We start from the raw sequence: 288,358 nt of genomic DNA, 5'->3' as shown, positions 1-288,358 counted from the left end.
CTCTCACTGTGGTTCTTTGGAGCCCCAGAGCCTTTGAAATAACTTTGTAACCCTTCCCAGACTGATGTATTTCAATCACCTTCTTCCTCATCATTTCTGTAATTTCTTTCAATTTTGGCATAGCGTGTTACTGGATAAGAGCTTTTAACCAATTTCATGCTGTTGAAAAAGTTATATTTAAGTGTTGATTTGATTGAACAGGGTTTGCAGTAATCAGGCCTGGTTGCATCTACTCCAGCTGAACCCCATTATGAATGCAGTCTCATTATGAATGCAGTTTTCACAGCACTGTATCAATAGCCCATATCACCTTAAGCAAGTTTTCTACATAGGTATACCCTATTCCATCACATAATGGTAAACCCTGTTCAGTCAAATCAACATTGTTCAATCAAATCAAAGGGTGTGAGCCCCCTGCTGGTCAATCAATTCACACCTGTCCACAGAAACACAGGTACAGAGATAAATCGGACAGCACAACTAAAGCTTTTTTGATAGTAAAACACTGTACACAACAGCCACAATAAAATTAAAACCTTTAAACCCAAGATCAGACTTTATTACCTTACATTACCTGCAAAGACGAAAATCAAGTTTGTTCGCAATTTTATAAATCATACACATTTCCATTGGTATACAGTTATCAGTTTTATTGAAGACAACAAATGCAAAGTTGCACATTTAGTCACAAATGTCATCTTCAAAATGCATTAAGTGTTTTGGAATATAGTAATTAGCCATACATTGTAGTGACACACATTCCGAAATAGCACTATCTGCCTTGGCTATGCTGAACAAACCGCGTCCTAAATTGTAAATAGGGCAGTATTACTTGATTGACACCCACATGGACCAATTGTAGAAACTTCTAGGTTTCAAACAAAACCTCACATGCCAAGATTGGCCATTCAGAGGCAGAGAAAACCAAATGCGTAATTTTCCCCTATCCCACCTCTTGGCACACAGCTATAGGTCTGAAGCTGTCGATATGCTGTCAGTCAGCAGGTAGAGACCAATCAACTTGTAGCGCCACACGGCTTTGTTTTGCAAACAACAGTGACTATGTTTACATGGACAGCAGTAATCTAATTATTGACCTTACTCTGATTAAGATAATAATGTGATTAAGGTGTTTACATGAGTCGCTTTTAGAATACTTCTGTCATGTTCCCGTTTTACATGTTTTAGAACATTACGTCATTACATCATTTGAGGCAGTATTCTGGAACCTGTACATGAGCAACATCAAAGATGATGAGCAGAATAACCGGCATAAAGGCACCACTGGCTATGAATGGCTCTTTTATGTGAAGCCTTTCAGGAAGCACCTCTTATTGACATGCACGGTCTACTACCAGCCTCACCAGATCCTGGCCATCTATAAAAGAATGGTAGCCACAAGGCCTAGAATTGTGGATTTTAGGAGTTATGAAGCCACAAGTTAAGCGAGTCTCAGCCAGTGGAGGCTGCAGCTGTCAGTGACTTGTTACAGATGGCAGAGAAGAGGCCATGCTATCCAGTGACAATTGTGAACACCTCAACCTCTGCCAAAAGTGACAAAGCCTCAGCTGGGAGAAAACCCGGTGTACTTTGCCTTCAAAGGAAGAAGTAAAGCAAGGCTTGGGTCATCTCAGAGTGCAGGAATGGGCTTGATATCACTATTTACTTTGAAGAAATTTTGAAGAACCATTTTTTCATTTTTTTTTTTTTTTACAACTTTTCTGTAAATATATTGCCCCTATGTGGTTAGGTAAAAACAGAAATACTTATGAAAAACTGCAAATTATTAAAGTCTCCAGTGTCTACTTTCATAAGAGCCATTAACCACTACTGTGGAGTGTGACATCTAAAATAAATTCAATGCTGAACACGGGCACCCCCAGAACAGGCAAAAATATAATTTTTTGGCCAATGGTAAAAAGAGTTAATTATAAATATTCCTTCACATCAACCCTGAACATTGGGCATTTTTGTGTGCTCAAAGGGTGCCTTGTGATAAGGTTATTTACTCATTGGTTTAGTTACCCATTTATGTGTGTGATTATTCCTGTGTTGTGCAATATTATTCACCCATTCTGGTTCCCTACTTAAAAAGCACTCACTATTTTTCTTTCTGTTTAAAAAACATAAAAAGTTTCTAATGCATAAAGAATTAAGTGCATCAGTGAAATATATTTTTTTAATCACCTAACAATTAGCAAAATGAAACTTTGGTGTGCGTGTGTGTGTTCCATTTCAGTGAAAATATGGTTTTCATGATCTGATGATTTTCAAGTCTGGCTCTTTAATTTAATTTAGTTACATTTTATTTGTGTTGCACATTTAACAATAGGCATTGTCAGAAAGTAGCTTTACCGAAATCCCAATTACACATCATTACATTTCTACTGTATACTATACAGTGAAACAGTAGCATAAAATGTTTTGGGGAAGTGCAAAACTTTCGGGTATCCAGGTGGGACCATCTACAGCAGTAGACGGCAAGTCACAACTGTAGTAGCTCCAAACAGAAGTAGTGTTCTTGAATAAATCAGGCAGGTCCAGAGGGCAAGAGGAACCACAGCATTAGAAGTGTGTCAGGATCTGGCACTGGAATCACACATACAGCTCAAAAGAGACAAAACAGATAATATCCTCTTATCCTTTCTACTCTGTCTACAAGTATATTTTGATATTTGGCATCAGAAGCATAAGTAAGATCGAGCAACACAGTCAAGGAGACACAACCCTGATTGGATACCAGCAGTAGGTCATTTACTACTTTAACCAGCACTGCCTCAGTACTGTGATGAGGCCTAAATCTTGCCTAAGATTCTGTGTATTTATACCTTTGAAAGGATGACCTTAGCTGCTGTGATAAATTTTCTACAATCTTGGAGATAAATAGGTTTGATATTGGTCTATAGTTTAATAGTTTACATGGGTCAAGGTCAGGTTTTTAATCAATCATTTGATAACTGCTAATGTAAACGATTTACATAGACAATGCTAAGGGAGGAGTTTATTATTATTATTAAAAGAGGTTTGATTGCATCGGGTAGCATTTGTTTAAGAAAATGCATAGGTATAGGATGTAGTCCTTTTTGGGTGTAAATTCCCTTAATTATTTTTTAAGTGGGGCAAGATTATCTAGTATGAAGCAAAATGTTGACTCTATGTAATCAGTTAGTTCATCAAGTTCTGTGGGGTCAGAGGGTGAACCAATCAAAGTCAATAAAGTGGATATTATAACTATAAATATTTTAAATATTTAAGACATATGTTAAATGAAATGACCCCTACTGAATCTAATATATACACAGATGCTTAACTTATCCTTTTAAACCAAACAAGTGAATGATGATGACACATGTGGATTACTAGTTTCTCTCACCTTAACAAGACAAGACAAACACCGGTTCCTTGCTCACCTTAGCACTTTGCCTAATATAATGACTGATTATTGCAGTGCTGTGGCAGATAAGGGGCCATCATGATATTGGCAGGATTAAAAATTGAGGCATTGTACACACTACTAGTTCCAGACTCTGGATACAGCAATATGAGATAAGGCTGGTCTTAATTACTTGTAGCTTAAAATATTGAACAGCTGAAATTCTCACCTGAAATTCTCACCCTATACCTGTCAAATGAGATGGCAACTGCTTGAGGGATTGGCTCAAATATTCAGAAGTTCAGGCACAGTGAAAGCTGTATACATAATTTTCAAGCTTACACAGACTGCTTTGATTTGTGTTCATTTGTGTTTGTTCAGGGTAGAGGGGTGTCACTGGAAGAGGTGGCCTGTAATTGCATTTCCTGTCATTTGTTGGCCTCTTGGCTCCGGCTCACCATCAAGTTAATGTATGTGGCCCTTCCCTCTTGGCCAAAAATGGATTTGCGCTCCATTAGTTGATGAGAAGAGTAAATTACATTAGGGTCCACAATGTGATCTAACTCCTTCAGGTGTAAGGCCACCCTGAACAATAGGGATGTTTTTGTTTCAGTTCTGTTTGTGCACATGATGTTCCTGCTACCAAAAAAAAAAGTTTTAAAAATGATGTAAATTAAGACTCTGGGATAAAATTGTACAGCTTCCTCCTCCAGAGAGACAGCAATATAAGGTCTGACAAATAAGTGCCTTTGAAGTGAAATTCACAGTGAGTGTCTATAAAAGGCTACTTTCATCCTAACATTCAGCACACCCTAAATAACAGTGTGGTGCCAGAGATTTTGCGGCAGACAGTGTGATTTTAGCTTTAAGAGCCATGAAAGGCAATTAGTGTCTGCCTATCAGCTTCAAGGCCAGGAAGCCCACTCAAAGGAAGTGAGAGAGAAACGCAAGAGAACATTGTAGCTCACACAACTAACACAAGAATCAATTCATGATTCCTGGATACTGCTAAGGTAAGGATATTGAAACAAAATTGATATTGGAACAAAATCATTATTAATATTAAAAAATGACAAGTCACTCTATTACCCAAGAAAGTGTAATCATACAAAATTCTGTAATGATTCAGGATATGCAACAGCATAAGCACACATTCCAGAACATGGTTAAAAATCTATTTTGTTTTACCTCTTACCCATTAATCCCAGGATGATTTTAACACTGGAGTAAATATTTTTATCCTTTGTTCTTCTATGTCATGCAGGGACACTTATACTGTTAACATCCTATCCATTATCCATTTTGTTTGCGTAAAAGGCAATGTCTGCTCAGCAATAGTTCAAAAATTAACCAAAACCTGTTGGTGACTGCAGACTTATATTTCTAGATAGTTTTCCGATTACTTTCACAGCTGAATAATTCATAGTCATGCCCAAATAAGATGCGCTCATATGAATAATAAGCCAAGATTTTAAGCTGTTAATACATGTGGGGCTCATAAAAAAAGCTTCCTGCCAGAAAAGCTTTAACAAGGTTTCACACTACAAATCATATTTAGTACATAGCTGTATAAATGACGGGACTGAGGGGATGGTGGGGGGGATTCACACCCAAGACACACGTATTCACCCACAAAATGACACTATATTAAATTGTGTATGGTAAACAGTATATTACAAACAATTTAGAATAAAGAACAATGTTTGTAAATGGGATTAAAGTACTATGCAGCAAATATTATATTTGTTTAGGACTCCAGTGTGGAAACTAGTGGATTTAATCAGTTCCCTACCAGTATGATGGCTGTGATCATTCATCATGTTCCCAAAGTATCACTAAAGTTGATCTCATTAATTCACAAATTTATTCATACAAACACTGTATCATCATCACTGTATTCATACAAGCACTGTATCATCATTAAGAAGCCTTTTAGAGCTGTATTAATATCAATAAAGCAGTTAAGAGAAAACAGAGGCACAGAGAGAACTTTGTATATAAACTTTAACAACCCTCTCCTCCTTCTCCCTTTCCCTGACTGGTCATGAGTTTGACAACTACTTCAGTGAAAAGATTAACAAAATCTGCCAATCTTTTATCCTACCCCTATGATTGTGCTGCACATTCCCCCCTGTCCTCCTATCACTTTGACACACTTTTCTCCTCTTTCTACAGAACAGATTCTGCAGATTCTCTTGTCCCATCCTGCTAGCTGGATCCCATCCCTCAAACATCAGCAGCTACTTACCAATATCACATTTCTCCTTCTTTCTAAAATCCTTGAATGTGTACTATCAGTTGTCTCTCTTTCTTACCCAGAATGACCACCAAGATCTTCAGCAGTCTGGGCTCAAAGCAACACACTCCACATACACTGCCATTGTGGCTGTTACTGAAAAGCTTCACACTGAGAGATCAGCCAAGTTGTCATTGGTCCTTAACTTCCTTGACTTTTCAGAACCCCCTTGACATTGTCAATCACAAGCCTCTCCTGTCTATTTTCACAAGTCTTGAAATTGGTGGCACAGCATGGTGGTGGTTTGCCTCTTATCTGCTTGTCTACCCCATTGCTGCCTTCCCTCCACTGGCTTCCTAATACCAATACTTGCCTACAAAGCTAAAAACAGACCAGCCCCAACCTAACTGAAGTCATGTATCACACTGTGCTCTGAACCATGTTCCCTATGAGCCACTAGCATGGCTCAATTGACACCATTCTTATGGTACCACAAAGACCTGCACCAAGACTTCTCTGTCCTAGCACCCAAGTGGTAGAATGAACTTCCCCTAGCAGATTGAACAACTGAATCACTGGCTGTCTTCAAACAAAGCCCGAAGACTTATGTCTTCACAAAGTACTTGAATTAGCAATTATTTCATTAAAAAAAAATCTCTTGACTAGTGTGTTGTGTTTTCTACTAACTTCTTTACTAACTTCCTGTAATAGTTTTAGCTTGATGGTATTCTTAGACTCTGACCTATTTAACTAGCATGAGGATATGTTTTTGATGGTGTCATCTGAGACTAAAAAAGCATTTCTGTAAGTCACTCCAGACAAGGGGGTCTGCTAAATACTGTAAATATATTAACATCCATCCATCCATTTTCTATACCGCTTATCTTACACAGGGTCACGGGAAGCCTGGAGCCTATCCCAGGTGACTTGGGGACCAAGGTAGGGGACACCCTAGACAGGGTGCCAACCCATCACAGGGCACAATCACACACACATTCACACACCCTTTCACACACTATGGGCAATTTTGAAATGCCAATTAGCCTACATCAGCCTATGCATGTCTTTGGACTGGGGTGGAAACCGGAATACCCGGAGGAAACCCCCGAAACACAGGGAGAAAATGCACTCACACACCCTGGAGGCGGGAAACAAACCCCCAACCCTGCATGAGCGAGGCAAACATGCTAACCACTAAGCCACTGTAAGCAAATACTATTCTGCTGCAGAAAATGGAATCACAAAACATGATTATTCCCAGGAACATAACATGAAATATGTTACATGGTTCTTTAACCCAGTAATCCCCTAAACTCTGGGAATTACTCAGTTGGTTCAGACTTACATTCCTTACTCTCATAGTAACATACATTTCCTATTATGTTCTCTGCATCTCCTGAATAATTCGTAATAACTACTGATTAGTATACTTTAAGATAAAAAAAATTTACAACAGGTGATGTATCAGAAATTGTGATAGCAGGTTATATAGCTATTATACAGTAATTTATTTTTCTCCAATTTCAACCCAATCCAGAAGAGAGCACAATGTAAAAATAGAGCTGATCTGGAACCTGTTTTATTTAAATACAGCCATATTAATTTGCATAGAATAGGTAAAAAAATAAAAAAATAAAAAAAAACCTAAATCAGCATACTAACACAGAGGTTTTATACAAATCACATCTGTTTTAAGCTGTTTTACATCCAATAACGTTTACATTCCAAAGAGTGCACTATAAGTCAAAGAGGGAATTCAGAGGAATAAAAATGGGTAGAATGTTAATAATTTGTGCATCTCTCTGCTGGGCTAGGCATGGATGTCAGCTAACCTTTTATCATTGCTTTTAATCTGCAGAGGTGGCAAAAGGAGCTACAGCATCCAAAATTACAACTCTTTCTCTCATGCAATGACATTTGGTTTGCCCTTAGTTGCAGATGAGTGCAAGTGATGTCAGGAGGGTTTAAATTAGACTAAGGACATGAATACAAAACCATCAATATAACTGGCCAAAGGCCTGTCCAAAATGTCTGGGTAAAACTTGCTTTTGCATATTGGCTACATGGAAAAAGAAATATGACTAATATCATTAAACAAAAGGTATTTTATTTACTATAAAATGTTTATTTTCCATAAATGCATTTAATAAAGTTAAGAGGGTTTTTATTTTGGTGATAAGAAGTTCTCATAAATATAAAACATTTCTTGAGACAGTTGTGACGGCATATTTCAGTCAAAAGTCAACTAGCATTTTCCTTCAACTGGTATAGACCTCTATTACTAGCTTCATTACTGCTTTCAGTAATTAACTTTTTTAAGAAATATAATTCAATATAATTATTGGATTGAATTAATGACCTTGACTAATACAGTAGAAAATTCTATCTTTTTGTCATTACCTGTATCAAAATGTTCTTGGTAGTGCACTCAGATATGTTTTCTCATTGAAATGCACAGCCAGAAGGTACTACGATGGAGTGCTAGGAGCCTTGGAAAAGACTGGGGTTAAGTGTCTTGCTCAAGGGCCTGCAGTCCTGAAAACCTCTATGTCAAAAGGGCACTATCCCATAATTCCAAGCAAGGATGAAAATTGCAATTCTCTAGTTGCTAGAGAGCATCTTAAGCACTGAACTAGCTATACATCACTTCTGTCAAGACAGCGTTTTCCCCTAATTACTCTCACTACCATAACCACAGTTTTCAAATTAAGGGATATTAAGCATAATGGCACTCAATATGTCAAAATCTATAACATTTTTCACAAGACTGGCATAAAAATGTTATTATGTGAGCATTAATTTCCTTTGTTCTATTTCAGACATTAAAATGTTCATATAAGATTCAAGCAGAGAGTGGGTAACCTACTTTGTAAAACAGATTTGTTCACTGTTATCTGTTTTGATAAGCAGTGCAGAACATTTTCAGCCCCTGATCATGACTCTCATTATTGATCAAAGCTTTGCCAAATGTCACTTGTTCCTCAAGGATTACAGAAAACAAATATAATTTCCACAGAACCTTTTCATGTTTTACTTAAACTGTACTTAGTGGCATGGCAACCTTACTGGCCTAGTTATTTCATTTTGTACACAGGCTTGAAAACTGTACAGTTGAAAATACAGAGGTTTCAAATCTCAATGGAGTGATGTTTCCATGTTCTCCCACAATAAAAGAAACACTTGTCAAATGTCTTGAGGAAAGCACTGAAGAGTGTTTGACAAGGTTGTACTGCTTTAAACAATGCTGTTTCCTACCCGCCCGTCAAATTGACTGCTTACTTTATAACTCCCCAAAAAACTGGGAAAAGATAAATGTTGTATTCTTGACAATACATCCTTCTTGTCAGGTGTTGAGATAAAATATGCCTCACTTTTTCCCTGCTTGTGCTGTGAAGACGTTGACTTCCCATCACAATTAGCACTTCAAGGTTCTTTCACTCTGTCTCAAAACTAGATAGCAAGGGCACACTCTAATTTTCTCTTTGTCTTAAAGTTAAGGTTGAGTGACAGATTGTGTCCCTGTATGCCAGCCACAGAGGTGTCTCATGCAAACAGCAGAGCCAGAACAGCTGCCAATGTTTCCGACAGTAGGAGTCATGGAGACTGCATCCATGGGACTGAAAACAAAGGAGCAAAGTTGTGACACAAAGAGAAACCTAATGTATTAGACAATACAAACTGATATGAATGTAAAATTTTCAAGGATTATGAAATGTGTCACATAGTTTACAAATACAAGGCTTAAAATATTCTGGGTTTACATGTTGAGTAATTTTCTATAATGGCAGCTCTGACAGTAGGGCCCACTTTAACTCAAATACAGGTTTTTATTAATGTTCACATTCTGATACGTTATTGTTTCTATAATAACATCTCATTTTCAGAGACATTTATGGTGCACACTCCACATAATCAAAGTTAGTAATAACTGGATTAAGAAATATGATATTTAACAAAGAAAATGCATAATATTTGATATGGTGAAGTTTTTTGCAAGGAGACATAAATGCATTTAACAATTATGGAAGGAATCTCAGGTTTTAGCAGTTTGTAACCAGTACGTTTTCATGGGAAATTCATCAAGACAGTATCTTATCTTATTACCTTCAGGAGATAGAAAAAAAAATGAGAGGATGGTGTGAGAATGATTGTTTGTATCTGCTATAATATAAGTAACCACATGAACTTGTCTCACAGACTTTGCATAACATTAAATGTAGCTATAAATGTTTAAAAGTATGACATTCATTAATTTTAAATTATAATCACTGCAAATCACTGTGTTATAAGAGGAATAAAACACTTCAGGACCTGCTGTTATTGGAAAACAATCACCTTTTAGGTGGCACATCACATCACAAAAACCCATCATTGATTATTCTCAAATAATAGTATGACCTCAAATGTTTTGCTCCTTACTTACTAATCACAATTTTATTATGCACATAAAAATTATATCTTAGCCAGTGAAATCATCTTGAATATTGGTGAACATATCTGATTTGTCATTATGAGATTATATAATATATAATTCTAAACTTAAGCCTACTTCTAGACATATTTACTCATTCCATATTGCAATTTTATTCTATTTGCAGATAATTTAGCTTATTTTATGCATTTATTTCTAGGAAGAAGCAAACGTATCTTCAAATAGAATAAAATTAGACATATATATTTAAGACATATTTACTATATTCTTATTAACTATATTTACTTATATTACTATAATATATGCATATTTAAAACCAGTGAAAAGCATAAAAAGGGGGAAAGTGGAACAATTAATTCACAAAAAATAGTTACTGACAATACTCGAAAAAACTGTTTTCTCAGTTTTATCTGTCCTAATCTGTTATAATGCATTTTCTCAGTGACTGTACTGTGTATTTCTTTTCTGTGTTTGGTTGCTCATTGTTTTTCACATTGTGTGTTTGTCCATGATTGTTCATTGTTTATGAATCATTGTATTGTAAAGTGCCCTTGAGCTCTGGAAAGGTGCTATATAAATGAAACATTATTATTATTATTATTATTATTATGATGATGATGATGATGATGATGATGATGATGATGCAACAAAATATGGATTCTTTAAAAATAGAATGATAAATTAGGGGGGTGTATTTTATTTTTCTTCTGAAAAAATTAACAACTTCTGTGGTATCTGAGAAAGAGTGAAGCTTCATAAAGTGTATTGCCTTCTGAGAATGGACTACCAAGATGAAAGCCTTTATTCCAATTTGTGTAAAAGCTGTGTGAAGATGGCTGCTCTTTTCTCCCTGAGTAACATTTCAAAAGTCAGGCCACAGGCAGTAAAGTGGTACAATGCCATTTTGTCTTGCCTTTTCTTTCCATGCAGGAATGCACATTTGTATGCATTGATGTTAATGAAAACAAATGAATGCAAACATGTTTTTTCAGACATCAGAAGATCGCACAGGGCTATTAGTGTGTTGTGTGTAGGTTGAGCATCCAACCTCTACATCTCTTCTTCTGCAGTGAAGGTTACAGAGGAGGAAGATTAAAGTTGTGTCAGCCAGCAGTTTTAAATGGCCAACACTAAGAGCAGAACTACTCCTTCTTCAAAAATACTAGGCAAGAAAAGGTGAACAGAAAAAAATGGGGGAAAAAACAGAAAGAGTGATGGAGAGAGAGTGAATCCAGACAGACAGACAGACAGCAGCGCTAGTGTGCCTAGAAGAATACTGAAAGAAGACCTGAGTGAAATTTGAAAGAGATGGCCTAAATAATGATGGGTGAATAATAGAATGATGGACAAGAAAGAGATGGAGGGAGGGAGGGAGGGGAAGAGGAGTGTGGGAGAAATTGCAATTGTGCAGTGTTTGACACCTCCACACAAAAAAAACACCTCACTGGTCTGTCAATCAGAAAAGCTGTGCTGATTGATTTTCATCTGCTCTAAATAAGGGTCTGCAGCATCTTCGCACCTTTCTAACCACATCTGCTAGCAGTCTGCAAAAACTTTTTTTTTTGTCTTAATAACTTAAGACAAAAAAAAAGTTAAGTGAGAGGTTGGTGAGGGAATGTTTATTGTTTGTATGTTTATAGTAACAATAACATAAGTAATAGGAACTAACATGACTAGCAGTTGTCTTTTTTAAATCTCGTACCTTAATATTATTTATATTAAAATCAAACATATATATTTATATTATTTTTAATATTCTATGAGATACCTCATTAGTAATGTTTGATTAGAAACCCTTTAACACTATGACGGACACATAACTCATTAATTCCATTTTTGTATAAAGCAATTTTTTAACCTTGTAACTATCACGACACTCTATGACAGACACATGACATAATAATGATATTTTTATTTATAGCTAAAGTAGAGAAAGGCCCTTTTAACTATCCTGACATTCTCTGACAGACAGGTGACATAATAATGACATCTTCTCTACAGTTAATAGGACTGGTTGATGAGATGATATCTGTGATAACATATAATCAGTGCTAATCTATTTGGGGAACGAATATGGATATAGAGAGGTGTTATTTTGGACTTTTTATAAAATAGGCTATTATAACCAAAAATTGTATTCACATATCTACTTACTTTTCATAGAAAGAAGAAATGTTAGAGCAGCCTAACCCTAACTCATGTTTATCGTTTGCTATGTTTATAGTTGCAATAACAAATGTAACAGGAACTAACCCGAGTAGCAGACATTCGACATTCCACAACATTACATACAACTATAAACAAATAAAACTTATGCCATGTCGTTCTTTAATTTAAATCAAAATTATAATCATTAAAAAATTGTTGCGGTATATGAAGAATAAAACACTTCACACTATGGGACATGATGTTAATGAATAAATATAAAGGGAAAATATGCTAACAAGCAAGGTATTAATCAATTACATCAAGCAACTGAAGGTCAAACACTGAGATCATACCGAAATAGAAATAGAATTTGGGGAAAGAAATAATAAAAAGAAAAGCACAAAAAAAAGGAACATGTGACACAGTAACCTTTTCAATCCTTGACCAAAAGGTTAATATGCAGCAAGCAGAATCAAAATCAGCTCTCACTGGTCTCATTTAAAGACATAAAGTGTAGCAAATCCACCACAGTACAGGTCAACTTACAGGCCATTCTCCTACATATTGGGGAAAAAATTCACTTAAATATGATTCAACGCACACTCACACATACATTATTCTCACACTCTATTGATGGCCCTCATTCAGTATGTATTGCAAGATATTTTTCCAATTATTTATATGTGCACTACACTGAGCAGAGGAGTAAACATAGCAAAGCTTCTCCACTCAATTGTGCTGGACTGCTGCCATGTCCGTTTGATTTAATTCTTGCACGGGCAAAAATGTCAAATTGTGTGCATCCAACTCGACTGTGGACTTTAATAGTGGTGCAGGAAGCACTACATAAAGACAGTGAATGGGACAAAGCACTCTGAAAGTACAGGGGTTTAATAAAAGGTTAATGGGAATATAGACACTCGGTAGTATGGTAACTCTGTGGCTGAGAGTTGTGTTTTCATTTTATTACACAAAATAAAAAAGTAATAAAGCAAAAACACAGCTTTCAGTATATATTTTATATTGCACAGCTATAGAGTATCTGAGCCTCAAAAGAAGCATTTCGATGTACAACTGTCCCAGAAATTTTCTGCACATGACAAATAAACTTGAAACGTCAACCGTAAACATAGGGAAGGTGATGTACGAAAGCATGCAGCATAACATGTATAAATGGTGACTTTCTCTGCACCACACATTTCTTCTATTTAATCACTGCTTCCCTTCAAATAATTTAGCTTGGCTTCATTTAAACACCCGATAGCCCCCCCCAAACACCCTTCCCTTTTCCCCAGATGTTATTGTGCTCCCCTGTCATTCAGCTGCCATGGCGAGAATGGAGATCAATCATGCCACCATTCTCAGTGCAGGCCACTCAATCAGCAAGTCTGAGAATGTGATATTTACCAAAAGATATTGCCTACATATATATAAAAATATATATATGAATATATATGTAAAATATATGACTCAGATTAAAGGTGTGACTATGGTGTTGGTCTTGCTTTACCACCGAGACTACAGAGGAGACATCTAAAAGGCTACTGGTCAGATAGGAGCTCATATTTGCTTTGCAGTAGATGAGACTGCAGAAAGGGAAATGAAAAAGCCGCCAGTCTAATTTCCTGCATGCTACAGCGAGCAGGTGGCTGTGGTGCTTGGATGGCTGCTTGGATGCTGTTCCACAAAGATGCATATCATTCAGAACAGGCACTAAACCCTGTCAAGCATGAGTCAAAATTACACCCAAACATTATGTGCCAGAAAATGTTTTGTTTGCTAATTATTCCTCAAAATCAGTGAAGAAGCTCTTTGGAATATTTTCACATTGAGTATAAGGGCGTGGCTGCAGCTAATATTTGCTATGTGATTGCTAAACTTAAAGCAACATACAATGTTGGAATTCAGATATCTGATTAAAACTAACAACTTGCAAGTTTTGCTTTTCTGTGCTATGCATTTCAACCAAGCAAAGAAATCAAATTTCTAATGAAATGCTTTTTTTCTTCTTTATAAAATTTCTTTATAAATCAAGTAAAACATTTTATCTGAACCCTGAGTCAGGACACCGGTCATGTGCGAGGTCATAAGCTGACATAACAGTTGATGTCCAGTAAATAGAACAATATTGTGTTAATATTATCAGTAATTTTCATGGTAGTCGTCGCATTATGATGTTATGACAGCTTGTCACATGCAAATTTTTGCTGTGCTTTTAGCAGATGGCTTAAGACGCAGATGGCTTAAGATGTGTATTAACATACTTTCTGATAACTGCCATAACACTGACGATTTCACGTCTTATGTCATATCATGAATATCATTATAAGAAAATTTATTCCAACCATTGTTACAGTTCGTGTATGGTTCAATATCTATCAATACTATTCTAACATTAAAATATTACCATAAACTTCCTAAAAATATTGTGTGCTTTAATGATACATAATGAGATGTTACTCATTTATTGTATTGCTTTTGTATAGTTGACGTTTCTTTTCTAAATCTCTTACCTTAATATCCTTTATATTAAAATCAAACATTTATATTATTTTTAATATTCAACGAGATACCTCATTAGTAATGTTTGATTAGAAACCATTTAACACTATGACAGACACATAACTCATTAATTACATTTTTGTATAAAGCAATCCTTTAAAGGGGACCTATTATGCAAAATTCACATTTAAATGGTGTTTACACAACCACCCTACAATGGTAGAAATCCACCCACTCTTTTTTTAATATTCCCAATAAATCATAAACAGTGTCTCAAAATAAGCCGTTTTCATTTTCGCACTAACATGACGTCACGTTGGAACACGCCCCGCCCAGGGACTCTGTCCTATTAGCATAGATCCTCAACTGAGTGGGCTGCACAAAGTCCGCCATGTTCTGTGCGCTGGAGCAGCTACAGTGCACAGAAGAATGTCTCGGCTTCGTAAGTGTTCTGTTGCTGGCTGTAAGAATGAACATAAGACTCTTCATGTACTCCCGGCATCAGAGCCATTGAAGATGCAGTGGAGAAGTTTCATTTTTGAAGGCAATGTGCCCCAAAAATACCTTAAATCATTTTACACCAGACTGCTTTGTGAACAAGGATCAATAAAAAGCAGGATTTGCTTAAAACTTCATTCTCAAGCATGGATCAGTACCAACTGTTCGTGATCCAGCTTCATATCCAGAAGACGCAAGTATCGTACTTTATATTTTGTGAATGTTTGCAATTCACCTTTCTGAATGAGTTTGTTAGCAGATCCCACGGCTAATGCAGCTAAGGTTACCATTGTCTCCGATTGTATTCACGAAGACCAGAGCTATGTCGTTGTTTTTATTTTTAAACTGAAACTATTATGCACAATACAGTAAGATGATTGTCTTTTTGAAAACTGTGTAAGTTTTGGGCGAATAATTTTACACCAGGCTGCTTTGTGAATGAGCTTGTTAGTAGATACCAAGGCTAATGTAGTATCCAAAGCACAAGCTGTTCTCTTCCGGAAGGGGGCAGGGAGCAGTAGCTCATTTGCATTTAAAGAGACACACACCAAAACAGCAAGTTTTTGCTTCCACCAAAAAATGGCATTTTCAGCATGATATATTAAATGATATGTGGGGTATTTTGAGCTGAAACTTCACAGACACATTCTGGGGACACCTGAGACTTATATTACATCTTGTAAAAAGGTTTAAAATGGGACTCCTTTAACTTTTGTAACTCTCACAACACACCATGACAGACACATGACACAATGATGACATTTTTTATAGCTAAAGCAGAGAAAGGCCCTTTTAATTATCCTGACATTATATGAGAGACAGGTGACACAATAATGACATCTTCTCTACAGTTAATAGGACTGGTTGATATCTATGATAACACATAATCAGTGCTAATCCATTTGGAGAACGAATATGGACATAGGGAGGTGTTATTTGAGACTTTTTTACAAAACAGGCTATTATAACCAAAAATCATATTCACATTCTTAGTTACTTTTCATACAAAGAAGAAATGTTAGAGCAGCCTACCTTTTCCTAATTTATAATTATGAATTATAAATATGATTGGTGTTGGCTTCCAAAAATTAAGAAAGGCAGCAGGCAGCTTAAATAAATTCCTCCCTAAGTGATTGCATATGAGAAAGATAATAAATGTGTGAGGGAACAAGGAAGAGAGCAGGACAGATAAAACAGGAAACCAGCGTTCCATCTAGGGTGTAATATCCCATCTTGCTCCCAGTGTTCCCAGGATAGGCTCTGGATCCACCATGACAAGGAAGAAGTGCTTATTGGAGATGGACGAATGAATGAATGACTGAATAAATAAACATTAACAAATCATGTCAAAGTCAAAGTAATGTTTTAAAGTCAAAGTAATGTTTTAAGCAATAGCTTTTAAGCTTTAATGTCACAGACCTTACTGCATAAATAAGAGAAAATTATGATGGCAAAGGATTTTAGCTGGGTTCAACACAGTGATTTTCATGAACTGACATGAATATTGACATTATATCATCAATATTAGGATAGTTGTCACACAGTATGTGTAATAGCATCGGTCATAAGCCTTATGCTAACTAGAGCACAAATTAGCATATGACATCCAATATTATGATAATTCCTGAAAAAAATAACATTTTTGTTACTGCTATGACAGCATCTGACATCAGGCATGACAGATGTATGACATGGCTATGTCTGTATTATAGGGGTTTAATTAAAGCATGACCAAAATGGGAAAATCTCAAATCTCAAAGAAAAACATCTCATCATTATGGACATCCTAGTACATGTAATGTAATATAATACCTGTGATACCTGCACACTTAGCTTTTCTCTTCAATTCTTACATTATATAAGCTTTGAAGCTTCATATTTAATTTGGTTCAAGCATAATTAAAAATTCCTAAAACTTAAAATAAGGTATTTCTTATTATTATTTCAGAGAAACTATGAGCACAGATCACTTTCTTTCATTTCATGAGTGAACTAACATCGAGCATGTGCTGATAAAGGAGATTGGCAAGATAATGGATTAATAATGAATTCCTGAAAATAACTGACATAAATGGTTGCCTAAAACAGATTGACTGTATTCTTTAAGAAAGAAACAGACCATTGCCATAAAATTTTCTGGATATTTGATACAAGCATGCTCCCTAAAGTACATCACCAGAGTACACAAACAACTCACTACACTATAACCCAAAAACAAAAAAACCCTTTCCATCTTAGAGGGTCTTTGCTTTGTTTTTAGTGTAATTCTTGAAGATCTATGGGATCTATGAACAAAGCCTTCTTTTAAAAGATTTACTTTACATGGATGGTCGTGCTTTGTCTTTAAATGTAGAATTGTGATTTAAATGTTGTCTTCAGAATTCTGAATAATTAACCATGATTATTAAATTCAAAAATTAAATTATGTTCTGATATTTTTGGACTGTTGAATCCAAAAATATCAGAACCTGCAATTTTTTTCTCTCCGTGACAGTCTAGGGCTTTTTATTTGCATGATCATTATTTCAATGTCTGTGTTTCAGAGGAGACAGAGACAGTGCCAAAATTGAGCAAGTTCTGGTATTTAGTTATATGCAGCATGATTCATTCTATGACTTTATCCATTTAATCCAGTACAAAATCCCACTTCATCCAGGACCCAGGCCTTTTCTCTCTCGCCAGCTTGCTCTCTGTGCCACTTTCTGTTTACCTGCTACTGTATGCCCTTCTGCCTTTCACTCTCTCTCTATCTCTCTCGGTGGAAGCAGTAGTACCACTGTAGACCTCGGCTTTGGCAACGTGAAGACAAGCCCTTAGGAGAATAAGGGGGCATTTGCATAAACAAGAGATCAACAGCTCTGTCCCTTTTCCTTCCCTCTCGGTCTTCCTCCTTCTCTGCAGCATGTGGCTTTATCATCATACACTTTTATTGCAGCATAATTTTGTCTTGTTGTAAATCAATGAAACCTCAATGCCATCCACAGGGATGTAAACGTGTGCAAGAGAGGAGTAATAATCAAATAAGACAGAGACACTGTTCAGTCGTGTTTTCCACAACACAGAAAGGATCTGCATGTAAATATAACCACCACCAGTCCATTAATCCATGCTCCCTCCTGAAGTCCTTCAAGGGCTGAGAATAAAGATCCATTACTGGAATAATGCTGTGCAGAGCTGGTTACACAACACACACATGCACAAAACGGGAAGGTTAATTCACATCTCATCCACAGTCTCAACCTTGGATTAAGCCTTCTTTGTTTATACCGTTGCTCATCAGTGTATTTGTTCACAGCTGTTAACCAGCAAAAGTTTGAAAGTCATAACCTCTGAACAACATTCTGGCATTCTATGCCAGTACATTCACAAGAGCCTTTTCAAACTGCTACAATCCGATATTGTTCGCACGTGTTCGCATAAGCGTCATTGATTATTAGTGACACCATTCAATACTATATAAAGGGGTAAAACCCAAGAGGAAGACGATTTTATGATCAAATTATTTTGTGTACAGGATTGCCACTGTAAGTGATATTTTCTGTGATTTTCCAGCAAAATTGTCCCTACTGAGGGTACTTCCTGAGACAGATGTGTTGTGTTAGAGTTGCAATCAAAATTATTCAACCCCTGTTGCAAATCAGGTTTATTGTCAAAATTTATAGACTTTCAGCTGTTTGCAATGAACAAATCAAACAAAAGCAATTGAAATAGTTCAACACAACATATGCTTCAAGTGGTTTCCCCAAATTCAACTGAAAATGCAGCTTATAATGATTTCTCCACTTTCAAAATTACTCAACCCCTTCATGGCAAGCATCTTTAGTACTTAACAGAGCACCCTTTTGCTGTTATGATCTGCTGCAAATGAGATACATAGTTTCTGGCAGCGTTCCTGAGGAATCTTAGCCCATTTCTCATGAGCAATGACCTCCAGTTAAGTAATATTCTTTTGTCTGCTGCAAGCGCGTTCTTCAAAACCCACCAGAGATTTTCTATGGGGTTCAAGTCAGGTGGCTGTGATGGCCCTGTAGAATCTTCCAGGACTTCTTCTGCAACCAACCCTTGGTGGAATTTGAGGTATGCTTGGGATCATTGTCCTGTTGGAAGGTCCAATGATGCCCAAACTTCAGCTTCCTCACAGATGGCATGACGTTTTCTCCTAGGATTTCCTGATACTTCAATGAATCCATCTTGCCTTCCACACACTGCAGGGTTCCAGTGCCAGAGGATGCAAAGTAGCCCCAGAGCATCACCAAGCCACCACCATGCTTGACTGTGGACAGAGTGTTCTTTCTTCATTCTTCTTCCTCCAGACATACCGCTGAGCCATTGTGCCAAAAAGTTCCAGTTTTGTTTCATCACTCCACAGAACAGAATCCCAAAATTTCTGTGGCTTATTTATATGATTTTGAGCCGAGTTTTCTTGTGCTTTTGGGTCAGTAATGGTGTACGTCTTGGAATTCTGACATGGAAACCTTCTGCATTTAGTATGCCACCAAGTCTTTCTGTAGGTCTTATGCAGTCACTCGAGGGTTTTTCACAACCTGCCTTCTCAGAAATCTGGTTGCAGTCATTGATAGCTTCCTTTTTCTGCCTCATCCAGGTCTTTCATACACTTTCTACCCCTAGCCAGTTCATGTATTTCATGTGTTCCAGCTCAAGCACACCTGGTGCAACTAATGAAGCTCTTGATTAGTTGCATCAGCTGTGCTTGAGACAACACCTGTTTTGCATATTTGTGCTGTTGTGAGGGATTCTATTCAGAGGGTTGAATAATTATGAAACTGGAGAAATCATTATAAGTTGCAGTTTCAGTTGAATTTGGGGAAAACACTTGAAGCATTCGTTGTGTTTAACAATTTCAATTGCTTTTGTTTGATTTGTTCATGGCAAACAGCTGAAAGTCTGCACATTTTGACAATAAACCTGATTTGCAATGGTGGTTGAATAATTTTTATTGCAACTGCATATCTGTGTTTCACTATACATGTAGTGAATCATTACTGATTTAATGGATGGTAAGAACACCTAAGGGGGTCAACTACTGTGGATACAAGTGCCATTTCTATGGTCAGTCATAACAGCCATGTGTGAGCTATTACTATTTTTTTTAAGTAACAGAGAAGAAAAATACAGCAGGTAATTGTGTGATGTTCTATATGGTGCATGGCACTGCAAACATAAGTTCTTAGTTCATGTACAAAGTCTGATAACCAACCACCAATGCAACAGTGCCCCCCTCAGGAAAAAAAAAAAAAAAAACCCTGTTGAATCTAATGCAAATCTTCCTGAGACATAACAGATGACACAAATGCCATGAATAATCATTAGGTAACAGAACCATATGGCAGATTGCACCTTGAAAGTGAATACAGATGCAGGTGAACCAAAAAGTATTTAAATTGCTTATTATCCCATATTCATATTTAAAATTTTCCAAACATGCTTACAAGAAAGAAACCACTGCCTGAAGATCCATCAAGCATGATGAAAATGGAGATCTCAACCTATCCTTCCTCTCATCAGTATATATTTGGGAGCCATTTAAATATGCCTTGTCATCAGCACTGCAAGTGGTGCAAATAATTAGATGCTTCATTTATAGTACATTTTCAGCTCTCTCAACTTCAACTGGGAAATACAGTTAGTGCTACACCTGTACACCTGTTTCTCAATGCGAGGGCAGAAAGGGGGGTTGCCCCAGTTATCTCTGTATCTCACTCTGGAATTGCTGTGTAATTTGGGCCTGAATGCATGAGACCTTTAACGATCAGAAAAAGCACATTTTGAGATCCATCCAAATTGTTGTATAATTCACTTCGCTGAAAATTTGACTGTTGCATCTTTTCTAGATCGTTCTTTCAAGCCTTACAAACTAGGAAACTCGGTGTCTAACATACATAGTCTTTAAATACAGGGAAAGAAGAGGGTTGCCCTCTTTATCTCGCCATACATCTCTTTCTCTGGAGTTGCTCTAACTGAAAGGCTGTGGTTATGGCACACATGGGCTAACAGAAGAAAAGTGAGGTTGCCCACATGGCAAACAGCAACCACCTCCACCTGCCGGGACACCCCTAGTACACACTGGAAACGCACACAGGTGCGCACACACACACACACAGGCTGCTCATTACATTGTTGAAAATGATTATACAGTGGGGTCAAAAAGTCTGAGAACATATTGAAAATCTGGGATTTTTTCCCCCCACTTAAAATTTTTAAATATTTAAAACAAGGAAAATAAATGTTCAATATTTTGAATATTTAATATTCAAGATCCTGCACTATTACTAGGTCCTTGTTTAAATGTAAGCAAATTTGTGATATTGACCATGTTAACTGGTCAATTTTCCTCATGACTAACCTCTTCTGTTGAAGCATGTATTCAGACGACACTGATAGATTTGATCTAAAATGGATCATAAGGTTTTGCACAAACATGTGGAATCCATGCTAGCTCGAGTGCACACTATCATTAAAGCAAAAAGGGGGCATGCCAAATACTAAGAAATTCTGAAATTCATGTAAATATTTCAAATATCCCCAAGTTGTTGTCAGTAATATAATTTGTAATGAAAACTGTTATATTAAATTAGAAAACAATGCAAAATAGAACATTTTCAATAGTGGTCTCAGACTTGTTAACCGCACTGTATATATTAGTTGCTGCACATTCAAACTGCGAATCTCCCATTCTACCATATCCCAAAGGTGGTCTTTTGAATTTTTATATCTGGTGACTGGGAAGGCCACTGAAGTACACTGAATTCATAACTCATTATCATTGTGACATGACACTTTATTATGCTGGGTGGGGAAATTGATAAATGGATGCACATGGTCAGTAACAATCCTCAGATAGATTGTGGCATTCAGACTTTGCTCAATTGTTATTAAGGGGGCCAAAGCATGCCAAGAAAACATTTCCCACACAATTAGACTATCAGCACCACCAGCCTGACACTGCTGACACAAAGCAGGTTGGACCCATGGATTCATGTCATTGATTAAATTTCTGACCCTAACACCTGCAAATCACAGCAGAAAGCAGACCAGACAACATTTTCCAGTCTTCATATGTCCAGTTTCGTTGAGCCTGTGCCCACTGTAGCCTCAGGTTCCTGTTCTTGCCTGACAGGAGTGAAACCCGGTGTGGTGTTCTGCTGAGCCCATCTGCCTCAAGGTTCAACATGTTGTGTCACCTTTACTCCTGCTCATTCATGCAATTATTCAATTAGACTATCATGTGACAACAGTGCAATGTAGAAATTCATGCAGAAACAGGTTAAGAGCTTCAGTTAATGTTCACATCAACCATCAGGTTGGTATAAAAATGTGATCTTGTGTTTAAAAAAAGAAAAGCTAATTTCCTAGGATTTTCAAGCACAACAGTCTCTAGAGTTTCACACGAATGGTGTGGGGAAATAAATGTGTGAAAATTCCAGGTGATCAGCAGTCACTGAGATCACATTATTTTTTAATTAAATGGTCAATTAAATGGCCAGCCAATGATCAGTATTGACCCATCACTCTTCATCCATCACCACAGGAGTTTTTATAATCTTCCCTGTAAGAGATGCAATCAGTTTGAAAAAAGACTGGCTGATCATTTTGTTGAGCAGATTTCTACCATCAGAATGAGGGATTTCTCCTTTCCAGTGGCGAGACACTTCAACAGCCATGAACATAGAATTATGAGCAATGAATTAAGAGAACTTGAGGAAAAACCTCATCTACACTCACAGAACTTTGGAAATCTATGGAATGAATGTCATATTTTGACAACAGCTAATAAATCATTTTGATGATCAACCCCTTTCAGATCCTACAGCTCTGCACTTTGCTTGCACATCTGATGAAGGACTTTTTTCAGACACGTTATTCATGCAAGTTCATCGATACAAATTAAGGTATGATAACGACGATGGCAATATTCCAGCTTTGCACTACACAGGCATAACACTGCAAATAGTCTCAGCTATTCATCTCAGCTATTTTTCTACTAACATGTCTGATTTCAAACTGTGTAACAGAGTGTCTCTTTGCTGAAAAGGTCTTGTTCCTTTCTGGCATGTTCCAACACTTCCACCCACCAATTAAATGCGAGATGACGGCAAAGGGCATTAAAAATGCACAGCCACAGACAGAGCAGGCAGCTGAAATATGCACACAATCTTCTTAATGTTTTAGAGAAGTAAATTAACAGTCATAGTTCAGCTACCTTACTTGAATTCCTGACACCTCTCAAATACTCTAAAAGGTTAAAGGGGGAAAAAAGCCACGTATGTAAGGGTGGATAAATTACAGAACATATTGTGAAATAACACATACTACTCAATAACAGACATTTTTATAATTTCTTTAAAATGTCATAAAAAGCAAAACCAGGAATAAAAGGGCAACTTTGAGTCATAGACTAAAATACATGGCTTTTAATCTGGTTTTCAAATGCTTACAAAGGGAAAACAGAAAAAAAATATTAAAGCGTTTTGTTCCAGCGAATAAAGCACAGTATGATGCATCCTGTAATGGCATGTACTTAATTGCTCTCCCAAGAGTGTACTCAGTGGGTCGCCCAAAGAAGCAGCTACAGTTTCTCGTATACAGACATGTGACGTTGCTGTTGTTCTCTGGTTGTTTGCAGTGCCCTGGGCCTTTTTATGCACAGATGGTTTTTGTTGAAAATGCCCTGTGCTAATACACAGGATTAAGGCAGCAACACTTTAAACCTCAACTGCTTCCATTTATAGGCTGTATGGTTGTTGGGAACTTTTCTTTAAAAAAAAGGACATCCGGGAAAGATTTGCCACAGTTCAGTGTGCTGAAAAACACAGCACAAAGTCTTCTCATTTAATATGCATTGTAAATATTTTAATGATTCTCACTTTTTTATCATTTACTTGGCAACTATGGAGCTGTTACATTTGATCCAAATTCTGTCAAAGTGTGGGCACTTACAAGTCATGATGATCCACAGTTGCTGGATTTGACAGGATACTTGTGAGACAGTGCAACATTGTCATAATCGAAGGTGTCATCCAGACTGAAAGGCACAACCTCCTCAGTTTCACTCTGGGGAGAGAAAATGATGTCACAGCTCTGCAAATTTGAAAATGAAACACAAGCTTTGCTCCAATTTCACTGCATGTTTATGGAATTAACTAAATTACATTGCTTGAACCCAATTCAAACGGTTTGAATCAATTTAGTTAAATTGCCATTTCACTTCAGTGCTACTGACTATCTGATGAAAGCCTATTATCAGATTGATGTGAGAGTGTATAACTCTAAAAGTTAGTAACTCTAAAGGAACATATGAATTTAGAGAGTCATAAGTGATTAATAGTTTGTATACCTGACTGTCTGTATTGCTGGGTCGAGTGGGTCCCCTATAGTCCATATCAGTAGAGGAGAGCTCAAGCTGTGTGCGGTGACAGAAAACAGGAGTGTGGGCTGGCAAATCTTCCTCAACCTCACCAGGAAGCACACACACATCTTACAGGAAGAGGACAACATTAATAACCTACTGCATGTGCATATGCATATCATTATGAAAAGTTGAGTTGCTTAAAACACACACAAATGTTAAATTTGTATTTACAAGAAAGCAAGCATATTCAACAAAATAAATAAGTGTTAGAAAGACACTAAAAATGAGCACTGAGCAAGGGAGTAGTCAACAACTGGCAGTTTCCGATGAAGACCCAGCAAAGTATTTTAGCTAAACTAACCGAGTGCTTGAAAAACTACTGTAACAAAGTGAATAAACATATGGAGAAATGAAAAATATAGTTCAGCTCTGCTGTGGTTTATCTAATCACATGCATTTGTGTAAATTATTTAGCTGAAGGTAGCTCAGTGGACTGAAGACTAGCTACAGGGCTATAGACATCAGAAAGGGGAGAGTTTTCACAGACCTTCATATATTTTACATTTTATTTACCCTCTCTATTCTGATTAGTGAAATGGCATGTCTTGCCTTAAAAATATCAGCAATGAGATATTTAAATACAAATGGATAAAGAATCCATCAGATTCAAAACAGATAAATCTCATCTGCTCAGAGTCTGAGTGTCACGTATTGGAGGCGCGGATGGATGCAAATGCAGATAAGAGGTTTATTAAAGAGAAGCAGGCAGACAAATCCAAAACATGAGACAATAGCATGGTCAAAAACAGGCAATAGGTCAGGCAATCAGCAAACGGGCATAAAGTAGGCAAAACAGAATCGAAGAACAAGGGCAAGAACAAGATCAAAACTATAACACATGAAACGCGGAACAAAGGCTTGGTAAAACGGAAAACTCACGTAATACTACGCAAAGTGCAAAGAGACACGAGGGGTTTAAATGACAAACGTAATCAAGGGTGACCACAAAACAGCTGAGACTAATGATGACACATACGGGAAACAACCAGTGAAAATACAGGGGCGGAGACAGGACATAAAACATAACAAATGCACATGAAGACAGTAAACAAAGTCAGTGTCACTGAAAGCCGAAAAGCATGCACTCGCACATCGAGCTCGTGCTTCAGGTTTCCGAGCACGGTGCTGTAGCATGCAGCATGCTTGGAAACCCAAAGCGTGAGCTCGGAGTTGTACAATACGATCAGAATAAAAACTACAACTCCAAAATGCATCTACAGTTACTTTCACACTGCTTTTCATCACCTCAGTCAACCGAACAAGTGTGTAAATACTGCAAAGCAGCCATTATGATGACAAGAGTAACACTGGACATCATCTGCTACTCTCAACTTGCCGATCTCACAAACTGCCATCTTTTATTTATCACGCAAAATGACCTGAACCTGCGACTGTGACCTGCTTGTGTAGCAAAGCAGCATCGGGCGTGAATAAATTAATAATAATTCTAACGCTACAGGGGGGTTTTAATTCAGACTTCTTTATTAAATAATTCCTCACCAATCATAATCAAGAGTAGTAACTGTTCAGTCTGCAAACATACAGTACGCTGCCGCTCTCCCTTCACCAACTCCAATAGACTTAAACTCACGGTTGCCAGATATCACTAGAAAAGCCAACTCCAGTTTCCATGTTTTGATATAATCACCCAAAAAACACAATATTATCAGCAGACATGGCAACACTGTACTGGGGGATCCGATCTAAAAGGAACAACTGATAAACAAACAAAAAAACTAATAAAATGTAAAGACAGAAGATGTGCTTAGTTATAATAAATCATTTAATAAAAAATAGATATTATAATAACTTCATAAACTATAAATAAAATGAGAAATGAAGTAATGTTTAATTACTATGGGTTTCATTTAATATCAATTTGACATTAAGCTTAGTTCGCTATTTCCTTAGAAGGCTATTAGCCTTTTTCCTAATAGGGATCATGCTTGTGTTAGTCTACTTTTAATTAGGACTCTTTATTGTTTAAGACATTTAAAAATAAATATTTTATGCTTGTTTATTTATCAATTAACCAACAGTATTTCTCATTGCTATTATTTTAATTCAATTAACAGTGACCATGAGCAGAGAGCTTACATTTAACTGTTTATGACAGACCTCCTGATTAAAGCTTTAGCCAAAAAAAAAAAAAAGATTGGTATCTGGATCGGTATCGGTCGTAAAAATCCTGATCAGTGCACTCCTAATGAACACCATTAAACTAAAGCGCTTTGCATCTGACGGATAAATGAACTCACCCAATCACATCTTATATGAGATTATTCGGATATAAACACAATATACGCAGAGTGGTTCGAGAATTGGTTCCAGCCCAGAACCATGACAGTGGAAAATGGCTAATAGTGTAGCTTTAAATATATTTATGAGGAGCAGACTTCAAAGACTGAACATTGAAGTTTTTTGTATTTGTTTACAAGGTGGAACAAGTCAACGTTTTTTTTTGTTTGTTTGTTTTTGCATACAGCCTGTAAAATTAAATGAAAATATTACATTTAGTTTATCAGAAGGTAAATTAATTTGCAATGGCTCACATTATGTTCCTTAATTCTGTCATAATTTACAAGCTCAAGTTTTCTCATGCCTACTTGTGTGTTATATTGTGGCACATTAACGTTACCATCTATAAAATAAAATAAAAACCTAAACTTCAACCGTGCTCCTAAAGTTTTTGACTGTGCTCCTAAATTTCTGTAATTAGGAGCACAACTGCTCCTAAAAGAAATTGTTCCCGTAGAGTCCTGAAGCATCACAAAAGAAGAATGCTTTTGATTTCAGTGGGTGGTCAGCTTGATACAGTTATCACAAGCAAGGGATATGCAACCAAATATTAAGTGTTATTTACTTTAAGACATTTAAAATCTGTTCCAATACTTTTGCTCACCTAAAAATTGTGTGATCCTGACCATATTCTAAGTTGTTTAACACATCTAGATGCAAATGAAAGCTGAAATTCTGATCCATCATCACATATTCATCTTTTGATCATCTTTTGAAGTAATGTTGAGGTTTTATAGCAGGACTATTGAGATACTGACAACCATTATCAAATGAGTATACTTTATATGTGCAGAATTCTATTTAAAAATGCTGTATCTGCATTAAGCGGCAATGAAAATTTCACTCTGACACATCACATACACAAGCCATCCTCTCATCCTGTTGCACTCCCTCTCAGCACATCTATGTGTGTCTGGACGTGTGTGCGCTGCTGTGTGAAAATGCTTGGCAGGAGTGTAAGCAATGCTGATCTTAATTAAAGCATAATTAAAGCTAATTACTCACCCAGTGAATGTCATATTTTTTCCTGAGAGTGAAGCAAGCATCTGTGTGTGTGTGTGTGCGACCCTTGGGTACATAAACATTGGTTGGTTATATCCACATTTCCCTTCTCTGGGCTGCTTGTATTGATAATGCAGCATCACAAAAGCAAAGTCATTAACAATCAGAATAAAACAACAGGGGAAGAATCTTCATTCTATTAATGAATCAGAAAAGCTGCTGTTAGGTCTTCTCATAAAGTATTCATTGCCCATAAACAGCTGGAGGAAGCAAATACAGCCTATGCACATTCTTGGAGTCTTGCTCCAACTGGCCCAGAAGCTTGACAGGGCACCTACTTCCCAAACTGGTATAGGATCTGTACGCCAGCCATGTGTCACTGAAACCTGCCATAAGGATAATTACACAGTGTTCTGTGTCAGGCTGAGCTCTGCATGCATTCATTCTCTCTCTCTCTTTATCTCTCAATCTCTCTGATATTTCTGATATTTTACATATCACAGTAGCTGCATAATTACTCATACTAATTAGTGTGGAGTTCAGACTATTTTCCTGATAGTCACTGCCTTTGACTGACATCCAAAATGCCACACCTTGTGGTTTTCACACAGACTGATATCATCTTTTAATATTCCCTGACTCTTATCCCTATCTTTTACCATAACATCCTAGAGAAACCTACGTCTGTGTGCACTGAGCATCATCCTCACTATGAGCTTACTCTACATGCATGGCTTCTGTGGAGAGTTTCTGTGGCCCAGCTTTCTTTAATTAGAGGTCATTAGCACTAAAGCAGAGGCTCATGGAGATGAATAGCCAGGCTGATGCGTGTTCTCTCTCATTATAGGCCTGCTCGGTGAGCATATTAAAGCATGCCAGTAAAGCTGCTACCCTCTTGTCTAAGAACAGGCCAACAGACCAGTCACTCATAATTAGCAGGGACTGAATATGCATAATAAATAGTAATACATTTAAATCGGATGGCTGGAGGCCCTAATTACCAAAATAGTGCACACACGATTCTCAATAAACCATAATAAATGTAAGGTTAACCAATGCTTTTTATATGTACACATTACTGCCTATGCAATTACTGTATATGATCACTCTATTGCAGTGCCAAGCAGCATATCTTTGAATATCCAAAACACATTTCTTGAATAAAATCTGCATAAGCCCATTCAAATTAAATCTATGGCACAGTGCGTTTGATGGACAACTTAATGATATCCAGCCTGCCCTAAGTAAAACATCAAGATTAATGTACACACTTCTTGTTCCTGAATAAATTAGCATTCCTATTTTTAATACAACATATTGTGATGTATTGCACACATCTTAAGATAAACTATAATTTACCTTCTGTGTTATGAAAGTATTCAGTCTCATCCTCTGCGTCAACCTGTTGAAAATAAGATATATTAAAACTTTTTAAAAAATTTTTTTAACTGTTTAGCATGCATTACTGCAAAATCACTTTTAAAAAAACCACACACCATCCAGCTAAGCTTTCATCAGTGCCACAGTTCCTGATTGCACATTATTACGCCTCCCTTACTCTCCTTAAAACCGGAAGTGCAGGAAGAAATTGTCTGAATGCTTTATCCGTTCTTTCAAAGGCCAATGGCAAGTAGATTAGCATCTCTAAATTGTCCATAGTGTGTGAGTGGGTGTGATAATGTGGGTGCAGTTATGCCTTCTAGTGGGTTGGCACCCCGTCCAGGATGTCCTCCGCCTTATGCCCTGAGTCCCCTGGGATAGGCTCCAGGATCCCTGCGACCCTGTGTAGGATAAGCAGTATAGAAATAGGATGGATGCCTGCTATGGCCCTTCGTATGGTAGAAATGTTCACTTTGAGATCACTCTGAGATTGGAAGCTGTGGAAGTTTAGAGACGTTGTGCAGGGAGGGGCACAGCAGTGCTCATGAAATTTCTTCATTTGTCTTTGAAAACACTTGGTCTTAAATACCTTACAGCAGACAATAATTCTGAATGTGTTAGGAAGGGCAAACAGTGCTGATGAATATAAAGAGTGCCACCTGAAACTCAAGAACCACACAATTTTAAAACAGAAATGCATCATAGTGCTTACTACAAGTAGCCCATTACATATTTTTTAAAATCTGATCATGCATAGTGTCTTTCCATCTTGTAAATACAGAAACTATAACATATAAACTATAACATGTAAATACAGAAACTATAACATATTAGAACAAATGCATTAATATAAACCTTGCAGCCAGACCTACTGCCAGCGTTGCACTGTTACAGAAAAGTAATCAAAACCTTCTGAGCAAACAGAACTGAGCATTCAATAGCACTTTGGTATACAAACAATTTTAATCCATCATATAGAATTTCTTGTTGAGCACTTGTGACTCTATGGAAACAATCTTTTTATTTTCCTCCAAGTTTCCACACAGAAAACAACAGATATCTGTTTAACTGTTTACATGCACTGGGTATCCTGATTAAATCCAAGTGGCTTTACCAGATTGCTTTAAAATCAGACAAAAGCCTTACTTTAATTTTAGAAATCTTTAGAGTATCTTGATACTTAATCTGATTATTATCATATTATTAAGGTGTAAACACACTTACTATGCCTATTTAGCTATGACAGATGGATGTGTGTGTGTGTGTGTGTGTGTGTGTGTGTGTGTGTGTGAGACAAGATACTGTCTTTACCTTCAATCTAAAGTGTCTAGAGTCTGTCCACTGAAAACACACTCTGCAATAACAGAGTTATCATTCTTAGTCTTTCATTTCTGTTTATACTGTCATGTACAGTATGTATAAGTATGTACAGCACCACACACTATAATGTCACTGCCATGTCAGTGTCCTTTGCTGTGTGATGGTTTCTTTGCATTGATGGATGTGCTACAGAATGTTGTGTAAGTGTGTACACTTGTGTAGGTGTTTTGTGTACAGGGTAAGATGGCATTAATAATCCTGCTGAATAAAACTCATATCATCTTCTATCATTTACAAACAGATCAAGCAAGTTGTGTGTGAAGAATATTAGATAACTTTTTTTTTTTTATTAAATGCATACCAATTCTAAATATATATGAGTGTGTTAGGGGAGATAATGACTCACAGTTTCTAAATGTATTAAAAGATATTTAACAGTTGGTGATCACAGTGAAAATGGTTAGCATGTGGAAAATAGATAACAGATCTTCTAGATGTTGCATTTTGAAAAGCTTTTGTTCCGTTCAAACTGACAACAAAAAAGGCACCAAAGGAAATACAACAAAGACACTATTAACAGTTGATTCAACAGCACTGCACAATACAAAGATTACATTATATCTTTACATGCTCACATCCACTATCTGTGATAAAGTTCATCTGATAACTTGTTAATACAGAAGTCTCAGTAAGTGTTACTGCACTCAATATGAGCTAAACATGCACATATAATCATAAATCAATAGCATTCCTTTACTATTCCTTTACTTCCTTTTTATTCCTTTGCTCATTCCATAAATGGTGCTGCACCACTGAGATTGTTGAACAGGTTGTTATTGAACAGGTTTATCTCATTCTGGTTCCAACAGCTAAATATGGCACCAGCTTTCTCTGCATTGACATGTCTAGCACTGTAAGTACAGTGTGGTATTGACATCAGTTGATGTCCTGTAAACCAGAACCCTGGAGAGATCAATATATAACACGGCAAGGGGTCTTGGGTACCTTTCAGTCACACAAGAACCATACACACATCAGGAGGAAGTCATTAATTGCTGGAGGTGGTCCGTTTTCTGAAAGTGCTGGAGCGTGTGTGTGCGTGTGTGTGTGTGTGTGTGTGTGTGTGTGTACATAAAGACAGAATAGGCAAAAGGAAATTAGATGTTGAATTTGAAAAGGATTTGACTGAGGTTCTGTAAGTAGATCTGTAGTCCTGCAGTCCTCACTGTGGTCTCTCTGTGTTTTGCTCTTGCTTTTTTGTTTGCTTGTTTGTTCTTTTGTCCATCCCACTGCAAATTAATTTAACCCCAAATCAAATGCAAATTCCTCACATGAACTCCCAGGTCCTGTACTTTCTAGTCATTCATTACAACAGTGCCAACAATGTCATGAGGTTCTCTTAGGACACTGCTGTCATGGTGCTGATATTCAGCTTACAAGGACAAACTTGATCTTCTTACCACCTGGCACACCGACAATATTCTGTCCTTAAATGTTCAGATAATCAATTAATTTGTTGTTGACTTTAGGAGAAAGCAGACAAACTATTCCCTGCTTTTGCAGGTCTGCCACTGAAATGGCTGCCAACTTCAGGTAGCAGATTTATATCTCAAAAGGACCTCACCTTGTCCATATATGCTACTCCCTAGAAAGATTCAATAAGCTAATCTGTCTTCCTGAACTTTTCACAGCTTCTACAGCTACTGTAGAAACTGTCCTCAGTATGACAGTAAAAGTCACACAGTGTCATCGCAAGAATATCAGGAGCAGACCAATTAGAAGTTCTTCTCGTTGATGCTGTTCGGCAAATAGTACCAGAGCAGCTACATCACAGACCTGCAGGACAGTGTCTTATTAGTTTTCTTAACCACATGTCCTCCTCCAGTGTACATAAGCAGAGCAAGCCATTTGCACTGTTCAATGTTTAATGGGCACCAAAATAACATTGATGCCTCATAGCTCCAGGGTCCCTGGTTCAATTCTCAGCTCGAGTTACTGTCTGAGTTTTGCATGTCTTCCCTGTTTATATGATGAAGGTTAATGAATGAATAAATAATGCTTTATGTCTCAGTATGACACACAATATTGTCAATCTATTGCTTGTCATCATATTGCACTGTATGATGATGTTTAATTCCAGGCCTGGACTCTTCTAACTCTGTAGCCTGAGGAATCTCAAATTTATTTCTGTCGTACACACAGTGGTGTCAATTAACCACAAGAGTCACTCACATTCATATTCCTGAGCATGCAGCAGACAATAAAACTATTTAAATAAATGGAAACAGACATTTTGCAACATTAGATGCTTACAGCTGAATAAACATGGTTGATCTCATGATTGTAAACCAATATTACAGAAAGTCGAGATACCCAGTTAAGGTGTGAGCAAAAATCAAATATAGTATCTAAAACTAAAGCTACCTGCTGCTAGGGCTGCACGATTATGGCCAAAATGATAATCACGATTATCAATACTGAGATCATGATTATTCATTGATTTTAGGGGCAACATATTTTTATTGCACTTTCACATTTAAATAAACAGACCGCTGCTTTCACCTCCATGTTGTGCTACGTTAATGTACAAATTTTTGCATCAAATTAGACTGGTCCTTAAAGAGCATCATCTCGTAGAAGCAAAATATAAATAGTACATAGTACCCAAAATATAGGATAAGTAAAAATAAAAATGCCATCAACCAAATGAAAATATGCATCAAATATAACAATATGCAACCAAATGAAAACAAGTCAGGCATATGCAGAAAAGGCAATAACAGTGTTTACAGGATTAGAGATGCAGCCAAATCACCCAATAGAGCGGTGACGCAAGGATGACGTCATTTTGCACCGGAACCTGGAAGTTTGCTTAACTATGGTTCCCTCGACAAAATCCAATAGGATTTCCCCATAGACTTTTGAATTATTGCAAAAAATAAGCTCTGTGATCAACAAAAGATTACAATACTAACACGTTTTGTCAATCAAGATAATTTTCACAAATGAACACAACTTTTATGAAGTTGAAGCCTAAATACAATCACCAGAAATAAACATCTAACAGTATGCTATAAACAAACTACACCACGGTCTCTCGACTTCAGCGTCACCATCACCAAGCTTCCAAGAACTTTTCCAAACTTGATTTTAAACATTTTCCATAATATGGATTTACTCTGTAGATGAATCTTCATCCATATATATATATATATATATATATATATATATATATATATATATATATATATATATATATATATATATATATATATATATATATGGATGAAGATTCATCTACAGAGTAAATTTTTATTTATGTATTTTTTTTTTTAAGGAATTGTGCACAGCACACCTGAACCAGTTTATCTGCAAAGTTTTTTTCCTGTTCGGCGTGATTACATTTAATGTCCCTGACAACCTCTGTAGTGCCATTTAGCAACTTGTTAGTGTCATGATTTCCCCTCGCGCAAGCGCTGGCGCATGCAGCGCACTCTTTTAGTGACATTGACTTTGTTTACTTTCTACATGTGCATGTGTTATGATTTCTGTCCTGTCTCTGCCCCTGTATTGTCACTGGTTGTTCCCTTATATGTCATCATTAGTCTCAGCTGTTTTGTGTTCACCCTTAATTACGTTTGTCATTTAAACCACTCGTGTCTCATTGTTCGACGCAAAGTATTGCGTAGGTTTTCTGTGTGCCAAGTGTTTGTTCATAGTTTCACAGCTCCTGTTCTCGACCTCGTTGTCCGATTCTTGTTTAGCCTTGTTTATATCCGTTTGCCGATCGTCTGACCGGTTGCCTGTTTTTGACCACGCTATTGTCTCATGTTTTGGATTTGTCTGCCTCTCTTCAATAAAGCTCTTATCTGCACTTCCACCCATCCTAAACCCTCATTACATGACAGTTAGCAACCACCTTTTTCAATACATGTAAAAGTTTTTTGTTTTAAATCATGAGTGGGGTTTTACTGGCGTATTTTATGTCGTAGAATAAAATGTGAAAATATGTGTTCACCACAGACCTTATTTCAGGGTTTTAACCAAAATCCCATTAAAAAAACCAATTGACTTTGGGATGGAACAGGAAGGGCTAACTCGTGCAAACTCGTTTCCGGGTTGGCGTACAAAATGACGTCATCCCTGTGCCACTCTATGGTGATTGGCTGTAAGTTTAGGAAGCACTTGATTTGATATGCAGCTGAGTTTTCAATTAGTGGAAGATGAACTTTAAAAGTCAATATCGCAGTCTATCATTTTCATGTAATCATGGGCAGTCAAAATCATAATTGCGATCAATATTCGATTAATTGTGCAGCCCTACCTGCCGCTATTAAATGCCTTGAAGACAAAGCATCGGCACCAGAATATTTTATTAGCACAATATTAACTAGAAAAACTGCAAATTAAATGGTAAAATAAATGTGCAGACACAACAAATACATTGTAAATATTTAAACCCAGAGTTTATAGAGGCTGTTTTTCCCTCTGTCATTGCCCTGGCAAGTGAACAACATGCTTTACTATCAGTCTCCCACAATGCTTGATCATTTAGCCAAAAACACTGAGAAAGTTTGTGGACACCTGGCCATCACACTCATATATGCTTTTTGCACAAAATCCAAATTGCTGATATAACAACCTCCACTCTTCTGGGAAGGCTTTCCACTGGATTTTGGAACATGGCTGCGGGGATTTGTGCTTATTCAGCCACAAGAGCACTAGCGGGGTTCAAACAGATGCTTCATGATAAAATTCCAGGACTTTCAAGGACTTTTCAAGCACAACTTTTTTGGTTTGTTTTCAAGGGCCTATACAAGAGCTGTCATTCAAACATATTCTTTATTTTTTCTTTTATAATGAAAAATTAAATAAATAAATAAACAAACAATTTTTAAAAACACAACCAATTTTTATATGGCACCTTTTCCAGCCATGCTGGAAAAAATTTGCATTTCCCATGCATTGCTTTGTCTTCACCATAACGTCAATATACCAACAACTTTCAACAGAAATTCGCTAAATGTCGCTAGGTGACATCATGCACTAATTAGCATTTCATTACATCACTGCATCGTATTTACATTCTGCCTAGTGTCAGTCCTTTACATCTGTTTGCTTCTTTCCTACTCTTTGTGCTCAAATACTGTACAAAGATTTAATATTTGATTCCTTAAGGCACATGAACTTTGACAAATAAGGCTACAGGTAATTGGCTCTCTCATTATTGGAATCAGACACCATCACCTGCTCCATAATGGATAATAAGGATGAATAATCAATACTTCTGATAGGCCAATAATAATACATGCAATAATCTTTTTTTTTTTTTTTTACCACTGATTAATGAATCGTGGAAATACTAACAAGTAATAAGGTAAGACAGGATCTTTTCTCTTGAAACTTATTGATTTATTTTATTTTATTTGTAAGTAAATGTAAACATTGTGTTGCGTTGCCTATTAACAATAAAGCGCCAGTAATATTATCTGTATCAGAGAACAAACTAGTGTTTATAGTGTTAATTTATTATGATATTATCATTTACCTGCCCCATGCATCATGTAACAAACTGTGGTCTCTTCCTATTCATGCGAGTTACAATGAGGCTCTTAATTCGTGTGAAGCAAGGAGGCACAGCAGATATGCAATGAAGAGGACTGTTGTAACTGGACAAAAAAAAAAATAACGATTGGTTGTGCTACATCGCTACTCTTTTTAAAAAACTCATTACTGGAAAAGCTACACTATTTAAACAGTCATGAAATCCCCCTCTTTCAGCTCAAGTCTACCTCACAATCTTTTTGAAAAATGCAACTTAAATGGGCATGGATGGCTGTGAGAAGAAGGGAGGGGAGTGGGCGTGGCAAGGCAGGGACGCAAGAGGGGTGCGAGCAACTGTCATCTGTCAGTGGCCCATGCCGACTCTCTCTAAAAATCAGGGGTAAAGTGTGAGGAATTATAAGATTTTTAAAGCTGGCAAAGTTAAAGTACAATGAAATACATTCACTACCGTCTGTTTTTCCCATTAAAAGTAACTGAATGCCCTGTTACATATATTAGATTAATTGTAATTTTGTATAATTGTATACATATAAATGTACATATACAATCATTATTATTATTATAAATGTATAAACGTGTTTCTATACACACTATAAATTGTTTTAACACGTTTCACGATGGGGGTGTACATCAGGAGTAGCGGCAGATATCGGTGATTAGATTGACCAGGGTTGGGGAGGATGATGACTTTATTAGCTCAGTCACATTAGTGTAGACATGATCCAAAGTATTGTCACCTCTTGTGGGACAGGAGGCATTTAGAAAAAATCTGGGAAGTGCAATCCTTGATCGTGATTGAAATCACCAGCAATAATAAAAGCACCGTCTGGATGTTCTGTTTGTAGCTTGCTAATGCTAACCCCAAGTTCTTTCATTGCTAGCTTAGCATTAGCCTCCGGGGGGGGACATACACAGCAGCGATTATGGCACATATAAGCTCATGTGGTAGATTGAAGGGTCTACACTTAATAATGAGTTACTCAACATCAACAGAGCAATGTGTCTTTGTAACAACAGTGCCTGTACACCAACCTTTATTTACACAGATGCCAACACCTCCTCCTCTGCTGTTCAGTGTCCACTGCTGTTCTGTCAGCTCTGAAAAAGTTGTGTCCCTCAAGCTCCATTGTGCTGTTTGGAGTGCAGCCATTGAGCCAAGTTCCACAACATAAGAATCACAACATTACAGTCCATAAGTATTTCCTGATTTATCCATAGCCGTAGTTCGTCAATCTTGTTCGCCAGAGACCTTACATTATCTAGAAATAAGCTAGGTAGTGCAGGTCGATGAGGGTCAGCCTTTAGCTTAGCACACTGGCCTCCTCGTTTGCCCAGTCTTTGTTTATGGTCTCGCCATGAACACCTGCTACTGTCGAATTGGCTGACGTGCCTGAGTGTGGTGTTCTGATAATCTCCGGAGGTAACTGGTGAGAGTAGAATCCATTGTCTAATGCAGTGTCCATGCATCAAAGTTTTATATCCAAAAGTGACTGTCGGCTGTATGAAATGTATGCATAGCTGAATCAAACAATTAAACAGAAAACCGCTAAGTAGATTACTGCTATTTTGCAAAAACCAGTTGGACACCAAGCATAGATTTGCACTTAACAATGAGATGGGACGACGGCGGGCCGTGGAGTTTTAAGCAGTTTAATTAGAGCAAAAGGCAAGTAAAACTCTTCCGGTTAAAAATTAGACACATACCTCCTTTGAAGGGATGGAAAAGCACCATGTGCTGTCATGAATAATTAAAAGACAGACAAGTGTCATCGAAGTACTATAGCACATTGCCATGTCACTGCCTGTGACGTGTAACACGATGTAGATTTTAAACCCGGAAGACGAAAATAGCGTCCATAGAAAATAGTTATAAAGTTTTCTCCTACAATTAAAATGAACAGATGCTAACATTGTTTATGATGTGCGACGTGATGGATGTTAGAAGTGATAGAATGTCTCTTATTTTTTCTCTCACACTTAATGTGTTCTTCTCCCTCTGCCACTCACTGTACAGAGTAGCCGCATAGATAGGTGTACCTGCGGTGGGAAAGCAGGACCTCACGCTCACGGGGCAGTACTGGCCACTCACTTCTACAAAGTAGCTAAGGTTTGTCCAAAAATTTACTAAAGGAGTCTGAAAAGTGGACCACAGCTGTCTCTGTCAAAATGTGTAAGCGAATAGTGGAAGGAGAGGGAGGGGGAGGGGCTGCAACGGGGTTTCATATATTGAGTGAAAGTATTATATTCATGTTCTATCGAAAACAAACACTTTAAAGTATTTAGTAATTTCGTATTTATTGACTTTTTAAAATTCAAGCACTTTTTAAGCACCACTAGATTTAAAAAATGGCTACTTTCACGGTTTTCCAGTACATAAATTTCAAAAAGCCAAATTCAAGCAGTTCAAGCACTTCAAACACCTTGTTCAAACCCTGCACTAGGGAGGAGGGCGAAGAGGCCTGGGGTTCAGTCTGAGTACCACTTCATCCCAAAGGTGTTCAGTGGGGTTGAGGTCAGGGCTCTGTTCAGGCCACTGGAGTTCTTCCACTCCAAAATTGGCAAACCATGTGTTTATGGACCTTGCTTTGTGCACAGGAGCATTGTCATGATGATACAGGTATGGGCCCCTCACTTCCAGTTAAGGGAAATCTTAATGCTACACCATACAAAGACATTCTATACAACTGTGTGCTTCCAACTTTGTAGTAACAACAGTTTGTGGAAGAACCACATATGGGTGTGATGGTCAGGTGTCCACATACTTTTGGTCATATAGTGCATGTTTATATAATTTTGATACCATGATAAACTATGTCACGTTATAACACAGCACTACTGAATTCTCGATTCTGATTGGTCAGAAGGTGCTCATTAATTTTCTATAGCAACATGGCTCTGACAGTAGTTTATTATTGCAGGTTTATATTAATGCGCTTGTTCCAATGTTACTGTTTCTGTAGTAACAACTTAAACAGAGAATTATGAAACATTTCAGGACATGATGATGTTGGAAAATAACTATAGGCTGGTAACCACAACATTGTTAATTATTTACTAATAACTGTACACCATGGCTTGTTTTATACCTTACATACCACATGCATAATTTTATAAAATATAATGTATATTTACTTGATTCTAGATCTATTTACAGAAAAAGGTAGATCAGCTACATAAAATATAATTTAAAATATCGAATAATCAAATGTTTAATTTCCCCTCCTCTTCCTTGTTAAATAATGTTACTGAATAAATATACAGTATACTACGAGTATAATTTAACACAAAGGTTTTCAAATGTGTCACTACAGTTGCACACTTAAATATTGTAATTGTTCATCATGAAAGTGTCTCCTGATCTCTGCATGCTCTATTCACGCATTCACCTTTCTGTCCACGTTCACGTCGTCTCTTCTGTCCAGCTCTACAAGATCAGTTTTGTTTTCTTCTTCAGGAACTTTCAAACACCCAGCAGTCACATTCTCTATAACAGAGAATAAAGCAGAGACAAGAAGACTACTAATTATGAAATACTGTACAACATGTTTATTTATGTACTATTTTGGTGTGATAGTTTTCTACATGAGAGGTATCTATAGTGACTGACCTGTGCTCAGGTGTGTGAAGGTGGACAGGAAGTGCTCATATGATTGCTCTGGTAAGTTACAGAACAGTTCAAGAGCTGCCATCATGGATTGAGGAACGGCATCTGAACCATCTTGTAAACCAGGCATCTCGCCAAACCTACAAGGACAACAGACAGAGACAGGAAATTTCAATACCAAAGAGAAAGCAAAATCTTTTAAAAATCACTATCTTTCAAACTGCATACAATAAACCAACCCAGTGGCAATTTATATGTAGGGAAGCAGATGTGGGTGCAGAAATAATAAAGTGAGACAGATGATTAGAGAGTTAGACTGCACTACTTGTTAGGTCACTTAATCACATAATACACATTATAGCCATATTAGCCCTGATTAAGGTGAACTTATTATTTCAGTTCAATTACGATTAGCAGAGAGAGGAGACGATTACAGTGGCATCAAAATATAATGAACGATGACGCAAAATGATCTTTGGAACATCTTAGACTTCCTTTATTAATCCCCAAGGGGAAATTAAGGTATTACAGCAGCAATAACTGAAAAACAAAACCACAAGACAATAATACACAATACAGTGAGTCAATAAACACAATAATCTGAATATTATCAATTATAAAATACAGTGCAATTACCTAATTAGCAAAAAAACTCGTACCATCAAACAATGCCCCTCAATCACTTAATCCAAGCAAAATATTCCAATGTATTGTTTAAGAGATATTATAGTAAATAACTAAAAATAATAAAAATAAATAGTGTCCATTCATGTCTCAACAGAAGTACAAATACACATATACGCATGCTATACATACCCATATACATCCCTACACACGCACACACATATGTGTACATACACACACACATCTAACCATAGAAATGCATATACATATACATATCCAGATTATTCCACACATACTTCAAATAACAGTGCAGTTGCACAGCCTAACTGCTGTAGGAATAAAATACCTAAAATATCTCTCCTTCTTACACCAAGGTGGAATCAACCTCCTGCTATGTACTCTCCTGTGCACCAACGATACTACTTAAAGGGTGAGCAGTTTCACACAAAATGACAGAGTTTGGCCAGCATTCTCCTATCCATCACCATCTCCAGCAGGTCAAGACTAGTCGCCAAAACAGAGCTGATCACTGATCCTGGTTCCATTTCCCCAGAACACAAGAGCATAGAAAAGCACTGCCGCCACAACAGACTCATAAAAAGGAATGGAGCATTTCCCCCTGAACTCCAAAAGATCTCAGCCTCCTTAAAAAAAAAAAATACAAAAAAGGCCAGAGCCGTTTCCATCATCTCAGTGTTAGTGGCCCAGATAAATTTGTTGTCCAAGTGCACTCCCAAATATTTATAGGAGGTGACTATCTGAATCTCTTCACCATTAATTCTGATGAGAGACACTGCATGTTTAGATCTCCTAAAATCAATCACCATCTTAGCTTTGTTTGTGTTAAGATGGAGACGGTTCTGCTTGCACCAGTCCATAAAGCTTTCCACCACACTCCTATACTCTTCTTCCTTTCCTTCACTTATAGATTTTAAATTTTTATATTTATGGCATTTTTGGCAGACGCTCTTATCCGGAGCAACTTACATTTATCACAATTATACATCTAAGTAGTTGAGGGTTGAGGGCCTTTTTCAAGGGCCCAACAGTGGCAGCAGTGCTGGGGTTTGAATTCACGACCTTCTGAGCAGTAGACCAACGTCTTAACCACAGAGCTATCACATCCCATGACCTCAGGGTCATCTGAAAATTTCTGAAGATGGCATGCCCCGGTATCATACTGAAAGTCAGAGGCGTAAAAAGTAAAGGTGCCAAAACAGTCCCCTGTGGCACAACCACATTACTGACAGAGAGGTCACCCTGTCATTTTTCAAAATCTTCCTTAAGGTGGAGGCCAGTGTACCATTCCAAGGGATGGAAACAGGTGGCACACTACAGTGTAATTATCTTGTGCTATTAATTAATAAATACAATTCAGCAGTATGGCCTCGGGCCTGCGCTGTTCTATTCTACATCCCACTCACTGAGAGTTTGTCACCTTCAGAGTCGCAATGTGCCTTCTTGCTTTGAAGACAGATGAATGCCGGCTCACGCTACACAGCAAGACTGGGTTATGATGGTATACGCAGTTTAAACACATTTAAAATACATTTCCACAGCTGATTAAGAAGCCAGAGGAATCATGTTTTCCTGAACCCGGCACTGAGGAGTCAATTAAGCCACTCTCTTTTGCTATGCGACTCAGCAGCAGCTCTGAGACACAGGTGCTCAAATGTTTGTGTTTTTGAGCACTAACGCTCTTCCAGGCACTAGTGGTTACAGCGCTTTGTTTTGCACATGATCATTCCCCCAAACACACACACACTCATATGCAGGCAAAAACACATACACAAGCTCCTAAACACACAAAAACATTATACTAATTACCTCAAAACAGCTGTTACCCACTTTCTCAAACTCTTAGTCCCTCTGGATCATTTCAAGCTCTCTTACTACTTTTCTGCTCATTCAGGGATGAAAAGTGAGCAATCCAACCACTGTACCTGTATTCATTCAATATTAAAACTGTACAGTCACTAATAAACTATCACACTATAGCCTTATGTATTCAAACATTTTCCCTGAGTCCCAGTTTTCTGAGAATTTACACCACAACTCACAAGCACCAAAAAAAGAAAGTGCATTTTTTTTTACCATTTTTCAGAATAATCCCTAATTAAATATAGTTAACTTATGTTAAACGCATAATTATTTTATAATAGGTAAGTCATATACATTGATACATGGCAAGATAGACAGACATATAGATAGATAGATAGATAGATAGATAGATAATATTTGTACTCAAAGAGGAAATTTGTTTCCACCGTGGGTGCATAGAAAAACAAACACCACCATACATATTAACCATCAAAAACAATCACAGACATAGAGGGGAGAAGGGAACAAAAAGAAAACATCAGGATCATACAACAATTGCCAGAACATAAGATGGCATCACAATGGCTGATTACCTATGCGTTTAACGCTCGTACAGCCATAGGAAAAAAACTCCTACCATAGCTGGCCTTTCTGCACATGGGTAGTCTATACCTGCGGCCAGAAGAAAGGGGGTTGAAATATTGATAAAGTGGGTGGTCTGGATCATTTAAAATTTTATGTGCCTTCCAGAGCATATATGAAATGACATATTCCAATAAATTAGGGCTGGGAATACCAATAATTTTTCCTTGCTAAATTAGTTATCTTCAAGAGTTTGTTCTTATTGGTAACTTAGCATATAGAAAAAAAACAAATGGCACCATACATAAGAACCAGCTCAATAATACTCCGATACAGAAGAAGAAGCAGGACTCAGTCATGGACTCAATATCAACAGATATTAAATGAAAACCTGACTGCCTCTGCCAGAAAGCTTAAAATGGGCCGTGGTTGGATCTTCCAACAGGACAATGATCCAAAACATACATTGAAATCCACATAAAAATGGTTTACTGACCACAAAATCAAGATTCTGCCATGGCCATCCCAGTCCCCTGACTTGAAACCCATAGAAAACCTGTGGGGTGAACTGAAGAGGAGAGGCCACCAGCATGGACCTCGAAATTTGAAGGATCTGGAGAGATTCTGTATGGAGGAATGGTCTCAGATCCCTTGCCAACCTCATCAGGCATTATAGGACAAGACCCACAGCTGTTATCTTGGAAAAGGGAGGTAGCACAAAGTATTGACTAAAAGGGTGCCAATAATTGTTGCACACCTATATTTAACACACACACACACATTTTATATATATATATATATATATATATATATATATATATATATATATATATATATATATATAAACATGTGAGTTGTGTTTGCAGTTGCTTGATATCCATGACAGCAGAGTAGTTTTGTGAATTTTTTTAACAAAAGATCAAAACAATAAAGACAATGTTTCACAAGACAATCCTTCTTTGCTCATATTTACCAAGTGTGCCAATATTAGTGGAGGGCACTGTAAATATGCAATTCTTTGCTATTTTCCACCTCATCCCTCACCACCCCTTTCCCGGCAATTCCATCTCCACAGTTTGAATACATCTGCCTTAGGCAGCACTTTACCTTTGCACTTTTTAAACATATGGAACATAAGTTGTAAAATATACGCAGCAAAAAAAGAAATGCCCCTTTTTCAGGTGACCGTATTTTAAAGATAATTTTGTCAAATTGAAATAAGCTTTACAGATCTTTATTGGAAAGGATTTAAACAATGTTTTTCATGCTTATTCAGTGAACTATAAACAATTATTGCACATGTACCTGTGGGACAGTCCTTAAGACATGAACAATTTACAGGTGGCAGGCAGCAGGCAATTAAGGTCACAGTTACAATAACTTAGGACACTAAAGAGACTTTTCCACTGACTCTGAAAAACACCAGAAGAAAGATGTCTAGGGTTCCTGCTTACCTGCGTGAACATGCCATAGGCCTGCTGCAGGAAGGCATGAGGACTGCAGATGTGGCCAGAGCAATAAACTGCAATGTCTGTAATGTAAGACGCCTAAGACCGTGATACAGGGAGACAGGAAGGACACCTGATGGTCCTTGCAGTGGAAAATTACATATAAACATGCCCCCGTCCCACCCAGACGTGTTCGAGAACTTGTAAATGGCTTGGTGGAAGAGTGGGGTAATATCTCACAGCAAGAACTGACAAATCTGGTGCAGTCCATGAGGATGAGATGTACTGTAGTACTTTAAAGCAGCTGGTGGCTACACCATATACTTACTGTTACTTTTGATATTGACCCATCCTTTGTTCAGGGACTCATTATTACAATTCTGTTCCCCAAATGTCTGTGAAATATGTATGTTAATACAAATATGTACACATGTTAAGAAATTTGCTGGAAATAAAAGCAGCTGAATGTGAGAGGACGCTCCTTTTTTATTGCACTAAATTTTTTTTTTTTTTTTAATTGGTACTCTTATTTTTTTAAATAAACTCTCATTATCCATTAATATAGGTCTGTTTCATGCTGCAGTCACTCATTTGTATTTTTCAATATGGACGATCTGATATACTGCACCAGCACATTTATTTTTATTTTTGCACATTTTCTGACATTTCATACTGCTAACATTCTTTTTGTATTCTTGCTATATTGACACTACTACAGTCATATTTATTTATCTGACCTTTCACGTGTTATATTCTTACCATCACATTGTGATTTCTCAATGAGGGATTCATAAAAAGTTTGTTTTATCTTATAAATATAACAGAACTAAATTGACTAATTTATCAAGTTAGTGATCATTTCCCATAGTCGATGCTGAACATACACAAGTCTCACACTAGATTCAGTCCGACATGCAATGTGTGTATAATTCGGTCACAGACTTTATGTAATTCAATAGTGCCGATAACACTGAAATTCAGTTAAGATACACATCTTTATGGGATTACCATGAAATGAGTTGCCTGTCAGGGAGTACAGTAAGAAGATTCTGCAGTTTAAAAAAAAAAAAAAAAAACTTAGTTTATCTTATAAGTTCTCATTGTTATTATTGCATTATTATTGTAAATCTGTCTTATCATTTACACAGCTATATCTACACTCTTACATTTAATTTTTTATAACTAGCTTCAAGCTTGTTTTCATTTAAACATGTTCCTTATGTGATGATGTTTTGCTCAGCCACCTGCTGAAGCTAACAGTCACAGGCGGTTGACCTCAATATTAAACTCTGATCAGAATCAACCAAGCTTCACAAGCTCCACAGCTCTTCATCACTCAAAACTAACAATTAGGTAGATAGCTATACTGCATACTTTAAACACATACTTTATGAACTACTACTACTGAAGCACACTTTGGAGATTTCATTTACATTCTCTTTTTTAAGAGCTTGAAGATTACACTGTCAGAGGTAAGAACACGTGACCAGGAGTGAACTATAGGCTCCGTGTCTGATGTATATATGTATATTTCACAAGATCTATTAAGGGAATTAAAGTAGATTAAATTTTATTTCGGACGTCTGTTGGAAATCTCGCTAATAACTTCATAAACACGATATACGTGGATAAAGGTTTTGTGGTTTATTAGGGATAATAATTTAAATGTCAAAAATAATATTCGCTGTTGGTACAAATACTAAAGGTAACTGATGAAAGCATATCTTTAACGGAAGAGCGTATGTAAACCCTATGTAAAGTTTTCTTGTCGGTTTGTGATGTTGCTACGCTTGCTAACATGCTAACTATGCTCCAGTTCAAACGGTATCTAATTCAACTCCTTTGTTAAGTGCTTAATTTATGCTATTTTATTATTTTACATTTTCTGGATAAATAAATTAATAGACATTAACACACAATACCAAACACTTGCTGAGAGAACAGCCAACCTACCAACAAGCATATGTTTTTCAGAAGCACCGCGTTTCGCAATGCATGCTGGGTAACGATGCGTCTAAACTCCAGCTTCGAGAAAAAGAAGGCTGAAAGAACTACAACATTTAAGGCGCGATGGTGCATCAGTTTGTAGTGTCCCAGGAAACAATTTCAAACAAATGTTCCATCATTTTTGATGAATTGTTTAGCAGATGTTGTATCTTATTTCGACACTATTTCAGTTTGAGCAGATCACAGATTAACTCACATTTCTAAAAGTTGGTATTTTTTTCTAGTTCTTATTAAATATTAATTTGTAATCATTATAATAATGTTTACAGAAAAACTATATTAAAAATTTTAATTTTGGAAGCACTGGTGTAATAAGCAGATTTTTTGGCTGTAAGAGACACACTAAAATGGCGTATAGTTTAAAAAGTACACTATAATGTCTAATTGTTTGCTATTACTCAATATTAAATGATATTCATATTATGATATTTTAACAACTGGAAAAGTTACATTTATGGGTAAATTTAATATGGTAATATGTTACTGCTACAGTTACTGATTATTAATGAGTATTTCTCATTCAATCCTACAGCTCTCTACAGAAAAAATGTCCTTGCAGCACCTGACTTCCATAAACTGTGCAAATCTTCTACAGCCTGGCTGCTCCTTATTGCATCTAGAAGGTGATGCTTATCTTTTTGGTCAGAAAGGATGGCCTAAACGTTCCTGCCCCACAGGCATCTTTGGTGTACGCATCAAACATGGGGAGCTCAAGTTGCGTGCCATCTCATTCTCCAACAATTCTTGCTATCTCCCACCTCTGCGTTACGCAGCAATTGTTCACGTAGAGCCTCACAATGAAAACCCTGAGTGTTACCTCATTCATGGAGGTCGAACACCCAACAACGAGCTGTCCTCAAGCCTCTACATGCTTAGTGTTGACAACCGTGCATGTAATCGGAAGGTCATACTGAGATGCCAGGAGAAAGAGTTGGTTGGTGAACTTCCGGAAGCGCGATATGGCCACACCCTTAGTGTAGTCCACAGCAGAGGGAAAACTGCCTGTGTTCTGTTTGGTGGCAGATCCTACATGCGTCCTTCTGAGAGAACCACAGAGAACTGGAACTGCATGGTGGACTGTCCACCTCAGATTTACCTCATTGATCTGGAGTTTGGCTGCTGCTCAGCACACACCCTCCCAGAACTCACTGATGGCCAGTCGTTCCACCTGGCACTGGCAAGAGAGGACAGTGTCTACTTCTTGGGTGGCCACATTGCCTCAACAGACTGCCGACCACCTCGCCTGTTCAGGCTGCGTGTAGAGCTTCTTTTAGGCAGGCCATTACTCTCCTGTGAGATGCTTAATGATGGTCTCTCCATCACAAGTGCCATTGCAACTCCCATAGGCCCTGCTCATGAATACATTATTCTTGGTGGTTACCAGTCAGATTCCCAGAAGAGAATGCTGTGCACCTACGTTGCACTAGATGATGTCGGGATCCGCATGGAGCCCAGAGAGCCTCCTGAGTGGAGCGGTGAGATCAGCCAAAGCCGCACCTGGTTTGGTGGAACCCTAGAAAAAGGGAATGCATTAATTGTTGTACCATCAGGGACAAATCCCACACCTACAGATGCCTATTACTTTTACCAGTTAAGCTTCCACCAGGAGGGAGACAGAGAGAATCCAACGCAGACATGCAGTCAAGATTCTACTGATTTTGAGGATTCAGCACCTCTAGAAGATTCAGAAGAACTGTATTTTGGGCGTGACCCCCATGAGATGGAGTACAGCAGTGATGGAGAGGGAGACACCTACAATGAGGAAGATGAGGAGGATGAATCTCAGTCTGGTTACTGGATCAAGTGCTGCCTCACATGTCAGGTAGACATCAACACCTGGGAGCCCTTCTACTCCACTGAGCTCACCAGACCAGCCATGATCTTCTGTTCCAGAGGTGAAGGTGGACATTGGGTCCACGCTCAGTGTATGGAGCTATCAGAGAATCTACTGCTACGCCTCTCTCGGGATAACAGCAAGTACTATTGCTTAGACCATGGAGGCCTTGCCCAGCAGGAACTGACTCCTCCACGCAAGATAATGCCTCTGAAGAGAGTCCCAATGAAGCCAATGCACCGCAAAGCTCCCATAACCCTGAAAATGACTCCAGTTAAGAAGAGTTTCTTCAGAAGACTTTTTGACTGAGTTGTTCATACTTAATTCAGTTAAGGTTATTTTAGAGCTAAATGCTAGGTTGAGCACCTACATGGTTGTAAGTTGGTGTTTTTTTTACTGCTGTAATGTACTGGAATAAAGTTTTATTTGGAGAATGATATTATAATACAACTTTTTGAAAAGAAAATTTTGGAAATGTATTGTTTGTAATAAAAAAAAAGATTTTTTCAATTGTGCAGGCTTGTCATGTTTAATAGTATTAAGATCTGAGAATAATATATCAAAATGCTTTTTCAATTCTTCAAGGAACAGATATTGAATATTTACTTTATTACAATACATTTTAAGGCTTTTCCCAAACTAGTTTCAGCCTCTGCTTAAAAGTGACACATCTCTTAAATTCTGAACAAGATCAATGAATATATGTTTATTTACAAAGATGTTCTCATAAGAAAGAAAAATGGAGTAGAAAGCTCAATGGAATTGCAACTGAGTATACATTATGGATAAAAGTGTTTTGCTTCATATTATGACATATAAATAAAAGGTAGATACTATAAGGCACAGACACAAAATCTGAGACTTGAGATTTTAAACAACATTATCCATCATTTAAAGCAGTAAAGTAGTGCTCAGAGTAGGCTACCACTCAACTAAAAGCCATTCCTACAGTAAATGAACAAAGGCTAAAAATTTTCTCACTGGACTTAAGTCTGTTTTGTAATTATTTGTAATTCACTTGAGTTTTTATTTTACATGCAAACCTATTTTACATACAAATAGGTCAAACCTTTACTTATTACATTTCAAAAAACAAATATTAACTTTCTACTCACTACATTTTAAACCACATTTCTCTATAATCATATAGTTATATAAATATTATTATATCAATAGACAGATTCAATGTGTTGATCTAACAAATCTAAACAAATCTATACTTTAACAGATATGACACGAAGATTGAGACCTAATACTCATCACTGTAATCTGTCTGCTGCTGTGTACTCAATTCAATTCAATTTTATTTGTATAGCGCTTTTTACAATAGACATTGTCTCAAAGCAGCTTTACAGAAATATCAACATGGTATACAGATATTAAAGGTGTGAATTTATCCCAACTGAGCAAGCCACTGAGTGGCGACAGTGGCAAGGAAAAACTCCCTAAGATGTTTTAAGAGAAAGAAACCTTGAGAGGAACTGTGTACTATTTGCATTTATCTAGGCAGTTTGTATTTGAAAGCTAGCTATTAGCATTCAACTAGTTGTTAATTAGCATTCATCTAATATATCCCCACAGTCCTTGTTTCCTTCAGTGAAAGAGGCACTATTTTAAGAATATCACTGGTTGTGGTTTGAAGCAGATGTCATTTTAACAGTTTATATTTTTATACTTTAATGTGAGTGAAGAATTTGACACTGTACTTAATTTACTTCACTTGTATCAGTATTTATTTAAATGAGTAATTGCAATTTTAATTGAATAAAGAATTTGGGTACAAATTCAGAAAGGCACAAATGTAACACACAAACTATAAACACTTAGTAAAGTTCTATTCATGGAGGTAGAAATTTTCTGCAGCCCTTTGGGCCATCAGCCTTGTGGTACCCTACATCACATACTCACAAAAACACAAATAATGTAACATGTCAATAGCATACCATAAAAAAAATAAACAATAAACAGGGTACATAGTAACACCTATTTGCTTTCGGTTTCTACTGACATATTAAAATTGTTACAGTGTGCTGGGTATTAATGTAATCAATCAATCAGTCCGTCAAAGACACCAATACAAAAGAATGTAATCAATGTATTATTCAAGTAGTCACTTACAGTAACAAAATATGTTCAGAATACTTCACAGTAAACAAATGTAACCAATCAATCAATTTTCTTAAATACATAAAGTAAATGAATGAATCAATCAATCCATTAAAGCTCAGTCCATCCTACACAGGTTACACAAACTGCTATAATGAACATTAAGACATTAATATAACAATAGAACTGTAAAATAGCTTCATGATTAGAGTGACTATGTAATGTTTTTAAAAATAACAAGGTGTATGGTCTGAGGCAAAATTACTAAAACAAATGTGAAGTGTTCAGTGTTGTGCAAAGTCTTGAGATGTAAAAATGAAGGTACAGTAGGATAACGTTTTTCTGGGAATTTTTCCAAGAACATATGTGTGGCCATGACGCTCTTTTCCAGAGAAGTCCCTGGAGTACAGCAGCATTCTTTTCTTTCACCATTTCCTCTGAAACTAAGGCAGTCTGAGTTTCCCTAATTCCATTTTGTCTCTGCCCTCCTCTGTGATAAATTAATACAGAGATTGTAAAAGTTGTCTCTTTTAAAGCAATTCCCCTTCTATGACTTACAGTGCTTTCAATTGATTCCATAAATAATCCTTCTGTATAAATTCTTGAATGTGTCATAACTTGGCAATTCAATAAACTCTCCCATATTTCACCAGCAGCCAAGGATGAAAAGAAAAGCCTGTCTGCAAAATCTGAGATAAAAAATATATAGCCCTTCCCTCCCTATCTTATCTATGTCAGAAAGTTACAGCTGCAGAGAAATGTATAAAACATAAAAAGGTTAACAATAAAGTAATTCAACATGGCATTGACACGTATCTAAAGAAATAAAAATCAGTTATTTGAAAAAGTGTCATTTCAAGGGTGTAATTATAAAAAGTAAATCAATGAAATGTCCAAGTATATTCAAGTAAATTTACTGAAACCCAAATTTTTAAAAGTCTATTATGTCAAGAGAATTATCTAAGTCATCTGGGCATTCCTCTGGGTTGATGGTAGCTTGCAGTGCTTTTGCTGAGTTCCTATGAGCCTCCATGAACTTCTGCAGATACTTCGATGTGTACAACCAGTGGTGTTTTAATACGTCTTCTAACTCAAATGTCTTGGACTGCCTAGCATTCATTTTACGGAAGCGGCGGAAAAGTTTGTTCCCAGATTCATTCCCTTCGCTGGCCCAGGCACCAATTGAGCCATCTCGCTCAACAATTTCAGGTACATGGGCTAAAGTCTTGTGGAGGTAGTTAGTAATCTTGCCATCATAGCGATATTTGAATGTGGTGGAGAGGATCTCTGCAAAACGTTGAGAGTTGAAGCTATAGCGGCACAGCTGATCAGGACAATCTCGAGCTGGACAGGTAGAACGCCACACGGGTTTCATCTGGAGGTACAGCTCCATTAGTTCTTTCAGAGCCTCACGGCGCTCCTCTGAAGGAACTAGCTCACACACAACTTCAACAGCCTCACGGGTCATAAGTCGCCGGGCATAGTTCCCATTCATTCTCATCACTGGTTTTAGCTTCATCTTCTTTCTTAACTGCTTGTCAAGGGCTGACCGCCAGCGTCTGCGCTCTTCTCGAGTTGGGTTGTTTTTCAAGTACACTTCAGCAATTTCATCCTGGAAGATCTTATAGAATTCAGTAGCATTGCCAATGTCACAGTGCAAGGCATCTAATGTGGGTTGTGTCTCCATGAAAGGCTTGGCTGAGACCCCTTTGACGCGATCCCGAAGCTCCTCTGCAGACTCAGAAAAAGGGTTAGTTCTCCATATCTCATAGCGCTCAAGATTTTCATCATGGCTTCTAGTGATGGAGTGAAGCACCATGTTCTGAGAGGCTTCAGCTCGTGTTGAGTCACAGAGAGTGCAGATGTAAGTGGAGCCTGAAGCCTCCAAACCTTCCATGTCTCTCACCATTTTTTCATCATAGCCTGTGCTCCTAAAATAAAAGCGGAAGGAGCGTTGGAGCCCACCTATAGAGAGAATGAGGCGACTCTCCTTCATAGCTTTACGCTCTGCCACCACAGGTCCCAAGATGGCCGTCAGTATCTCATGATCAGACTCATCCACGAACATGAGGCACAGCGGCCTACAGGAAAGCTCAGAGTTAGGCTTTTTTTCCTGGAAGATAGTGACTGCTTCCTCTTCACCTTCAGCTTGAATAGTGATAGACATCACTGTAAATGAAAATCTCACTGCCTTTTCTGGGACAGCTGGTCCTCCTCCATGCTTCTCACTGACATCTCCCATGCCATCACATGACTCCTTAATCACCACAGTGAAACCTGAGGTGCAGGTGCTGTCATCCAATCCTCTTTCTCTAAGTCCCTCCATGATGTCCTCCTCCAAGTCCTTTAAAGCTGATACTAGTGCCACATCATAGCGGAATCTTCTAGAAATGGTCTCTGCAGGTACATCATCTACAGAGGCTGTCCACCCAGAAAGCCCATCAATGATCCCAATATTGCAAGAGTTTGAGACATTTTTTAGAGCTGGTTGCCACTCAAATTGATGGAAGCCAGGAAGAAGCTCCTTTTCAGCGTTACGGAGAGTGTGCAAGGGCTGGAATATCTGGCGTCCACTAGTAGCTTTGACTGTGCGGTACATCTTGTGGTACTGACTACAACTGAGGAATGTATTGACCCGTATGGCCAGACACACAGCTGGGTGGAGGCCAAGACCCCTGCCTGTAAGAGTAGACAAAGAGAAAATGCACCCACTGTGAACCCTACACAGGTACAATAATATGTTTAAAGAGAAGTATAGGCAACAGAGGAGTAAGTATAGAGATTTGAAGACAATGGGGGTGTGGGGAGAGAAATAATGTGCTGTCACTTTGCTCACAGCAAAGCTTACCCCCAGCATATTTGAAATTTAAGATTATAAGAGTAATTTGGGAGAATAGACAAAAAAAGATCTATTGGCCAACGATGAAAACAGACACCAGCTGGGCCAAGTCACCCAGAAAAGAGAATAGAATAGCCTGTGTCATTTATAGATACCAGAGATGCTGATGCTGTGTTCACTGTAACAGGCTTTTCAGAAAAGCAGTGTAATTGAGGGACAGACGGGAGCTTGATGGTAATAAGCCCATACAAATTTAACAACCAGGCACAATAACACAAACAGTGGTAGAGAGGCACACGTCAAATGTGTACTGGGGTTATTTCATGACTTCGTTAGTCTAATGCAAAAGTATTGTGAAATATAAGTGTAGCTGACACAAATTTCTGCAAATAGCTATACTATTACTTTTATGGTAAAATCAGATATTTAATTTAATTTAAAAAACTATTTTTTTTAAATGACATTAGCACTATTGATGTGCACCTTGGACCTACCTTGCATCATGGCCTCCAGCTCATCGGCCTGTTTGTGTTCATTTCCTGCCCTCAGTGCCAGCAGGAACAGTGTCAAACACACAGACTTCACATCTCCACCCTCCTCCTTATCAGCAAATACCTTCACCTGATTCTTCAGCTCTCTCAGCCTGTGCTTCTGAGCCCTTCGTGTCAGAGAGAGCAAGTGCTGGCGAGGGCGACCACCTTTGTTGACAGGTAAGTAGCCATCCACATCCTGCTGGGGAAAATTCTGTTCTTTTTTGCCATCTGTCTCAAAACAGTGATTTAGACAGTGGTCTGCAAAGGAGTCTAATCTGACCAATTCCCCACAACCTTCTCTTGGGCAGAGCAGAGGAAGAGAGTGGAGAATAGACAGAAAGGCTTTGGCAGGACTATTTAGGTCACATGGGTTAAATAAGAGGCCACAGGATGGACACTGGGGACCCAATACACGGCTGTACTTTTGGATGCAGCTACGGCAGAAGAGGTGCTGGCATGGGGATTGGACCGGGTCAGACAATAGGTGATCACACACTTGGCACACAATAGCACTCACAAAGTCTTTTGGAAAATCACCTGGGAGTAGGGTGGAGGTTAGGTGGTCTTTCTGGCAGTGAGTTATATTCTTTACCCAAAGGCTTCGCTGAGCAGCTGGCCTCACCCATGTTCTCAAGCCCATTGTTGGTGGGTTGTCTATGGTCTGTCTCCACACTCTATTGCCCCCTGTAGATGTCTCTCTCTTTGCCCTTTTGGGAAGGCTATGTAGTGGTTTCCTTCTCTTCCTTCCTCTTCGCTGAAGTATGTGTCTCTTGGGGTAGCACTGCAGGCAGTGTGAGTTGTGGGGCTTCCATATAGGGACCCTGGTCCTGGAGAAGCTACATATTCCCCCTCCTCTCATAGCTACAGTCCAGCAACGATGACAGAACATGGGAGGGTGGATGGATTCCATGTCTCCACTCACATCTACTTTAAACACCTTCAGGATGATGTCAGGCCATCTAGAAGCCTTGCAGCCCATCCTGCGCAATGCATATTTGCTGGACTCATCCAGGTCTCCTTGGACTTCATGCTTGGGACCTTTTGCTTTTCTCAGAAGTATGCCACATAAGCGGCATAAAGACCTGAACAGAATTGTTGAACATGAATTGTTAAGGGATACGAATTGTTAAGGGGTACGAATTGTTAAGGGTTTTTTTGAATGTTCTATCTGATTTTTTTAACTGTCATCAATATGCTACATATATGCCACTGAATATATTACTTAAGTAAAAATAATATAAATCTGAAAAGTCATGTCTACTTTGATTTTATTGAGAAAAGTCATGTCTACTTTGATTTTATTGAGAGTCAAACCTTTATGATTCACTATCTTGCAAGAGAATTGTCAAATAATAATTCCAAGATCTCACCATGATATCTTCTATTTACCTGAGAAGGTCCATATGTGTGTCAATCTCCTGAAGCTTGAGATCCACTTGCCTGCCAGCGCCCGCCACATTCTCCTTATTTTTGCCCCCTAGACAGATCTTCATAATGCTGCCAGGAACACTCAGGCTGTCCACCTGTTCACCCACCTTCACTTCAGCCTCCTTCTCCAGGAGAGGTTCACTAGGAAGGGGAGCCTTCTCCAATGAACGAACTCGAAACAGCTTAAACTTCCAATTCGAGAAGTTGGAATAAGGATGACACAACTCATCTGGCATGGAAGCTCTCGGTGAATCTGGTGGAACATACAGCTCTGTCTCCATCGTGTCCATGGTATGAGCACAGTCTTAGCTTCTGTGAAGGAGCAGATGCAGGAGCTTCATTTTGTGAACTAGGAGGTCATGTTATCATTGTACAGCCAGGCTGTTATGGATTTTTTTTCCACAAATTATTCAAATGTTTCACACCCATAACGGACCCAGTTCTGTGTCAAAATCAAGCATATTGACTTAGTTGAAAGTTTTGTACTGAGTGTCCCAAAATCCCAGCACACAATGAAGTGTTAAGCTCTGACCCACAGTGCTGCATTATTCTGTAAGCGGCATTTAGCTCCTCTGTAAAATTCATGAGACAACCATTCAGGAATCGATCGGCTGCTTTAAGTTTCTGCTCTAAGAGTAAGCATGTCTGTTTTTTTCTAGCATGTCTGTTTTTTATTGGGCATGGCAAGTTTGCTAAATGGGCACTTTTATCCTTTAAGATCCATCAATCTCTCATATTAGACATTTTCTCAAGTGGAACTGGAGTCAGGGCTTTAGGGGTGCTACACTGGCATTTTAAGAGGGGTAAACAGGAGAATAATGAAACTATGATACTCGGTTATTGATTGAAAGGAGAAGAGAGTTCACTGAAAAGTTTTAAGGCCTACTGTTATAGATGAAAAATTTAGGAAAAGTGACTGGAGTTGTAACTATTGAACAAATTCAGAATGATAGAAATAATCAAGGACCACAACCACATTAAACTACAGGAATCCCAGTAGGTGTTAAACACTGGCAGTCTTCCAAAACAACTTTGACATTAAGCTTTTGTCTCATGCTATAAAGCTATCAAGCAAATCCTCTATTAATAAATCAACTAGTGCTTACCATAGCAGTCCTGCAGTGGCCACATTTTGGCATTATCTCTGTCACCTCTCAAAAGATTTTGTCTGCATCCTGTGTCTCTTTAACTATCAGCATCCTTTAAAGCTCACACTAACACACATTGGCTCACACAAACAGGCAGACACACACAAACAGCTGGGCAGACTCACTCTGCCAGTCAGCTGGGTTCTCCTACCTTGTTTTTTGAGGCTCAGCTGGTGCTGTGTCCCCTGGGGTCTTTTCTGCATGGGAGCACAGATGCAGAGATGAGTGTGTGTGTTTTGGATGTTTGAGTGTCTCTTCTCTTCTCTCACTGTGTCTGTTTGGATCTCAGTGTTCCTACCTAGGATTGTGTCTCTCCATAGGAGGGAGAGACTCCTATTTATACCACACTGGGGAGTCCATAACCGATACCCCATGCCACCTGAATGATATGGAGTAAATGGGGAGGAGTGAGAGTGCTAACCACACACACACACACACACACACACACACACACACACACACATGCACATGCACACACATATACACACACACACACACACACACACACACACACAGCCTTTACCGTTGTCATTTACAGCTCACAGTTGTGAACACAGACATAAAGAACAATGAATATACTGGGTCAATGCCACCTTACAGCTCCAAAGGCTGCGGTTCAAGTCGGAGCTTGGGTTATTGTCTGTGTCGAGTTTCACATGTTCTCCTTCGAGTTCTCCAGTTTCCTTCCACCTCCCAAAAACATGGCAGTAGGTGGACTGGCTAATCTGATGTGAACGAGTATGTGAAATTGTGTTTGCATGGTGATTTTTGATCCACCATGACCATGACCAGGATTATCATCACTTACTGAAGATGAATGAATGAATAAATTAATGAATTAATGAAGAAATATGATGTATACCCATGATTCTCAAAGTTCATTAAGCATTTCCAGGGGATCCATGAGATTTTACATTTTGTTACAGTGGAGAAAATCACAACCCACATTTATACAGTATGTCAACTATCTAATCATATCTAAAATAAATTTTTAAAAGCTCTCTGGCTCCAATGAATAAAAAAATATTATGCCATAATATCGTAATGTTATTTGAATTTTCATTTACAGATTAAGCCCCTGAAATCTTACATTTTTTTAAGTTAAAGTTGCAGTACTGAACTTTTGCCTCTCTGTCACCATCTCTGTTTGAAATATAAAACTGCAAGTTACTTGCAGAGTTTTTTTGGGTTTTTTTTACATGGGTTCTGCTAATCTGTGCGGATGAATCTAATGGTTTGAGGTATTCATATGTGTTGTATATTAGCTCCAATATTTGACAACGGTGGTGGTGGTGGATATGATTTTCTTGGAGTAGAGGTGAGTTGCTCTCTTTTATAGCTAGCAGAAAATAAGTACAATTTACCACATAGCAAAACAAACAACCAAAAAAACAGGAAACTCGATACCTAGCTGAATCAAGCGAAGAAGTGCGCTAATGTTAGCTAGCTACCTATTGAGCCACTGAAATGTCTTACCTGTTTAGCAGAAAAAAAAGGCTATCTCTGCGTCTTCAGTCCCTTCAGATCTCTGAGTTTTCGCCACCTCTTAAAAGCCATGTCAATATTTATTCTCGTTTTAGCACAGGCTCAGTCCCTTTCCCTTTTTGATTGCAGGCTCTCTGCAGTTAGAGGCGTCTTGGTTTTGACAACAGCCGATTCATCAGATGTCAACGATGATTTTGTTTAGAACTATCCAGATGAAAAGCAGCCATCTAGATTACAAGTTTAAATTCTAAGCAACTCTTGTAAGAACAATCTACAAACACTCCAACACCTTCAGCACCCACACATATAGTAGCCGGCTCGTCTCCTTTCTGTTTACGGATGTAATGTAACCACACAAAGATGTGGTGACCTCAAAGGCCACGCAAAAAATTTCCCACAAAATCTCACCTGACAGCTCAAATTATAAGTCATTATTATAAGCTTACCATTGCGAATTGTGTAAGGTAAGGAGACACTGATTTTTTACATACTTGCTCAATAATTGAATTGTGTTCAATTTTTAACCAAAAAAACTTCGATACTGCAGCTTTAAATTGGTCCCTAGCTGTAAAACTTTGAGAACCCCTGCTGTATAGGACATAGCTCCCAGAGTAATGCTTTCATTTTAATATTTATTTGATACATATACTGTATATATGACATGTGATGTATTTGTGTATGATTCTGTGCTGATATTTCATATACTTATACACACTGTATGTGTTGAATACAGATTTTCCGGTTCTAAGTTTGGTCCTGAAATATACACAGGAACATAAGTACCCTTGACCTTTTGGCAATTTAGTTCCTTACTATTTGTCACATGGAGGCACAACACTACACCAGCCTGATGCAAGTGGTCTAGAACCAGCCAGCCATTTTTCAGCTCTGGACCTGAACAAAAGCAGAACTGCTGCACTGCATATGAGACAAACACTAGAAAGAGCTGCTGGAGTTACAACCGTTACGTTCACACAGCTTTGCCCTACATACAGCAGTCAGGTTTCTAGGCCTGTTCACAAAGGATGGGTTATGTCCCAAAAGACTGTCACCACTCTAATGACCTGTTCATTTTTTCCCCCCATCTGACAGATTATCTGAGTGTCTCCCAGCACTCACTGAACTGACGCAGTTCTGTCTTTGTTAAGGGCTCCTTGAACTAGAATTTCATTTGTGATAACGTCTGTTTCAGCCCCTTGTGGAATAGTCTATGTTGTGACAGACAGGGATGACCACTAATGAGAATGGCTTGATAGTTTGTCTCTTTACATCGACAGCGTATTTGCGTAAGAATCATCCTTGTTTGAATTCTAGTTGTGGTTTAATCTGGTCTGCTCTCTGCAGGACACTGCTCTGCCACACTAGAATCTGTCAGTCCTCTTATTAAATGCTGCGGTGACTACAGTTTGTTCCTTTAGTGTCAGCCTCTGCCACACATAATTAATATTGTACATGAGGAGCCAGGATTAATGACAGTCAGACATCATAAAGATGACTCAAAAATATTTGTAGAGCTAGATGGATGTTGAATCAGATGCAAATGAAACAGAGTAACAAGACTTATTAGAGAAATTGAGAGAATAGAGGTAACAGATTGGAAATAGCTAAATTTGCCTCATATCCTAGGTAACATTTATAGGTTAAATAACATTTTAGGTCCTAGAATATTGTCAACTTTTCTGGTGTTCTGAGAACATTTTTATGTATTGTTTATAAAAGTTCCTTAATGATTAAGGGTTAATGGTTGTCTCTAATAGGAAAACACTACATAAAGAGAGAGGCCTATTTGCACAGAGAATACATATTGTCTTGTATCTTGTTATTTGCACCTAATATGCACTGCATGTTGTCTTGTGATTATCTTATCACCAAATACTGCTGTCACTTTTCTATAATTATTAATTAATATAATTAATATTAGGGTGCCATCCAAGTGAAGTTAGATCAATTAAACCCATAGTATAGAAACATATATGGGGAAATTTTCAGTTTTAATCACAATTCCTCATATCAGTGATTACGTTTACATGGACAACAATAATCTAATTATTAACCTTATTCTGAATAAGACATTGTTATTAAGGTTTTTACATGAGTCGCTTTTAGAATACTTCTTTCATGTTCCTGTTTTACATGTTATAGAACACCTGACATTCCCTCCAGAATTTCACGTCTCGACATACAGTTAGTCTTTGTTTTGGTACTATATACAGATTTGGGTGTTTATTTTTTAATTTCACGAAAGCTTCAAGTGCAGTTAATTATTTGTCATGCTGTACATGCAAACAGACGACTGCTTGAAGCCATGGGCTGCGTCCGAAACCGCATCCTTACCTACTATATATTAGCCGAAATGCATGTATTTCACCTACTATGTAGTAGATAGGTAAGTACGTGGTTTCAGACGCAGCCGTGCTCTCTTGTTTGCCATCAAACGGTTGAGCACTGCTGTGTGTGTGTACGTGTCCTATCACAAAATGCGGTGAAAAATCCCACGTTAATAGTGTGATTAATGTGTTTACATGCCTGTAATGCATGTCAATAATGCGACTAAAATAGGAATACTCCACGTCTTAATTCAATTTGTGTTTACTTCGAGTGTGACTTTAGTCAGATTAAGGTAATAAAAAAATTGCTGTTTACATGGTAGTTTCTTAATCAGAGTATTGTCTTAATCGGGTTAATATTGGATTATTGTTATCCATGTAAACGTACTGAGTGTTTAAAACTCCAGAGAGTTCTACAGCACACAGTACTGTTCCCACATTCTTGCTACTTATGAAAGCATTTTGGTGCCACCACCTCCTAAATCCCAATTTAAATCCAAGGTATTAATCTAAAAAAAGACAAATCTATAATGACAAATCAGGCACTGTGTGTGTGTTTGTTTGAAATGGCAGGTGCTATAGACTACCATTTACATAGAGTTTTTTCATGTTGAGCTGAACGGATAAAGATGTCCGTAACAAACTGGCAGTGAACCCCAGAGACCCGCTCATCTCATTCACATCCACTAATTGACTTGTTATTGATAAACGCAGTGGCAGTTTGATTTAAAGGAAAACTGTCTGGTGTTGACACAGCCACCTGGCCACCTGGCACGGCATGGGGTGTTATTGTGTAGTGGTTGAATTTCTATGTACATGGGAGGGAACGGTGGGGAGGGCCGTTGTTTAGGTGGCTTTGTTACAGTTATCACCAACTGAACAGCACACCTGCTGAGTGATAGTGGAGCTCCTCAACATTGCCCTCTTTCGCTGATCCAAGGCCAGGTTTGTGTTTTTTCTTGTAATGGTTTCAACCAAGACTCAGATAAGCAAAAAGGAAAAGACATCCTCAGACATGAGAAATGATCTTGATACCTACTGGGAGCAAAACTATACTCAAGTTTCCCCAAGTTGAGCAATGAGGGCAGAAATTGTCCCTAAAAGTGAAAAGGGATCTTGAGTAAATCAATATGGTAGTCTTAAGAGATAAACCTCCTACTTTGTATGGCTTTGTCAAGATATTCCATGTTGTTTTTAGGAATATAGTGCTGTTGGGAATTAAAATATGATGTATCAGATGCAAACTATTCCCAAAAACGTGTTTCTTTCTTGCTTACATACAGTATATAGATGATAAGTAAGGAACAAAACATGACAGTATCAAGTATGTGTAAAACAATTACGTGCAGAAAATGCATACGTGTTACAAGGCATAGATATTAATACAGGTCAAAAAAAAAAATTTTTTTTAATTGTGTGATGAGCGTGAAGTGGCGTTACTGTTACCATCCCAAAGCGGATTTGTTTTTTTCCCAATAACAGCATGTCCCAAAGTTACAGTTACAGTTAGTTACAGTTCCATTTATATAGCACTTTTCTAGACAATAAAAACGCTTTACATTGTATGGGGGGAAATCTCCTCAACCACCACTAGTGTGTAGCATCCACCTGGATGTTGCGACAGCAGCCATACTGTGCCAGAACGCCCACCACATACCAGCTATTGGTGGAGACGAGTGTTTTATTTAAAAAAAAAAAAGTGTTTCATTCCTCTTATACCACAGCAATTTGGCTATGATTACAATTGTTATCAATGAAAGAATGAAACATCACACTTTTTATTTGTTCATAGTTATGTTAAATGTTGTGGAATGTCCACAAAACAAGTTAGATCCTGATATCATTTATGTTACAGCAACTATAAAAAGTTTTTCCTTCACCAGCCTTTCTCTCTCTCTCTCTCTCTCAAAAACATTTTTACGATTGTACACAGAGGTTCGCAGAGAAGCCATTGGCAAATCTTTGGATATTCATGCACACTGAACACTGAGAATTGAGTGACAAGGCATTGATAAAAAACTCTCCCATTCGCATCAACCAATCTCTGTGAGATTGTTTTTCTCTGTTTTTCCAGAGTCTGTGTAACCGACGAACAAATATAGAGCCAGACTCGTGATTGAAGATAGTTTGCGTCTTTTCATCAGCCACGACTTGACCGCCTCGAATCCTCTATCCGAGCACAACCATCCCACTGAGTAGTCTGAAACATTGGGCAGGGCCAGGGGCTGGAGGAGAGGTGGGAGCTAATGAGCTAGGGGGCTAATGAGCTTAATTCATTCTTAAAAGTGGGTCACACTCGCAAAAAGGTTAAGAGCCGCTGCCTTAAATGAACAGCCTTGGACAGGAGACTCCTACAAAAATGCAAAAGCAACATGTCTATACAATTCTATACATTTTCATCTGTTTATGTGGAGTGTCAGCTAAAAGTCAGTGTAATTTGTTAATATAGAAATGAGAACATATAAGACCAAGCATATTAATATAACAGTTGGAACTATTGTTAGAGCTGCAATTACAGAAAATTAATCAAAAACTAATCAGAATAGAGAGTTCAACCCTTTTATGGCATAACTAACTATACAATAAAACCCTAGAAGAGCCTTTGAAAATCCCTTTTTCGCTAAGAGCTCATGCATTGAACAGGTCTGCTGTCTCTTTTCTGTGTTTTTGATAATTATTCTCATAACCTCTAGTCTTTCATGTTTTTACATATGTACCTTTTATTCTTTCAGCAGGTCTGGAACAGGATCACATCTCCCATGATGCCACAGCATATCGATGAAGCTTTCATCACTTTAAATCAGGAATAATTGTTCTACTGGGGAAAAGAATGGCAGGCTTTAGCAGATTAAACATGTTCAGCTCCTCATTATGCTGTGCATGCTTTCAGTTCGATTCTCTCTCTCGCTCTTTCTCTTTCTGTCTTTCTCTGTCTCACTCTGTTTTCTCTTTCTGGTCTTCTTCTCCACTCAAAGTTTATTTTGTAAATTACCATTCAAAACTGTGGCCCTCTGTGCCATGTCATTTGTCAAAGGTAGCTGCAGGAATGCCTCTTTCGCTGTCCTATCCACTTTTAGGTTGCTCATCTATCTTTCTCACTCCCACTTTCCTTTACCTCACATCACCCTCCCTTTGGCCCTGCCTAATAATCATTAATTCCATTATCAGGGTGCAGGCGATTCATTACCCACTCTGTCTGTCTGTATCAGTTTCTCTCTCTCTCTCTCTCTCTCTCTCTCTCTTTCGCTCTCTGCACCTTTTTCTATGAATGTCTGTAGAATGATTGGTGTGAATGCAAAAGCCTCCTTCCTGACTTGATTAAGCTCTATCTGATTAATTAAAATTCGGATTTACAATTCAAAGCTGTTTTCCTCTTGCATTCTCATGTTTATCCTGAATTTTATTTATTTACTTTTTATTTTCATTCATTTTAATTTTAATTTTAATATTTATTTTGATGCTTTTCTTTGCAGATTTGCCAAAGCAAAGGTGATAAAAATACAACTGTTATGAAACAGAACTCAAAACAGGAAGTAAGCGCAGGAGTAAAGTCTTTATTTACACTTAAGGCAGGAAACACTCATTGAACTAAGGCATAAATACTTGTTGAACCAAGGCATGAACACTCATTTAACTACGGCATGAACACTCGTTTAGCAAAGGCATGTACACTCGTTTAGCAAAGGCATGAACACTCGTTTAGCTAAGGCATGAACACTCATTTAGCTATGGCAGGAACACTCATTTCACTAGAGTATGGACACTCATTTAACTATGGCATAGACACTCATTTAACTATGGCATAAACACCCATTTAATTATGGCATGAACACTCTTCTAACTATGGCCTGAACAATCTTCTAACTATGGCATGAACACTCTTCTAACTATGGCCTGAACACTCTTCTAACTATGGCATGAACACTCTTCTAACTAGAGCATGAACCTAGGAACAGGAAACTCGACAGAGCATGGACACATTACCGCCTGGCACCATTATACATTCCATCTTTCCTTTAATCCGTCATTACTCTATGCTATTATTCTCCAATACCGCCCGACGTGCGTGGCAACGCGAGGGGTTTAAATAACCAGTCACAATTACCTTAATGGCTGACAGCTGGCAACACTTCAAAACACATCCTCGCACCTCCGCCAATAACTGAACTGGGCAGGGACAGAACAGGAACCAAAACAAGTGCACATGTCCATTGTAAACACAGTCTTATCGTCCATGCGCACTTCAAGCACGTGCACGTGCATGCACTCTCCAACTGCTCGTGCACGTCATTGCCACAGCACCCTCTGCTGGCAAGATCGTGACAACTACCAAATAAGAGAATGGCAAATATACTACTAATAATAAAACCTTTTTTTTTTTTTTTTTTTTTTTTTTTTTTTTTTTACAATTTTATTAACCTTTTTTCATCATCCTACATTACCTCCCTGTAAACAAGAGCACCTGCACTGGATACAGGCACTTGCAATATTTCCAAAATATTTTAAAGAAAATTCAAGGCATAGAACATTGCTGTCCCTCAGGCTATGACACACTGAAAGAAAATTTGCAGCAACAGCTGCTGCATGTTCCTCTCCTGAGATAATCTGCTAGCTTTCCATCCTCTCTCTGTCTGTCTTTCTCTGTTTCTTTCTCGTTCTTGCAGGACAGCTCTACTGACTGATGTAATGTGAAGCGTTAGCTCCGGTGGTCTGGGGCTGATCTGCCTTGCCTTTGACAGATGGGGAATGGCATAGAACAGTTGCATGATGTTACAGTACTCTTACCTCTATTGCTTATGCTTCTCTCTGCCCTGAGGTCAGTATCCAAATCTCTCCATTCTGTATTTACTCATCTACAGCATACATTCAACTAACTTTGCGTTACATGCCAGAAAGCCTGCTTATGTTCTTTTTTTGTTTTCTATCTGCTACCATTCAAGATCACTCAGGAAATGGTTTTGCTAGCAGCCCTCCTGTAGCTGATCATGTCCAAAATTGGTTACCATTGTTGAAGTTCATTATCCAATCATTCATTCATTCATTCATTCATTCATCTTCAGTAACCACTTAATCCTAGTCAGGGTCATAGTGGATCCAGAGCTTATCCCAGGAACACTGTGCACAAGGCAGGAATACAATCTGGATGGGACACCAGTCAATCACAAAGCACCATGCTCACAAACATTCATACACTCATTCTCACCAAGGGGCAATTAGAGTTGCCAGTTCACATACTGGCATGTTTTGTATGGTGGAAGGAAACCAGAGAATCCAAAGGAAACTCACATGGACATGGAAGAACATGAGAAACTTCACACAGACAGTAACCTGAGCTTAGTTCTTCCCAAAGCTGTTGCAACAAAGTTGGCAGCATACAATTGTCTTTGTATGCTGTAGCATTAAAATTTCCCTTCACTGGAACTAAGGGGCCCAAACCTGTTCCCGCATTACAAAGCAAGGTCCATGAAGACACGGTTTGTCAAGGTTGGAGTGGAAGAACTCAAGTGGCCTGAACAGAACCCCGACCTCAACCCCACTGAACACCTGGATGGTGAATGGGCACAAATTCCACAGCCACACTCTGAAATCTAAAGCCTTCCCAGTGGAAAGCCTTTCCAGAAGAGTGAAGGTTATTATAACAGCAAAGGGGTACTATGGTTACGTGTGATGGCCAGGTGTCCACAAAATTTTGTCCATATAGTGTATGTTCGAGTGCAAGCTGGCTCAATTTGACTCTATGCCACAATATACTCTATGTGGATTTCAAATTGTAAAATGTAAAATATGTACGTATTGCAGTAGATGATATACCTAGTGCAAATTATACATCTTACTTTTGATGGGGATTCTAAGTGGAAATAATTCCATATTGAGAAGATAATCCCTTGTATAGACCAAGCTGTCAAGTTTTTGTCAAAGTTGGTTTATTAAATGCTAATTAGCTCTTAATTAGCTATCTCTCTCCTTTGATAAACTTTTTTTTAAATTATTTTAGTTAGGATGAGATTGAATCACTTTTATGGATTCCAGTAGTTCATTCAATATCCAATAACCACCTGTCACTGTTGCAATTGTTAATGGTCACCACAAGCAGAAACTCTAACCATTGTGCTACCAATGGCCTTTCTTTTTTTTCCATAAGCCTGATGATGTTAAAACTCTACCTACAATTGCTACATTGTTTTGTGCATTGATGATAATTACAGTCCAGAGGTGACTCAGTCCAGCTCACTTATCATAGAACATATCCGTAGGTTTATATTACATACTCTCTGTTTACTACCTGTTTATTACAATTCTAATACTGCACTATTCAATATAAATACAATATAGATTAGCCATGTGCCAGCAGTAAAGGAGAAGAAGAGGCATGCCTTTATTGCAAAGAAAGCCTTCCTAATGGCTTTGTTTGTCTTCCCTGAAATAAACAGACATTACAAAGAGTGTGTGTAAAGAAGGAAAATGATCTCCAGATGGGTCTTATGCACTCTGAGTAAACTGTACAAAATGAAAAGTGTATGCCTGATCCAGGGGAAACTGAGCTGTGTGTCTTTAATCAAAATAACAATGCACTTTAATTCTGCGGTAATTAAATTGCCATTTCCCCCCAGCGAGTCTTGGCTTGCTAGAGCCTGGAGATACAGCGCACTGCAACACTCCCTCATTGGATTTGTGTTGTGTTTAATCATCAGCTTTGTATTTTTCCATCAGGAGTTTTTTTTTTTTTTTTTTACATCGGTCTTAGCTTAAACATCTGTTGCAAAGATAAGAGAGAAATGCTTAAAAAAGATAGATTCACAAAGACAGCTATTTTACCCTATTAATGATCCCGTACAAAAATGATCACACCCACATCTACCAGTTTCCTTATCTCTTTTTTTGTATGAGTGCTTTGTGGGTGGTTTAGCAGTCCACAAAAAATGACCCAGTGTGTCTATTGGTGAAAAGAGCAGCAGCAATGTCTGTCCCAGCGAGGCTTAATTGTCCAATGGTCACTGTCGAATTGCGAAACAAATGGCAGCCCATCTCCGGCATAGATCTACTTATTATTTCACTGTCCTTTGACTAAAATATCCATGATATGAAATGCCAGAGCAGTTATGGCCTTTTCAATAGCGAGTGTGTCATACCTCTGCCACAAGGACAATAGAGGGCTTGACACTGATATGGACCCTGGCTGGGCTTAAGCAGACTGATCTTTAAATCAGTTCATCTTGTAATTATAATGGAGGGAGGGGAAAGGACTGAGCAGTCATCTCCCACAACTGGCTTCTGAATGTAGAGACAATGACAATAACAGCCATTATGGTCAGTATCAGGAGCATCTGTCAAATCTGTCAGTGAAGCAGGGATGGCATATGATAGTGAAAATACAATAAACCACCAGTCGGAGCACTGACTGAGTAAGAAGAAATTATCTTGATAAAGAGAGTTAGTAAGATATCAACACAAATGGCCGCCTGGAATGTCTTTAGCAGAATATAACTCTTGCATAGTGGTTATGTCGGTTTTTATTGTCATCACACCTGTACATATGTACAAAATGGTGTGCAAAAATACAGGTTTGCATAAATTACAAATAGAGTAACATATGTAAGATAAAAACAAGTGCAGCACAATAAATCCAAAACACAGTATAGGTAACTACACAATACATACTTTCACACTGGTCTATAACCCCAGCACCATTCTTTATCTTCTTCACTCTCCACTCAAGCAGTCCATGAGCCCCACTTCCCAACTTTTTAATTCCTCCAATATAGTCGAAAAGTCGAGGAACTAGGCAACAGGTCAAACCAGATCAGAAGAAACATAGATAATCAGGCTTGATAACATCAGGAGCACAATACAAACTGAACATATACTTTGCAACTTGGTGGTGAGTGAAAGTCTCTTTTAAAGAATCAGTGTGAGTTTGTATGAGATTGAACACAGGCATGCTCACCTAAAATGGGAGTTCAGGATGGGGCTATGCCGCAAGGTTGGGGCAGGTCAAGCTTGTAAGTGATTTCATTTATTTGCTTAAGGAACTTAAAAGGGACGATGTATTGGGGTCTTAGCTTTTCACAGATGTGGAGTTGGTGGATATCCCTCAGATGAAGAGCCAGACCTGGTCTCCTGACTGATAGTGAGGGTCATGTCTTCCAAGTGGGCTTGATGTCAGTTCAGGCATCTGGCCAACTTAAGGTATTCCAGGTTTTTGTGATCCATGAATAGGTAAATAGGTGAGCTGCCCCTTCCAGCCAGTGCCGCCACTCCTCCAGGTCTAATTTGAAGGCCAGCAGCTTCCAGTTCCCAATACCATAGTTTTGTTCAACTGGGGATAGTTTATAGTAAAAATGTAATTGTATGGAGCTTAGGCTTTTCTCTGTTCTGTAACAGGACAGCTCCCACCACTGACTTGAAAGCATCGGCCTCCACTATGAAGGTCCTCAGCAGCAGGGTTCAAAGCCAGGTGCTTGGGTTTTTTCCAGAGGAACATTGTCAGGGGGAAGCATGCTGGCCTTAAAACTTCTTTCAGGTCCTGGTATTAAGGGGGAATCATGAGGGGAGCATGGTTGTCAGGGCTTTCCATCATGGTCGATGTTAGGGTGCAGGGCCTGGATACATTGGCGATGACAATGTGAAGACAAGCGGATGAGTTGTTTTCGAACCAGGAGATCTGGGGATTGTGGAGCTGCAGCCATGGGAAGCTTTGGAAGATGGGGTGCTAGGACGTGAAGGTGACCAGTGTAATAAGCTCCCAGTGGCTTTCGTTGACATGAAGGAGGAGGGGCTGGGTGCAATGCTAGACTTAAATTTGCTGGATGGGTCCCCCATCGATTGCATGGACAATCAGTGGATGGGGCAGAGGCTGAGTGGGGCTGTTGAGGTGGTTGACAGTCTCTTGGTCTATGAAGTTTCCTGCTGACCCTGAGTTGATCAGCGCTGTCAAAACAGAGTGTTACACCAAGACAGAAAGCATGAAAGATTGGTGAGAAATTGACTGGTATAGTCTCACTATGTTGAAGCAGAGTGCCCGCTTGAGCCTGAGCCAGGCTTGGTACGTAGAGGGCAGTGGCCAGTGAAGTGGTTGGGCTGGCCGCAGTAGAAGCAGCGGTGTTTGCGACAACATTTCTCTCTGTCTCCTCCTCACCGAGTCATGCTCACCCCAGTTGCTTAGGTTTGGCCACAGTGCTGGTACCCAGAAGGCCCACTCCTCCCTGGTATGGGTATTGGCTGTGAAGCAGTTGATCAAGGCAGATAGCAAGTTCAGTGAATGATTTGAGCATGAGCTCATTGTTGTGACAGGACATCTCAGTCAGGATTTCAGGACTCAAGCAGTCATGAAATGTAGCTTTCAGGGCCATGTTGTTCCACCCACTTGTGTGTAGCATCCAGCTGGATGATGGACTAAAACCCACAGTATGAAAAAAGAGCAAAGAAACATATAAGAATCATATAAAGCCAGTAAATCTTGAGATTATCACTTGTCACCTTACAACAAAATATAGCTATAAATATGAGAACATGTATAAGACTAAATTGAACAACCTTTTTTATTTCATTCATTTCATTAACATTTTTATTAAATATGGACCTTTACTTTCATTAAATAGACTTAATTTTTATTGTAGGCTCATTTTGTAAATGTTAGCAATTACTGTAAGCGTGAGAAAAAAGTGGGTGTTTCCTGCAAATGTCATTTCTCACATTTACAAAATGAAGTGATCAGACGATTACTACCCATCAATGCAAATATCTCGTTATGTTTAGAGACAAAGGCAAGATATTACAATATGATCACTCTGTATGGCCACCCATCCATGTAAATGTCCACACTGAGTTGTGTGTGACCGATTTGGCATAAGTGTATTTTTGTCTCCTACTCCACCTCCCCCAACAATCATTTCCTTTTGCCACTGTTCATCGGCACAGTAAAACCCATACTGCCTTTGCTTCAGGATGAACCGGCTCTATTGTGCACACTGGACATTTGAGCACAGCTATCTACCAATACAAGTGCACGTCTCTAAAGACACGCTTCTCTATATGCAAACTAGTGATGAAAATGAAGCCTGGTCTGCAGTGATTATATTTGTAATTTAATTTCACTGGTTGCTGGGGGGAGAGATAAGAGAGTGGACCGTATGTGGTTGTCTGTGTCCAAGCATGAATGGAGAAGCGAGAATGAGATACACATAGCTTTATTGTAAGGGACAGAGACCTATAATGGATGGTAGCATACAAAAAGAGAATGCCTGAACACATGCACCCGCAAGTATATAAAAGCTTATAAATATACAAGCTTATTACATTCGAATTTAGCTGGACACAAACACAAATACAGAAATGCTTGTAACACAAGATATCATTGATTGAAGCTTATTATACAAATGAAAAGTCAAAATGATCCAATGTGATAAGGATAGGCAGATTATAGCACAGATACCACAGATCTCAAACTGACCCATGCTTCTGAATCATTTGAGACATTGTTATTTTCTCTCTTTTGTGTGACTTGACAAAAAAAGGTAATCAGCAGGGGAGTCTGAACTGAGTGCTGTAACCAATTTTATAGAGCAAAGGCGCATTGAAGATTCAAAAGGAGAACACACACAGCTGCAACAAGCCCAATAATAAAATGGAGATAGTGGAGGACAAAAAGTAGCCCTGGCTACTTCTGTCTCTTTTTATGGACCATGTGGACCTTAGATCAGCAGGAGAAGTACATGAAGTTTGCTATGAATTATACTCAGGCCTAACAATAACTAAGTTATATAAGTCTCAGATTTGATCAAAGTACGCAAGTTGAGACATTTTTAATGATTATTAATTTAATTATATATAATTAATATTAATCAAGTAGTCAAGGTGAAATCATATTCAGTATGACTACATGTCAAGGTTCCTCAAGGTCCTTACTCTATGACCTAGTGAATGCTATGGATAAGGGTGTCTGCCAAATGCCATAAATGTAAATGTATAGAATATTTTCCCATAACAGCACATCTCAAAGTGTTTTATTCCTCTAACACCAATTAAATTTGCCAACAATATTTTATTTATTAAAGAACCGCATGTCATTCTTTTTTATTAATTTATAGTTACATTTAATGTTGTGGAATATCCACAAAACAAGTTAGTTCCTGTTATTGCTTATCAGAAAGTGTAAAGTCTTGAAGCCCATGGTGGAACAGATTCTTACAGAAAGATTCACAAGATCAAATATGTTTTTTTTTTAATAGTCAGTACTAGGCTACCATTATGTGGATTACATCCACTATACAGGTCTCTGTGGCTGAGCAGTTACTACAGAAACCATAATGTATTAGAATATGTGCATTATGAAAACCTGAATTTTGAATGATAGCCTGGACTACTGTGAGAGGTGTGCAGAACTGAGAATTCAACAGCGCTGTGCTATAATCATTAAACATCAAAGATTCAGTATAATCAGAGACACCACAGTCATAGCATTCACATAATAAATACATGAATGTATGTCTGCGGTGTCCAATGGAACAAGTGCATGTGAAAGTTGCAAGCTGCCTAGTACATGAAATTTGTTATGAATGTGTAACGTATTGGAGGTTAGGATGGATACAGGTGCAGATAAGAACTTTATTGAAGACAGGCAGGCAGACAATTCCAAAACATGAATCAATAACATGGTCAAAAACAGGCTAAAGGTCAACAGGCTAAAGGTTAACAGGCTAAAAGTCAGGCAATCAGCAAACGGCATTAAGTAGACTAAACAAGAAATGAATAACGAGAGTGAGAACAAGATCAAAACTATGAAACATGAAACGAGGAACAAATGCTTGGTATACGGAAAACAAACGTAATGAGGTTTAAAAAGAAATGCAATCTGGGGAAAACACAGAACAGCTGAATACAATGATGACACATATGGGAACCAACCAATGACAATACAGGGGCGGAGACAGGACAGAAATCATAACAAATGTACACGTGTCAAAAGTAAACAAAGTCGATGTCATTGTGAAAACTCGAAAGTGTGCGCTCACACTTAGAGCTTCGGAGCGCTCGCGCTTTGAGCTTCAGAGCGCATTGCGTGCTACAGCGCTATTGCGAAAGGAAATTGTGTCAGAATGATACTCAGGACTAACAATAACTAAGCTATGTATGTCTCAAAGTTTTTTAAAAGTAAGATAAGTTGAGATAGTTCACATGAATTAATTAATCAAGGTGAAATCATATTCAGTATGACTTCATGTTAAGGTTCCTTAAAACCATTAATGTGAAGCACAGGCCATTATATCTTGCTCCCAATGTTCTTTAACTAATGTAACTAATGTAACTTTGCCCATATGGTACAATTATTCAGCTTATTTCTAGGGTATATCAACTGATGCATTTGTTTATTTTCTGTGACATATTGAGGAGGAATTTAAATTCAGAGAATATACAGATTCTTGAAATGGAATGAAATTCAATGTGTGTCTCAAATCAAATCATAAATTGGAAACTTGACTTTCAGTTAAGAAAGCTTTCAGTTATTTAAATTGCATGACCTGATTGATGCACTTTTTCAAGGCACATTGGCCTTGGCCACTGCAATGGCCATAACATGTAAGACTTATTGACTTCATGAACATGTTGCTTTGAGAAACACTGATTAAACATTTCTCTATATATTTTACCATCAGTTGCATCAACTAAATGTAGCTGTGTTTCAAAGTGGTAAGAACAGAGTACAAAGAAATTTCCACTCTGAACAACTTGCATATGAATCTTTATAATTAACATGTGATCTTCAAAGTTCAACTATGCATCCTGAGTGCATCTCATAGATCACTAACTAGCCCAGCCAAGTCTCTGCCATAACAGTGTATAACTGTGCCATATACAGTGAGGTCCAAAGGTCTGAGATCACATTGAAAATTGGAAATAAACAGAAGGTTTTAGAATTCTGAGATGAGATGTTCTTTATGCCTAATCTCTTGTATTGAAGCATGTGTTCAGACAACACTCTGATGAAGTTGATCTAAAATGGATCATAAGCTTAAAAGCATAAAGCATAAAAGGGGACATTATAAGTTGCATTTTAGGTTCAATTTGGGGAAACCACCTGACGCATTCATTGTGTTGAACTATTTCAATTGATTTTGTTTGATTTTTTCATTGCAAACAGCTGAAAGTCTGTAAATTTTGACAATAAACCTGATTTGCAATGGTGGTTGAATAATTTTGATTGCAAGTATAATAATACAATAATACAATGTGTCTGAGTGTAGGAAGTGCATGAGTGAAGCACAGTACAAATAGAGAGGGCTGAAGGGCATGCGCCACAAACCACTCACATACAAACCAAACTAATAACACACCTGAATGAATTTAATCCTATTTTACACCAATCTTCTGTGCCAGCTCACATTCTGTCCATCTCTACATCTCATCATCTCGTTCTATCTACAGAATCTCATTCTGTCGTTATCTTTACTGATAAACAAAGACATATCTCACACAAAAAGAAAGGGTTTATTCAAACAAATTTCATTATAGAAAATGCACTTATTACTTTAAAAACAGCATTTCCATGCATTTAATATCAATAAAAGGTATACACTAATTTGGGGTATTTAAGCACTCTGTACGGACCGCATTTGCCTTGTTGGTCTACCTTATAGGTTTACAATTTTATAATTTTATAGCTATATGTGCAGTGTGTGTTAATTGTCCTCTATCACTCCATTAATGGCCAGTTTCTGACTACAGCACTTCTCTTAGCTAGATATTATTGATTGGCAGTCTATTCTCAACCCAACAATGACATTGAGGTCAACCATGCGAATATATTCAGTAATGTTCCTATCACAGTCCGTTTCAACTGATAGATAGGGAAAAGGGGGGCTGACAAATTGTGCATAGCAAAAGAGGGGCTGCAGTCTGTAACTGTATACCCTATAAAGTGCATCTACCTGGTAGATTTGCTTGATAAAATGGCCTGTGAGTGTAGCAACAAGTTAAATGTACCTTGTGTCCCAAAGGTTACTAAAACCTCTTGCACAGTGTTATATCTGTATTTCTTTTTTATCATGCTGTTCTTTGGTAGCAAAGTATAAAACATGCCCCTATAATTTTGTGTCATGAGAGAAAAAAAACATTATCTGATTGAATAGAGTCACATATTAATGTTCTAGGGATTTTTATTTTGCACACTGTTCATACTGCTACTATAAAAGCATTTCAGAGACTCCTATTGGTATAGTAAAAAATACAGTCCTTATCTTAATCCCTCAACCAGGTCTATAAATGTATGCCTGTAATTACACCCTTAAAATGAAATCATTACATGGCAATGTTTAATGCAAAGTTTAATCTTTGGAATTAACTTCCTAAGTAGCTCACTGCCACTGCAATAATGCTTATTTCCACTAGCACCCATGGGGGATTTGTCGTGTTATGACAGTGCCAAATTCCAACACTGATTTCATGAGTAAGGTATGTTTAACTAGTATAGACATACATAAACTTTTCTTTATTCAGATGTTACAGTTTTACAGTGAATCTTCCAGTAAAGTTTTCTACAGAAAGTGATTAGTTTGCTCAGTTATTAGCTTATCTCATCACTAGCATATCTCAGCAGCTGTTCTGAAAATGAAGGCGGCTACAATTTGGTATTTTCTCCTTGAGATTTGAGAGTGTATTCATGAATGTGAATTCACTTCAAATATCACAAAAGCTGAAAAAGCATGGCTAAAATACTAACAAAGGGAAATATAGTATAATACTACGCACAAATGACAACCTACATCACTTGACATTGTAAATCACAGCTACTGCTGGATGTCCAGAGGTTTTTAATTTCCCTGGTGATTTTCTAAGAAGGTTTTTGTCACTTAGAAGGTTTTATTATGTGTGAAATCTGTGTGGGTACTGTGTACTAACCAATGCCAATTTCTATCATTTGCAATTTTTTCTCTGTTCTTTGAAAGCTTATTTGCCTGTAATCTGACCTTGGACTGTATTCTGCTATAGTCTTTTTCAGTTAAGTGGATCCAACCCATACACTCTACCTGAGACCTGAGACTCCATATACATTGTTAGGACACAAACCCTCATTTAATCATCTTCTTAAATTTCTATAAAAATTATATCTCTTTCACAAAGAATAACAACCAAGTGAAAGTGAAAGTTCTAATCAAATTACATTTCACTAATGATAGAAACTTGCATAATTCATCATATTATTGGATCTCATTTTATCCTGCTTTTAGAATGTATCTTGAGTTCATGTTTGAGCAGAAGAACCAATTCATGCATGTGCATACATGCATAAGACCACATATTCAACTTTAGTATGAAATCATCCCACTCTGATTTCATTATCTTCAAATAGAAAGATATCTGGAAGGTTCCTTTCACATGCCATGAAGTGATGTTCAGGGTTTTGGGGGGGTTTCTTCAAGCAAACTACACCAGCACCACCAAATGGTGAAATCAGAAGATTCACATCATTAGCTCAAGTCACTAGAGAAAAAGCATCACACCACCCTGGCAATGTATGTCAATGTAAATATTATTTATCTTAATAAACACATTAACACACACATTTTCAGCTAATTGTGGGGAAGCAGTGGTTTAATAACATTACACGGCTCCTTAGTTAGATTTTAATTGGTGGGAAACATAGCACAGAGATATCTGTTTGAGTGGAAAGGCACGATTAGTAGGCGTGGACCAGCTGTCACTCAATCACACTTTATGGAGATCATGTAGGAAACCTAGTAAGTACTGTATGTGAATATCAGTGTTGTTGTTGTTGTTGTTGTTTATCAAGAGATCCTTATGTAGCAGCATTATATACATCTTCTAGTGTATCTGTATCTCAGATTCAGTCTCAATAGCCACAACCACTGTAGAATAGATAAATTAAATGTGTTAGAGCAGGAAAAAGCACATCATTGTGCAGTGCAAAGATTCCTCACTGGGACTGAAAATCATTGAGCTGCACTGCCTGAAATCCTGACTGTGTAAATGAAAATTTTGTTAGTCTAAGCCTAGTTCCAGCATAAAAACATGTCCTGTATCTACAAAAAAGATCTAAAGAGCATCTGTCTGGAATATAGGGCCATGATTTTCAAAGTGGGTAATTTCTGTCAAATCATTTTTGCTTTTTTTTAGTTTAAGTAAATGGTGATAGGGCACCGCCATGTCACAGCTCCACACAGGTTCCAAAGTTCAATCCTGATCTGTGTGAGGTTCCTGTGCATGTTCTCCCTGTGTCTATGTGGGTGTCCTCTGAGAGAAAACATGCCAATAGGTGGATTGGCTCAGAAAATTACCCCTTGGTGAGAATGTGTGAATGTGAATGTGTGGTGTGTATGGTGGTGAGAATGTGTGAATGTGAATGTGTGGTGTGTATGGTGCTCTGTCATCAACTGCCATCTGATCCAGGGTGTATTCTAGCCTCATGTTCAGTTTTCATAGGATAGGCACAGATGTCAAAGGCATTCTGACACAAAGCTCAATTATGATGACACAAATATCAATCATTTGGTGATTACTTATATATTCATCCCCCAACACCCATTGCACCACCCCACCCCCACAAACATCCTACAGGTTCTACATTCATAACAGGGTCAGTAGAATTTTTGGTTTACACAAGAGGAGAATCCATGGCTATAAATTACAGAGGACACATTTAGGGTCAAGCCATGAGAAATAAGAGAGGGGTCAGTGGTGAGGTTTTTGGCTTTGATGCTCACTTTTAAGTAGTTTGTTTTGCCATTTAGTGCACATTAAAGCACCCTGCTGTATGACCTTCAAGGACAGACTCCCGTTCAAATGCCAATTAGGTGTTTTCGTGTTGGTAAATTGAAAGGGCCATCTGTAAATCGAATACAAACTCATTAGCCATTGTTAACAAGGTGGAACTGTCTTTTAATTAGTGCTGCGCCTGAGTAATGCACAATTCACAGAGCCAGACCCAGTTTATTCTTCTCCACTTTAGTGGGATCAGAAAGTACACGAGCTCAGCAACGTCCTCTCTCTTGTCTCCATCTCTCTCGGCATCACTCATGCTCCCTCCATCTGGCGGAAGTCTTGGGCAAAATATCCACAGCACAGCATTCCTCACATTCTTCATACCCAGTAAATACTAATTAAGAAAATATCATGTAAAAATAAAAGTCAGAGCATGTTTCAGTATGCATGTGTACAGCCTGGCTAGCTGGCTAGCATCCTAGCATTTATAATAATTATCTACTACACCTGAAGTGTGTGGGCAAATCCCATGAACATGGTTGTACTGAGATAAAGGTAGAAAACCTGTTTATTCAAATCTTTCTTATAGTGGAAGTCTAAGGGGAAGTGTTGGGCTCATCAACAACTTCCCCTCTTACTTTTCTCAGTATAGAGAAATGTGAGTGGTGTTCACAAAAAGAGATTACGTTCCTTTAATACCAGTCCATGTTACATAGAGTTTTAATAAGCCCAATAAGAGTAAATATAAGTGACATTAGTTGATGACTTGAGTTGACTTGGACCAGATATATTGAGAAATTCATATAAATTTGAAAAAGTTCAAACAGGCCAAATATATAGTAAGACTCTGCACTCACATTAAATAAGACTGAAAGTAATAAGCAGAAAACTAGCACAAATAATCAGACACAATGTTACGTTCCCGCCGGCAGATGGTGCTACGGCGTCGAAGTGCACAGACTGCTGCAGAGCACGCGCGTGCACGAGATTACATAGAGAGGACTGTTTAATATGGACACGTGCCTTTGTTTTGGTTTTGTTCTCTTCCTGTTCAGGTATTGGTTTATGATTGAGGGTGTGTCTATATTTGCCCCAGGTGTCTATGTTTTAGTTTGATTGTGTTTGCTATTTAAACCCATCGTGTTACGTTGTACTTTGCGCAGTATTATTTGAACCTTTGAGTGTAATGGTGAAGACGTTACGCATGCCAAGCGGTCTTAGTTCCGTGTCCTGTTCTCGTTCGATGCCTTGACTTCTGTTTTATGTTTAACCCGCTAATCTTGTCCAGTAGAGACCGCGTTTCCTGTTTATTGATTTAAGTTTCAAAATAAAGACGCTTATCTGCACATGCTTCTGCTCCTGTCCCGTTTCGTAACACACAACACTTTTTATTATTACACTTAATAAAAGCAAGAGTACAGTATATTGGGTATATTTATTTTATTATTTACTGTGTTTACATATAATTACTATAAACTGTATTATCATTGCAAATGACTAAATTCCAAAAGTGAATCAAGAATTGATTTAAAACATTTGATTATTGCATGTTACAATAGTCAGAAATTTTGGGGCATGTTGTAACACAGACAAACCATATGAGGGTGCTAGTGCCACCAATCATTTAGCCCTGGTATGGCAATTCCTAACCATGATATCATACGAAAACATTCATGACAATCAAGCTACTAAGATTTGGCCAAAGGTTAAAACTACAAACTTTCTCTCTGGATTATTCATTTAATAATTGTTATTATTATTAATATATGCACCAAATTACAAAATGTACTAAATGTTCCCTGCTTACTAGTCACTTATGCACCCTAAGGGATATTATTCAATAACAACTGTACAGTGAAGGGTGCATAGATACAAGAGTAAAATTTGGACTGGTTGAGGTGTCCTTTAGAGTTCAGAATGAATTATATAAATGTGGTTTGAAAGTCATTCACTTAAAGGCAAAATCCACTCTGAATGACTTGCATAATGACTTTCATAATATAGTATATATAATCAATGTGTGACAAGTCTCTATTGTAACTCGGTGCAACTGCATCATTATCTGCATTGCATCCTGAGTCCAATGTTTGTGGTCTCTGCTATGTCTACACTTCTATTATATGACAACTAATTATTATTATTATTATTATCATTATTATTATTATTATTATTATTGTTGTTGTTGTTGTTATCACTTAGGTTTGAGATTGTTGGAATTTTTCCCCCTATTAAACGTCATTGTAACTGTGTTAGCAATGTCCCCCTGTGATGTCATTACTGCACACAATGCTAACTTCTCACAGGAACAATGAAAATATAACACCAACCAATAAATTAGCACCTGAATCACTAAGCACATCACACATTTCAATACAAACATATTTTATAAACATATATGTATTTCAGGTGGGTTTCTCCTTTAAAACAAGTTTACACTAAGTTATAGTAGTGTGTACTTAATTCAGTAATCTGTGAAACTGAATGTGCATAATAAAAGTTCGATAGAGAATTTGAAAGCAACAGAGTCTTGTAATGTCTGCTTGCAAATGAATATGAGTCATTTTTTTTTCTTCAGGCTATTACTTCTGACAGTTCCTCTGTAAAGTGCAATAATTTAGCCATAGCCTTCTGAGCCTCTGTAATGGAAAAATCCATGTATCTTCAAGCTGAGTGAACCCTTAGGCAGCTTCCTGTGTGCAAAGGCACAAGATTCTTGGTCACCTGGCTATGGACCCACACTCAGCCTTTCAGTGGCTGAACAGTGAAGATATTTAAACAGCAGTGATATTTGATGCTGCTGTCTCCCTTAGGGCATGGATGTGTATCTCTTGTACTCATGGTTAAAGTGTTCAGCGCTGTGCTGGTAGCTGTCACTGAACGAGCGTGTGTGTGCCACCTCGAATCCCTTCCACCACAACTCAGTCTTCTTCTTCAGCTCGGGCAGTATGTCAGGTACGACACACTGCTCCACCAGGAACACCACTGGCAGAACAGCCAACAGCAGAGCCCAGCCCACAGCACCCAGCCAATAGGAAGAGCCCAGGCGTGTCAGGTCATCTCGGATATAAGCAATATGTTGACTGGTGAAGAGCGCCCAACTTAGGAGAAAGAAAAACCCTGGGGAAGGAGATGTGTGTAAAAGACACAGATTGAGGCTTTTCAGGGGAAAATATCAATTTATTGTTTAATATTTTAATGAAGCATCTAGGCATATTGTACCAAAAATAAATATTGCTAAATTCTTTGCAGTGCTATAATTCCCCTAAAGTGACTTTCAAAAGCGACAAACAGGAACCATCTATATGGAGAGGGCAGCGCTCACAGGCTTATGTGGCACATACATAAGCCCACACTGAAAACTGACATCCACCTATATAAACATATTTATACCAGAGAGCTGAATTCTCTAATCTGATTGGTCAGAAGGCATGGACTGATTTTCTATAACATATGGCATTTGTAAGAAATAAAATATGACAGGAGTACTGTTACTGGAAAAAATAACACATCACACCACCACATCGTCGATTATGATCCCGTAACAGCACTAATGTAACAGCAATACTATTTTATTACCTTCATAAAAGCTTATTCAAAATGGCATAAGCTGTCAAAGATTATTTTTGTTCATTCTGATATAAATTGCCATAACACCTGAGTGTGGTCGATTGGTGTGATTGTAGTAGAAATTAAGTAGATTTATGTCGACATAAGGTGTGTTGTTATGTTGACATATGGTTATGACACTTTGTGGGCTGATTTATATGTCAGAGTATTTTGACAACTGACTTTGTGTTTGAAATGTCACATCACCATCATGACCAGATATTACGCTACTGGAAAGCATCATAACACAACTGTATCACAAATTCTGTCACTTGACTCATGTGTTATGTCAACCTGATATCAAAACTGACAAAAGCAGTCCTTATGACAGCTGATGCTTGTTGAAATAAGTCTTTATATTGTAAATGTTCTTATAGCATTAAGTCAGCTGTCAGGAGGGGCTTATGTAGGTGATATGTTACACTATAGACACTGCCCTTAAGTAATGCGTAGTTTCACTTTCACAGGGAAATTCAGGAAATCTGGCACTACAGTATGACATGTTAATTCTGACCTGTCGGTAGCAGTGTGATGAGCAGAAGGGTGGTGGGGTAAAGTGCCTGGCCTGCCATCAGCAGCGAGCGTGTGTTGGAGTAAGAGAGCACGGTCTTTGACGTCCAGCAGAATGCAAACAGGAGACACAGAATCCCAGAGCTTACAGCCATGAGGAAAGAAAGGGCAGCAAACACGTTTTGAGGCCCTAGACCTGTTCACAACAACAGAGAATGTGTTATTGCCTGAAAAGCTGTTAAATGACAAAATTATTAAAATGATTATGGATAAAATTTTAGGCTGAAATATGACCATGTACTCTTTGGGTCAACATGATTCAGTTTAAAAGCAAAAGTGAAAGTAACGTAAAATAAAACACCAGCTTGGTTCTAATAATAATGATCCTGGCTCTAATGAAAAATAATTAGATGAACATCATATTTATACTATATAAATGCATTATAAAAAGAATTTTAACTGTCAAATCCCACTTCTTATTGTATTACCACCTACACTTGCCATTCAGAGGCATCCCCCTATATGCAAAGGGATTTTGTTTATCTATTTAAATCACAAGAAAGATATGAGTGTGTGTGTGTGTGTGTGTGTGTGTGTGTGTGTGCGCATGCGCGTGTGTGTGTGTTATAATGCATTTTATAGAATCTTATTATAAAAATGAAAATGGGGGCTCAGTAATTGGGGAATATTTTTGTAAGTAGTGAAAAGAACATGATTAACACACAGGTTATATAACAGAGTGCATGTTTGGTTAACATTATGATACAATGACAACAATATAGAGATCTTCATAGTGTAACACAAATCACAACATGAAATGAATTTGCATAAAATGTCAAATGAAAGAGGTAGCTGGGTTTTTCTGGGGAATTCCATAGCAAGTCTAGCATGGTTTTGAAAGTGACACGCCCACTAGATGTGTCTGGAATAATCCCATAACAAAACTGGCATTTTAGCTTTACTCCATCCCTGAGGCAAGGTGTAAAGGATGTCAGAAATGCTGAAGATGCAAGCCTAAGCATGACAGTTTCAGCTCAGGCCTATGTTAAAACAACTAGGCGTGATTACTGTGAAAGGCATTAAAACACACACACACACACACACACACACACACACACACTCATATCTTTCTTGTGATTTAGATAGATAAACAAAATCTCTTTGCATATTGGGGGATGCCTCTGAATGGCAATTCACAACACTAAATGAATTTGCATATATCTTCGATGTAAAATGAAAGGGGTAGATGAATATTTCAGGGGAATTCCATAGCAAGTCCAGCATGGTTTTGAAAGTGACACCCCCACTAGATGTGTCTGGAATAATCCCATAACAAAATCGGCATTTTAGCTTTACTCCATCCCTGAGGCAATGTGTAAAAAATGTCAGAAATGCTGAAGATACAAGCCTAAGCATGTCAGTTTGAGCTTAGGCCTATGTTAAAACAATTAGGCATGATTAGAACATTAAATTTATATGGTTTCCAGCCACAATGATGGCAAACCAAATCGAATGTGACTTGTTTTTTTTCACAGCAGTGTAGTTTGTCTTAACAAGAAACCACCATTCTGCAGCCCTAGGACAGGTATTTTGTCCATTCCTAATTCAACAAGCCCACACCTGCACCTTCACAGGGCATCTAGAATTTCCTACTTTGCATACTCCTACAAGTCTGTTCAAAATGACTCACACCATATTATAATGCCATTAAACACTGCACTATCTCTAAAGGCTAGCAGAAAAACAAGCTGTAACAGCCAATCAAAGATAATGTCATGTCAATATAATCCTGTTCAGTTCAACTGTTGATCTCTAACAAAATATTTTAGTCAGAGACAAGACTAAACATCTCTCACCATGGATTGCATGCCTTTGCGTCCAGCTGACAGCTGGATTGGACTCGTTTCCCCTGGACCACAGTCCCTTTTCATCCAACCAGTCAGGGGTCCAAACAGCATAACTGATGCATACGCAGCCCACTAAACCCAGACACGATTCAGCGAATCGAAAACGACTCGTCGAATCTACAAGCTCCGGTCCTTTCATTCTACATAATGTAGATGTGTAGAGAAAGTATGAGAAGAAACAGAGATGAAACTATTGTAATATGGTACATATAAGACAAGATAAGATAAGATACAAAAGGATTTTTAAAAATCTATTTAATCCAGTATATCTAATATTGTAATCATAACAGCCAGGTGTAAATATACATATTTTTAAGAAATGGACATTTAATTAACAAAAAGGGCATTTAAGAAGAAGTTGTCCTACCTTTAGCTGAAAAGAATTGTGGTGAAATTAGAGAGCAAGTAAGAGAGAGAAAAAGAGAGAGATGTCACCCTCGTTGAAGCTCAAAACTAAATATCGAAGAGGCTGAGAGTGAAACAAAGAATATACATCCCACACACACACACACCCCCTCTAACTTCCCTTTTACACAACTGTAAAGTGACACCAGAGATTGAGTACAGTGGAGACCCAGCCTCCAGTTGGTGGGAACTCCCCATGCCACAAAACATAAACAAACACACAGGGGAACAAACACTTTGTTTAATTTCCCCGTTTGTAAAGTGAAATAACTAATACTACATTTATGAAGGGGAAAATAAAGAGAGCGCATTCACATTACTGAGTCAAGATGCACACAGTAATTTGACCTACATTCTTCTCCTATATTAATCTATGATCTCTCTCTGTTTTTTTGGTGGGGGTTTTAGTGCAGAAGCGGAAGAGGGGCTGGTCTGATGTCATGGTGTAACCTACAGAGGAAAGAAGAGCTCACTGCTCACTATGCCACCAAGAGTGCTTACAAACCAAAAAACTCCACCATGCTTTTCCACTCACCTAAAATCATTACTCTCTTATTTAACAGTTTCCTCAGGATTCAAGAGATGGAAATAATTCATAAGCAAGCACTAAAACGGACCTCTGTCTTAGCATGTGCTGACATTAAAATATAAATAAATAAATAAACAAATAAATAATGCAGAACACGTTTTAATTAGTATTTTTTTCTTTATTTAAACATGTTATTTAGTGTTTAAGAGTTTATATTGATCATAATATTAACAAAAATAAGCTGCAAAGAAAGCCTTTAGATCTAACAAAAGAGCAAAATCGAACAAAAAAGGAAAAATCCACCCTGAACAACTTTATATAATCTTTATATACATGTCCAATGTCCAAGATTTATTTTGTAATGAAATTCTGACTTTCTAGCTTAAACTTCTTTCATCTACTTTTCTACATTACCCACATTGCTGTTTGGGGTAATACTTGCTGATAGTAGTACCAGTGAGATGTAGCTATTGATTCATCTCTACCTAAAGGGAGTGATGCAGCGGTATTTTAATCCTTTAATCTGTCCACCTCTCTCAGCTCCTCATCTGTACACTCTGCTCAAACAGATCAGCAGTATGTAAAGAGTTTCAGGGTAGAGTTTTTCTTTTTTCTTTAAAGTCTGCAAATCACCTTTTCAAGTCTTTTCACTGACATTTGGAAGACCCTAGCCTCTAAGAGACCTGTGCTTTAAAACAAGGCATTTGAGATGCATATGCAGGAAAAGAAAACAGAACAACTTTGTAATGAAAACAGTTTGACAACCCATAACTCCATGGAAACTTAATCTGTTAACACCCTTATAAACTCTTACTTACATAAAAAAAAAGTGAAAAAAACAAACAAAAACATGCTTGCCTTTGGACTGAGAATGACGCAGTCTTTAACACTGTTACATCCTGGCTCTGTCCAAGAGATCTTTAAACACTTCAGCTTGTGTTGGGTCTTCTCCATCAGCCAGTTTCGGCCTGTTCTTCTCTAGCCAATCAGAGGAGTGGATCTGCTGTCTGAGTGCTCCTATTAGTGAATCCAGACTTTCTGAGTTAGCAAACATTTGGTCGTTGTTAACCTGAATGTCCTCATCAGCCAACAGCAAGCTTTCAGCCTCGGCACCATTACTTTCTAAATGCACTTTTGTTGTTGTATTGAAGGCCTCGTTTGTTGTGTCTTTGGAACCGTCTTTGTTGTTTTTGTCCTCTGTTGTTGTCTTTCTATTCCTCTGTGTTTGTCTGTCGTCCTCTTGTTTGTCTGCTTTTGTATTCTCACAATGAGTCCGCATGCTGGAGCACTGAAGTTCTTCTATAGTCTCTCTGATCCTTTCTAGGCCTGTGGAAAGAACAAAGTAGTCTCATCACAAATACACACACAAACACATCAAACATCAGCTAATGTAGAGCACATTAAGGTTAAAGAAGTATAAAAATTCAAAGAGACATATGGCATGGCATGACATGGCATAGATGTACAAACAGACCAAGTTGGAGGCGGTGGCGCTGGTCAGAGAAGACGATACGGAACCATCCTGGTGAAGAGCAGCTAAAGGCCTGACCGCAGCTCAGCAACACCCGGTGTTTCAGAAAACACTTCCATACACGCAACTCCTCTGCAAATGTGCGCTCCTTTAGATACTATTAAAGACACACACAAAAACACATACATCTTTTGGTACACACACACATCAAAGTGAAACACATGTAAACAACATAGGTGTTTCATAAACACTATAGTTCTCACAATGAACATCCTTAGTAATGTTTGACTTTAAAATATACAGTTGTAGAAGAATAATGATTTATAATCGCACTACCAGTATCACCCATTCCAAATTAATTACAGTTAACCAGCTAGCTTGTATGATTATATGTTTTCATTCAGATGTGCTACTTATATAAGCTGGTTTTATGTGTTACATGGTTTAAAATAAATAGTAAGTATCGTTTCATCTTCACACCTCACTTGGTATTATAGTAGTAGCTTGGAATAATTATTAGGATTAGCTTTCTTAGGTCTCAAAGAAAAGTGGTGGGGTGGAGGATGAGCTTGCATCTGTGACTGAGAATACACAGAATTAGATGGAAAAAGATGAAAGGATCATAGGATACACCGATTTAAAAACTGGGAAAGTGGTCACTTTGGATTGAGGCTAGCTGACTTGTATGAGCCTCTGACAGAAGTGACACAATCTGCACAGAGGTCACAGGCGATATAGAACACTTCAAAAGCAGCAAGACTGTCTGTGGATTAGGAAAGCATGAAAAAAACAGCAACTAACCATCAAACATCCATTCACCCATCCATCCAACCAACCATCTTTCCATTCATCTACCAATCCATCCATCCATCCATTCATCCAACCAACTATCATCCAACCATCTTTCCTTCTTCTCTTTGTTTTCTAGTTTGTTTTCTTTCTTTCTTCTTCCCTACCTCCTCTCTCTCTCTTTCTATACTTACGATTCTTAAGAATTCAACACAAACAGCAGTGTCTATTTGGTGGTCCAGAAATAATTTAAATGTAATGTAATAAAGCAATATCCCACCAAGTGGATGGATCATGACCTTGTATTAAAAGTGCTAAACTGACTTTTAAATGCACTGCAAGTTGTCAATAACCCCCCCTACACACACACAAGAAACACTTCAGCACTAAGATGCTGACAGTTAAGCAAACTGTTAATGTAAAAAAAAATCAGTTTTGTTTCATTCTGATTCTACACACATGCATGATCATGTCTGCATAATAGTATGTAATACTACTATAGGTACCTCACCTTGCTGAAGTCAGCCCAGATATAGAAGCCTGCGCCCCTGTGGAGGTAGGGAATGCTGGACCTTGTTAGCTGAGTGGAAATGTACTGGTGGGCCTCCTGAAGCCTGCGTCTATTCTCAGGGAGAAACACCTCATTCATCCAACCTGAAAACATCAACACATGACTTTAACTACTTCTGTTCCATCAGATAACTGAGAATGTCAACTGATCAAAAGGCAAAAGTTGTGATACTGATTACTGATAGGCTCAATATAGATTGTACAGTAAACATCAGAGCATTAAATATTGCCTGCCTAAATGTAGACAAAGCCTTAACAAACACTAAACACTAACGATGAGAGTCCAAACAATTAATTACATATCAAGCATAAATGACAGAGACATACTAAATAGTACCTCGATCCTTCAGCAGCTGAGTCACCTGGTGCTGTGTTGGTCCTGATACTCCATGAAAAGTGCCCAGCTGATCAAGGGCCTCAATTACATCACTGTTCTCAGAGTATACTGTACCCACACGCACGCCAGCCATGGCAAAATCCTGCAAACACAAAGTGCAGTCAGACCACAATGTGAAATTTACACCAGCGTGCTCTTTTTTGTAAATAATAATAATAATAATAATAATAATAATAATAAGTAGAATAAAAATAGCATTTGATAACTGATCACAGGTACCAATATTCAATTCTCATATTATGATCAAAGCTGATGATATTGTCATGATCCGAATGTTTTTAATTAGATATTTAATTACTTTTTGTCTAGCTTGCAAGTTACATATATTGCCTGTGAGTTTGAAAAACATTCCAATTGGAGACTGAAGACTGCTGTAGCCGTAGATTAATCAAAAGCTGATGTGACCTTGTGCTGTTGTAGCCCATCTGCATCAAGGTTCAATGTGTTGTGCATTCTAACATGGTTTTCTGCTTACCACTAATGTAAAGGATGGTTATTTGAGTTACAGTCGCCTACCATGACAATAAAGGCTATCTTCTTCTACTAAAAATACATTAAACAAATGAACACTAAGAGTTATTCAAATATCCGTATCTATAATGCTCAACATGTTTCCAGGGAATTCTCATCTAGTGAACAGAATGATTGGATGTGATGCTGCTTTGATTATAAAAAGGCTGCCTTCCTTATGCCTCTATTGAGGAATGGCATATACTGCCCAATAATGCTGCCTAATAATTTGAAAGCCTCGTCCCAAACTGAGCACAGGATAGTGGTGTTAAGGTAGTGGGAAGTAAGTATGATAATATTAAATGAAGGTGTGGGAAGATCACTAGCCCAGGATTACTTTTTAGCCTAGTCAATTAGTTTTCCAGGCAAAACATATGACTGGCCAGCACAACTGAGCTTGCTCGGTGGGCTAGCTCATAAATTTATGATTTGTCCACTCTTGATATGAGTAAAATTATAAAAGTATATCACATAATAATCTCAGTAATGACTATCAACATGTGAATAACAACACAAATGCACTTTTGTTTTCTCTCACCTTGCTAATGCCCCACATCACATGAGTCCTCTGAGGGTCTGGTAACCTGTGGAGAGATGATTGCATGACTAAAGGCTCCGATGGGTGGGTGTCCTTGGCACTCTGAAGTAAAATGTCATTGTATGTTACCTTTGTAGACTGAGGACACTGTTAAAGGAGCCATCAAACACAGACAGCATGTAGATCTCATCCACAATAGCATGCAGCTCATGCCTGCGGCACACCAAAAAAACAGAAATGTAACACGTGAACGGGACACCAAGCAGTGTTTATGAATCCATTACAGGATAAATTACAGTCTTAATGAAAGTTCTGAAAGCACCAGAATTCCCCTTTCAGCAATGAAGAGCTTAATTGCACTCAGTAAAAATTAATGTTGGCTCATAGCAATAATGTCCCAGTGCACACCACAGGGGACATTTAAAGAGTAATTTTAGTACTCCATTTGGACGATTAGGTGTTTACTCAATTTACTTGTCATAAAAACGAGAAACAACTGACACCATTATTTACACTTTTGGATGAACATTTAGTAAAATAACCTCTTGGCAACGTTTAGAAAGCTGATCATCTCTTCAGAGGTGTAGATCTCCCCTAAAGGATTGTGGGGGTTCAGGAGGATCATAGCTTTTATATTCACTCCCTGCAAAAAAAAAGAAAAAAAATTAAAAACAAACAAACAAATAAAACAGCCCAGCGTGAACATTGCTTTTGAATGTGAGTGTGTGTATATTTGTGTGTGAAATTTTGTGCTCCATGAATCACCTCTTTCTTTGCTTTCTGGAGAGCATGCTCCAGTTTTTCAGCAGTGAGGTGAAACGGTCTGTCATCATTTTGGCTGGGCTGAAGGGGAAAAAAATTCAACATAAACACTCTGCCACAACAGCACTGAAGTACAGAAAAGAGTAAAGGACTCCGGATAATTACCTCACTGTCAAGAGGAACACAGTAGAGCTTCACACTGCTGTACAAATCAATATCTTCTGTGATCACACCATAAAAAGGGGTTGGGATGAGGATTGAATCTGCAAGGCACCCAGGAATCATTAAATATCAGGGGTAAGCATTAGAAATTATGATATAACAATAATTAGACATTTTCATGGCATACACTAATGATCATGATGTTTAGTTTGTACAAATACATAAATACGCAAGCTAATGACATGATGGGCTAATGTTCCGTTGTCTGCAAGTTTCTGAGACCTAATCTGCGATATAGACTTAATCTGACACCACATGAGACATAACACACCAAACAAAGTGTGCCCATATCAGAATTTATACCATAGTACTGTTAAGTTCTCGGCCAATTATTTTTTCGATTAATTGATTAATCAGATGGGGGGGGGCAATCTTCCCGTCCCATTTTTTCACTTATTTAAAATAAAATCCACAAACTGAGTGTTACAAATAAACACACATAAAACTTATAAAATTACAAAACTTTACATTAACACAACAGTTTGTCTAATTATATACATACACACATACATACATACATACATACATAGACAGACAGACACACAGTCAGACGTTTGGAGACACTTGACTAAAATGTTTCTCATGATCTTAAAACAGATCCATGTTGTACACAAAAATATAATTGTGCCAACATTCATTTCTTTCATTAGAAAACTAACATTTAATTTAAAAAAATATTTTTTAAATGGATGACTTTGGGCAAAATATTTCAAAAAGCAGCCAATAAGTGTCCAGCATTGGTGGGAACTCCTTTAATACTGTTTAAAAAGCATCTCATGGAGATTCCTCAAGAAATTGGTTGAGAAAATGCCAAGAATACATTTCTGGAAATTCTAGGCAAAAAGGGTGTCTACTTTGAAGATGCTATAATACAAAATTATTTTGATTTGTTTGATGTTGTTTGTGCTCGTGCATCACTGTCGTGCTTCCATGCTACACAAGCGCCGAATTGTAAAGTTTACAGGTTACAGTCTTCTCCAAATCGTTTAATAGAAAATGCGCAGGTCATGTTGGGTATAAAAGGTAACGTTGATAGAAACAGTAAACAAGAAATGTATTGTCGTTGACTCTGGGTGTTCTGTTAAAGCAAGTGGCGTCGCAGTACGTGCGTATGACGTCATGCGACATCAACTCGGAAGTGGCTTATACTTCTGGTTAATAAAAAAAAAATGCTAATTTTCCATTTGAGATGATATTACCTTTCTAAAATTCATAAACTAGACTGTAGAGTACACTGCATAGTGTAAATGTATAGTACGTCATTTGGGACACAACTTAATATTTAGTCTCTGAGGCGTGTTTTCAGAACAGAAGTAACATAACAAGTAAACGCACCCCATGCCGCGCACAAACCAACTAATCGATAATGAGATTCGTTGACAACGACTTTCATAATCGATTATTATCACTTAGTTGTTGCAGCTCTGTTTATATTAATACATACATGAACACAACACATACATGGGATAAAAATGTGTAATTGTCTGTCATGACAGACAGTTTTGTAGTTTCTCTGTTTCATACAATCTGCACTTTTATTCTTAATAACTTCAATAAAAAAAATATAAAAAGAGCCTGGTGAGAGAACAGCTGTTTATAGTGATTTTAACTGATAATAGGAACTTTTTTGCAGATGTTTCACGACATTAAGGGTAACTATAAACAGACAAAATGTATGGCATGTCATTCTTTGATTAATAAAAATGCTAGCACTGGCAGACTGCTGCGGTATAAGTGGATTAGAACTAGGGATGTCATGATACCAAAAATCTAGTAGTCGGTACCGATACCACCAAAAGTACATGATACTCGATACCGAAGTAGATACCACGGTGTGGTATAAAATTTAAAAAATAAAATAAAAAAACTCTCCTGGAGGACATCCTCCCCTGGCTGATACTGGCAAAGAATGGGGGGGGGGGGATTTTAGTTATCAAACACTGTCTGATAATGAGTGGACGTGCACTCCTAAACGCGCGCACACAAACACACACACACATATATACACACACACTATACTCTGAATGCAAGCATTAATTCACTGATATGGTGGCAGACCAAAAAGATTTATTAAAAGCATGAACATTTGAATAATCATTAGTGACATTAGGCTACATTTAGTTGACAGGACACGGGCTGAATGGCGATGCATGGTGGCCCATTCGGAAGTAGTTTATAACACTGCAATGCGTTAGTATCATTAATAACTGGCTATCGCAAACATTGCATGGAGCATAATGTTAGCTGGTTTCACCGCCACAATGCCAGCTGCCTCAAACAAATATAATATAGGACCGTCTTTCAGGTGCTTCGCCAAATTCCAGGTGTTTCCTCGCTTTGTTTGAAATGAACGATAGCATCGGTTGCACACCGGAAACCGATACTAGCTTTCCTCTCTTTTCCTCTCAACAAGTCGGGGCGGAGCTAAACTTGTTAAATTAAGCTAATCTTTTGTAGTTTTTCCAGTGTGGTTGTAGGCGTTCTTCTTCTTCTTCTTCACCACTTGTGGACCAACTAAAACAGTTTCGTGTATTTGCTGCCCACATCAGGTCCGGATGAATCGCAACCTCGGTACTTTCGTTACAAACGTTACCAACGGCAATGCAGAAAAACAAGCAGCGTCACGTTTTAAGAATGTTGGTACCGAAGTACCAGTTCTCATGACATCCCTAATTAGAACACTTCAGAATATGCTGCTACAAGAAAATAATCACACCACCCTGTTGTGTTTTATTCAATACACAGCAGATTAGGACACTTCAGCAAGTATTACCTTGCTTATACCACAGCCACCTACCACCTTTTTGTATATCGTACATTTATATTAGTCATAACTGGATGGTATGAAACTAGTTCACTTTTTGTTGTTTAATTTAGTTAACTTACTAGTACCACTTCCCACAGGCTACAGTTAGTTATACGACTATATGATCATTTCTTTTTACACAATTAAAATGTTTAATTGCAACATTATGGTTATTAAATCGTATAAGATAATGAGAGAAATGGTTAAGAGAAATAACACCTATAATAACACATAATAATAAGGTGAACAAATGACAAATAATTGAATAACATTAAGTCATTCCCTGTCTAAATCTATTTAAACATCAAGTTGAGGAATCAGATTCATCATTTTGTCATTGGTGTTTGCAGGGAAGTCAAGATTAATGAACAACTAATGAATATTACATTTAATGTTTCTACTGAAATTGAAATTCAGTGCAAACAATAGTGAAGCAGGCCATGCATGCTTTTTAAAAAATTATTTTTGCCCAAGGATCATCCCTGTCACAATCAAAACAGGCAGAGGAGACTTTCACTGCCACACCGAGGATGATGTAAGGCTGGAACATATGTCAGGATTCTCTAGCACTTAAACCTGTTGCCTCCCATTTCACCCACATTTTGTGCTCTCCAAACATGTTACTTGATACAGAACTATGAAAAAATGTTGCTGACCAAACATCTACAATGTTGCAAATATGGGAAAGTAATGCTCACCTGCCAGTCAGTTAGAAACTCTACAGTACAGGCTGTCAAACGGTACTCTATACATTGCCCACCCAGACTAGTTAACACAAAGGCAAACACAACCATCCAAATGTCAGGCACCCCAAGACTAAATTAAATCAATAAAAGCATCCATGTGTATATGTGTTGCCAACACAGAACTTATACTGAGTAAAGATTCTGCCCATATGGACTCTTACCGTCAGGATCGCAAAGCACAGCTGCTATAGCAGAAAACAGAGAGCTACAGCCATTTATCACAACCACCTAGTAAGACACACACGCACACATGCACACACACACACACACAAACGCAAACATCACATTCTATCACTTGTTCTGGGGAAAGCTGAATTCTAAGTATAACCATAACAGCACATTTTGCTGATGCTGCTAAACTCCTAAAAAGAAACTCACATTGTCGGCTCTTAGAGGCCTTGGAGCATGACAGTGTTCTGACAGGAACTTTGCTACTTCCTCTCTTAAGCTGTGGAAAAGAGAATTCATTCAGTACACTTAATAATGTTATTCTAGTGAAATGAAAGGGATGATGGCTCTTTGCTGATAAGGAAGTTCAACTATTCATATTTTTCACTTAATGATCAAAAAACTATGTGCTGATTATGTTTAATTTAATATGCATTTGGGCAGGAAAAGTTCTCAAAAGACTCAGTTTTCATACAAGCGATGGCCCTTCCAGTCTGGGTACTGCAACAGGCAAGAATCCACATAGAGCATGTCAGGCTGTGTCAGCTAAAGAAAAGCCCAGAAATAGATTAGAGCCATTTGCACACACTGGAAATAAATCACTTCTTCAAGCTAAAACATCAGTGCACTACCTAACACTGATTATGGTGCATAATGAGTGACGAATTAAAGGAAAAAACGGGGGCGATTTTATGCTGTGAGAAGTATTTTTTCTGGTATGGATTGGGTCCACTTATTCCCTTATCGACAAGGGCTGCTGCATATCAATATGAAGTTATTCTGACTGATCACTTATTCCTGTGATCAATATTTCTATCCTTATGGGAGTGGTCTCTTCGAGGAAGACTCCACCCTTTCCATGGAGTGACCACTGAATGGTTTAATGAGGATCACAATAATGTTATACTAAGAACCTACATTTTTCCTTTCATTTGTCACCTGTCTGTATGTCTTAGCCAGGCTTCATCTTGTAGGCATCAATATCTAATGTAGCTTGTAATGGAGGTAACATAATTATCTGGTTGAGCTGAAGTCAAAATGCCTTACTCGTTTCTGCAGAAGGTCAAAGCATAGCTTGTTCTCGCTTGTTCCCAAATTTATAATGCCCTGAAAGAGAGAAAACAAAGACAATAAAGAATCCTATTTTTGTTTTACAAATGTCTTTCCAATTATAAGGTTCTATATGACAATTCTGTAATCTTAAGGTATTGAGCCATAAGGTTTTCTCCCTTTTCAGTATTACACTATCAATTATAGCTAGTGGAATGTAAATAACATTAACTTTATAACATTTTATAGCATTTTATAGTCATGTGTGGCAATAGAAAAAAGTAAAATAGAGTTTTATTCTAAGGTATAATTATATATTTCATTTCCAGAGGAGCATTTCACAAAATAGTCCTTCATGAACTGTACAAATGTGCAAGCAAAGTGCTTCAAACTGAAGGAGGTGTACTTTGTGTGCTACTAACATCAGGGTTACTGTTCTCATCATGCTTGTTGGCAATGTACTGTGTGAAGCCTTCCTGAAGAATTCCCTGGTGCTGCCGGATCCGATTACCCCTGCGGGACAAAAAACTGCTGTCCTGGGGTATCTGATCACCCCGTAGCATGGTGGATACAAAGGGGAGTGTGGAAGGGCCAGGACCTGGACCTGAAGAACTGAGAGGCACATTGAAAGTTGCTAAATCAGATGCTATTGTACTGCAGTCAGAGGTTGTGGTGTTGGTGTTTCCATCATCAGCTCTTTGGTTAACCTTCAGCATTCTGGGTACAAATGGGGACTGGGGAGGAACTGACACAATTGCATTAGAATCAAGGATCATGGTGTTGCTCCTTCCCTGATCAACAGTGTGATCTTCCTGCAGCATTCTGGGTACACTGGTGAGAGTGGCGGGGTCTGGTGGAAAAGAAGGAGGTATAGACAGCAGCCTCAGCTCTGATACTGTTGCACTGGGGTCAGAGATTTCGGTGTTGCTGCTTCCCTGCTCTCCTGTCCCACTGGCTGCACTGAAAGCCCCAGTGAGTAAGGAAACGAGACGTAACTCATGCTCCATTTCCTGCTGAACCCGTCTCTCTTCCTGATGCTCCCTCTGCCTCTCAGCCCGTGCCTCCTGATGCAGCCGCATTTCCTCCAGAGACACGTATCTCTCCTCCATGACTCGCTGCCAGTTTATGAAACTCGTCAACGCTTTCTCTAGCAACCTCCCACCACTGCCTGCTCGTACTGCCCAACGCCGCTTCCTCTGACGGAACCTGCTGGAATATTTAGGATCTTTCAGGTCAGCCTGGGTGCATCTATCTATACTGGCCACAGGAACTGCTACTGGAGAAACACCTGCACCGGATGAGCCAGCCAGGTTATGGTCACTAAAACCTATGAAGAGAAAAAAAAGATTGATAATCATGGACCATTACACAAGCTATGAATCAAAATAACACTAATTTAAAAAGGATCCAGAACCTATCCTGGGAACATGGGCACAGGAGAAACATAGCTGTAATTTAGAGTAGCCAAATCCACCTACAAACCTATTTTTTTGTAGAAACCAGAGAACCTGAAGGATTTATTGATTTATGTAGTTTTAACGTCATGTCAGCAACCAGGCTATTCACATGGCAAACAAAAGTTCATCAATAAATATTTACATTATTAAATAAGACACTTAAAATGTATACAAGATAAAAACTGCAAAAATCTGTTCAGAGGGCACTTAAAAAGATCTATTAAACAAGCCTCTGAATAAAAGCGTCGTCTGACAGTTCCAAAAGTTTTACAGTTCAGTAAAATGTGCTTGATGGTCATAGGGGTTTGGCAAGGTATACATATGGGAGGGACTTTACCAGTCGGTAAAAATGCATGTGTTAATCTTCAATGGCCCAGTCGGCATCTGGTAAACACTATTTGGTCATGCCTAAATTTAAAATTTTACATTTACATTTATGGCATTTTTGGCAGACGCGCTTATCCAGAGCGACTTACATTTATCTCATTTATACAACTGAGCAGTTGAGAGTTAAGGACCTTGCCCAAGGGCCCAAAAGTGGTAGCTTGGTAGTGCTGGGGCTTGAACTCCTGACCTTCTGATCAGTAACCCAGAGCCTTTAACCACTGGGCCACCTAGTGGTTTAAATGCAATTTCTTTGGATCCTGGGGGTTATTTTGTATAATTTATTGCTGTTGCACTCATTCCATTCTGATTGCCACTTACTGGCGATATACAAGTTTATTAATGGCCTGAGGTCAGAGGGTGGTATCAGACGTTCCGAGATCTCAAAGTTTAATGCCTCTTTTGCAGCCATATCTGCTTTTTCATTTCCCGCCAGACCAATATGTCCCTGCACCCAATAGAGGATAATGTTGAAATCTTTCTTCTGTAATCGATGTATTTTAGTGAAAATGTTTATGATTATGGGATGATCGGTCACCATGGATTCAAGGGCTTGAAGGCAAGACTTTGAGTCTGAAGCAATTAAAAAGTTTCGTCCTCAACCCTGCTCGGTGTTTTCCAGTGCCAATAGCAGTGCACTCAGTTGTGAAGACAGAGCTTTGTTCTCAAATACGTACGTCATCTCCAATCACTACTGCTGCTGATACACTGTTATCCGTTTTGGATCCATCCGTGAATGCTGTACTATGGAGTGGGAAACTACATTTTGGTTCCAAGAATTCCTGTTGATACATGTTGGGAAGTGTTTCTGCCTGTTTTAGTTGTGCCAATGCCATAATAATATTTGTTTTTTTTCCAAGGTCCAGAGGGGAACAGGCCAAAATGATACTGTCTTAAGTTGTCCAGTTTGATGTTCAAATTCTCCAAGTATGGTTTAATCCATATTCCAAAAGGTTTGATTGCTTTAGGTCTAGCTTACTACAGATACGGACATTCTGGTTGGAATACTGGTGTAAAGGCCAGACTACTCAGATTTGCTTTGAGTTTGACTGCACATTGCAAGGACAGTTTCAGATGCCTATTCTGGAGGGAAGGTTCACCCGGTTCTGTATAAAGACTTTGAATGGGACTTGTTCTGAAGGCTCCAAGAGCTAGACGTCTTCCCTGATGGTGTATTGTGTCAAGTGTTCAAATGTATGACTTCCTTGCCTGACCATACATAATACTCTCATAATCCAGGCAGGATCTAATTAATGTTCTGTATAGATGTAAAAGAGCATCTTCATATGTGGGATAAAGGTGAATTTATCTTCATAGACAAGGCCTAAGAATTTGAAATCATTCACTACTTTAATGGGTTCTCCCTCCATACTCAACTCTGAGTAGGGGTTTAAGAATCTGAGAAAAATGTATGCATACTGACTTTGTTTTGGAAAATGTAAATCCGTTCTTTATTGACCAGTTGTTTATTTCATTTATACATAGTAGCTGTCGTTCAATTATATTCATGTTTTTCCCCTCTATAGCATACTGTATGCATAGGTCATCAACATATAAACGTCGAAAAACGTGGGGGTCAATAACTTTGATTATACTATGGATTTTGATGCTTAATAAAGTCACTGAAAGAATTGTTTCTTGTGGAACTCCTAGCTCTTGTACATGTGGCTTTGATAGTGTAGTTCCTACTTGAACACGAAAACGTCTGTTTGTCAAGAAATTGGAGAAAAGATGGGTAAGTTGCCTCTGAGCCCAAGTTCGTACAGGTCTTTGAGCGTTCCATATCTCCAGGTGGTATCATAGGCTTTCTCAAAGTCAAAGAAGACAGCTACAGCATGTTTTTTTTTAAATAAAGCTGTCCTGGACAATGATTCAAGTCTGATAAGGTGGTCCAAGGTGCTTTTGCCTCTTCTAAACCCACACTGGTAATCGCTGATCATATGTTCTGATTCCAGAATCATTCTATATCAGACAGTTGTTGACAGAACCTGAAGGAAATACAAGGAGACACAGGGAGAACATGCAATCTCCAAACAGTTAGTAACCTGAACTTGCAACCACTCTGAGAACCCTGGAGCTGTGAGGCAGCAACGCTACCAACTGCATCAACACTACAAATCATGATAATATATTAAATAAAAACAAAGAAGAAAAAAGCCAGATCTAGATTTAATCTTTAAATCTTGATTTAAAATCACATATAAACAGTGGCTTAGTGGTTAGTACGTTCACCTCACACCTCCAGGGTTGGGGGTTCGATTCCCACCGTGGCCCTGTGTGTGCGGAATGCATGTTCTCCCCGTGCTGCGGGGGTTTCCTCCGGGTACTCCGGTTTCCTCCCCCAGTCCAAAGACATGCATGGTAGGCTGATTGGCATGTCCAAAGTGTCCGTAGTGTATGAATGGGTGTGTGAATGTGTATGTGATTGTGTCCTGCGATGGCTTGGCACCCTGTCCAGGGTATACCCCGCCTTGTGTCCGATGCTTCCTGGGATAGGCTCCAGGTTCCCCTGTGACCCTGAAGAAGGATAAGCGGTATAGAAGATGGATGGATATAAACAGTGTTCTTACTATCCTCTAAAAACATAAAGAAAAGCATCTTGCACTCCACTAGTGTTTCTGATTCTATAAATGTTACAGGATATGTTCAGTAACATATGCTTAATAACCTTTATAAGCTTAGTAACATAAGTTCTCTTAGAATTCTAAAGTTCACAGTGAACTGCCTGTGCACCAAAGATAAAAATTTTAATTAATTTCTGATACAGAGAGTAAGGTCCAAAAGGTGCACATGACAGACTAGAGCAATGGTTCCAGATCTCAGTAGTTAAAGTTTAACCTGCACTATTTTTGCATGAGGCAGAAATGGAAACACTGAAGTCCAAATTCCTGTGTGATAGTTTATTATCTCTTGTATACTGCTACCATTATTAAGGCTCCGGATTACTGATCAGAAGATTGGGGGTTCAAGCCCCAGCACCACCAAGCTGCTACTTTTGGACCTTTGGGCAAAGCCCTTAACCCTCTGTGCTCCAGCGGTGCTGTATCATGGATACACTCTGATTCCAACTTCCTAACAAGATGGGATATGTGAAGAAAAGAATTTCATTGTACTGTAATGTATATGTGACAAATAAATGATGGGGCGCACAGTGGTTAGCACATTCGCCTCACACCTCCATGGTCGGGGGTTCGATTCCCACCGTGGCCCTGTGTGTGCGGAGTTTGCATGTTCTCCCCATGCTGCGGGGGTTTCCTCCAGGTACTCCCTGTTTCCTCTCCCAGTCCAAAGACATGCATGCTAGGCTGATTGGCATGTCCAAAATGTCCGTAGTGTATGAATGGGTGTGTGAATGTGTACGTGTTTGTGTGCCCTGCGATGGATTGGCACCCTCTCTAGGGTGTACCCCACCTTGTGCCCGATGCTCCCTGGGATAGGCTCCAGGTTTCCCTGTGACCCTTAAAAGGATAAACGGTATAGAAGTTGGATGGATGGACAAATAAATGCTTCTTTTTCTACTATAGCATACACCATCAAAGTCTTATGAGGTCAACTGTCCTGTCATAGTACTGACAGTAATGGCTTCATAGCATGTGCCCAAAGCTGCATGCTTCATAGTCAGTGCGTTTACATGGACAACTATAATCCACTATTAACCCGATTAATACAATACTGTAATTAAGAAACTACCATGTAAACAGCAAGTTTTAATTACCTTAATCTGATTAAGGTCATACTCGAAGTAAGCACTAATTACTAATCAGTTAAGACATGTGGAGTACTTCTGTTTTAGTCGCATTATCGACGTGTACTACAGACATGTAAACACCTTAAATCACATTATTAACATCGTGTGAGAGTTTTCACTGCATTTTGCGACAGGACACCATCACGCACGGCAGTGCTCAACATTTTACGGGGAACGAGAGAGTACCGCTGCGTCCCAAACCGCATACTTGCCTACTATAGGCCTGTAGTGGGGAAAAATACATGTATCACGGCTACTATTATAGACTGTAAGTACGTGGTTTGGGATGCAGCCCACGGCTTAAAGCAGTTGTCTATTTGCATGTACAGCATGACCAATAATTAACTACACTTAAAACGTTCGTAAAAAAATTAAATAAAAACACCCAAAACTGTATACGGTACCATAACGAAGACAAACTGTATGTTGATACGTGAAACTCTGGAGGGACGTCGGACGGCGTGGCACGGTGACGTAATGATGTGTGCCGTTAATCTAATTATGTTCTATAACATGTAAAATGGGTACATGGAAGGAGTATTCTAAAAGCAACTTAGACACCTTAATCACATTATTATCTTACTCAGAGTAAGGTCAATAATTAGATTACTGCTGTCCATGTAAATGTAGTTGATGTTAAATCACTGACAGCTGTTAATAACAGCTGATTTTATAGTATGCAGTATACACTACTCACCACCAGATGTCCCTGTCTCCTAAATACCAGCTTTTGCAATAGTCACCAATTATACTCAAAGATCTTGTATTATATTCCTTACTACTACTTTTTTTTTAAGACTTAAAGATTTCACTGCAATTCAGACTGCTGATCAACTCCACTGGAGTTTTTATTAATCATTTCAATGGTGGATGTTATAGTTTATATCAGTTAACCAGCATCTTGGCCCTATCTACCATTTGTCACAGTAGATTTGGACGTAGCCTATTAGGACATTAGGACATAGCCCTATAGACATAATTTCTGGGGAGAGGGGGATGTACTCCTTTTGATTAGATTAGCTCATATCACTACTGACACTGTTGTAAAACCTTGTGTAGTAGCCTACACAGCAAATGAATATGCTTCATTAAATTGTAGCTAGATTGCTAATATCTTGTACATTTGTCTGTCAGTCTATGTCACTCTGTTGGTGAGCTGTCTGAAAATGCCTAGTTAGATCATTTTAGCTTATGTTAGTATTATCTCAGCTATGGTACCGAACACTAACACTTACAAGCCGAATTGCCAGTGGTTTTAAATCTAGCTGGTCTGGCTCTACATTAACTGTTTTGTTTATTGGGAACTTGCAATCGAATAGCATAATATTCTCATACTTATGACTATCTGTCCAGTTATTACCCAAGATAGTTAAACTACACATGTAACATTAATCTAATTGGACCATACCAGTGACAAAAGCTATGCTATTGTAACAATTTTGCCTACTAATGTTATACACCTTCTATATCAGAGATTAGCACCTTAAGCTCTTGACCCACCAGATGTTCTTTGTAGTTTTAAGGAAATGGAAGAAAGTAGTTACTGTTGCATGGTCCACACCAACAGTTCAAAAAAGTCAATGCCTCCGAGTCTTTTACTTTAAGATTAAGTGTTTAGAGAGCTTGAACACCTTAGTACTAGCTTTAAAAAAATAAAATAAAAATAAAAAACACACACAACATGTCTCTGGCAAGAATGCAGTTGTAAATTGAATCCAGTCCACTTGGAGAGACAACTGAAATGAGTATGCCTTTAAAGGCCTGTTTTAAAAATGCCTCTAGAATTACAAGTCTATTGAAGTGTCACAAGACAAACATCGGTACGTCTGAAAAGAAACTTATGCCGAGTATACACTACATGATTTTAGGCCCGATTTTCACTCAGCAACAGTTTCGTGGCGACAAGAGGGGTTTAAATGACAAACATAATTAAGGGTGAACACAAAACAGCTGAGACTATTCATGACACATAAGGGAACAACAAATGACAATACAAGGGTGGAAACAGGACAGAAATCATAACAAATGCACATGTAGAAAGTAAACAAAGTCAATGTCACTAAAAAACCTGAAGCTTGCTTCTCTTCAGGTTTCAGAGCATGTTGCGTGCTTCAGTGCTTGTGCGAGGGGAAATCATAACACTAACATGTTGCTAAATGTTACTACAGACATTGTCGGGGACATTAAACATAATCACGTCAAACAGGAAAAATCTTTGCAGATAAACTGGTTCAGGTGTGCTGTGCACAACTCCCCAAAAAAATGTGGATGAAGATTCAATAGTCAATAGTGAAATTTGTCGTGTAATCGTGTAATTTGAAAACCCTACAACTTCCATGACAAGACAGACAGTTGTAATATGAACGGTACCACAACGAAACGTCTTTGAAAGTCGTGTAGTGTGTAGAAGCCATTAATGCTTAAACCCACAACACTCATAGAACACTTCAGAGATCTGTAGAGTTATAATCCTGTACTGAGTAGAGTATTATTAGACACTTGTCATTGTTGGCAGGGCACACAGCACACTTTCAGGAGGATGGTCTGCTGACCAGGCAGGACCTGAAAGCATGCTGCTAATAGAGCAAATCCACTTGGTGGTGGATGAATATCAAGAGATGTACATGTCAAATTCATGAATACTACAGTTCCACACAAGAGGCTTTAGAGAAGACAACCTGAGATCAAACTGATATTGTTTACCTCGTTTATGTCCCTAGTCATACCTGTATTGTGAAAGCACTGTATCAGTCACTTAAAACATCTGATTTTAAATCATATTAAACAAAGTATCATGCTAGGTTTCACCTTCTCCCACCAACTACTCCCAGGTATCATCAAGCAAAAAAACTAAGCCTGGTTCACATGAAAACATGTCATGTTATGGAAAATGTGTTGTAATTTTCACTGCACATTCTCTTCAAAAAGTATACCAGTACAGGTACATGGTTTACACTAAGACACTGAACCTTTGATCAGCATGCCCTGTGTGTAACACATTTCATCCTTTAATGCAGAAAGGAGTTGTAGTGTCCTCATAAGTTTAAAATATGTGGCTGTTATATCCATCAAGACAACTAAGACAAGAAAACAGTGTGTCAACAATTTATTTCTGGCTCTGAAAGACAAAATATATCTAGTATGTGAGAACCACGTGGTGCAGTTTTAAAGTCAGCTAAAATGTGGTGTTTGAGTTTGAGAATTTGTATATACAATTTTGGATATACAACTGTCAACATTACACCCACCACATCCAGGGTGTCCCCTGCCTTGTGCCACGAGTCCCCTGGGATAGGCTCAGGTTCTCCATGACCCTCTGTAGGCCCAGTAGAGAAATAACTGATCAAGTCTGTATTTATCTCTAACAAGGGATAATTATACTTCTCCAAAGCCATTAAAGCTGTTGCAGATTTAGCATTGATAGTGAGATTAGTTTATGTTTTTGGACATTTTCTCCTAAACATTATGGCCCTGGATCATACAGATGTAGTAGAAGGTCCTTGGTTTCAGCCTTGCCAATACTGACCTCGATGGTACACCCTAATATTTCTCATAGTATGCAGAACTGAACCTAGGGTAATGATCTAATTGCTCGTACTATTTATATTCTATGTTTAGTACAATATGTAAATTTGTGAGTGTTGTGCAGTTTAAGACACAGCAAAAGTGTTTCCTTTGGGCGTTTTCACACTTTTTGCAGTCCAGGACTCCGTTTAGTGTTTAAAAAAAAATCTTTCAAAGACCCACTTATGATTACATCATACGTTTATTTTAGGAACATAATCCCAATGTTCAAATATTATGCAACATGTTTATTTATTGAAGCCTTTAGACTTGTTTGCTTCCTGACCTTTTATCACACAGAACTAGCTGTACTGCAAACCACACACCATTAAAAGAATACTAACTATTTTGTATCACAAAAACAGTACTTTTCCTAGTTTTATTAAAATTGCAGCTAGATTCGTGTTGACAGTTTATATCTTAATCTTAATAAGCTTTAGATTTGTTAATGATCAACTTCCTATAAAATAAAAACATTAGTATGAATGGCATAATTCCATCCATTCATCCATATTCCATACTGCTTATCCTACACAGTGTTGCGGGGGAGCCTGGAGCCTATCCCAGGGAACTCGGGGCACAAGATGGGGGACACTCTGGATGGGGTGCCAGCCCATCACAGGGCACAATCACACACATATTCACACACCCATTCACACTCTACAGACCATTTAGAAATGCCAATCAGCCTACAGTGCATGTCTTGGGACTGGGGGAGGAAACCTGAATACCCGGGGGAAACCCACAAAGCACAAGGAGAACATGCAAACTCTTGGATTTATTTTAAGAAATTAAATAAATAAATGAATAAATAAAAAAGATCACTGTCCCTGATGCGGGTATCATTACATCACAAAAGTTAGGATGACCATATTATGGTTTTCCAAAAAGAGGACACTTTTTTTCCATATCATAATAGCATTCAAAACAGTGTTACTATGAATGCAGAATTTAATACCCTGAAAAAAAAACAGACTATTAGCATCAAACACACACACACACACATATATATATATATATATATATATATATATATATATATATATATATATATATATATTCCTACATTCTTTTGAATGCCCATTGGATAAAATTAAACATCAGATGCGTTCTGCTATCATTTACACATATTAATGGCCATGTAATACGAAGCAATGTGATAACATGAAATTAAAAATGACCTTATATGGCCATGCGCATTGTTTCGACTCAGGACAGCTGTCATTTGCTGCTATTGTCAAGCAAGTGTTTGATGCCGTACAGAACAGCGTTTCACCTTCGCGTGTTTACTCAGAGTAGTCTAACGGTTGAGAGGCAGGAATCTGGCCAATAGTTGCTGCAAGCCTTTTATAATCGACCAATTGCGAGAAGGTGGTAATTCCAGTGAGGGGTTTAAGCAATGCAAATATGCGCACACATGATGCAGTATTAGACCATAAGCACATCATATTGAAACTAAAGCTGAATCCCAGACATTTTCTCAAATTTAGAAATCCCGGCCGGATGTTTTTTTAAGGTCCGAAAAAGAGGACATGTCCAGGAAAAAGAGGATGTATGCTCATACTAACAAAAGCATTTCAAGGAACAATTTGTGTTAATTTCTACCAAATTAACTTTAAATTTATTTGCACATGCACCAGAAGGTTGCTCATATGAGCCACAACTGGCAAAAGAGAACTATATTGCGTTATGTCAAAAGATGAATTTCTTTGCTTTTAAATGAAATGATTTTTATCCTGACAGTATTCCCATATTTTTATTTTATTGTATTTTTTTTTTACGAAATGTACCTGTGATCTGATTACTTTGTTTTTTGTCATATCTTTAACGGATTACAGTCACCATTTTTTTGTGATTACGTAACGCCGTTAGTCAACATGTATTCCGTTACTCGCCAAACCTGCTACCCTTTGCTCGGGCCTAATGGCCAGCGACTCTGACGTTTGTGCTGAATTTCATGAGTTTGTGTGCATGTTAAGGGCCCCAAAAGCCCGCGAAATAATAATAATAATAATGATGATCACGGTCATTATCATCATGCTCCTCCTCCTCCTCCTTCGGAAAACAGTAGGGCCCCGCGCACTTGAAGTGCTTGGGCCCTAAAAAGAAAAGAAAAGAAAAGAAAAGAAAGGAAATAGATAAACTTATGGGTGACTTTGAGGTTCAAGCGTTTATACCCTAAGCCTTCTAGTTCTGCTATACTGTACCTGAAGGAGACCAGCCGGCGTGAGCTGCACACTCCCCTCCCCGCTCTCCGGGATCCTCTGTGTCCGCTCCTGCTGATTTACAGTCCGCCTCCGCCTCTTCCTCCGAGTAGAGCGGATCCTCGGCACTCAGCAGCTCCTCCTCACCGTCCGCGTTCAGCTCCTCTAGCTTTATCTCCATGAGCTCGCCCGCTTTGGGCGGACAACTGAATGTGAAGGCGGAGCTGGAGGAGCCCGGGCCCGCCTGGTGGTGCACGCCAGCATTCCCCCACAGAGCGGTGTACGACGAGGAGGAGGAGGAAGAGGCGGCGGGACGGTTGCTCAGCACGCGATCTATCACGTCGTAAAACCTGCGCGCTCTCGCGCCGCGCGGCGTCTGTTGATTCTCCTTCATGCGCCGGTAGTCGAGCTTCAGTTTCTTGATTTTCTCCCGGCACTGGTCCGCGGTACGGTAGATGCCTCGGTCATGTAGCGCAACGGCTATGCGGTTAAAAACGTGCTGGTTGCGGAGGCAGCTCTCCAGCTCCAGTTGGACCGCTTCATCTGACCAGAGCTGTAAAAGCTCCACCACCTCGGGCTCAGACCAGTTGCTCCCGCGTTCATACTTCTTAGTTGGAAAATCCATCCTAGTGACCACTGGCTAATAAAAATTATTTAATGCCAAACAATCCTGTCTCTCTCTAAACAGTGCCTTCTGTAGCTGTTTAATTAAACAGTAATATTATTATAGCGACAACCCCATGTCTGCACATTTTCCTAATCCAAGATCTGTGTATTTTTAAGGATCATGCATACCGATATAAGGCGAGTGTAAGCTAAGCCATTTTTTGTTTATCAGCTAGTGCTTTAGAAAAATTTACATCCGGGTTTACGGCACATGCGTGCTGCCCTTATTCCGGGATAACTTTGGCCCGTGCTAAAACAGAACGGAGCCTTTCACTAGCAGACCTGGTGCCAGAAATATAGGCCGAAACCCTAATTCATTACGATTCCCTATATAGTGCACTACATAGGGTATTACAATCATTTCCATACACCCTATGTAGGGAACTGTGTGTCCATTTGAAAACAATTTAGCCCCAGTTTTGGGTTTCACCCGATAGCACCCTCTAGCGTTCACTTGTGAGGTCGTCCAAACCTGTTAATTTTAAATGTCACAGCTGTACATTTAACTTTATTAAATTAAGCTTTAGAGTTGTGAATGTTACACCGCACGTTGTGGTAATAGCTGTGCAACTACGATAGGTGAAAATTATTTGTGAGGGCTAGGTGTCACTGTGATATGGCTCCTATAATACATTTGTCACTTAAGTAGCCTATTAATGTAGTGCTGTGTGTGCTGTGTGCGCATTTACTTACTTGAGCTTCCAGCTTGTTAATAATGTGACATTCATATCAATTCGGAAAGTTGGGGGCTTTGAACGACGACAGGATTTCAATGAAGCCATTATATGCAGTGTACGGACACACTTTAATCAGGGATGGATACTAGAGCTTCAGTTTATCCTCAAATTCATGCACTGTAGTGAAACTAGCTGCAAAATGGAAAGACCTACTGCTATGTAGTCATTTTCAGCAATTAATATGAATGATAACTCGTATACCATTAATTTGGAAATCACCAAAAGCAATTGTGTACGTATTTCGGTTAGGATATGTCCAATATCATACGTTGATTTAGAGGTTTTCATGTTTCAGCAATTACCTATCTGATGGTCAGTGGCCATGAATACACTGAGAATGAATATTCCATCCATTTTCTGTACCACTTATCCTACACAGTGTTGTGGGGAGCCTATCCCAGGGGACTCGGAGCACAAGGCAGGGGACACCCTGGATAGAGTGCCAATCCATCGCAGGTCACAATTGCACACACACTCACACAATACAGACAATTTAGAGGTGCCAATCAGCCTAAAACACATGTCTTTGGACTGGGGAGGAAACTGGAGTACTCTGAGAAAACCCCCAAGCACAGGAGAACATGCTAACTTTGTGCTCACAGGGCGGAGGTGGGAATCAAAGCCCAAACCCCGAAAGTGCCAGGCAACCGTGCTAACCACTAAGCCACCATGCCCCTTATAAGCCATTCAATATTAATCATAAATTAGCTAAACATCTATTTTAGCTTTTGCGGGCAGTGGTGGCTTGGCAGTTAAGGCTCTTGGTTACTGATAAGAAGGTTTCAGGTTCAAGCCCCAGCACTGCCAAGCTGCCACTGTTGGGCCCTTGAGCAAGGCCCTTAACCCTCTCTGCTCCAGGGGTGCCATATCATGGCTGACCCTGCACTCTGACCCCAACTTCCTGGCATGCTGGGGTATGCGAAGAAAAGAATTTCACTGTGCTGTGACCAATAAAGACTTATTACATTACATTACTCATTATGTGTTTTGGAAAAAAGGAAACTGTCATTTTTCAGCCTCCTCAATAACAAAAGAAGAAGAAAGAGTTTTATTGCTAAGTGTGCTCACACACACGACGAATTTGACTTGGTAAGTGACACTTCCAGTATATACACAAATATGACACCAAAACAAATAAGAAGAATAAAAAAAACATATAGAAGACACAGTAAAACCTAAGACATTATAGACATGGAACAGATGCTATGTACAGCTTTGCAAGGGGTAGTGCAATGTGCAGAAAGTAGGTGTATATGATAATAGAATAAATAGGAGTGAATTTACAGTTGCACATAAGATTATATCCACAGTGGAACAATTGCACTAAGTGGCAGTTAAATGTTCGTGAAGGAGCCTGTGGGGAAAAAGCTGCTCTTCTATCTGGATGTTCTGGTGCTCAGTGGTCTGTAGTGCCAGCCAGTGGGCAGCAGTTCAAAGGGTTTGTGGCCAGGGTGAATGGTCTGAACTGATTTTTCCTGCCCATTTCCTCATTCTGGAAGAGTACAGTTCCTGGAGGGAGGGCACAGGAGCACCAGTAATCCTCTCAGCAGTGTCTGTCAAAATGTCTATCAATCATCTTTCATTAGGTGCTGTGGATCTTGCAACTATCCCAGCATCAGTGAGTGTGAGATGAGAATACACCCTGGATGGGACACCAGTCAATCACAGGGCACCATGCACACACACACACACACACACACACACACACACACACACACACACACATACATTCACAATTAGTGATAATTTAGAGTCTACCTATCAGCCTGTTTGGGGGATGTGGGAGGAAACTGGAGAGGAACAGAGGAGGGAGAACATAAGAATACAGAAACTAACACAGACAGTAACCTGAGCTCTGTGCGACATTGTAGCCGTGAGACAACTGTGTTGCTCGTTTGTTTTCATATTGTCTATTACTTTTTGCTATATGTAAGTTAATATTGTATTAAGTTATTATGGACAGTTATGGATATCAAAAGACATTGTGATAGCAGTTCACATTTTCACGTGTCCTGGAAGAATACAGTCAAAATGTGGTAGTAAATACAGACTTATTTAGACATCAGCAACAGACCCTTTAACGATTACATGTAGCAAATATAGTGGAGTATATTAATGTTTCACTTCTTATTAGAGCTTTATAGAAATCTTTATTGTCACGGCTCTTGTAATGTGACCAAATACACCACCCACATAAAAAAGTAAATAAATAAATAAATAACCGTATAGATTAAATTCTAAATTAGCTTTCTGTGCAGAATAACACATAAATGACTATTTTTCAGTCGCAAAAAAAAAAAAAAAAAAAATCGTCCACAGTTTCGACTGGTGGTATTAACTCTTAGGTTGGGTCGAGCTGCCTTCTGTCATCTGCCGGTAGATGGCGCTAAGAGGTAGCAGATTACATTCACACTCGCGCCATGACGTATTTCCTGGGATTTGTAGGCCAGGTCTAGTGACAAAGAATGGAGTGTGGATTCGTTGCTGATCCTGCACTGTTAACGTGCACGGTGTCGTCTGTAACGTGAACAGTCTTGATACAGTTTTGAAAATGAATTTGCGTTAGGGGCACGCCATGCCGTGAGTCCACAGAAAGGAACGGCTGCAGAGGATTAGAAGGAATAAAGCAGTAGTGAAAGTTTGCTCTCCAGGCTGCTGGATCTTTTGGAACGCGATGCTGAGTTCGGGCTCGTAACGCACGCGCGTGGAGGTTTCCCGGTTCCGTTTCAGATGCGCGTTTCGATCTGACGTGTCACAGAGAGAATCTTCCGGCGGACCAGCGTAGTCATGGAATAGGAGAAATATGACTCTGAGATCGGAATTTTCCGCCGTGAATAACGGACTGACAGCTTGATTATGCCGGCCGCTTCTGTAGGAGGAGCAGTGTTTTGTTGAGGCGCGTGGACACGCGCCAGTGAGTAATGTATTGCCGCGCGTGCCAGGGAAGGTGTGACCGTTGGTATTTAAAAATAAGTTAGTCAGTGTGAGCTGCTGAAAACGCCTCGGGATACTTTGTTATATTGTTGTTCCGATAACGACATTGTTCTTACACCAGAGACATATAGTATACACGCTTCACTGGGTGTTAGCACAACTCACTGACTTTCTCAGTGGCTTCATTTTTTTTTCTTTAAACAAAGGAAATTGGACGCGGACATGTTTTTAACTCGTTTTGAAGACGCAAAGGGTGAGTTTGTAGCTAGCTTTTTATTAACTCTTAACACTCCCTGTGTATGTGTTGTTTTAAACTGTCAGTCTAACACACACACACACACACACACACACACCCACGTTTGTCTTATTTTCCTTGTGAAGACCTGCCCTTTACATAATTATTAATGCAGCTAATTAATGACATGCCTATACATAAATCTAACCTTAACCCCTGTAAAACAAAAGGAAACCTTTTTTGTTTGTTCTTTTGTAACACCTGACTTTGACTTGTCCCCTTGAGGAAAACAGTTTTTTTTTCTTCCTATCCTTTTGAGGATATTTGGCCTTCACCAAGATATAAACACACACACACACACACACACACACACACACTTGTCTTACTTTCCTTGTGAGGACCTTCCCTTGACATAATTATTAATGCATCTAATTAATGACATGCCTAAACCTAAATCTACACTCAAATAAAAATTAAATGTTGGATTTTATTAACTTTGTTGTGTCCATAGGTTCCATGTAACTGGGTTAATTCACATTTAATTAACATTATTTATTTCAATAAACCTAAGTTAATTTCATATGGTTAATACAGTGCCGCTTAGTTGAGTCAGGTTAACTGTCTTAATTTTGTTTAATTAAGTTCAATTATCCTAAAATTAATATTTTTTTTACCTTTAAGCAAAACAAATAATCCAGTTTCATTGATGAGCATTTATTCAACAAATATGAACAATGAATACTGAACAATTGCATTCAGTGTACACTGCAAAAAAAAAAACATCTTAACAAGTGGAAATACCTTGTATATAGTTGAATCTATCTTTATAATAAGAAATATGAGATACATTTGACTATATTCAAGATATTTTCACTTGCTAAGATGACATTTTTTGCAGTGTATGACATGTATTAGTAGGTTCAACATGCGTTCAAGGCAAATAGTTTAATAAAATCCTTAAGATTTGGGGTGGGGGTCACATTTAAAGTGCCTCCTTTAAATGGGGAAAAAAGCAGCAGTTGTTCAAAACACCAACAATATTGAAAGGAATGTAATGTGTTCAATATTCAAACATATGTACTGTAACACAGCCAACACTGGAACATCATTGAAAATGCAGAAAACCCTGCCTTTTGGTCCCAACATCAGGTTACAGAGTTTACAAAAGGAGTTTATTTTTCATGACCTGGGCCTAATGTGAGAGCTTGTTTACCTCTAGCGCCATAAAAATCTTTTAAAATACTTCAAAAGTGTATCTCAGATCTTTTTAGCAGTTTAATGCATATATGAGACCAAGCATCATAGCACATGCACTTGTCACATTGTTCAGGTTTCAAGTATCTGGACACCTTCAATAATGCCAACATCTTCATAAAGATCTGTAACCTCTGCCCCTTCATGTATGACCACAAGTGTTGTTGCACATGGAGGTTAGGGCTTCAGCATGTGAAACATCCTAAAAAAGTTAAATACAAAAAGAAACAACTAACAACAACTCATTGGTGAAAGGGGGAGTTTGTTTTGCATTTACGGCATTTGGCAGAGCGACTTAAATTTATACCACTGAGCAGTTGTGGCCTTGTCACAACAGCACCATTTTATGTTCTGAGAAAAAAGTATGAATCAAATGCATATTAACATTTCAGAGCATACAAACCGGGGGACACTTGAAGGGACACTTCAAGCAAAAATGATAACTCAGTCATTGTTCATTCACCAGCACATTGTTCAAACTACACGTCTTTTTCTCTCTGAACATAAATTGTGAATTTTGGCAAGATTGTCCTGCTCGTTACTGTTCATATAATGCCATTCAATAGTGAGTTCCTCTTCTAAAGCTTCAAAAGCACAGCAAAGCAGCATCAATCATTTCCATGTAACTCCTGCTGTATAATCTGTTCTGAAGGTGTACAAATGGATTTGGTAAGAAACAATCAGTATTTTGCTGTTTCTTGAGAATGGTGAACAAATCATTCTTTTGAACTGGTTATTTTTATTGAACCAGATGAATCGGTTCACCAAATCAGACTGAATCATTTGGGACACTTTGCCGCGAGTCAACATTCTTGTACACACAAGAGAGCAGTGGCGGATGGTGTGTGGTTTTTATTGATTTTTATTTTTTTATAAAAGGGGTTACACTTCTGATTTTCCCTCCAAACCAATTTGTATGCCTTCAGATCATTTGGATTGTCCAGCAGGAGTCACATGGAATTGTTTGATGCTTTTGTGTGTTTTTGACGCTTCAGAATATGAACTTGCCATTGACTGGCATTTTATGAATAGAAACAAGCAGGAGAAACTGGCCAAAATTCACATTTTTCGTACAGAAAAAATAGACATATGGTGTTTCAACATGAGGGTGAGTAACTAATTTTCATTTTTGTGTGAACTATTCCTTTACTCCATTGTGAATTATTGTCAGATTAAAAATGACCATGAATTCAGCAGAACATACGTGATCCATAACTAACAGGATGCTTGTGATCTTCTGTGCCCCTGTTCCTCCTTTCTTTTTGAAAATTCTGAGGAGCTGGTTCGAGAAATGATCAAGCTGACCAATGAATTTGGACACCAAATTGATTAATGCAATTCTACTGAACTCTGCAGATACCTATTAAAATTAAAAAATGACAAATCAGGTTGGTTGCTGATAAATTTGTGACAATCCTTACAATATTATCATATACCAATAGAGTATTTCTTTGCCAGCACTTATGCACAGATTAAATGCTAAATTGTTACAGATGAACATAACCCTGAATTACATCTGAAGGACTTCAGGACATAATTCGGATTTACATATAACAACCATCCAAGTAATTCATCACAGCTGACATTACATCACAAGGACTTGCCTCTTGCTCAGTAAAGCGTGCTGGCCATCTGTTCTTTAATTCCAGGATGAATAGCAAATCTTTGACCACCTCATGCCTCCTGTGTTCAAATGTGCTGTCCATCAAAGATTTCATAACCTGCTTGTAGTTTCTTTTAGTCACCTCAGACAATAGTGCAATCCTTTGCCTTTCAAGGGTATCTTTTGTTTCACCCAATGGGTAATGTGGACAGTAATTTACCTCAGCTTTAGGTTTCTTAACTTGGTTAGGACTTCCCACAGATCCTTTCCGCTCCTCATTTTTGTTCTGTAGTTTGCTATCTTGTATTTTAAACAATTTTTTCAGCCATAGTAGCCATTCACTGAACCTTTTTCCTTGGGGTACGGGTGCTTCTGTACCAAAGCAGCAGCTACATCATCAAGGTCTGCACTTGAAGGGTATGCCTTGTACTTAATTATTTCTGAAGCTAAAGCATCCCAAATGTCAGACTTGAGCTGGGCATTGGGGCTCAGGACAGTGGCATCAGTCTGAAAAGCAAGTTGAGCTTTTTGTAGTTGCATCTCTGCATCAAAACTAAACTGTGGTATTGGGCAACTTTTAGGCCATCCCTGACTTCTAACGTAGGACACAGATTCTGAAGTCGAGAGTCCACATGACTGTGGGGATGAGATTATGTCTGTCACTCGATGAAACTGCCTCATTTATTTCTGGTACAGATGAAGTAGAAAGAATGCATGTAGATGAAGGCAACTTGAGTGTAGCTTTGTCTTGTATGTTTGAAATTGAATTGAGTTGACAAAATCATTAAAATCAGGATCTTTGAATTGAAGTTCGAAAATCTTCAAAGACTCTAAGCTGTGTTTGGATTTCTCTTTTAAGGTCGTTCAACGAGTCTGGTATACCATTTGGGAGATTTAACCTTTCACAATTATTTTCTACAATGTGCAGCAAAATTATCAGCCATAACACATTGTACTGTTCCTTTACGGAATGTTCTCAGCTGGTGGACATATACACCGTGTTGTTCCAAAGTTTTGAGATGATGCAAAAGAGGTTGCAAAACTTTGTCAAATCCGTATATCTTCACATCTTCTGTCTTGCATAAAAGTGCAAGATATATTGAAGACAATGTTGACTGAAACATTGATGGTACATTACTCAAAATCCAGTAGATTGCACATAACTTGTATTTTCTTCTTGATGTCCCGAGATGGTTGCACATTTCAAAGTCATCGACATATAAGCACACAGATATCCTCAACTCCTCTGAGAAGAAACAATTTGCTTTAAAATATTGACCATCCTGAATTGACCTGTACTGATGGCCATCTCTTCTTAACTGTTGAGAAGTGTGACTTTCAACCACTCTGTCAAGCAGGTCATTTTGACAAAGTAAATTCTGTAAAGACTCCAGTATTGGAACGTATTCAAAGTTCTATTTCCCTTGTCCTCAAAAGCATACTCTACAGGGTCTACAACTTTAAAATTTTCCCTGTAATATTGTTTACATTTAAATGCAGAGCCTAGCAGACCACCATTCTTTGTAGCAGTGAGTAAAAGATTTGTTGTACTTAAAGGCGTAGCAAGATCTTTGACTAGCAACTCATTAGTTTAAATCCTGTGCTTTTGTAAGGTGTCTACAATATTTCTGTACGACAAAGGGAAAGAAGCATCACTCAGTAAATAATGCAAGTCCTCCAACAACTCATTGAAAGTTGTGGCTGGTACATTATAGTGATTCTCCAGCTTTAATAGCAAGGAAGCAAATTTAAGCTCTACCAACTTTGGCAAGTTCTCTGGAACCTCTCCTCTATCAATACTATTGGAATACTCCTCATTGAAAGTTGTGGCTGGTACATTGTAGTGATTCTCCAGCTTTAATAGCAAGGAAGCAAATTTAAGCTCTACCAACTTTGGAAAGTTCTCTGAAACCTCTCCTCTATCAATACTATTGGAATACTCCTCAAACATAGGTGTTTGTTTCTTCATTTGAAAGAGTGTAATCAGATATCCCTCTTAACACTTGTGAACTGTCTGTTTTCACTATTCCCTCATTAAAATCTGTCGTTGAACACTGACTATGTTTTAGACTCTTGTGTGATTTGAACATGCCATACACATGTTTTAAATGAGCATGGACAAAAGTTTCAAAAGTGCATGGACAGTAAGAACATGCACATGGATATGCGTGTCTGCGGCCATAGTGTCCATGTACCAAACTGAAGTGCTTTAAAATCTTTGATCTGGATGTCTGTGAATATCCACAATCTCTGCACAGCCACATGTAAGGCAGGACTCCAAAACTCTGTTAGAAAAATATATAAAAAGATGTGATTCAGCTACACGAATAATAATAAAAAAAAATTCTCAGACTGCCAACTACTAAAATTTTGTAAAATTATGAAGACTGACCTAACCAGCAAGCTAACTGGTAACCAATTAGTTAGCAAGACGGCATCTTATTCAAATTTCAACTCTTTTTATTTCCAAAGTTGGAGAGTTAACATTTGATATTAAGTAAAAATTCTCACTGCCATTACTTAATGCAGTTATTACAACTGATAGTTACTAAAACTTTTAAAACCACTTTACACACAACAATCCCATATATCAGTAAATGGAGAAATTCTTCTTAACTAGTAATTAATAAAACTAAAGTCATTTGCTGTCTTTATATGGGGGAATTTAATTATTAATCAAAGTTCAACAAGTATAAAATATCACATAAGAGTGAGAAAAAAAACCCCACCAACGTAACTAAGAATAATGTGAAAAACACATGCAGAACACTGCAACATCAACAAAATACAAAAAAAAACCATGAGATTATCCGCAATTAAATATTTTAACCTACTGACTGCGACAATATTAATGTGTAATAAAACTTTGCAGGTGTCCCCGCTTGCACAGCAATTTTTCTGAGACTTGATTCACACAAAATGGCACTGCAAATTTAGCGCCATCTGTTGACCAAGGTGCCATGCAAAAACAGCACAACTGTATTTCATTCATTTACATTACATGAGATATGTAAATTTGAAATATAATTTTTTTTCTAATTGTTTTCAACACAATTGTTTAAACAAATTGTTTAATTTAAACTTGATTTACATTCCTTGGACCAGCAGCTGCCATTTTTCTTTTTTTCTTTCTGTGTAATCCTAACCTTTACCCCAGTAAACCAAAAAGGAACCTTTTTATGTTTGTTGATTTTTGTTTGTTTGTTTTGTAACACCTGACTTTGGCTGGTCCCCATGAGGAGTTTTTTTATTTTATTATTCCAATACTTTTGGGGACATTTTACCCCCACCAAGATATAAAAGCAGTGCTGCCACACACACACTCACAGATTTGTCGAAGCATGTTTCTTCATAAATTTTTCTGTTTTCTTAATGTTTAAAAAAAACTTATATTGTAACACCACGTTTAAGGGTGTCATTGTTCCTTCTGTGAACTAAATGTGATGGGTGTCTGATGGTAAGTGGTTTTGTTGCGTGAATTTTTGTTTGTGAAACATAGAGTAAAGGGATAACACTAGATAAAAGCCCAGCTCTTTCCTAGAGTGCATTCAGAAAACACTTGAGGACAAAACATAATGATCACCCTTAGTAGAAATGTAACACTAATAAGTGAGCCATGTTAAAGGCATTATGGCCAATTTTTGTCTCAACACCTACCAAAAAAAAAACCCTACAGTGCTCATATGTGGATGGGAACGTTATTAGTTAGCTCTGGTCCATTTACTGCATTAACATAATTTTAAGTGTGTTCAGCATGCAGTTAATGTTAACTGTCAAAAATGGTTCTGAGACTTAAGTGCATTTACACTCTCATAAGAAAAAGGTACAAAACTAGGATTTTAAGGTACAAATGCTGGTCACCAAAATGGCACACTCAAAGGTATGTTGTTTGTACTTTAGAGGAACGCAATTAAGGTGCAATTAGGCCTTAACTGCCACCATTATTCCTTTGAGGAAAACATGTAATTAATTCAAGCACTTTTAATAATAGACTTTGACATAAAGCAGCTGTACAGAAATTCAGATCTAGCTCAGGACCCCTGATTTTTAAAATTATCAGAGAAGGAAAACTCCATAGAATAAACCTTAAGGGGAACCAAGCTTTGAAGGGAATGCATGCTCTTCTATGTTAGACAAGATAGTGGGATTTTGATAATTATAGTACATCATACAGTGGGTTAGACAGTATTATATGTTTAATACGAGCATATTATGAATAAGATTCATTTACAGAACAAAATTGTACTGGTACAGTACATCTTTTCTGGACACTGTAGGACTGCGCAAGATATCCATGTGGAAATATGTCTTTAGATGGAAATGTGTATTAAGTGTTAACACGCCAACCCCAGTATATGATTGATGATATTGTAATGCCAGCTGTAAATCATGTCAAAGGTCAAGGTCATGAAAACCAGTTTTTGAAAGTTTTTGTTTGCTACTGTATTGAAATGCCTGCACACCTCTAGGCAATGCATCCTTCATTGTCAGTTCATACTTTCATTCATCTTCAGTAGGTGCCTTATTCTGCTCAGGGTCACAGTAGATCCGGAGTTTATCCCGGGAACACTGGGCACAAGGTGGAAATATAGCATGAATTTAACGTAAACTAAAACAAGTTTATGACAAAACAATGGCTCAGTCAGAAATGCTAATGTTGCGAACATTATATGAAAGAAAATGGCCACTAACGATCTAGCACTAATGATACTAATCTCCATTAACGGGTTGAAACTTCAGCATTTTTGACCATTCCTTTAAAATTTACAGACAGCCCTTTATCATTTCCAGCATCAACTCTGCAACTCATGCAGCTCTGGCAGCATGTGTTGTTGTCCATCTCCAGTTACAGCATGTATTCAAGAGACTGAATTACGGCATCATAATTTTCATTATTATGTACCCTGTTACAGTTCTGCCCTGGGATTTCGCTTTAGTGACCCTCTTCTTCTCACCTTAATCAAAGCACATAATAGCAGCTGTCACTTCAAAAGCCGTACACACAAAAAATATGGCAGTGTATTTTTTTTATAATGTTGCCTGTAAATTTGTGATTTTCAGGAAAAATTTTGTTGAGGCGACAGCTGGCAAGCTTAATGATGGTAAGAAATCACCTTCATAATATAAATGCATCAAATGCTGGTAGACTTTTATTTTTGTTGTCATTTTACTGGCCACCAATATGAGTCAGCTCTTACAGGTAGAATAAAAACCTACCACATACATATTACAACTTTCTAATACATGAATAATGCTTGGTCATTGAAGAAAACGTGTGCGTGTGTAAGTGTGCGTCTGATTACACTTGGCAAAAGCTGAACATTTGAGGTTCCTTTGTATTGTATTGCACTAAAACAGCAGTATCATGAACAGTGCAAGAGGAAAAATGAAACAAACAGCATTTATAATCACTGTTTTATTGCCATTTAAAAGTGGTAGTTTTTGACCACAGTCAGACAGTTTCTTTTGTGGGAAAAACATGATTACAGAGGCAGGAGAGGAAAAAAATACTTTATAATATGATTTTCCTGAGCTGCTATGAGTTTCACTGACAACCCTGTAATAGTAATTCACAATCAGTGTTGTGTCAGGGATGTCAGGGACGGAACTGGATGAAAATGAAGAGCCTCCACCCAATCAGTGGTGAAAAATAGAGCGTGAGAGAATGTAAAAATGGAAATGACCAGTCATTATAGTTTTGTTCTCTATACTATATTTTAGTTTATTTGGTTTATACACTATATTTGAGTTCTCTACACTATAATCGCACAAATGGTGTGGTGGTATGCAAGTATTTTGAAGTAAATAAAGTAGTTTGGGTACTATATTCATTTTAAAAATATTAATTCTCCCAATTATAGATACTGGTAGTGGCCTCCATCTATCAACTGACTCATTAATTTCCATCATTAAAGGTTCATAGTTAGCATCAACAATGTTTTCCAGTCTTGGCAAAATCTGTACTCTCAAATATTTAAACTGCTTTACAACATTAAAATGAATTACCTCTAAAATCGGATTCCTTCTTTCATTTGAATTGAGCAGTAATATAGAAGATTTTGTGTTATTTACTGATGCACAAGCTTATGTTTATATCCAAAATCCTCCACTGTTTTCAAGGGGTTGGGGGAATTTGTTTGAGTAGCTTAAAAGGTGTAGTTTAATTCAAATTTATTGTCGTTATATGCTGTATTTGTGCTTGCAGTGTACCCGCTGTTGTTAACATAACTGGAATGATCTATTTATAATGAGGCCATGTTGCTCCTCCCTCACAATGTAGACGTGGTGATAAACAGTGGGAGCACAAGTAAGATCTGTAATGTCTAATTAAAACTCTACGATCAAAGTAAACATAAATAAAACAATATGCCTAAAGGCAGTGAGTAGCCAACTGTAAGGTGCGGTGAAAGTGAGATTTTATTATTAATTATTAATTTAGGATCGTAGTTTAATTTTATATATAAACTAATTTATATAAAGCTTTACATTAAAACTATATATATATATATATATGTGTTAATGTAAAGTTTTAGTCTGAAGTTTATATTTGTAAAACTGTTTATTTTGAATAAACTAAAAATCTTATAAATTAATATTTTAAATACAAGAATTCATCCATTTAATCAACTAATTGAAGAAAATAAAACAATCGGCCAATTAATCGATTATGAAAATAATCGTTAGTTGCAGCCCTAGTACTAATCCTTCCCAGAAGCAACCTTCCAAAATTCCTCCAAGCAACTACTCATCCAGGAAGTCACAAAAGAGCCAAGAACAACCTCAAAGGACCTACAGGCCTCTCTGACATCAATAAAGGTCACTATTCATGACTCCACTATCAGAAAAACACTGGGCAAAAATGGCATCCATTGAAGAGTAGCAAGGTGAAAACTACTGCAAACCCAGAAGAAAATTATGGCTTGTCTGAATTTTGCCAAAACACACCTTGATTGTGAAGAGGAGGATGTATATCAATCTATATCAATCTAAAATCTATTTCACAAAGGGAAAACATAGTGCATGTAAAAAGAAAACTGTCTGTAAAATGCAGTTGTAACAATGAGTAAAATATGAACAAGGTGAGACCCTCAAATGAACACATCATTGTGACCATATTACTCAAAAAGACATGTCTGCTCACTAGAATTTAAACAAATGTCCCAAAGGTCTTTCTGTGCCTATCATTTAATTTAATGAACAATTGACATTAATTATTTAAGTGCATTTGAAAGTGCTCAAATGCAATAGACAGTTTCCTTACTCATCAGTTTCATCAATCACTGGTTGGAGTGCATGTGAATTTGAACATTAATGGTTTAACAACGTGCAAAATGCTTGATTTTTCAGATAATCAAAATTGACATCAATATGGTCAATATTTATAGCAAGTGGAGTAGGTAGTAAAATGAATATCAATAACACTGATAATAATAACCTTGTACTAAACCTTGTACTAAAGTGTAGTTAATGCAGTTTGAATAATGTCAGCTTAGTGTCAGCTTAATTTTCAAATGTGAATCAGACACACAGACATGGATCTTTATTAGCTCAGTTGAGTAATAGGCACATTCGTGTACAAGGTACATCATGGCACTGCATTAGGATGAGGACCTGAGGATGCGTAGCCTCAGATAGAAGAGCACATAGCTGAGCTATACAAAAACACTGAACTATCATCACACATTTTTGAGCTTATTCCATGATTTCATATCAACACTATAACATGCCAGACCTGATTTCATTTCTTTTGGTAATCTGTTTTTCAGTGTTTAATTTATTTTAGCTTTTCATTTGAAATAAAGATTTGTTGATTTTAGTCATGTTCTGTTCTATTCATTCAAACATATTTCTTCCAGCGCCTCCTCAGTCAGAACAGTTGGAGACTTTTTACAAGGCTTGGTACTGTGTGACTTTCCGACACCTTGGAGTTGCAACAACTGGGGTTCAGGATGGAAACTTATATCCATACTCACCTATATTTATAAATAAAGCTTAAATTAAATCCCACTTCAGGGTTCACGGAACTATCTGTGCAGGTGAAGCTGGAAAACAAGGCACATTTTGAACTGTCTATATGAGGCTTCATGATAACATTCATTTAAGTAAAAACAGGATTGCAAAAGCAATCCTCTTGGATCCTCTGTTGTTCCATCCATCCATTTTCTATACTGCTTATCCTACAGGGTTGCGGATACCCTGGAGATTATCCCAGATACCATGGAGCACAAGACAGGGTACACCCTGGACAGAGTGCCAATCCATCGCAGGGCACAATCACACACACACACACACAATTATACACTATGGACACTTTGGACATGCCAAGTCTATCATGCATGTCTTTGGACTGGGGGAAGAAACCGGAGTACCCAGAGGAAACCCCGGCAGCACGGGGAGAACATGCAAACTCTCTACATACAGGGCCTCCTCTGTTGAAATTCTTTTAAAAACTTTTATGGTTTTAAGTGTTCATTTTTTTTGTTGCCATTTTTTGTGGCTTTTAGCAGTTCATTTAGTGTACTCAGACACATAATCACCTCTAACTCAGCTTAACTGTGAAATGCTTGCAGAAAGCTTCTCTTTTATTGGCTCTTTTAATGCTTGCATAAATTATGGTATTTATGGGTTGGAGGTAAAATTGTAGTTTGTCGTGTTCATATGACATAAATAAAGAGCTAGTGGGCAGGAGCTCGTGTCTACACAGCTGAAGCTGATTTATCAATTGCATTCAATAACCACTTGATTTGATTTGCCGATCTCATGAATCAGAAGCAGGTTATTTCTTTTTTTTTCATGTGCTTAAATCTGTGCTAATTTTTTGCAACGTTGATGAATAAGGCACATTGACTGGGTGCAGATAAAGTCACTCAGAAGCACTATCCACTATACACTGTCAAAAAATCTGGGTAGATTTTCACTTTTTTAGTAAGTGACAATTGTCTTTGATGTTTTCTAATGAGAAACCTACTGGGTTTAATTTTTTTTTTTTAATATCACGTAAATATTAACTTATAAATATATAACTTGCAACTAACAACAATAAAACCTTCACTAGCAGCTAGCTGCTGTCCACACTTGAACAGTGAGCTCTTCCAAGCATTACAAAGAGATGCCATGTCTCTTTCGGGACATCCCAGTTGTGTCTCTCTCTCTCTCTCTCTCTCTCTCTCTTGGGTTAGGGTTTGGTATATTGGGTGGGCAATTCACAGACTACTTTTTACACTACATTTTGTTCATGTATTCTGCAAATTGTCATGCATATTTAAAAATTTTATTTGCTTTTTAACCACCCCCCCTCCCCCCTTTTTTGTGTGTAGTTCGACTACAGGTATTAGGATACTGTGCAATATTATACTGAGCTATAATACTGTACAAATTAAATATTAGGGGTGGGTTGTATGACCAAAATATCATATAACAATTCTCAAAGGCATTTCAGCGATACACGATATGTATCATGGTATATAGGTTTACTCACAACTGCCAGCAATACAGTGTGGTTACATTTCAAAACTGTTCTAAATAGTAATATATTTTTTATTTTCAGAAAAAAAAATTCATAACAAATTAAATTTTTATATTACATTTTTTTTATTTAAAAAGAGCTAAATAATAGTTACCATAACAAAGAGGGAAATGAGCATTTTACAATTTTAAACATTAAGCTGCAGTTACTTTGCAATAATTATTTTTTTAAGTTAAAAAACAACATGACCTCCACAATATCTCAGAAAATCTTATCGTGACAATTGATCACAGTATGAATATTATACCCTCATTTCGCTGAGCGCTAGCCTGTATGGCTCCAGTCACCATGCTCCACAGGTCTTACCCTGGCGAAGTGAGTGTAGGTCATTAAGGTTTTGTGTGGTGGTGTCTGACATGAAGTTATTAAGCAAGGATAATTACTGTTCTCACCCTCACCAGAAGACGCACTGCACCAGTGTCACTGTCAGTCTGTCCTTTGCTCTCTGTACTCGTTACACATTGAGAAAAAATGACGACATCCCAGTCCCAACAGTGTTTGACAGAGAGAGAGAGATGTAACAGAGAACATCCAGAGCTGAACTAGAAATCATTGTCAGTACATACATATAGAAAGTTAAATCATGTTGCCATTAAGAAATAAGGGACATGTAATATGGATCTGGTCCTGATTTCATCGTTTTGAGTTTGTGTGAGAAATTAAACAAGCTTTCATATAAATAAAGTCATAAGAAAAGCAATGACTTCTAAACCTCCCCCTCATACTGATATTAAACAGTCAGTTGGTGCACACAGATTTTAGGAAGTTGCAGTTGTGAATAGTGTTAGATTAGATTATGATGGTGCTATGTAGGGCAATTTTAGTAGTTCTACACAAAACACAATTGTGCCAAGCTCTCTGAATTTGCAATGTTACAACCAATAGTCAACAACATATCCAAAAACAAACCCATAGGCTACACAACACCAATAACCAAATGTACCAAATAGTCATGCAGATAATCATGCTCCAAATGATAGCGTTATACTGATGCCACAGTTAAATGTGAAACTCCATTTCAGCTCCAGCAACCAAATTATATACACCATTGCAGATCTCTTGCTTTGTGCTGTTACTTTTGCGCACAAACTGTATGATCAGAGCACTTTAAGAACCACTACTGAGCATAAAGCTGCTGCATGTCATTGTGTCAATGCAAAAAGACTCACTGTTTAGTCATAATTGGCACCAGTCCACTACCATAGGTGTCATGAAAGTTAGGGGTATGGCAGAGATGACTTGAGCAATGACTAACACATTCCTCAGCCACTTGGTATGCTTACAAAATGCACTAACAGGATTATTTTCTTGTATCTTGCTTAAGTCCCACTTTTATATAATTTAAAAACAAAAATAAAAACATTCAGTAGGGCTTTATTTGAAATGCACTGATCTAAACTCACAGTGTCTTATAATGCTCAGTTATGAGTAAACCATTTGCAAATAGGTCATCTGAAGCATTTCTGTTCTTTGACAGTTCAGTAACAGGTACTGCTATCATACACATGATTACCTTCTGCACACAGTGTTCTGCTCTCTGCAGCTGACAGTTAAATGTAGCTTCCACGTGAAAGCCAAAAAGCCACAAAAAAACATTAATACAGAGAGAGGCAGCCTTGACTATCCTTTTATCCAAGCTTAAAAAGCAGCTTGTTAACAATTAATTGCTATATTTTAATGATTATTCTCAGTTGAATGCTTCAGTCTATGAAAGCAGTCTATGTTTTGTCATGGGACAAGTTATATTTATGAGATAGATAAATTTATAATAATACAAGTTGTAACTTTTGATAGTTGTCTCATAGGTATTTAGCACATCAGTACAGAACTCTGCATTATTTATTTTGACTGTTTTGCTGTAGTATATTGTTACTTGTCAAGTAATGTTTGTGTTTCAATAATGGACTTTATATGTTTAGGTTCTTATGTTATGCCTTCCCTTTGCAGTTCCTTAAAAGAGAACCATAAATTGAATTTACATGCATGTTAAATTAAAAGTAGTTAAATTAAGAATACATATATCACTGTATATACTTGTTACGACACGGCGAAATCGGCGCGGCAGCTCACAGAGTGTAGTGACGCCCAGGGACGTGGCGGAGGAGGACTACACTTCCCAGTTATACCCACGCTCGAGTTCGCCAGAGTTCTAATCATGAACACCTGCAAAAACCTGAGGTTATATAAGGGCCTCCCTAGCATTAGCCGCTTGCGAAGTAACCTCTCAGCAGCCTCGTCTCTGTTTGTTTACCAAGCCGATCTCATTAGAAGTGTTTTCCCTGGTGCTCGACTTCATGCTCGTCTCTCACTACGCTTTTGCCTACGTCCCTGATACACAGCTTACCTGTTCGGTCCCGACTCGATTCTCGTTCGGGATTCTTCCTCACGTCATCTCTCCGCTCGCCCGCGCTTGTCTCCGTCTATGCTTCGTAACAGATTACTTCGCCGTACTATGGAGGCAGTGGTCACCTCGGATTGGGAACGTGTCATCCTGGAACAAAACCGCGCGCTAGCAGTGTACCAGGAGGAGATATCCGCGTTGCGTGCCGAAGTCTTGCGACTGAGCGTTTCCGCATCCACCAATGCCACGCCCCCGGCCCTCGCGTCACCACCGCCGACCGCCCCAGCGCATGTTCAGCCGACACCAGCTGCGCACATTCCAGCGCCGGCTGTTCACACTCCTGCGCCGCCGGCGCACAACCCGCCTCTGCCCACACCAGAGAGATACGCTGGGGAGCCGGAGCGATGCAAGGGCTTCATCTTACAATGTGCGCTGTTCTTCGAGAGTCACCCAGAGATGCCTGAGGTCCGTAAGTTGACCCATTTTATGGAATTACTCTCCGGAACGGTCTTGGCGTGGGCCACGGCTGAGTGGGAGCAAGGAGGTGGTGTCAGACCCTCGTTAGATGACTTCCTTGCCCGGTTCCAGCGCGCCTTTGACCATTCTCCTGATGGCTGGGAGACTGGTGATGAGCTCATGCAACTCAAACAGGGCTCTCTCTACTGCAAGAGAGTACGCGCTAGAGTTTCGCACTATCGCTGCCCGAAGTGGCTGGAACGAACCAGCCCTTAAGACCACGTTCTGCCGTGGCCTCGATCCAGAGTGGCCTTGATCTTTTGATGACCTCGTGGATCTGACCATAAGGCTGGATCGTCTGCGCCGTACCAACCGTTCCATACCGCACGGTTTACTGCCAGCTGAGCCAGGCACAGCAAGCGAACCCATGCAGCTCGGAAGGGCACGGTCCCGCAAGGAGGAGAGGGAGAGAAGATGCAACGAGTTCCGGTGCTTCTACTGCGGTGAGGACACCCATGCCGTCCACCAATGCCCGCACAGGAGGCGCCGAGGGAACAGGAGGCGCACTGACAACCCACCTTGTCATGCCCGGGTGAGTCCTAACCAGTCTTGTACATCTCACGTATTTTCTGTACCTGTCGTGATAGAACATTCAGGCCGTTCTTTTGTTCTTTCAGCACTCATCGACTCCGGAGCAGCGGAGAACTTCATAGATGAGAAGACGGCGCAGGAGCTCAGCCTTTCCATACGTCCCCTCCTTCGTCCTCGTGAGCTCCAATCCATTGATGGGTCGCCTATAGGGGGAGGCGTAATATCTCACAGCACACACCCTGTCTGCCTTCAAGTTAGCGCCCTTCACCATGAAACTCTGGTCCTTTACCTCACGGTCTCCACCAGACACCCCGTTATACTCGGACTCCCCTGGCTGGAACTGCACAACCCCCAAATTTCCTGGACTGACAAGCAACTCACCCAATGGTCCCCGTATTGCTTGCAGAATTGTTTGAGGGGCACCATGGTCCCTTTGGCCACCACAACTGTGGAGAGTCCCCTGTCGCCTGCCCCAGTTAAAATCCCCCCCGAGTACCATGACCTCCATGAGGTGTTCAGCAAAGAGAGGGCCAGTTGTCTCCCACCTCATAGGCCCTACGACTGTGCCACTGACCTCCTCCCTGGGGCCAGCCTACCTCGGGGCCGTGTTTACCCGCTCTCCCAAGCGGAGCAGCAGGCCATGGAGGAGTACATTTAGGAGGCTCTCCGGCAGGGGTACATCCGACCGTCCACATCCCCTGCATCTGCCGGGTTCTTCTTTGTGGAGAAGAAAGGAGGGGGCCTCCGACCATGCATTGATTATCGGGCCCTCAACCAAGTGACCGTTAAGTACCGATATCCGCCGCCTCTCGTCCCCTCAGCCTTGGAACAGTTACGGTCCGCCACCCTCTTCACTAAGCTGGACCTCCGCAGCGCTTATAACTTAATTCGTATTAGGGAGGGGGACGAGTGGAAAACGGCCTTCAGCACCACCTCTGGACATTATGAGTACCTGGTCATGCCGTATGGGCTTGATAACGCCCCCTCCGTGTTCCAGAACCTGATCAACGAAGCTCTGAGGGACATGCTAGGAAGGTATGTCATCGCCTACATTGACGACATCCTGATTTATTCAACCTCCCTGGAGGAACATGTCCTGCAACGCCTCCTGCAGTACCAGCTGTACGTAAAGGCCGAGAAGTGCGAATTCCACCAGCACACAATCTCTTTCCTGAGGTATGTCATTAGCCCAAGGGGAGTTGCCATGGACCAGCGTAAGATTCAGGCGGTCGTGGAGTGGCCCACTCCGCGAACCGTCAGGGAGTTGCAGCGTTTCCTTGGCTTTGCAAATTTTTACAGAAGATTCATTAGAGACTTCAGTAAAGTAGCGCAACCCCTGACGTCGCTCCTGAGAGGTAAGCCCAGGCGACTGCTGTGGACCCCAGTTGCCCAGGAGGCTCTGGAGAGACTTAAGCGGGCTTTCACCACGGCTCCCATTCTCAGACACCCGGATCCCTCCAAGCCGTTTGTCGTGGAGGTCGACGCGTCGGAGGTGGGAGTGGGAGCAATTCTATCGCAAAGGTTTGGCAAGAGTCCCAAGTTACACCCCGTGGCCTTTTTTTCCCGGAAGTTGTCGCCAGCAGAGCGCAACTATGATGTGGGGAACCGTGAACTTCTGGCCATCAAGCTGGCCCTAGAAGAGTGGAGACACTGGTTGGAGGGGGCAGTACACCCATTTGTTATCTTCACGGACCATAAGAATTTGGAATATCTACGAACTGCCAAACAGCTCACTCCTCGCCAAGCCCGCTGGTCCTTATTCTTCTCCAGGTTCCAGTTCACCCTGTCTTACCGACCTGGTTCAAAGAATACAAAGGCCGACGCTCTGTCTCGCATTTATGCCCCAGAGCGGCCGACAGAGAAACAGAGTTACATTATGCCTCCCTCCTGCATAGTGGGCGCCCTGGAGTGGCCCCTAGCACAGAACTTAGCCCGTATTCCCAGCGCAAGAATCCCAGCAGCCTGTCCTCCTGACAAACAGTTTGTGCCTAAGCGGTACCGTCTCGAACTCATCACCTGGGCCCACACGACTTTGGCCACGGACCACCCGGGGGCCCGCCGCACTTACCAACTGCTGGCCGAGAAGTACTGGTGGCCCAACATGCCCAGAGAGGTTCAGCGCATCGTATCCTCGTGTTCCTCTTGCGCTCAGTCCAAGGGCCCACGTGCGCTCCCGGCTGGGAAGTTGGTGCCCTTACCCATACCTGAACGTCCGTGGTCCCATCTGGCCCTCGATTTCATAACCGACTTGCCGAAGTCGCAGGGGAACTCCGCGATACTGGTGGTTGTAGATCAGTTCTCAAAGTCCCTGCGCTTAATTCCATTACCAGCCATCCCATCTGCCTTCACCACGGCAGAGCTCCTGTTTCAACACGTCTTTCGCTACTTTGGCATCCCCAAGGAGATTGTGACTGATAGGGGGCCACAGTTCACGTCGCGGGTTTGGGCCAGCTTTATGAAGAAGATGGGGGTCGCCATTAATCTCACATCCGGTTACCACCCCCAGGCTAACGGATAGGCAGAACGGGCCAACCAGGAAGTCATACGGTTCCTTCGGACTTACTGCTCTGCCAACCCAGGGGACTGGAGTCAGCACCTACCATGGGCGGAATACGCCCAGAACTCGCTACGGCATTCCGCCACCCAGCTCACCCCGTTCCAGTGTGTCTTGGGTCACCAACCGCCATTATTCCCCTGGAACGCGTCTCACACGGACTCGCCAGCAGTGGATGAGTGGTTCCGCCGAAGTGAACAGGTCTGGGAGCGTGCCCATCAACAGCTGGTGCAGGCGTCCCACATCGCTAAACGAAAGGCCGACCAGCGCCGGAGGGCTCACCCTATTTATCGACCCGGGGACAGGGTGTGGCTCTCCACAAGAGATTTGAGACCCCTCACGGGCACAAAACTTCAACCGAAGTATATCGGGCCCTTCCAAATTCTGAGGCAAATTAATGAAGTCACGTATCGTCTGGACCTTCTGAGACACAGTCTCACTTCTCAAACCTGTGATCTCAGGCCCCTTGGCCACAGCAGTGCCGGAGGATTCCCCACCGGAACCGTTGGAGATAGAAGGCCGCCCAGCCTACCGCGTCCGCGACATTTTAGACTCCAGATGGAGGAGAGGGGGACTTCAGTATCTGGTAGACTGGGAGGGGTATGGACCAGAGGAACAGTGCTGGGTCCCAGCCCGAGACATTCTGGACGCAGGCCTGCGTAAGGACTTCCACGCTAGAAGAAGAAAAAACGCACAATGAACTTGTTACCTATTTCATTATCTGATTTTTTTTTTTCCAGTTTCTGCACATTTGCTGTCTCGCTACTCTTTTGCAATCATTCAGCATTCTCTGTTGTCTTGAGAGTTTCACTGATGGGCAGGCAGCTTACTTTTCTCTTTCAGCTCACTGCACACTACCTGAACTTAATGAGCACAGCAATACAGATTGCAGATGTCAGTTTGTTTATTTTCTGAATGCTACACTGTTCTGTTTTTTACCATCACACCGTTTTGTACCATTTACACACTGCTGTGCTATTCACGTTAATTCTATCTCTGCACATGTTTCTGAAATAAATGCACAATGGGCTACAAGGGGCACAATACTTTAATGAGCGTTATTTGTTGATTTTGACAAATTTTCTAACAAAGTCTTGGATAAATAGGTTGAAAGGACATGCACATGTTGTTCAGTATGAATGAAAACGTACAGGCACTAGTTTCTCTTTATCTAAGATGTTGCAGAAATTGGACCCTAGGGCAGCTTGTTATTCAGCCTCTGGTTTTTTGCTTTTTGGGGGGGGAAAGGGGGGTGGGGTGGGGTTTGTCTTGTAGAGAGATGTACAACTTTGCAGTGGGCTCTGGGGGAAACAATGAGCTTGTTCCATATTCAGCATAACCCACCTAGTCTCTATAGACCTGCTTGAATCTAACAACATTTCATCTGTGCCATGATCCTGCAGAAAGCTTCCCTGGAGCAAGTACAAGAGAGCATGAGCAGAAAATACAGAACCTTAATTTAATTTTTCATTTTTTGGTTTCTGTAACTTTTTCTTTGGTTTGGTTTTATCCTACATGGACAACTTTTATTTATATACCCGATGTCAAGAATTTTAAGTAAACTAAATATTACATTCTCATTGCTTGTTGTTTATGGCAGACAAAAACGATGTGAATGAACATTTTATTTAACATTTTTATTTAGCTTTTTTTTGCAGCTTCATCAAATAGATTTTACATCAAAGAAAGGCCAGTATCAATCAACAAACAACCAGTCCAACTAATCCATCTTTTTTTGGTAACTGATTACAGCATCTGTGGTTGAACAACACAGCTACTAGCAATATGTTTTCACTGACAGTTTCACTGTATTACAGCTACTGTCACAGCAATAGGTTATTTTTTAAACAGATAACATTCACAAATATGCTGCATGTTCTTTGTGTTTTATGGATTCTAGGAAAAAGCCAAGCAAGCATTTTCTAATTTTGTTGTTTGATCTCTTGCTTTCAGTCATTTACTTGCTCTGAAATGGCAGATAACCTTGAAGAAATCAAAGTATCTGTAAAAGATGTTTTCCCCCAGTTAGCAAGCAAATCTTGGTCTCTATGTGCAAGATTTAATACTTTACTGCTCATTATACTCTAGTATAGATTGAGTTGTTTTTCTTATCCTGGTTACAGAGGTATTGTATGGATGGATAGTTGGGCAAATACAATAGTATTTTGTTAACAGTTCAAGGCCACACACAAGCTTTCTCAGCCTCATTCTTACAACAAAATATTTTTCTTCATAGCTGTTTTATGGTTGTGGTTATCATGGGGGTTGTTCTGTTAAAATAGCTGTATTTGTCCATCTGTATAAGGCTCAGTTCTAAGCTCTCTGCTTTGTCTACTCTAGGTCTCGACACATTTCCATTTGGCCCATGTAATCCAGAGTGACAGATTCTCTCAGAAACACACATAGAGTGCTCAGACCTGCTGTAGTGACGTTAATGGAGGTCCGTTGGCTCCTACTGCAGCTCAGAACCAGCCTGCTGCTCCTGAGCATGATGGTACAATCTGCATCCAGCCGAGGCGTATACACCAATTCATGGGCCATTCACATCCATGGAGGCAAGGAGGAGGCCCAGCGTATCGCCCACAAGCACAACTTCATCAACCACGGCAATGTGAGTGGGAACAGTGATGGATCATTCTAACCTAAATTTTGACCACTTCAGGAAAAATCAATAAGGACACAGAAATCAGAATATGTTTAAATTAGCCAACTGTCTCTGGAGGTAGTGTAGCTCACATTGTGATTAGCATGCAGTTTGCAGTGTGCAGCACATTTTGAGAGAGAAAGATATTTTTATTTTAGCACTCATTAGCATTGTTAATGCAACATATTTAAGTCTGCTGCAGTAATTAGAATCTTATTCCAACTTTAATTCTGTATAAAATAGAGTGAACCCTTATTCTTTGCAGACTGTACTTGCCTAGTAACATTGGAAAACAACAGAGGAAAAACAAAACTATATCTAGGCTATATGCCAGTGAGGTGTCACATTAACTGGCTGATATTTTCATATCATGATATTTTCTCATAGTTCTTTCATTAATAATAAATGATTCAGTTTATATTATGTGAAAATATGTGAAGTCTTTGACAAGAAAAATTAATGATTTTCAAAGAATATTAATTTTTGCCAAAACGGCACTCAAAAGTATGTCCTGACCATCACACCCATATGATGGCCTTCCCCAAACTGTTGCCACAAATTTAGCACACAATTGTCTCGGATGTCTTTGTATGATGTAGCTTTAAGATTTCCTTTTACTGGAATGACAATGCCACTGTGCACAATGTGATGTCCATGAAGACATAGTTTGCCAAGGTTGGAATGGAAGAACTCAAGTGACCTTCACAAATCCCTGACCCCAACCCCACTGAACACCTTTGGGATGAATTGGAATGCTAACTGGTCATAGACATAGTACGTAGCATAGTCATGTCCATGGCTATATCAGCAGAAATCATTTCAATTCAGAGGATTTGCTTCACTATATGGTTACGTTTGCATGCATGGGAAGATTCAGAAAAGAAAAAAAAAATAATAATAAATTAATGGTATACATGCATTGATGACCTTTGCATGGTGAGGAAAGTATGATGTATAAGATTTTTATAATATACTAACATATAATATGTAGTAATGCACTGAATTGAATAATAATGCACTGAATAACTCTTTTTGATAAAAGGCGTGTTTCGTCCTTATTAAATATCATAATGTACTGTTAGAAGTAGCAGGTTCTTTCTTCCACTTTGTTTAATCTTATATGTCTTGTTTGTTTATTGTTCAAAGTAGGAGCTGATTAGTTGTTTTTATTCTAAATCATGATACTTAATAAATATGTAACATAACCATCCCTTACCTAAATATAGCTATATTCAGTGCATGTATATTTAGATCTAGCTAAATTTTCAAGGCTGGTGTGTGTGTGTGTGTGTGTGTGTGTGTGTGTCTGTGCATGTGTGTGCTTGTGTGCATGTGTGCCTGTGTGTATGTGTATATTAACATGACTGCATTCCTCTAACATGCACAGATGAAACAGTCAGAGGGAGCCTCTTCATTACTCTGACTTCATTATTTTTTCTGACTGTAAGGTTCTACCTCTTTTCTCCCACTTATCTGTCCTCATGTATAAACATGTACAAGAGTGTATACACATGTATAACCAATAGACAACTGAGAAAATGAATTTCAGCTTACCCATGTTCTTATGATCTAATGAACAGTGTTTCTATTGTGTGCTCCTGTTCCTGTAATTCTGGCATTAGCTGCATAGTTTTGGAGCAACAGAAATCATGGCTGACATGTTTGAATGTTCTTCATCTGATTGACCTCCTGTTCAGAACTGAGAATAGCCTGTATGTGTGAGGAGAGTGGCAGAGAGACCTGTCACATCCAGAAACACCTCTTACTGTATTAATACCAATCCCACCACACTCCACCAGAGCAACCCTCCCTGCTGCCATCACACTGCTGCCATCTGGGAGCTTTCCAAACTGTCTGATAGTTTATTAATAGCCGTTTATTTGCTCTTTCTTCTTGTTTTCATCCTCCTTTTCTTTTTTCACCTTTCTTTCTTTGCGTTTTTGTTATGAGTTCAAGCTAAGCTGAACAAATTGTGTGCCTCATTTACAATACTGTAGACATAAACAGGCATTTCTAATATGTACTACCCAGGACACTTATAACAAATAGTAGATAGGCCTAGAAGAAATCAATATTTGCATTAAAATTCAGCTCTGGTACTGTGTTTGTTCTGCTGGCAAAAATGTAGTCTACTACAGGTAAACTACACACACATATCTTCCCATCTGATTGTAGAATTCAACAGCAGTTATTGGACTTCTGGAATTGAGTGGGCAATAAAAGAATAGATGAACAGTCAAAATCTGAATACATAAGAGCATTCCAGCTGTGGTAGACCAGAGAGTGCGCCACAGTCTTCACCACTAATACATAATGAGAAAATATGCTGTGATGAAAAAGGGAAAGAATAAGAAAAAAAGGCCCATAAAATCTGCATGCTATTTTTGGTCTACAGTATCTCACAAAAGTGAGTACACCCCTCACATTTTTGTAAATATTTGATTATATCTTTTCATATGACAACACTGAAGAAATGACACTTTGCTTCAATGTAAAGTAGTGAGTGTACAGCTTGTGTAACAGTGTAAATTTGCTGTCCCCTCAAAAAAAACTCAACACACAGCCATTAATGTCTAGCAACAAAAGTGTCTACACCCCTAAGTGAAAATGTCCAAATTGGGCCCAATTAGCCATTTCCCCTCCCCAGTGTCATGTGACTTGTTAGTGTTACAAGGTCTCAGGTGTAAATGGGGAGCAGATGTGTTAAATTTGGTGTCATCGCTCTCACACTCCCTCACACTGGTCACTGGAAGTTCAACATAGCACTTCATGGCAAAGTACTCTCTGAGGATCTGAAAAAAAGAATTGTTGCTCTACATAAAGATGGCCTAGGCTATAACAAGATTGCCAAGACCCTGACACTGAGCTGCAGCACAGTGGCCAAGACCATACAGTGGTTTAACAGGACAGGTTCCACTCAGAACAGGCCTCGCCATGGTCAACCAAAGAAGTTGAGTGCACGTGCTCAGCGTCATATCCAGAGGTTGTCTTTGGGAAATAGATGTATGAGTGCTGCCAGCATTGCTGCAGAGGTTGAAAAGGTGGGGGTCAGCCTTTCGGTGCTCAGACCATACGCCGCACACTGCATCAAATTGGTCTGCATGGCTGTCATCCCAGAAGGAAGCCTCTTCTAAAGATGACGCACAAGAAAGCCCGCAAACAGTTTGCTGAAGACAAGCAGAGTAAGGACATGGATTACTGGAACCATGTCCTGTGGTCTGATGAGACCAAGATAAAGTTATTTGGTTCAGATGGTGTCAAGCGTGTGTGGTGGCAACCAGGTGAGGAGTACAAAGACAAGTGTGTCTTGCCTACAGTCAAGCATGGTGGTGGGAGTGTCATGGTCTGGGGCTGCATGAGTGCTGTCGGCACTGGGGAGCTACAGTTCATTGAGGGAACCATGAATGCCAACATGTACTGTGACATACTGAAGCAAAGCATGATCGCAGCATGTATTCCAGCATGATAATTACCCCAAACACACCTCCTAGATGACCACTGCCTTGCTAAAGAAGCTGAGGGTGAAGGTGATGGACTGGCCAAGTATGTCTCCAGACCTAAACCCTATTGAGCATCTGTGGGGCATCCTCAAATGGAAGGTGGAGGAGCACAAGTTCTCTGACATCCACCAGCTCCGTGATGTCGTCATTGGAGGAGTGGAAGAGTACTCCAGTGGCAACCTGTGAAGCACTGGTGAACGCCATGCCCAAGAAGGTTAAGGCAGTGCTAGAAAATAATGGTGGCCACACAAAATATTGACACTTTGGGCACAATTTTGACATTTTCACTTAGGGGTGTACTCACTTTTGTTGCTAGCGGTTTAGACATTAATGGCTGTGTGTTGAGTTTTTTTGAGGGGACAGCAAATTTACACTCTTATACAAGCTGTACACTCACTACTTTACAATACATTACATTACATTATGTTTATTCATTTAGCAGACGCTTTTATCCAAAGTGACTCACAAATGAGAAAAATACAAGCAAAGCGATATATCAAGCAGAGAACAATATAATTAGTGCTACCATACAGGATCTGTTAATTGAGTTCCAGAAGAAGCAAAGTGCACAGAGTAGAGGTGTAAGTGCAATTTTTTATTTATTATTTTTTTTTTTTTATGAGTTGGTTAGGTGTTCACGGAAGAGCTGGGTCTTTAGCTGTTTTTTGAAGATGGTGAGAGATTCTGGGATCCGGATTGAGGTTGGAGGTTCATTCCACCACTGAGGAACAGTTAGTGTGACGGTTCTGGAAAGGGACCTTGCGCCACGCTGAGTGGGAACTACTAAACGTCAGTCGCTAATCGATCGCAGATTGCGTGAGGGAACGTAAGCCTTCAGGAGAGAGTTGGGGTAGGAGGGTGCTGTTCCAGACAAGGTCTTGTAGGTGAGCATCAAGGCCTTGAATTTGATGCGGGCAGCTACAGGAAGCCAATGGAGGGAGATGAAGAGGGGTGTGACATGGGTTCTCTTGGGCTGGTTGAAGACGAGGCGTGCTGCAGCATCCTGAATCACCTGAAGGGGTTTGATGGAGCTGGCTGGGAGGCCCGAAAGTAGTGAGTTGCAGTAGTCCAGTTTTGAGATAACAGATAATAAGAGCCTGGACTAGTATCTGTGTAGCCTGTTTGGTGAGGTAGGGTCGGATTTTCTTGATGTTGTACAGGATGAACCTACAGGACCGTGCAGTTGTTGAGATGTGGTCTGTAAAGGTCAAGCTGTCATCAAGAATCACCCCAAGGTTCCTGGCCGTCCTGGTTGGCTTGAGTGTGGTTGAGCTGAGCTGTACAGTGAGGTTGTGGTTGATTGAGGGACAGGCTGGGATGACGAGAAGCTCAGATTTTGCCAGGTTGAGCATAAGATGGTGTTCCCTCATCCAGACCGAGATGTCCGACAGGCAAGCAGAGATATTTGCAGAGACGGATGGATCGTCAGGCTAGAAGGACAAATAGAGCTGGGTGTCATCAGCATAGCAATGATATGAGAAGCCATGAGATTCAATCACCTGCCTAGAGATGTAGTGTAGATAGAAAAGAGGAGTGGACCCAGAATTGACCCCTGTGGAACGCCAGTTGTGAGTTGCTGAGTTTCAGAAATAGCTCTCTTCCATGATACCTTGAAGGATCTGTCAGAGAGACAGGATTCCACCCATCACAGAACCGTTCCAGTGATGCCCAGGCTGGAGAGAGTTGACAGGAGGATCTGATGGTTCACAGTGTCGAAAGCAGCAGAGAGGTCCAGTAGGATGTACATTGTAGGACTTTACATTGTACATCAAGTTGGACTTTACATTGTAGCAAAGTGTCATTTCTTCAGTGTTGTCACATGAAAAGATATAATCAAATATTTGCAAAAATGTGAGGGGTGTACTCACTTTTGTGAGATACTGTATATACTGTAGTATACTGTAGTACAACTGCTAAAACTGAACCTCGTGAAGCAAACACAAGTATTTTTTTTTTTTACAAATAAAATAAGGACACAAGACTTGTCACTTTGACATATACTCACACAGCCTGGCTTTAAAGCCTATGCACCTTTCTACATTCTCCCTCCCTGTCAGAATGTTTTGTCAGCATTGTGGATAGAATGCTTAATGAAGTGTGTGTGTGTGTGTGTGTGTGTGTGTGTGTGTTTGTGTGCATGTGTGCCCCTGTCTGCATGTATAAGCATGCATAATAATGTGAGCTTATGTCTTTGTTGTATTTTCTTCTTTTTCTTTAATGAATAAAGCTGACGGTTATGCTTCTTCTGCTTCCCCATTGATATGCAATGAACAGTGACCCGCCAGTTGCAAACCAGAGCAATTTGTGTGAAATCTGGTGGAATGCCACCTTGGGTAATTCATCTCATCATTTGGAACAGCTTGTAAGCTCAGAGATGAGCTCCTGACTACATATAGCAGTGTTTTCTTTCTTTCTCTCATTCCACTTTCCATTTGTTTCCCTCAAAGTGATATTAAAAACTTTTTTTTTTCTCACAATGACCTTAAAAGTACAGCTGTATGACATCCTAATCTATGGTGCCAGCTCTGTGGCATTTCCCTGGAGCCAAATATCTGGCAACATTGCACTGGAAATTCATTAGTACTGGAAATGTTGTCATTTTTAAATATTTCTGAAATGGAAAGAGAAAACATTAAATGGCAGGTCCGACAGAGAGAGTATTTTTATCAGATATGCATGATAGACTGAATAATAGGCAAAAAGTCTGTAGAAGAAACATAGCAAAGGGAGAAATGGAACTGAATACAGCTTTCTTTTCCAATTCAGAATCCACTGATATCTCCTTAACTCTGGCAAAAGGGAGCTAAAGAATATACAACCCCAGTTCCCGAAAAAGTTGGGACAGTATGGAAAATGCATTTTGATGAGTCTTTTAAAAATTACATTCACCCTGTACTATATTGAAAACACCTTATTATTTGATGTTTTACTGTGAATTTTATTTATTTTTGAAAATATATACACATTTCAAATCTGGTGACTGCCACACTTTATAAAAAAAAAGTTGGGACAGTTGACTATTTACCACTGTGTAACATCACCTTTTCCTTTAAGAACACTTTTTGGGCGTTTGGCCACTGTTGGTTAAGACACCAGTCGGTTAAGTTTAGCAAGCGGAATTTTCCCCCATTTATCCATTATGCATTTCTTCAGCTGTGTAACTGTATGGGGCCTTCGTTGCCTTATTTTGTGCTTCATAATGCACCACACAATCTCAATCGGACACAGGTCAGGATTGCAGGCTGGCCATGCTTGCACCCACACTCTCTGCTTACGCAACCATGTGCTTGTAATCCAGGCAGAATGTGGTTTGGGGTTGTCCTGCTCAGGATGGCAGCATATGTTGCTCCAAAATGTGTACATATCTTTCTGCATTAATGGTGCCCTCACAGATGTGCAAGTTACCCATGCCATGAGCACTGACACACACCCATACCATGATAGATGCTGACTTTTGGACCTGACGCTGATAACAGCTTGGATGGTCCTTTTGGCCTGGAGAACACGACGGCTGTTTTGTATGGCTGTATGGTATCTGCTTTGCATAGTAAAGCCTTAACTTGCATCTGTGGATGCAGCGGCGAATGGTGTTGCCTGACAAAGGTTTACAAAAGTATTCCCGAGCCCATGTCAGGATATCCATTACAGACTCATGACGGTTTTTTTAGGCAGTGTTGTCTGAGGAATCGGAGATCACGTGCATTCAGAAGTGGTTTTCGGCCTTGCCCTTTACGCACCAAGATTTCACCAGATTCCTTGAAACTTTTAATTACATTGTGGACAATAGAAGGTTTTGCTTGCATCAATTTCAAAATAAATGTTTATCTTAAAAAAAAAAAATGCAGTTGATTAGGTAAAACATCAAATACCTTGTTGTTATATATTTTTGTTTAAATACAAGTCAAAGTACAAATCACTCCTCTTTGTTTTTATTAGCATTTTCCATACTGTCCCAACTTTTTCGGAATTGGGGTTGTATTATAAGACCAGAATAAAGCAAGTGACTAGGAAGGCAAGTATTTTATTTAGGAACAATTAAAAGATTGTTCCTTTTAGTTACCGTAGGTGGTTTGAGGGGAAAATACCTCAGTATATTTGACCATGAACAATTCCACAATTTCATGACACCATGAGTATGAACAGCACAAGTATTTATAGTTATGTTTTATATGGAGCTAACCAACAAATAACATTAACTTTAAAAAATAATATTTAACTTAGTTTCTCTCTCATTAAAAGGTAATGATGCTGTAACTGAACAGCTGTCCAAAAGTTATTTGTCAATTATCATCATTCAAATCCAAGATAAGAAGATGTGTGCCAGATTTACTAATTGTGACAAGTCTAAAGGCGCTACTACAGGTTTTCAGATGCACCTGAGAGCTTGTTAGAGTTTATTGAATTTATTACCTGCTCATTTCAAGGCACTAAATCATGATCAACGAGTCAGTGATTGGCTAATGGAAAAGGTATGGAAGTGTAGTTTAAAGTTTAGTTTATGGTTTCAGAATACCAAAATGGAGTCAGGAGATCATAGTGCTTGTGCAAGTTTTCTCTGTTTGTGCTCAACTTGCTATTTCAAGTTTTCAGCCCATGTTTTGGTTTATTTTTTTGCACGCCTTTTGCTGTTCAATTAAGCAAAGCTCTCGGTTTTGAACTCACTCATATAAAATAAAAAACATCTCAAATTTATGTGCAGTATTCCATCTACAGTTATTCTGTGGGTGGCAATGGCAATGTCTCCCATTCTCATGCTAACATTTTAATTAGAAATGTCTATCCCCTTGTAAAGTGCCTAATGCTGGTGAAATTTATATTGCCAAGACCAGCAGAGAAGAAAAAAAAGGTTGGGGATCTACTATTGCGTTGTACAAAAGCAGACATGTAATAATCTTGGATTAGCTTGGGTAATTAAATAAAAAAGCGAGGAAAATGGGATGTTGTGATTTAGGGCAGGGGTTTTCAATCTAATCTGCAAAATGGGCCAGTGTGATGTTATACCTGATTTCACTTCAAGCAACTATTATTCAAACAACAATCTTAGCTGTTTTTCCTATCCGACTGGAAAAAAAAAAAAAACCTGGAACCAGATTGTGTCATTACGGGTAAGACTGAATACCCCTGATTTAGGCAATAGACTGTAAAAAGCACCTTGTAAATTTATAATCATTTACTGGTAGTGAAGTAGTCAGGTTGTTACTGTAATTAATATTTAAAGCATACTTACTGTAATGGACTATATATCAGTATAATACTACCACTGCTGCAATTTTACAGTTATATTGTTGTTTTAAATCTGTTATTGCCAAATTTGCATTTAGAAATTGCAAAAGAGTCTGGTATTAATGTGTTTATTAAAGCAGGCATTTCAGTTCACATAAAACAAACAAAACATATGAAATCTACTATACTATCAAGTTACACAATAAGAAACCGATTACACAATAAGAAACTGCAAAAATAAACAGTGACTGAATCAGTGATTAGCAAGCCTGAATAGGACAGAAAGAAAGAAAAAAGAAACAACTAAAGCAAAGATTTTTTGTCAAAATTAGGATAACAAAATAATGGAAGAAATAAAAATAATATTAGCTATGAGGTTCGTTTTAATTTCCAAATTCATCTAAACACTTTTAATGGCTAGTTTCAAAGTAAAATTATGTATACTATACTCTTTGTGTCTATACACAATATATGGCCAAACTTTGTGGGTGTTTTAGTTCCTGTGATGAGAAACTGTAATATTACAGTATACAGAGACATAGACAAAGACAAGATAAGCATTATATTTCCTGTTCATGTTGTCTTCTTGAACTAATCTACCAGTAACAGCCTTAGGGCCTCATTACAGTCACCATAAGGATAATGAGGAAAAAGCTGACTTCCCCCTCTTCTGGGTATTTTATCAGAAGTACAGGTTTCTGTGTGTGGTCTTTTTCTTTATTAAGTACAATTTAAGATACAATCCCACTCCAGTGCAGACAAATATGCCAACAACAAAATGTGTATTATAAACGGCCTGTTTTCTGCTATGCACGATACAGATTTCTGTAAAGCTGAAATCAAATGGACATGCACTTAAAACAGCTCTATTCTGCTTTTGAAGTCTGTACCGACAGCTTGAAGGATCTAGGTAATGACAAATAGGAGGCCATAATTTTTTTTTTTTTTTTTAGGTCTTTCTCTATCTGTCATCAACTTTTTTTTAATCTTCTGCTTTCCTCAAACTATTGTCAAGCCTCATTTTGCAAAAGTTTTTAGTTTTTTTTATATGCAGTATGTGTCATGAACTGGAAAAAAAAACTTTGCTCAAACCTCATTGTCCAGAGATGTACTAGAGGATCGAAGTATTTTATGAGCGGAGGTAATGATGTTTGGGCCACAAGTTTATGAAGCTTTCTGAAGTAGATGTCTGATTGGAACTTTTACAAGCCATGTAATATATGGTATCATCACTGACACATCAAGCTGTACTTTATTTTTTTTAATCTTTTGAGCCTGTGAGAACTAGAAGCAGTCTAAGAAATCTCCCTTCTGTTGTTACCCTAGTTGCAACATTTTGTGGAATTGGAAGGGGTGGTCAACCATGTTAGGATGTTGTATTGGAAAATACATAATTGCCCTATTCATATCCTCCAGAGAGAAATATTCATATTTTCGGTCGCTGTTCTGTATTTTTTGAATTAGGCCATAATATAATGGATTTGTAATGTATTCCACTTCAGCTTTTGCATATTTTGTTGTGTTATAAATTTTACTTGAAATGGAAATATGTTACAATATAATTTTAAATGGACTTTTTGCAATTAATCTCCACACAATAATAACCCATAATGACAAAGTGAACATGGTTTTAGAAATTATTTGCAAATTTATTAAGAATTAAAAACTAACAGCTCTCATTTACATAAGAATTTGGACTTCTGGCTAAAGGCATTCCAACTTGAGCTCAGGTGCATCCTGTTTGCTTTGATTATCTTGAGATATCTTGACTGGTGTCCATCTGCAGCAACTTCCGATAATTGAACATAATTTAGAAAGGCATACACTTGTATGTATACGGTCCCACATTTCACAGTGCATATCAGACCAAAAACAAAGCCATGAAGTGAAAGGAACACTGTAGACCTCTGTGATCAAATTGTTTTGAGACATAGATTTGGGCCAGGTATGAAATCATTTGTAAAGTTTTGAATATTCCCTGGAGCACAGTGAACTCCATCATTAGAAGTGATGAAATGGAAGAAGGTTTGAACCACCAGGACTCTTCCTACAGCTGGTCATTCAGCCAAATTCAGTACCCGGGATAGAAGGGCCTTGGTAATGCAGGTAACCACAAACCCAATGGCCACCCTAACATAGATTGAGAAGTCTGCAGATATGGGAGATGGAAACTCTACAGAGATGGGAGAGCCTGATGGAAGGACAACCATATCAGAAATAGTCCATTAATCAGGTCTTTATAGTAAAATCACTGGACAGAAGCCACTCAGGAGTAAAAGGCATATGGAAGGCATTTAAAGGACTCTGAGAGCGTGCGGGAAAAGATTATCTGGACTGATGAGACAAAAATTGAATTCTTTGATCTCCAAGCGCTACGTCTGACAAAACCAGGTACTGCTCATCAACTGGCTAATGCACATCATATGCATTATTACTGTATGTAGATTAATTGATAAAAAACTGCAAACACTGAAGGCATCTGAATAACTCTGAACCCACTATAAGTGATGCAGAGCAAATCTGCAGTGTGCTGCTTTAACGAAGAGTCATGCCTATGCATGGTATCTGTGCCTAGAGGTCTACCCATTCACATTACGAGGCAAGGACAATCGGGTCCTGCACTCTCCTGTTACTAAGCAACATCAATCAAGTATCCACATGGTCGTTCATGAGTGAAGCATGCATGCATGTGAAGCCACCGTAAGGTTTACTCACCCTGGAGGGCTGCTGATGGTCTTCATCTTGCCAGATTACCATCAAGGGACTTTAATGACAAGTTAGTGTGAATATATTAGAGGCAAAGTAGAAACACATTCTAAAAATATCTGAAGTGCTAGTTTGTGTGTATGCGCGTGTGTGTGCGTGTACGTGTGTGTGTGTGTGTGTGTGTGTGTGTGTGTGTGTGTGTGTGTGTGACTAGTTTGACCAAGTCTTCATCATGCTCTGCACTTAGATGCAGGGGAGCAAAGGGAAGGTCAGGTTAGCATATGAGTCAGTGGTCACCAAAAGCTCTTGTCTTTCTCCATCAAACCACATGGGTTCCTAGAGAAGATGGAGGGGTTTATTCAGGGCCATAATTACAGTATCATTAGTCCCTGAGTGATTGCAGTGAGCTGTTGGTCCCATGTTGGGTGATGGCAGGTAGAGAAAATATATGCAGAAATGACTGGGAGGGAGAAGGCTTTAAATGTCATGTTTCAGGATGGCACGTTTCTCTTATAGGAGCCCAAAAATAGAGCAGTGAGTCATACAGTCATACAGTGAATATTTATTGTCATGAACAGCGAAGGAGTGTTTTGATTTGGACATATGCCTGGTGCTTTTTAAATCCATTGAATTTTGAGGGATCAATAAATAGGCCTTTTATATTTACCATCATGTAAACTATGAAAGTTTGATATTTACTGCTTGATGTATTGCTAAATTAAAATAATTTTTATTGTTTCATCATGGTCCTCGAATGTGTCTTATGCCCTTGCAACACCAAAGGTATCTACCTTTGGTGTTGCATTGCATTGTTGCATTGACTTCACCTTTCCAATCAAACCTATGCAATTCAGAAATATTTTTGCTACAGTCAAGGTTCCCAAGATGGCAAGGTGGAAGCATTATACATTGATCTTCTAGTCAAAATACAAATTTATATTATGGCCTTGTAGCCTTTCTGATTTGTGATAAAGTGGAAGCTACTTCTTCAGAGGCGTGAGAGAAGTGTGGGAAAAAAAACACGCACAAAAAGACCAGCCCAATATTTTGAGGAAAAGGCACAAGCATTATTCTCAGGCTTTTTGTGGGAACAAGTGCTGCTTATTTATGAATGATGGTATATATCTGCAATACGCTGACATTATACACAGAATCTGGCAACCCTGGTACCAGAACAGGTACCATGTACATTAACATTAAACGAATGGCACATGCACATTTCTGTTTTCACTGGACTTAAAAGCCTGCTTTAATTAACTTCAAAATAAAACCAAATTTCTGCCATATTTCTGTACAAAGAGATATGCTTTATCCATCTACAGCAGGGTGGCTTAGGGGTTAGCACTTTTGCCTCACGCCTCCAGGGTTGGAGGTTCGTTCCTGCCACGGCCCTGTGTGTGCGGAGTTTGCATGTTCTCCCCGTGCTGCGGGAGTTTCCACCGGGTACTCAGGTTTCCTCCCCAGTCCAAAGACATGCATGGTAGGCTGATTGGCATGTCCATGTTCCTCTACTAGATCTGGAAATAAAATGCCATTAATTAAAACAATTTAATTTAATTTGTTTGAGGTATGTTTCATGAAGCCAGAATGTTCAGCTATTAAACAAAAATTGTTTTGTGTCAGAGGTGTCATTTGTTTTTTTATTACAAAGTAAATAATCTAGGTGAGCGTCCTCTGTGTGGTGATCCCTTAATTTTTGCCAAGGGTTGTATGTTTCATTTGCCATGTTTTTTTGTCATGCTTAAATTGTTCTTTTAATTGCCACATTAGGTAGAAGACAAATATTTCCACAGGGCATCTGTTTCAGGAGTCACATAAAGTTATTTTCTGTTTAGAGTTAGTCCTGTTATAATGTAGACATTTTTTATCATTCAGAATTTCAGCTATGTGCCTGGTTCACAGTATATTTAAAACATCCTTCTTCTAAACATCATAAACAAGCATTGTACATGTTTTGCACACATTTGTTGTGTATTTAATGAACTACATAAATCACAGAACACACTGCCAGTAGGTCTGTTTGTAGTCCAAATTAAAGTTTTCAGCCCTCTTCTGTCCTCCATATTTACCCATCTGGAGCTATTCATCAAGGAACGCTGAAGTGTGCTTTGGAACAGACTTTAGCTCCCCAGAGACTGTCTGGGAAGCAGCTTCCTTTGTTTCGGTGCTGGATGTTTAGCTTGTTCTCATGAGACACGTCTCTCGTGTTTTCCCTATATCTGTGTGTGCATGAGTATGTGCATAACAGAACAAGTGACACGATTGGCACCTCTCCACTCCCCCACCACGTCTGTGCACAAAATCTCTCATGATTATTTGTATCTTGGAACCTAGTGCTCTCCAAAGCCTCATTGGCAAGAGGTTGCTATGGAGAAAGTCGTGCCTGTTTTATTTTTGGCTAATTGTATTAGGCACAGTACCTGATATGACTGCAGAACTGTTTATCTGTTTCAGTCCAGGTAATTAAGCTACTGAAATGAACAAGAATAACAAGGAATTGTGCTTTTGTGTGTTATTTCACTAATAAGCCCACATTTGAAGTAGTCTTCCTCTTTTGATGTTTTTGCACTGCTTTTGGCTGGTGTGTACACAAAGTAAGAATATTACACTCTCGCATTCAGCTAGCTGGATTGCAGTGTTGGTACCACACAGTTCAGGTCAGCAATTGTATGCCTCAGGATTGTTATTTGTTGTTTGTTATTTGTGGATTGTCCACACACCAACAAGCATCAATTTTTTCTCAGCTTGCATCTTGAAGTCCTTCTTCCATCAGTCCACAACACTACCACACCAGCCACAGAGAACTGAGATGAATTGAATTGTTAGAAGAAAACTAATTATGTGTGTGTGTATATGTGTATGTATATATATATATATATATATATGGGGCACACGGTGGCTTAGTGGTTAGCACGTTTGCCTCACACCTCCAGGGTCTGGGGCTCGAGTCCCGCCGGGGCCATGTGTGTGCGTACCTTGCATATTCTCCACGTGCTGCAAGGGTTTCCTCTGGGTATTCCAGTTTCCTCCCCCAGCCCAAAGACATGCATGGTAGGCTGATTGGCGTGTTCGTAGTGTATGAATGGGTGTGTGAGTGCGATGGACTGGCACCCAGTCCAGGGTGTACCCTGCCTTGTGCCCGATGTTCCCTGGGATAGGCTCCAGGTTCCCCGTGACCCCGAAAAGGAGTAAGCGGTAGAAGATGGATGGATGGATATATACATAAGCTCAAAATATCCCTTTACCATTGCTACAGGTAAACAAAATAGAAGTGCTGATTCCCTCTGCAACTAACTTATCTGTTGTCTGTTGGGTGAGAGAGGTCATTGTCTGAAGTTCTACAGAAGGTTGATACAAGATGATCAAAGTTGATAGAGAAATGTGGACTATCAAAACTAGCCGTGAATGTGAGTCGGCAAAAAAGCCAAGGTCAGGGAAGCTAGACCTAGATAGGATTTTAAAGTATGTAAGATAGGATTTAAACTCAAAGTATGTAAGTGGATAGCTAGCTAGAGAGAGGCCAAGCTGTCCATACCATATAAATAATATATGTTGCTTTTAGATTAGTTTCAGTCTCAGATGTTCCACCCACAGAGCATTGAATGTCAGATATCTTTTGTACACTTTTCTGTCCAAGCTTCCGTTTCTTGAAGGGTACTATGTCATTGCCTTTCAGCACATCCATATAGAGTATATGCTTTATATTCTCTGCATTGATTTCCAACTTTTAAAGACTATGACAGAGTGAGCTTTTCAGAGCAAGACAGAGTTACTGAAAGTAGTTGGTGGTGAATAAACAAGAGCATCTTGTGTTGGGCTATGGAAAAGATCTGCCATGCCAGTGAAATTGCCTCTTTTTTTTACGTAGATCGTTCTTGCCCATGTCTATTGGTGAAATGTTCCAGATTCTCTAGCAAATTCTAAAAATGTAATGGAGAATAGCTACATTATTTAGGTTTTAAATGTATGCTAGTACTTAACACTTAATGGTAGGTTAGATGTTGGGTTGTCACCCATTAGAAACAAGTGTATTACACAGTATTACTGTGTAATAAACATTAGTACCAAAGTTTTCATCTTGGTATGAAACAAAACAGCTGTTGCCGAAATGTGCTAAACAAACTGTCAAGCACAGAGTGTGAAAGCCTTAAAGGCATCAGGAGAATTGCTGTAAATGTTCCTATTTGAATGTAGCCAGGCATATGAGAGTATGTTAATGATAGTGATCACACAATCCCAGGGAATTCAAAATGGACCCTACTTAAGCTTAACTATGGTAGGAATGATACATTTTTAAACAAAAGGCATGCTGGACATGCTTTAAATCAAGATAAAAGATTGAAGGAAAACCTTTCTTCTTTATAAATTGTAGTCACACTTTTCTGTTGTTGCTACTGATGAGGGCTTTGCTTTATGAACTCATCTGTGAATGGTGAAGTGTTAGGCTTTACTTCTGAGAATTACATCTGATGTCTTTGCTTGTTAGGTTTTTTTCCCTAACAGCTCTATGCTGCTTTGCCATTTTATTAGCTGCACCTACCATATTATTGTCTGTAGTGCATCTTTGGCTGTGTACAAGATTTCACCCCACCTACCATGCTATTAAATGAAATGGCAACACTATAGGACCACTGCTGACCTATCTGTATGTTGAATCATTCTCAGCACATCAATACTGACCTGGTAATGGCATGTTATTGGTGTGTGGCACTAATACAAGGGTAACAGCTATAGCAGTGTTGCTGGGTATTTTAATAACCTGAGAATAGTCATGCAACAAAAAAATATCCAGATAGCAGCAGTTCTGTGGTTAGATTTTATATATATATAATATATATATATATATATATATATATATATATATATATATATATATATATATATATACACACATATATATATACGCATATTATATTATCATTATTATTATTATAAAATCATTGTTTCATTATCGATTAGTTGGTTTGTGCGCGGCACGGGGTGCGTTTACTCATTATGATACTTCTGTTCCGAAAACATGCCTCAGAGAGTAAATGCTAAAGTTATGTCCCAAATGATGTATTATACACTTACACTATGTATTATATACTCTACCATCTAGTGTATGAATTTTAGAAAGGTAGTATCATCTCAAATGTAACACTAGCGTTTTTTTAATAACCAGAAGTATAAGCCACTTCCCAGTCAATGTCGCATGACATCAGACACACGTAGTGCGACGCCACTAGCTTTAGCAGAATACCCAGAGTCAATGAAAATAAATTTCTGTTTATGTCAATGTTACTTTTTATACCCAACATGATCTCAGTCACCATCAGACGGTGGCGTAAGGCAAGGGAGCACTTTATATTGAACACCATGAAGAAGACTTTACAAAGCAGAGCTTGTGTAGCACGGAAGCACAAAATGCTCCACTGTTCAAGGGGCTGGGGAAACTGGTGCGAGTTGCTTAAAAGACTTAGTTTAATTCCAGTTTATTTTCATTATATGCTGTATTTGTGCACTTGCAATGTAACTTCTGTAGTTTATTATAATGGAAATTATCTATTAGTAACAAGGCCATGTTGCTCTTCACTCGCGGTGTAGACACGGTGATAAACAGTGTAGCGCGAGTAAGATCTGTAATGTCTAATTAAAATGGCATGATCATAGTAAACACAAGTAAAATAATATGTCTAAAGGCAGTGAGTAACATAAATCACAAGGTGCAGTGAAAGTGAGATTTTATTATTCATTTGGGAGTGTAGTTTAATTATCTGTGTTTTTTTTGTGAATCCATTAAAATAATGCATAAATACGTATATATAATACATAAATGTGAAATATATATATATATATATATATATATATATATATATACATAAATGTGAAATATATATATATATATGTGTATGTGTGTGTGTATATATATATAATTGGACAAACAATTGAGTTTTATAATTTTATAAGTTTTATATATGAGTGTTTATACTTGTAACACTCAGTTTGTGGATTTTATAATGTATCCCCATCCTATTAATCGATTATAAAAATAATCATTAGTTGCAGGTTAGATTAAGGGCTCAAATAAGTGTCAAATAAGTTGAACACTAAGGGTTTCCAAACTTCATGAAATTTCTGTGACCTCAAACCTTGACCATCCTAGATTTTTTTTATTCCAGATTTATGATTTAGGACTATTGTAACATTTGAAAATTTTAATGTACTGACTTACCGGTCTAGTGGGAAGTGTGAGCTCGCATTTCTTGACACAGCTTTTCAGACGTGTGTTTGAAAGTGTGCAACTCAATTCTGCTGTCACATCCAGCTTCAAATGATACATAAGGAATAAAACATGAAAGGGCCTTTTGTTATAAGAAAATAATCCACAGCAGATTAGTGTGATACGGCCTGACACAAACCGAAATTACTGTTACCACCCCGACGTGGATTATTTTCTGTTAACAGCAAAGCCTGAAGTGTGTGATTCCTCTTATACCATGATGGTATGTATGTGATATTCCTTACTTTAATACAGGCAAGGAGTGCTGAATACAGCTTTACACAGATAGGGGCTTACAAAGAGAACCATCATTTTCATTTTCAAAAAGAAATATCTGGGTATGCCATTTTTTCAATGTATAAAACCTCTGCGACACACAAGGAATTTTGGTTTCTTCTCGTTATTTACCGTCACACTTGTAAATCTATATTCATGGTTTGGCATATTTTGGTGTTTGTTTTCTTGTCTTCTGTTGTTCCACTGAATCAGAGTCACTCGATGTTTTCAAAGAGCTAGCAGAGGTACATGTACAGATAAATTTGCCAATTTTTATTTCTAAACTCTTACACCAGTGCAGCTTGTCAGAATAAAGACTAAAAATAGCACAAACAAAAGCGGAGATTGTGAGTCTCTATCACGATACCATTTGAAAATCAAGTGACCCAACCCATAGTTTGGGAACCCCTGGTGTCCACAGTGATTACGAAAACAAGCAACACTTCTGTGCCTGATACATTTGTACCATCACAACACCTATTAAAATGCCACTGTGCTGACAATTGCTTACCACCCATATAATATCTGCTCAGTGGTGTTTTTCCATTGATGGACAAGGTAGAGGTGGATTAATGAGTTGTTCATAGGAACAGAGATTACAGTCAGTAATTGTATAGCCTCAAAAGTATGAAACTTTTATTTATTTTTTATTTTTTTTGCCTGATAATAAGGCCAGAGACTGTAGATGCAAAATAGCTATACATAATAAATAGGCAACTGAGAGAAATGAATATTCTGACATCAACATTGTAGTCTTCCTTGGTTGCTTACTCCACTAGTAGTTTCTTAGCTATTTCAGTATTGATTTTGTTCAGTTTTTTCTGCAATTGTTCTGTGGTTTGCCTAAATCTGATTTTTATAATTGCTTGTTTAGGAAACTTTGATTACATGTTCAGTCTGTCTTTGACAATCTTCAGGTGACAAGTGCATAAATAGTTGCCTCTGTGAGATTATGGACAATGGTTATACACTTTCCATTTCTTCTGTGCGGTTCAGTGACGATGAATAGGGAGGAAGGAAAATGACAAGTTTTGTGTGAAAGTGAAATGTCCTGTCCATGCAGGCTTTAGCCTCCCACAGAGGTCATCCAAAGGAGAAAATAGTGCTCCCTATGGCCTGATTTAAGGAGTTACAACAATCCATTGGATGATATTGTTGCGTACATAAAAATTATGACTTCCCTGTGGCCAAGAAAATTCACTGTCACCTTTTTTTTACTTGCTTCTAAAACATTATAATTTAAGCATTTTTCGGTAGGTCAACATTTTTTTTTATACTTAGCTATTTTTTCTAATTTTGATTTAAGAGCTGCTGACTATTGGGTTTTCAGCTTGGGGGTGCACAAACATTTGCAAAACAAATCAAATTGCCACTTTCCAACTAGCTCACAGCTTTCTTCTTGGCTTTGGCTTTCCTCTGCTCATGGCTACACACACACACACACACACACACACACACACACACAGAGCTCACTGCTCAAGGAGGGAGAGAAATATAGAGAGATTACATAATTTTTAGCTCGCCCTTCTAGTACCTTACTGTCAGTGCAGACCCACGCTCAACCATGCCCCCACCAGCTATACCAGGGGTTCCCAAACTTTTCCAGGGCAAGGTCCCCCAAACGGTATTAACATTTGACTGAGGCCCCCCTTTTGCAAGATGTCTTTAAAACAAATTAAAAATATAGACTTCTGAATATACCCCCCTTTTTTATTAATAATTACATATTACATCTTTACATTACATTACATTAGGAGTTGATTGTGTGTGTGTGTGTGTGTGTGTGTGTGAGAGTGAGAAAGAGAAAACATACTAGTGGGAGGGATGGGCTTGGTGGCTCCGACCAAATTGTTGAGGCCCCCATGGCGCCCCCTACGGCCCCCACTTTGAAAACCACTGAGCTATACCATAGTATTTACATTTGCCTTTTCATGTACATCTACTTAATGAACCTAGAAATGGATAAATCTCTTACTTGTGTAGTATTAACCTAGTTTTGATATTATCAGTTTTTGTTGATGCTTGGCAGTGGCAAAAGTTTGAATGTACTAACTTTTCAAGAAACAAACAAAAATATGCAATGACAAAGAAGAAAAATGTTCTGAAACTGAAAACAATAAAAGTCAGTGGCAAAAATTTGTCATGGTCTTCAAATAAACAGCGTTCTTGTTAGTTTTCTAAGCTTACTTTTCACTAATCATGTTTTATGAATGTGCTGCCAAAGTTTTTGTTTGCGCTTTCAAGTTTTTGTTTATGCTCCGCAACTTTACTTTCGATATTCTGGCACAAACTTCTTGTGTTGGCTTAACAGCGATTTACTCTCATTGGCTAGTGAGATTTTGATAGACAGATCCCTGACCTGGAAGTAGAGACTTCGGTTGTGTGGATTTTGGAGAGCGTTCTGGATACTGTTCTCGGTATAGTCATAGTGTTTGTGGTGGAAATTGCTTACTTAATTAATCAGTATATTAGTTCGTAATGAATATTTGAGGTTTGGGTAGTCTCATACGACTATTTGTCCGAGATGAGCTCTCAGGAGAGGCACAAATGGCAGCGTCATCATCATCGTCATCCTCCTTAGCTGAACACTCGAGCTGTCGATCGAAATCTCACTAGCCAATCAGCGTAAAACACTGTAAAGCCTGCCCGCATGAGCGGTTTGTGCCAGAATGGTGACTGTAAACTTGCGGAATGTAAACAAAAACTTTGAAAGCATAAACGAAAACTCTGGCAGCGCATTCAGAAACCATGATTAGCTTAGAAAACTATACACAAAGAATGCTGTTTATTTGAAGACCCCGAGTTCTTGTTTTCAATTTCAGAGTTATTATTCCTTCTCTCTTGTATAATTTTGTTCAGTTCTTGAAGTTACATGCAATACTTTTGGCACAAATTTAATTCCAAATTCAAAATTTAATTAATACATTTGAAGGTACCCATATGTAAATTTACTTATCTTACTATCCAACTAGGTAACATTAGCTGACTTGTACATATCTCACATTCAGTTTAGCTTAGCTGCCCTTCTATTTTGTGATTAGCTACCTTCAATTACATTAGCTAGCAAGCCAGTGATTTTGTTTAAGAACTTGAAAAGGATATAAAATGGCTGTTCACCTTCATTTAAAGGCTTTGATTGGATGTATGTCTACGGATGTATATCTACGGATGTATATCTAAAGGCTTTGATTGGATGTATACTACTATATATGTTGATCAGAAGCCGTTGTTTAGTTTGTCTGGATTTTTGACATTTACGAGAGGTCTGTCGTCAGACCAAATGTCATTTACATACATAAGTCATAGTAATAAAAACAACCTATGTATGGGATAAAGGGATATTGAAAAATGATGGTGTAAAATTTATTTAGACTTTTTTTTAAATAAAAAAAGTTCAGCTGGACAACACAACAGCTTAGCTTACTGTGGTGTTTCAGTAGACTTCACAAATTTATTTCTGAGACACTCTCTGGTTGTGATTTGTTTATTATAAATGACTTCTATTAAATTAATTTCCCAAAAGAAGGCATGTGTTAAATTAAGGAATTATGGAAAGCCTTTTTTCTTCTGCCTTAATGCTTCTCAGTTTTTCTGTCTCCATTCCATAGAAAGTGCAGAAAGCTAGATGCACTGTGTGTGTCATACTGAAAGATGAAAGCTGCGGTGTTCATAACCTCTCCACTTTCTGCAAAGAGAATTACTCATACACTCATAAGACACCAACCACACAGTGCTGTGTATGCAGAATCCACACACGTTATGCCGCCCCACAGTTGTTCTTTTTCTAACTCACATTAGCCGGCAGGTGTGTTACAAAAGTATTTTCTGCCATTTCTGTTTCTCCAGGACTGATTTAGGTTTGGCAAGCCTCCAGTTTTTGATGCTACATTATGCAACTGATCAGAATGCACTTGTGTGTCTGAAATGATTTCTAGTGTAGAACTTGTATGCCTGTGTGAGGAGATGTTCGGTTATAGGAAGCTGTACCACAAGATAACATGACAACAGTTTTGTTTTTACAAATTCGTCACTGGTGATATTAGCTAGTGATCCAGGGAACAATGTGTCCTATTGCGTCCTCATCCTGGAAGGGTTTTGGAAAAGATCGCTTCTAGTACATAGCTTCGCAATTAAGGTCAGTGTGTCCTCTCTTCAGCAGACACTGCAGTAATACCACCACACCCTGTCTGGAGTGCACAGTGTCCTTAGTGTTTCTGATTCTTGGTTGTTTATTCTGAGCTTGTCATTTGGTTTAAAATTGGGCACATCTCTGCACACACAGGCATGCAGTAGAAATGTGCTGGGTTAACAATGTGCGGGAAGAATTCTGATTATAGGCTACTTATTTGGCTTTGTTTGTAGGTTGCTGGCAGGAGGCAGTTGGGTAATTACTTCCCTGTTGTGCTCATGAGAGGACAGAGGCTGTGTCTGCTAATACTCTTTCAATCTGAATTCTTACATCAGACCTTCCCCATTTTCTCTTTCTCACGTTTCTTCTCTTACTTGTTTTTGTTTTTGTCTAATGGCCTTGAGCTGTTTATTTTGTCTTATCTCCTCATTTCATGGAGCTAAATGTATTGATTTGTGAAAGTGTAACGGCCATTGCTTCATAAAGAAGGACTGGCACTGTGAAATGTGACAATTTTTTATAGACACTTTAAGATGAAGCTTTAGCTCAACTCAGCTTAAATCTTACTATTACTTAGTTTCACTCACTGTTATGAATTGAAATTAATTATAAAATTGTTGATTTTTCTCCAAAGTAAAATGTTGGGGAATATATGAAAAGTGAACACCTTTATCTTTATCAGCATGTGCTTTATTTATTTTAACAATAGCTGCTCTTGGACATTTTCTGTTTCATTCCTAATATGCCTAATAGCGCTCATGGGTGGGGAAAAAGAACATAAAGGTCATATGTTGTATACATTATATCTAATATAATGAAGGCAAGACACGCTGTGTTGTTTTCCCCTGCAGTTTTTCAATAAACACTGGCACAAACAGCCATTATGAGCTGTGACTCAAATGGATATAGCTGTAAACCTCATTGCCCCTTTGAAGTTAACATTTGTAAGGTCATCTCAAATGACCACTTACCATGACCAGGGCTTGGCTGGAGTTTTATGAGTATCTGGTATTGGTCAATGTTTCTTTCATTTACTTATGTTTGTTGTTTTGGCTATAGGTGACAAATACAGCTCATTAGGTGGATATTAAAACGACACTTTGAATGATGATTTTGGGAATACGTAGCTCATAAAATCCAAACTACTGATGATAAAACTGTCTGTTTTGTCCTCTATCTTGGTGTGTGTGTGTGTGTGTGTGTGTGTGTGTTTGTATCTCAGTTGCCACATCAATAGTTAAGTTATGTAAGGGCTGTACTAAGGCCTGTCAGTGACAGATTTTACTGCTCATTTACACAGATTCACTTTCTTTCCATATCCAGAGGGAGGATGAGAAAGTTCACACTGTTTGGTCAGTATTTTTGCATAATGTACATATAGAGAAATAAACAAAGCTATTGAAATTGGTTTGATGGATAATGTACCTTTCTTGTTTATCTTTCCAAGTCAAACTTGTTCACTGCTCAGAACCAGGGTCTTAAACCTCCTAAAATTTATTACACAAAATGGTTACAAATGGGATGCCTGATGTCTTTGTAGAGACTATTTTACAATAGTATTGCAATAAGGCTTTGACCTACAGAATTACAATAGTGTCCTCTGGTCAATTCTTTGTTTTTAGATCCTACAGTACATACCATGAAAAAAAGAATGTAGAGTAGGAGTATATCATGCAGGCTGATTATAATACCAAAATATATTGAAATGAATGGCAGCAGATGGATAAAAAGAGAGCAGAGAGAGAGTGAGTGAGATAGAGAGAGAGAGAGAGAGAGAGAGAGAGAGAGACACTGAACCAGCTGGTGCAGAAACAGAGCAGCTCAGGGCAGATGGAAATTGGTGGTGTTGGTGCAGCAAATGTCCTCCTATGCTAACCACTAATGAATATCTGTGTTGCCACAGTTGGCAATTCATAAAGGCACTTTTCGAGGACTCATTTGTTATGGACACATCCACCCTGTGGTCTTGGGAACATTTTTCGTTCTGCCTAAAATTAAATGGAAAGGACAACCAAGACCACATAGACCTCATGACCAGATGTCAACCAAGTAATAGGAACATAGTAAAAGCAGATAATTTATGGTTACAGCAATTTATAGTCTATGTGTCTGATTTATAAATCCTTTTTATCAATAGTGTACTGTAACATGTATCAGGTATATAGCCTACTGTAGTTTGCATAAATCGCCCTGCAACTACTCTGATGAATATTAGTGGCCTAAATCTGTTGGCATGCTGCAGTGAAATCCAGTGTTTCCCAGGGACAAACATGGACTGCATAGCGGTATGTGCATGGCACTGAAAAACAGTATACAAAGAAAACAGATTAATTTCAAAAATGAAAAGATGTAGCGTCACAGAATCAACAAACAACAAATATGTCGGTTCATTGTGGATGTCGTGACTTCTGACCAAGATCTGAATCAGTACATTGTTGTAGAACAGACCTTTTCTCCTCCATCACTCACCTGTTGTCACATAAATTTTGCTTTGTCTGTTAAAAAAGTTCCCTGACTTCTCAGAACTGTTATAGGCTCTGAGACATTTGTCTGTTGATGCTGAGTCATATCTGTGTGGTCTGTCTTTCTGATGGATCATTTAGTAATTTAGTGAGAAGTTATGAAAAATGTCCAATTAGAATACTACAGAGGATCTGTGCATTGAATTACTCAAAGTGCACACAGTGCAGTGCACACAGTGCAGTGTTAGCCAATCTACAATACATAATCACAATACAGTAAAATATAATCACAATACAGTAAAAAGCAACTAGATATTAAATAAGTAAGCTAGGTACAATGACTACTTGGCAGAGATTTTCATCCTATAGTAAATCGAATTCTGCAAATCAACACTACATTGTGCTGTGGAAAGTAATTGCAAAATCGATTGAAAAATTACCTTGACTGAACCACTTGGTTTAAACGACACCTTAGAATATCCCCTAAAGGAAACCAATTAGTATTTCAGTAATATCTTTCTTACTTATCTAACTTTTCATTAGAAGGAAACCAGCTACCAGCAAGCCACTCTGAAGCCAATTAATTAATCAATGTCATTAAAGCTCTGTGGCTTACAAGGAAGAGAAAGGAAAAACAATTTCTTTAAACATCACAAGATATGAATAAAAATATAGTGGTGTATAAATCTGATGTATTTAACTTCATTAAAATGTATCATGCAGTGCAGCTTTCACTCTTCATTTGAATAGCAGTCATTTTCGTACCACCCACATGATGTAAACTCTCTCTCACACACACACGCACACACGCGCGCACATAGCTCAGTAGGACTTGAGCTCTGCTCTAACACACCTGACTCAGCTAACGAGTGCTTCAATAATTAAGCAATGAGCTAATATAGATGTGTTAGAGAAGGGACAACTCTAAAATGGATAGAGATTTCCAAACCAGGCTCATGGAAAACACATTCACTTACAAATGAATAATTACATGTCACACTAAATCCCATCAAGTGGGCTCAATAGGTTTAAAAAATAAGGTAAAAGTATTCATTATATATCAATCTTATTGAAATAGTGTATAGAAGATGTGTCCGTGGTTAGAGCACACATGCAGACCTGTCTACTAAAAGTTTGTTACGTTGATATGCACCATATGCTTGTGAGAGGTATTCTTGTATATAGTGTGCTATTCACATAGTTGTATGTTTTTCTGGGTTTTCCAGAACTGGAATTGAGAAACACTTGTGTGACCTGGTTTTCCTATAGGGACTGAACGGCCATCACATTTTTAAATCAGAAGTCAAGCAAAGAGATATTTAACTTATTACTTCTTATAAAGAGCTCAGAGCTGACTCACTGCTGCAGAGAACTGAGCTATGTTTATACTTGGCACAACCTTGATGTGTCCTAACACTGTAGAAACACACTGGCAAAGCTAATGGACAGCATACTTTTAGACTGGTTCCTTGTGGTGGATTTGCACTTTAGCAATTAGGGGAGTAGAAAATATCTTGATGCACAGCACCTTCATAATCTCAGGACTGAGCAGCAACAGCATTTAAAAGGATGTGTAATTTTTTTAAATAAATCCATAGAATGGCAATTTTGGTAATGTGGCCATTACATTATTCTGCCGTACGTAATAATCAGAATATAGCAGCTTCCTATGAATATTACACGTGCTACCTGCTTAAGTTTACAACTAAGAATAGCATCTGAACCTCTTGAGCATGAAGTCTTTGTAAAGCCTTTGACTGAATACAAAAGAAGTTGTTATCCAAGGATAGTGACCTAATGAACTAAAACGGATCTTATTAGCTGTCTTCCCAAAGGACTACACCGAAGCTGTTGGGCAATGTACAGGAGAGGGGTTTGAGAGGACGGCTGCCCACCTGTGATCTGAATTATATGATGCGGGAAACACATCCGTTTCTTATAGGGTAAAACACACTAATGAATCTTTTATGAGCTTTCAGTATGTCTTCTTTCTCTGTTGTATGATTTGCACACTGCATAGTGAGCTTGTCTTTTCACTTCAGTCTGGAATCAGAAGGAGTCTTATATGGATGAAATTTGGAGAAACAGATCCAAGAGCAGCAGAAAGACAATCTTCTATTGTTTATTGTCAGTGTTGAGTGCTGGGATGGAACAGTGTGGACTTCTCTCTGTTGGGTGTTAGGTTGGTTGCGAAAGCCTGCAGTGTTTCACGTTTTATCTTTTCTCACCTCCAAGAGGCCCTGCCTCAGGCAAATGAAAAATAAATACAGTTATAAATAAATAACTAGAATCAGAAAAAGATGGGTGCAAGGAATGAATACCTGACTCAAAGACTAAAGAATAAAGAATTTTATATACAGCATGCTGTATGGTCTGATAGAGAATGTGGGTTGACAAAAAGATTGTATATCAGTGAAATATTGTAGCTTCTTATGTAACACTAGGCTTGTGTTATATTGAATTTTCCCTGCTTACAATTGACCATTTTTAAAAATCACAGTAAACAATGTAATCATCCAGAAGCAATAGCCTAAGAAAGACAGGGAAATGAGCATTTCTGCAATTTCAGGTTCAAGGAGTGTAGAGGAGAGTAATAATATCATCAGCTGTGCAATTGTGAACTGATTGCCAGCAGCGAAATTGCACAAACTTAGCTAGAAGGTGGACTTTCAGGTGAAAACAACAGCACATTTTCAGCATGGCAGTCATTTCCTAGAATCTGAACTCTTTTTTTTTTTTTTTTTTTCCCAAATATTTCATACTTTTTTTTCTTTGCTCCAAAAGTGTGATTTTTGGACCATTTTAGGTCAAAATATTTTGGTGGCATCCCTAATAAGTATAGTTAACTAATGTCAACTATATGTATGGCTAATATTAGTCAAACATATACAATATAAACATTTGCGTTTATATTAATGAACTCAAAATATTCTCTATGTACTGTACCTCAAGAGAAAGCAGAGACATCCTGCAGAGCATGGGAGATTGGAGGAAGGGGTGGGGCTCTGAGGTGGTGCCATTTAATATCAGAGAGTTCAAAACACCTGAACACATCATTCAATATTAATATATCAGTTGGCTAAATTTCCTGTTTTATTGGGGAGAAAAAGTCTGGTTTAGTGATAACTCCTATTAGTAAATGTCAGTAGACATAGTGGCAGTGTAATATTGTGCAGAGACAATTACATCATTAGATCACACAAGTCTGTGTAGCATTTTTTTTAATGGCAAAATTGTTCCGTTCTGTGACTTTAAGGTGACCAAAAAGAAAATCATTCATGTCATGTTTGGTTCTTTTTATTTTATTTTGTATTATTTATCCTGTACTACAATATGTTGTTTATTACAGTGGGAAAATGTGATCTTCCTTTTATCTAATCAAAGCAAATTTATAATTATAATTCTCTTCAAATGAATAATACAGACATGTCACCCATACAGTGTATTTTCCTCTGAATTCTTCACACCTGTTTTCATCATGCCACTAGAATTTACTCATTGACTTTCTGCCTATTTCCACATCATGACAGCTTCCAAGCTATCCACTGTCTTTTCAAAAGAACTTCACATATCTGACTTGCACACATCAGACCTGCCTTTGACTGGCAGGTTTCGGCCTCCCCCCGGATTCCCTGGCTGTCCTTGGAGTGGGAGAATCGTCCTCAAGTCTCATTTCCTCTGAATTCATTTTAAATAGCTTCCAGCAAAATATAGTCTAGACTTCATGATTTTTAATTTGCCTTTGTTTTTTTTATATGCCAGATCTCTGACCCAAATAGAAGATCAAGTGTATATAATTTCCCCACACTATTTTAAAGTTTCTTAGTCAGTGCTCACTCAAGAGTGACCGATAGTTTCTCAAATCGTCATAATCGGATCACTTGGGCTGTTTGCCATTATAACACTTTGCTGATGACTCTCTGTAAACCTTTCAGATATGCACCACTCTGAGATTGTTTTGGTGCCAAGTTGTTACTCTCTTCACATTTGCAAAAACATACTGCTGATGGTTGAATCCATGAATTTAGGCATGTTTAAAAAAAAGAAGCCACATATTTGGAAATCTGTAGCTCTTGCTTACTTGGAATTCATGACTAGATTTTTGTTTATTACAATTCCATGGTCGTGATTTGATTTATTCAGTCAATAAGCTGCACTGCTTTTATCTAAGACTGGCCATGGGTTAAATTAATTGATCAGTACTCAATCTGTTTTTGAGGATGTATGTTCTCTCAGCATTTATAACAAGTTAATTAGCCCTTGTGGACACAGCATGGAGGAGAAAGAGAATGTCTGCATGAATAATAGAATCCTTCAACTGATTGCATTATCTCTGTTTTCAAATCAAACAATAGAAGTTAGTAAGTGAGTATTAGAAAATGTGTGAGTGTGAGTGAGAGAGTGTGAGAGTGTAACAGTGAGAGTGTGAGTGAGAGAGTGTGAGAGTGTGAGTGAGAGATAGGACCCAAAATAGGTGAAAGTCTTACACGCACATGTTCTTATCCTAGTACACCTCTTGTTAATCTGTTCAAGAGTCACATTAATACGTACAAAAATATGATATGAAGGAACAGCACTGCTCGTGGATGAGTCACAGCTGACTTTCTTACTTTGGGCAATTTTCAAAACCTCCTCATTCCATTTTTAAAGTGCATCATCAATAACATTTATCTTGAGGCTCTGAATTCATTCCTACCACATTCATGGTGCGTCCTCACCTCAAGCACTTCACAGCTCTGCACTTTCATTTGCTCTCTACTTTCATTTGCTTCCACTTAGCATCTGTTTTTTTCTTCTGTTTTTCCTCCCTTTCTCAGTCTCTCTTTCTTCTATTTTTCTGCCCTAAAAAATAAAATATCACAGCAAAGCCTAAAGGCTATGTAATAAATGAAAACTGTATTATCTCTGTATTCATGGGAATATTAGAGATTGGCCAGTGAATGCTATGCACACTGAGAAAAATGTACACTGTGAGTTCCATTGCAGATTGTGTATTGTATTTCCACATCTCTCAGCATTAAATAATGCTTTCATTCTGGGCTTATTTGCTGACTTATTTTAAATATTAGCTATGGAAAACCTTATGACCAAATGCAAAGGTTTTCTAGTTTCCTTAATATTGCACCTTAGTATCATGACTATGATTATCTAGTTGGTAAAAATAAAGAGAATATAAATAGAAATAAACAGTGTGTGCCATTATGAAATAGAGGAATGCAAAACTGAAATAAGAAACTTTAGTAATAAAGAAAGCACTGTTCAAAGGTTAATGTACTTTGCTCGAGGAGAACGAGGAAAATATGTAGTGTTTACTGATATAGTTGAAGCCCAGTAGGAGAGAAGATGCTCTCATGTGGCCACTTCTCTGTATGTGTGAGGAGAAATGAGATAGAGAAACACACACACACACTTTTATACATGCAAACATAGTTGCTCTCATCCATAATTAATAGGACCACATTAATACATGGTCAAATTCTGCATTTTTTTTTTACACATTTGCAGCAGCATCAGGAGGTGAACAAGGTTCCTGTAGTTTAGAGAAAATGTGAGTCAGTCATTCACTGACTGACACGCTTTCCAAGAGTTAGCTCTTCACTCACTTAGATGCATGAACATATTGAGTTTTGCCTCGCTGTGCTGAATTCAGTCAGTTACTGTATGGGTTAAGGTTTAGACAGGGTTTGTGACTCTTTATAATTCTTTACCTTGTGACTTTACCTTGCAGTAACTGCTGCTTGTCCCTGCAGACCTCAATCACCTCCAGAAGGTGTGTAGCTCTTTCCGGCTGCATGGATTAGTCCCTGTGCTATAAGAGGGGATCAAACCAAGTGAACAGATTCCAATCTGATATTAAGAAAACCAATTTGAAGTGAAGTCTTGAAATCTAAACTACAATTGATTATTGCTTTTAAAAGAAATTCAGAAAATTATATTGATGGGATAATTTGAGCTGAATCCTTGCAGTGTACCTACTTGCAGGGACGGGACTGGGATGGACACAGTATGAGTGGAAACTTGTCGTCTCCTCTCAACATGTGCCAGTATGGAGGCGTATTCTCAGAGCGAGAGGAGCCTACACACACTGTAGTCATGTGTTCAGGGCTTAATCTGAGTGCAAGCAGTGCCTGAATTTCTGACTATGTTAACTCAGTTTTGCTGGAAGTGCCTATGGACTAATGGAGTTTACTGACAGAATGCAGAATAAGTATAATGCGAGTTTTAGTGGGCTGTGCTGTCACCGTTTAAAAAGAAGTCTGCTAGTTAATCTGGTTACTAGTGTAAATCTGCTTTTTACATCACACAGCATGTATGTACTTGGCATCACTAATGGCGCAAAGGCAGTCTGGGTTGTTGTTTTGTCAAAAGCTGAATACAGCTTTCCTACTTTAAAGAAATAAGTCAAAAGAGCAATGTTCAACTTGCCTAGTACATACTGTCAATCAATATTTGAACATCTGTATTAGAGCATTTTTTTTTCAAGCAGTCAGTATTGTAAGTCAGTAAATATTTTTGAATATAACGTTCTTAGCTTTCGTAGTAAGAATGCTGCCTGTTGTAAAAATGTCTCTCTCAACCAGTGGGGAGCAGACCATGGTGGCCTAAGGGTCTGCTTCAAATAAATCACATCAGTGGAATGGCTTTACACACACACACACACACACACCCTTCACGTATCACAGTTTTTATAACTCATATTCTCCATTATCCATTCCCTGCTCTTTCTCCTTCTGCCAGAGAGTGCAATTCTGGCAAATGCATTTCATAGGATGAAAATTCAGATGGTACCGCTATTGAATCCAAATTCCAGGCAGTGAAATGTCCAGATACTATTCCTTTTCATTCATATAAGACTGATAAAAAAATACTCTCAGGAAAAAAAAAGTGTTGTCTTCTGGCTTAGCATTTCCAAAGAGCAGTCATGTAATAGTGATTTTTTTTTTGTCTTTTAGCAAATGAGACAATGAATTATACATTTAGTCAGCAAGCCAGAAGCACTAATGTTGTTTTGTTGTTCGTAATGAGGAGCTGAAATTTATCCATTCCCTACCCTTGCTTTTCATCCACATTCTCACTCTTTTATGTCTCTCTCCTTCTTATGTCTATCTAAACTGCTAATCTCTGTGGCATCTAAAATGTGATATGACCTTTATCTATGTCTTAATAATCAACATGAGTGTTTTACCTAACCATATTTTAATGAATAAACAGTTCAACAATTCAGGTCACAGATAGACAAAGAATGGAGTAATGAGTTCTTAAAAAGATGGAGTCAGTAATCTCTCTCTCTGTCTCTCTCTCTCTCTCTCTCTCTCTCTCTCTCTCTCTCTCTGCCACACACACACAATACACACACACACAACAGCCCCTTGATTCACATAAAAACAGAATGCAAGGTTCTGGATGTAGCAAAGAGAGGACAAAAGCTAGAAGATTAAAGCAGTTTCCTTGGTGACTGTGTCCAGTGCAGTGGGATGTACAATGTGGATGTGTCCCAGCCCTCATAACTTAATAAGGATGTGGTGAGTTTAGAAGCTCTAGGCTACTCTTAGCCTTCCACTGGCCTCAATGTTCACTGAGTCACCTAAACCTGTGACTCCACAGCATATGCTGTGAAATGGAAAAATGGCAGTTTACAGTCCTTGAATATGCAGCACTGCAGATTTTAGACCTCATTTAATACACCTGACTCAGCTAATTATCCAGGTGTTCATAAGCTGAATTTGGTTTGTTAGAGGAGAGGAGACACAAATCTCTGCAGGCCTGTGGGTCACCACATGAGTCTGGCCCTGAAACAGTATCATAGGTTGAATTTCACTCTGCTCTTCCTTGCTCAACAGTTCTAGACATTACATTACCTGTTTCACTGAATTCCACAGAATATGTAGACTCTGTTTTCAGGGGGCTTAAGACTGCGAACCTGATTTGTCTTTCTAGGAACAACACCATTTCAATCTGTTTCATTGTACCAATCCTCTGTGCATTTTGGGACAGATTTAGACACTTTACCTCAGTCCAAGCCAGATATAACTGAAAACCAAATAAACAGTTTCAGCTCTGCTTGATTGCCTCAGATACCAGGTCTGTCAGATTCTGAGGTCTGACTATGTTTGTCTGCAGCCTAATAACATGTTAAACGTGCATTTGATAGCTCAGTCAAAGAAAAATAAACCTTTAATATAAGCAGCAAAATCATGTAGTGATTACAACAGCATAAATCCCAAGGCTAATACAAATGACATTTTTATCTGATTGAATAATGCATATAATTATCAGTTAAACAGAAGAATATTTGCAGTGTAAACTTAACATGTACTTTCATTAAAAAACAATCCTGTAAGAAAACGAAGTTTATGTTACAAAACTGTATTTTGATGGGATCAGCATCCACCTAATACTTTCAAGTAGAATGTTGCAGAATACACATTCCTCCACTCGCCTTCTGTCCAATGATGAGATTTGATTATAAATCAATGTCATGGACAATGAGATTATAAATCGGCAATGTAACACTGCCAGGTCACACACTTGTGTTGTGTTGTCAGATGCATGGTCATGTGCCTTTTGTAAATGGAGGGTGGAGTCTGGGAGAAGAAGTAGTTCCAGGAATGAGAGTGTTGCAAGAGGAGAGAGAAAGGAGAATATGTGGAACAAGTTGAGCTGCGAAGTAGCAGAAAAAAATAGTTCAACAATGAAACTCTATACGTGTGCTGATTGGCTCCCTTGACACCAGTGCAGCAGCCTATCAGCCATGCTTCTCCATCTACATAACCCAGTATTATCCCGACTAACTCGCTGGCTTCGGCCTCTGTGTTCACTAGGAGATTTTGCATCCTACCCTCCTCCTCCCCAGCATCACCGTATAGATCTGCTTTGGGGTTTCTCTTTCTGCACCCTTTGCAGCAGCAGCATGCTTCTCTACTTCTCTATGTCTGTGCATGTCTATCAGAGCAAGTATTCGTACTCGCTCAGCAGCAGCACCATAGCAGATCTAGACCACCAAGACCAAACCTACTTACACTCTATTCCCATCAGTAAAAGCTGATAATCTCATTCTGAGTTTTGTCAGCCCCCCGGTACACAGGGACTGAAAATTAAGATAAAAGTCAAGTCACGCTCCCCAACACCCACTTCCTGTGTTTCCATTCCTCAACACACCTACCCAGGGTTCTACACACTTTTTGTTGTACTGGTAATTTTTTTATGGCTAAATGCTGCATCTTGCATGTGGTCTGGATTACATGTGCACATGTAAATGTACTTTTAAACACATTTAGGGTAGATGTAAACATTTACTTTATATCAGTTACTGGATGAATTTGATTTTAATTAATTCGTTTGTTCATTCATTCTTTAGTAACCACCTTATCCTCATCAGGGTCACAGTGGATCGTGAGCCAATGATGGGAACACTGGGTGGGCGGCAGGAACACACCCTGGAGAGACACACCAGTCCATTGCAAGGCATCATGCACCCACACCTTCAGACACTCATTCACATCTAGGGTCAATTTAGAATCACTAATCTTCCTACAAACATGTTTTTCGGGAATTGGAGGAAACAGAAGAACCCAGAGCTCCACATACATAGTAACCTGAGTTCAGGATCAAAAATAGGGACCCTGGAGCTATGAGGCGGCAGTGCTACCCACTACACAACTGTGCCTGCCATGAGATTTTCAGATTTACAGAAATCTTTGCACATAAATACGGTTTTAAATATTACACTGCACTGTTTCACTATGGGAAACAGAGCGGTGTGTTTTTGATTCCAGGCTATTATGCGGGATCAGAAAGCGAGAGAAGTGATATGTTGCTTTCTTGGAGAGGTAGCAGCAGGGGTTTGGAGGTAATGTGTCTCATGTTACAGGCAGTTGCACTCGCATCCAACAGAAAGAAAAAGAGAGACAGACTAAAGGAGTTAGAGAGACAGACAGCAAAAGGATGAGACAGAGAGAGGGACAGAATGTAAAAAAGAGACAAAAGGAGCTGTGAAGGAAATAGCAGGGGGTGGGGATGAAGGAGACTGTACTCCCATCTCTTGACCTTACGTCTGTACTCAGCTTTGACAGGTGTGTACGCACATGTGTAGGTGGGTGAATGTGGGATTCTATGTTTGTACAAGTCTAGTGTTGTGTGTGTGTGTGTGTGAGTGTGTGTGTGAGAGAGAGAGAGCATTTGACCTTGTATTAAAGGAACAAAGAAGAGACAGGATGAGTAATGACAAAAGTATGAGTAATGCCATCTCTCTCTCTCTCTTTCACACACACACACACACACACACACACACACAGTCCATAATTTTCAGAAATTTACCAAAGAAGCCCATCTCCATGTCTGGAGAGTTAGAGTCCAGCGCAGTTTGGTGATTTCCCTACTGGACTCTGACCCTCCATCCTGACTGGAATTGTGCACTCCTGTTTTGCAAACCGAGTGTTAATTTGTACGTGAAACACCATACGGATCAACGCAAAAAAGCAATTTTGCCATATAGCTGTCACGTAGCGTTCATGCTTAAATTTATTTGTCAGTGTATGATAAATTGTCGATATGTGAAATGTCAGGAAAAGCCCATATAGCAAAAACATTTGTACCATGGTCTGTCTGAATACTTTATTCTGACTGGCTGGAAGGTGTGTGTTCGAACCACATAATGCCCATGTAGTTCCAGTCAGTTTAGTCACCATTCTAAATTAATGCGCTGCCTATAAACAATTGTAACCATACTAACATACAGTTACAGTTGCATAGTAACTCACAGCTTGATTATTAGTTGAGAGGTGGCACAGATACAGGTAATTCACACACACACACACACACACACACACACACACAGTCTCTTTCTCTCTCTCTCTCTCTCTCTCTCTCTCCCTCACAAATAACTATTTATTATAATTTATTCAAATAAATATAATCTTATCACACTAATTTATCTCTGTGTATGATTTAGAGCATGCAGAATTCTAGATCTAACGACCCGTATATAAAATAAGTAACAAAATTTAACCGTTATTTTTAACCTTTCAGTCATTTAACAAGTGACCATGGTATAAGTGGTATCATCCACAGCTAGGTGTGCATTACATGCATTTTAAATCAATCTTATAAATTGTGTAATGCACACCTAGCTGTGGATTATCCCTTAAGCTGGGTGCACACTGCGATTTTTAATAGTCTTTTGCGACTGTTGCTTGTCAGACTGTACGAAGATGATCTCCACTGTAAGCCATGTCACACTGTAGGATCTCAGTTGTCATTAATGTCAGACTGTACGACTGTCAAGACGCAAAAAACAGACAAATGCAAAAAGACTCGTACGGAGTAGGAGAAGCCACACTACTGGACTGTGCCTCAAATCTTCTGACACTGCCAGAATTTAATCGGAGGAAAATTTTTATCGCAACGGCCATTAATCTGATGTCAGGGAACATGTCAAACTAGCGATCAAAGACTACAGATTTTGGCCTAGGATTATAGGAATCTTTTAGGATTCTCAAAATTTGTCTCAGATGACCAAATTGTGGCAAAATCGTTTGAAACACATAACAAAAATACTTTTTTTTTGTTAGACAAAGCATGAATTATGCAACAACATGGATTTTTTTTAATTACATCATTATATTTTTACTGCTAAAACTAATGGTTTATGCTAACAGACTACAGGCAACCAAATTTGCAAACAATTTGAGAGTCATTTTCCATTTATTGTTCATAATTAGGGAATTTCCCCAGTGTAGGATCAATAAAGTTATCTTATCTTAATGTACACATTAAGCATATGGTAACTATGTATATTTAAAAATGTTTGAGGTTCATCTAACTTCCAGGTCAGACGCTCTAGAAGTCTCCTGAAACTACAGTATGCACATTGTTTCCACATTGATGCACACTGGCACAGTTTTCACAGTCTCATCCCTCACATTGCACAAAAACAACGATCAATGGTAACTGGTTGCAATGGCAGTCAGGCAGCCTCTTTACATGTACAGGTGAGAAGGAGAATAGAGACAGATGGCTGTATGACAGTGGTATTTATTGCAAACTCTGCATCATACATCACTCCATGACTTTGGTGGAAGGTCTATGCAGACGTGCACACACACAAAGACGTAAAATAGAGTAGTGCTATGTAAGCAGATTTGTAATAGCCCTACATACACACAAACACACACAGAGCCATCCATCTTCCTCTGAGGCATTTGTCAGAATTGGGTTGTTCCCAATGCAGACCACAGGGTCGTCTGAAGGTGAGAAGCTGTAAACATAAATGAGATGTTTGGGTTTAACCATCCGTTTTTCTCCATTTAGCCTGAATATTGCTTTCCATATCCCTCTCTCTCTTGCTTTCACATGCCAAAACCTGTGGGGATTGTGATTGTTATTGTGTATGCGCGCGCGTGTTTGTGTGTGTGTATGTGTGCATTTGTTTTCATAAAGCGTATATTTACACCATTACTGCACAAAGTGAGGATAAAATGAATTAGCTGTTTCATTATTTGTAGAAGCAGCAGCAGGACATGCGCCTTCCTCCCCGTAGTGACTCTTTATGACTGTGTCTATGTGCATGTATCTCGTTCGTATTACACAACATACAAGCAGATGCTACTTATTATGTTTTAGGAACTAAGAATTTTGTGTGTGTGTGTGTGTGTGTGTGTGTGTGTGTGTTCCAGTGGATACAATGAGAATGTGTCCATATCTCAGCAGATTGTGTAGTAGATGTTTGTGTCTGAGAGAGAGAGAGAGAGAGAGAGAGAGAGGAGGGAGAGATGACCCTGCTTAAGGGCACAGATGTTAAAGTTAATGAGGGTTTTTTCCCCCCTCAGGTTTGTTTTAGATCATCTTACCATCTTGTGGCATGAAGGACACACAGTGGCATAAAGGGCACAGAGTCTCTGGATCTAATAATCTAATGTGTGTGTGTGTGGGTGTGTGTTTACAGGTGTTTGGGGACTATTATCACTTTCAGCACAGGGGAGTTGTGAAGAGGTCTCTGTCTGGCCACCATGGGGTTCATGTCCGTTTGCTCAGCGAACCACAGGTATACACACACACACACACACACACACATAGAAGAGAGGAGATATAAAGAGGATTAATAGCTGTGATGGACAGATGCAGCTTAAAAGAAGTGGATGAGAGCAGCCAGGAAGATTGCATACATTCAGAATTAATGGCCGGGGAGTTTCTACGTTTGTGTGTGTGTGTGTGCGCGTGTGTGCGTGCGTGTGTTCACGCACGCGCATGCGTGCATGTTCTGGAGACAAGCTATCAGTGCTTACAGGAGGAAAAGGGCCGCATATTTGCCCCTCAGGGCCCGGACACCCATAGATCTCTCAGAGACGATTGCCTTATCTATCTGCCTCACTGAGGACACTGCTGCTGGTTACTAATCATTGATAGCACCTCTGCTAGCCTTAAAACACCAAAGCCTAAAGCTCTAACACACTCTCCCATCTCTGCATCTAACTTCAAAGATTATAGACCCTTGTGGTCAACACTATATTTCATTAGTTGAGTTTTCATAAAGGAGATATAAATAACAAAACCTTGTTGTGCCATCATTGTATGTACCCCCTGTGAAATTGTGAAATGTGTCCCTGCTGTGGTGTATTTCTCTTACAGATAAAAAATGTTTCCACAAGCCATTTGTTTATGCTTTTCAAATTGATGTAGCATGAACCAAACTTATAGTAAGTACTGTAGTTTTATCTCAAATGACTCTAAATATTGTACATTGTTTGCTCCCTTGACAAAACATTAGCAATATTTGGGTAACATCTCATTTGTTCTTTCAAATCTGCTGCCACTGCACATACAGTTGCGATCAAAATTATTCAACCCTCATTGCAAATCAGGTTTATTTCAGCTTTCAGCTGTTTACAATGAACAAATCAAACAAAAGCAATTGAAATAGTTCAACACAACAAATGCTTCAAGTTGTTTCCCCAAATTCAACTGAAAATGCATCTTATAATGATTTCTCAAGACTCAAAATTATTCAACCCCTTCATGGCAAGCATCTTTAGTACTTAGTAGAGCACCCTTTTTCTGTTATAACCTGCTGCAAATAAGATGCATAGCCAGATACCAGCTTCTGGCAGCGTTTCTGAGGAATCTTAGCCCATTACTTATTAGCAATGGCCTCCAGTTCAGTAATATTCTTGGGTTTGCATGCTGCAATCGCCTTCTTCAAATCCCACCAGAGATTTCCGATGGGGTTCAAGTCAGGTGACTGTGATGGCCCTGTAGACTCTTCCAGGACTTCTTCTGCAACCAAGCCTTGGTGGGATTTGAGGTGTGCTTGGGATCATTGTCTTGTTAGAAGGTCCAATGATGCCCAAGCTTCAGCTTCCTCACAGACGGCATGACGTTTTCAACTAGGATTTCCTGATATTTCAATGAATCCATCTTGCCTTCCACATGCTGCAGGTTTCCAGTGCCAGAGGATGCAAAGCAGCCCCAGAGCATCACCGAGCCACCACCATGCTTGCCTGTGGACAGTTCTTTCTTCATTCTTCTTCTTCCAGACATACCGCTGATCCATTGTGCGGAAAAGTTCCCGTTTTCTTTCATCGCTCCACAGAACAGAATCCCAAAACTTCTGTGGCTTATTTATATGATTTTGAGTGACTTTTCTTGTGCTTTTGGGTCAGTAGTGGTGTACGTATTGGAATTCAGGCATGGAAACCTTCTGTGTTTAGTACGCGCCTTACTGTGCCCACTGAAACCTCAGTGCCTGCTGCCACCAAGTCTTGCTGCAGGTCTTATGCAGTCACTCGAGGGTTTTTCACAACCTGCCTTCTCAGAAATTTGGTTGCAGCCGTTGATACCTTTTCTGCCTCATCCAGGTCTTTCATATACTTTCTACCCCTAGCCAGTTCAGGTTTTTCATGTGTTCCAGTTCAAGCACACCTGGGGCAACTAATGAAGCCCTTGATTAGTTGCATCAGGTGTGCTTGAGACAATACCTGTTTTGCATATTTGTGCTGTTCTGAGGGATTCTATTCAGGGGGTTGAATAATTATGAAACTGGAGAAGTCATTTTAAGTTGCATTTTCAGTTGAATTTGGGGAAAACACTTGAAGCATTCATTGTGTTGAACTATTTCAATTGCTTTTGTTTGATTTGCAACTGTACACTTAATGAATTCTCATGAGCCAGATAAAGTACAGTAAGTGATGCTTGCCCAACTTAATGTCCAATGTTTGGTAGTGTGGATGTTTGGATAAAAATACATGTTACCGTATTTACCATGTATGGATAAAAATACACACACACACACACACACGCACACAAAGTGTTAATCCATAGCTGTGTCACATATTCACTTGATGTTCAGATCCTGTGCTTCTTGAAACAGCAAGATGGCATATCCATGTGTGGCCATGGTATCAGTTTGCTTCTGCAAATTTTGTTGAGCTCTCCACCATTACGACAATATCCACCAATGGAGAAAAAAAAAGAGCTCATTATGATGCAAAATCAGCACCCGCAAAATGACCCATTCATCACAAGGAGAAAGTGACAGCAGAGAGCACTCCATGGAAAAGCTGAATTATTATGTTTTTCATTTCAGCTCCTCCCAGACATATTGTAGGGTAGAAAAGGGAAGTGTGTTCAGCTGTGTATGTGTGTGTGTGTGTTCAGAGTAAAATATACCTTTAAGGTCTTTAGTTCAAACTTCATTCAGCTACAGAAACATACATCCACATGATTCCAAAGGCAGCAGGGTTTTACTAATGAGAGATGGTTTTTTAAAAATTAATTCCTTAAATAAAGGTCATCCACAGCAGATATCTAATGATTTTTTTTCCCCCAAGTCCAACTGTGCATCATGAGTAGGAGTACGTCTATCATCTCAAGAAACGTACGGTGCAGTGAGCCGAATCTAATTTCCATAGAAAGTTGAAATGAGGTTAAAGCCTATACTTTCTGCTGAGGAAAATGTATAGAAGTCAAAGCATCTAAAATGTATAAAAACACGCGTGACCTGACCTTGTTCCACATCTGCTCACTTTGGGATAAATTTAGTGTCTAGTGGCTGAAATATATACACATATAAGTGAGAGCTGGAAGGACGACTAAGGAAAAAGAATGAGAATGAGAGAGTGTGGTGTGTGTGTTTGTGTGTATAGCTGTGTCTCTTGTGGGTCTGTCTGTGTGTGTGAGAGAGCGAGAGAGAAACTGCTATACATCAATACTTAAGTTTAACGTATACTGAATTGACATGTTATATTGACATATTATGACATATTAACGGCCTCCCCCATGAGATTACTGCTCTGCCTTTAGTGTGTGTGTGTGTGTGTACATTCATTCCATACAGACATTTTCATATTCATACTTTGATACAGATTGAATTTGTCATGGTAGGGAAAACATGACAACAGTGGCACTGTTTGATCCACCTTGCATACTTTCAATCTGATTAACTAGGGATGTGCCGTCTGCCCAATTTTAATACCGAATATCTGTAAGATTAAAGTTAACTGTTAGCAGAGGTGAAAAATAGACAGACATCTTTAATGTGGCATTGTCAAGTATTATCAATTCAACTTTCCTCCTGTCAGTGGAGCCGCATGTTCTTATGTGTTTCACAGAAGTAATATAGAAAAGTAATGTAGAAAATTAGTACATGCACAGCTTTACTCAATGTCAGCTCACTGTTTTAGCCTGTAGCCCTCTTATAGCAGTGCACATTCTGTCATCAATTAAAATTTTGTTGGTGAAAAATCTAACCTCCTGAGAATGTGGGAGTAAATATGTCACTGGATAAATTAACTTTACGTGACATGTAAAATGACACATATCAATCTGTCATTTTAGACATTTGCCTATAATATTTATAAAAACCAGTGAATGAAACAGAAATAAAAGCTCCATGCGAGAGCAGCAGCCAGTGTAAATTTAAATCTGTTGCTGAGCAGACGAGGCATGTTATGTGCAATGTCAATTCCGGATATTGAAGTACCTGATCTGTGTCCATTGTGCAGTATATTAAGACTTTAAAAAGAGTTGTACTAAACATTACTGGAAAGCTCTCTTTGTCATCCATTACCATGGGGAAAAAACAAACTGCTTTCAACACAAAAGAGACAGATGGTTGTTGACCAGCACAAATGAAATCAAAAATACCAAAATATGTTTCCTACAGTCATGTGAAGAAATAAGTACACCCTATAGAAACTGTTTTGGACATATTTGGACAAACAAACCTTTGATCATCTTTGAAACAGTGCCTATTAATAAAGGTGATGTATCAAATGACACAAGAAATTTTAACAATTTAAATTAACAAAAAAAAAACAGATCAGTCACATAGAAAAAGTTAGTACATGCCTACATTTATCACACCAAATCCATTGATATATCAAATCCATGAAATTAGAATCGGGTGTTCAAGATTGGGTGCCAATGATTAGAACCTGCTTAGGGAGTGCAGGTTTATACCCCTTTCATATCTAGTGTCTGGTGTACCCTTTGTTATTGAGGTGTGTGGTGTCATCATGCGAAGATCTAAAGAGAACTGTAAGGCCTTCAGAAATAAGGTTGTGGATGTGTCTGGCAAGGTATTTAAAAAAGATCTCCAAATTATTTGAAATGCATCATTCCACTGTAAGGAAAATAATCTACAAGTGGTGCAGATTTCAAAAGACTTGTCCAGGACTGGCCGTCCCAGCAAATTCAGCCCAAGAGCAGACCATCTGATGCAAAAAGAAGTCTCCAAGAACCCCAGAATTTCATCACAGGATCTGCTCGTAATTCTTGCAATCGTTGGTGTCAAAGTGCATGCTTCTACAATCAGAAAGACATTGCACAAATTTGATCTGCATGGGAGGTGTGCCAGGAAAAAGCCTTTGCAAGACTACAGTTTGCCAATGAGCATATAGGCCAAGACCAGGCCTTTTGGAATAATGTGCTTTGGACAGACAAATCAAAGACAGCTTCTGAGGCCAAGGCTGTACTTACTTTTTCCACAGAAGAATATCACAACTATTGATATTTCTGTTGAACAAATGATTGAAAAAGTTAATTTTCCTTGTGCTTTTGTTCTAGCATATCAACTTTAATAGAAACTGTTTAAAATATGATGAAATGTTTGCTTCTCCAAATATGTTAACAAAGCCAAGAATTTCCATGGGATATATATATATTTTTTTTACATGACTGTATGTCAAATAGTACCAAGGTATTGGACCTAATGACATGCTGTCCAGTGAGGAAGAGGATGGAGGATGAAGGAAAGAAAAAGAGCTCAAGGATCACAGTTTTAGTATTATACATTTGTAACATTTCAAAATCAACTGTTAACGATGTGTGTTGTGGTAAGACTTAAAACAAACATTTTGGTAATGCTCACCATCTGTGCATGCAATGATCATTAATGCTTTGAGACTGTTTTTGTGACTGTTAGTTCACAAGGTTTTGTGAAGGATTATGGATATTTCAGCCCCAAAAATGGTTACCTCTGCCAGTGGGTTCAGGCTTAGTCATGGGTAAAACTTTCAACAAGAGGATGAGCAAAACATACATCCAAATGGTTAAAGTACAAAATCTATATTTTACAATGGCCAGATCAGTCTACCGATTTGAAGCCTACTGAAAACATCTGATGAAGTGAAAAGTCTACATGCATAAATCTAAGAATATTTCAAAAGATTTGAAAAACTTGAAGTTGTTGGGTAAAAAATTCAATACTTAAACATTTTGTTCGAGAAAAAAGAAACATTAAAATAAAGTCCTAAAATATTTTTATTTAAATATTATAGATATTCTTTGTGTGCGCTCAATTGAATTACATGTGATATTGATACATGTGTATCAATATCACATTTATAACACATGAAAATTAAACATGCTAGTGATATGCAATTTTTTCAGCTGTAATTTGGATATAAATGCCAAACCCATAAACGTTTCTTAAAATACATGAAGTATTACTGACAGTTTTGGCTATTTAATTGTGACTTTGACAGCAAAAAATGCTGAAGTGTGAACAGGATCAAATATAATCATTGTTTATATTACATATGTTGAAGGTTATCCATAACAGTATCTTTGTCATATTAACACACATTCAAATACACAGATAAACTCTTCCTTTAGATAAACCTTCAGATGTGTTGACCATTGGCCAACAAATTTCCACTGATCTTTGCAGAACCATTTGTTTGTTAGAATTTGAGTAATCACACACAAAAGCACATAACCATTAGTGTCAGGAAGATTTTAGAATAAGTATGCCCACAAAGACCGCAAATCTCTTTCTTTCTTTCATGATGCACGTTGTTTACTTTCATTCAGACTTTTAAACAGTGCTCCAAATTAAATTACACACACACACACACACACACACACACACACACACACACACACATCCCTAAATTATCAGTTTTTTCAGGTGAAGACAATGGCATCTCAATCTACCCTACCATTTGCATAGTGGAGGCAGCTGGTGTGCTGCCTCCACTGACTAATAAATTACTACTTCCAAGTCAACATTCCGCACCATGTAATTATGCATCTAAAGCATGTTGTTATGAAAGCATGGAAGAGGTGGGTCTTTAGCTGTTTCTTGAAGATAGTGATAGATTCTGCTGTCCGGATTGAGGTTGGAAGTTCATTCCACCACTGAGGAACAGTTAGTTTGAAGGTTCTTGAAAGGGACCATGAGCCACGCTGAGTAGGTACTACTAAGCGTTGGTCGTTGATTGATCGCAGATTGCGTGAGGGAACGTAAGCCTTCAGGAGAGAGTTGAGGTAGGAGGATGCTGTTCCAGACAAGGTCTTGTAGGTGAGCATCAAGGCCTTGAATTTGATGCAGGCGGCTACAGGAAGCCAGCGGAGGGAGATGAAGAGGGGTGTGACATGGGTTCTCTTGGGCTGGTTGAAGACAAGGCATGCTGCTGCATTCTGAATCATTGGAAGGGGTTTGATGGAGCTGGCTGGGGGGCCAGAGAGTAGTGAGTTGCAGTAGTATTATAGTATAATATTGAATTGTGTGTGGGGTGGGGGGTGAATCAATATAGTTTGCAAAAAAAAAAAAGTTCCTGGAAGGCCCCAGAGTTTGTTATATATCTACTGAGACATCTAAAAAATATCATGAAGACCTAAGAATTATCAAAAAGTCTCAGAAAAAGTTCTGGAAAAGTATCAGTCAGAGTTTGATTATTTAAAAAAATATTCCAAACTTAGAGCATCTTGCAGAATACCAATATTAAACATTTTAAGAATATAGCACAACTGTGACTCTGTAAAGAGGAGGCTGTACACCAAAGGTCAGTGACTAGATAAGGATGGCATTAGTCAGAGAAGCAACCAAAAGGCCAAGGGTATCTCTGAAGGATCTGGAGAGATCCACAGCTTAGATGGGAGAAGCTGTTCACCGGACAGCCATAATCTGGACATTCCACAAATCTGTGCTTTATGGAAGAGTGGCAAAAACAGCCATTATTGGGAGGGGAAGCATAAGAAATCCTGTGCTGGAGACTCATATGGAAAAATGTTTTTTGATCTGATGAGACAAAAATTGAACTCTTTGGCCTGACACAAAGTGCTAGATTTACCAAAAACCCAACACTGCTCAGCACCTTGAGAAAACCATCTCCACAGTGAAGCGTTGTGGAGATAGCATCATGTTGTGAGGATGCTTTTAGTGAGCAGGGACTGGGAGTCTGGTCCAGATTGAGGGAAACATGGATGGAGCCTAATACAGGGCAAATCCTGTTGCGGTCTGCAAGATGAGACTGGGGCACCTTCAAACAGGACAATGATCCTAATTATACTGCAAAGCTACACTGGAGTGGTTAAAACCTGCCTGGGTTAAAATTGCCCAGTCAAAGCTCTGACCTCATTCCGATTGAGAATCTGTTGCAAGACAAGAAAACTGCTGTCCACCAACATTCTTTATCCAATCTGACAGAACTTAAGCAATTTTGCCAAGAAGAATGAGCAAAGTATGAGGATCCAGATGTGCAAAACTGATATACAAGACATACGGCTAAAGACTTGCAGCTGTAATCGATGTAGGTGGTTCTGCTAAATATTGGAGATGAATACTAATGTAATCAACAAATGTATGCTTTTTTGTTTAATTAAGCTTTGTCACAATAAAAATACATATATTGCATATTCAAACATTAGACATATTATGTAAATCAAATGCTAAAAATATCAATACATTTTTGTAAGAACTCTAAAAAATATGGAAAAGCAGAGAAAAGGCTAGGAATATGTGGAGAAGACTGAAACATGGGAAGCCGAGGGTTAAAGCAAGACACATGGTGACAGAGAAAAGGCCAAGAAAGATAAAGCACCTTAGAAAAGGGAAAGCGCTGAGACTTCATGTTTCTTTGCTCTTTGTACTCGAATGGAAGCTCAGATTAAAGAGCAGCAGTGCTGAGAAAAGTGTCCTGCTGGAATTTGTGGTTCTTGGTGTTTGTTGTGCATTTGTAGATGTAGGAGGGCCTGTGTCTATCTCCTCTGCTGTTTTAAAATCTCTGGTTAACACTAATGGTGTCTCTGCTACCCACAAGACCCTTATTTAGTTCCTCGAGCAGTTCCCAGAGGAGGAGCATGATGAAGACTTGGTCAAACTAGTCTCTCTCACTCACACACACACACACACACACACACACACACACACACACACAATGGGGCTGTCAGATTAAATCAAGTGTGTTAAATGAGTTTGAACTCTACTGCAGAAAGAGGGCATTTAAGATTCTGATTTAATGGTCTTGAGGGAATATTACATGCTTGAGATGTAAATGCAAAGGTAAAGGGAAGTGTAGGTTTCAAAGCACTGCAGGTATATAGTGTCTGAACTTTTTAGTGTGTGTTGGTTTCAAAGCACTGCAGGTGTTTGGTATTTGAACCTTTTGGTGTGTGTGTGTGGGTGTGGGTGTGTACCTTTTGATCTCTTTTTAGGTGGTTTGGGCAGAACAGCAGGTTGCCAAGCAGAGAAGAAAGAGGGATATTTACAGCGAACCTACAGACCCAAAGTTCCCCCAGCAGTGGTACCTAGTAAGTGGATGAGCTTTACTCAGGAGTCTGTTCTTCAGCCATCTGCAATCAATCAGTGCTAATGAATTCTTTTTGTTAAACTGCTGTCGCACAAATTAACAAGACTGCCAATAGCTTTTGTTTTGGAATTTGCAATTAACACACTTACAGCGGTTTGTTTGTATTTTAATTTAATTTGTCAATTGAACACCACCATCTGCGTTAAACTCTTTTTGCATTTAAACAAGCTCCTCCAATCATACTTGATTGGTATAATGTAGTCACATTCACTCCTTCCAAATATAATAAGTGAACAGAGCAATAGAGTCTGTCTACCAACTTTGACACTGTATTTTTAAAAAAGAATTCATTATTAAAAGATGCTAATTGTTAATAAGCAGTTAGTCAATTAACATGAAAAAAGAAAGGTTGGCAGGCAAACCTACAGAGAGGAATAGAGAAAACTGAATGATAGGATACAGATCCTGTATAAGAAGAAGAATTTATTAAAATATTTCGCTCTTTCGGTCCAAATCAATTTGCATTCAAAAACATATGCAGAGCTCCTTTTAAATATGCTCTGTGGTGATAATGAAATGAGTGCTTTTGTAGGTGATTTATTTCCAGAGAGGAGAGCAGCCCATTTCAGTTATGAAAGTTGGCTGCTTTGCAGTGATATATAGAAAAGAGGCCAATTATCTAAAATCATGTCAGTAGTTGTTGTAGATGCACCAAGTTCTCTATGGTTTTCATAAAAGAGTGGATTCAACAGTGCTATTAAGACAGATAGATGTCACCATTGCTAAAAAGAGAGGACAAAAGGAAGAAGAAATAGTGGATGCTTTGGAAACATTGTTGAAAGTTCATGTTAAGTTTCAATAAAAAAGACAGAAAGAAAGTAGAGAGAAAAGCAGAAAGAACTTGGGGTCTCCTGTCGGGTTTGCCATATATTTGCGTGTGTGTGTTTGGCTGACTCAGTACACTCCTTCCGTAGTTGAGGATGTGCTTATGCCTTCCTGCACCAAAGTGGCTCTCCCTGCTGACACCTACTGTGTGGGGAAATGGGCTACAGAAACTCAGTGTGTGTCTTCTGGCACTTTAGAAATGTCTATTTCTGTTGTTATTTGTCACTTTGCTATACTGCATTTCAACCAAGTACTGCTGGTGATTGTGTGTGTGTGTCTGTGTATGGATATTTAAAGAAGGTTACGGCAGTTTGAGACATTATCAAATTTACTGCTACAAATTTTAGTTGAAAAGCTTTGAACATAGTATTAATAATAATCGCACATGATACATTGACATTTTTAAGAGGTATTTTAATAACAAAAAGTAAAAGGTATTTCAAGCATTATAAATAAAAGTACACATGAACTATTTCAGACTCCAATATTAGATGTGATTATATTCATATTTTGATTATATTTAGTTACAATGTGAACTTGTTTAAAAACAAGAAGGGTAATAATCATTTTCAAAATTCTGCCAAATATTGGACAGTTGTGCAGTGCTGTGGCAGAATACAATAGAACATGCTGTAAAAAATCACACTCAAGCTATTTAAAAATTAATAACTTAACCTACATCACAAATGGCAGTATCTCTTAATTTGATGCACACTACTGAACTTGCTGCTCATACTTTATGTTCATTATCTAGAACCTATTATCTAGATCTATTTCTGTCATTAATTTTCTCTGGACTTGCATTTGCTTGAGATATCCAGTGTGCTACCCCAAAGAGAAGCAATATTATAGTTTAATCTTTCATGTTGAGTATACTGAGTACCCAGTCTTTTGTTCTCACCAGTCTGATATGTAGTCTGAAGTCTACGTTTAATTTGGCAGTACAACCCCAGTCGGCGAGACCTGCAGGTGAAAGAAGCCTGGGCTCAGGGTTTCACAGGGAGGGGAGTTGTCATTACCATCCTGGATGATGGCATTGAAAAAGATCACCCAGACCTGATACAGAATTATGTGAGTATTTTCCTCAAATCTCAGAAGTTGCAAAGTCGGTATAGTCTCTTTAATAAATTACGTGTAGACACATAAATGGTAAAAAATTATTTTATGCCAGAATGGCAGTCTTTTAATGAGAACTACAGCATTCCTATTCAGTGGATTGCACCTTTCTCTTCAGGATCCAGATGCAAGTTATGATGTGAATGACAGAGATTCTGACCCACAACCGAGATATACACAACTGAATGACAACAGGTACTGCTGACTTTATTTTTCTTTTCCTGTCCTGAGCAGTTGGATTATATTTGTGAGGGTTGCAAAGCCAAACATACTGCAAACAATATGATGCCATACTCCATCATCTGACTTTCTTGTATTAAAAAAAGTGTAAATCAGCTGCGGTTTCTGATTGTTTGGCATGTGAAACCACAAAAGTCTGGACATTTTTTTTCATGATCTGCCTTTTTTATAGTCTGTGAAACACGTAAAGCACCTCCACCTATATGCTTCCATCAAACATTCATGAAAAATTCAGATGGAAATCTTATAACCCTGATTCAGAGTCATGCCATTACCTCCTCTAAGGAGAGTATGTCCTTTCCTGTTTACCTCACTGTTCAACTTTCTCGTAATTTTTGCCAACTGAGTCCCTCACTCCCAAGCTGTAAGAGTCAGTACCCAGATAGCATTCAGATGTGGGCCAGTTCAGGCAGAGATGTGGCACTGCTGGCCTTCTTTTGGCCTGAACAAAATGGATATGAGCCTGAGGTGGCTTACATGTAAAATAGCAAATATGGCCCAAATATCATAATAACAACTTGACCCTTTTCAGGCAAAGATGCAGTGCTCATGGCATTGTGTAATCTGGATGTGAAAAAGTGGCCCATGTGGTAAATAGTGAATATGGCCCAAATATCACAAAACAAGGGCCACCTTTCGACAGTCGACAAAGGCTAATCTGGGTGTTAACCAAAAGTGTCCCACATATGTTGTAGCAAATATGGCCCGGTTCTTTTAAAATATATGTGGGACAGTTTTGGCAAAGATACGGCACTATAAGCACTGGCTAATGTGGGTGTGAGCCTAAAGTGGCCCACATATGACATAGCAAATATGGCCTGAATACATTGCACCAAATTTGGACCACTTTTTGCAAATGTATGGCACAGTCAGCATTGGCTAACCAGGATGTGAGCCTAATGTGGCCCACATCTGACATGGTAAATATGGACTAAATATTGTTGAACAGTATTAGGCCACTTTAGGTAAAGATGTGGCACAACTGGTACAGGGTAATGTGGGTATGAGCCTAAATTGGCCCACATATAATGCAGCAAATGTGGCCCAGTTATCTTAAAATATATCTGGGCCAGTTTTGGCAAATATACGGCACAGTCAGCATTGGTTATGGCCTACATTTGACATGGCAAATATGCCCTAAATATTATAAAACAGACGTGGGCTACATCTGTCTTAGATGCAGCACTTTTTACATTGGCTAATTTACATGTATGCCTAAAAAGGCCCATATTTGAAATGGTAAATATGGCTTGAATATTTTTCAACAGCATTGGGCTACTATTGGTAGGATGCATGTCGTGCCACAGCAAACCAGCAACTTCGTTTCCCATAATGCCCCTCAGGCTACAAATATGGCCGCCGCAAACGACAACTCCCAAACCAACACACAGACACGTTCACCTTCTCTGGAATACTAATCAGACACATCTGTTGCCACTCACACACACACACACACACACACACACACCGCACTCTTTAAATAGACTGTTTGTCCACACAGACTTTGCGAAGTATACACTCAGTTACCATTGTCTCTGTCTATACCAAGCCTTTCTCTGTTGTTTCTCTGGTTTTGATTCTGTTTTGTCCTTGACTCTGAGTATCTTCTTAACCTGTTTCAGTCTGTTTGCATGATCGCCTGATCTTTGCATGTCTTTATTTTTGGTCTTTGCCCTGCGTTTTGGATTGTTGTTTTCTCATTAAAGCTGCCATACCTGCAGTTGCTTCCTCTCAGCCTCTACATGACAATGCAATACAGTTGGTACAGACTAATCTGGATGTGAGGCTACATGTGACATATCAGTTGTGGATAGGCCTGCACTGCGATTGACTTTATTTAGGGTTTGTAGGGATCAGAAGTCTATTCAGGAAAATTCTTGTGCTAAAAGGAGAATTGTTACAATCATTGTTTATTTTTCATTATTCTTTTGAGCATTTCTGCTTTAGACAGGCACAGTGGAGAAAGACAGGTAATACTGTATGTTTAATATTGTTGATCCAGAATTCACTTGCAGTGTCACTGATATTCAGTCCATCAGTCACCAAAGTTTTATTGGCACAGCATGCACACACACACAAGCAAACACATTACACACACCTACCTGATTTTTGTATAAGGCTGAGATATTGTGGCCCAGATAAAGTACAGTTATGGTGTATTTGGTTCGTTCTTGGCTGACATGTGGCCATGCTGCGACCTGCTTGTGGCTCAGATCAGGTGAACATGACCAGACCGTCAAAGTGTCATAATTCCATGCAGCGTTTGGGCCAGATGAGGAAATGGAATGTGGCCCAGAATAAAAACAAACTGTGGCCCAGATTAGGGTCAGTTCTGCATTATTTATTTTGTTCTTGGCTGGCATGCGCCATTGCTATGACTTGCTTATGGCCCAAATCTGGGAAACAGGAGTGGACCGCCCAAGTGCCATCAATCCACACGGTATGCAGGCTGGATGAAAGTGTCAGGTGTGGGCCGGATCTGGCCCACAGCAATTTTGCTATCTGGGTAACCTGTAGTAGCTCTCTTTCTCTCTCTCTTTCTTTCTCTCTCTCTCGTTACTGTATCCTCACTCCCTCCTCCTCCAATGTTCTCTTTGACATGCAAATTTTCCATGCTCATTTAATGCTATTATGTTTCAAAACAATTTTTGCTGATCTTATCTATTCTAGTGTCAAAGATTCTATCTATCTCCTTACGGATATTATTGGATTCTTTGCTCTCCCTTTTCACCATGATATTTTTTCCTCATCTTCGTTTTCTCTCTAGGATGTCTTCTCTCCATGTCTCTCTCAGCAAATCCATTGAGGATATATCAGAGGCGCTAAAGGATTTTTGTTGTTTACACTGTCCCATTGTTTATATTTCTCATTCTCATAGAAAGTCTAAATTAAAAACCACTAGTTAAACTGCAATTAAAAGCTGATGGACCCCAGGGAACACTCCTCTCCCAGCACTCAGCCCAGCCATAAGTTTATGTCAGGAACAGACCCTGACAGAAATGTTGGGGATTTGCCTCAAGTCCCAGGCATTCTGGGCTATCTGCCAAAGCTGCTTTTCAGGCATTGCCTCACTCTTTTTATTCTTATTTTAAATTCAACACTGGATTGAAGCAGAAAAGAAGCCAAGCAAGCCTATAATGAGTTTGTTAAAAAACACTCCCATGATCTCTCGGGTCTCCAGCCCAGCTGTTATGCCTGGTTTCTATGTGTGCATGCGTCTGTATGAGAGAACGAGAGAGAACATGACAGAGAGATGGAGAGAGAACTTTGTATGTTTGCTGTTCATGTGGTTGCTGTGTTCTCACCAGATGGACCATGGAACAGTATAAGGTGGTTAAAAGCTCCTCATGTCAGGAAGACACACTCTTTTTCACTCAGTGATGCAAGAGGAGTAACACATAGGGGAATAAACAAGTCTCTACTATGCCTATGTCTTTACCACAGCTCACAAGCTTTGAAAAAGCCATCAGGAAACAATGCACCACTCACACATTCGAGCTGTCAAGATGATTATACTCTAGTGAATCGATTCAAGTCCATGAAATGAGAGGAAAAATTGTGTTTCTGTCAATAGCAGTGAAGTTGCATAGCTCTTCAGCATAGCTGCATAGCCAAAACCGAGAACAAATGGAAGAGCACTATAACTTCCCACTGAACTGCCACTCCCACTGTGACGAATGTGCTCACCTTGAAATAAGAATAAATGAATAATATGTGTAAGGAGTCTGTATTAAAGAGAGAGGAGCCACATGTTCTGTGACAGTCAGCTCATTTTCTAACACATCTGTATGCATACTTTAAGGCATATCTTATCTTATTTTAAGGCATAAGATATATATGTGCCCCCAGAAATGTATATGATTGAATCCTCTGTCTGGTCCTGCATGTACATGCTCTGTCTTGTTTCTTTCTCCGTAATGCACAATGAATACCAAAGCCCCAAGAAGTGAGGCACGTTTTAGAGATAGAAAAGCCTGCAAAGCCTGTGTGTCTCTCAATCTGCATTCATCAGTCGTATAGATTTAGAGTTGTGTGTCACGCCAGCCGTAAGACTTCAGCTTCTTCACTAGTCTGTCTATTAGGCAAGCTGTCCCTGCTCTGGATCTTATCAGTGCTGCATAGATCAGTGTGTATTCTCCATTAGCCAATCCCTCAGGGCAGGCCTGGCAGAAGGACAGTTTGTTTGTTTTACAGGTCTCGTTCAGATGTTCATCTAAAAAAAAAAAAAACGTAATTAAACTGAAGAGTTGCATCACTCCAATTATACTCGGCATCATGTGACACAAACCATTCCCTCCAATCTGCCATGACAGTCGCCACAGGCAGCACTTAAGCGAGTCAGGGAAAGCTGCCTCCTCATCCAGAAGCTCTTGTACTCAAAAGAGCATGAATTAGGAATTAAACTCTGGCAAATTTTGCAGTAGGAGGAAAGAGTTCTCAGTTCTGGAAAACACTAAGCATACAGTAAGTAAGCATCTGCCCTAGTTGAAGGGTTGGATTCAGGATTTATTTTTCTTTCTCTTTCTTTCCCTCTTTGTCTCACTGACACTTTCACTTTTCTTCATGTAGAGTATGTGGGATTTTAAAGCTTGAGGGTTGAGTTTAGCTGGCTGGAAAATGCACTAATCCCTTTAGTTGGAACATAATCCGGCTCCATTGAATAACTGAGCAAAGATACCATGCTGCTCTAAGCACATGGCCAGACTGTAACACTCAGATTCACATCAAGTAGGACATCTTTTGACTGTAGATAAATCTTTTATGCAATAACTTTATGCATTTATAAATCTATAGAAAAGGATGGAAACAAAATGAAAGAAGAAAAATCAACCGCTGTGCTGCTGATGATGTGTTTTCCTTTTGGTTTGTTACTATTCCTTTTTGTTTTCTAGCTCATGGACAAATATGGCCACTGCAGGCCGGCACCTCTCCACATCAGATCTGTTTTTACACTGAAATTGATGTAGGAAAAGAAAAAGAGGGATGATTGATTTGGTCTAAATTTACTGTTCTTCCAGTATGGCCTTAAGGTACTGGCTTTAACATCATTCATGATATGAGACAGATACATAGCCAAACATCATGTGTTTCATGATCCGTGTTCCACTTTTTGTCCATGACTGATCGTGTTTATTGTTATTAAGTGTCAGTGATGTGTGTTATTTCACTGCCCGCTAGTGCTATTTGGTGCCTGATAGAATAAAGCTGCTAGCTGAATGCGTAGGAGACTCGCTAGCTTTATCTGTTATGTGATAGGAGGATGTGCCAAGAGTACTGCAATTCCACGTTTATCAGCTGCAGTGTGTGAAATGATACAGAGGATACTTGAAAGTGGCAGTGAGCTGCCGGAGATTTACTTATGGCAAAAAAAAAACTGAAAGCATCACCACAATCCTAACTTCATGGTGATTAAATAGGGTTATCGAGTAAACCCTCACCATCCATCATGCTTAAAATAAAAGCACTGAAGCTGTAAGAAATTGACATAACATAGCACTTGCTGTCCATACCCAGGAGTAAATGATGGTTTGAAAACTTTTATATTTGGAAGTCTGCCAGTGGGCTAGCCTCGATATGTTTGCTTCTTTCAAGGGAAAAGGTTTTATTTATTTATTTATTTATTTATTTATTTATTGTGTTATTGTCTGGAACATGGCACAATATTTCAGCTGTTAGTATTGCTGCTTGCAGAAAAAAGTCATAAATCCATGAGCAAAAAGCAGTTCATATTGTGCCGTAGTTGTGCGATTTGAATCCCCATGAGTGACATCAGTCACTTGCAGCAATATAGAATTGTGAAAAATAAAGTCATTGCTCACTGGCTGGATCGTTATGAATGTTTATTTTCTGTAAGCTTTCCAGTGTGTGTCTCCAGATACAGTACCCACCAGATGTATTAGTACCCTATTCGATGTGGTCTTCTGCTGTTGTAGTCCATCCACCTCAAGGTTTGTTGTGTTGTGTATTCTAAGATGCTTTTCTGTTCATCATGGTTGTAAAGAGTGTTTATTTGAGTAACTATAGATGCCCTCTCAATTAAAACCTGTCTGGTTATTCTCATCTGATCTCTCTCATCACAAGGATGCTTTTGGTTTTGCATGTGAAAATCCCAGGAGATCAGCAGTTTCTGAAATATTCAAACCAGCCCATCGGGTACCAACAACCATGCCATGATTAAAGTCACTGAGATCACATTTGTTCCCCATTCTGATGTTTGATGTGAACATTAACTAAAGCTCTTGGCCTATATCTGCATGAATTTATGCACTGATTTTCTGCCACATGATTGACTGATTGGATAACTGCATAAATAAGCAAGGGTATAGGTGTAAAGTACTGTCTATCCCATTTTTTAAATACAAACTGTTTAGAAGTCTTGAGAAAGAAGACTTTACCAAGCGTTATTAGAACTAAAACTGGCATCATGTGTTGTGGTCAGATGAGACCATAATCAAATGTTTCGGTCACACACACCATTGGCAAAAGAGACAAAAAGGAACAGCTTACAAGGTATGCCCCTGATGCCCCACTGTAAAATATGAACGTGGATCAGTGATGCTTTTGGGTTGTTTTGTGGCCGATTATTCCAGGGCTCTTATGAAGATACCAGCATATCTCAGCCCAGAACCTGGTTGCCTCTGCCAGTAGGTTCAGACTTGACCATACAGTAGATAATAGAGATGCACTGATGTATCGGCCAATAATCGGTATCAGCCGGTAAAGGCAATTTTTCACACTATGGGCCATCAGCCAATAGTTTAAAATCATCCGATGATCAGGGCTGATTATATCCGGTCAATCAGAAGAGGCTGGGAAAACACAAAACTGCAGTTTGTAAGCTCTGTAAACTCTGCACTGCTAAAATTTTACACCGGCCGCTGCAGCAGTGAAACAGGAGTTTCGGTGTCGAGTCTAAAAAAATCTTTTGCCGCACTGCTCGCACTGAATTAAAGCGCCAGTACACCGTTGAAAGATTTAAATGAAGATGAGTTGACAAAAAAGTATATATTGCACAGACAAAATATATATGTAGAGTAGTTTATTTCATATCCAGTTAATGTTAATATATAAAAAAAAGTTTATATTATATATTACCAGTTTGATGTCTGTGATAAAGTAGAAATGCTTTTGTTTATGGTGAGCGAATGTGAGACTAACAGGAGGTTTTTAGAATTCAGTCAATGTTAATATGAATTAATAAAATTCAATAAGTTAAGAAATCTTACTTTAATCTTCAGAATTTAGTTCATGTGTTAATATTAATGTGAATTTGTGTTTTCTGGTTATGAGATCAGTTACTGTGAAACAACTTGTTGAAATGGAGAGAATAAAGTTTTTATTTGCATTTCTTTCAGAATTGTGGAATTAATTATTATTAATTTAAAAGAAGGCATAAAAGGCAGAACCACTAAACTATCGGTATCTGCCGATATCACTCTGAATAATCGGTTATCGGTACCGGCTGAGATATTTTGTATTGGTGCATCTCTGCTAGATAAATCTTTCAGTATGATGATCAGCCAAATATGTTTCGGCAACAATACAGAAATGGGGAAGTCCATATACAAAAACCTAAGAATGTAGAGGAGCTTAAAATGTTCTTCATGGAGAAGTTCCTCTATGACATAACAGGAAGAAACTCAATACTGCTATTCTATCCAAGGCAAGCATCATAAAATATAAATTGTACGGGTGCCAACAATTTTGAAACCAGTGTTTCTGCAGAATAAAATGTACTAATTAATTATTTTTGTGTGTTTGAATGAACATGTTTATTATACATATATTTATAAATGTATATAAATATAAATGAAGATGAAGATATACACATTATACATATAAATGTTTGTTCATTGTCATGAAGGGTGCCAATAATTCTGGAGGGCACTTCATTGAAACCATATTTTTCTGAATGAAGGACAGAGTATAGATAGATTAAGGCTTATGCTATGAATGACACGCAATATGAACTGACATGAGCACAGCATTTCTTATTCATGAGCCATTTTACAGCGTTGGCCATTTGTCATGATAACTGTCATCTATTACTCTATGAACGAGCCACATCTTTGTTTCATGAGACCTGACAAGTTTCTTCTCTCAGCAATACTAGATTTGATACAGCATTATCCTAGAATAGCATTACTAAGATCTGTACTTCTGTGTGAGGACTAACCCTAATAAAAAGCAGTGTCGGTGATGAAAGTGCTAGTGTCATTCATAGCTTGAGAGAAATGGATCCATAAAATGTAAATTTAGTGGAATAAATATTTGGCTTGAAGATCCAAGGTGTCATGAATTAGATAAATGCAGCATGTAGCAGCTTTGGAGTTTACTGCTAATCTACATTCATTAACTAAAATTAATTGAGCAATAGATGCAAAAGCCCATTTCTTTGGAAGGAGAGCTTGGGGTTTTTTATATATATTGTGGAGTACTCTTCCCGTGGACTATGAATTTATTTTCCTTGATTTAAATGAATTTCTATAAGTCGTCTTGTACGAATGATTCACTGTCGCGTGTTTTTGAAAGGAAAAGTTATTTCCTTATTTGTGATATGTTCCGTGTGTGTTGCTGTGTGTGTTACTTTCATGCCAACGATATGTTCCGTGTGTGTTGCCGTGTGTGTTACTTTCATGCCAATAGTAGAGGACAGGCCTAGACCTTCTGCTCATTTCTGTGAAATTGATAGATCAATTGGATGTGCTAGAGAGACATACACTCCTAGTGGATATATGGGTGTTTGTGTGTGTGTGGGCAAGTGTGATAGCACACAGAATGAAATCTTTGCTGAGGGTGCGTAGCAGCTGTTTTTGGCAGTGTCATAGAGCCCACACTTGCAGAAGAAACTTTCTATTCAGCTCAACATTTCTTTCCAGATGTTGAAATTTTGCAGCATGAGAGCACTACAGCCAGACCCAGATGCTACACTCTACGCCCACCCCCCTGCAGATACAACTGTATTGCTATGGGAACAGGGACAAAAAACTATCGAGCATGGTCATGTTTTATGAGGCTTGCAGTCTGACTCAAGCAATCGGATGCTAATGCTTTTTTATTGGATTATGTTTTTTGGCATGCCTTGGCATTTGGTATTTAGGTTATGGATTTGAGTTGAAATTTTATTGAATGTGAATTGAATTTGAATTAGATTGTATTGGGTATAGATGAAAGACTGTTGGTTCACAAGGTGATGCCACCAGAAGATATATGAATACCTAAGTGGCCTCTCTCTCTCTCTCTCTCTCTCTCTCTCTCTCTCTCTCTCTCTCTTGCTTTAGACATGGGACTCGCTGTGCTGGAGAGGTGGCTGCTGCAGTGAACAATGGTGTCTGTGGAGTAGGTGTGGCCTACAATGCCAAAATTGGAGGTGAGTGATGCAATTTGGGAGTTGAAATGGAAGATTTATGTTTAATAATGAACTCCGCTAATCTACTGTTGGAGCCTGACTGCTACAACTGCTAATCCTCAAATCTGATACATCAGATCATAGTTATTGCCTCCTGTGCATTTGTTCTAGGTGATCAATCTCAATTACCCAGATATATACCTGTACCAACTCAAATCTAAATCATCATAGTGGTTTATCAATATCAGGAGTGGATATGTAGTTCTGTATTCCAGTCACAGACAACACAGGCAGCTGGTAGACCTGCATTCTCTGCCTTTCATTTTAATGGTATCATTTTGGACATTTATAACTGTGTCTTTAAACATTTGCTTAAATGTATTGAGGCATGTGTGTCTGTATGTATGTGTGTCTGTGTCTGGCCAGGCATCTGCATACATCAGGGGAGAGAGTAGATGCTGCTATATTTGCCAGTCACAGTGCATTTGTGTTTGAAAAAGGAGTGACTGGGCAGCTGAGTGGATTAGTGCCTCAACCTGTGACACCAGGGCAATGCAAGATCTGACTTCCATTCAGTCTTGCTACTCTTCATTACTGTGATTTTAAATGCAAGTTTATTGGCAGCATACTCCTTTCAGCTGAGAGGAAACTCTCTGTGTGATTCTGACGGACACCTATTCATCAGTTCTATTTCCCTTCTGCCTTTTGTTCTCTCTCTCTCTGTCTCTCTCTTTCTCTCTCTCTGTCTCTTTTCTATCTCTTCTTCTGACCTCGTTATCCTGGAATTACCTGCATTATTTCATTGATGCATTCTTTCTTTTTTTTGCACTTTTACTTAATTTTTTCTCAGCAATTTTAAGTATTGCCAGTTCACTCTATTTTGTCTTCCTCTTTAACACAATATCTACCAACAGGGGAGGGTGAGGGCTATCACAAGCTTCCTCCAAGACACATGAAGGCAGCTACTGCATATTTTAAACTGCTGTTGCTGCTGTGTCAGAGGGGAGCTGAACACACTTAGAGGAGAAAGCACTAACTTTCCTCTTCAGCATACATTAGATCACATACGCCTACAATTGGCTCGTGTTGACAGGGGTGACAGTACATTTACATGTACTCATTAGGCAGATGCTTTTATGCAAAGTGATTTACAATTAAGTTGAGCAGATGAAGGTTAAAGGCCTTGCTCAAGGGCCCAACATTGGCAGCGTGGATGTGCCATGATTTGAAGTTTGATCAGTGAACTGAAACTTTAACCACTGAGCCACCACTGCCTCAGAGCAATTGCCATCCTACCCACCCATAGAGCAGGCAGAAATGTGCTTCATTTCTATGTTTTATTTAGCACTTACTGCTACAACTGCAGATAATGGTAGTGAAGGTTTAATAAAATATATTGCATGTCTAGAAAAAAAAAACAAGCAAATATACATTGTATGTATATGAATGATTTATATTCACAGACATGTACTCCATTGTTGCATATAAAACTAAATAAGATTTCTCTGTGTGTGTGTGTGTGTGTGTGTGTGTGTACTGTATAGTAATTGTGAGCTCTTTCTTTCTTGGAAGGTGTGCGTATGTTGGATGGCGAGGTGACAGATGTGGTGGAAGCTCAGTCTCTAAGCATCAACAATCAACACATCCATATTTACAGTGCCAGCTGGGGCCCAGAGGATGATGGGAAGACGGTGGATGGCCCTGCCAAACTGGCTAAGGAGGCTTTTCTGCAAGGTGTCACTGAGGTCAGTGTGTGGAATTGCAGGTCAAGCTGGTTAAGCTACACTAGAATCGGCATACAGAATGCTCCTTGCCTCTGCTACCTCACATTTTAGTGATTTATGTGTGTCAAGATCTGATTGAGTGTGGTGACACTCAGCTTTTACAGCTCAATTAAATGTTTTGATGCAGCTCAGGACAAGACCATTCAAAGAGAATCTTATTATCACAGAGCTCAGCAGGTTTGTCACATCTAGAAGGATTTCCCAGATCTTTGATGATGGAAAATGTGCTTTGTAAATCTTTCTGTCCTTTTGGGGGTTTTTTGTTTGTTTTCGCAAAGCAGACACACCTCCACTCGTCATCTTGCACACTGCTGGAGTTAATGCACACGTATGTACTCAGCACAGTACTTGAAATATGAGAGATACAGAGTTGAAATATGTGCCTGTGGCTCAGTTTTTCTTTTCTTAAAGGAATAGTTCAGCCAAAATGAAATGACCGAGTTGAAGTCATTCTACCAAGATGTGTCCTCTATACTTTTCACTGGAGCTATAAGGTTAATGTGGCCAACAATAAGGGAACTAGCATCATGCAAACCACATGACTAATGCTGTGTTCAACCCCCCTGTGTAAGTGGTAATTCAACTGTCGGAAATGCGTCATTTTCAACCTCCAAAAGGACAGCTCCATGGTTGTCCATTGTTGTCTTGTCTTGTGTTGTCCACACAGCTAATTGTGATGAGTGATTGTATATTTTCCTCCTCAAACAGTGAACTGTATAGTTATTGTTATATATTTAACAAGCAAATATATCTTTATGTTGATTAATCTAAATCACATGATTGTATGTATAGTATAACTCATTTAAAGTTAAGAAGTGCTGCTTTGTTTATTTCTGATGCTTTGCACAGCCATGGATGTGCTGTCACTTTTTAAACAAGGTTTACCCCCCTTCTCAGCCACACTGAGTGAACTCTCCTGTTTACTTATTTTTAAAATGTTTTTGCCAAACTGTCATGAAGAGAGGCTAAAACAATATATTAGATGCAAAACACCCAAAAACCTAAAAAAGGACTCGCTTTGCGAAGTCTCGTTTGCTGTTGCTTCATTATCAAGTCTTTTTTCTCTCTGTAGCGAACTGCTAGCTGTATTAACATTAAACCATTCACCTAAAACATGACAGGAGACAGTGGGTCATTAAACTAGTTTGTATTTTATTATATTGTTTCCCTATATTTGTGTAAAATGAGTATCATACAAACATCTTGCTATACAGCTATGCAATTTTGCTATACAGGTTGCATAATCATATTATCTTTGTAAATAAAGTGCACAGTGTACAGAAATGGTTTTGAAATTTCAATGGATCTGTGGAGTTTAAAATAAACTTGCACAAGTGGAAAAAATAGACATGAAGAATAAAACAAGGGCATCACTTCAGCCGGTGTGGATTAAAATGCTTTTTTTTAAAGAACTGAATGAGTTCTTAAACACTAAACTTTACTCAACATCTCTGGTGTGAATTGACCTTTAATAGTAATCAAAAATATAATGGAACATTTTATTTAGCTCTTTTTGTGTTTCCCTGGCTTAAATAGGGGCCATGAAAAGCACACGTGTATGAATCGGGTTGCAATGGAAAAGAACAGTTTCACTTCAGAAAAGTGCTTCTGCACAGCTGTAAGTTAAGTACATTTGTGTTCTGCTGCATCGGAATCCCTCGTTCTCAAGGATCAATGTTGACTGATTGTCAAGAACAACATACTTGGTAATTACGGGTAATATTCACTAACCTAGTGTTGTCTGTAGACATTTTTTCTAGGCCAGCCAGCAATTGCTGCTAGTAATGAATACGCTGAGTTTTGTGTTTAAGATGTTTTATCAGGTTACTTGTATTGCAGGACAATGTTGTAATGTATCTCCTATTAAAATTTTCGTAAAGCACAGTTTGCAATCTGTTTTGCTTTGTTTGCCCACATTAATCAACAAATCCCTAATTAAAGGTATTTATGATGACCTCTTGGCATTGTAACCCAGGAGGCTTTTTTTAAAGCTTCCAAATAGGCTGAATTTCTATTGTTATTTTAGCTGTCTTCCACAGTATATCTTGTAGTTACATTAGATTACAGCATTTGGCAGATGCCCTTATCCAGATCTATTTACAGTTATCTCATTTATACAACTGAGCAGTTGAGGGCTCAAGGGCCCAACAGTGGCAGCTTGGCAGTGCTGGGATTTGAACTCACAACCTTCCAAGCAGTAGTCCACCTTCTTAACCACTGAGCTACCACTTCCCTGTGTTCAAATTTAATAAAGTACAGACTTTCAGCTTTAATTTAGGGTGTTTACGCCACACGTAGGGTGTGAACGCTGTAGGGATTACAGCACTTTTTATACTTTTTAAGGGACCAAACATAATTGCACAAACTAACATAACATTAAAATAGCATTTTAGTACTTTGTTGCAAATCCTTTGCAGTCAATGACTTCCTGAAGTCATAAACATCACCAGACAATGGGTTTCTTCCATGGTGGTGCTCTCCCAGGGTTTTACTGCATCTGTCTTCAGTTCCTGCTTGTTCTCGGGGGATTTTGCCTTGAGCAAGTAAAATGCAGCTCAGTCGGATTTAGAACATTCCTCTTTGCCCTAAAAAAATCTTGGGTATGTTTCAGTCATTGTCCATCTGCAGTGTGGAGCACCGTCCAATTAATTTTGAACCATTTGGCTGAATCTGAGCAGATAATACAGTCCTATGCACTTCAGAATTCATCCTGCTGCTTCCTTTAAGATAAGAAAGGAAGATAAGCTAAGATAAGATGTACCTTTATTGATCCCCCGTAGGGGAAATTCAAGTTGATACAGCAGCAGAAGTAGGAGGAGTAACATCAAAGAAAAAGAAAAAAGAAAAGAAAAGCAGTCACATCATTAATAAATACAAGGGAACCAGTTCCATTGACAGCCATTCATGCCCACGCCAGAAGATGAGTCTGTACGCTTCGTATCAGGAGGAGTTCTTTCCCTTCTCCATACTTTTCTCTCCCCATCATTCTGGTACAAGTTGATCTTTGTCTCATCTGTCCGCAGAATGTTGTTCACAAATATTATTTTAGATATTTTTTTTCTTGTCTTTCTGTTTTTGAGGCTTACCAATGGTTTAATTTTGTGGTAAAGTAGGGTCTTCTGGGTGTTTTGGCGTCACTAGTGTGTTAAGAATGCTATCCCTCTGATTTGTTTAGATTTTTCCAGCCTAATGATGGCTCGCTTCACTGGCTGTAACAGCTCTTAGGACTTCATTTTTGAGAGTTAACAACAACAGATTCCAAATTCAAATGCAACAATCAACTCTAGACCTTTGATTTACTTACTTGTAAGTTACATAGTGAAGGAATAACACACACCTGGCTGTGGAATGGCTGAGCAGCCAATTGTCTAATTAAAAGTGATATAAAGTACATTCAAATTAAAGCTGAAAGTCTGCGGTTTGAGCTAGTAATATTCATTATTTATTTTCAACTCTATTATATTGTGGTAGACCACTAAAATAATAATAACTTATGTCCAAATATTTGTGGATCTGACTGGGCATTTGTTTTGGAAGCTAATTTAAAATGTAAGCATTTATGAAATGTATATGTACAGTATTTTTTAATACACAATTATTCTGCTATTATGAAACTATCCATGTATAAATGGCAAGAGAAGTGCATTCTGAGTTAAATATTCACAGTACTAATTGAATAACTATAAAGTATCCTGGCAACATTAGCTTCCATAACAACTACATTTGGTGTAAATGGAAAATTGGGCATTTTAATTTTGCCTGAACTATTTTTTATTCCTTCATTTCTCTCATTATTTATTTCTTATTGCTCATGCCTTTGCTTATTCGGTCCATTTTAGCTGCAAATGTCTCTCTCTGCTCAGGTGCTCCTTTTTTCTTTCAGTCCCCAGGGTCACACCATGGCCTCTCTAATTTTCTTATTCCATGAATTAAATTTGAATGACATTTCAGTGTTGATTTAACTTGCTGTTTGCTAGATTATTTACAGTGGCAAGAAAAAGTATGTGAACCTTTTGGAATTTCATGGTTTCCTGAATAATTTTGTCATAAAATGTGATCTGATCTTCATCTAAGTCAAGGGTATTGACACATATAATGTGTCTAAAATAATAACAAAAAAAATTCTGATCCCTGATGTCTTTATTGCGAACAACAAAGAAACCTCATAGTGCATGTGGAAAAAGTATGTGAACCCTTGAGTTAATGACCTCAAAAAAGCTATTTGGAGTCTTGTTAAGAAAATGAGTTTGGAGGTGTGGACTACAGCTACTTTGACTGATAAAAACCCCTCAAACTTTTGGAGTTTGCTCTGCACAAGAAGCACACGCTTATGTGACCCATGCCTCGCCAAAAAGAGCTTTCAGAGGATCTACGATCAAGAATTGTTGCTTTACATAAAACTGGCAAGGGTTACAAAGTGATTTCAAAGACTTTAGAAATTCACCAGTCTACAGTTTAGAAACATTCTACAAATGGAGACACTTTGGGACTGTTGCTACTCTACCAAGAATTGGGCGCCCAGTCAAAATGACACCAAGAGCACAATGAAGACTCAGCAATGAGGTAAAGAAACAACCCCGAATGACAGCCGAAGATTTGAAGGCATCATTGGAACTGGCTAACATCTCTGTTCGTGAGTCTACAATACGTAGAACATTGAACAAGGAGGGTATCTATGGCAGGACACCACAAAGGAAGCCACTGCTTACTAAAAAGAACATTGCTGCACGCCTGAAGTTTGCAAAAGAGCACATTGACACTCCACAGTGGTATTGGCAAAATGTTTTGTGGACTGATGAAACTAAGATTGAACTGTTTGGAAAAACCACACAGCACTACATCTGGCGTAGAAAGGGCACGGCATATCATCATGAAAACATCATCCCAACCGTAAAGTATGGTGGAGGAAACATTATGATTTGGGCCTGCTTTGCTGCATCAGGACCTGGCCAGCTTGCAACCATTCAGGGGAAGATGAATTCCCAAGTATATCAGACAATTCTTCAGGATAATGTGAGAATGTCTGTACGTCAGCTGAAACTGTGTAGAAGTTGGGTGATGCAACAGGACAACAACCCAAAACACCGAAGCAAGTCCACAACAAAATGGCTTCAGAAAAACAAAATCCACCTTTTGGAGGGCCCAAGTCAGAGCCGAGACCTCAACCCAATAGAGATGCTCTGGAATGATTGAAGAGAGCCATACACATGAGACGTCCAAAGAATATGACCGAGCTAAAGCAGTTCTGCCAGGAAGAATGGGCTAAAATTCCTTCTGAACGATGTGCAGGTCTGATCCACAGCTACAGGAAGCGCCTGGTTGAGGTTATTGCTGCCAAGGTGGGTCAACCAGTTATTAATTCTAAGGGTTCACTTACTTTTTCCACTGCCATTTTGAATGTTGAATTAGTGTGTTCAATAAAGACATGAGGGATCAGAATTTTTTTTGTTATTATTTTAGACACATTGTATTTGTCAATACCCTTGACTTAGATGAAGATCAGATCACATTTTATGATAAATTTATTCAGAAAACCATGAATTTCCAAAAGGTTCACATACTTTTTCTTGCCACTGTCTGTAAAAGGTGTGTGTAGACTGTATCTGTTCAGAGTCAGTGACACTGAGAAAATGTTCAGCACTGCACATAACAAGCAAATAATGTGTGATCTTTCCAAACACTGTTTTCTCCTTTTGATTCACTGGAAATTTGTTTAGAAATTTTCTGTGTTATGCTGTGAGAAAAGGAGTTTGGCTAATTTGAATAGATTTAATAGTATGTTCTGTTTGTTGTTAGATTATCACTTCAGTGAGGATTTGTTTAGTGGTAGTACCTTAGCAAATATTGGTGTTTAACTGCAGATAATGGTAGTGAAATGTTAATGCAGATGGGTGAAAGAATAAAGGGAAAAACATGGCTTTATTATGCTGTAGGGAACATTTTACTAGCATGGTTTGAGTCCCCTTTGAGGGAAGCATCACACCAAAATCAATGCACAGTTATTCTGACTGATCAACTTTATTAAACGTATGATGAAACATTTATATCCTGATGGGAGTGATCTCTTCCAGGATGACAATGCCCCCACCCACAGGGCATTAGGGCTCACTGAATGCTCTCATGAGTAATATGTAATCTAAACCCCAATTTCCCTTCAGTACAGTTAAAGAGACTTGTAGAATCTGTGACAAGCAGTTCTGGTGCCTTGTGGTTGCTCAACATCATACTAAGACACTTGGTTTTTGGTTTTTATATTTCATTTGTCACACATTTGTATATAGAGAATTTATGTGCATGTGTATTTACTCCATTGTGGCATACAAAGCAAGATGAGTTTGTGTGTGTGTGTGTCTGTGTCTGTGTCTGTGTGTCATGTAGGGTCGAGGCGGTCTGGGCTCTATTTTTGTGTGGGCATCAGGTAATGGTGGCCGGGAGAAGGACAGCTGTAACTGTGATGGATACACCAACAGCATCTACACGTTGTCCATTAGCAGCACGACTCAATATGGCAATGTGCCATGGTACAGCGAGGCCTGCTCCTCCACACTCGCTACCACCTACAGCAGTGGCAACCTCAACGAAAAACAGATTGTGAGTATTGCACACACTCATGCTACATTTTTGGCTGAAACTGAAATTCAAGCCACACACTAGGCTAAAAACCAAAACCTAAATGCCACATATTTATTATTATCGTTATTAATTTGCTATTATGTAATGCCATTCTTACTGGCAAAGCTTACGATCATCAGCAAAGCAAAAAATTCTCAATTCTATAATCTAGTTTATGCATCTTAAATTTTATTTTATCTTAAACATAGAAACAGTACTATATGTAGACTTACATACTCAGATTAAATAGAATTAGAAAATGTTTATTTTTTATTATCTTTTTTATTGCAAAAAGGCTAACTAGACACAGCAAAATGTTTTTTATGGATGAGTCTTATTAGGCACACAACATATTTTAGTGTGCCATTGGAATCTGTGTAAAGAATAATTGATGACAGGCTGTCAAACTGTTAGAAAATTACAGTTGATTTTGGTTTCATGCTGATAATATAAAAATAGAACAAATAAATAAATATTGATAGGCCTACTTGTTCACAGGGGTTTTGCTTTTTTTATTACTGCAGAAAATGGAACAAATAAATAAATATTGATACTTGATGGCAGGCTTTTCTGTCTCATTACTGCAATCACACGTGCTCTCTTGCACTCTCTTTTGTTTTTCTTTCTCTCTCTCTCTCTCTCTCTCTCTCTCTCTCTCTCTCTCTCTCTCGCCTCCGCTTCAAGTGGCCGCCTTACCACCATGGGTGCGAATTTTTTTTTTTAGTAAATAAATGGCCCGTCATCAATTATTATTTACTTATTTCTGGAAAATTTAAATTGTCTGTCATTATGTTTGTTGTTAGATCTGTATAATGTGGTGGACACTAGGCTAACTTTTCCGTTAGTTCAGTTAACTCAGCGAAGTGATATGGAACTGTAATGCATTCAAGACCTGCCTGGAGCTACTTTAGCTGTGCATTAACTGAAAAATAATTGCACACCTTAAAACGTCTGTCTGCCAATCAGAATCAAGTATTAAACAGCACTGTGGTATAAGAATGCATAGTTTAGTCCTTAAATGCAAAGACCATTATATAAGGAACAACTATTATAATTTGTTCCTATTTAATTACCAGTAATGAGTAAACTATAGTTTATACTAGATATTTTTCCTTATTTAATTAGCAATAGTTTGTAAACTATACATGCAGTCTCCAGCTACTGTAATAGCAGGTGTAGTTTTGTTCCTATTCCTGACTTGTGTGTGTGTGTGTGTGTGTGTGTGTGAGAGAGAGAGAGAGAGAGTTTATATATTTCTTTAAAGCTGCTTTTGACGTTGTTAAAATATACAGATACAATTGAATATTATATGATGTATGAATCCCTATTTTAATGAGTTTTTCTATTATTAAATACTTGCCAATACCAGCCTCACACACATATTCATAGTTCAGGTATCAGTTTCCCTTCAGAAAATCCTGTTTAATAGCATGCACACAGCAGGCCAACTTAATTTCATACATATAAATGAGTACAGGCAGTTTTCATTCTTGTAAACAGTGAAACTGAAACTTTTCGGAACGATGGACGAGTGATATGTATGGAGGAAGAAGAATGAAGAAAGAACACTCTGTCCACAGTAAAGCTCCACAGTGGTGGCTCGGTGATAGTCTGGAGCTGCTTTGTATCCCCTGGCACTTGAAACCTGCAGCGTGTGGAAGGCAAGATGGATTCATTGAAGTATCAGGAAATCCTAGGAGAAAACATCATGCCGTCTGTGAGGAAGCTGAAGCTTGGGTATCATTGGACCTTCCAACAAGACAATGATCCCAAGCAAACCTCAAATTCCACCAAGGCTTGGTTGCAGAAGTCCTGGAAGATTCTACAGGGCCATCACAGTCACCTGACTTGAACCCCATAGAAAATCTCTGGTGGGATTCGAAGAAGGGGGTTGCAGCACGCAAACCCAAGAATATTACTGAACTGGAGGCCATTGCTCATGAGGAATGGGCTAAGATTCTTCAAGAACGTTGCCAGAAGCTGGTGTCTGGCTATGCATTTCATTTGAAGTAGGCTATAACATCTCTACTAAGTACTAAAGATGCTTGCCTTGTAGGGGTTAAATAATTTAGAAACTGGAGAAGTCATTATAAGTTGCATTTTCAGTTGAATTTGGGGAAACCACTTGAAGCATTCATTGTGTTGAACTATTTCAATTGCTTTTGTTTAATTTGTTCATTGCAAACAGCTGAAAGTCTATAAATTTTGACAATAAACCTGATTTGCCACGGGGGTGAATAATTATAATATAAATATATATATATATATATATATATATATATAATATATATTACATACACACACACACACACAGTGTATAGACCCACACATGTATGCATGCAAACACAGACCTACATGCTCATTAGCGCCTGTTCTCAAAGAGGATCTGTACATGTCTGAAAAAAGAACAGATGCTAGCTTTCTTGCAGTTACAGTGAGTGTTTCATTGTTCTTCCCAATGAGGATCGGTAACAGCTGTTACACCTTGTGGTGAAAAAGAATGTGAGATGAGGCGAGAGAAATTTTTCCATTATCTGCATTCCTGCATGCTCTCACAAGCTGTACAGTAAAATATCGCATGGCCTCAGGGGATTAAGCTCCCACTGATTTGGTGCTCAAAAACATGTTCCGAAATTTACTAGGAACACAACAGGCAGGACATATTTGCTCATATGTCACAACTTTCACAGAGAAGAGAGAGATAAGGGTAGTGAACGATAGTCAGTGCATAACTGTGTGGAATAGTATTAGTGATAACAAACAGGGCCAAGATCTGCATATAAGATCTGTGTGCAGTACCATCATATATGTAGTATGTACAGTGGGGGAAATCAGTATTGAATGCATCAACATTTTTTTCAGTAAATATATTTCCAATGAGGGTATTCACACAAAATTTTCACTGGACTTTGGTATTAACTCAGGAAATTCACACATATAAAGAAATCCAAACATTAAAGTCCATAAATGAAGTTATGTGTAATAAAGAAGATTGACACAGGAAAAAGTATTGAACACGTTAACTGAAATTTATTTAATACTTAGTGGAGAAATGTTTGTTTGTAATGACAGCTTCAAGATGCTTCCTGTATGAAGAAATTAATCGGCCACAGTATTCAGGTGTGATTTTGGCCCATTCTTCTAAACATATTGCCTTTTGTCAACCTTGATCTTTAGCTCCTTCCACAAATGTTCAAATGGATTCCAGTCAGGTGATTGACTGGACACCTTGATTTTTTTTTCCTCTGAAACCAATTGAGAGTTTCCTTTGCTGTATGCTTTGGATCGTTGTTCTGCTGGAAGGTCCACCCACATCTCATCTTCATCATCCTGGTGGATGGCAGCAGATTCTTCTCAAGAATCTCCCGATAAAGGGCTCCATTCATCGTTCCTTCACTTATATGAAGTCTGCCAGTACCATGCGATGAAAAACAGCCCCATATCAAGATGCTTCCACCACCATACTACACTGTTGGTATAGTGTTTTTAGGGTAATGTGCAGTGTCATTTCTTATCCAAACATGGTATGACAGCCGAAAAGTTCAATTTTGCTCTCGTCTGACCAGACTACACTCTCCCAGTATTTCATAGGCTTGTCCAAATGAGTTGTAGCAAACTTTAAACAAGCTTTGACATGCCTTTTCTTTAGTAATGGAGTCTTGCAGGGTGGTCGTGAGCAGTGGAGTGCATTGTCTATTGTTTTCTCTGTGATGATGGCACCTGCTGCCTCCAAGTGTTTCTGGAGCTCTTTCTGAGTGGTCCTTGGCTCTTGGGCTACTCTTCTGACTATTCTTCTGACTCACTGGTCAGAAATCTTGCGAGGAGCTCCTGTGCATGGCCGGTTGATGACAGAGTTATGTTGCTTCCACTTGCGGATAATGGCTCCAATGGTGCTTACTGGAAGATTCAGAAGTTTTTAAATACATCTGTATCCGATTCCATCAATATGTTTCGCAATATTAAGGTTACAAAGGTCTCGGGAGAGCTCTTTGCTTTTACCCATCATGAGATGTTTCTTGAGTGACAAGGCTTGAAAAGCCTTTTTATAGACCATCAATTTACTAATCCAACTGATATTAATTTGCACAGATAGGAGGTATAATGAATTACAGATTTCATCTGGTTCCTTGCCTTACCTTGCCTTGGAGAACTGATTTTTCTTAGCGTGTTCAACTTTTTTCCTGTGTCATTCCACTTTATTACACATAACTTTGTTTATGGACTATAATGTTGTGAATTCTTTATATTTGCAGATTTCTTGAGTTAAGACTGATGTCTGGTGAAAATTTCTTGTGAATAACCTCATTGGAAATATATTTACTGGAAAAAATGTTGACGTGTTCAATACTTATTTCCCCCACTGTATTTAGTAGGGTGCTCTTTTTTCTCTCAGAAGTGTCTGGTGTTGTCAGTCACACCACACTGACTTACAACTAAATTAGACACAGCTTTAAAGTTAATTAAATCCTTTAAGCCTAAACTGAAAGCACATTACATTTGTGGATAGGCGTTACAGTTTCAACAATGTAGTCTGATAAGCCTTTTAAACCTTTCATGCTACTTGTTGAGGTGCTCACCATTTTCTTCTGCCTGAGGGACAATCGCCTAATTCGCTACGATTTGCTAGTAATTATATGTGCCAGTGAGAGTGATTGTGGATTCTGGAGATGAGCAATTCTCTCTCTCTCTCTCTCTCTCTCTCTCTCTCTCTCTCTCTCTTCCTCCTCTTCCCCATCCTCATTTGTCCCCAGCACAGGAGAAGCAGCCGGCCATAAACAGCTCATTTGAAATTGTGGAGTGTGTCCCTATGTGCACACTTTTGACATTGATAGCATTTGGCTCTTCCCCTTGGACCTTCCATTTTGTTAAGGTGTCAGGGGTAATCCCAGTTCTGGCTGATGGGTTTGGATGGGATGGAGTTTTATAAACACTATTTATTTAGTGCTGTTTGGGAGTATGCTTGAGTGTTTGTCCATGTGTTATGTGTGAGTGCTAATGCGTGTGCAAAGAGTACATACTACACTCATTTATTTAGCACACCCACCCTGGGCTTACACATATCTGTCTTTTTATATATACCTATTTATATATATATGTATACCTACCATATATGTGCATTTTGTAGGTCTAAATTAAGGGCACACGGTGGCCTAGTGGTTAGCACATTCGCCTCACAGGACTGGGGGTTAGATTCCCACCGCTTCCCTGTGTGTGCGGAGTTTGCATGTTCTCTGCATTCTGCGGGGGTTTCCTTGGTGAACTCCCCCAGTAAAAAGACATGCATGGTAGGCTGATTGGCATGTCCAAAGTGTCCGTAGTGTATGAGTGGGTGTGTGAACGTGATTGTGCCCTGCGATGGATTGGCACTCCGTCCAGGGTGTACCCCGCCTTCTGCCCGATACTCCCTGGAATAGGCTCCAGGTTTCACGCAACCCAGTTGGAATAGCGGTATAGGAAATGGATGGATGGATGGATGGATGGATAAATTATTAACTGTAGCCATCTGTTGCTATGCATAATTTGTCTGCCTGATCCATCAATGGAAGGGAACGACACTAGTGGTCCAACTAGCAGTAGGACCATTCTCAGTGCAGCAGTGGTAGTGACATTGTAGTGGCATGTTAGTATGTGTGGTGCCGATAACAGTATATCAAGTGCAGCAACAGTACTGGCGTTTTTAAAGAGTGTGTATGTTAGACACATCTACTTTTTTAGTGCATATTTTTGGTGTACAGATAAAGACTGCAGCTTATCTTTTTCCATGCACGATTTGCGTTAATCACCGTCTCCAGTGTCAGTGCCACACACTTCCCACTACTGTGTCCTTGCTGTACTGAGAGTGCTCCACTATACATGTAATATCATGTCAGTGGTGGTTAGAGTACTACTGAGCTACTGTCTGTAATTATTTAGGCAAGTTTTAGTGGCAGCTGATCGTGACATTAGATGTGAAGGCTAATATCTAATATCTATCAGCATTATCAACATATTACTGTTGAGCAATTAATGCATTATATCACAAAGTCTCATTGATTGCAATGATAAGATAATAATAAGAATGATGTGGGGCAAAAGTATGACACATTCACACATTTAGACGCAGACAGGCAGCAGCATTCATGATTTCAGGGGGTTTTTTAAGTGGGAAAAAAAACACTAAACTTACTGTTCTGTCATCTGTCCTTTTGTGTAATTTGTACTTTCTTTGTACAGTGTGTGCTTAGTCTATCTACTTGTAGTTTCTCCTTCAAAAGGCATTTTGTGGAAAAAGGATGATAGAATGAATAGCTCATCTCATTCAAAATAATTACACCTGCAAGTGTATTTGATGTGTGCCTTCTCAGTTATTGTTGATGACATGTTATAGACATCTGATTGATTCAGGATGGAAAAGATCAAATGAGATCGAATCTAGGGCAGGTCACACTGTGTAATCGCCTGACACAACCGTCACTGGTAGGCCGGATGAATCAACAGACTGGGTTACAAAGTAATCAGCCATAGCATCACTTCTTCATACAATTCTGTGTAATGTTCTTTTTCTTTTGCTGATTGGTGGTGCTCTTGCACTTGATTCCACAAAAGCCCAAAATAATCCACCTTAATGACATTTGTTAACAGCTAATAATCTGATGTGAATCCCAACAATAAAATTATATTCATTTTATTTTTGAAAGACAGGGGGGTTTAGCCCTGATATTCAATTTATAGCCACTTATAGGTATATTTAAAGGGGACCTATTATGCAAAATTCACTTTTACATGGTGTATGAACATAAATGTGTGTCTGCAGTGTGTGTACACAACCAAACTATAATGGTAAAAATCCACCTATTCCTTTTTTTATATTCCCCATAAATCATAAATAGTAAAAAATCGCATTTTCTATCCATTGTGACGTTACATTGGAACAGGCCCTGCCCATGACTGGTGACAGACTCTGCCCTATTAGCATAGATACCCTAGGTGAGCTGCACACAGTCCACCATGTTTTCCACACTGGAGCAGCTACAGTGATTGATAAACTACAGTGATAAGCTATAGTGAAAAGAAGAATGTCTCAGCTTCGTAAGTGTTGTTCTGTTGTTGACTGTAAGAATGAACATAAGAGTCTTCGTGTACTCCCAGCATCAGAGCCACTGAAGACGCAGTGGAGTTTTATTTTTGAAAGAAATGGGGCCCAAAAAATAGCTAAATTCATATGTTTGTTTGAGTCATTTTACACCAGACTGCTTTGCAAACGAGGGTCAATACAAAGCAGGATTTGCTGAAAAGTTGATTCTCAAGCATGGATCAGTACCAACTGTTCATGATCTAGCTTCATATCAAGAAGACGTAAGTATCACACTTTATATTTTGTGAATGTTTGCAAAGCTAACGCAACTAAAGTTACCATTGTCTCTGATTGTATTCAGCTATGTCGTCATTTTTATTTTTATCCCCAAAAACTGTGTGTAAAATTTTACTGTCTGTAAAATTCATACATATAGGGCTAAATACAGGTATTTAAGGTGTCAGTCACATTGGTTCTCCTGATATTTTGTTGTCAGTATCCAGTATCCAAAGCACGAGCTGTAAAGGCAAAGCCCTTTTTCGGAAAGGGGCCGAGGAGCAGCAGCTCATTTGCATTTAAAGAGACACACACGAAAACAGTGTGTTTTTGCTTCCACCCAAAAAGGGGCATTTACAGCATGGTATAACAAATTTATTGTATGGTATAATAAAAGTGGGAATTTCGAGCTGAAACTTTCTGGGGACACCTGAGACTTATAACATCTTGTAAAAAGGAGCATAATAGGTCTCCTTTAATAAACTGGCAGTTGAGTGTGTGTGTGTGTGTGGCTCTGTTACTGTATGTGATTCCTGATGGTAGTGTTGCCTGGGGCTGGACCATGTTCTATCCCAGACTGTAGGAGAATGCCAGGACTGCCCCAGGTCTCAGTGGCCCTAATTAAACTCATGTCCAGTCAGCCATGATGATGACGGTGCCATCTTATTAATCTTTGGGACAGCCGGAATCCCGGTAGCAGTGAGTGAATGAGGGACAGAGGTTGCTCCGGTTGCTAGCTTTGTCAAATGTGTCAACGAGCCAGGCTGTCATTTTTCATTTCAATACGTTTTCAATAACTTTCATAATATCTAATTTCTAGTTTGTTTTTGTGTGTGTGTGTGTGTCTGTGTGTCTGTGTGTATGTGTGTAGGTGACAACCGATCTAAGGAACAAGTGCACGGACTCACACACTGGCACGTCTGCTTCAGCCCCTCTGGCTGCAGGCATTATTGCTCTCGCCCTGGAAGCTAAGTGAGTGACGAAATCTGCCAACACACTCACACCCACCCACACACCTACTTAGGGGACACACTTTGGCAGACGTGTCCCATATTTACAACAAATGCCCTGCTACCTGAGTCCAACTCTTCAGTTACCCGCATTAACTTACATGCCTCACTTTTAAACTCTTTTACCCTCCCCTCTCCAACACACACATTCACAGTTCATTGTTTCATATTGACAGTGACACGGTCATCACCTGTCTACAGTACAGTCTGTCACATCGTTGACTCAAAGTAATACATGATGTAAAGCACTAGATAGCAGTCCAAAAATATATTATATCTAGCATTAGTTAATTAGCCAGTCAGTATGGCAATTGATTGTTTAATTCATTGATGAAACAAGAGAACATGATTATGATTAACATATGATTACTTTAACAGCCCTAACACAAATGCACCAACTCCTGTAAGTCACTTTTTAAATCTGATGTGTCCTCCATGAAATGTGGTGAAGAGTTGTGCACAGAAGAATGGAGTTGTTTGCCAGTTTTAGCTGAGAAAGGAGTCACAGAAGAGCTCAGTGGCATCCTCATAATAGCTAGTCATCATCCTCAATTATGAGCCCTCACAGAGCCATGCAATAGTCTTCCCTTCCACACTAAAGCACACCAATAAGACCATGAAATATTACCGATCAGCAAAAAAAAAAAATTTTGTTCCCCAGTGCAGGGAATATGGGTGTGTCCACGGAAGCACAGTATCATTTAAGGGCTGGAGATCACTGATAGGCATGTGAAATGGAGTGTTGTGAAGAAAACAGAATAGAGCTTTTCTGGTTCAGTCCCTGCCGTTTGGAGCAGTAAACCCCTCTTATTCATGCTTTGATTATATTTGCCCGAGGTGCCTTGCATTTTCTCTCTCTGTCTCTCTCTCTCTCCCTTCCCCTCTCCCTCCCTCTCTCCCTACCCCTCCTTATGGCACTTTTTCTCCCTATTAAATCTCTGGGTGGTGTTTATGATGATGTTTAGTTGAAGGTGACTTCAGAGCCTGTTTCTGTGTGGAGAGGCTGGGGCAGTTTATTTTCTCTGAGAGTCTCCTGTGTGCTGCATTGCCCAATCATCTCTAGGTCAGACTGTCCTGATTATAAATTACAGTTATGGCAAATTCATTTACAAAGTCATTTATTATGATGGTTAATTAGTGACACAAACTGATTAACTTGACCATTGTTTTAGATTTGTGAACGCCACAGCAGATGACATTTCATTTGTCACATTAAAGTAGTAGAGTGAATCAATTTCACTGATTTTTTTGTGTTTTGTTTTTATTGACTACTCGGGTGCTTAGGGTGAGTTAGAATTCAGTGTTAGCAGCACTGCTGGATGTTTATGTGCCTCTGTGTGGGCTGCACACACTCACACAGCCATGTGTTGTGCCATGCAGTGGATTAATTTAGCTACATTTATGGTAGAAATCATTTGCTAATTTTGACTTCAGTTTGAAATATAGAGTTGCATCTAGCATGGTTTGGTTATTAACACTGTCGTATTTAGCATAACTATGAATTGTTAATTAGTATATTATTCTGCTGTTGTATTACAATAATTGTAATGACTTTCCCCTTTCCTTCTCTCTTTTGTCTTAATACAGTATGAATTTGACCTGGAGGGACATGCAACACCTGGTGATTAGAGCAGCACGTCCCGCCCACCTCATCACAAACGATTGGAGGACCAATGGAGTGGGCCGCTTAGGTAATAAACAGATGTTGTCATCCAGTTGGGAATTGGAAACAGTTGCATGGCTCAAATGAACTTGGCTGACTTCACCTCTCCATCTCTCTCTCTCTCTCTCTTTCATTTTCTGGTAGTGAGCCACTCATATGGCTATGGTTTGCTAGATGCAAGTGCCATGGTGGCATTGGCCCAGAACTGGACCAGTGTGGGGCCACAACACAAGTGTGTTATCGACATGCTGACTGAACCCAGGTACAAAAGTTCAAAGAAACGTGCACACACAGGGTGAGCTGCCTGAGGAGGCTAGATACCTGAATGTGATTCCAGCAATGCAGACAATGACAACTTTGTGATTTTTTGTTGACTTTGTTACTACTCATACCTCCAATATTGTATACAACGGATGACTATCGCAAACTCATTGTGGCTGACAGATGGATGGACATTTCTGGATGATGATGATGATGATGATGATATTGCTTAAACTGTTTCTAATTGAATCCTAAATGACCTTGCCTAGTCATTATCCTAATGTTATTTGGAAACTTCAGCTCTACACACTATTAAAAATACTGTATTATGTGGGAATAAAGCTAAACAAAAACTGCTATGATCTTGCCAGATAGTGAAATTTGTGCTTTGGATTGTGGCCTTCTATTTTTGAGCGGTAGACATTCTTAATAGCTGATATCAATATTTCTGGTTATGCCCTTATAAATTTTTTATTTGTTAAACATATTTGCTTGCCACTCTAACAAACAAAACACATTACCAACAAAGTTACAGTTACATTTATGTAGTGCTTTACATGGGGAGGGGGAGGGGAATCTCCTCAACCACCACTAGTGTGTAGATGATGCGACGGCAGCCATAGTGCACCAGAATGCCCACCACACATCAGCTATTAGTGGAGAATAGAGTGAGATGGGGTGATAGGGGTCCATGGTAGAGAAGGGCCAATGGGGGAATTTTACCAGGACACCGGAGTTATACCCCGACTCCTACGCAGGCTCAACCCTGCTTAGCTTCAGTGGGACACCAGGTGAGAACTGTAGGGAGATATGGCTCTGGCATAATGAAGTAAAATTGTTCTTGAGTCTTGATGAGATTTGAACATGTCTTCAAATCTATTCACTGTCAATCGATCAGTGCTAATATTTCAGGTTTTATTGCGAATGTTCAGCATGAAGCGGTGATTTAAATAAAATAAAAAAAGATTGCACATAGTGAATAAAAAAGTCTAACTTTGCTTTCAAATTAGTTTTCAAAGAGTCCATCATTCTTGTCAGTATTTTTTTTGGAACAGTTCATGTTATGCTGCTGTGTTGTAGGGATGTGAGGAACCATCTGGTGTTTAGTAAGAGTGTGGATGCCTGTTTAGGACAGCCTGAATTTGTGAGCTCACTGGAGCATGTGCAGGCCAGACTCACACTTTCATACACACACAGAGGGAACCTGGCCATCAACCTCTTCAGCCCTCTGGGGACCCGGTCTACACTGCTAGCTCCCAGGTAAACTCACACATATCCTACACAATAACGTAAAATTAAAGAAGGCCACACACATTTCAGCTGTTTATGCATTTCATCAAGTACTCGTTGATTACTCTTGCTTGATTACTCTTCCAGGTAGAATAAATGTTTTCAGATACACAAGTGTAATAAATGTTGAATCATATTAGTACAAGATAGTTTGCATACTGCTCTCTCTCTCTCTCTCTGTCTGTGTCTCTGTCTGTCTGTCTGTGTGTGTGTGTGTGTGTGTGTGTGTGTGTGTGTGTGTGTGTGTATGTGTGTGTGTGTGTGTGTGTGTGTGCTTGTGCGCACGTGTGTGCATCTCAGGCCCCAGGACAACTCACCAGAGGGTTTCAATGACTGGGCCTTCATGACCACACATGCATGGGATGAGGACCCACAAGGAGAGTGGACACTGGAAATAGAGAATGTGGCTGGGCTTAATGATAATGGTAAAATTCTTAATTTTAAATGATGGATACTTTAAAGATTAAAATGTCATATCAGAAATAATGACTTGTTAAGTGATGGTTCATGGTTAGGATTTGGCCAGACCTCTTCTGTCATCAACTTTCCATTTCTTTTATTTTCTGTAATGTACACTTGCCATCCACTTTATTAGGAACACCTGTACAACTGCACATTCATGCAGCTATTTAATCAGCCAAGCATGTGGCAACAGCACAATACAGGTCTGCATTAAGAGCTTCAGTTAATGTTCACATCAAACATCAGAATGAAGAAAAATTGTGATCACTGTGACTTTGATCCTGGCATGGTTGTTGGTACTAGAAGGTCTGGTTTGATGTTTTGTTGCATGCTGAGATTCTTTTCTACTCACAAGAGTGATTACTTTATCCTTCCTGGCACCTCATACCAATCTGGCCATTTCCTCTGACCTCTCTCATTAACAAGCCATTTCCACCAACAGAACTGTTGCTCACTCGGTGTTCTTTTGTTTTTCACACCATTCTGTGTAAACTCTAGACACTGTTGTGTGAAAATCCCAGGAGATCAGCAGTTTCTGAAATACTCAAACCAGCCCCTCTGGCACCAACAACCATACCACAGTTAAAGTCACTGAGATCCCTTTTTTGCCCATTCTGATGTTTGATGTCAACATTAACTGAAGCTCTTGACCTGTATCTGCATGATTTTTTTGCATTGTGCTGCTGCTGCCACATGATTGGCTGATTAAATACCTGCATGAATGCACAGTTGTACAGGTGTTCCTAATAAAGTGGATGATGAGTGTATACACTGTCAGTAATCTGTCAGTAATTCCATTTCTCTCTTTTACACATCCAGGTGTTCTTTCACAGTTCACACTAATCCTATATGGAACCGGCTCCAGTGCTGTGGACCCTTCTGCTTCAGATTTCAGCCGGCCTTCCAACAACAGCTGTAAAACATTTGATGCCCAGCAGATATGCATTGGTAAGAACAAGCTAATACACACACACACACACTAAACAGTGAAAAATATTATTAAAGTTACTGCAAACATCTAGAAATGGAAAGTGAATGAAGAACAACCACGGGTGATAGCCTGGCTCGCTGACATGTTTGACAGAACTGCCTTCTTTCCCTCAAATATACTGTTACTTAAAAGTTACCACAGTTTTCATGACCATGAAATTACAACTTGAATATACAGTACATGAACATGAGAATATATATATATATATATATATATATATATATATATATATATATATATGAATATTCATGATATCACATGAATTGCAATTATGCCAATTATTAAAATGTTTTAAGGTGTTATTTGTGACCTACACAATATTAGGCAGGTGACTTTTAAAGTTATACACTAATCGGTGTATATTCCACACTGACACATCCACATACACCAGTCTCTTGGCCATGTCTTAATGAGTCTCTTTTATCAGCTCTGACTCTATCATAATGAATATTCATTTGACTTTCAGTATTGAAAAACACTATGTAGAGGGCCATTGCCAGGAGGAAGTGAATTACTGATAAAGCACATTTTTATCAGGAGGAAAATAACTTGTGAAGGGTTTGTTCTTTTCTTGTTTTGATGAGGAGGTGCTTTGTAACTACCTCCTCCTAAGACCAATAATTGCAGTAATATTGATGTATCCTTAACTTTCCATCTGTACTGTTAATGAATGGATGCGTTTGACTCTCAGTATTGATATTACACTCTGTATTCAATATTACTGCAGTTACAAATAGAGCAGTTAGATAATACTGATAATTGTGCAATTACTATAGTGCATTAGATATGCCTTCTCTGTGCGAGCCTTTTAAATGTGGTTCTTATTTTGATTTCACTGTTGAAGTGTTTTACGGTAAGTGTATATAAATTCTGGAGGCACATTTTACCTGTTACAAGGAGCAATGACAATCATAATGGCTACTTTCGGCAACAAGAGTAAATGTACTGTGATCATTTTGTAGTTTGAATCATGCAACACGTATTTCCCCCCTATCCTGTCCTCAGTCTCACTGTAATAGGACAATAGAGGGTGAAATATTGGGGGAAATTATAAAAGATTATGTACACAAAAATATTAAATTATTATGAAAATCTGAATTAAGTTTAGTTTTAGTGTGCATTTCTTACAATTACAACAGAGGGTCCAGGTTCTAACAGTAGCAGTCACAGGTTTTGAACTCACAACCTTCTGCTCACTACCATGACCCCCAAGAGAATTCAGAATCTTCTACCATCATCTACAATGCACTCACTCTACTGTTACAGCTACTGTTTTGCACATTAAGCATTTACACCAAATCCAATCCATGCATATTTCACACTGAAACATGAAAGATTTTATTGATATTATCTACATTTATTATTATTTTTATTAGTTTCAAAGTCAATAGTTGTAGATTCATTTCATTTTTTTATTTGATTGATTTTAGCATTGGAGCAAAGTGGTTTAGTAGTTAGCACATTTGCCTCACTCCTCCAGGGTTGAGGGTTCGATTCCCGCTGTGGCCCTGTGTGTGCAGAGTTTGCATGTTCTCCCCATGCTTGGTAGGCTGATTGGCATGTCCAAAAAAGTGTCTGTATTGTGTGAATGTGCCCTGCGATGGGTTGGCACCCCATCCAGGGTGTCCCCCGCCTTGTGCCCCATTCCTCCTGGGATAGACTCCAAGTTTCCTGCGAGCCTGTAGGATAAGCAGTACAGAAAATGGATGGATGCATGATTTTTATATATATATATATATATATATATATATATATGGTGGATTTCCATTTTTTAAATACTAATAATTTTTTAAATTATTATAAAATAATAATAATATTATTTGTACATTTTGTTAGTTTTAATAACTACAAGGTGTCCTATAATTCCAGCATCATAGGAGAAAATTTAAAAATGGCAAAACAAAATATTTAAATTACAGAACTTGATCGATATATCCACCATTTTCCCAATATGCAAGTATAGACTTAATATCCATACAATATTATTGAGACAATACATGCCTCAATGCGCTGACCCAAATGTTCAACATCCCTAATTTTCTCTGTGTATACCTGCTCTTTCAAATTGACTTCAAATTCCTATAAGTAGAATTACTTGGATCGTTTTTCCTTACTCAGATACATAATGTCTATAAAAATATAAATTAAACCTATGATGCTGGACTCATGGGACACTCTTATAATTAGGGTGCATGTGGTTGGTGTGGTAAACGTTATTCCTTTTCCGGTTTGCAGAGTGCAGTGCTGGTTTGTGGCTCTTTCTACAAGGCTGTGTGAAGTCCTGTCCTCCAGGTTTCACACCCGGACTGCAGCTCCTCAACCTCTCTCTGGAGAACTGGGTGGAGCAATCCTCAGTGCAAGCGTGTCTGGTCTGCCACCCTGCATGTCTGACGTGCTCTGGGCCTGATGAGGCCGAGTGCCTGTCTTGCCCACCCCATAGCCACCTAGTGGGCACGTCATGTCTTCATCAGAACCAGGTGCAGCGCAAATCTCCCATCAGCTCAGTGCTCCACAGTGAAGGAGTGGAGGAAGCAGACTCAGAGACGCCCAAAGTGGAGACATCCTCACATCTGCCTGTACTTGTGGCCGTGCTGAGCTGTGCCTTCATTCTGGCTACATTTGCAGCTATTTTTGTGCTACTGCAGCTGCATTCAGGAGCAGCCAGCACCCCTTTCTGTAGGAGGACCAAACTACAGGTGACAGACTCGATCAGCAGAGGTGTGCGGGTCGGATTCGGCTTTGGCTTCGGATTGGGTCGGGATTTGACTAACAGCAGGGTGTTGTACCGAGGGATTCCCACTGTGTGGGGGGACGAGGACATTGCAAGTGGTCTGAACTTGGAATCAGAGAATGAAGAACTGGACTGCCACAATGAAAAGACAGCTTTTATACAGACACAGAGTGGTCTCTAACGCTCCCAGTGACCCATGTCCTGCTTTTCACATGCCTCAGTCTTCCTCTCCCAGGGCTAGTGAGCTGATTTAACCAATTTTTTTCTTTTCATCTCTCCCACCTTGTGCATTGTAGTCAGTCCACCAGATTGGAGTTGAGAAACGAGCCTGCCTCACTTCAGGCCCTGCGATGTTTGGACTCTTCTAAGAGAGCGCACACACACACACACACACAAAGGCAGACAGCTGTGTGTGTGTTCAGGAGGGAGATACAGAGCTGTGGCATGAGTCATTCTTGTGGTTGGATTTAAATCTCTGATGACTCCCAGCAGGATAGATTGGCTCCACTAGTCTGGAAGATCCCTTTATTTTAAATTTATTTTGAATCCCTTTATGTTGCATTCTCAGTAGTGGTTTGAGTCATGAGATTTAAACTGCAAATTAAGATCAGTGTGTGTGAGTATGAATGCTAATGTTTTATTTAGAGCTGAAAAGGGCTGAATTTACTCCAGTTGGCCTTTTATTATCAGTATCTAGACTGAATTTATGCACAAGAATTTTTGATTAGCCAGTGACCACTGCATAAAGCCCACACATACACAGTTTTATCATCAATGCATTATATGCCAAAACTTGCTAATTAGTCTCTCTCGTTCTCTTTGTGTCAGTAAGTTTGTTACATTCCAATATTTGTGATGGCTATTGCTTAAAGTGATCTCAATAAGAATTCAGATTATTCCAGAAGGTTGCTTGGATCATTCTGAAAACAATAGAGGTAGATAGGAGACACATTTGAGAATAACAGACTCAAAGAGAGTCTGAGTAAGCCCTTAAGCAATATGCAAGAATCCCAACCCAAAGGGAGAGCCAAATATTGTTGTAATGTTGTCCATGCACTAGCCGGTCTGCTGCAAGTCTTCAGTTTACCAAATGGAAGTGTGCTGAACATTCAAATTCAGCATCCATTATAATGAAGCTGGTTGAATTAAGCTGTAGTTTGGATAATGCTGTAGAAATTATTATAAGAGGAAAACTTGGATGTGCATGTAGTTCCAGCCTTTATTTGGGCTTCACCAACACAAACCAAACACAGTGAAATGGAAAGCTAATGATTAACAAAAGCAGTAGATTGTATATGCACTGAAACACCATGGGAAAACAGAGGCATGGGTCAGTTTTCACATAGTTTCACAAATATTTTCATGTAGATCAACTGTCTGAGAAATAAGTTCTAGCATTGTCCAATTTAAGGTATCCATACAGTGGTAGGATTTAATTAAATTAAAATGTCATCATCCATTATATGCCTATATTTATCAAGTTTGGCCGGTTCCAGTCCTAGGGTCCAGCACAGTTTCCTGCTCATAGACACCCGATTTAAATTCAGTAATTAATTGCCAAGTTTAGTAGAAATGTGAGAGAGATCACCAAACTGTGCTGAATTCTAGACTGTGCTATAGCACTGCTGGTGCTATATCAGCATTTCACAACTCCTAAAGATCCAATCCCTGGCCCTTTCGAGTTGAATAATCTGGATAAACACACCTAACATGACTCCTCAGCTAACTGTTAGGCCAGTCATGAGTTAGGTCAAGTATGTTGAGTGTTAGTTAACCTTAATACCATGCAGGGCAGAACAACTTTGATCTAGATCAACCTAAGCAAGAAACTTGCTATGGATAAATTGGCTTGGAACGTCTGGGAGTTGAAATAACCTTGTATAATGAGTTTTCTCTTTTCTCATGCACTGGGCAGAGTAATTTTCTTTGCCCCAAAGGAAGTTTTATTGATTTTGAGGTTTGATGCACTGAAAGCTGTCAGAACCAGTGTGGTAAGGGGCTCAAGAGAGTGTTTGGCATTTGTTATGAACAAAGATCAATGTAAGCTCTGTGATTGGCTCTCTGTGTTCCAAGCTTTGGATTTTGTTATAGTGTATTTGCAGTAAACAATATGAACCCCCATGGTGGAAATGCCACTCATGTTCAGCACTAGTAATTCTTCGGTTTCAGAAATAATAGGTATGAAGAGCAATGAGTTCCATCCTTCAATCACGTGTTCATAATTTAAAAGATGTTGGTTATCTTATTAAATTAATTTTAATTAAATTCCCTCTGGTCACTCTGGTTTTGAAATTCATTGCAAAAAATGTGAATGCTTGTGTTTTTTCAAAAGGTTCATCTCATGAATAGTTCTTCTAAATAGTGGTTTTATACACTCACCAACCATTTTATTAGGAACACCTGTGCACCGGTTCATCCATCCAATTATCCAGTCAGCCAATCAGGTGGCAGCAGCATAATGCATCGAATCATGCAGATACGGATCTATACCCACAGACCTGTCACTCACTCAAAGTTTTGTTTGCTTTTGCACCATTCTGTGTAAAATCTAGTGACTATTAGGTATGGAATACTCAAACCAGCCCCTCTGGCACCAACCACGGTCAAAGTCAATGAAATCCCATTTTTCCCCATTCTGATGATTGATGTGAACATTAACTGAAGCTCTTGACCTGTATCATTGTATGTATTGTGTTGCTGCCACATGATTGTCTGACGCGATAAGTGCATTAATGCGCAGGTGTTGACTCTACTATAAGTAAGGTATTGATATTATTTTTTATGATATTATTTAGTACTATGTAGAACTCTATTATAGGTAAGATTATATATATATATATAATTTATATATATAATTTATATATCTTACTTATAGTAGAGTTCTACAGTTGTACATTTATATTTAGTGTGCTTTTAGCTATAAAGAATGTTGGGGCTTTCAGAATAATATATTTGTCGGAGTGGTAAAGCTCTGTAGGGCAGAACAGGAAATGACTATGGAAAGGTTAAATATTGAAACCAGGAAATATATACATGCAGATAATGGCTAATCCTCATCTGAAAGTCATGCACAGCTTTACTTTAATAACCCACTGTTGTCTGTTTACTGTGTGGGGAATGCACTGGGAGAACATTACTAGATTTATGAGTGGCAAATCTTAGATTTATCAGATACTGAGAAGAGAACTTCCATGCTGTCTAAAGCATGGTAAGATATAGTTTATGGAAATAGTCCATAGAAAATGATTTCCATAATTAACTCTGCTGGGAGAGAGGTCCAACTTTAATTCACGCCTAGAGCAACTGCATGCCTGGAATTATAACTAGGATACAACATGTGTGCTTTTGGGGCACGGACAGGCAGCTTGCCTCAACTTTCCATGTGATAGCTGTTCACTATTTACCATTAATGTTTATGTTAAAAAATACATTCATCTGCTCCACTACCCCATTCTTTCCTCTCGAGTCTGAACCACTGGCTGCTTGGTAAAGGTTTCACTACAGCTTAAGCTGAGGTTGTCAGTTTATCATCTCGTGTAACATTTAAGCCAAATCTTACTAACTACACCGGATTATTTCTGCCAGATGTTTCCTCCAGCCTCACATTACTCTCATTAGGGGAAGGTGTACAAGCATTGCTATGAAACTTCAAACTCTGAACTCAATGTGTGGTTCAGTAGTCCAGTCCTGAATGCGTCATTTGAGTGGAAGATGCGAAATCTGGAATCAAATAACACACACAACAAGTAGGCCAGTCAGGTTTAGCCAAACTCCAAATACATCATGTGGAGATTGCGGTCAGAAACAGAAATGTTTGGCATGAATACATTAGAAATCATTAACACAATATTAACGGTTCCAGCTTATTGCTAAAAAACATGCCTACACCCTACCTTCCCTGTCAGCAGGCAACCTTCAGAACTGCTGTTTGCAAGTCTGTTACATGAGGAGTAAAGAAGAAATACAATATTGGTTTGCAGACAGGCCAAACTGAAACTCAGTGGGTTTTTTTTATGTATTGTTAACTAAAATAAGCAGATCACAGGGGTATGAGCGAATTAAATAAGCTCATCATACTTGAATGTGATTTATAGGAAACAGTGGCCAAGAAAAGTCATGGATTACTGTTTAATGCTGAAACATCAGCCCATTTTGTGCTTTCTTTGTAGCAGCTAGAGCAAACAAAAGCATTGATGCTGACATTCCTTAAAATGGTTCCGCCTACGCCAATGTGATGTCCCTTGAAGCTCACACATTTAAAATTCAACAATTGGGCTTAGTCAGTGGCATTTACCATTTCTGGCTGGCTCATTCTTCCATCCAATACAAAAAACAAATCCTACATTTATACATCACTATTCATTAACTATTAACCCTGCCCCGTCTCAACTGACTGATTTCACCTTCGTGACTCCGCTAGCTATCTAAGCTGCACAGCTGTCTTACTTTATCAAAACCCTGACAAGATTTCAATTCTCTGCTGCTTCTCTCCCTTGTGTTGATGGGTAATGGAGAGAGCTCACTCTGAAGTGCTCCACACCCCAGGGCAGCTTCAGAATCAGTTTGCTTCATCTAAATGCTGGCCTCCTGTCATTGGATAAAAAGCTTCGACAACTTCTCATGTTATCAGACAGGCAATTTTCCACTGGTGTCTGTATGTGATACAAGAGAAATCCCCCCAGTTTTGTCTTCCATGGACCTGGTGTCTTAGCAGGGCTCAAAGGTCTCTTTATTTCTCTACAGAAACAGCAGCATCCACATCAGACAGAATCTGTAGTTGTTTTCCCAGCACTTGGAAAATAGGTGGCGAATAAAAGGGCAGCATCGGTGAAGGATCTCTATTCCCAGTTGAATATCATGCAGTTCCTTACCGCCCCCTGCCTGTGAACTACAGACTAACACCCAGAGACATACCTGTAATATAAGCCAGCACAGACATACCTGTAACAGTGTTTCCACTTTCTCATTAGAGTAATGTTTTCTCACTGATTTATTCTGTATTCAGCTTGCATGTGTATATGGCACAAAGCAATGGGCAGGCAGAATAACATTACATAATAATGCCATGGCCGGTGTTTATTAAATAACAACTTTGATTACTTTGCATTTTCTTTTCTTTTTTCTTTTTTGCATTTCTTCATTTCACATTAACATCCTTCCAGGAAGGATTGGACACAAAAGGAGAAATAAAATATTTCTCTTTTAACAAAACAAGACACAAAAAAAACCCCATCTTTTGTTCACATCATACAACATAAATGAGAAGTAATTGGACACAATTGTCCAAAAGTAAGAACTTACTGTGTAGGGCAAGTAGACAAGGAGGTATAGAGGTGCAGCGTGGCAGTGACATGAGTAGTAAATGAAAATTTTATATATAAACCCTCAATAGAAATGCAATTTCAAATGAGCTCCAAGATGATACCCCTGGTCCAGGACAGCAATATTTGTGGGAAATGTATTATATATAGTTGTTTTTTTTTAATGGGCTTTTGTTATAGTCAATTTCTCAATAGGATGTTGATCTAAGAATATAGAATAGAGCCAATGCTCTCCAGGAATTGACACAATTCTGTTCAAGAATATCACCAGCCTCTCCTTAGTTCTGTTCTTTTAGACTAGCTGACCGGGTCAGAAGCCATATGTTTATGTTTTTTTATATATATATATATATATATATATATATATATATATATATATATGAGTGTAGATAAAGGAAACAGTGACAACTGACGCTCAGAGGTTTCATGAGTGCTATTAACCTTTCTCCACCAGCACCGTTCCTTTCAGAGCATTAATTTCTCACAGTAAATCATAGGTGCGAGTCTCTATGAGGACGAGCCATTTCAGGGAACACAGTAGTGACAAGATGATAAGTAAGAACTAAAATGGCTTTTACAGACACATTCTTCCTGGCAGTTGTGATACATTCGCACTGAATGAGAAAATATTACAGAGTCAAGTGGATGACCGTATTAGGACAAGAAAGACACTATGAACAAACACCACTGGAATGGAACTTTACAATACATTAATGTGCCCAGGCTTTTGCTCAGCACAGTGCTATTACTGCTTAAATGACTGATCTCCATACACACAGCGATACGGATTAAAGGCCTTAGGCTATGCTTAGATCAGTTAAAATACTGATCTAAAATCAGGCATGAACATCCTTGGCTCACTCCCGTACATGCAGGATGGAAAACAGTGCCATAATCTCTTAATATCACTGTGCCACCTAGCCACTGTGCCACACGCAATCAATCATATCAGTCATCACAGTAATATATTGCACATCTCAATGTCCATATGTAAAATATAAGAGGTATTGCATACTGCATATTTTATAGTACATTACACCATCCTTAGCAGACATCAACACTTTGAGTCCAGAGGGAAATAAATGGTACATAACAGCAAGGGAATTTGGAGGGAGCAGCATTTTCAGGATAAAAAAAAAATCTTAAACAACAGAAGTTTGTGTCATCAATCGCAACACTCATGACAAGATTGGAAGAGGGAGAACTCAAATCAGGCCGCTGATGAGGGAGAGAAAGCTGTTGTGTAAAGCTGCCAGAACGAGCAAGCAGACATTCACAGAAACATGCGGCTAGAGCAGGCAGCACAATCAAAAAGTTACAAAGCAGGGGTCAGCGACAAAGTTTAAAGCACAGCTTCTGCAGAATGGACAATCAAAAAAAAAAAAAAAACCCACTACCCCTAGAGAAGCTTCACATATTGCACTCGGTCCCACTAGTTCATGAAGAGCCAAAGACAATTACGTACAACAGGCTACATTTCCCGAGAAGTTCCGCAAGATAGCAAGATCGATAAAAGGGGAAAAGAAGACAGAAAGATGTAAGTGGTTCCAGCAAGGACGACAAAAAATAATGTATAAGAGTCCCAAAGTATGATCATCAAGCATCCATGTCTAATAAAAAGCATACAATCACTAGTCATTCTGTTGATTCAAATTTAAGCAAATTTAGAAGAAGAAAAAAAATTATTTCAAACATCTTCATATTGTCCAGTCGCTCAGTTCTGTGACAGCTACAGGAAGTGTAACTAGTGCTGGAATCTCCCTTTATAAAAGTATTTTAGAGGGACATCAGCATCCATGTTGGTATATAGTGTGTTCATGATCCTCATCCCAGAGTCAGAGGGGGGGGGGGGGGGGGGGGGAGGACAGAGAAGGACAGAGAAGGACAGAGAGAGAGAGACACACACACACTGTGGGCATGGTGTTGTCTCTCTGCACTATCTGCTGTGTCCAGGCTGCACTGGTGTCACAAAGCCTAGTGCAGTTTGAGCTTATAGGCAGAAAGCTCCATGGGCTCCAAGCTGATAACAGAGTTGTTGGAGAGCGGAGGCTCTGAGAACATCAGCGTCAGCGACATGGGCTGCAACAACTGCAGGTCCAGACCTCGGAACAGCCCCGACACGGCCAGCTAGAGACATCAAGCACAGAACATTCTTATCAGACAAGCACGCACAGAGCATGGAGAATTCAGGAAATGACTCAAATTAGCAATACGGTGGGGAAAAAAATACATCCTTATTAAAGGTTTAAAGAAATCATAAAAGCAGGCTTTGAGACAAGCTTATGCATTACAAAGAATACTTCAGCGTTTTTATACCTAATGTCAAGATACCCTTTCCCCAACAAGTGTGATTAATACAGACAATAATTGACATATTTCCCTGTACTGAGATATGAATGAATTAATATTTACTTGCAACTCGCATGGAAGTCTAAGGGCAGTCCTAACCTAAGCTCAGTCCAAAAACAAAAAAGATGTGAAACACATTCTTGTGGGACACTTTTTACAGTTTACTGACTGTGCATGGCAACAACACCACATTAGGGCACAAGATCCAAACTCTGGTCCCAGAGAACCCACCATACTTCACATATCGAGTTCCCTGTTCCAAGCACACCTGATTAAACAACTAATAAGAAGCCCTTCCTGAATTGAAGTGGGTGTGTTACAGCAGGGAAAACACTCGAATGTGCAGGGCATGGGGGTACTGCAGAACCAGGGTTGGGAACCTCAGCCTTAAAGGAAGTGTAAGCAACCATACATTTTGTCCCAGTGATGAAAACTTGGATTAAATTACACAAGATCAGCTTCGATAATCAAATTCTCTCACATCTGTCTCACCACAAGACCTTTATTCGTAGAGTGTAATGGGTGTAGTTGAAAGATTAGGTTGAAAAACCTTCTAACAGTCCTTTAAATAATAATAATAATAATAATAATAATAATAATAATAATAATAATAATAATAATAATAATTCTCCAGCATATAAAGGCTCCTCTCCTCACAGTTCACATTTCTGTTATACTTTGAACCAGCTCTGTGTTTCTGCTGCAGGGACTAACCTTGCCCTGTGTGGTGGTGCAGTTGAATCCAGGGTTTTGGAGCTCGAGGCTACAGTCTAGACCCAGCCGATGCAGCAGTAGAGCTGTGTGTGGGGAGGGAGAGCTAGCGTCCTAGAAAACACCCATAAAGCACATCCACAAAATATTATGAGACAATCAGCAGCTGAAAATCATCGGAATACATGTTGGATTTTAATCTAAACAAAATTTGTAACTTGATTTTACGTGAGAAATCACAGAATCATGGATTCAAACAGCGACAGTATTTCAGTAATGCACGAGTCACCTGGTTCTGGATGCTCCTGAGGTTCAGCAGATGAAAGTCACAGGGCAGTGATGTGGCCAGTGGGGAAAAGGTGCGGAGAGGGGGCACGCCACGTTTCTTTGGAACAACTGGCAGTGCCAGCACCTCATGGTTCAAGATGGCAGAGGTCAGGTGACTCAGCAAAGAGGGGAAGCTGACTGGTCCACTGTCAACAGCCTTTAGAAATATGAAGATCGCCATTACCTTACAGAATGCGAAGTGTAAGCTCTTTAATAAAAAACTGTAGCCAACTATATCATACAAACAGACAATTATACTATTAGTAATATTTCATTTCAAAAGTCTCAATTGTGTCAGTATTCCTGCATCCTGCCACAGTCTATATAAAAATAAAACACTATTATAGAGACTGGAAGTGGACAGAATAATAAATCACACGTGGGACACATGGAAAAGAAAGCAGCTAATGGACAGGAACAAAGTGCAACCTATTCACCTAAAGCTATAAACATCACAGCCCCTCTGCTGCTGCAGTAACATTACCTCTTTCATGTTGTCTCCTAAAACATGAGCGATGATTTTACTTATCATGTGGCTGATTTTGGCATAAGAGCCCACAGGCTGCATGCAATAAAAAGGAAGTGATTGAGAAAGAAAATGAGAGGAGAGTGATCAATGGAAACTGATGAGAAGGACACAAAATGAGCCAGTTGCAGCATAAATAAAAAATAAAATAAAAAAAAGACACAGACAATACCAGGTCCAAGTGAACCACAGAATCACATAAATACAAGATCATTTACATTTAAATTTCCAGCTCAACCCCACCAGGCAATAGAGCCATCAGATCAGTGTCCGTGACTGTTTCAATGGATACATGCAAGAAATGCAACAGAAGAAGCACTAACTTCACATAAGCACAGCCATCAGCACATCTGCCTTAGAACAAATGTCATCACTACAGCTACAGGAGTATGAAAAGAGTGCCATCTGATGGCTGAGAACTCATTTCACTCACCCTGCTGCTGCTGGATCTCCTCTCTAACAGGAGCCGGAATCGGTTCGCTGTCCTCTTGTTATCCTTCAGACCTTGTCCTAGACCCCTGTTATCATCCTGCATCAATCTACGGTCCAGAATAACCTCCAACTGACCTGTGAGGGACGTGTGAGAGAGACGATGTGAAATCGTTAAAATTATCACCAGATCCTACACAGAGTACAAGCTAGACAAACTCTACATTGAGGAAGTCAGTGTACTGACCACTGGCGAGGCTGCTGACTCCCAGGGCCTGGGCCGTGTGCAGGGTCAGACGGTACTGGCTGTCCTGGATGTAGGCCATGGTGGGCATGGGGTAGAAATTGGCCTGCAGTGGTATTTTCTGGAAGTACCTGCGTGGCTGGATCTGAGAGGGAACAATCATAACGTCAGTTAGCCCTCTTTCACCCACAAGGTGCTTGTGCTTAATCTCAATGTGTGTTCTATGCATTTGCACCTTGAAAGGACCAAGGACCACTTCTTGTCTGGTTCTTTTCTACATGGTCATGTATGTTGCTGCTGGTTTTGAATCGAGTACCAGCAATATCATGGTCATGAAAATAGGATAGTTGTTGCCATGACAATAACTCTGGGAGCTTAAGTTATGCATGACAGTCATTTAATAAAAAGATGTGATCTTTTTGGTTGGTGGAGAAAGGCTAAATTAAGTATTTCAATACTGAATCAGTGGAAATCAGAGGAAAGGATCATTTGTAAAACTTTTGATGGTTGTAATTGTGTACCATGTGAATAAAAAAAATCCCATTAGGAATGTCTTTTTATGCATTTGCACAGCTCATAAACCGGCAAAAATGTGGGACAGATCTTAAAAAGGTTCGTTAGTTGCCTGAACCAGGTCCAACCATCTGTGGGAAAGAAGCCATTGTTAAATTTTTTGGGGGGCTAATAACCTTTAATAAGCAGTTTTTAAACCCCAGGAGTCTTTTCACAGAACGCTCCATTTATTAAAGCACAATCAAATTGGCCTTTTAATTAAAGAATGTGTAGGTGTAGACTTAAGACCTTGTTGTTCACTATACTGATAAAGTTTACTCATGAAAGAAATGACACTACTACATACTTTAGGCTAGAAATAGGTTTAATTAGTGTATTGAATGCGATTAGCCAAAATTTATTGGCAAGGTGGAACAAGGCATTACTTCTATTATTTCAGTGACAGTGAATGATGCTTTCGCAGAGCAACTGAATGCATTTCATGAATAAATGAACGCTAACCTGGAAACCATTGAGGTCTGTGTAGAATGTGTCCTCACTCTGGATGTCCGTGACCAAACGCATGGCCAGCTCTTTATTACTCTGGTCCCTGATGTCCACCAAGGTGGTGATGTCCAGAGACAGACCATCTATACCTGAGGGACACAAAATACAGATGTTAAGACCATAGAAAATTATGGTATGTACACATATGCAGAATGACTACTGGGGGGGGGGGGGGGGTACCTGGCACGTTGTGTATGCAGACCGTTTGCTGGAAGTGCTGGTAGTATGCGACCACCTCAGAAAAGAGAGGACCCTCCACAACACGCACAGTTGGAGGCTCTATCTGCACGTACGGCTGAGAGACAGAACAAAATATGATTTTCACACAGCAGGCAACAAATTGCTTGCCACTCACGTGCATTTAGCAGTTTACTATTTGAAAGGTCAGATTTTGCATAACTTTGTACATAATCAGTCTCCATCATGTTAACCAGAAGGATCTCCCGTGACTTTCAAAAATATAGGAAACAAAAAACTAGGAAAAAGATAGGAAAATCTCAAATCTCAAAATTTGAGGCACAAGAACACATGAGCCGTATTCTAGTCTCACGATCATTCGTCATGGTCCAGCATGCTTGCCACTGAACCTGTGCATCTTTGCTTGCCTGTCTCTTAATGAAAATAAACGGTAGACGAGCAATTGTCACTTCCAATGCAAAATGTCATTTATTCCATCCTTCTAATCTCTCTAATAAATCAATTCCATTTAAGACTCATTACCATGGCAATGCCATCTGGTAAGAAGAGGTACGCTCCGCTCTTGTCCTTCGAAGCCCGAGTTCCATAGGTGAGGAATTGGATTTGCACCCTCACCTCCTGAGGGTCATCCTTACGGCGGATACTCTGATACACACAGAGCAAAGACCGGACACAAACAGGAAGAAAAGAAGAAGAAAAAAAACCATCAATAATTTCACTTTTACTCATTTAGCCTACAAATCCAGAATTTCACTGCCTACTGTTCTAACTTAATTGTTGTGGAGCAGGAACATATGCAGTACTGAAGAGATCCTTAGAGATACAGATACATATGTCTGAATGCAGACCAACTAGGTTACCAACACACTTACATAGTCTAGTATTACTTATTATTGTTATAAGCTTAAAAACCAAAAACAAACCAAAATCTTGCTTTATAGTGGCATAAAGGATTCTAAACCATCAAAGCAGAGAAGTGAAATGCAAACACACAGCCATCCTGTTTGTGTATCTTGTAGTAATCTATTACCAAAACTGAGTAACTCAACAAACAAGCACATTTATAGATTTCCTGCCTGCGGAATATTTCTAAGTAAAACTGTTTACCACATTCCTTTTTCAAACATGGAAGTTGTCCTACTTTTAACAGTAGGGTTATAATTCAAATGCTTAAAGGCTATAAAGACCCATGCAAAAACAGACACCAAGTGTGAATCTTCACCTTATTACAAATGAGTGAGTTTTAAAGCCAGGTCTATGAGGTAAGTGGCATCTTAAAAGAGAAACCCTAGCAATTCAGGGGCTGTATTCACAAGGATCGTAAATCTAAACGCATTTCCTAACTCTTGAAATAAATGTGTTATTCTTAATATTAAGCCTCTCCATTACGTATCATCCAAGAATCATTTTCAAAGTAGTTTAATACCAAAAACAGGTCCTAAACCTAGGAAAAGGAAGTCAGAGAGGACTCCTAAATAACCAAGACTGAATCCCAAACAATCCTAAACATCTGTTTCTAGAAATTTACCAGAGCAGTCAACTTCATGTCTTTGATAAATGATGGTTTAAAAAGGGTTTAAAAAAAAAAAAAAAAAAAAAAAAAAAAAAAAAAAAAAAAAAAGGTATTTTGGAGTATTTAAAAACTGTTTAAAACAAAGGACAATTATATTTATATAATAATATTATATATTATGTAAGCAATGTCTTATTGCCAAAGATCACAATCTAGATAGATCTAGATAAAAATTCTCCACTAACTGACCACGAGAAGCGCAGCAAAGAAGAACTGCAAACATTACCTGTGATTCATACTTTACATCAAACAATAATTGCCCTCTTGATACTTCTATTGACAAATCAGTATGAAGATCATAGCTATTGATGATGGCATTTTTGGAGTTTGGATATAGAGGTTTGTAAGATGAACTCATGAAATGAAATGCATGATACCATCATACTATATTAAAACAAAATTCTAAATGTTCACATTGGTTACACGGTTATAAAGCAATACATAAGCACTGTATAACTTGTTACTCAAAATGTAAAATAAAGTACAAATCCTATCAATAATATTCATGTGTTGGCTATGCTAACCATTTGCCAAAAATATATTTGATCTAAGCAAGTAGATTTATTTCCATTTGTTTATCACATTGATATTTTACATGGTTGTGCATTTGGATTTCCTTTATTAATTTACTGTGCAGACTGCTACAGCACTAGCCAATCACTGTCGATGTCCCTTGATGAAAGATGCCATCATCTGCAGCAAAAGCATCAAGCCTGCCCTTCCTTTAGGAAATCCTCAGTATAAATTTTCTTTAGAAACCTTTAGTGGCACTGAGGAAAATGCTTAGTATTAAAATATGATTCTTTATGAATATGACCCCAGAATTTTTCCTCTCATCCCCAAAATCTAAACAGAGAGCTGGCTACTTCTGATATTTATATCTCTTTACAGCAAAGACATACACTTACTGGCCACTTTAATAGGAACACCTGTACACCTGCTCATTCTTGCAGTTATCAATCAGCCAGTGATGTGGTAGCAGCACAATGCATAAATTCATGCAGATACAGGTTAAGAGCTTCAGTTAAAGTTCCCATCAAATATCAGAATATGGCGGGGGGTGGGGGGGTGGTATCTCAGTAAGCGTGACACCAGCTTCCAAGTAGTTAATGCCGTATGGCTGGTCCAGCAGGGGTACAGGTGTTCCAATTAAAGTGGCCAGCAAGTTTACATTCTCAGGGAAAACTCATTAGAACCAAAAATATAACCTGAACATTTCAATTTATAGCAGTCTGCAGTACAACCTAAGAAGTTCAAGTTCAAATCTGGTATTAAACCCTTCAAGGTCTATAGCATAATTTTTATATCGGTGTTAACACTGTACGAGACTTTTATGACTCTAGCCCCACTGGATTGCTGGCTCACCTCCAACAGGCCTGTGGTGCCAGAGAAGCCCAGCGTGAGAGACTGGGTCTGTATGTAGAAGGGCTGCGAGTCAGCCACCTGAGAGCGCACAGGAAGGGGATCCAAACCATGCACGGTCTGACTCCTCCCCGAAACCCTCAGCAGTGTATCAGAGCGCAGAGTCATGGGGGAGTCAATCGAGTCGTACAGATGGAACACAGCCAATCCCAAAGCAGGGAGGCGTGTCATGAAGGAAGCCTGGAGACCAAGAGAATGAGACAAACCTGAACATCTGAGTCATACATGCAAAGCAACGTGCACAAATTATTAGAGATGTGGTTGGTTTTTTTAGATTCTTTATTAAATAAAATAAAGTTTAACTACATCTTTCATCATTATTTAAAAAAAATATTTTTTCACTTTTTAAAAATAATTAAAAAGACGATTAAACAGCAGCCAGAGGTAAACCAGGTTTTAATTAATTTCTAAGAACAGCACAACGTAAGACTCGTACTACGTCTTTAACTGAAGGTGCAATAATCCCAATCTCCTTTTTTTATTGTGTTCCTTTTTTTAACCAAAAACAACTGTTTCTTCCACCAGGCTTGCTCTGATTGGCCGCATGGAAGCATTTGTTTAAAGTCAACTGTGTTTCAAAGGATAATGTCTGCATTCTCAATAACAGGGTACTGATTAAAGTTTTCCTCAGCAATAGGGTAATTTATTTTATTTTATTTTGACATTCACATTCTCACACACAATACACACACCTGGTAGACTTCTCCATCCATCTGCACAGCTGAGCTCCATTGTGCACTGAGCTGCACTGGTAGGGTCTGGCCATCCTCAGTGAGAACTCTGACCCGTGCCGAGTTAACCAGTACAGTGACCACACACAGACGCTCCTGCTCCACAGGGTTAAACAGTACCAGGTACCTAAACAAGAGACGAATACATAAAGGCTATCAATCTGCTGATGACTGAGTACACAAGGTCTGGAGATAAGAGTGCTGGCAGAACTTCAAGAAGTCCTTTCAGTTAAAGCTGGCTATTTATTAACCTGTCAATGGGAAAATCAGTGTATTGGAGTACAGACTCCTTTTGCATTGCACTTAAGGATGTGCCAGTGAGGAAATTTTCCCACTGGCTAATCGACGTGTGGCATCACCGGTAATACCAGTATCACCCCTCGCTTTTATATCGCTTATGAACACCCGTGCAGCCATGCGCATTTCACATTCGCTTTCGAATTAGTGGCAATTCGGAGCAGCAATTGCTTGAATGGTGGGTTCATTATTCTTCTTAATGAAAAACACAACAAAAAAACAGTATAATGACAAACTCACTTATATTAAACATAGAACTTTTGAAACCAAATTTTCCGCTATCGTCTTGTCAGTCAGCTCGCCTCACTCTTGTCACGTGATGAATGAAATCTGACTCCTGCTGATCTGTGACTCAGTTTTTAATTGTAGCGTCCATTCTCTAACTGAACTAAATTATTTTTATTACTATAAAAAAGCAAAATGACAGTGGGGCATTGCCACGGTGGGCACCTGACGTAATCGGCGTCCGGCTGAACACCGTGCAATACCGGCTATCACAGCAAGCCTAATTGCACTGTCTCATGGACTACCACAACATTTTCATTGATATCATCACATCATGTCCCTAACAAACGACACAAGGCCAGACATAAAATATGACAGGACACAACAGCAAAGTGAAAACAATTTACCAAATGACTCACTAAAAGCTATCTGTCAGAATAGAGTTCAAAGAATAATATGATGCTCCTCTATTTCCACTGCTATGGTTGCTAAAAAGTGAAAATCCTCCATCTTGTTGGTCTGAGTGGTGAGTTTAAGTGGTTTGCATACCTGGGAGAAGAGTCCAGTTCAATCAGAGTGCGCTGGGGTAAAGAGTCCTGTGTGGCACGCCTGTCATCCTACACTCACAAACACACCACAACAGGAGTTTTCATTTAAATGACTTTTGCTGAAGTGTTTAATAAACATGCTATGCTTGCTCTTTTTACCGTTTCCAGGAAGGGCTCAGTCTGGTAGAAGCGATACACATCTTTATTTTTCATTATGAGGAAGTGTGCTGCATTAATGATCACTCTTTTCAAGCCAACAAGTGAGCGCAATAACCTGCAAGAGCAAAAACACACAACAAAGACAAAAACTAGAAAATAGGAAACACTTTGGTTATATGGTAATTAGCACCACTTGCAGTACTTATTTTTATACTTTTATCATTTTTAGCAAGCAATATTTTACATTTTGTGTGCTTTAATATATATATATATTTTTTATATAGTCTCAGTAATTCGGGACCTTGTGCCATAGTCAATGACAACAGCCTCCTTGGCAGTGCCAGTGATGGCATCATGATGCTGGAAGAGAGCAATGTTGCGCCTGGCGTCTGTCAAAAGGGAGTAGTCCGAGGTGGGGTAGCGCCCTTCCATCCCTGCATGGCGTGCATGTGCAACAGCCAAACTGTAGAGAATCTCTGCCCCCCTGAAACATGCCAAAAAAACGAAAAACAATAAACTGCTACACCTGCTGGCGGCCAATCTGGTTTAGTAACACAGAATTGTGAAGCGTTTTGTTACATCATCTTTGTGCTTGCAGCAGGGACCAGCATTTACTGCTCATGTTAAATGAAAAAAATCCTAGCACACATTATGATGCTTATGGTGTTATGAAAGATCATATCTAGCCATTGCTTAGGAAGCTATTGCCAGCCTAAGAAGGGGGAGATTTTCCCAGCAGTTGGAAATACCAGAAGAAGCAATCATTAACAATACCCACTAACAGCTTTAAAGAAGTGATAATTATGAGCACAGGTTCACAATGCATTATGCCAGACAAGTAGGCAGGGGAATAAACAACAAGTGCTTTAGGCCACCTGGCAACACAAATTCCTTCCTGCCAACTATCAAATCTCTGGCCAAAGCAGTAATTAAATCGCTAAATTCAATAACTATTAGTTGATACTTGCTATTGTGTGTAAATTTGGCAGCACGTGATTCAACTACACAAAGAGCCAGAAAAAAAATAATAAAAGTACTTTTCATAAATGGACTTTGGACACAGGATGTGATCAAAACAAACTGTGGACTAACCTAAGGTGGGACTCAAGCACACGGTCTAGGTTTTTGTAGAATGGTCTAGAGGTGTAGTAGCCACTCCAGTAATGATCCTCTCGGTCAGCATAAGCAAAGAAATCTCCACTCAGTACAGGGTAACCAGGCGGTCTCATCCCCTGGCCCACCCCATTAGCCTTATATACAGCATTGAAGTAGTCCGTTAGTGTGCCAAACTGGGCCTTAAAACAGAGAATTCCACTATTAACTTCAGAGTCTACTCAAAACAGCAAACAAGTTAAAGTACCAGAATCAGATTAACTCTCGAAACTCCAATAAACGAGGCCAAATAAGGTTTCTGCCAGCAACTTCAATTTAATGCTACACATAGAAAAGAGAAAAAAAAATTTAAATTAAATAAGCATGACTGCACTCTGACACTCACTCTGATTCAGACAAATATGCATTCAGGTACTATAGCTATGGTTGGGTCAGGATAGTCTGTTAAAGTGGCTATAGTAGTATACCAGTACTATACTTACCTTAACATGCAATTCTGGGTGAGAGTTCATGTAATCAAAAAGTTTCTGGTAGTTGATATATTGTTGGTCCCACTCTTGGGCTTTATCATAGCGGAAATCATCTCCTAATGGTACCAGCAGAACTTTGCTACGGAAAAGCTTAGACTTCTTGCGATACTGGTCCAAAAGGGCTTGAACCCTGGGATACAGAAAGAACCAAACAAGAGAGTTGTTAACAGTACTCTTTCAGCTTAATATTGGCACCCTTGGTAAATACGAGCAAAGCAGGCTGTGAAAATTGTTTTTGTTGTTTAACCTTTTCATCTTTTGTTAATAAAAAAAATTTCACAAAAATACTCTGCTCACGGGTTTATCCAAAAAATATATATCTTTGTTAAATATGGGTGTGCAACAATTATTGGCACCCAATAATTATATATTTGAAGTATATTCCCATTGATCTTTTACATTTTTTAGTACACCTGAGTGAGTAGGAGAAAATTGTGCAAAAGGAGCCCCGACCAAGTACTGAGAGCATAAATTAACATACTTTTCAGAAGATCGACATTTCTGTATTATAAATTATTTATTCTAATATACTGGATTTTCGATTTCCATGAGCTGTAAGCATCAAGATTAAAACAAAAAAAGGCTTGAAATATTTCACTTTATGTGTAATGAATCTAGAATATATGAAAGTTTACCTTTTTAAAAAAAATTTAATTATGGGGAAAAAATTCATCTTTCCACGATATTCATTTTATATATATATATATATATATATATATATATATATATATATATATATATATATAAAATTTTCTTTTTTTTTGATGCACCTGTACTCTGTCTTCAGTTTGTCAGACACTGCTGAAACTTCAAATGGGATCGGGTTCTATTGTCAGATGAAACCAAAATAGAGCTTTTTGGCAATAAACATCAGAGCTGGTTTTGGAGCACCCAGAGAGGTAGCCATATGGAAAAGTACCTCATACCGACGGTTAAATATGGTAATGGCTTGTTAATGTTTTGGGGCTGTTTTCTGCCAAAGGACCTGGACATTTTGTTAGGATACATGGAATCATGGACTCATATATTAACAGATATTAAAAGAAAACTTGACTGCCTCTGCCAGAACTGATCCAAATCATACATCAAAGTCAACACAAAAATTGTTTACTGACCACAAAATCAAGGTCCTGCCATGGCCATCCCAGTCCCCAATGTTTTGTTTGCAGTTGTTTGATATCAATGAGAGCAGAGTATTTTTGTGAATTTTTGAACAAAATTTCAATAAAGACAATTTTTCACAGCTTTCTTCGCTCATATTTACGAAGGGTTCCAATATTAGCGAAGAGCACTGTAGAGTAATATAAAATTGACCATGAATTTATTAAATAAACTAAACTGTGTTTCAGAGACAGCAGTAGGATATTACCTCTCAGCCACATTAGCCTCAGAAATGGCCCGTGGAGGCACCTTCCAGGGGCAGTTGATTCTGCTACCTGGCAGCCTCTTAAAGTCAAATTGGCAGCAGACCTTTGGGTCAGGCCCACATGTGTGAGGCACATCATAGCTGTAGAAGGGCATCATGTGGCAGAAGAGGTCTGTGCCTGACTCACGATCTGTTACAGAAAACAAAAAGGAGTTATCCAGTTACTTCAGTTATTTTTATTTTCATTACAGTATTTTCATTCAGATTTCTCAGTGATAAGTTCTTGGGTCCTGTCCTTCGTACACGTATTACTGAATAAAATTGATTGGAATGTTAACAATAATCCTGGATCTGCATGCAATTACTAAATAAAGGTCATGAAACCATAATACACACAATTTACTTTTTCATGCCATCAGTTTAATTAATTAAAAAATTTCCATGTGTTGGTTCATTTGTGCGTCTGTCTTAAGAAAAACTACCCAGCACCTTACAGCTTAGATAAACTCGATATGTCTCTGCTATAGATAGGTCTATGGATAGGCCTTCTGAATTAAAAAGTGTTAGCATGGGAGTGTGAGCCATATTATCTGTAGGGGATATGTTGCACATATATTTTAAATGTTTTTTCTTTCATATGGGTCTATTCAAAATGAAGACTGAACTACTTAATTTTTTGGTTGGAGAGCAAAAGCATTAATGATATTAACTGAGAACAAATAAAAGTTGCTAAATGTTGCACAAGCATAGATTTTTATAACTTCTCTTCTAGTTAATTGTTCAAAATCTTAATGGAAAAATTTTAAACCCAAGTTTTTTTATGCTCTTTTTTTATCTTAAAAATCACACTACAGGATTTTTCAAGTAGGAGATCTCACCCCAAGCCTGTCTCCACATGAACTCCAGGTTCTGTGTGGAGGCAAAATGCTTCTTAACAGAGTAATGGACCCTCTGAATTAGCATGCTGGTCAGGTTGGCTTTCTTCAGTAAGTAAGGCATTGTGGCACTGTGGCCAAAAGGGTCAATAGCCCACCCTGAGTGAGGAGTCACACCTAAACACACACACACACACACACAAACACACACACACTAAAAACACAGGACAGCAAGGCCATGGCAAACAAAACTGCTATACTCTAGCTGAACATCAAGCAAAATATTTAAGGAACACTAGCTACCACATTGTTCTTTGAACATCAGCTACTGTAGAATATTCTGTGAGCATACCCAAGTTTTTTTCCAGCCATTGATGCCCTTCAATAAGCTGGTCGATCATGGCAAAATAGTGACTGTTTGCTTCATCTGTCATTACCCATCCTCCTGTCACAATCTCCAGCTGCCCTCCCAGGATCAATCTGGCACAGAGATTTTAAAACACATATTAGATTATTAGATTAGCAGGTGAGGAAAAACCTCCATTTACAAAGTAACTTCGGTGTAACTTACTTGCGGATTGCCTCATGTTTGTCAGCACCTACACTCTCCCACCACTTAACAAAGAAGGATATCTCAGACCAGATGAATTTCCTGCGTGGGTCCTCTGCAAGCTTGACCACCATGTTGTTCAAAATATGTTGTGTCTGATCATTATAATATTTGTCAAAGGTTTTGATCCAACCTGTCAGTGCAAAAGGGACAGTAGTTATCAATGTAATTTAATGCTTTCAACCAATAGGGTACTTGCTCTTGAACATTTTCCTATGACTGAAAACAAAAACATAGGAAGGTAGATTTCCCAGAGCAGTGTTGAACTACCTTGTTGGACATTGCTCTAAGCAGGCAACAAAGTACACATACAGTTGCAATCAAAATGATTCAACTCCCATTGCAAACCAGGTTTATTGTCAAAATGTACAGACTTTCAGCTGTTTGCACTTGAACAAATCAAACAAAAGCAATTGAAATAGTTCAACACAACAAATGCTTCAAGTGGTTTCCCCAAATTCAACTGAAAATGCAAATTATAATGAATTCTCCAGTCTCAAAATTATTCAACCCCTTCTTGGCAAGCCTCTTTAGTATTTAGTAGAGCATCCTTCTGGTGTGAATGAGATGCATAGCTTCTGGTGGCATTCCTGAAGACTCTTAGCCCATTCCTTATGAGCAATAGCCTCCAGTTCCGTAATATTCTTGGGTTTGTTTGCTGCAACCGCCTTCTTCAAATCCCACCAGAGATTTCCGATGGGATTCAAATCAGGTGACTGTGATGGTCCTGTAGAATCTTCCAGGACTACTTCTGCAACCAGGCCTTGGTGGAATTTGAGGTATGCTTGGGATCATTCTGCTGTTGGAAGGTCCAATGACACCCAAGGTTCAGCTTCCTCACAAATGGCATGATGTTTTCTCCTAGGATTTCCTGATACTTCAATGAAACCATCTTGCCTTCCACACGCTGCAGGTTTCCAGTGCCAGAGGATGCAAAGCAGCCCCAGAGCATCACCAAGCCACCACCATGCTTGACTGTAGACAGAGTGTTCTTTCTTCATTCTTCTTCCTCCAGACATACCGCTGATCCATTGTGCCGAAAAGTTCCAGTTTTGTATCATTGCTCCACAGAACAGAATCCAAAAACTTAAGTGGCTTATTTACATGATTTTGAGCCAACTTTTCTTGTGCTTTTGGGTCAGTAGTGGTGTACGTCTTAGAGTTCTGGCATGGAAACCTTCTGCATTTATTATGCGCCTTAGTCCTTAATAAATTTAGTACTGTGCTCACTGAAACCTCAGTGCCTGTTGCCACCTGTTCCCAAGTCTTGCAGCAGGTCTTTTGCAGTCACTTGGGGGTTTTTCACAACCTGCCTTCTCAGAAATCTGGTTGCAACTGTTGATGGCTTCCTATATCTGCCCCATCCAGATAGTGTAACCACTGTTCCTTTAACTTTGACCTTGCAAACTATGCTTACAATGGTGTCTCTAGGAACATTCCGTGCCTTCACTATCTTTTTGTATCCTGTTCCTTGTTTGTGAAGGGCGATGATCTCTCGTCTTAACTTTTTGGACCATTCTTCTGACTTAGCCATATTTCTAACATACAGCCAACGTAACACTCAACATACCCCTAGCCAGTTCAGGTATTTCATGTGTTCCAGCTCATGTGTTAGTCACATCAGGTGTGCTTGAGACAACACCTGTTTTGCATATTTGTGCTGTTCTAAGGGATTCTATTCAGGGTGTTGAATAATTTTGAGACTGGAGAAATCATTATAAGTTGCATTTTCAGTTGAATTTGGGGAAACCACTTGAAGCATTTGTTGTGTTGAACTGTTTCAATTGCTTTTGTTTAATTTGCTCACTGCAAACAGCTGAAAGTCTGTAAATATTGACAATAAACCTGATTTGCAATGGGGGTTGAATAATTTTGGTTGCAACTATGCAAGTACGCAGAGCCGGTTGCACCAACTGAAGACTAATTTGACTATACATAAGGGTGTCGTGTTGGTGCAAAACCCTAAGTGGAGAGTAATTTGTTTAAAGCTAGTGTGGTGTAGAATTTCTGTCACACCCATATGTGCTTGTTGAACATCCCATTCCCGCCTTGCGGTTATAACAACCTCCACTCTTCTGGGAAGACTCTCTACTAGATTTTTGGCTGTGAGGATGTTTCCATTCAGCCACAAGAGCATTAGTTAGGTCAGGCACTTATTTCAGATGAGGAGGCCTGGCATGTAGTCGGTGTGTCAATTTATCCCAAAGGTGTTTATTGGGGTTGAGGTCAGGGCTTTGTGCAGGCCACTCAAGTCCTTCCACACCATGGCAACCCTAGTAGTTATGGGCCTCACTTTGTGTACAGTGGCATTGTCATGCTGAAACAGGTCTGGGCCCCTAGAACATCTTAATACTACAGCACACAAAGACATTCTACATGATTCTGTGCTTCCAGATTTGTGGCAACACTAATCAATCAAAGTAGGCTACAAGAGAGCTTATATATAATATGAATCGGTTCTGCAGCTTACAACAAGGCACTTCTCATTCATAACAGTAGCAAATGACATGTAAATACCCCAGAGTGGGCAGAGCTTACTTTTAAAGCTTATTTAATGTGCATATTTGGAACGTTACTGGCCATTGTTTGTACCTTGGGCATTAAAAATGTACCTGTACTATAATTCGGAAGGTGAATATATGACTACTACTACTTATATATATATACACACACATACATATAATGTAATGTAATGTAATGTAATGTAATGTAATGTAATGTAATGTAATGTAATGTAATGTAATATATACACACACACACTAATATATATGAATACTGTCTGTTACATTATTAGAAAAAGGGACATTGGTGTATGGGGTTTAAAGGTTTAAACCTCAGTGTCAGCACAAACAACAAGACCAGGCTGTCAGTGTGTGACATGTACTATTGCAGCTCTGCTGAACCAAATTACATCAACATCCAGCATTCAGCAGGCAGACAAAAATATTTAACAAAGAGAACTGATGGACAAAATTTCAATGCAGGAATCAAAATGCAACCCCTACAGAAGTGATAACTTGTAGGTTGGAAAGATTAAATGAGGTATTGAAATATTTTAATAAGCTGGAAGAGGATTTGCATTCAAGGCTTCTAGGAGTGATGTTCTGAGTTCATTCCACAATAACCAGAGGACAGATAGAGCAGCTCATTATGTGTCCAGTGTAGCTGCAGTATTCCTCCCAGCTTACAATTCAACTCCAACTTGCACAATGCCACTGTGTGCCCTACTTTACCTACAGCACACCTGTGTGATGAATAGGTTGCATAGTATCTGTTTCTTTTACACAAAGGCAGAAAAAATAAAGCCAAGTTTGCTTAACAGTAGACAGATTAAAACACGGAATTAATGAAAAGAATGATTTATGGTTGTATTGGAAGCATTTACCATTTATCGTTAATACTTCAGAACAATAGTACTAAAGTGTTTCCTTAAATGACATTCAGGCTTCCATAGTGAATAAAAACTAATAATAAAGTAGTATTTTTACCTACCTGGGTCATTGTGAGTGTGGGGCACTACAAACACTTGCAGGGGTTCATTGTTCCACTCACTGGGCTCATACGTGATATCAAAGCCCTGCTTCCACACACCTCCATCCACATTATCAAAGCTCAGCAGAGAGTACACATCCAGCATCTACACACACACACACACACACACACACACACACACATTACGAAAACTAAAGATTAATATTAAACATTTTCTCCTGCATCGTGTCTTAGGAGATGACACAATCAGTCAGGCATATCTCATTTTAATAGCATTAGAGCAGCTGTGGTTCACACCCGTAAGTTACTCAGCCATGCTATGCTACGTGTCACACAGCCCGTCTCTGCTTGCTATTGTTGGGTGCAAAAAAATAAAAGGCTTCCTTTCTGTGAAGTCTTTGCCATATTTACTAAACACAAGGTAAACCAGGTTTTACTGCACTGCAGATATTAAAATGACTTACATGTTGTGACAAAGTTGACACGTACCCCTATCTCAAAACATCTCTTAAAATTAAGTCATGAAGTCACAGGATATAATGTCACGATGTGCGATTAAAAAAACCTCCTAGTGCGGTTGCAATTCATGCCCATGTTTACTCATATTGAAAATGCAGGACTAGCATGGTGCGACAGAAACTGCTAAAGTGATTTGCACAATCATGCTGAATAGAAGCCTCTCTCAGAACACAGGCACTGAACTTAGTGTCTATAGAGCACTTGCCTGCAGGTCGCTCTGGCCATGGCGGCCCAGTGCAAACTGACAGTCTTGGGGTTTTATGGTGAGGAAGGTAGGCCTGCCGTCGAAAGGCAGCACCCAAGAACCGTTGGCACTGCGAAATGGAAGTTGGCCACTGGGTGAGATGGCGCCTGTGTCCGTAAGCTCCAGCACAGAGTCTTTAATGTGGCTGATGATCTGGTGGTTCTCCTCTAGAAGCTGCTCCAGCTGCTCAATGCGGTTCTGCAACACCGAAATCTGGCTCTAAAATTGAAAGGGGAAAAGGAAACATCTAACCTACCATCACAGTACAAACACATTTTCTACAGGAAAAGGTGGGATCAAAATTGCTAGAAAGTCATCTACAACACAACGTCTAGGGATGCAATTTTCTGTTTTATTTCCTTTTTATTCTGATACTAATATCAGATTTTTGAGTATCAGTTGATGCTGAAAACTAATCTAACTAATCTACTGACATTAGAGCATGGTCTGAACCTTGTTTACTCAAACATTAGGAGTGTTTGGTTCATGACCAAATTTCATTTGAGCTCTCTTTGTGTTTGTGTGCCAGCACAAAGCACTTAGTATAACACATTGGTAGTAGGGGCAGGTGAGATGACAAAAATAAATACAACACACAATATATAGTTTTCTCACAAACAATCAGCAATACATGCTTTCTATACAATTTACACACAAAAAAATTCTATTTAAAAAATCTCATTTATATTTATAAAGATTTTAAAAACTGAAAAGGGAAAATAACATTTTACAAATGTAAAGATTTCAACATCAAATCAGTCATCAGCGATGTTTTAATTGGTAGGCTGTATAAAATTTAAACTTAATAAAATGTGTAAATATTTACATATACATGTAATGTAGGTACCTAAATATTTGGGCATTGATAACAATATTGTTAATTTACCTGCCTACTACAGTATATTGAAGCTCAAATGAACATTCAATTTAATTTAAAGCTACGCCCAAATCAGGTGAACAGTGTACGAATTACAGCACTTTGTATGTGGTCCGAATGTGGACCAAAATTAATTGCACAAACTAACAATAATGAATTAAATTCTCATCTTTAATATTTGGTTGCAAAGCCTTTGCAGGGCTTGTAGGGCTGCAACTTACGATTATTTTCATAATCGATTAATCGGTCGATTATTTTTTCAGTTAATCGATTAATCAGATGGGGGAGATCAAACTTTCAGCATCATTTTTTCGGTTATTTAAAATACATTTTGGGTGAATTTATAAATGTATTTATTTTTTAGATATAGTTAACCTACAGTACATTTTGTTTACTTATTTTATACCTCTGATATTCTTTTATTTAATTAGTTTTATACAGACAAAAATGAACATCGTTTTGTATTTCACACACAAACACACACCAGCTGCTTCAGCATTCTTACCCTTGGGAAATTTCCCCCATTCTGTCTCCTGGCTGGGTCATGTTGGACACGATCCAACATCAGATAAAGTGAGAAGACAGCCACACAGAAGATGGCCCCGCCACACACAGTCACCTGCTTTTTCAGTTTCATCCTGTCCTTTTAGCCAAACAGTGCTGCAGCAATGGCAGACGTGAAGATAAAAACTTTACCTATGCACAACTTGGATGGGGGGGGGGGGGGGGAGTCTGAAATCTTTTAATGCGCAGCGTGCCCCAGAAGGTCAGGCTTTGTCAACAAGACTTCATGTCTATCCCTCTGCATATCCATAGAGCTCCAGTCTCAAGAGCAGAGGTCAGGATGGTGGTCAACAACAATGGGCAAGCACCAAGTCAAATTCAAACGAACCACTGCTAAGGCTGTAGCCCTAGTCCTCAATAATTTAATCCCACAGGAACTGAGAGGGGAAAAAAGAACAGCACAAGGCCCAAACAGGGAGCCTAGTGTTGCTGCACGGTGAGCACACACGTATGCTTGTGAAATCCTTTCGACTCAAAGGGCTAAGATCAATCCTTCATAATCTCAAGATTGTCTATCTCTGAGTGGGCCGTGCAGACAAAGTTATCACAGTGAAAGGAGGTTTCCACAAAGCAGTTCAGAAAGGACAGCTGAGTCGCGGGGAAAAACTTGGCTCGTCACATTCCTTCTTTCTTTAGCTTGACCTTTTTTTTTTAAAGGGTAATGTTGACTGTGATGAATATATTCAAGACCCCTTCCAAGACCACAGAATAAGGAAATAAATGCTAAATGCAGCCCTACACTAAAGACGATAGCAATGACTGACTCTTTTCACATACAGTGGAAGGGAGGGAGGAAAGAGACAGACACTGTCTTATGCACAAAAGAAACGTCAAAATCAATGAAAGCAGAGTGGTCCGGATTTGGCAGCTGAGTCAAACAGGTGTTTCTCTTTCCTTCACTAAAAAAAGTCTAATATGATCTTAATCTCCTTGGCTCAGACTTGGGCATTCACTTAGCCATCCCCAGAAGGGATTTGAGATTATTCCAGCATTCAAATTGGCTTGGCTAAAAGCTAAACAAGCTTCTGTCTTGCATCAAAAATATCTCTCTGGCCAGCTATGTAAAACTGAGAAGTCAGTACAGGTCAAGTTTTTAAGCATCTATAATTATAAATCTAAACTGTGGTCAGTCTGACTTAAATCAGTCTCTTTGGGCACATTAATCAAGAGTTCTTTCCTCCATGCTGCTACACGGTCATGCTCCAGCTCAAACATCAGGAACCCTCACAGCCAGGGAAGCACCTGTGAAAACAAAAGTTGCATGGGTCAAGTGAGCTTCCTGTTGCTTTCCTGTCCAACACATTATGTAGTTAACTAAAGAGGTTTAGGAACACAATAATTTTTTTTGTTGTTTTTTAAGTTAAAGAGGAGGTAATATGACCATATTGTTTGACAGTACTGTTCAACTTGTGTAACTTCCTCTTTTCTATTTATAAAAAAGAAGAAGAAGAAGAAGAAAAAAAAAAAAGCATTACCACTGCTGTTCTTTTACTCTGTGTTTCTGGGATTTATTCATTCATTTTCCATAAATACTTTATCCTGGTCAAGGTTGCAGTGGATCCGGAGCCCATCCCAGAAACACTGTGTGCAAAGCAGTAGAATGTACCGTGTATGGGATGACAGTCCATTGCAGAGCACCATTAACACATACACTCACAACTAGGGGCAAGTTAGGAGTTGCCAAAATACCTTGTTATTTTTATTACCTTATTATTATCATCATCATGTGTTCAATCAGTACTGTACACGTTCTCTACTTATCATAGTAACATTCCTCAAATGACATTCTTCAAATAAAGTAAGACTTGCTGAGAAAATGCTTAGAGAAACAGACAGTTACTACAGAGTCAAACAGCCTATTGTGGAACATGAACGTCTTCGATTTAAAAAAAAATTAATAATAGTTTAGAATAATTTCTGTGCTATCTACCTTTGTGTACTAATTTTTTGCTGTTATTAGCTGCCTGAAGAGGGAAATGCAAAATGAAGTGTGTGTGGTTCATTAAAAAGGTATGTTTTTGCTGTTATTGCTTTATAATCACACCCTGGCTCCAGACAGTGCTAAAATCAAAATACATAGGTAATCTATATGCTTTTTTGTTTGTTGTTTTTTTAGACAAAAGACAGATGTACCTCTTCTCTCAGACAAGAATCTTTCTCTACCACTTTTGGTTGCACAAGTGGTGCAACCCCTGCACAGAAGTTTTGTGATATGATGTTTATGCCATAAATCATACACCATTAATAACAGCATTGTGTGTATTCTTACCATGACTAACCTAGGCTCACAATCAGGGCTCTACAGTGCAACCATTTCACTCGCATTTGCAGCTGAAAAGTACTTTGTGTGGCTGTGAAAAAAATATGTAGGCACAACGGTGCAAGTGACCTGTTCGGAGTTGTATAATACAATCAGAATTAAAAACCACAACTCCAAAATGCATCTACACTGCGCAACAGTCACTTTCACACTGCTTTTCATCACCTCAGTCAACCAAACAAGTGTGTATATACTGCAAAGAAGCCATTATGACGACAAGAGTAACACTGTACATCATCTGCTACTCTCAACTTCCTGATCTCAAAAACCACCATACATAAAATACATCAAAATATATATATAATAAAAATATAAATAATATAAAAATATAAATAAAATGACAAATTAAATAATGTTTAATTACTATGGGTTACATTTAATATCAATTTGACATTAAGCTTAGTTCGCTATTTCCTTAGAAGGCTATTAGCCTTCTTTTTCCTAATATGAATCATTTTTGTGTTAGTCTACTTTTAATTAGGACACTCTATTGCTTAAGATATTTTTAAAAAATAATATAATATAATATAATATATAATATAATATATAATATAAACAAGCATAAAATATTTATAAATTAACCAACAATATTTGTGTCATTGCTATTATTTTAATTCAATTAACAGTGACCATGATCAGAGAGCTTACATTTAACTGTTTATGACAGACCTCCTGATTGAAGCTTAAACAAAAAAAAAGATTGGTATCTGGATCGGTTTCGGTCGATCAAGATGACAAGAAATCGGTATCGGCTGTAAAAATCCTGATCAGAGCATCAGTAATGAACACCATTAAACTAAAGTGCTTTCCATCTGGCAGGTAAGTGAACTCACCCAATCACATCCAATATGAGATTATTCAGATAGATACACAATATACACAGAGCGGTTTGAGAACTGACTCCAGCCCACAACCATGACAGTGGAAAATGTCTAATATTGTAGCTTTAAATATATTTAAGAGGAGCAGACTTCAAAGTAGGGCTGGGCGAAAAAAATGTTTGGTATAACGCTCAATAACATGTAAAATGGTTGCATGAACAACCCTGACGCATGTGCCATCCCTGGATCATAAACAGCCTTTATTGTACGTAAGTTTCGACTCAGTACCAAACCTTTGTTTCTTGTTTCCGTGGCACAGTTTTGATCCTGTTTTGCCTAGTTTATGCCCATTTGCCAATCGCCTGACCTGTTGCCTGTTTATTACCACGACTTTGCCTTTCGATTTGTCTGTAATAAGTTTTTTTTAGCTGTACCGCCCAGCCCTACTGAACATCGAGGTTTTTGGTATTTGTTTACAAGGTGGAACAGGGTTTTTTTTTTTTTTTTTGCATACAGCCTGTAAAATTAACCGAAAAGATTAAATTTAGTTTATCAGAAGGTAAATTAATTTGTCATGGCTCACATTAGGTTCCTAAATTCTGTCATAATTGACAAGTTCAAGTTTTCTCATGCCTACTTGTGTGTTACATTGTAGCACATTAACGTTACCATCATATATATATATATATTATATATATATATATATATATATATATATATTGATCATTGTTTTAAAAAATTCATGATGCATTACCCAACTATTTTCCAACCAGGATTATGTATGCAAGTGAACAATGAAATATTCATAAAGGCAGTTCAACATAGGTTTAGTTGAATAAGTCAGTAATTTGTAATATGACTTTTTCATACTTAATACAGTTTTTTTAAAGGTAGCGTTCTGAATACAGTTTAGTTTAGGATGACCTTAAGCGTTGTCAGTAGCTAATGGCAATAAACCGTGCAAGGTCTGACTTTAGTCAGTCTGTTTATTTCCGAAATGTAACCAAGTAACTGTCCTGTTTCCTGCTTTACACAAGATAAGGAATGTTTAGCTATTACTCGGGTCTATAAAACAATAACATATTTATATATACCCCAAATCTCTGGTGTCAGGAAGAACAGCCAAAACATATCCGTTCATTCAAAATGTCCCTTCACAACACACTATAGCTGACTTTTCGATATCCTCTCATCACACCAGTATCGAGTGAGCCTCAAATAGATTACTCCAGTACACCGCCGCCTGCTAGCTCGCTAATGAACACAGCTATAACAGCACTATCACTTCCTTCCTATTTCACACTGTTCGAGCAGTCCAGCACAGCTAATGTTACCTGGTGTTAGCTATGATGAGCCATTGTCCTTATGCCCACACGTTTTACTACACCGATACAACCAGCGAATGACCGGAATCAGATGTGAAGTACTCGGTGTAATCCAAGTAAAAACTGCCCTCAACCGTAATCTCTTCGTCCTGTGGAGTTATGTACTGCGCATGCGCGTCTTCGCGCGAGTTGCGAAAGGCATTATGGGATGACGAGGCGCCGTGTGATTGGATAGAATCGGCGGTTCAGTACTGAGAAACTGCACCTAAGTGAAGTATGGATAATGTGTTAAAACTAAGTGAACTCAAATAAAAGTGGATTTATCCAGCACAAAAAACCCAAAGATTTGCTACTTTTAAATGTATCTAGTAATAAAAAAAGTAAATGTTTTAACTGATATTTAGTACTGAAATTAAGTAGATCATGATAGTTGTTTTTCTACACTGATGAACTGAATTAGATGCTTTAAACTGAAATGAACATTAAATGCACAGTGTACAGTCATTGGCTGGATGAGAGAAGAATAGGCCTACTAGATTTGTAACAAGTACTTTTTTGAAGGTCTAAATAAAAATGTAAGGAATAAAAAGTCATTTTGTTTCTTAGAAATTACGTAAGGGTATAAGTATTCGATCTCAGTAACTTACTTAAATAGCGACAAAGTACAGTTACTCATGTATTTTCCACCAAAATGCACAAGCTTTCTTTTATAATGAAATTCTTAGTTTGCACATTCTCATGGACGCTGCAGTAGATTTCAAATAGAATTTAAATAAAATAACATCAGTGTTTATATAAAAAAAGAGCACTAAAAAGAGCACTCATTGTCATTTTTAACATAACCCTACACTGAAACTGTATAGACTTGTGTGTGGTAAAACATTGTGAAACACTGCAATAAAATAACATTTTCATTTATTCATCTTGAGTAACTGCTCTTTTCTGGTAAGGGTTGCATGGTGGAGCCTATCCTGGGAACACTGGGAGCAAAGACATTGGAATTCACCTTAAACGGGACACCAGTTCATCACAGGGCACCATGCACACACTCATTCACAACTAAGGTTAATTTTTTCCTAAGCAGTTAAATGCATGTAAACATCAAGTTACGCTCTTGAACAGTCTGTGAACAAAACAAAAAAACAACAAGGGGAAAAAATATTTGCTTACGAAAAACACATTCAAGAACTCTATCAGGGATTTTGCATAGACTATAGTAAAATGTATCTGAGAAAGATAAACAAAGCACTAGGAGTTTTAGCTGATGTCATTACATTGGCTTAGAAAAAAAACGGGTTAACAACAGAATGACCAGAAATTAAAGAAAATAGTCCACATGGGGACAATACTTTAATTTATGCTCTATTATACAGTATATTCTGGAGACTGTTAATATGGACATGTCATTAAACAAGTTTTCATCCTATGGGTCTAATTAAACTATAGCAATTAGGTGGCTGGACTTTTTTATAATTTCTTGGCAAAGATTTTGTGAAGCATTAAAACTAGCAAAATGACAAGTTCTTTGTCCGATACCAGTCACAGAACCAGAATTTGGACCCTGCTCTAGCTGATTTCCTCTCGTCTTGTACCAGGAAGAAGTCACACCGACACCATCATTCAGTGAAAGCTTCTTAGTTTAAAGATGCAGAAAGGATAGTAGATATACACACAGAAATATTGATAAAGAATGATAAATGTCAATTGGAAGAAGTCACGGATAAAATCAAAACATCTATTACGTATGTTTGAGTGATATAAGAACTACAAGACGTCTAGTCTACCAGATAATAAGAGAAGAAGAAGAAGAACAGAGAGAGAGAGAGAGTGAGTGAGGACGAAAGGCAGGGTGATTAGGAATACTCAAAACAACACTTACCAAGAACACAAAACAATTCTGTTCCAGTACATTGTGACACAAATTAGATACCTTCAGCACTGAGACACAGAGATCATGCCTGAAACTCATCAATGACCAAATATTGCATTATTGATCAAATGTAAGGTGGCACATTGGCTCAGTGGGTAGTATTGTCACCTCACAGCTCCAGGGTCCCCACATTGATTCTGAGCTTAGATTATTGACTGTGTGGAGTTTCTTATCATATTCTCCCCATGTTCACATGGGTTTCCTCTGGTCTATCTGGTTTCCTCCCAACTCTTAAAACATGCCAAGTTGGACTGGCTTTGGTAAATTGCCCCTAGATGTGAATAAGTATGTGAATATGTGTGTGTGGTGCCCTGCAATGGGATAACATGCAATTCAGGCTGTATTACTGCTTCATGCCCTGTGATCCTGGGATACGTTGACCAGAATAAAGAGCGTATTAATAGAGGAATAAATAAATGATCACATGTATAAATACAGCAATTAACTACCTTGACAGAAGGAACACATTTTACACTTTTGAAATTTCTATATAAAACAGAGTGAATTACATTATCATTATATTACCAAAGCAAATGCTTTTGCTCTTCACATAAAACAAAGGTGTTACAGCTCTGCCCCCATGCACTCCTGCCCAATTTAAACCCTGTCCATGGCTAAGAGACAGCAGTACAATTTGTTTCATGAGGAAAAGCATTTTTGCATTCAGACTTGCTGCAGAATTTAGTCCAGTATCTTTTTATTATTGTTTAAACCTAATCCATTCCTTGAAAAATTTACAATCATCACAAAAATAAATGATCATGCCTGTGGCAAAGATTTAACAACACATTTGCGAACTGGACCTTTGTACTAGTTTACAATATATATTGCAGAAAATAGATTAACTAAGCAAATAAAATGCTAAATTATTGAGAAACAAAGTTTGTCCTTTAGATTTATTTTAGCTTTACTTCTGCTGCTACAGATACAGTCCATGTGAGCACATATCTAAACATGCTGTATGGTGGAATATTCTAGAGCCAACAAGGAGGCTCTCATTTTATCATTTGGGGGCATAACTTGCTTTTGTACCTGAGTAGGAAGGAATTAATAACATCTGTCTTACAGACCCAGTTTTGTGTTGCAAGTGGGTCAGAATGATACACTGAGAATATTGTTTCTATTTATTCAGCCAAGCAAGTAAGAATTAATTTGCCTGGGCTTGTTTGAGCGGAGGGGTCTGATAGCAGCAGCCCAGGGACACAATCGTGCTACCTAGTCCATGATTGATCATGCACAACAATTACCAGCTTAGAAATGGGACTCCAGATCTCTCAGACCACTGTCTCCAAAGTAATAGTTGATATATTGCAGAGGGATAAGTTTCAGTAGTGATCAAAGGTGATCCCATATCAGAAAACTTAAAAAGCTAGCTTAATTTTAACTGTTACAAAGCACTGACACTGGAGACTCATTCTAAAAACGAAGTAAAATAAATGTCTCCTCACAGAAAACTATCAACAATTATACACATTACATTTTTTTTTACAGGTGTCTGAGTATGTAGAGAAAAAAAACATATTAAAACATTAAAATTAACTTCTGATTTGCCTTGCTCTATTGTCCAGCCGTGCAGTTACAGAAAATTAATCAATTCCTGCTGATTCATTCGAATTGACAAATCTTCAGTACATTATTTTCATTTATTTTTTTTATTACTCATTTCTTAATATAGACTTGTTGAATATGTTTATTAGTTGTGATAATCTGCAAAATCTAACATTTCTTTATTAAATATTTTGTTGGCTTATCATTTTGTAATAAGTGTATGTGTGCAAACAAAACTGACACTTTCACCATGTATAAAGCCTTTAGCCAGCATTCACTGCTGTACTCCCCTTATCAAGATACAGTTCTGCTTTCTGCACAGCCCCTGCATAAAAGTACAAAGTCCCTACAAACTGCATATGCACTCCGCCTTTTATGGCAATGTTTTGCAGGAAAAAGAGGGCGGGTTTGAAGCAAAACGTCATCAATGTGCACCCTCTGAAGCAAAACGTCATCAATGTGCACCCTCGGAAGGAATCCAGGAAGTAAAAATGTTCCCACCCGTATTTATAAAATTCCGCCTTCTACATTCCCATTGGCTAATCTCATCAGATTTTTGAACGATGATTGGTTAGTAGTTAATTTACTCGTTACTTGGAGCCAATTCTGGCGCAAAATATAGTGTTTGTAGCAATACGGGTAGGGAAAACAGAAAGCATCACGGAATGCTCCAGAAGACTTACAACATAAATAATAACTGGGTTAAGGTATGATAAGATAAACCGGTGATTATTTAGTGTTTTAAACTGGGCTCACGGTGGGAGACCGGGTGAATGTAAGACCGTGTAAAGCAGTACGCAAACACTGAGAAAGGTAAGGTGAATTAATACATTATAGACAGATCAACAAGGAACTACTTTAACATGCACCGTTATTTGCAGTGATAAACTGGTAACTAGTGCTTGATTGAATAGGGCATTATTTAACAATATTTCATTATATATCATAGTGTGCAATGCAAAAAGAAGACACAGCTAGCGCTTAAGTAAACTCAAGGGTACCAAACTATACTGGTTAGTTTAAAGATGTAACATTCTTTTAATTAGAGAAATATAGGCACTAAAGATCCAGAAGAAAATGTACAGTTTAACACGCTTTCTTTTTTGAGAATGTAGGTAGACTGTTATATGTACACTGACTAGTATCCACCCCAGCTTTATATAAACTACTTCACCAGTGAATGTTCTGCCCTGTTTTCCCTGTTATAGATGACTCAAGACTCCTTAGCTCTGAAAGAAGAGGGAAACAACTTGTTTAAAAGTGGCGATGTCCAGGGAGCGCTGAGCTGCTACACCAAAGCTCTAAAGCTGAGTGAGAGTGAGTCTGAGCGCGCTGTGCTGTACCGAAATCGATGTGCCTGCTACCTCAAACTGAACGACTACATCAAGGCCAAGGCGGATGCCAGCAAAGGTACACCATCCTATAGGCAAAAAGATACAGAACTCCACTAGTGGCATCCCTTCTCAATAGAAATGAGATAATTAAGTTCTGGTCATGTCATGGCCACAATTTGGGAACAAGATCATTTCATTGTATTCACTTCTGTCAAGTCCGTATACTGTCTGTGTGAGTCCACGTGTATTAAGTATGTGAATTCGGGGTCTTTTTTTTTTAAGAATTATGCCATGTCTCACTGCAGGTGATGCCAATATATCAGCATAATTAATTCCAAGATGAAAATCAGTTCACTCTTAATTTCCACAGAAAAGCTTATCCTATGTGTAGCCCCTGATACCACATGTGGTCCTCTTCTTGTGTGCACAAGACAGTGATCATGCCTTATTAAGCTGTAGCCATACTTAATTACCTCTTGTACCCATACCCTATTAAGTAATGGCCACTCATTAGTTACCAGTTACCGCATGTTTATAAGTTGTGGCCACACTTTATTTGTTACTAAGAAGGGTAAAACAACTTTACTTTTTGCAAGGCTCTGTCAAAAAGCCAACTGCTTTTTAAATATGATTTAGATTTGTAGGACAACAGGCCTGTCAACTCAGTAATATATGACATATGTAGGCATTAGAGCAATAGAATCACCTTATATACTTCAGAATAAATGTTACACATCTCTAAGATAATCACTACACTAAAGCAGCACAAGAACATGATGCACAGTCAGGTAGAATAATTACAGATGGATTCCAAAGCAAATTTAGAAACAAAAATGTTATAACAGAACTTGCGCCTCCTAGTTCCGAAAGCTATGAGCCTAAACTAGTAGTGTGTTTTTGACAGCACTTGAAACAGACCCAGGTGACATCAAGGCTCGGTTCCGGCGTGCACAGGCTTTGCATAAGCTCGGACAGCTGGATCAGGCCTTCCTTGATTCACAGAAATGTGTACAACTGGAGCCCAAGAATAAAACATTTCAAGAGTTGCTCAGGCAGCTCGGTGCTGAGATCCAGCAGAAGGTAAGATCATTTACATTCATACTACATCCATTTACTGGGCTTGTTGCTAACTGTAATATTTACCCAGGATTGGTTCCTTTTGCATATATACACTGTATATACAGTGCTCTCCACTAATATTGGCACCCTTGGTAAATATGAGCAAAGAAGGCTGTGAAAAATGGTCTTTATATTGTTAGTATACATGGCATCATGGACTATATCAAATATCAACAGATATTAAATGAAAACCTGATTGTCTCTGGCCAGTGGTTGGATCTTCCAGCAGGACAATGATCCAAAACATACATCAATATCAACACAAAAAATGGTTCACTGACCCCAAAATCAAGGTTCTGCCATGGCCACCCAGTCCCCTGATTTGAAACCCTTTGGTATTTAAATATAAATCTGTGTTGTGTTTGCAATTGTTTGATATCCATGAGAGCAGATTATTTTTGTGAATTTTTTTAACAAAAGATCAAAAGGTTAAACAAACGATAAAGACAAGTTTTCACAGCCTTCTTCGCTCATATTTACCAAGGGTGATAGTATTAGTGGAGGACACTATAACTTGTTCCGAGGAAGTTTCACATCATTAAATGTAACTCTAAATTAATAATAGGTATGAAGTCATTCATTAATGAATTAAAAATTTTAATTGTTGGCAAAAGTCTGTGGTGTAAGAGGAATGAAACAATTTGGGATGGGTTATTATAAAAAAATATTCAACTTGGTAACAGCATTACACCACCTGTCATTGATTATTTTCCTATAACAGCATGCCACGTCATGTTTTATTCCTTGCTCATTTGACATTTTATCAGGTAAACCTTCCATACCATGCTTGTGCATGATTATTGACTGTAGCCTTTGGGCCCCCATCTGCCCCATGAAAGGAAGGGATGTTTGCCCACTAAGTGGATTAGAAAGGAGATGGCAAATTGTGCATAACAACAGATGGACTACAGTCAGTAATTACATACCTGAACTGCCAGCTTAGTGTGTTTGGGAGAGGACCGGGAGAGTAGCACTGACAAAAATAATTGAAAGGGCGAAAACGCAGAAAGGTACATATGCTATAGCCTACAAACCATCCTATGTCACTGGCTTTCTTTACTGTTTAAGGCAGAGGTCGGGAACCTTTTCAGCTGGCAGAACCATAAAAGCCAAAAAAAAGTTATGCTTTTTTTTCTTTAAAAAGCCAGAGAAAACCTAACATGTTTTATATATATATATATATATATATATATATATATATATATATTTTTTACATTTTTATATGCTTTTTCTTATTATTATTAGTTGCTATCTTTATTATTATTGCATAATTATCAAAAGTGGTAATGTAATAAAGGCCATTTCACACATTTTGCATGTTCTTGACCTAACAGCCTACACTTCACCTATTAGTTAGGCCTGTAGGCAGCACTTGATTTTCATTTAACCAACTATGATAACTTCATCAAATGGTATATCAATACAAAAAGCAGTATGTAAGTCAGAGTAAATTGAACACTACTTAATATTAATGCGACTTGCACAAATGCAAATTCGTCTGTACATTCAGACTGGAAAGAACAATACTCGTCATTTTTTTTTTCAGCTATTTCACATCTATTAAAAAACTGAAAACAGACAGTGGCTATGTAGTTTTCAACCGATTTATGAATTAAACCGGGAAATTACCGCTCAATTCCACATTACTGTTCCACTCCACATTGTCCAATGAAATTTGAGCTTGTTGTGCCACATCACGGTTGGTGTATAAATAACAGGTATCGATTGTAAATTATGTAATATTTTAAAATATGTAGAGTTTTAATTGAATCGGCACCCTAGCTTTTGTGATTGTTTTTATATAAATCTTTTTCATGCCAGCGAGCCATAGGCAATTACTGAAAGAGCCATATATGGTTTGCAAGCCGTAGGTTCCCAACCCCTGTTAAACAGCTAACACTGTTTACATGTCCTTTCATTCCTCTAGGCTGTGCAGCTCTCTTCCACAGACTCCCGTGTTCAGCAGATGTTCAAACTCCTCTTGGACAACTCTGCACCGGCCTCAGACAGACAGAAGGTTCTCATATCTCTATTATTATTTGTCAGTCATAAATTACCTTGACATTACCTTGACATTACCTTGACTTCCATGGTGCAAAATTGACTGTTTTGCTCAGGCTGCTCAGAATCTGGTGGTGATCTCACGTGAAGACGCCGGAGCAGAGCAAATCTTCAGGAATGATGGCGTGAAGCTCCTCCAGAAACTGCTGGAATCTCAGCAGGAGGACATTGTCCTCTCAGCGCTTAGAACTCTGGTTGGCCTGTGCACAGGGCATCAGTCCAGGGTGAGGTGCTTGGTGAAACATGCTAGAGCTGGCAGCTTTACTTCATTCAAATCCAGTTGACTTGTAGATAAGTTCACGTGTTGCTTATGCAAATCCCTCTTTGCTTACAGACAGTGGCCATTGTGAATGAAGTGGGAATGGACAGGCTGTGTGGCGTTATGGGCTCTGCAGTTTCGAATGTGTCTCTGTCAGCCTGTCACCTGCTTCAGGTCATGTTTGAGGCTCTCACCCAGGGTATGAATAAGGAAGTCAGAGGGAAAGATGAGGCTGTACTGCCAGGTGAGGGTCCTGAACTGAGCAGTAGACATGTGTAATGATTAAACATTACTCATATATGCCAGTGTTTTCCAAATGATTCTATCCTCTCTTTAGTGTACATGTGATTTCTATGAACAAGAAACCATTTTCTCATTCAATAAACTTTTAAAATATGCAACTGTGTAACATGAATACAAATCTACAGCCTTTACACTCTCACAATACAGGTCGACAATATGATTAGACAGACATGAGAGGATTATCTTAACAATAAGCTGCTCTTAAACTGTTCTTATGTAATCGTATCCAGCTTTCCAACAGTAAAGCAATAAAAGAAAATGTAACTATAGAAACCTAACCTTCCTCTAATGTAATGTGGTATCCACACATGATCAGGAGGAAACAGGCACTTTTTGAAAGCATTCTTCAAAAATACACGCCCACATAAGTGCTTATTAGATTAGTGGGAATGGGTTTGGGGGGGCGTGGAGTGTAATGTGTAACATTTAAGAATGTTAATATTTTATACATATTATAGTGTACTTGCTTTTGCCAGAGCTAGCTAGCTATTTTATTGTAAAAAAAAAACATTATAGTAGTTCAAGATACTCTCTAGCAACAAGCAAAACAAAGATTTTTCTTCAGTTATGTGTGCAGTCATTTGATTTATGCAGTTATTGTTATCATAAATTTTAAATCATAGCCAAAAATACAATGCTTTTTTTTTCTTTACACTTCAAACATTCTCACATTTTATATCTTGGCATATATGTGAAATAAAACAATGAGATACTGATCCGTGCCTGTTGTTGGGCTATGTAGTAATATATAATTAATTTCCTCTTTATCTTCTTAAACTCACATTTATTGTGCAGTATCATCAACAACATACAGTATATGAGTGGGTGCCTATATAGAAATGTTTTTCATCTGCTTCTGTGAGATAGAGCCATCCCGTGAGCTACGTTCCATGCTGCGCCATCTTATTGACATGCTACCTGCATCGAGTGTGTCTGGACCTGGACGTGACAGTGCTATCAACCTCCTGGTCAAACAGGTGCCCCGGAAATCTCTGAAAAATCCAGACAACTCCCTCAGCCTGTGGGTTATTGATCAAGGTGAGGTGATAACATCTGGTTAGCCAACCTGTGGCAGAGGACAGCATGTGCAAATCAGTGCAGTATCTGTTTCATTTGTTATCAGAATAATTAACCTTTTCTAGGATATGCTCACAAGCATAATATAGGAGTTCCTTGTGCATCTATTTTCAATTGTCTTCCCCACAGGCCTGAAAAAGATTCTGGAAGTGGCAGGGACAGTTCCTGAGATAACAGATGGTCCACCTCTCACTGACAATACTCCTATGAACTGCTCTGTCCTGCTTAATAAGTTATATGATGATCTGAAGAGTGACAAAGAGAGAGAGAACTTCAACAAGTTGTGTGAGGAGTATATTCAGTGAGTATATAGGCAAATTTGCCAAAGAGAATAAGATATATATTTATGTATGTATGTATATATGTATATTGTTTGTTTGTTTGTTTTTTGCTTCTAATCATCACAAAAGAGTACCTTCTAGCAATGCATTTTCTGTGCAGGTACCATTTTGAAGGCCCAGGCTTGGAAAGCAAACTACGTGCAATACAGACGGTGTCAGTGTTGCTTCAGGGCCCCAGCGACGTGGGTAACCGTAACCTGGAGATGTCGGGCATGATGGATGCTGTCATTTCTTTGTGTGCCTCTGAGAATGTCACCCATCAGCAGGTAGCAATAGAGGCACTCATTCATGCTGCGGGCAAGGCCAAGAGAGCATCCTTCATCACAGCGAATGGAGTGGCACTGCTGAAGGACCTTTACAAGAAGAGTGAAAATGAACAGATACGGGTGCGAGCACTTGTGGTGAGTATTCACTAACGCCAGATTGGTGAGTTATGGTTTCTTAACGTAATAATATTCCCATTACTCCAAGTGTACCAAATAATAACCCTAAATCAGCTAATGCACCTTATGTGTTGCCTATTTAATTTTGCGCTGGAGCTACAAAGCTAGCTAACAAGTAAGGTAAGCTCCCGTTTAGCATTGTACAGACTGCATGTTTTGTACATAAACAATTATATAAGACAGTAAATCCCTATTATTCCGTATTAATAAATTAAATATACAAATCAGATTGGATTTGTATTATTATTTTCTTCTTCTTCGAATCACCTCTAAAGTAAAATGACACCTTCAACATTAGAGCAAACTTCGGATGCAGAGTATGTCTTGGATAAGTTATTACAATTAGGGTAAGGTAAAGTGTATTTCTATAGTAAACTATGTATTTGACTGTACACTACTTTTCAAAAGTTTTGAATCACTCAGAAAATTTAATATTTTCTATGAAAATGGATACTTTTAATTATCAAATAAGTTAAAATTTAATAAAGACAATGACAAGGTTAGTAATAGTGATTTTTGCTTGAAACAGTTTTGTGCTTCAAAATTTGTTTCCATCAAAGAATCCTCTATCTACAGCAATTTCGACTTTGCAGACTTTTGGCATTCTAGCTGTCAGTGTATTGAGGTAATCTGCAGAAATTTCACCCCATGCTTCCTGAAGCACCTCCCACAAGTTGTGTTGGGTGCGTTTTTCATACCATCCAGTAAAGCTGCTCCCACAACAGCTCAATAAGGTTGAGATTGTGTTGGCCAATTCATTACAGACAGAATTCCAGCTAACTTTTTGTTCCCTAAATAGGTATAAATTGCATACTTTGGAGCAGTGATTTAGGTCATTGTTCTGTTGTAGGATGAAATTGGCTCCAATCATGGCATTGGCAACAGTCAGTGATATCACCAACAACCTCCACAAGGCAGGGGTGAAGATATCACAATTCACCGTTCGAAGAAGGCTTTGAGAGCAGAAATATAGAGGTCATATCCACAAGGTGCAAACCACTCATCAGTAGTAAGAATCTGAAGACCTGATTTGAATTCGCAAAGAAATACAGAGTCGAGCCGCAAAATTCTGGAATGAAGTTTAACCTCAATGAAAATTATAGAAAAGCCAAAGTGTGGAGAAACAAAGGATCTGCTTATGATCCAAAACATAAGCTCAGCATTCAAGCATGGTGGAGGTAGTGTCATGGTTTGATTTTGCATGACTGCTTCTGGAACAGACTTACTAATCTTTATTTATGTAACTCATGATAGTAGGAGAAACCTACTATCAGTAGGAGAAACTGTGGCAAAAGCCTGGAAGAGCATCGCAAAAGAAAAATGCAACATTTTGGTGATGTCATTGGGTTGCTGGGTTGATGCAATTATTGCAAGCAAGGGATATGCACCCAAATATTAAGTGTTATTTACAGTGCATCCGGAAAGTATTCACAGCGCTTCACTTTTTCCAAATTTTGTTACGTTACAGCCTTATTCCAATATGGATTAAATTCATTATTTTCCTCAAAATTCTACAAACAATACCCCATAATGACAACGTGAAAGAAGTTTGTTTGAAATCTTTGCGAATTTATTAAAAATAAAAAACAAAAAAAGCACATGTACATAAGTATTCACAGCCTTTGCCATGACACTCAAAATTGAGCTCAGGTGCATCCTCTTTTCACTGATCATCCTTGAGATGGTTCTACAACTCGATTGGAGTCCACCTGTGGTAAATTCAGTTGAATGGACATGATTTGGAAAGGCACACACCTGTCTATATAAGGTCCCACAGTTAACAATGCATGTCAGAGCATGAACCAAGCCATGAAGTCCAAGGAACTGTCTGTAGAACTCCGAGACAGGATTGTATCGAGGCACAGATCTGGGGAAGGGTACAGAAACATTTCTGCAGCATTGAAGGTCCCAATGAGCACAGTGGCCTCCATCATCCATAAATGGAAGAAGTTTGGAACCACCTTCCTAGAGCTGGCCACCCGACCAAACTGAGCGATCGGGGAGAAGGGCCTTAGTTAGGGAGGTGACCAAAAACCCAATGGTCACTCTGACAGAGCTCCAGCGTGTCTCTGTGAAGAGAGGAGAACCTTCCAGAAGAACAACCATCTCTGCAGCACTCCACCAATCAGGCCTTTATGGTTGAGTGGCCAGATGGAAGCCACTCCTCAGTAAAAGGCACATGACAGCCTGCCTGGAGTTTGCCAAAAGGCACCTGAAGGACTCCCAGACCATGATGAAACAAAAATTGAACTCTTTGGTCTGAATGGCAAGCATCATGTCTGGAGGAAACCAGGCACCAGTCATCTCCTGGCCAATACCATCCCTACAGTGAAGCATGGTGGTGGCAGCATCATGCTGTGGGGATGTTTTTTCAGCGGCAGGAACTGGGAGACTAGTCAGGATCGAGGGAGAGATGAATGCAGCAATGTACAGAGACATCCTTGATGAAAATCTGCTCCAGAGCGTTCTGGACCTCAGACTGGGGTGAAGGTTCATCTTCCAACAGGGCAACGACCCTAAGCACACAGCCAAGATAACAAAGGAGTGGCTACAAGACAACTCTGTGAATGTCCTTGAGTGGCCCAGCCAGAGCCCAGACTTGAACCCGATTGAACATCTCTAGAGAGATTTGAAAATGGCTGTGCACCGATGCTCCCCATCCAACCTGATGGAGCTTGAGAGGTCCTGCAAAGAAGAATGGGAGAAACTGCCCAAAAATAAGTGTGCCAAGCTTGTAGCATCATACTCAAAAAGACTTGAGGCTGTAATTTTTGCCAAAGGTGCTTCAACAAAGTATTGAGCAAAGGCTATGAATACTTATGTACATGTGCGTTTTTTTGTTTTTTATTTTTAATAAATTTGCAAAGATTTAAAACAAACTTCTTTCACGTTGTCATTATGGGGTATTGTTTGTAAAAATTTTGAGGAAAATAATGAATTTAATCCCTTTTGGAATAAGGCTGTAACATAACAAAATGTGGAAAAAGTGAAGCGCTGTAAATACTTTCCGGATGCACTGTACTTACATTTACTTTAAGACTATCTATTCCTATACTTTTGCTCACCTAAAAATTGGGTGGTCTGTCACCAGTGGTGCCATGTTCTAAGTTGTTTAACGCTTCTAGATGTAAATATCAGGAAATGAAAACTGAAATAGTAATCTATCATCTGATATTCTTCTTCTGTTGATTTCAAACCCAGATGTCTTCAGGCTATAGCAAAAACAAAAGAATTGCCCTTGCCGTTCCAATAGTTTGAGAGAGATTTGTATGTATATAAGTTATCAAAGCAATGTACCTGAAATGGTCAATGGAGTACCTAAATGTAGTCCAAGTTCCAAGCTCACTGGGCCATTGCCGGTTTTTGAATATGGAAACTGTGGTGTGTTACAGGGATTGTGTAAACTTGGCTCAGCTGGAGGCACAGATTTCAGCATGAAGCAATTTGCGGAGGGGTCAACTCTCAAGCTTGCCAAACAGTGCAGGAAGTATGTTTCTCATTTCCAGGCATATCACAATTGATAAGAACAGGAATAGAGATGTTTACCTTGCATGAAGTTTTGCTGTCTTTTCAATATTGAAATTTTTCCAAAGATGATTTGTTTAGATATGAACAATATGATAAATAGTACAGACCATGAATGAGCACTACATGTTATCATTGGTATAATACTATTGGTATAATTGGTATAATTATGCATAAAAATGGAAGTGCATACAATAGATTACTATCTCCATACTATTCTGTAATTTGTGCTATTTTGGCAGGTGGTTATGCAATGATTCTCTTCCTCCAACCTCGCGGCGCTGGGCTGTCGAAGGCCTGGCCTACCTCACCTTTGACGCTGATGTGAAGGAGGATTTGGTGGAAGACAAGAATGCTCTTCAGGCCATGTTTCAGCTGGCTAAGGTAAATGCAAAACTTGCAAAACAAAAGACAAATGTAATTCGAACAGAGACAAGATTTGTCCTGTGTAAGGAAAGATATCCCTGAATTCAACAGGGCACAAAGGGTTGTCTCATATGGCAGCTGGCACTAATGCTTTGCGGTAGAGATCGACCAATATAGATTTTTTTATAACCGATACCGATATTTGCATGTTTCTGTGCCCGATAACCGATATGCAGAACTGAAATTTATTTATTATTTTGCTTCTGTTTTTGACACAATTAAAACAAATTGTTTTATTTATAACAACTGTCAATTTCACTTCCTCCTTGCATACAAAACAAAAAAAATCATCTTATTTATACATCAATAAAGTGCACTGTTACTAAAGTGTCTTTTTTTTAATAAAAGCTTTGATGAGGTAAACAGATAGATAGATAGATAGATAGATAGATAGATAGATAGATACTTTATTGATCCCCAAGGGGAAATTCAAGATTACATGACTCTATGAGTTTGTCTCTATTTCTTAGTACCAAGCTGCTTAAACTGCGTATCAAGCATTTATGTAACGCATCATTTGTACATTAATGGCTGTTATGTTAAATAAAGTTTATTAATTAAAGCAAAGTAAGTATACTTTACCTGTGCACAATAGTGCTCCTGCACGCAATTCTCAAAACGCCCACAAGATGGCGATATTTCAAAACCAATTATGGAAAAATGTTTAAATGTCGGGAAAAATATTGGTAAAACCGATAATCAGTGGATCTCTGCTGTGCGGATATTTCCAGGGGCGTGACCTGGCCTGGGCATTGGTGGGTTGTAGCCCTGAAGATTTTTTCTTTAGCCCCGAATAATTCTTCACTTGGAGCGGTTAGTCACTACGTTACTAAATGTCAGTAAAAGAAGACGGTGGTGTTGTAATTTTATATCTTCATTGAACGGAGGCGAGACCAATCAGACAGGGTTTACAGGAAAATACGTGGAAATACTTGTGTCTTATTGGCTGACCGCTCTCAATTCTGCCAAACGCTAGCTCATACAGTCAGAGTGAGGAAAAATGGATATACGCTGATTTTTATTTTTTAACCAGTAAAGAGATTGAAACTGAAACACTAACATCCTCTCATACTGAGCAGGAAAACAAGGTGTATAAATGTCTATATGAGTTCCAAATTATGAACATGATATGAGTAGAACATAAGGAAAGATTATGTACTTTACATGGCACTGTAGCAGCTAAACTCATACAGTGATGGCTTAATCGTTCTTCCCCTTGGCTAGTGACACCAAACTAGCCTAGTTAGAAAAGTTTTATATTTTATTGGTTTGGTTGTCCTACAATCAGTGACAACATCCGAGGCAAGTTTTATGATATTTCCAACTTTTCTGATCACGTGATACATTGACAGCTAAGTTACCTCAGCTTCCATAAAGCAATATGTAGGCTACTAGCTGAGATGGAAAAAATGCATGGAGAAGAATCTGGGCTCAGCCCCGGATGATTAACAGTCCAGTTAATGCCCCTGGATATTTCCATTTGAAGTCACGTAATGAAAGTTTTGTATGTGACCAAAGTGTATAAAGGATGTGCCAATAAAAAGATGTTTTACTTTTCTTTATATACAATCATATAAAACACCACATGAGAAACTTAGCAGCTGGAGGTGTATCTAATTACACCTCAGCAACTAGCAGCTCAGTGTAATACATATAAACCCTAGGCTGCTGTTTTATCTGGTACACATACCCAGTGGGTATATAATTTCAGATTGTAGGCCATCTGTTGTTAAACACATTTTGTCAGGAACCTGTTTATCTTTCTCACTCATTGTAGTCTGAAGATAAAACAGTATTGTTTGCCATTGGATCTACATTGGTAAACTGCACCAATAGTTATGACATCGAGAAGCCGGATCCTCAGTTGGTAGAATTGGCCAAATATGCCAAACAGCATGTACCAGAGGAACATCCAAAGGTATCAGCATACATCAACACATTGGTCCAATACAAACTACATCAGTAATCCTCATCATTTAGAAATACAAATAAGAAATCGATAATGATAGTTTTCTTGGTTTGCAGGATGCTCAGCCTTTTGTGGAGAAACGTTTGGTCAAACTTTTGGAGGCTGGGGTGGTTTCAGCTTTGGTGTGTATGGTTAAACAAGAAAGTCCTGCTCTCACTGATACATGCAGAGAATGTATTGCCAGGTGTGTATGGTTATTATATATATTCACTTACCATGATTTGATTAGAAAGCACAGATATCTAGCACATGTAACTCGGATACACTGACCTCTGAAAGCAGTTCAATTTCTCCCACACTGCACTCTCTTTAGCATATCCTGATAACATGATAACATCTATCTCTTCTCCTCCTTATCAGGGTGTTCCTGGCTCTAGTGGAACGCCAAGAAGACCGGGGAATGGTAGTGGCACAGGGTGGAGGAAAAGTAAGAAGATCCCCCACCACAAGCAAAACCAAAATACTGAAGTTTTTCTAAAATTACTACATGATACCATTCATATTGTTAATTTACATATTGATCAAAACATCTTTATCATCATGCAGGCATTGTTACCGCTGGCATCAGAAAGCACAGATGTAGGTAAAATCAAAGCAGCACAAGCACTGGCCAAAATCACCATCACCTCAAATCCTGAGATTGCCTTTCCTGGGGAGAGGGTAAGACAAAGATGCATTATTCTGACACCAGTCTTGCTGTCCTTCTGTCCTTGTCTGTGTCACACTTGTCCAATACTATTTTTCAAATGCATTTTTGCAACAATTTAATTTACTGCTTATGTTTGTTCAGTTTATTTATTTAGATGGAAACATTACTAGAACTGTAATGTTTAACACATTTTAGTGGTTGGTGTTTGTGTGTACAGGTTTATGAGGTGGTGCGTCCACTTGTGAATCTCTTGGCCCTGGATTGCTCTCTCCTGCAGAACTTTGAGGCTTTGATGGCCCTCACTAACCTAGCTGGCATTAGTGACAGACTCCGGTTAGTCCAATCGATATACGAAAGCACCAACAGGCCATGAGAGTTGTAATCATGGGTTAAAAGATGTCATTTTAAATGTAGCTGAAAGAAAGAGACTTGACCTGTTTTGGTTTACAGACAAAAGATTGTTAAGGAGAAAGCTGTGCCTAAAGTGGAGGGCTACATGTTTGAGGAGCATGACCTGGTTCGAGCAGCAGCCACTGAGTGCATGTGTAACTTGATCTTAAGCCCTGAGGTATGTCCAGGTTTTACAATAGAATTAAAATGTGTGGTGTTCAAATCTCAAGTGCATTCTCATTTTTTGTATATTACTTTCCTCCTTTTATGTTGAAGTGTTTGGTTTTATTAGGGTGACCATACGTCCTCTTTTTCGGACCTTAAAAAAGTGTCTGTCGGAATTTCTAAATTTGAGAAAATGTCCGGCTTTAGTTTCATTATGATGTGCTTATGGTCTAATACTGCATCATGTGTGCGCAGGTTTGCATTGCTTTAACCCTTCTATGTAACTCCCGCCTTCTCGCACACCAATTGGTCGATTATAAAAGGCTTGCAGCAACTATTGGCCAAATTCCTGCCTCTCAACCATTAGACTACACTCAGCGAACGTGCGAATGCGTGAAGGTGAAGTGCTGTTGTGTACGGCATCAAACAGTTGCTTGACAATAGCAGCAAATGAAGCTGTCCTGAGTCAAAACAATGCCCCTGGCCATATAAGGTCAATTTTAATTTCATGTTATCACGTGGCTTCGTATTATATGGTCAATCAAATGTATGAATGATGGCAGAAGGTACACTCGTGGCATCTGATATTTTATTTTATTCCATGGACATTCAAAAGAACGCAGGAAAAAACGTAAAACGTGAACAGAGTGAAACCAATTTTATATATATATATATATATATATATATATATATATATATATATTATATATATATATATATATATATATATATATATATTTTATGTGATGCTAATGGTGTGTCTTTCAGTGTATTAAAGTCTGTATTCATAGTAACAATGTTTTGAACGCGATTACCACCCCCACCCAAAAACAAACAAACAAACAAACGTGTCCTCTTTTTGAAAACCAGAATATGGTCAAGTTTTTATGTTTGCATGATTCCTCAGGTGCAGAACCTTTATCTGGCCACAGACAGTGACCGATTGAAACTCTTGGTACTGTACACTGGTGAGGATGATGAGAGACTGAGGAAGGCTGCTGCAGGAACCCTAGCAGTGCTCACTGGGGAAAAGCCAGAGCTGTGTGCACGGATCCCCAGCACAGTAAGTTGTTTCAGTATATTGGTCCACAAAGCTGTCTGTACGTTTTGCAATTGAAATATACAGAACAGGCCAACAATTCAAATCAGGATAATTTAGGAGTTGTTCTTAAAGTACCTTTATTCTGGTTACCTAGATTTCTTAACACGTTAACTTTTTTCCATTTAAGAATATTTGTTCAATATTTTGTGGACTTTTGTTTTTTATATATATATATATATATATATATGAGTACAATTTTTGATGTCACAAAATAGACTCCATGGCTTTAATTAAACCCATCATGTCTGATATACAAATTATTAGAGGATGATGTGGTGCCCTAAAAACTAGCTACAGGTTGGAGATCACAACAGTGTAAATTGAAACTCAGTTACTGAAGTCTCATGTCTACATGTGACAAATGTGAGCTTGTCACCTAGGCATGTAGTGAACAATACTAATATTAGAATTGTGACTTCAGTTATTGACATGTTTCATATTTAAATTGTTGAAATATCAATGTGAAATTTTGTTGGACTGGCACTTCACAAACACATTTCACTTGTGCCATGGACTCTGAATAGATAAAACTTGATCAGTGTATTGGGAGGGAAAGAGGAGACAGGTGAAGATTTCCACCATGCATATTCATAAACCATTTAGAATAAGAGTATAATAGTGGTAAAGGTGTGGAATCCATGCTGCTATGCCATTTTATTAGTTTATTTGGTGTTAAACGTGATATGATTAATAACCAAGTTTTATGTTTAATGGCTGCAAATTATGTTTAAGCTGTGCAATAGATATTTTAAATGCACTTTCTAAGTTTTAGTCTATAAATCTTTACTTCCTATGTCATATGAGGACATTTACTGTAGTTATGCTATTAGCCTACTCACTTACTGTAAGTAGAGGTTGAGACATTTTGTCCTTTTCATATCCAGTGGCCTGTAGAAATCCTTTCCTTTACAATCTACAGCTCATTAATTTTCTTTGTCTGTTCTTCACTTTAGACCAGCCACTGGTTGGAGATCTTGCAAGCTCTGCTGTTGAGTGACAATCAGGATTTATGTCACCGTGGTGTGGTCATCACACTGAACCTGATGCAGGCAGAGAGGAGTCTAGCTGAAAAACTAATGGAGAGCGAGGTTCTAGAGATCCTCTCTGTCCTAGCTAAAGCAACCGAAGCAAACAAGGCTCCTGTCACTAGAGCAGCCCAGCGCTGCCTAGACTTAGCTCTGGAGTACGGCCTTATCAGGAGCAACGATGGCAAGACCAGTGGAAAATCTGAACCATGATTGGATGGGTTATCCATTCACAGGAAGTTCACTACAAGTCTTAATTCTAAGTTTGCATACCTTATTTTCAAATGTAATATGTGATTATAGTAAACATTTATGTCTTTAGAGCTCTGCTAGTGGATGCACACTCAAACATAAGACTTGTTAACCGTATCAGGACAGAAATCAGAATGGATAGCAGGGACGAGATTGGTGTTCTTTGCACCAGACATACTTATTTAATAGCACATTTTAATCCTTGATTTATGATAACAATAGTGTCATTTCAGCAGAGTTGCAGCCACCTGTTTCTTAGTATAATTATCCCCTGCTGAAAAATCCATCTTAGTCTGAGCAGCTACCAGCTGCCAAAATACAGGCCAAGCTGTTTGAGATGGTAGACCATCTGTGCCAGCTGGTAAGTGCTGGTTCTGAACAATTTCTGAATTACTGCTACTAATGCCATATTGAAAGAAAGAAAATTGAAAGAAAATAACACTGTGGATAGCATGGTTCCTGGTTGAATCCAGAGCTTGTGTGGAATTTCACATGTTCACTCTGTGGCTGCATAGGTTTCCTCTTGTTTCCTCCAACATCCCCAAAACATGCTGTTAAATGCATTGGTGACTTTAAAGTGGCTGTGCAATGGATGAGCAAGCCATCCAGGGTGTATTCCTGCTTCACACCCGGTTTTCCCAGAATAGGCTCTGGATCCATCTCCAACCTGACCATGATGAAGAGGAAGATGAATGAATGAGCGAAAACCAGAATGACTAGTGTGGCCTGTGGTTTTTGGCCACTAGTAGTTGGCCAGACCAAGCTGTATTTTTCAGCAGGGTCTTCATACTGAAAGGCAATACAAATGTAGAGACCAAATATTTAATTCACTATTATTTACTTCCACTGAAGTTTTTTTTGTCTGTTTTGTTTTGCTTATAGTTTTACAGTCCTTCTGCATTCCAGTGAACCATTATATTACATTGACATGCAGTCAAATGTCTGGTATTTAACAGTGAAGTAGTCTTGAAGAAACGAACCACGACATTCACCATGTTGTGATTGTAACGACAGTGTTTACCACGCTGCCTTTACCTACGCTACACTATTACCTTTCGGGTTTTATATGTTATTGATGGACCACAGCATAACTAATAATAAATAAACATTTCATAGCGTGTGGAGATTGCGCCATTCATTGTTTTAAATGAACATATGCTATAAGTAGAGCAGACGTTCATGTTTCTCAGTAAAACCACGTGATAAGCCAGATTAGTTGACGTAAGGAAGGAGAGGAACCCTCTCAGTGTTGCCAGGTCCCCAGTTCCCACCTTTCAGGAGTATTTCCGAAATGTTTCTTCGGGTTTATGTTCTCTGCTAATTGGGAGATATAGATATATATAAAAATGCATGTAATGTGCTTATGATTAAAATGTCGGGACTTAACAGGTGCATCACAAATAGACTATTGCAAGCTATAGGCAAGTATGCTTGATGCAGCATATGAAATAAAACGAGATCATTTTAGAGTCTTCTTCGGAAATATTTAGGGACGCTGTATGTTTTAATATTCATTTTTTATTGTACGTCAATTCATAAATTTTATGCTGGAGTGGGCATGGTGTTCACAATGTGGGGAAACCAACATGGTACCTCATTTCTCACTATTTCAGTAAAGTTGTATGTAAATGCTTTTGAGGGACAAACAAACTTTTTTTAAAAAAAATCCACCAGAGTTTAAAAAAAAATTCGGTAAAACTTATTTTCTTTGTATTCATGTTGCCTGTAGGCCTATTTTGATAAATGCCAGGACACGTGGTTACTGAAAGTGGGCGAATGGGTGAATTTTTCAAAGTTATCCTTGAAATCCTGGTTATGGGCGACATCTAGAGACACATAACTACACACAGCAATTATAAATATTCAGCAGTCCGGTCAAGTGCAGTTTATAATTTTTCAACAATTTGTTTTTGTAAGTCATCAAACTCTTCGTCACTGAGGAGGTACCCCTGAACAATTGCTTTGACCCCATCCTCGTCCAAGCCCTCAAAGTCCTCCCTGTTTTTAAACGGAAGATGGCCGGCCAGTTCACACAGTGCCACGTTAAACGCTGATTCCTCTTTCGCTCCAAAACACGACACTCGCGGCCAGATGAAGATGCGCACGCCGTGGCGCACTGAGGACAGGACTTTACTTTCACTGTCTGGATGGCAGCCTCGGGTCATGAAGACATTGTGGGCAATATTTCTCTCTACGAGAAGGTCGGTGAGTCTACAGACGGTTGTGGCGACGACGCGCGCGTCCTCATGGCCGTCCGTGTAAAACATGAATGCTTTCGGAAAGTCCAGAAGCCGGTACAAGCTCTTTTTGGGAAGGATCAGCTGTGTACGAGCCCACTCGATCCTTAAAGCGTGATTCAAGTAATATCCGTGAAGGTGTAGATGATTGACAGAGGCAAACGCTCCGAGACTGTTAAATCCGACTCGGTATCCGGGATCGGCGCTCAGAAACAAGGACTCGACCCCGAATTGGAGAGCTAGAGGCGTTAAGATCTGAGGATGGCACCGGGAAGGCTCGAGTACGAGCAAGCAGTGCCCAAACTCTAATGGACTCGCGTTGATGATCACAACACACGTGGCACAGCTTCCGTTTGGAGCGCAACCTTTCTCAGCAATCATTTCTTCCGCATTTTGCATTTCAAACAAGATTTCCGATGAATTTATTTTATTGAAGTTAAAGAGTTTGGGGTCGAACTGCTGTTGAATGCTCAGGATTACCTGAGGTTTTCTCCTTTCGGTGCCTCTCTGAATGTTGAGCTGGGCAATATATCCACACTCACCGGGTAACACGCGCGTCTCCAGATCCCCCAAGTGATATCTGAAAAGCCCGCGTTTCATCTTCTCCGCCCAGCCGTATCTCAGGACTACATCAAACCTGGACGTAGCATCAGTCGTCTTTCCATCAATCCGGCACACGTCGTACACAAAATCCTTGTTGGTGTAAGTGAAAGTGCGCTTCGGACCCTCCATTACTATACACACAGTGACAATCTGGAGAACCGGAAGTCCTTTCAGGCTTTAAATGTCACTGTGGGTGGGGAAAACACACCCCTGTTTACGACACGTTAAACACTTCACATTCATCCAGAGTTAAATCGAGATCCTCTGCGTCCTGTTTTTCAGCCACACCAGCGGAGTCCCCAAGGCCCGCTTCGGGGTTGCCAGATTTGCAGGAAGAAAACCATTCCAACCACAAACAAGCTTCTCATTCTAAACAACGGGCCTAATTTACGTATTTGTAAATTGTTTTCACAGCATTTACACAGAAAATGTGATATTCAAGAAAATAAAAATAAATAAATAAACAAAAACAAAAAATCTTACAAGAGCTCCTGAGTTTGTGTAAATGTACGTAAGAGACTGCGTGATTGGTTGGGATCTTAGATGGTGATCTTAGATATCTTCTGCAATTTTCCTAAAAGGCAGCAGAGGGCTCTAAAATGAAACTACTTGACTGGCTTGACTTCAGTTAGGCTATATTTACGGTGGTGCTTGAAGGTTTGTGAGCCCTTTAGAATTTTCTGCAGTTCTGCATAAATATGCACAAGTGCTAAATTAGATAAAGAGAACCCAATTACACATGAAACAAAAAATATTGTACTTGTTCATTTATTTATTGATGAAAACGATCCAATATTACATACATGTGAGTGGCAAAGTATGTGAACCTTTGCTATCAGTATCTGGTGTGACCCCTTTGTGCAGCAATAACTGCATCTACACGTTTATGATAACTGTTGATCAGTCCTGCACATCGGCTTGGAGGAATTTTCAGTATAGATCCCTTACATATATACATCTCTTTTTCTGAAGTCCTCAGAAATCTCCTTTGTTCATGCCATGATACACTTCCACAAACAGGATCAGACGTTGATAGATCCCTGTTGTTTAAATAAAATGGGGCACTCACTCATACCTGATTGTCATCCCATTAATTGAAATCAACTTACTCTAATTTCACCGTCAAATGAATGCTAATCCTAGAGGTTCACATACTTTTGCCCTTCACAGATATGTAAAATTGTAATATATGTAAGGCATGTAATACCTTTTCTCATCAACGGCAAGGAGTTGTTGATCAGTTCTCAGGTTTCCTGTCCGTCATACAGTAGATAGAGAGTTTAGGAACAGCACTGAGAAGGCCTTTGTGGGATCTGCTGCTACCTAAGCATCCTCAAATACAACAGGCTCTCAAAGTTCAGTGGGCAGGTCTGTCAGCATATATCAGAGAGCAGAAATCCTTGAGAGACCGTTGTATTGCATCAAAGAAAACAGTGAACTGTGCAAATGCCCAGAATGGTGAACACGACCAGTCACAAAAAACAAGAACAGTAGTGAGATCAGTAATTTGTGAGTATTGATCAAAATGTAGATTCATTTAGCTAATACTTATTTGCTTGCATTTCACTTGGTAATAAAGTACATTAATGCAGTTTTACTGCAGTACTTCATTTGCTCTCATCTGCATTTTAGGAAAAGGTCTGCCACCATATAAACTTTGTTCATACTCATTCATTCATCTATACTTTATCTGGAACTTATCCTGGGAACAGTGAGCATGAGGCAGGAATACACTCTGGATTAGATGCCAGTCCACACACACATTTGTATACTTATTCACTCCCAGGGGAAATTTAAAATAGCCAATTGTCTTATCAGCATATTTTGGTGAAGTAGGAAGAAAAGTTTTTCCAAAGGAAACCTACATGGGCACAGGGTGAACATCCACAGTTCACAGAAACACCACACAGACAGTAACCCAAGCTCAGAATTGAACCGCGGACCTGTGGAGCAGTGAGACCTCCCGTCTGATTATACTGGGTGATAAATGGCAGGTATACAAAGGGGAAAAAATTAAAACAACTCTTCTTGTTAAAACAACTATACTGTTAACCAGGTACAACCAGATACTTTGACAGAATTATATTGGTGAAAATAGTAGAATCTGAAAGCAGAAAAAGTACATTTCTATAGTACATGCATCATAACAGCAACTATATGCGTCACCTTCATATTCATCATAAATGTGCACTAACCAAAAAATATTTAGTTAATAGCAATCCTGTGGTCAGAAACGGACTTTGGTGTAGTTCTAGAGGTTGAGTAGCACAAATTGTGCATGGAAAAAAAGGCTATAGTTAGTATAATGTATACTTATCAAATGGACCAATAGGTTAGAAATATGGTGACACAAAATGTAGACAAACCTCTTGTAAATGCATGAATTTGTGGAAATGAGCCAAGCATGGAGTGAAATAATAGGTTTCTAATTATATAATTAAACAGATTAAAATGTCTTTTTTTTTTTTAAATTCTTTATCCAGATATCTAGAATATATTGTATTTCTGCAGCACTCATTCTTTCTGGCACTCATTTAGTCAGTTTAGCCAACTTACATTTAAAAAAATTGTTTCTTTGGTTCATTTTTTTGCACCAGTGTGTAAGCTGTGTTCACACTTGCCCAAACAAACCGAAACCAATGGGGATAAACACACCTGGGTTCAATTAAAACTGACTAAATATTGCATGGGTAGCACAGTGGTACAGCAGTTAGTGTTGCTGCCCCACAGCTACAGCTCAAATTACTGTTTGTGTAGAAGATGAATGAATGAATATTGCATAGGTAAAAGAGCCCTAATATAGTGGCCAGAAGGTGTGTGTGTGGTGTTTTATACCTGGTACCAGCACAATGAATACTACTATGCCATTCCTGTTTAGGTGTCATTGCTGATCATGTTCACCACGCAAATAATATATATGTTACAAATGCAGTGGAAAGACAATAGTTAGAAATACACTGGAGTCCTTCTGAAAGAAAAAAAGAAATTTAAAAGAAAATTAAAACAAAATTTAAGACAACCCGAGTAAGTCTGAGAAGGATTACAAAGCTATTTCAAAGAACCAAAGTGAGAGCCATTATCTCCAACTGGAAAAACTCGGCACAGTAGTGAACCTTCCCAGAAGAGGCGAATCTTCCAAAATTTCTCCAAGAGCACATCAACTACTATATCCAGGAAGTAACAAAAGAGCCAAGGACAACATTAAAGGTACTACAGGCCTCTCTTGCATCAACAAAGGTCACTGTTCATGACTGCACTATCAGAAAGACACTGGACAAATATGGCATCCATGGAAGTGTGGTGAGGTGAAAATACTGCTAACCCAGAAGAACATTAAGGCTCATCTGAATTTTGCCAAAACACACCTGGATGATCCTCAAAGCTTTTGGGAGAATGTTCTGTGGATTGATCATTCAAAAGTGGAACTGTTTGGAAGACAGGGGTCCCGTTACATCTGGCATAAACAAAACACAGAATTCCACAAAAAGAAAACCATAACTATGGTCAAGCATGATGGTGGAAGTGTTATGGTGTGGTGATGCTTTGCTGCTTCCGGACCTGGGCAACTTTCAGTAATTAGGGGAAACATGAATTCTGCCGTCTACCAGAAAATCCTAAAGGAGAATGTCCGGTCTTCAGTCTGTAAGTCGAAACACAAACGCAACTGGATTATGCAGCAAGACAATGGTCCAAAGCATAGGAGTAAGTCCTAGTCCTAGAAGTAAGTGAAAGACTGACCTCCAGTTATCAAAAGCATTTGGTTGCAGTTATTGCTGCTAAATGTGGTACAACCAGATTTTAAGTTTAATGGGGCAATTAGTTTTTCACATTTTTGATAGGTTAGGGTTAGGGTTAGAACTCCTCACAATTTCATGGCTGGATATCCCTGTATCCCTGAATTCCTACAGTTTTATTTCTGACTTTTTTTATCTGAAAATTTGGATGCTGGAGTCTGTAGCTCTTATCGTCCATAACTAACAGCTAAACATACCAAGTCAGCATTGCTGATATATACAGAGGTATACAAGCATCACTAATGTAATGTATGTATTAGAAGGCTGAAGTGGGATAGAATGAAACGTAACAGGGGGGGAAAAAAACCTAAGAACATATTTCAGTCATTAGTTTATTTTTATTTTTCACATTTACATTTTCAATTTTATTTCTCTAAATCTCTCTCACTGCCTTTTATTTCTCTTCATTAAAGGACTAATTTAATTGATCCCGTAGCCACCAATGCATATTATTTCCAGGTGATGGTTTCTGTAACTAAGGCTAGCTTAATCAGAAGAGATCTGTGTCATCTGTTTGCAGTGAACCAACATCCTGGTCTATTTTTTGTGCCATGCACCTGGTATCTTGCATCTATCACATTACACTGTTACTGGAAAAAAAATTTTGTTCCTTTTTCTTTAAAATGGCTGGAGGCTGTCTGGTATGTTTACAGTTTCAGTCTTGTGTAGTATACTGTCTCCTTGAATTGTGACAGTAATGCTACATACTGGAGAAGGTCATGTAGTCGTGTAATATACCCGTGGCTAAAAATGGTCATTCATAGAGTGCGGGCCTATATATTCTATGTGGGTTTTACATATTAAGGCATGAATAACTAACCTACAACAGACATTATTTCATTCATTCATAGTAAACACTTTATCCTGGTCAGGGTTATGGTGTATATAGTGCATATCTTGGGAACAATTGGGTGAGAGGGGAATACACCCTGGATGGGACTCCAATACATTGCAGGGCACTATGCACACTCACATTCACAACCCTAGAGATATTTCTCAAAGTGGGGCCAGGAGACCACCAGAGGTCTGTGAAGTTTACAATTAGCTACTATCAAAATTGTTATAGCTGTTACGTTAGTTATAAGCCTGTTATATAAGCCTTAAGTGAGTGATTGCTTGAATTGAATGGGTGTGATTCAAACCTTAGTAACTGAAAACCAAGAAAAGCTTTGTTTATTACCTCTACTGTACGTTTAATGTTACACTATGCTTCATATATGTGGATCTAGTGGATATATTCATATATGTGGATATGCTTCAAATGTGGATAAAATGTATGTTGTATAATGGTGAAATAAACCTTTAAAGGTACACAAAATCCACCTTTCTAGAAAACAGTTCATACTAAGCGTATGCTTGAGGGTACCATGCCTGTGAGGGTACCCTGCCTGTGAGGGTACGCTCACTGCCTGTGAGGGTACCATGCCCATCTGAAAGTGTATGATATTAGTTCAGGAAAGTTCAGGAATAAATGGCTCCAATGGTTCCAATGAATATGATGTACAAATTCTGTTAATGTATCCAATATTGGAAGAGTTTGAGAAGACACACTGTAGATTATAGGCTAACAATCAAAAATAAATAAATAAATAACCTTTGGCCTCTGAGGTAAACCTGGTGGTCCTGTCATTGAGGTAGGCTAGCTGAATGATGCAAACTTCATAACATTTAGTATTATAACAACACTCTATATTACTACAACATCATTTCTCATAATTTTCACATTTGTGAAAGGTTCTCGCGCAGTGGCGGGAAAAGCCACTTTTCTAGATAAAAAATGTTTATATCTAGAACCATTAAAGGTTGTTTTGTTGCCCTTCAAGGTTCTATGTAGAACCACTGAATGTTTTTTCTATTTCAAATATTGTACAGCATATAAATACAGCTGTAAATCACGTGAGACATTTTTATGATGTATGTTTCATGTAGGGTGATGTAGATTGATGATGTAACATACTGGAAACATTTAATGGATATCAGGATAAAATGTTTAACAACATGGGGTTGTTGGGTGACAGAGACTGGAATCTTCCATTTCGTCTTAAATGAAAAGTTAAAAGATACAGCAGGTACAATAATATGAGACAACAGAAGCATCTGGTATTGGTGAGCGGGAATAAAAAGAACCCACCCAAGCTCCAAGATCATTTTTTAGGTCTACTTCCTTAAGGTTCGACCACAGTGTCAAAACCACATTATTATAACAACACTCTATATAACTACAACGTCATTTCTCATAATAGTCACATTTGTGAAAGGTTCTCGTGCCGTGGCGGGAAAAGCCGCTGTCTGTGACTCACCGTGCGCGCGGACACACCCCGCGCTCGAGCTTTAAAAGAAGCTGGGCTGCCAGGTGCGCAAACACGCACAGATCTTCCCGTGCACACGCGAAAATGGGCAACTGCATCGTACCTTACTGCGATGGGCCCAAAAACACCAACGTCCGATTCACTCTGCCGGCTGTGTGCTTTGTGTGGCAGACCGCCATGATCATCCTCTTCGGGGTGTTCGTGCGGTATAATGAAGAATCTGACGCTCACTGGGTTGAATTTAAAGCTAAAAACAATATAACAGCTGACAGTGAGAATGACTTCTACTTCAGATATCCAAGTACGTAATGCTTATTTACGTGTATTTAAAGAGTTATTTAAGTGTTAGGGATGTGTCTTGATTTTTTAAAAATGTTTTCCTTAGGTGTTAATCTCAGTCATGTATGCGTTATATAGCTCTAATTGTTCATAATTGCGTGAAGGAAATGTTTTGTGATCTAACTGTTCTCTAATATAAGAGGTAAATGTTTTGTGATGTCTGTCATGTTTAAAGTGCCTGATAAGTAAGATAAAGATCAAATAAGCCAGGCACACTTTATATCAGATGTGCTGTAGGCTATAATAGTTTTTAAGTCTGCATTCTGAGGTCAAACTAGCAATCATCTATATCTATGATTAAGGAAGAATATTTAATATGTACACATATGTAGTTGTGTTTACTTAAAGTTGGGACAAGAAAAAATGGAACCACAGCATCAGAGATAGACTTAGAGATAGAATTTGCTTATCTGTTGTTCACAAATACAAACCACCACAAGACAAGTTAATGCTACTGTAGAAAAGAGTAGAAAAACAGTAGCACCAACTCAGTTTTTTAAAATATTTATATCTAGAACCATTAAAGGTTATTTTGTTGCCCTTCAAGGTTTTATGTAGAACTCTATACCTGAACATTTCCTTAGAAGAAAAGATTCCAAGCAGAAGCATTTAAGAAGCTAAGGACCCTTAACTATCCTAAGAACCCTTAAAGAACCACTGAATGTTATTTTATTTCAAATATTGTACAGCATATAAATACAGAGGCAAATCTCGTGAGACATTCAGCTGACATTTACTTGTGCTTATAGCCTACAGAAAATGAGCACTGCACTGCTGCTTTTTATGATGATGTATGTTTCATGTAGGATGATGTAGATTGATGATGTAACATTAATGGATATCAGGATAAAATGGTTAACAACATGGGGTTGTTGGGTGACAACAGAGACAGGAATCTCCAATTTAGTCTTAAATGAAAAGTTAAGAGATACAGCAGGTACAATAATATGGGACAAAAGAAGCATCTGGTATTGGTGAGCTGAAATTAAGAACCCAACCAAGCTCCAAGATCATTTTTAGGTCTACTTCCTAAAAGTCCCAAAAACTTGTTTCCTTTGATCATTTAATGAGGTAAACTGTTCATACATTTTTATTCTTTCTATATTATCCAACTAATACTGATGAGTGGGAAATTTCAGTGTTGTTCAAACATCTCAGTGAAGCAAGTTTTGTGAGGACTGACTAATGCAAATTTAAAGATGGCTAGCATACATGCTACTATCTTGTATGCTTGTATGATGAATCTCGTAGTATTTTTTCCATAATTACTATTTCTCTGTATGTCTTTCTTTTTTTCTGCTGATACTCAAAATATTTTATAGTATAAAATTGTTGAAGTATAGGTGTAATTACCAAAAATGCAGAGAAAAACAGAGTCTACACAACACGTTTGCCAGTTAACGTAGGTAGCTTTTTAGCCAAGAAACAAAGCAAACTAATTCACTAATGTTACCCAAGTGGCTAGCAGTGGTGTACAGGCTGCATTTATTCACCAAACTTTGGGGACATTATTGTTAACAAGCTTTATCAAACCACCTGATTTTCTACTAACAGACTCATGTTGAATAATATGTTTGCCTGTGGCGTTTTTCCACTAATAGTGCTTCACATGTCAGTGGATATTCAAATGCATCCCCAATTAGATAGTGAATCTAGTCATGACCTCAGTCAAAACTGAGCCATAATACTAATGTCTAACCAGTACTCCAGCTCAAATATCACTCCAATTTTTAAAATGCATTTAGTTGTAACAGAACTCTGGACATTTGTTTCCAGAGAAAAAAGGCCTTTATGAAGGACAATGTAAGGTTTTCTCAATAATTGAAGTGCGTGTTTTACTCAAGGAACTATCTATTCATCTATTCATGAATATCAGTCAAGAAATCTCGTAACAAAAACCATCTTAAATTTTTCTGACTCAAATAATTAGTAAGCTATTTTGCAAAAATACAGAATTTTAGAAAAAAATAAAAACAACAACAACAACAAAAAAACAGAAGACAACAATATCAACCATCCTCTATAGTACCATCATAGAGCACTGACTGAAAACTGTTACACGGGATGGGACTATGGGGATTCAGTCGGGTTACTATCATGGTGCAGAGATATATGCCTTAGATGTTGGGTTACAAAGAGTTGTGAGGCATTAAAATAAATAAGATAAATAATCCATGTTACAATCTACAGTTGTTCTTCAATATTAAGGTTACTGTAGTAATTATACTTTAAAAGAATGGGCAGCCAAACTGAATTTTACAGTTTCCCTGTGTGGAGGAAAAGGAGAGAACCAATTAAGGGCTCTGAGGAAACAAAGATCATAGATTCATTCTTAATAATATCTTAAGAATATGCAAAAAAAATATTCTGGAATTCTACAGTGGTGCAGCAGTTCACATGTTCTCTCAGTCCATGCAGGTTTCCTCTGGGTTCTCCGGTTTCTGCCCCACCCAAGTGGTGCTAAGTAGTAATGTCTGATTCAGTCTCAGTTCAGACCAGTACTCAGATTTTCTTTCTCCTCTATCTGAGCGCCAAGGGCACTGAGACTGTTTAATAAACACATCATACTGGTGTACAGTGCAACCTTTTCCAGAAAGTAGCATTCACGAACTGATATTTAATAGCACTTTGGAAGTAACACCACTGTTTAGACACATTGTTCCTGTTTAAATATCAACAGTGCCTCTCGTATTGCTAGAAATATGCCATTGTCTACATATAAACAGCCCACATGGCTGAGCTGAGTTCTTAAAGTAGGTCCTGTGGGGAATATTTAAAGGTTATCCCATTAGAATTGGTTAAAACTCTGAAACCTGGCTTTTTCATTGACTGTTCCAATTATGTTATCTAAATGGATCTTGAACTGTGGGAAGTTTGAGATGAGCAGAATTTGCTCTTTGTTGCTGATTAAATAATGGTTAACTAGTTTATTTTTTAAAAAATCCGAACTGCTAAGATTTGTGTAGCAGGATTTGTGTATCCAATCTAGTGGCAGAAATTTCAAGGAAACACTGATATGTATTACTCAATATATATTGAGTAATTCACAGAGCTACCTGCATTAGATTTATTCACCTGGCGTAGTTGTAACAGATGGTGATGTTGAAGCGGATTTCAGAGCATTATTACTAGCAGTAGCGGCTGGCCAATAGGGGGCATTGGGGTGCTCTTGTAAACAATTCCAACTCACACTTTCCAACTTGTAGATTTATCAATTTATAGTATTTTCCAATTGTTTCAATTATAGTATTTTCCAATTATTTTTTAAATAAAGATTGAAAGAGTTGTTGGAAGCTTAGTGGTGGTGTAGTTAATTTATAGCCTAACATTAGCTTTTTACTTCTGGTGATTGTATTTAGGCTTAAAAATTCATAAAAATTGTGTTCATTTGTGAACAATATCTTAATGAATGAAACACGTAAGAATTGCAAACTTTTGTTGGTCATAGAGTTTATTTTCTGCAATAATCCAAAATCCAATGGAAAAATCCTGTTGGCTTTTTGTTGAGAGAATCAGGGTGATGCTAACTTCTGGGGTGGCCTACAAAAATACATCATCCCTGCATTTTGCATTTAATGCAGAGATAAAGCCCATCTCTGCAGCGCGCAATTATTACATTTATGATGGCGAAGATGCCAACATGCATGTAACACCAGTACCATTCACAAAGCGCAATTTCATTGATTCGTGGGACCTCACTGCATGCTTTAACAGTGGAATTTTCCATTTTTAGCTAAGCAGTGGTTATACATTGTTATATTACCTGTTAAATGGCTATTTAACAATTACAGTCTGTCCCACCCTCCCCAAAATTTTTTTCACCAGCCGCCACTGATTACTAGTCCTAGATAAGAGGTTATTTACTAGAACTGAACTCCAGTTCTGCTAGGGACTGCATAGCTTATTCTGATGTTATTTCCTTCTCTAATGCACCTGCTTGTACACTGGGTACATATGTAACTCTGGTACTATGAACCCTGAAAATCTTTTTGTGTGTGTCCACACACAAAATGCTGAGACCTTCCAAGAAAGTCAGAAAGTGAGATATGATGCTGTATTTGCAATAAAACCACTGTCATGCAACCACCTTTCTTTAGAACATTCTCGCCAAATTTTCACTGGGTCAACACTGGTTACAAATGGCATGTGATACTGATGGATATGTGGGGTTAGTATAGAACCACACTTATATACTAGCATTCTCACTCCTCATGGATTTCACTTGGATAACATATGCCACAATGCCATGAGGAACTGACAGACCTTATGGTTAACCATAAAGGTGTTCAGTGCACTCAAAACATTGGAAGGGATGGAATTAACATTGGAGTACCTGTAGAAAGCACGGTGATACTCAGGTAGCAGTAGGTGTGCCTTTAAGTAATGTAAGCAATGAGGAGGGGACATTCCTCATGAAGTGGCATGTCATGGTAGGGGCCAGGCGTCCAGCTTGTCTATAGTTCATGGTGATGACATTTGCCAGCCAGTGGGCCAGTTTCCATTTAGACAAACATCTTTCCACTGTGACAGATGAAAAGTTGGATCAAATGGCTAATATACAGTAGTGCAGAGCACATACAACAAGGAACACTCTGCAGATTCACCTTCATGGAACGCTGCGAAGTCAATCAACTGGTTCATACAATTTGGTAATATGACCTTGGCATAAAACTCAGGCTTAGGCACAGGTCACAATGGACTCATGTGGCAAGCAATGACTGCAAGCTGAGCTTGTTGCCCAAACATGTAGTTATCCCACTCTTTTTTTCTGAGGTGATTGCTAACATAAAGGCAGATTTTAGAGACACCCATTTCAGTTCAGCATCCTGCGTGGGCTGCTGCTGGGACTTCACCAGTAGGGATCACTAGCTTGGCCCTTGTGGAGTTGTGGTTGATGGCAGTGCCATGCCTCTTTCATAAACATCATAGTACAGTCATAAGTGAGTTGATGTAATGAAGAGGCAGAAAGGCATACAGTAGATGGTAATACGAATCATGAGCTTCTGCATCCTCTCCCAGCAGGCTGTCCCACTCTGTAAGGGAGAACCACAATTGCCAATGAGTTTACTTGGCATCAGCAAAGAGATCCACCTGAGGCTTTCCAAACTTTCTCCTTTCTCCTGTACAAGCTATTTTAGTGTTGTTTCTCTTTTTAATTATTATAACATAAATTCCCAGTAACTGACATGCAAATTTCCAGTTTAAGCTATATTTAAAGATTTCATTTCAGTTAGTTGAAACATGTTTATTATGCGCAAATATGTACTCATAATGAATTATGCCTTCCCTCTGCTCCCTTAGGTTTCCAGGATGTCCATGTTATGATTTTTGTGGGCTTTGGATTCCTCATGACATTTTTGAAGCGATATGGTTTTGGTGCTGTTGGATTCAACTTCCTCATTGCAGCATTTGGGCTTCAGTGGGCACTGTTAATGCAAGGCTGGTTCCACTCTCTGGACCCAGCTGATGGCTTTATCAAAATTGGCATGGAAAAGTAGGTTTATATTTCTATTAAGCAGTTTATGATTTAAAGATAAATCACTATTCATAGTGTATGTTTCTTAATGTATTTTTTAAACTATAACATTTTAAGCAGTACTTGTACCCCATTCATATCACTGCATATTCTACCTCCAACATCACAAACATTTATGAAAATGTTGCTGTCTAAATTGTAATTCTGCTTCTTAAATGACAGCTGAATACAAAGTAGGCTGCAACTAACGATTATTTTTGTAATTGATTAATTGGCCGATTATTTTTTCGATTAATCGGAGGGGGGTAAACTTTCAGTACCATTTTTTTGTTTATTTCAAATAAAATCCACAAACTGAGTGTTACAAATTTAAACACTCTTAAATAAAACTTATAAAATTATAAAACTTACATATATATATAAATAATATACAGGTGCATCTACAGGTGCATTACATTTTTTCCCCATAATTTTATTCAACAATTGGAACTTTTATATATTGTAGATTCATTAGTGGAGTAGTTCAAGCATTTTTTGTTTTAATCTGGTGGTTACTGCTTATAGCTCATGGAAATCAAAAATCTAGTATCTCAAAATATTAGAATAAAGACTTTAGAATACAGAAATGTCGACCTGAGAAGCAGGTCAGAAGCTAATCAGCTAATTAACTCAAAACACCTGCAAAGGTTTCATGAGCCTTTAATCTCTCAGTCTGGTTCAGTACACACAACCACAATCATGGGGTATATGAAAGTAAATTTTGCATTTCATTCGGAAACCAAGGTCCCTGAGTCTGGAGGAAGAGTGGAGAGGCACAGAATCCAAGTTGCTTGAAGTCCAGTGTGAAGTTTCCACAGTCAGTGATGATTTGGGGTGCCATGTCATCTGCTGGTGTTGGTCCACTGTGTTTTCTCAAGTCGAAAGTCAATGCAGCGTCAACCAGGAGATTTTAGAGCACTTCATGATGACAAGCTTTATGGAGATGCTGATTTTCTTTTCCAACAGTGCCAAAACTACTAGTAATTGGTTTGCTGACCATGGAATTACTGTACTTGATTGGACAGCCAATGCGGCCTCGTTACTGATAGATCATTTTTGTTATAATAAACTACAGAATTTACACTACAATTGTGCAAATACAGCATATAATGACAATAAACTGGAATTAAACTAAATCTTTTAAGCAATTCGCACCAGTTTCCCCAGCCCCTTGAACAGTGCAGCATTTTTGATTATACATGTTTGTGCTCGTGCATCACTGTCGTGTTTCCGTGCAACACAAGCGCTGCTCTGTAAAGTTTACAGTTCACAGTCTTCTTCACTGTGTTTAATATAAAATGCACCCTGCTTTACGCCTCTGTCTGAGGGTTACTGAGGTCATGTTAGGTATAAAAGGTAATGTTGACATAAACAGTAAAAAAGAAATTTACGGCTAAAGCTATCGGCGTCGCATTATGTGTAGGACGTCATGCGACATCGACTGGGAAATGGCTTATACTTCCAGTTAGTAAAATAAACCCGCTAGTATTCCATTTGAGATGATATTACCTTTCTAAAATTCATACACTAGATGGTAGAGTACACAATGCATAGTGTACATGTATGGTACGTCATTTGGGACAAAATTAATTTTGTCCCAAAACTTACTCTCCGAGGTGTGTTTTCAGAACAGATGAAACGTAGTGAGTAAACGTATCCCATGCCGTGCACAGACCAACATCATTGACAATAAATTTCATAATCGATTATTATCGATTTGATCGATTAGATGTTTCAATTAAATTGAAGCATTTCAGTTAAATTGAAGCATTTATTATAGCATAGTATGTAATCTATATTAAAATTAGTTGTGCACATATAATAATTACAAAATATAGCTACATATATCGGTTTCATATCCAAATTATACAAATTGTAGGAATTATACATTTAAAATGTCCTTTTGCTTGTTTTTCTGTGTCCAGCATAATCAATGCTGACTTTTGTGTGGCTGGCTGTCTGATTGCCTACGGAGCACTTCTAGGGAAAGTCAGTCCTGTGCAGCTCATGGTGTTGACCCTGTTTGGCATTACCTTGTTTGCTGTAGAAGAATTTATCATAATTAGCCTCCTTCATGTGAGTCTATGCAATCAACAAAAAAATAAATATCTGATGCATGTGTGTCAAAACTAAATACTATTAGATGTAGCAAATCACAGCTATGAATATTAAGAAATTAATTTCTTAGAATACATTGTATGGTTAATTAACAAATATTTATTTTTATTTGACAAATGAACAGTAAGGGCTAAATGCAAAAGAGCAGGAAAAAAAAAAAAAGGAAAAACATACCTTGTGAATAGCAATGTTTTGAGGAGATTAACCTATCTCTATGGTGACTTACAAAATGAGGTACTCTATCCAATAGGCCAGAGATGCTGGAGGTTCTATGGTGATCCACACCTTTGGAGCCTATTATGGACTATCCATCTCATGGGTCCTCTATCGGCCAAACTTGAAGGATAGCAGTAAGCTGAATGGCTCAGTCTACCACTCTGATTTGTTTGCCATGATTGGTAAGTTCCTTTTATAGCTCTCATGATAATACATGTCAAAGTACCGATCCCACGGCTCCTAATGTGTTTCCATTCTTTGGGAAGGATTGATATACTACAGTATATAGACATTAAAGTGTCATGCTTTATGTTTTTTCCCTAGGAACTTTGTTTCTGTGGATGTTCTGGCCCAGTTTTAATTCTGCCATTAGTGACCATGGAGATGGTCAGCATAGAGCAGCCATTAACACCTACCTGTCTCTGGCTGCCACTGTCCTCACCACCTTTGCCATTTCTAGCCTGTATCAGAAGCATGGAAAACTGGACATGGTAATGGGCATTTTGTCTTTTGGTATTTACAGCTATGGCAGTATGGTCTTACACCAAGTTTATAGATGGATTGATGTTCATTAATTTTGAAAACTGATCATGATATTAGTTGGGAGGGCTAAAATCTAACATCCATCAATAACCCAATGTGCACAAAATCATTTGCTCTGATGGACACTAAATATGCTGAACCCAGTTGGTTTTAAGGTTGGCTTTCTAAGGATACACTCAAAATGTGTGCAGACAGACTTGTCTGTCCTGATAGCTATGGACAGTTTGGAGGATAGGCTCCTTTGTGCCCCCAACAAGAAGCAGGCCATCCAGAACACATCCAGTAACCTCACTCTAAGAAGAGGCATTTTGGCGATTCAGAAGTATGTTATCTACCTACGGCTTGAACCCAGATGCCACAGATTGGAATATGTCCTTGTCTCTGTGAAAGGAGCCCAATCGCAAGTCATTCCTAATAGACGTCCTCCTGTGAGTGGTGCCCCATCAGAGAGTGATTATCCCCACAGACCCTTACAAGCTTGGCAGTGATGTGGTACTACAGGGTCATAACACATCGACTGACCAGAATTAAAGGTGGTTCATAAGGCTTTGAGGCCTTGCTGATTATAAGGCATTGCTATGTGTTGGTCCACTCAGAAAACATAGTGAAGGTCAACTATCAGGGCAGGACAAGGTCTCTTTAGTGGGCTCATTCACAACTTGTCCCACTAAGAGCAACTTATCTGCCAGGGCTGTACTGTGTTGCACTATTGAGATGTGCACAGACCTGGGATCAAGTAAGCAGCAAGTAAGCACAAAGTCAGACATCCCACTGAGACAGGATGCCTTTGTGCACTAGTTATTCAGAACCTGTGCCAGATTGATGTGAAAGTTGGTTGTATGACAGTTAATAGTTATTGCAAATACTGTCATTTTTCATGCATACAATGTAAAAACATTAGCAAAATCCATAAAGCATTATGAATAACTATAAATAAGCATATTCCACATAAACAGAAGGCTACATATAGAATGTAACCACAGTTCTACAACTACAACAGTCATCAGCTCATAGTGGTGACCCACATGGGTCTTCTGGCCATTCTCATTAACTTGAATGACTATGGGAGTTTGCACTCCATTAATGATTTTGGACAGTGTCTGTCTGCAAATCAATCAACTTCCACTCTTCTATAGGTGTTCCTGATTAACTGACCTACCCCCTTCTCAAAGGCATCCAATTCACGATTTTTACTCAGTAAGGAAACTACACAAGAATCTCGACTAGTTCCAAGGGAACCCACCCTGACAGGAGACCTGGTTTATGCCACTGTTTGGAAAATTCCAAATTAATGTGTTTTTATGTTTTTGAACATTGATACGGAAGTAGCAGTTTTGATCTCAGTCTAGTATCTTAAAATCTAATGTGATATTATTGTGAAGTAAAACCATACTTATACATACTCTGATAACTTTGCTTTGTCTCCAGGTGCACATCCAGAATTCCACCCTGGCCGGTGGTGTTGCTGTAGGAACGGCTGCTGAGTTCATGCTAATGCCATATGGCTCTCTGATAGTAGGGTTCTTCTGTGGTCTCATCTCCACACTGGGCTACATTTACATCTCAGTAAGACCTGCTTAAACTATTTTAAAATAACTTAAGGTAAAATAATCAGACTGGTTTGCTACCAATATATCAGTGTACATTCACTGTTGGAAGAAAAAATTAACACTCTAATTAAGAATGAAGGTGTGCCTTTTACAAAGCCGAATTGGCCATATGGATCAAATAAAATTTTAATCTATCATCTTTTCTCCCAGCCCTATATGGAAAGAAAGTTAAAGATCCAGGACACATGTGGTATCCATAACCTGCATGCAATGCCTGGTGTCATAGGGGGGATTGTGGGAGCCATTACAGCTGCTGCTGCTTCTGAACCTGTATATGGCAAAGAGGGGTAAGTCCAGGTCACAACATCTAGTAGATTACACATTTTATATGGAGTATATTATACATTTCCATATGAAAAGTTTTAACATTTAATTGCTGGCAGTGAGATTTCCTTACAAGGTTTGTTTGACTAAAATACACATTGAAGTATCTTTTTCTCAATTTTTCTTTGTTAGTCATACCAGGTTGTGGTCTACTTTATTATTTATTATAGCACAGTGACTTCATTTTTGCATTGAAAGCACTCATGTTTCACACATGGAAGATCATGTTTCACACACATTTACAGTCTCATTGTTTTGTTCCTTCTTTACAGGTTGATAAACACATTTGATTTTGAGGGGTCATTCAAAAACAGAACCCCAGCTGTCCAAGGTGGTTACCAGGCAGCTGCAATGTGTGTCGCTGTGTGCTTTGGAATAGGAGGTGGAATACTCGTGGGTATGTCAAAGTATAACAGAATTATGTAACTAGAAACAAAGTCAAGACATACAAATATGCAACTGTACCAGGGATATAACGGATATGTTTAAAGAAATGAACACGTCCCATGAGATTTCACTTACAGCCAAGTGAAACAGTTTACATTTTTATAGATGCTAGTAGGCTTAATTTCTTATAGAAATTTAAATGTTCATTTATTTTACAATTTATCAACAACAAAGGTTAAACATGACATGTATCCTGCACAAATTCAACAATCCAAAGCATAAGGCAGACTCAACAAAAACATGGTTAGAAAATACTTTGTAATGATCTGCTTGGTTTCCGGAGCTTGTAATAAATAGATATGATGTCAAGAACAATGGATGAAGACAGGCCAAGCTATCTGGTGTGGAGGAAGGACTTGTATTAAATGTATTGTTGCTATAAATTGCATTTCTTTGTTGTCTTTTATTTTGCACTTAATTTTATTTGCCAGTCACTGGAGTTTATAGCATTCAGAGTATCCAGATATATCTGGAAGTAAATGTCTGATCTGAATCTTTGGCATTGTCACGATATGGAGGTTGAGACAGATGCAAGTGCAGAATTTAAAGTTTAATAATGAACTAAACAAAATACAAAAAGACACAATGACTTTGGGGCAAAACACTGTGGCAAAGACTAAACATAAACCAAAGAAAAAAGGCAAAAAAAGACAAATGTGAGACAGAGAGTGCACTGCAAACTGTGGCTATATATAGGAGTTTTCAATTAACAGGAACGTGATTCAGGTGCAGGTGGTCATGTGAGTGTGATGCTGGAAAATGTAGTTCAGAGTTCCTTCTCTGATTACATGACAGGCATAGTGCATATGATGGAACAGTGTTCCCTCTCTTTACAGGTCTGATCCTGAGGATGCCTATCTGGGGGTCTGTGGCAGATGATAACTGCTTTGAGGACGAGGTCTATTGGGAGGTGAGATTTTACTTAATTCAGCCACAAAAATGCTACTGTTCCCGAAACGCCAGAAACACTACAAATTATTCACTCAGCTTGCAGTTTGATTTCAGTGATTCGTTGCTTGAATAAACTCACTTATCATCTTTCCATAGTGACTAAGCATCCATAGTAAAGGTTAACTTAGCTCAGCATTTTAGCTGTGTATATGCCCACATGGCCCTCATGAGGTGTGTCTGGTGTGTGTTATTATTTATATGTAATTGCTTACGGAATATGAAAGTGTTTATACTCTATGATTTGTTGAAACATGTGGGTGATGAAGCTGAGGGAGAAGACAACTCAAAGTCGCATTTTTTAACCTGTGTGTGTGTGTGTGTGTTCCTTGGTTATGTGTATGTCTGCTTAAGTGAATGTGACCTTAGATTAAACTTATTTATATCTCATGTTTAGGTGCCACAGGACGAGGAACCTATCCCGCCTGTTCTCGAGTATAACAATCACATGGCAACCAACAAGAATGCAGAAGTGTGAGTTTAAAAAGTAATAAAATATTAGCTTGAGCAAAAAAAATGAAGATATGGACATGATTAATCCTTAATTAAATGTGCTATCTAACGACTGTCTGTGAACGTCCACTGTCCTTGGGACATATTATAGAAGCATTCTAACTGCAAGGTTCTTATCACTTTAGTAATGACACTTTTGGTTAAGATTTCATTTAATACAATAGCTATTACAAAATAAAATTTCTTAGGCTTATTAACTTAATTCTAGCATGGGGTAAAAATTGGAAAAGCATTCCTATTTGTCAAGATCTCCTAAAATACTGTACTATGCCAAAGACTCAATGTTGTCTTAACATCTAGATGAAGCTTCTCTTTCTCGTGCTTGCTAGGTAAACATAATTGCATAACATTTATTTATACTGCAAAATGCTTAGATATCACCTGTATTTCCCGAAGCTGCAATGCTGCAATTAGTTATGACTGGCTCTGGAGAGGCCAATAAGGCATCATGGGCAGGAGTGGAAAAGTTACTGAGAAATTGTACTTAAGTGAAATTATTGATAATGTGTCAAAATCAAATCAAGATCAAAACCTATCCAGCCAAAAATGTACTCAAGTTAAAACTGTAAAAGTTGCTACTTTGTATTGTATTCAAATAATAGAAAGTAAAAATTAAATGTTATTAAATGATAAAATTATGTTAATGTCATGCTTTCACATGTTAGAACATTATTTTATTTTTAAAAGCTACACCGTTTTGCTTGAAAACATTCAATCACTATACAGACACTAGCTGGATGAGGGAAGAAGAGACCTTCGAGATTTGTAACATACTCTGAAGGTCTAAATAAAAAATGTAAGGAGTATAAATTATTTTTTTTCTTGGAAATGTAATTATTCAGGGTACTCAGTAATAAATTTCATCAACAATCACATAAAGTGTAAATATGCCAAAATAATACTTAAGTATAGTAACAAAGTACAATTCCTCACCTGATCATGGTCATTAAAAAAAAACACACACACACTGCAATAATTTTCTCCGCAATGTCGATGAAAGCTAGATTAATAAAAACGAGTCTGAATTTATTTTTTTTTAACTGTAGATGCCTTCAAATTAAATGAATGCCTTGAAATTAATGAGTGTTGTCTTGAGATTTGTTTCCTCATTTTATAATAATAGCTGTGTAACTTTAATTTAAATTTGTTTACTTTTTTTTTTTTTTTTAGATGAAGATTATGACTAAGTGTCAGTTGGTTGGCAACAAATTACTGATTGCCGACTTTTGAAAAGTCGAATTTTAGAAAATATAAATCCTATTTTGAACTAAATCTCAATTTAAGAAAAATGATATACTATATTATATGCTATTGCCCTAGTATATAACGCCACAAGGTGGCGCAAAAATACCACTATGACTTGACAGAGCACCATTTGGAAGGCGACCTACAATTTCTCTGCATTTCACAGGATGGAAACACGCTTCAATGTGGAACAGAGCTAATGCTGGAAGACCAACGTGCTATCAGCCTTGACTCTGCAAATCTGACCACGCGTTGTTTCTCCAAATAGCAGTATAGGCAAATCTTAATTATATACTTTGTTATAATGACTATTTATCATACTGACCATAGATTATAAGATGTGTGTGTACAATAAATCACTTGTTCTGTTCATATGGTTTTTATTGCACCCCACACCCTGATTTTCCCATCAAACATTGAAGTGCAGCAGTGTTGGAAAGGGAAGTGTTTTAAAATGTTATTTCATACAGAGAGTGGGTCACAGTCAAAAAGAAGCGTTGCCCCTTTTCAGTATTTCATTCAAACTTTCCATCTTACTTCCTAGTTTTTAAGAGGAAAATTGCAAATGTTTGTACTGACTTACATACTGTCTCTACGTTTTTCATGGTGTTGATTTTTGAGGGGTTGAATCTATGCCCTTTTAATGTTTAGCAGGTGGTGACACATTTCTCGTTCATGTATAGTAAACAGTAGCCATGGATATGATGATATAGAATACATTTATATATTTAGAATGACAAAACTAGAAAAGCTATTGTACTCTACTTTGATTGACCTAGCTAAACTCTCATTCAAAGTTTCAAATGCTAGTTTAGAAGAAATTTTCGTAGATGAATAGGTATGAGATTTTTTAAAATATAGTTTTAGTCTAGTTTTATACACCTGCCCAAGTAAGAGCAAGATAGAAAATATTCAAGGCTAAAAGAATGCAATAGAACTATGCAATTGACATTACATTATTCCAAATATTATTTGAATGCTAAAAATGTATGTGATTACAGCAACAGAAATTTAATTACATTTTCAGTCCCTATTTTAAATTTATATTTATACCTTCCATAATTTAATGTAATTTAAATTCAATTCACAATCAACTGAATTGTAACTTTAATGCATAATCAATTTATGAGCATATCATTCATGTTCTAATCATTAAACTGATTTCAAAATCCATTTCTCTAACCGTGTAGAGAAATAATCTTTATTGCCTTGTATAAGATTCCATGTTTTCCCAGTTTTTTTTTGTTGTTGTTGTTGTTTTTTTTACAACAAAGTATAGTTTGATTCTGCCTTCTGCCTATGGTTTTGTAAATAAAAGTTCTTATTGAAATTTTGTGATAATGTCGATTTTTATGTGCCATACTTTGTGAGAAGGTTATGTGAATAAAATGCACTATTTTCATTGTATTTTTTTTAAAATATGAATTGTAATCTCAAAGCAAATCAATATATGCAGGCAGAATTTATAGTTAAATAGCAAAGGAAAGACATGTTTATATTTAAATAGTAATGTGTTTTTGGCAAGCTCTTAAAATGCCAGAGAAAAAGAGTACTTAATGATGTAATGATAAACATAATATATTAATATGTGTTGCTACAGGTTTATGTGGTAAGAATGGTATTTCAAAGCAGTTTATTAAAGGGCTGGGAGACATGATAATGTGGTAAGGTTGGTATTTCATAGCAGTTTATTCAAAATTCTTCTATAAATATCAGTGACTAGTTGGCCTCAGAGTGGGATGAAAGTTCATGACCTTTGCATGTGGAGGTCAACAGGATGATGTTAGATGAGATGACCATGCCACATGTCTCTTTGGTCATGCTTCTTAATTGCACCAGACCAAAGGCCATTAAGGTCAAAGTTTAAATTACATAATACAAAGGACAAATTATGTAATTTGTTCACAGTCTGTTTTTTAAGTTGTTTTTTGTTGTTGTTGTTGTTGTTTGTTTGTTTTTTACAGCAGATTGTGATTGCAATGAACATATGCAGTGAACCATATCTGATTGATTAATAAGGAATA

The 288,358-nt window shown here is 38.6% G+C and overlaps 10 protein-coding genes across 19 annotated transcripts; 4 read left to right on the top strand and 6 right to left on the bottom strand.

The window, feature by feature from the left end:
• Positions 1 to 23,606: 23,606 nt before the first annotated feature.
• Positions 23,607 to 46,256, bottom strand: iftap (intraflagellar transport associated protein). Of its 4 annotated transcripts, XM_053641384.1 has the most exons (8): positions 43,312 to 43,512; positions 42,827 to 42,905; positions 39,792 to 39,928; positions 39,571 to 39,668; positions 29,279 to 29,321; positions 24,545 to 24,684; positions 24,148 to 24,261; positions 23,607 to 24,010 (listed from the first exon to the last, which is right to left on the bottom strand). In XM_053641384.1, the coding sequence occupies exons 3-7, from the start codon at positions 39,916 to 39,918 to the stop codon at positions 24,151 to 24,153; spliced, it is 519 nt and encodes a 172-aa protein (XP_053497359.1). In that variant the 5' UTR covers positions 39,919 to 39,928; positions 42,827 to 42,905; positions 43,312 to 43,512; the 3' UTR covers positions 23,607 to 24,010; positions 24,148 to 24,150. The 4 variants fall into 4 exon arrangements, with proteins under 4 accessions (XP_053497359.1, XP_053497357.1, XP_053497356.1 ...); XM_053641382.1 differs by lacking the exons at positions 42,827 to 42,905; positions 43,312 to 43,512 and adding an exon at positions 46,217 to 46,256; XM_053641381.1 differs by lacking the exons at positions 42,827 to 42,905; positions 43,312 to 43,512 and adding an exon at positions 44,270 to 46,210.
• rag2 (recombination activating gene 2) lies at positions 45,647 to 48,744 on the top strand. The gene is made up of 2 exons (XM_053641379.1): positions 45,647 to 45,735; positions 46,803 to 48,744. The coding sequence occupies exon 2, from the start codon at positions 46,818 to 46,820 to the stop codon at positions 48,411 to 48,413; it is 1,596 nt and encodes a 531-aa protein (XP_053497354.1). The 5' UTR covers positions 45,647 to 45,735; positions 46,803 to 46,817; the 3' UTR covers positions 48,414 to 48,744.
• A 538-nt stretch (positions 48,745 to 49,282) lies between these two features.
• Positions 49,283 to 57,120, bottom strand: rag1 (recombination activating 1). Its single transcript, XM_053642350.1, has 4 exons — positions 56,310 to 57,120; positions 54,972 to 55,322; positions 53,544 to 54,664; positions 49,283 to 52,889 (listed from the first exon to the last, which is right to left on the bottom strand). The coding sequence occupies exons 2-4, from the start codon at positions 55,298 to 55,300 to the stop codon at positions 51,142 to 51,144; spliced, it is 3,198 nt and encodes a 1,065-aa protein (XP_053498325.1). The 5' UTR covers positions 55,301 to 55,322; positions 56,310 to 57,120; the 3' UTR covers positions 49,283 to 51,141.
• Positions 57,121 to 77,354: 20,234 nt separating this feature from the next.
• On the bottom strand, positions 77,355 to 83,771 carry si:ch211-256a21.4 (uncharacterized). The gene is made up of 4 exons (XM_053641512.1): positions 83,077 to 83,771; positions 82,659 to 82,849; positions 80,807 to 80,998; positions 77,355 to 79,803 (listed from the first exon to the last, which is right to left on the bottom strand). The coding sequence occupies exons 2-4, from the start codon at positions 82,846 to 82,848 to the stop codon at positions 79,493 to 79,495; spliced, it is 693 nt and encodes a 230-aa protein (XP_053497487.1). The 5' UTR covers position 82,849; positions 83,077 to 83,771; the 3' UTR covers positions 77,355 to 79,492.
• An 80-nt stretch (positions 83,772 to 83,851) lies between these two features.
• accs (1-aminocyclopropane-1-carboxylate synthase homolog (Arabidopsis)(non-functional)) lies at positions 83,852 to 105,654 on the bottom strand. The gene is made up of 15 exons (XM_053641511.1): positions 105,033 to 105,654; positions 94,095 to 94,999; positions 93,670 to 93,729; positions 93,098 to 93,168; positions 92,833 to 92,902; positions 92,616 to 92,682; positions 88,846 to 88,943; positions 88,684 to 88,761; positions 88,461 to 88,561; positions 88,048 to 88,131; positions 87,919 to 87,964; positions 86,811 to 86,952; positions 86,415 to 86,557; positions 85,118 to 85,271; positions 83,852 to 84,969 (listed from the first exon to the last, which is right to left on the bottom strand). The coding sequence occupies exons 1-15, from the start codon at positions 105,652 to 105,654 to the stop codon at positions 84,536 to 84,538; spliced, it is 3,075 nt and encodes a 1,024-aa protein (XP_053497486.1). The 3' UTR covers positions 83,852 to 84,535.
• A 3,238-nt stretch (positions 105,655 to 108,892) lies between these two features.
• On the top strand, positions 108,893 to 215,163 carry furinb (furin (paired basic amino acid cleaving enzyme) b). Of its 2 annotated transcripts, none has more exons than XM_053642297.1 (16): positions 108,893 to 109,619; positions 130,267 to 130,537; positions 168,072 to 168,170; positions 177,062 to 177,157; positions 178,984 to 179,112; positions 179,276 to 179,352; positions 188,679 to 188,767; positions 190,319 to 190,491; positions 196,909 to 197,121; positions 205,344 to 205,444; positions 207,070 to 207,173; positions 207,290 to 207,407; positions 208,604 to 208,666; positions 208,997 to 209,121; positions 209,978 to 210,106; positions 212,385 to 215,163. In XM_053642297.1, the coding sequence occupies exons 2-16, from the start codon at positions 130,361 to 130,363 to the stop codon at positions 213,059 to 213,061; spliced, it is 2,370 nt and encodes a 789-aa protein (XP_053498272.1). In that variant the 5' UTR covers positions 108,893 to 109,619; positions 130,267 to 130,360; the 3' UTR covers positions 213,062 to 215,163. The 2 variants fall into 2 exon arrangements, with proteins under 2 accessions (XP_053498272.1, XP_053498271.1); XM_053642296.1 differs by having other exon boundaries at positions 208,487 to 208,666.
• Positions 215,164 to 217,930: 2,767 nt separating this feature from the next.
• On the bottom strand, positions 217,931 to 243,831 carry man2a2 (mannosidase, alpha, class 2A, member 2). 6 transcript variants are annotated; one of them, XM_053641506.1, is made up of 24 exons: positions 243,425 to 243,831; positions 240,665 to 240,770; positions 239,131 to 240,431; positions 237,710 to 237,967; positions 236,986 to 237,130; positions 233,455 to 233,626; positions 233,236 to 233,363; positions 232,887 to 233,060; positions 232,012 to 232,198; positions 230,595 to 230,772; positions 230,092 to 230,294; positions 229,301 to 229,483; positions 229,000 to 229,114; positions 228,842 to 228,909; positions 227,732 to 227,897; positions 226,983 to 227,219; positions 224,567 to 224,689; positions 224,027 to 224,141; positions 223,802 to 223,935; positions 222,791 to 222,932; positions 222,548 to 222,681; positions 221,551 to 221,745; positions 221,265 to 221,375; positions 217,931 to 220,328 (listed from the first exon to the last, which is right to left on the bottom strand). In XM_053641506.1, exons 3-24 carry the CDS (start codon positions 239,260 to 239,262, stop codon positions 220,176 to 220,178), a joined length of 3,453 nt encoding a protein of 1,150 aa, XP_053497481.1. In that variant the 5' UTR covers positions 239,263 to 240,431; positions 240,665 to 240,770; positions 243,425 to 243,831; the 3' UTR covers positions 217,931 to 220,175. The 6 variants fall into 6 exon arrangements, with proteins under 6 accessions (XP_053497481.1, XP_053497480.1, XP_053497485.1 ...); XM_053641505.1 differs by having other exon boundaries at positions 243,665 to 243,831; XM_053641510.1 differs by lacking the exon at positions 240,665 to 240,770 and adding an exon at positions 222,073 to 222,150 and having other exon boundaries at positions 243,665 to 243,831.
• Positions 243,832 to 247,572: 3,741 nt separating this feature from the next.
• On the top strand, positions 247,573 to 264,697 carry unc45a (unc-45 myosin chaperone A). The gene is made up of 19 exons (XM_053641900.1): positions 247,573 to 247,946; positions 248,342 to 248,543; positions 249,372 to 249,547; positions 251,514 to 251,603; positions 251,704 to 251,871; positions 251,982 to 252,150; positions 253,077 to 253,247; positions 253,416 to 253,587; positions 253,728 to 254,028; positions 257,463 to 257,557; positions 257,838 to 257,979; positions 259,799 to 259,939; positions 260,047 to 260,174; positions 260,351 to 260,417; positions 260,537 to 260,650; positions 260,857 to 260,972; positions 261,090 to 261,207; positions 262,102 to 262,257; positions 263,250 to 264,697. The coding sequence occupies exons 2-19, from the start codon at positions 248,342 to 248,344 to the stop codon at positions 263,532 to 263,534; spliced, it is 2,811 nt and encodes a 936-aa protein (XP_053497875.1). The 5' UTR covers positions 247,573 to 247,946; the 3' UTR covers positions 263,535 to 264,697.
• A 76-nt stretch (positions 264,698 to 264,773) lies between these two features.
• gdpgp1 (GDP-D-glucose phosphorylase 1) lies at positions 264,774 to 267,229 on the bottom strand. The gene has a single exon (XM_053641901.1). The coding sequence runs from the start codon at positions 266,540 to 266,542 to the stop codon at positions 265,460 to 265,462; it is 1,083 nt and encodes a 360-aa protein (XP_053497876.1). The 5' UTR covers positions 266,543 to 267,229; the 3' UTR covers positions 264,774 to 265,459.
• A 5,251-nt stretch (positions 267,230 to 272,480) lies between these two features.
• Positions 272,481 to 287,744, top strand: rhcgb (Rh family, C glycoprotein b). The gene is made up of 11 exons (XM_053641839.1): positions 272,481 to 272,817; positions 278,157 to 278,349; positions 280,296 to 280,446; positions 280,739 to 280,886; positions 281,029 to 281,195; positions 282,676 to 282,813; positions 283,008 to 283,144; positions 283,454 to 283,578; positions 284,465 to 284,538; positions 284,974 to 285,050; positions 286,501 to 287,744. The coding sequence occupies exons 1-11, from the start codon at positions 272,601 to 272,603 to the stop codon at positions 286,532 to 286,534; spliced, it is 1,461 nt and encodes a 486-aa protein (XP_053497814.1). The 5' UTR covers positions 272,481 to 272,600; the 3' UTR covers positions 286,535 to 287,744.
• Positions 287,745 to 288,358: the final 614 nt, after the last annotated feature.

The sequence above is a fragment of the Ictalurus furcatus genome, chromosome 14, assembly GCF_023375685.1.
Source record: "Ictalurus furcatus strain D&B chromosome 14, Billie_1.0, whole genome shotgun sequence".
Taxonomy (NCBI): domain Eukaryota; kingdom Metazoa; phylum Chordata; class Actinopteri; order Siluriformes; family Ictaluridae; genus Ictalurus; species Ictalurus furcatus.
This window is presented reverse-complemented; position numbering and strand designations above follow the sequence as displayed.

Bases quoted from the DNA above. Each gene is read 5' to 3' on its own strand.
- iftap (XM_053641381.1), bottom strand. From the start codon at position 44,433: ATGTTTATATGTAATTTTCCACTGCAAGGACCATCAGGTGTCCTTCCT. The intron at 39,929-44,269 runs GTAAGCAGGAAC...TTGTCCTTGTAG, and splicing joins CCTATGGCATGTTCACGCAG to GTTTGGCGAGATGCCTGGTT. The intron at 39,669-39,791 runs GTCAGTCACTAT...TCTCTGTTATAG, and splicing joins CTTCACACACCTGAGCACAG to AGAATGTGACTGCTGGGTGT.
- rag2 (XM_053641379.1), top strand. From the start codon at position 46,818: ATGTCCTTGCAGCACCTGACTTCCATAAACTGTGCAAATCTTCTACAG.
- rag1 (XM_053642350.1), bottom strand. From the start codon at position 55,300: ATGGACACGATGGAGACAGAGCTGTATGTTCCACCAGATTCACCGAGA. The intron at 54,665-54,971 runs GTAAATAGAAGA...AATTCTGTTCAG, and splicing joins ACACATATGGACCTTCTCAG to GTCTTTATGCCGCTTATGTG. The intron at 52,890-53,543 runs GTAGGTCCAAGG...CTACTCTTACAG, and splicing joins GCTGGAGGCCATGATGCAAG to GCAGGGGTCTTGGCCTCCAC.
- si:ch211-256a21.4 (XM_053641512.1), bottom strand. From the start codon at position 82,848: ATGAAAGGACCGGAGCTTGTAGATTCGACGAGTCGTTTTCGATTCGCT. The intron at 80,999-82,658 runs GTGAGAGATGTT...TGTTGTGAACAG, and splicing joins GCAAAGGCATGCAATCCATG to GTCTAGGGCCTCAAAACGTG. The intron at 79,804-80,806 runs GTCAGAATTAAC...CTCCTTCCCCAG, and splicing joins CATCACACTGCTACCGACAG to GGTTTTTCTTTCTCCTAAGT.
- accs (XM_053641511.1), bottom strand. From the start codon at position 105,654: ATGGATTTTCCAACTAAGAAGTATGAACGCGGGAGCAACTGGTCTGAG. The intron at 93,730-94,094 runs GTTAGTAGCACA...TCTCTCTTTCAG, and splicing joins ATGAGAACAGTAACCCTGAT to GGCATTATAAATTTGGGAAC. The intron at 88,944-92,615 runs GTAAGAGTCCAT...GGTGCCTTGCAG, and splicing joins TGTGCTTTGCGATCCTGACG to ATTCAATCCTCATCCCAACC.
- furinb (XM_053642296.1), top strand. From the start codon at position 130,361: ATGGAGGTCCGTTGGCTCCTACTGCAGCTCAGAACCAGCCTGCTGCTC. The intron at 179,113-179,275 runs GTGAGTATTTTC...CTTTCTCTTCAG, and splicing joins CAGACCTGATACAGAATTAT to GATCCAGATGCAAGTTATGA. The intron at 205,445-207,069 runs GTGAGTGACGAA...GTCTTAATACAG, and splicing joins GCTCTCGCCCTGGAAGCTAA to TATGAATTTGACCTGGAGGG.
- man2a2 (XM_053641510.1), bottom strand. From the start codon at position 239,262: ATGAAACTGAAAAAGCAGGTGACTGTGTGTGGCGGGGCCATCTTCTGT. The intron at 230,295-230,594 runs GTAAGTATAGTA...CTCTGTTTTAAG, and splicing joins ACCCAGAATTGCATGTTAAG to GCCCAGTTTGGCACACTAAC. The intron at 221,376-221,550 runs GTGACTCGTGCA...GGTGTTTTCTAG, and splicing joins TCAGGAGCATCCAGAACCAG to GACGCTAGCTCTCCCTCCCC.
- unc45a (XM_053641900.1), top strand. From the start codon at position 248,342: ATGACTCAAGACTCCTTAGCTCTGAAAGAAGAGGGAAACAACTTGTTT. The intron at 252,151-253,076 runs GTGAGGGTCCTG...TCTGTGAGATAG, and splicing joins AGATGAGGCTGTACTGCCAG to AGCCATCCCGTGAGCTACGT. The intron at 253,248-253,415 runs GTGAGGTGATAA...TCTTCCCCACAG, and splicing joins CCTGTGGGTTATTGATCAAG to GCCTGAAAAAGATTCTGGAA.
- gdpgp1 (XM_053641901.1), bottom strand. From the start codon at position 266,542: ATGGAGGGTCCGAAGCGCACTTTCACTTACACCAACAAGGATTTTGTG.
- rhcgb (XM_053641839.1), top strand. From the start codon at position 272,601: ATGGGCAACTGCATCGTACCTTACTGCGATGGGCCCAAAAACACCAAC. The intron at 282,814-283,007 runs GTAAGACCTGCT...CTTTTCTCCCAG, and splicing joins TGGGCTACATTTACATCTCA to CCCTATATGGAAAGAAAGTT. The intron at 284,539-284,973 runs GTGAGATTTTAC...TCTCATGTTTAG, and splicing joins AGGACGAGGTCTATTGGGAG to GTGCCACAGGACGAGGAACC.